Source organism: Sorghum bicolor, chromosome 5 (genome assembly GCF_000003195.3).
Source record: "Sorghum bicolor cultivar BTx623 chromosome 5, Sorghum_bicolor_NCBIv3, whole genome shotgun sequence".
NCBI lineage: Eukaryota > Viridiplantae > Streptophyta > Magnoliopsida > Poales > Poaceae > Sorghum > Sorghum bicolor.
Window position 1 is genome coordinate 67,470,119 of NC_012874.2, and position 281,853 is coordinate 67,751,971.

The 281,853-nt window shown below is 42.5% G+C and overlaps 38 protein-coding genes, 1 long non-coding RNA gene, 1 other non-coding gene and 2 pseudogenes across 57 annotated transcripts; 17 read left to right on the forward strand and 25 right to left on the reverse strand.

Moving 5' to 3' along the window:
- On the forward strand, positions 368-1,182 carry LOC110435831. Its single transcript, XR_002453684.1, has 3 exons — positions 368-524; positions 594-807; positions 883-1,182. It is a non-coding gene; the product is annotated as an uncharacterized LOC110435831 (long non-coding RNA).
- LOC8079111 (probable tocopherol O-methyltransferase, chloroplastic) lies at positions 1,362-9,369 on the forward strand. Its single transcript, XM_002449830.2, has 6 exons — positions 1,362-1,696; positions 7,792-7,961; positions 8,126-8,230; positions 8,413-8,616; positions 8,850-8,952; positions 9,074-9,369. The coding sequence occupies exons 1-6, from the start codon at positions 1,477-1,479 to the stop codon at positions 9,181-9,183; spliced, it is 912 nt and encodes a 303-aa protein (XP_002449875.1). The 5' UTR covers positions 1,362-1,476; the 3' UTR covers positions 9,184-9,369.
- LOC8068307 (BTB/POZ and MATH domain-containing protein 2) lies at positions 10,889-12,115 on the reverse strand. Its single transcript, XM_021461868.1, has 2 exons — positions 11,768-12,115; positions 10,889-11,673 (listed from the first exon to the last, which is right to left on the reverse strand). Exons 1-2 carry the CDS (start codon positions 12,081-12,083, stop codon positions 11,009-11,011), a joined length of 981 nt encoding a protein of 326 aa, XP_021317543.1. The 5' UTR covers positions 12,084-12,115; the 3' UTR covers positions 10,889-11,008.
- Positions 13,061-15,027, forward strand: LOC8079112 (BTB/POZ and MATH domain-containing protein 1). Its single transcript, XM_021462159.1, has 2 exons — positions 13,061-14,131; positions 14,959-15,027. Exons 1-2 carry the CDS (start codon positions 13,061-13,063, stop codon positions 15,025-15,027), a joined length of 1,140 nt encoding a protein of 379 aa, XP_021317834.1.
- Positions 17,570-18,844, forward strand: LOC8068308 (protein bangles and beads). The gene has a single exon (XM_002449832.1). The coding sequence runs from the start codon at positions 17,570-17,572 to the stop codon at positions 18,842-18,844; it is 1,275 nt and encodes a 424-aa protein (XP_002449877.1).
- On the forward strand, positions 24,164-26,286 carry LOC8068309 (DEAD-box ATP-dependent RNA helicase 21). The gene has a single exon (XM_002449833.2). It carries the CDS (start codon positions 24,220-24,222, stop codon positions 26,284-26,286), a length of 2,067 nt encoding a protein of 688 aa, XP_002449878.1. The 5' UTR covers positions 24,164-24,219.
- On the forward strand, positions 29,101-30,395 carry LOC8068310 (BTB/POZ and MATH domain-containing protein 2). The gene has a single exon (XM_002449834.2). It carries the CDS (start codon positions 29,101-29,103, stop codon positions 30,205-30,207), a length of 1,107 nt encoding a protein of 368 aa, XP_002449879.1. The 3' UTR covers positions 30,208-30,395.
- Positions 42,044-42,672, reverse strand: LOC8079114 (putative serpin-Z6A). The gene has a single exon (XM_002451092.2). The coding sequence runs from the start codon at positions 42,569-42,571 to the stop codon at positions 42,044-42,046; it is 528 nt and encodes a 175-aa protein (XP_002451137.2). The 5' UTR covers positions 42,572-42,672.
- Positions 46,687-48,355, forward strand: LOC8079115 (BTB/POZ and MATH domain-containing protein 3). The gene is made up of 2 exons (XM_002449835.1): positions 46,687-47,243; positions 47,356-48,355. Exons 1-2 carry the CDS (start codon positions 46,687-46,689, stop codon positions 48,353-48,355), a joined length of 1,557 nt encoding a protein of 518 aa, XP_002449880.1.
- On the forward strand, positions 52,721-54,019 carry LOC8068312. The gene is made up of 2 exons (XM_021461182.1): positions 52,721-53,481; positions 53,609-54,019. Exons 1-2 carry the CDS (start codon positions 53,396-53,398, stop codon positions 53,832-53,834), a joined length of 312 nt encoding a protein of 103 aa, XP_021316857.1. The 5' UTR covers positions 52,721-53,395; the 3' UTR covers positions 53,835-54,019.
- On the reverse strand, positions 54,251-56,895 carry LOC8068313 (mitochondrial inner membrane protease subunit 1). Of its 2 annotated transcripts, none has more exons than XM_021461181.1 (4): positions 56,420-56,895; positions 55,407-55,517; positions 54,687-54,739; positions 54,251-54,587 (listed from the first exon to the last, which is right to left on the reverse strand). In XM_021461181.1, the coding sequence occupies exons 1-3, from the start codon at positions 56,780-56,782 to the stop codon at positions 54,692-54,694; spliced, it is 522 nt and encodes a 173-aa protein (XP_021316856.1). In that variant the 5' UTR covers positions 56,783-56,895; the 3' UTR covers positions 54,251-54,587; positions 54,687-54,691. The 2 variants fall into 2 exon arrangements, with proteins under 2 accessions (XP_021316856.1, XP_002451138.1); XM_002451093.2 differs by having other exon boundaries at positions 54,251-54,584; positions 56,420-56,894.
- On the reverse strand, positions 57,522-64,732 carry LOC110435536 (oligouridylate-binding protein 1B-like). The gene is made up of 12 exons (XM_021461180.1): positions 64,351-64,732; positions 63,266-63,327; positions 62,972-63,074; positions 61,755-61,831; positions 61,493-61,554; positions 61,295-61,382; positions 61,084-61,159; positions 60,962-60,992; positions 60,754-60,867; positions 59,850-59,935; positions 59,535-59,708; positions 57,522-58,092 (listed from the first exon to the last, which is right to left on the reverse strand). Exons 1-12 carry the CDS (start codon positions 64,492-64,494, stop codon positions 57,784-57,786), a joined length of 1,326 nt encoding a protein of 441 aa, XP_021316855.1. The 5' UTR covers positions 64,495-64,732; the 3' UTR covers positions 57,522-57,783.
- On the forward strand, positions 80,068-87,171 carry LOC8079116 (monosaccharide-sensing protein 3). The gene is made up of 6 exons (XM_021461187.1): positions 80,068-80,341; positions 83,422-83,541; positions 83,649-84,218; positions 85,017-85,690; positions 85,846-86,030; positions 86,467-87,171. Exons 1-6 carry the CDS (start codon positions 80,089-80,091, stop codon positions 86,897-86,899), a joined length of 2,235 nt encoding a protein of 744 aa, XP_021316862.1. The 5' UTR covers positions 80,068-80,088; the 3' UTR covers positions 86,900-87,171.
- On the forward strand, positions 87,723-90,435 carry LOC8068314 (pollen receptor-like kinase 3). Its single transcript, XM_002449838.2, has 2 exons — positions 87,723-89,249; positions 89,347-90,435. The coding sequence occupies exons 1-2, from the start codon at positions 87,809-87,811 to the stop codon at positions 89,976-89,978; spliced, it is 2,073 nt and encodes a 690-aa protein (XP_002449883.1). The 5' UTR covers positions 87,723-87,808; the 3' UTR covers positions 89,979-90,435.
- Positions 91,070-91,151, forward strand: TRNAS-GCU. Its single transcript has one exon. It is a non-coding gene; the product is annotated as a tRNA-Ser (tRNA).
- On the forward strand, positions 93,994-98,333 carry LOC8068315 (disease resistance protein RPP13). Of its 6 annotated transcripts, none has more exons than XR_002453258.1 (3): positions 93,994-95,176; positions 95,278-97,876; positions 97,952-98,333. XR_002453258.1 is itself a non-coding variant. In XM_021461185.1 (3 exons), the coding sequence occupies exons 2-3, from the start codon at positions 94,356-94,358 to the stop codon at positions 97,157-97,159; spliced, it is 2,703 nt and encodes a 900-aa protein (XP_021316860.1). In that variant the 5' UTR covers positions 93,994-94,218; positions 94,320-94,355; the 3' UTR covers positions 97,160-98,333. The 6 variants fall into 6 exon arrangements, 3 of the variants coding, with proteins under 3 accessions (XP_021316860.1, XP_021316861.1, XP_021316859.1); XR_002453256.1 differs by having other exon boundaries at positions 95,278-97,253; positions 97,621-98,331; XR_002453257.1 differs by having other exon boundaries at positions 95,278-97,214; positions 97,621-98,331.
- LOC8068316 (UDP-glycosyltransferase 73C7) lies at positions 102,502-104,264 on the forward strand. Its single transcript, XM_002449840.2, has one exon. The coding sequence runs from the start codon at positions 102,609-102,611 to the stop codon at positions 104,139-104,141; it is 1,533 nt and encodes a 510-aa protein (XP_002449885.1). The 5' UTR covers positions 102,502-102,608; the 3' UTR covers positions 104,142-104,264.
- Positions 115,292-120,553, forward strand: LOC8068317 (putative disease resistance RPP13-like protein 3). 5 transcript variants are annotated; one of them, XM_021461706.1, is made up of 6 exons: positions 115,293-115,580; positions 115,682-116,558; positions 116,973-117,830; positions 117,924-118,978; positions 119,089-119,220; positions 120,229-120,553. In XM_021461706.1, the coding sequence occupies exons 2-5, from the start codon at positions 115,738-115,740 to the stop codon at positions 119,097-119,099; spliced, it is 2,745 nt and encodes a 914-aa protein (XP_021317381.1). In that variant the 5' UTR covers positions 115,293-115,580; positions 115,682-115,737; the 3' UTR covers positions 119,100-119,220; positions 120,229-120,553. The 5 variants fall into 5 exon arrangements, with proteins under 5 accessions (XP_021317379.1, XP_021317380.1, XP_021317381.1 ...); XM_021461704.1 differs by having other exon boundaries at positions 115,292-115,580; positions 115,729-116,558; positions 116,973-118,978; XM_021461705.1 differs by having other exon boundaries at positions 115,292-115,580; positions 115,734-116,558; positions 116,973-118,978.
- LOC110435316 lies at positions 125,219-126,869 on the reverse strand. Of its 2 annotated transcripts, none has more exons than XM_021460768.1 (3): positions 125,891-126,869; positions 125,718-125,800; positions 125,219-125,592 (listed from the first exon to the last, which is right to left on the reverse strand). In XM_021460768.1, exons 1-2 carry the CDS (start codon positions 126,717-126,719, stop codon positions 125,793-125,795), a joined length of 837 nt encoding a protein of 278 aa, XP_021316443.1. In that variant the 5' UTR covers positions 126,720-126,869; the 3' UTR covers positions 125,219-125,592; positions 125,718-125,792. The 2 variants fall into 2 exon arrangements, with proteins under 2 accessions (XP_021316443.1, XP_021316442.1); XM_021460767.1 differs by having other exon boundaries at positions 125,718-125,806.
- On the reverse strand, positions 127,419-130,078 carry LOC8068318 (putative disease resistance protein At1g50180). 2 transcript variants are annotated; one of them, XM_021460766.1, is made up of 4 exons: positions 129,879-130,078; positions 129,441-129,717; positions 128,438-129,306; positions 127,419-127,861 (listed from the first exon to the last, which is right to left on the reverse strand). In XM_021460766.1, exons 3-4 carry the CDS (start codon positions 129,250-129,252, stop codon positions 127,585-127,587), a joined length of 1,092 nt encoding a protein of 363 aa, XP_021316441.1. In that variant the 5' UTR covers positions 129,253-129,306; positions 129,441-129,717; positions 129,879-130,078; the 3' UTR covers positions 127,419-127,584. The 2 variants fall into 2 exon arrangements, with proteins under 2 accessions (XP_021316441.1, XP_021316440.1); XM_021460765.1 differs by having other exon boundaries at positions 129,434-129,717.
- On the reverse strand, positions 139,293-147,128 carry LOC8068319 (cytochrome P450 716B1). The gene is made up of 5 exons (XM_021460764.1): positions 146,351-147,128; positions 145,322-145,473; positions 140,268-140,557; positions 139,968-140,155; positions 139,293-139,870 (listed from the first exon to the last, which is right to left on the reverse strand). The coding sequence occupies exons 1-5, from the start codon at positions 146,846-146,848 to the stop codon at positions 139,556-139,558; spliced, it is 1,443 nt and encodes a 480-aa protein (XP_021316439.1). The 5' UTR covers positions 146,849-147,128; the 3' UTR covers positions 139,293-139,555.
- Positions 163,227-164,188, reverse strand: LOC8079120 (dirigent protein 1). Its single transcript, XM_002451098.2, has one exon. The coding sequence runs from the start codon at positions 164,048-164,050 to the stop codon at positions 163,472-163,474; it is 579 nt and encodes a 192-aa protein (XP_002451143.1). The 5' UTR covers positions 164,051-164,188; the 3' UTR covers positions 163,227-163,471.
- Positions 168,563-169,530, reverse strand: LOC110435320 (kafirin PSKR2). The gene has a single exon (XM_021460772.1). The coding sequence runs from the start codon at positions 169,465-169,467 to the stop codon at positions 168,661-168,663; it is 807 nt and encodes a 268-aa protein (XP_021316447.1). The 5' UTR covers positions 169,468-169,530; the 3' UTR covers positions 168,563-168,660.
- On the reverse strand, positions 171,807-172,775 carry LOC8079122 (kafirin PSKR2-like). Its single transcript, XM_002451100.2, has one exon. The coding sequence runs from the start codon at positions 172,703-172,705 to the stop codon at positions 171,899-171,901; it is 807 nt and encodes a 268-aa protein (XP_002451145.2). The 5' UTR covers positions 172,706-172,775; the 3' UTR covers positions 171,807-171,898.
- Positions 175,097-176,013, reverse strand: LOC8079121 (kafirin PSKR2-like). Its single transcript, XM_002451099.2, has one exon. It carries the CDS (start codon positions 175,937-175,939, stop codon positions 175,133-175,135), a length of 807 nt encoding a protein of 268 aa, XP_002451144.2. The 5' UTR covers positions 175,940-176,013; the 3' UTR covers positions 175,097-175,132.
- LOC110429512 (kafirin PSKR2-like) lies at positions 178,275-179,247 on the reverse strand. Its single transcript, XM_021460770.1, has one exon. The coding sequence runs from the start codon at positions 179,171-179,173 to the stop codon at positions 178,367-178,369; it is 807 nt and encodes a 268-aa protein (XP_021316445.1). The 5' UTR covers positions 179,174-179,247; the 3' UTR covers positions 178,275-178,366.
- On the reverse strand, positions 181,510-182,485 carry LOC8079123 (kafirin PSKR2-like). Its single transcript, XM_002451101.2, has one exon. The coding sequence runs from the start codon at positions 182,409-182,411 to the stop codon at positions 181,602-181,604; it is 810 nt and encodes a 269-aa protein (XP_002451146.1). The 5' UTR covers positions 182,412-182,485; the 3' UTR covers positions 181,510-181,601.
- LOC110435321 (kafirin PSKR2-like) lies at positions 184,748-185,720 on the reverse strand. Its single transcript, XM_021460773.1, has one exon. The coding sequence runs from the start codon at positions 185,644-185,646 to the stop codon at positions 184,840-184,842; it is 807 nt and encodes a 268-aa protein (XP_021316448.1). The 5' UTR covers positions 185,647-185,720; the 3' UTR covers positions 184,748-184,839.
- Positions 187,981-188,955, reverse strand: LOC110435318 (kafirin PSKR2-like). The gene has a single exon (XM_021460771.1). It carries the CDS (start codon positions 188,879-188,881, stop codon positions 188,075-188,077), a length of 807 nt encoding a protein of 268 aa, XP_021316446.1. The 5' UTR covers positions 188,882-188,955; the 3' UTR covers positions 187,981-188,074.
- LOC110435317 (kafirin PSKR2-like) lies at positions 191,216-192,219 on the reverse strand. The gene has a single exon (XM_021460769.1). The coding sequence runs from the start codon at positions 192,117-192,119 to the stop codon at positions 191,310-191,312; it is 810 nt and encodes a 269-aa protein (XP_021316444.1). The 5' UTR covers positions 192,120-192,219; the 3' UTR covers positions 191,216-191,309.
- On the reverse strand, positions 194,454-195,428 carry LOC8079124 (kafirin PSKR2-like). The gene has a single exon (XM_002451102.2). It carries the CDS (start codon positions 195,352-195,354, stop codon positions 194,548-194,550), a length of 807 nt encoding a protein of 268 aa, XP_002451147.2. The 5' UTR covers positions 195,355-195,428; the 3' UTR covers positions 194,454-194,547.
- On the reverse strand, positions 197,691-198,655 carry LOC8079125 (kafirin PSKR2-like). Its single transcript, XM_002451103.2, has one exon. It carries the CDS (start codon positions 198,587-198,589, stop codon positions 197,783-197,785), a length of 807 nt encoding a protein of 268 aa, XP_002451148.2. The 5' UTR covers positions 198,590-198,655; the 3' UTR covers positions 197,691-197,782.
- Positions 207,918-208,717, forward strand: LOC110435322 (annotated as a pseudogene).
- On the reverse strand, positions 208,561-213,200 carry LOC8079127 (putative disease resistance RPP13-like protein 3). 5 transcript variants are annotated; one of them, XM_021460762.1, is made up of 4 exons: positions 213,007-213,195; positions 211,804-212,685; positions 209,700-210,548; positions 208,561-208,748 (listed from the first exon to the last, which is right to left on the reverse strand). In XM_021460762.1, exons 2-4 carry the CDS (start codon positions 211,902-211,904, stop codon positions 208,700-208,702), a joined length of 999 nt encoding a protein of 332 aa, XP_021316437.1. In that variant the 5' UTR covers positions 211,905-212,685; positions 213,007-213,195; the 3' UTR covers positions 208,561-208,699. The 5 variants fall into 5 exon arrangements, 4 of the variants coding, with proteins under 4 accessions (XP_021316437.1, XP_021316438.1, XP_021316436.1 ...); XM_021460763.1 differs by lacking the exon at positions 209,700-210,548 and having other exon boundaries at positions 213,007-213,196; XM_021460761.1 differs by lacking the exon at positions 208,561-208,748 and having other exon boundaries at positions 208,912-210,548; positions 211,804-212,641; positions 213,007-213,200.
- Positions 218,503-221,744, reverse strand: LOC8079129 (G-type lectin S-receptor-like serine/threonine-protein kinase At4g27290). Its single transcript, XM_021461643.1, has 7 exons — positions 220,328-221,744; positions 220,115-220,225; positions 219,843-220,024; positions 219,548-219,758; positions 219,197-219,434; positions 218,954-219,101; positions 218,503-218,870 (listed from the first exon to the last, which is right to left on the reverse strand). Exons 1-7 carry the CDS (start codon positions 221,652-221,654, stop codon positions 218,568-218,570), a joined length of 2,520 nt encoding a protein of 839 aa, XP_021317318.1. The 5' UTR covers positions 221,655-221,744; the 3' UTR covers positions 218,503-218,567.
- LOC8079130 (3-ketoacyl-CoA synthase 20) lies at positions 239,384-241,350 on the forward strand. The gene is made up of 2 exons (XM_002449843.2): positions 239,384-240,206; positions 240,309-241,350. Exons 1-2 carry the CDS (start codon positions 239,451-239,453, stop codon positions 241,149-241,151), a joined length of 1,599 nt encoding a protein of 532 aa, XP_002449888.1. The 5' UTR covers positions 239,384-239,450; the 3' UTR covers positions 241,152-241,350.
- Positions 242,976-243,773, reverse strand: LOC8068320 (annotated as a pseudogene).
- On the reverse strand, positions 247,366-251,212 carry LOC8079131 (transmembrane protein 45A). The gene is made up of 2 exons (XM_002451109.2): positions 250,191-251,212; positions 247,366-248,285 (listed from the first exon to the last, which is right to left on the reverse strand). The coding sequence occupies exons 1-2, from the start codon at positions 250,547-250,549 to the stop codon at positions 247,748-247,750; spliced, it is 897 nt and encodes a 298-aa protein (XP_002451154.1). The 5' UTR covers positions 250,550-251,212; the 3' UTR covers positions 247,366-247,747.
- On the forward strand, positions 256,621-261,844 carry LOC110436012. The gene is made up of 3 exons (XM_021462160.1): positions 256,621-256,690; positions 260,933-261,072; positions 261,218-261,844. Exons 1-3 carry the CDS (start codon positions 256,621-256,623, stop codon positions 261,842-261,844), a joined length of 837 nt encoding a protein of 278 aa, XP_021317835.1.
- LOC8079132 (glycine-rich domain-containing protein 1) lies at positions 265,062-271,371 on the reverse strand. 2 transcript variants are annotated; one of them, XM_002451110.2, is made up of 9 exons: positions 271,237-271,371; positions 270,493-270,682; positions 269,786-269,903; positions 269,339-269,590; positions 268,609-269,064; positions 267,841-268,367; positions 266,996-267,179; positions 266,742-266,897; positions 265,062-266,647 (listed from the first exon to the last, which is right to left on the reverse strand). In XM_002451110.2, the coding sequence occupies exons 2-9, from the start codon at positions 270,654-270,656 to the stop codon at positions 265,391-265,393; spliced, it is 3,114 nt and encodes a 1,037-aa protein (XP_002451155.1). In that variant the 5' UTR covers positions 270,657-270,682; positions 271,237-271,371; the 3' UTR covers positions 265,062-265,390. The 2 variants fall into 2 exon arrangements, with proteins under 2 accessions (XP_002451155.1, XP_021316988.1); XM_021461313.1 differs by having other exon boundaries at positions 270,760-271,296.
- On the reverse strand, positions 273,607-274,564 carry LOC8079133 (stress enhanced protein 1, chloroplastic). The gene is made up of 3 exons (XM_002451111.2): positions 274,316-274,564; positions 274,018-274,223; positions 273,607-273,886 (listed from the first exon to the last, which is right to left on the reverse strand). The coding sequence occupies exons 1-3, from the start codon at positions 274,410-274,412 to the stop codon at positions 273,770-273,772; spliced, it is 420 nt and encodes a 139-aa protein (XP_002451156.1). The 5' UTR covers positions 274,413-274,564; the 3' UTR covers positions 273,607-273,769.
- On the reverse strand, positions 276,596-277,699 carry LOC8079134 (L10-interacting MYB domain-containing protein). Its single transcript, XM_002451112.2, has 2 exons — positions 277,391-277,699; positions 276,596-277,308 (listed from the first exon to the last, which is right to left on the reverse strand). The coding sequence occupies exons 1-2, from the start codon at positions 277,697-277,699 to the stop codon at positions 276,727-276,729; spliced, it is 891 nt and encodes a 296-aa protein (XP_002451157.1). The 3' UTR covers positions 276,596-276,726.

Consider the following 281,853-nt stretch of genomic DNA (forward strand, 5'->3'; position numbering starts at 1 on the left):
CCCTGGGCAAAGAGAAGCCACGTCCTGGTTGCCGAAACCTAGCAAACTTTTGGTTTGGTAGGGAGAAACTCGTGTAATTGATTCATCTACTTTGGGCGCTCCACGTACCTAAAGCGCCGCCGCTCGATCTACCACTTTCATGTCGTCATCGCCATTCGTCAATCACCGCCATGTTTGTCAGTGGCAATGGCGGTAGAGCTTGGACAATTCCATGTCGATCGTCCTCCTCCTCCACTGCTGCCACGGCCGGCAGCAGCACGTCCATGGTCTCTGCAGAGAAAGTGACAGGGTGGCACGTGTTTATGGTGCAATGGTAGTACTCCCATTACAAGGTCACCACCGGCATTGGCGCCATGTGAAGGTACTTTGATTTTTTTAAGATTTTCAGTATTTTTTTATTAATTGGCGCCATGTGAAGCTAGAGCCTCGGAATAAAAAAATCGATCTGCTCCTACGTGGACCTGGGCGTCACCATTATTTTCGGGCGAAGCTGCAATTGAATTGGACCACGTGCGGTTTGTGAGGTCCATATATACTCCATAATAAGGTTTGTTTGAGCCTGCACGGCCTGATTGATTTTTCGAAAACGGCAGCCCGTCGGTGTCGTTTGTCTCCACTGTGTAGTGATGTTTCCAAGAGTAGACGACTGTCGTGCTCGCTCATCAGCCACACCTCGCTCTCGCTGGATTTGTATTTTTTGTTTTTTCCATCAATGCGACACTGTGACCTGTGGCCGGATGTGGAAATGTCACCTGCATCTATTGAATACTCCTCCCGTACTCAAAAATAAAGTCATTTTGAATAACGGTACGGTCATAAAAGTATAACTTTAACTTTTTATTTTTTTAAAAAAATATTTATTCAGCCAAAGGTTCTTTTCAGGAGAACCTACTGGCTCTGCCAATGGGCAAGGCTGCAGCGGTGTGATGTTCAACGAGACCAGCTGATCCTTGCAGGGCAGCATCTAGAGACTCAGCCTTGCATTTTTTTGCTTTCAATGGATGGTTGTCAAATAGGTCTATTGGTCTTCTTTAGTCAAAAAAACTTTATTTTGTCCTTTTTTGTGGGTCGCTGTAAGATGTTTCTTTTACAGCTCGTGTGTTGGCCTATGGGCCGAACCTTGTAATAATTGAAGCCGGGTATGAACTATCCTTTATCTAAAAAAAAATTATCGAAAAGTGACATACAGATATTTTTATAATAATAATTTTTCAAGACAGGTATATTTATATAATTTTTATATTTATAAACTCAACGACTTAAAAGTTATTAATCAATGTTCGAATCAAGTCTTGTCTAAAATGATTTTATTTTTTTTAGTACAAAGAGAGTACAGTATATATGTACACACCATGCGTCCAATCCCCTCCCCAGTCCACACGTACACTTGCGTACGTACGCTCCGCTGCTAGTCCCTTAATTAGCTTCACTGGAGGCCTGCGTCCAGCCAGCCAGCCGCTCCCGACGACGACACCGATGATGGCCTCCGCGGCGGTGCCGGCGGCCACAGGAGGCCTGAAGGAGGACATCGCGGGGCTATACGACGAGTCGTCGGGGGTGTGGGAACGCATCTGCGGCGAGCACCTGCACCACGGCTTCTACGAACCGGCCGGCGACGCCACGGCGGTGCGGCCCGACGTCCGCCGCGCCCAGATCCGCACCATCGACGAGGCGCTCGCATTCGCCGCCGTCCCAGGTGCGTCCACAGTGCACACCGGCAAAAGCACTACCCGGTTGGTTGAAACGACGACCTAGTAATGAACGGCCCAGCTACCATCATTCTTTCTTGTCTTTTTTTTTCTGAAATACTTATTCTATTTTAAATTATAATGTATTTTGATTTTTTTTAGTTTGTCTATTTCGCTATATATCTAGATGCATAATAAAATAAATATATTAAAAAATAAGATGATTTATAATTTGGAACGAAGAAAGTAGCAAATAAAAGATGAGAACGATTTGCTTTTGCTAGCTTGCTTTCTTTGTAAGTGTACTCCCTCCGTACATATAAAATAAGTCGTTTTGAATAAGGTTTTGGTCAAACATTGAGAATATAAATCACAAATAACTTTTAAGTTGTTGAGTTTGAAAATATAAAAACTATATGAATAGATTTATCTTTAAAAATACTTTCATAAAAATATATGTATACCACTTTTTGATAAATATTTTTATAAAAATAAGAAGTTAAAGTTAGACTTTGGAGACCGTGTGATTGTCCAAACGACTTGTTTTATAGGTATGGAGGGAGTACTAGTTTTGCATGCATGCTTTCTTGTGTTTTTAGGCACCGTTTGGTTTGCCCTATTAAAGTTTACCACCCATTACATCGAATGTTTGGACACATATATGCATAGAGTACTAATAAATATAAACTATATATTTACAAAACTAAAAACACAACTGAAGAGTAATTTGAGAGATGAATCTTTTAAACCTAATTAGTTCATGATTGGATAATAATTTTTGAATAAGACAAAACTATAGATGTACATTTGGCCCGTTAAATTTGACCCGGTCCGTGGCACGGCCCGGTCCGGTGCTTGCGGGCTACGGGCGGCTCGGCCCGTTGCCGGACCGGGCCATGGGCCGCACCCTCGGCCCGCAGCACGGTGGTGGCCCGGCCCGGTCGGCCCGTGGCCCAACATGGCCCGCTCATTTTTTCCTATATGTTGTGATTTTGTGCTTTTTCTCTTTGATATAACTTGTGAATTGAGATATGTTTTACTTGAAACAATGAAATTGTATGCTGCTTCTTTCATATGCTGTGATTTGTGAAAAAATTGACCTTTGTTAAAAAAAACTGGTAAATTAAGACATGAGATGCTTGTCGGGCTGTGGGCCGGCCCGACCGGGCTGAACGGGCGGCACGGCCCGGGAAAATGGCCCACGGGCCACACCCTTGGCCCGCAGCACGGTGGTGGCCCGGCCCGGTCCGTTGTACATCTATAGACAAAACTGCTACAGTACATATTAAACTGTAACACCCCAAACCAAACACGCTCTTCTATCACCATGAGCGGCGGCCAGCGCGCCTCTACGTGGGCACCACTTTGTGGTGACTTCTTCGTGCCCCTGCGGACATTGCTTATTTCATTTTTTTTTACTAAAAAAGGAGAAAAGCGTACTCTTAAAGTCTCATACACATATTTTAAGGGATTATTTTGGCAGGTTTCTCCTAAGAGGCTCGACTCGAAGAGCTTGGTGCGATTCTCGGAGGAGCCAGATCTAGAAGTTCTACTAAACAGGCCCTAAATAAGATTATGTGATTGTCATTGGAGAAATTAGCATCATTGAAAATGTTGGTTTAGAGTTAGTAACTTGCTCATACTATATATTGACGGTGCCCTGCCCTTAGTTTCCTGTTTGCAGCCTGGATCTTTAAAAATATAAGTACCACATCCTACCGCAACAAGGTTTTATAATAGAAATCCAGCATAGTAATGTCTAGGTAATGGAGCAATTTGAGGAGCCTCTTTATATCCTTGGTAATTCATAGTTGATAGGAATAGAGATTTGGTAGAGAAAAACTCTTCAATAGCTTCTTTAATTATACTTTTAGTTATAGTCATCTTTATTCTAATTTCTCCTAAGCCAATGACCAAAGATGAAGAGCGGCGTTGGCACAAGAAGTGACTTTTATTCAAACCGTTTTTCAAGTGATAATATGATGAATAACTTTAAGAGAGACTATTCAAAGTACTCTTTTTTATAGAAAAAATAATCATAATTAGGGGTATTTGGTTCACTTAGCAGCTCCTAAATTTAGTCTCATTTAGTCAATTTTTATTCAAATAAAAATGGGACTAAATGGCCTTTAGTTCTCTCTAGTCACTTTTTTTGGAGTGACAAACCATTGAGGAGCAACTAAAGTTTAGGAGGGCAAACTAAATAGGGCTTTGGTAGGGATGAATCGAGTAGAAATCGAGATAACAAAAACTACAAATACTAACTTACAAGTAAGAGCATCTCCAGGAGTTTGGTATAATTTACTTGCGAAACTAATCAATTTAGCAAATTAACAAAAAAAATAACAACCTTAATTTTTGTTCTTCTCTAATAGTCTCCTATAATAACTTTCTAAAAGTTATGGTAGGGCCTATATATATTTAATTATTTTTTGGTTTATTATGTTGTTCATAAAAAAAATTTAAAAGAAAATTACATCTTCTATCGGCACCGCACTGATGCAAGCATTAGTTGTGTATGGCCAACATGGAGTGCCTAGCTATCAGCCGTCCAACTAATGCAAGAGATGAGCATATGTGAAGATAGCATGACATGCACATATGAAAGAAGCATGTCATGCTTTCGATCCAAAGATCATAAACACCTGGAGCGATAACGTTGACCTATAGGGTGGCGGTAATAATGGAGGCTGGTACAACATACAAGTGGCGTCCGGACCAGAGGGCTGCGTGAGAAGTACCGTGAAAACAAGTCCAAGGAAGAGAGATAGAGAGTTCTCTCAACTTTGGAAATTTATGAGTTTAGAAAAATATTTGATAATTTTCTATTTTTTACCAAATTATAGAGGAGTGTTTTTTTCCTTTTGCTAAAATATTAAAATAGAAAGTTATTTTACCAAATTTCTAAAGATGCTCTAAGTTACAACTGACAGCACCCATCCACACACGCAAAATGTATGGTGACCTCGGAATATGGGGATCCGAGCATGGCATTCCCTTGTACTCCTTATGCAGGTGGGCAACGAGGTACACCGGGAAACGGAGGGTGACGCCACCGGCATGTAGGTCAGGTGTCACGTCGTCCCTGCCCAGCTGCGCTCATAGCACATCGGATTCGGCAAGTCGGCACATTGAGTGCTGAGACGATAAATATCACATGTTTTGTCGGCGTCCCCTAGCTATCCTAGCACATACAAAACCACCACATCCTTCCCCATCCACCAGACTTGCCACGGCATCATCATGGAGAAAACAAATTGTTGTTTGTGCTGCATGGCCGCATGGGTTTACATTGTCACATATAGGTTTCCAAAAAAATCTGCTATTTCCGAATTATCAGTGGATTCCAGTAGAATTAGTATATATATCAACAAAAACTATCATCGATCTGAATTTGGCCGGCCAATTGGACTGCCGATAAAATCCAGTGTACGTACTCGGCCGTCGTAGCCACCCCTGAATGCATTGCATGTCCTGCACGGGCTTCGGGGAGTAGTCACAGGGGCGGCGAAATCCGCATGTGTGCCCTACGAGTAAGCCTACACGAAGCTCGTTAGTCCGTTTAGCTCATAGCTATAGCTCGGCTGAGCTCGGCTTGGCTTGTTATTATAACGAGCCGAGCCGAGCCAAGATTTTAGCTCGTTAACTATAACGAGCCAACTCGAGCCAGCTCATGAGCCGCTCGCCACCTAAAGGAGCTACAATTTTAAAGAAAAACTTATCATAACTTATATTAGTTTTATATTACTTTATGTCTTATACTTTACAAATGATTGATATATTAGCTCATATAAATATTTTGTTTGACTTAAGACTATTGGATATATTATTTTTGTATTATTACTATTTTTAAGTTGTAGATATTTTGTGTACTTTTCAATAAGTACATAAATCTTATTGGAGGCGGGCATGGGCAACCGCCTCCAATCAATGGTCACCGTTAAATTAGTGCGAAAAAACAAAAAAAATGGAAAAGCCCATAGCACAGACCTAATGGGCCTAGACCTAGGCCTTGCGCCGCCTCCATTGCGTGCCGCCGCCACCGGGGGAGGGCACCCTACCCTATGACTGCCACGATCGAAGTTTCTCGATCCACCTTGTGCGCATCCCCTAACATCGGATCTGGTTGCTGCACCTTCGCCGGAGCAGGGCCACCACACCTCTACCTCACACCACAACACACCTCCATAGATCTCGCTGCATGTGCCCTCTCCTATCACATCTCAGGGGTGGTAGAGGGGGAGTAAGCCACCGCCGCCGCAAGGAGGAGCGTGCACCAGATCCGTGTCTTGGGAGGGAGAGGGAGCCCACCGTGATGAAGAAGAAGAGGAGCATGCGCTGGATCCGAGGTCCCCAGGCGTGCCATCGCTGGATCCCATACTGTGTCATGGTAGATCCGCCACTTGGGAGGGAGCTAGGGAGCCCGCCGTGGTGGAGAGGAGGAGCACACGCTGGATCCGGCCTCCTCGGCCACGGCACCGCCGGATCCCGGAGGGGTCGAAGAGGAGCTCTAGCTACCGCCGTTGCAAAGAAGATGGTGCATGACCACCGTGACCATGCCCTATGCTGCCAGGAGAGTGGAGGGAAGGCCGAAGGGAGAGAGTGTGGAGGGAGGGCCAGAGGGAGAAAGAATTGAATGGATGCAGGGAGAGAGCGATGACATCTAAGAGAGAGCGATGGCGCATCTGAGGCAAAGAGAGAGCCGCATTTTTGAAGGGAGAGAGAGAGAGTGGAGGGGAACCCAAACCTTAACTCGCCCTATATATATATATATACGAAGGGTGTGATATTGGGCCGAGGTATGGGTTGTTTGTGCCAATATTTTTGGAGATAGGTCATATAGCATGACCGCCTTCAAAATTGCATTTATGGAGGTGGACACCTTAAGACGGCCGCCTCCAAAATAGAATATTTTTGGAGACGGTTGCCTTAAAATACTCGTCTCCGGAAATCGATTTTAGAAGACGGGAAAAAGTGAGTGACTACATAAATAAAAAATGCGCACCTCTATTAGTCCATCAGGATTTTAGGAGACGGTTAAATTATGTGACCATCTTCATTAGTTAAAGAGCACCGTCTTGCAAAATTATTTGTGTAGTAGCATTTATACCTGACTCGTTAAGATAAAGAGTCAAGCCAAGCTAGCTCGCCAAAACGAGCCGAGCCAGCTCGCCTCGTTATCCAGCCGAGAGTGCCCCGGGGGTTGACTTAGCGGATACGACCATCTCTGCGTCGGTACTCTAATATCTCTTTCTATCTCGATAAAACAATCATATTGGATTTTTGCAAAACAAAAACAATCGTATTGAAGATAACTATGTGTTTATGATCCAGTCGCAGTTCTTCCGTTTTTAGTTAGTCGTCACTATTTCCATCGTCTCCCCTCTAACAATGGAGAGTACTTCCTCTACATTCCAAACTATAAGACATTCATAGAATGAAGAGTCAAAGCATTTCAAATTTGATCAAAATTATAGAGAGAATTATAAAGATTTTTGTCATCAAATAGATATACTATGAAAATATAATTAATGAAGAATCTAAAGATACGTAGTTAGTATAATAAATATTATTATCTTATCTATAACTCTTATAAAGCTAAACCTCACTCATGAATTCTCTCTTCATACAAGGTGTCCACATCATTCCCCACTAAGTGATCCACTAAATATTTTATCTCTCCATGCATTATGTCCACATCATTCTCCACTAAGTCCATGTCATTCCATATTAATTATAAAAAATAACCATGTCATCTATATCATGTGAAATACTTTAAATCTTTAATATATTCATATACAAGTCATGTACATACATTATTTGTTTCATCACCAATTAATTCCTCTATAATATAACCAAATATTAGTTTTTGTTTTATTAGCTTAGCAATTTTTTACTAGATCTAATACAATAAAATACATGCAAGTCAAATTCATATGTGTACATACATAATAGACTAAATACCGCATAATAGTGCTATGTATATAATGATTTATTTTTAAGAAAATCTCGTAGCAACGCGCGGGGAATTCACCTAGTTATATAAATTTGGTTGACATCGTTCGCCAACTTTGACTAGATTTCATGCTTATTTTCTGTGCAGATGATCTAGAGAAGAGGCCCAAAACAATAGTCGACGTAGGATGTGGCATTGGAGGCAGCTCAAGGTACTTGGCCAGAAAATACGGAGCACAATGTACGGGCATCACGTTGAGCCCTGTTCAAGCTGAGAGAGGAAATGCTCTTACTGCCGCCCAGGGCTTGTCAGACCAGGTGCCCAAAACTTCCGCTGCCTTAATTAATCGTGATTAATGTACTATTATTTATCAATCATTCATAGTAACTGCGGCTAAGGAGAGACTTTGTCAATATCAGTCGTCTCTTCCACACACCTGCTTTTCAGTTTTCATCGGAGATCAGTAACGATGCTGATGCAGGTTTCCCTCCAAGTTGCTGATGCTCTAGAACAACCCTTTCCTGATGGAATGTTTGATCTTGTATGGTCCATGGAGAGTGGTGAGCACATGCCGGATAAAAGAAAGGTAACCTGTTTTTTCTTGTGTTTTGCTTGAACTACTCTTAACCTTCCAGAAAATGCACCAAAATTTCCTTACTCGTTGCAGTGAAACTGCATAATGTTTGAACTCTTACCTTGATTGTGTATTAGTTTTAGTGCGCTAACTGCATAATGTGTGAACTCTTACCTTAATTACTTGTGTATCAGTTTGTTAGTGAGCTAGCGCGTGTCGCAGCTCCTGGAGGGACAATAATCATCGTGACATGCTGCCATAGGAACCTCAATCCGTCTGAAACTTCCCTGAAACCCGATGAACAGAGACTCCTAAAGAGGATATCTGATGCATACTGTCTTGCCGACTGGTTCCTACCTTCAGACTATGTCAGCATTGCTAAGTCACTGTCTCTCGAGGTAAAACAAAAAAAAGAAAAGCTGTTTCTGATGTCTGATCTGAATAATTCTGAATGAATACGAAAGACCTTGCTATGCTTACCTTGCATTTGCAAATACGTCTTGATCAATATCTTGATGATAAGATTGAATGCTTCATCTACCTACTAGGGGACCACGCCAATTTGGAAATTTGTTTGCATGATGTTATTTCATAGAAAACAAATCTATTTTGTTGTTGCATGTTGTGTCAGGATATCAGGACAGCTGACTGGTCGGAGAACGTGGTCCCGTTTTGGCCCGCTGTGATAAAACTGTCATTGTCATGGAAGGGCCTGACCTCTGCGTTAACATGTGGTATGTATCTGACACTTACTCGTCTTATCTTCAATAGCTCTTTTTGCAGAACATGGACTGCACCAAACAAATGTTAGACGGGACAGGATTGTTATCATTCATCATTGTTGCCTCTGTTAAGGATGGAAGACGATCAATGGGGCGATGGGGATACTACTGCTGATCCAAGGCTACAGGAAGGGGCTCATCAAATTCACAGTCATCACCTGCCGCAAGCCTGGACCACCATAGGAGGGTGGTTACTGTCGCTGCGCCTCTGCTCAATTCAGTAACCATTCCTGGCTTGCTGAAACCACGCCCTGTAGTAGCTGTCTACTTATCGGTGTAATAAGAGAAGAGACAGGTCAAGGAAAAGGCTTCTGTCAAAAAATTTCTATCACTGGTCCAGAATCCAGATATTATTTCAATTTGCATGTACTTGCCAAAGTGCCATCACCCAATGGGGCTCCTGCCAACAAACTAAGACGATAACAGATGTGTCACCGTTTTTTAGTGGCTGGAAAAAAGAACTCCATATAATGACCCTTCACAGGTAAACTAAAAGTGCTCACTCAGGGGTGATCCCATCGGGGCAAACGCATCAAGCACCAGTATATATAGGCCAGCTAGAACACTCTCAATTGTCATCGAGATGAAGGAAGAACAAAATTATGGGTAGTAGACTGATATGAGAACTGCTCCGATACTCCTAATTTCAAAAATTATACACAGATATGATCTCAAAGCAACACATCTAATTAATTAAAAAAATCTTAATTAATTTCCAACTGGGTCACGTATGGGCTAGCCCGCCCGTCTGAACCCAGCACAAACCTTGGACCACAATCATGTCTCCGGTACGTACCCGATGCCCCAGTCCCTTTTGTTCAGTCCTCAATCCATTTCCTCGCAGCCGCCGGCGCTCTCTAAGGGCACTCACAATGCAAGACTATATCACAGAGTCCAAGATACTTAATTACATATTATTTATGGTATTTTGCTGATGTGGCAGCATATTTATTGAAGAAAGAAGTAGAAAAAATAAGACTCCAAGTCTTATTTAGACTCTAAGTCCACATTGTTCGAGGTAATAAATAACTTTAGACTCTATGATAAAGTCTGCATTGTGAGTGCCCTAAACAATCGCATTAATCAAAGAATACTGTAGAACCTCATAATTATTCTCTCCGCACATCTGCAACGTTCGAGAAATTAAGATCCGAACAAAGAGGATGAAGGGAGGTAGATTGGATTGGATTTTGCTTTGCTTTGACGCAGTCCTTGTGCAGCGAGGACGTCTATGGAGCACCGCCGCTGATTGCCTGCGCACGAAAACGGAAGGTGCCGAAATAGAGCGGAGAGTATCGATGAGAGATGAGTATAGACTGCAATTGAGCTGGACATGAGCTAGGACGGGCCGAGCCCAGATAAGACAGTGGAAAATAATTGCAAAAATATTTAATTAATTAGATTAGATGAGTTGTTTTAAGATGTGTACAATTTTAAAAAGAGGAGTACTGGAGCAGTTCTCGACTGATATTTGGTTATTGGGCAACCCTCAATACCCTATATGGTATACAAGTGGGAATAATAACGTTTCTAACGATTGTTTTTTATACATAGCAAAGACCTAGACCATGCTAGATCCCACTGATTATACTTGCTCTTAGATAATATACTGGATCGATCTGGAACTAGAATGCTTTAATGTGACCAGAGATATATAATACGGCTTCCAACGTTGTCGTCTACATAGCCAATCTCTGCTACTTCAACCAAGGCATCTAAACTATTTAAGCCCCACAATCATTTTTTAATTTGAAAGAACTAGTTAACAGGCCGACTTTTTTAATTAATAATTAAGCATAACTGCAAAATCATGCAAAATGTGCAAGCAGAGCACACTGTAGACTTAACTTAAGGTTAACACTCGGTGCGTCTTGTGGTGATCCATGGATTACCTAGAAACCGCTTTGTACTTAACTTTGTACCTCCTCTTAATAATGAAACACATGGCGTTGGACATGATCAAAAAAAAAAAGAGATTTTACGAGCAGTTCTACTCGCAGCCTGACAATCATGCAGCTTCAAGCTCTTGGACAAGAGAGGGACAAGTGCTAGCCAAATACTGAAAGTCTTCCCCTGAGACAAGCTCCTTGTAATTGGCCGAGGACTTCATGACCTTGAAGCACGCCTCCTTGAGCTGATGGCAACCGTGCCGCTCCGCGAGAACCAGCGTGGTCACCACTGCACTCCTGTCGACAAAGGTGCGTAAAAGGTACTCGCAGATCGATTTTAGCCTCTGGATGCCGTACCGGTCAGCTGCCACGAGCAGATGCTGAGCCATCGCCGTCATGTCGCCGCCGTCGATGTCCGGCAACGAGTCGGTGTAGATGAAGTGGAGCAGGGCCTTGAACACGCTGGGCTCGATGCCATGGATGCTCACACGACCCGCCACCTGCTCCTTGTGTGGTCCGCCGAAGAACTCGGCCATGAACACCGGCGACCGCGCGGCGAGCACGTTCTTGTGCGCGCGGAACGACTCGCCGCCGACGTCCAGCGTCACGTCCGCCCCGTCCCCGCCGGCGAGGAGGTCGCCGAGTTGCCGGCGCAGGTCCAGCGGCGGCGCCGCAGCTGCTGACAGGACTGTCACGTCGCACCTTATGCAGAACTCGTCGTCTTTCACGTAGCACGACTCGAACTCCTTCCTCTCCATGAACCGTGCGTCGCAGCATGACTGGCCTATTCTCGAGAAGGTCCAGACACCACAAGAGACGGTGAGAGATGGCACTGGACCTCCGGCGGCGACGTCGAGCAGGCTGAACGTAGTTCGTACCTTGACGGCATCTCTTCCGGTGCCGGCACGACGATCTTCGAGACGGAGGGCGAAAGAGATGCAGTCGGCGGTGTCCTCGGTGAGACCGTCGATCGGGGAAGTAGGCGATGCACCAGGTGTGGCCTCCGACGACGAACGGGCATGATTTCATGCGCCTGGCGACGCCGAGACCATTGATTTTGGAGTAGCGCTCCACCTTGAGCACGTGCCACCCGGTCGCTATCTCGGTGAGCATGGTCGTCGACGCTCTGCCATCATCGTCGTCGTCGTCGTCGTTGCGGAGCATGGTACGACGACGGCGAGACCACGACGACATTGCCACTAACGTGTACGTGTAGTATACATATATATACTACTGCAATGTGATGCACAAATTAAAAGCCACGGAGGAGCGCCCGGGAACGTTTTTATATACGGATTATATTGGACGAGTGTGCGGGTCGTGTTCATATTCCTTCTGCCGAATAGGACACATCACGTATTATCTGGGCTTGCATACACGGCCGTGTTTTGCCGCGACAATTTACCGTACCCTTTCTATATATTTTACTAGGGGTGTAAATATGTTAAACAGTAATATCCATGCATATGTAATCTTTAATTTCACCTCAGTTGATCTCTCTGTAAAATCTCCACTTATCCTCTTGTTTGCTCATCACCAGTAGCAAAATCTGCTGATATTATACTGACCTTGTTTGCTCACCCGTAGTTACAATTCCAATCTAATTCTCCCCTAGCCTCAACAGCCAATTACCCAAAGCAGTACTCCAAGTCAGCATCGATTGTGTGAGCATATATGTATATATCGAGATCATGTGAGCAAATATCTGGATGTTGTATATGCTTTGCACATTTAATTTGTTATAAATGTATGTTCCAAATGTTTCATCTATTTCGGATATATATATGTTATAACTTATAAGTATTTAATGTCGTTCGAGAGGTTACAGGGCACGGTGAGTTGTGGGTGCACGGATGGGGGCAGGGCGCACGTGCAGGTCCATGCGACCGAGGGGGGTGGCTGTCTGCTCGAAAACCCGGTTGCTTCTTACAAGCCCTACAACTGTCTGATCCTAATTCCTAGTGCCCTTGGAATGGACGTCCGGACGCCAGCAAGTGCGAAAAGATGAACACAATTATATTTGACTAAGGTACGACCACAATGGAATCCTACTCGATGTCCAAACTCCAAACAGGTAGAGGAATACGAATACGACTCGCAGACTCTGTGCAATCCGATCCATATACGTACGTAAATTGCCTGCCCGTCCGGCTGTCTAGATTCCTACTGTGATGCGTGTTATCGCTGCAGTACACTACCACATGGCCGGCCAGCTGCAACCGGCCGTCGGGCACGCCGGAACGTCGACCTCCTGGCATCAGCTGGTGTCCACCACCGACAGTGACACCTACGGCAGCTCGTCGACGCTGTCGGCCGAGACGACGACTGGTTCCTACGTGTTCACGGTCGCAGACTACTCCAGAGACAAGGAACTCCACGCCGCCGGTAGTGCCCTCCCGTCAAACACGTTCACCGCCGGAGGGTACTCCTGGCGCATCACGTACTCCCATGACACTGACGATTGGATACGCTTCTCGCTCTGTCTTGAACCACCCGTCGCCGGCGGCGGCGCTGGCACCGGCGGCGGCCGGGATCTCGGCGATGCCGCCATCATGGTCCGAACCAGGTACATCTTGCTTGACAAGGCCGGGCTGCCGCTGCCGTCTTCGATAAGAAAAGACAGTGAACGTGCCTTGTCAACCATGCGATCCATGCGCGCCACGCAGTTCATGAGGAGGAAGAGATTCGAGTCCTACTATCTGAAGGACAATAGATTCAGCGTGAGGTGCGATGTCACGCTGGTCAGAAGGACGATGTGCGGCAGGGAGACGGGAGCCATGCCGCCGCCGGACATGCGCAGGCACCTCGGCGAGCTCCTCGCCGGCGGGGTTGGGGCGGACGTGGTGCTCGAGGTGGGCGCCGAGGCGTTTCGCGCGCACAGGAGCATCCTCGCCGCGCGGTCGCCGGTGTTCAAGGCGGAGCTGTTAGGCGGACCGACTGATGACAAGGATGCGCCGCCGCCAACGACTTCGACGACGAGCCGTCGTCTGAGGATCCATGACATTGAGCCGAGCGTGTTCAGGGCAGTGCTGCACTTCATCTATACCGACTCGTTGCCGCCTGAGATCGGCGCCGGCGACGAGATGGTGATGGCTCAGCAGCTGCTCGTGGCGGCACAGAGGTATAAACTGGAGGGGCTAAAATGGATATGCGAGGATGTTATCAGCACTTTATGTCATCGGAGAGCTGCAAATGAAAGCAGTTGTCCTTGTCTTCTTTACCAGCTGCATGCATATGCAAAGGTTGGCCTTTTAATTTGTGAGCTATTGAGAACATGGACTTATGATGCATGGCCGATAGTGAAAAGACTTCTCCTTCTTTTTTTTTCTTCATTCACATTATTCCATGGTATTTGTCTTGCGTTACTAAGAGCCCGTCAAGGTTAATCGACTATATGGGTAATACATGTATCTGATGGTATGTTTACTAGACGATACTCAGCTACTCCAGGCACTGCCGGCTCGCGGAGTCGCAGGCTCGCAGCCCTTGTTCACCAAAAACTCAGCTACTCCGGGTGTCCTCACCATGGTTGAAGAAGACTACAACGAGCTTGGTTCTCGTCTACTGGGCACCAACGTACCGCCGGAGTAAACTAATTGCCCGGCTCGGAGGTCCGGCGCGGTCTCTCAGGGGCACTAGCTAGTGTCGGCAGTTGTGGTGGGAGTGCGGCGCTGCCGTTGAGGTCAGGGCCAGCGCGACTGTGAGGCGAGAAGATAAGGTTTGGTTGGGTGTTAAAGTTTAATAGAAATAGATACTAGCAAAAATACTCGTGTGTTGCAGCAACGGAAAAAAGAAAAATTAATTCTAACAACCATAATAACATCATAAATTGTCAAATAAGTTTTTATTATCTATACCTAAAGAAGTCTGTCCTCCAAAATCTTTGTCCACTCCGTCTCCGGATTGCTTCAGTGGAAGAGAAAAAAAGAATAAAAACTTTTTTAAGGTTCCCAATGTAAAATTTCCTAACACATAACAATACAAATTATAGTATATTGAGAATAAAGAAAGTACAGGAGCCTAAGTGCAAAACTCCAAATTCCTGTCCGCTCTGGGCGTGGCTCTGCAGCGCCCCGCGGAGTATCGGCAGCGCCCGGCCGTCGCGGTGGCCGCGGAAGGGGACTGGGAGGAGCGCTAGAGAGGCTGGGGTCAGCGCCGCTCCAACTTGACCTTCTCCACAGCGTCGTCGGCCGTCGGCACGAGCCACTCCGAGGACTCCAGCACGGTCATGCGGCCGGCGGCGAGCAAGGAGGGAAGCTCCAATATTGCAAATTATGAAAAAGAAAATATTATGGGGAAAATCAAATATGCAACATTAAGCAGACATTGTGGAACTCAGCACATTCACTAAGCTCAAAAATTTACGGAAACTGGAGTCAGGAGCAAAATGGTGAGAAAGGCAAGGCTTTACCCCTTCTCATCACATAGTTAGGATAACTTTGCAAATGCCAGCCTGTATCCAAGAAAGACTCAATCATGTTTGTTTTCTTTACTCTGGTTTGCTTCAATTTGCATAGTCTACCTCCAAAAGGTTAGACCTTTTGAAATAATTCTCCAAAGTGACAGCAAAAAATTACCGGCGAGGAAAGCCCAGAAGAATCAGACAAAAGTAGCTTTTTTCATTGTTGAATAATGAGAACGCAACTTCTCACTGAAACTGTATCCAATATTACAAAATGAAGCTGAAGTATCGAACCAAAAAAAACAAATAACCCCAAGAACAGCTCCCCCACCAAAAGCATCTACCTGCAAAGAATCTTGAATTTGAACCCAAAAAGAAAGACTAATGATTTCGAATTCCACTGACGTCGGAGCAAGCACCCACCTAGATGCTCTTGATGACCGTTTACTGGGTTGGGCCGGGGCTTAGGGTTTAGGGTTTAGGGTTTAGGGTTTAGATGCTCTTGATGACCGTTTACCAGTCGTTGCCCTGCCGTCTTCTTTGCCGAGCACTAGACGGAGGCTCTAGGCGAAGACATCATTTTGCCGAGAGCTACCATAGGACCCTCGGCGAAGGAGCTCTTCGCCGAGAGCTGGATGAGGACAATAATAACAAACTATTAAATGATTTTATATTAGCAACTTAAACTATTTCCAAATGCATTTATGTTTTTTCATCGTGTTCAAAATAATTCTCGCATATGTCAATTCTTTTGTCGCAGATCGAGTATGGCCATGACATCGAGCCTCTTTCCTTCTGCACACGTAGACTGTATATTTGAAGTTGAGGCACTCATTTGGAAACCTTGGGCGCCATCCAAATGCAAATTCTTTAGCTGGCTTGCGATTCAGAATCGAGTTTGGACCGCAGATAGATTGGAAGCTCGGAGATGGCCAAACCAAGGAACTTGCACTCTATGTCGACTCCATGCGGAGTCAGGCCTGCACCTGTTCAGGGACTGCAGGTTCACGAAGCGCCTGTGGAAGGAAATCTCCACATGGACGCAAAACTCCTACCTGCACCCAAGTGCATGGCCGCCAAGCAACACGACTGAGGAATGGTGAACGGCGATATCAAATGCGCCAAGTACAAGTAGGAAAGGTCTACGTTCACTCATTATTCTAGTATGCTGGGAGATCTAGAAGGAGAGGAATGCGAGAGTGTTTGAGCACAGAGAGTCCGCCAATTTTGTGGTACTTCAGAGAATCAAAGATGAGGCGAGGTTGTGGATCTTGGCAGGAGCAAAGCACCTCTCTTCTTGCATCCAACGACATCACCATCGTTGTGTACCCTAGTTTTTTTGAGCTTTCTTTTTCTTGCTTTGCTTTGCTTACTTGTCGTCTCTTTCTTCTAGCTGTGTACAGAGCCCAGTTGGCTGGGGTTGTATAGTGCCTGTCTGGGCGATCCCTTCTTTTTAATACAGCAGGCAGCTCTCCTGCCGGTTCGTTTCAAAAAAAAAAATTAAGCTTTTAAAACCGACTTTGAAGGAGAATCATATACAGTTTATATATATATATGCTCTTAGACTTTTTAGGATTTTTATTTCGCGCGCAATGGCACCTTATGTACACTCTCTAGTTGAAAGGAACCTAATAAATTTTGAATTATAAATTCTAGATTCGATTTTGATTTTATATAGATTGTATGTTTCAGTGAATTTGTGCATTGTTCGTGAAAACACAAAAAGCTAATAATATATTTTTTATTGGGAAGTCGAATATTCTATGTAAATTTTGAGATTGATTTTTACTATTCTTTTGTTGTTTATTATACTTGTTTACAGTTTTTTCATCGTAAACCCGGGCTACAAACGAGCAAAAGGTCCGGTGATCTTGATTTGTATGCACCTTATAAATATACGGATGAGTTTAGTGGGCCAGTGGCTTTTCCAGAACATGTCTCTGTCTCGATGTGAACTCATCTCGGACCCGACATTATACACACCAGTAACCTGGTGGCATGCGCACACCATAATTTTTCTTTTTTACCGACTCGAACTTGAACTCGTTTGGGAGTCACAATTAACATGGACTCCTGAGAGGCACGCATACGATGTTTGGTTTCTGAAAGCTGTATTTTTAAGAAGTACTAGATCGACTAGAAGTATATCCACAATCCCACAAGGATCCAGATTGCAGACGCGCCCTCAATATATACTCATATAAACACGGGCACAAATTCACAACGCATCTCCAAAGTCCAAACACAGACACCACCAGATAAGATCGAGCCAAGAACAATGGCGTCTCGGCGGTTTTCCGGCGGCTACGACCCCTACGGCTTTTTCGGCGGCTACGATCCCTACGACGGCTACAAGACGTACTACACCGCCGCCCCCTACCAGACGTACTACACCACCAGCCCCTACGAGGCGTACTACCAGCAGCAGCCCGCGCCCACCCGCAGCTCGGCGCCCACGAAACCTGCGCCCAGGCCGGCGAGGGAGACGAAGACGATCCCAGTCCACGGGCCTGACTCGGAACCGGAGCGGGAGACGAAGGCGGCGGTGCCGGCGGGGTCACGCGCAGATCCGGTGGCGCAGGTGATGTCGGCGGAGGAGGCCGCGGTGAGGATGCAGGCGGCGGCGCGGGGGTTTCTGACAAGGAAGTCGGTGCGGGCGGTGCACGAGGTGCAGCAAGAGGCGGAACAAGTCCAGATGTGTGAGGTGGAAGCCCTAGTCAGGGACCCTAGGGCCCGCGCCGCCGTCGCGGAGCAGCTGATGAGAATGCTGTTGCGGCTCGACGCTGTGCGCGGCGCACGGGAGTACAGGCGTAAGATCACCAAGTGGGTGCTCGCGCTGCAGGATGCCATTGACACGCTCGAGACTAAGCCACCGGCGCCGTCGACGTCTGCGGGGGAGGGGGAGGAGGAGGAGGAGGCAGATGCCAACGCGCCGGAGGCGACGGCGACGGTGACGGCCACCAAGATGGCGGAGGAGAGCGCGGTACCGCCGGAGCTGCTGGACGCTGCGGAGCATGGCACTGAGATGGAGAACATCATCGAGGCGGAGGTCGATGAAGCAATAGCCGGTGGCGAGCCTGATGAAGTGGAAGTAGGAGAAGAACAGGAAAAGGAAGCGGTGCCGGGTGACGCCATTGTTGATCTTGACGAGCTGGCGGATTCGGATGCAGAGGGTGAGTGGGAGATGGTGACAGAGGAAAACGAACACGCCGCACCCGTTGCAGCCACGTCCGACGACCAGGAGCCACCACCGTGCAACGAATTACCGGCGGACCCGTTGGAGACCTCGAGTACTACAAGCGCTGGTGGTGCCGCCTCCGATGGTGTGGACGTGAGGAAGGTGATGGAGATGGTGGTGGCGCTGTGTGAGCAGAGCGCAAAGCAGGGCGCGGTGATCGGCGCGCTGGCTGAGCGTGTTGACATGCTGGAGCGTACCTTGCGACGGATGGAGGAAGCCGAGAGCTGCCGGCGGCGATCCAAGAAGCTGAGCGCAGAGGGCGAATGGAAGGAACAACAGCAAGTTTTACAGCGATTGATGACGCACAGCCGTTAATAGAGATTAAATAGTTTCATAATTTTGCATTGCTTCTAAACTCGGCCTTTACTATTCCAGACACTAGTATAGTAGATAGATTGTTTAAATTTATTTTTTTAATATTATAGTAATGGAGTTCTTCATAGTTCTAGACCTAGTTCATTCCTGAGTGTTGAGACTAATACAGTACTGCTATTTGAGCGATTATGGTGAGAGGTCGCACTACATTATCCTTTTCCACAAGTTCTCGTATAGGATAAAGTCCGACGGAGTATGAGATAACTCAATGACATGCATGATTTTAAATCAGACTTGATTTCTAAAAAAATATCAATATTTATATTTGTAAATATAGATAGATATGTATTTCAAACATAACATTTTAATTTGTAACTAATTTATAAATTATTATTTATAATTTCATAAATATTTGTTTTTTTGGAATATAATTAGTAATATATTGTATTGAACATCATTAACGTGCGTGGCGCTTCGTATCAAATATAGACACATGGATCAAGGTAGGATGAGGTGACTTAAGCTCTAAACAGAGACACGTGCACATGATCTATGATCTATATTAGCTACGGATGTGAGGCACACATGGACGATCAAGTAGGACATGCACATGTGACCTTAAGTGTAGGATGATACTGTATACAAATATTAGATGTGGATTCGGTAGGATGGATGCATCAGATAAGAGTGGAAGATGATCTAAATTACACATGGTCGTATGAGCATGCCTTTATCCTTGATACCACCGGGTAAACGATGACATTTCAGTCTTTTTAGGCGTAGAGAATAATTGGTTGGCGTTATATATCAATAGTAGGTATGCATGCGAATGTTGCTTTTTGTAGAATTTGTTCACCTAGAATCTCTGGAACTCGTGCGTTGCTATGGGTTAAAAAAAAAATCCATGATGCGTTTTTTTATCTAGGCCTTGTTTAGTTCTTAAAAAATTTCGGATTTCGTTACTGTAGCACTTTCGTTTTTATTTGACAAATATTGTCCAATCATAAACTAACTAGGATGAAAAGATTCGTCTCGCGATTTACAAACAAACTGTATAATTAGTTTTTATTTTCGTTTATATTTAATGCTTCATACATGTGCCGTAAGATTCGATGTGACAGGAAATCTTAAAATTTTTTTGGATTTCGGGGTGAACTAAACAAGGCCCTAGAGTAGTGCCGTGCACGTGCGTGGCACCAGAAACTGATGTATCCTGGAATCGGACTCCGCGTCATTGCTGCTGGACATGATTAATTTTATGTCTAGTCATGTCGATTGCAGTGATATACATGTAAACTGCTCATAATTCTAGTTTTACGATTTGATTTGTGGTTTCATTGATGGATCCCATTTCTAAGAGGAGTAGGTTTTTATTAGTGAAAATATTTTATATGTACTAAAAAATAAAAACTTCTGCAGAAAAAATATACCAAAAAAAGACGCAAGAAAAAAACAAAAAGCTAAAGAGTAAAAAGCCAACAAAAACAGACGCAGCACACGGCGGTTCCGTGGCTTAATTTCCCGTCGACGGATGGAGGAAGCCGAGAGAGCTGCCGGCGGTGATCCAAGAAGCTGAGCAGATATAGGGCAAATAAAGGAACAACAGCAAGTTTATAGAGATTAAAATAGTTTCATAATTTTGCATTGCTTCTAATCTCGGCCTTATTTACTATTCCAGACACTAGATTAGTAGATTGTTTAAATTTATTTTTTTATTATTATAGTAATGGAGTTCTTCATAGTTCTAGACCTAGTTTCATTCTTGAGTGTTGAAACTAATTAATACAGTACTGCTATTTGAGCGATTATGGCCAGAGGTCGCAGTACATCCTTTTCTGCAAGTTCTCGTAGGATTTCAAACATAACATTTTGTAACTAGATAACTCAATGAGATAACACACATGATTTTAAATCAGACTCGATTTCTTAAAAAAATATCAATATTTACATTTTTAAATATAATCAGATATGTATTTCAAACATAACATTTTGTAACTAATTTAATAATTATTAATTATAATTTCATAAATAAATAACTTTAGCAAAATAAATAACTTTAGACTCTGTGATAGAGTCTACATTGTGAGTGCCCTTAGAGTCTAAATAAGACTTGGAGTCTTATTTTTTCTACCTCTTTCTTCAATAAATATGCTGCCACATCAGCAAAATACCATAAATAATATATAACTAATTGTCTTGGACTCTATGATAAAGTCTTGCATTGTGACTACCTGAGGAGACTTAAGCTCTAAACAGAGACACGCGCACATGATCTGTATTAGATACGGATGTGAGACACATGGACGACTCGATCAAGTAGGACATGCACATGTGAGCTTCGAGTGTAGGATGATATAAATATTAGACGTGGATTCGGTATATATATATATATATATATATATATTAGGTATGCATGCGAATGTTGCTTTTTGTAGAATTTGTTCACCTAGAATCCCTGGAATGCGTTGATATGGGTTAAAAAAAATCCATGATGTTTTTTTTTTTATCTAGAGTAGTAGCCGTGCGTGGCACCAGAAACTGATGTATCCTGGAATCGGACTCCGCGTCATTGCTGCTGGACATGATTAATTTTATTGTCATGTCGATTGCAGTGATATACATATACAATTTATACATGCATTTATATATTTATATTAGATTCGATAACAAACTGCTCATGATTCTAGTTTTACGATTTGATTTGTAGTTATACTTGCGACGCTGCCTCGGAGGGACCTCCATGCGCCACCCAACTCCGGCCTCGCCAGCTTCCCCACGCCTCCGCTCCTCCAATGTCGGCATCGACACCAGCCTCTTGCCCAGCACCGGCTCTATAATTTTAAGAGCTCTTGGACAAAATAAAAAGACAAGGACTCGTTCAACTAACTTTTATATCAAAATTATTATATATAGTACGGATAATAAAAATTTCTTTGCAATATATGTATAATTCCATAACAATACTTTGTTCTTCTTGTTTTTTTTCTTTTTTGAGTGTCTGACAAATGCTTTTTAGGCAACATCTAATATATTTAGATAACTATATTAAAATATAAATTTATAATGCTAAGCCCTAGCACTATACGAGCATAGCGAATACACAAAACAAATAAGAAAAAAAATTAAAAATACCAATCCATCATGGCTTTGGTGTGATGCTTACTGTGATGGCGTGTATATCGTGTATATCTGATGTTTCCCTACCCTTATGTAGAATAGCACCGGAACGAAGAGTAATCTACTGCTTTGTTTGGTTTGTCTTGGATCTTCAAATGCTTATTATACCAAATAGAAATTATATGTACTAATTACCTATATTGTCCTGGGCCCCCAAGCTCCATGAGCCCCCGGCAGTCGCACTGCCTGCCCCTCCCTTAGAGCCGGCCCTGCTCTTGCCCCGTGGCGGTTTTCTCATCCGGCCTTACCCCTCCAATTGTAGTCGAAACTGTCAACTACTCCTATGCTACATGCATTACAGCTTATCTTGTCAGGAGTTCCCATGTACTATCTATGTTTACATCTTTGGCAACCATCCTAGCTAGTTACTGTCAGGCAAGAGACAAGTCCTATCTTTTGGAGCTAGACATCTTCAGATGCATCAGTAGCCTAGCTTTGGTAGTTGAGGAGCCACTGGAATGCATCAGTAGCCCAGCTTTGGTAGTTGAGGAGCCACTGGAGGATGTTCCAGTCCTGCCCAAAATCAGCGCTGTACCTGAGACAATCAAACAAGTCATGGCGATCTTGATCAGGATTCCTTCTTGATTGAAACCACAGCGAACACATAAGCTAACAAAAACAACAATGAACAGCTTCTGAAAGTTCTGAACATGCACGACAAGGTAATAGAAATAGAGAGTAGAGAAGCCTACTCACCATTTCATGATCCTGGTGGGTGCACTATCCTGCTCTCTAAGTCGATCTCCCTCGGCTCCGTGGAGACAGAACCACAGCTATATATGTCGCTGCCATCGCCGACCAACGTGCGGTCTTGACGGCGAGCATCCAGAGAGGAGGCGCATCTACTCTTGGCTGATCTAGGTTACCTGCTGCTGTTCAATGCGGCCGCGAGCCCTCTGCCGCGGCCGTCGCCACCGACACCGTGACATATCTCGCTCCAAATTTGACCACCCGATTTGTTGACCCAAATGTCTACGGAGCCAAGAGGGAGCCGACTAAATGCGCACGCACGAGCTGCTGAAGGAGATTCGATTCCCGCGGCCGTCTAATGCGGGTCACATCCACACGTTGTGCATCCGGGCAGAAGGCTCATCTTGGATGCAATGAGCCCAAAGTCTACCCAATTTTCTTCCTTCCAGTGCCGTCCGGAAGGGCCTTCCACCACCTGCCATTGCAGAGATCCGACGCCACCTCAGGCCAGTCTCAATGCATGTTTCATGAGAGTGTCATGCACATTAAATAGAATGCCACATAAACAAAATTATTGACTTGACAAGGTCATTAAATGAAGGAGTTTCATCAGATGAGAGAGGAGTTTCATCTCCATGAACTCTTATGGCTCGGTTACCTAGTTTATAGTCTTGATAATTGTGTAATAAAACTATACATTGAGACTGGCCTCATGCCCCTCGCTACCGCTGTCGTGTTACTAATTAAAAAGCAAGTAATTATGGCGGTTCGTTTCTCCATAATCATTTTTTGGCGGGCAAGCTTTTTCTTTAAACGTGTGTCTTTGAAACATAAAATGAGACCTCTGAAAGTATTTTCTAATTTCCGTATATAAGTAGTCCATATTTTTGTATATATATACAAAACTTGTTTTTATGCCTTAAGGCTTAAAACAAAAAATGAGCTTGTTTAGGGGTGTTTGGGACTGCTCTGCTCCATGTTTTTTAGTCAAACGGTTTCAGCTACACGCATGGACTAATTAGGCTTAAAAGAATTCGTCTCACAAAATATATATATACAAATTATACAATTAGTTATTTATATTTATATTTACTGTTTCATGCATGTGTCTAAACTTTTGGTGCGATGGGGTGAAAAACTTTTAGGCCTTGTTTGGATGTAGTCGGATTCCACCCCAATCCACTCCAACACATGTGGATTAAGGTGAATCCGACAACATCCAAACAAGCCTTTAGGTGGAAACCAATCAAGGCCTTAATAATTTTTATATTTTAGTAAACGGGTCTGGTCGAGTCATATCCGGACTAGAGAAAGTATACAAATATAATGCATTGACGCCTATCTAATTTCCATATATTGTATATACGCCACATACACGGATACACCATCAATGTTCGATCGAATTCCTATTTCCTATATCCTATATAATATAATGCATCCAATGCCCTAAAATCAGCGGAGTCCTCCCTCCGATCCGATCCACCGCAGCGCAGCGGTACGGTGCTGCCATGACACGCTCCGTCGACGCTGTAGATCTGGCAAAACCAGTTTTCATCAGCAAGGCGGAGCGGGAGCGCCACGCCATCGAGCGCCGCCAGGCCGCCGCCGTCTCCGGCCAGCGTGACCTCCTCCAGTCCCACCCCTTTCCTCGCGAACAGGCGGCGGACCGCGATGGCCGCCGCGACCGAGATCGGGACAGGTACATCAGCCGCCACCGTGATCGCGAAGGACACCTCCGGTCGTCCCGCCAGGACCAGGACGGGGACCGAAAGCGAGGCCGCGACCGTGGCACTGGTCGAGGCCATGACGGCGGCGAGAGAGACGATCGACTGGAGACGATGGCGATGGCGGCGAGAGAGTGGGAGAAGGAGCTGGATGCCATTGCCATCAAGGAGCAGCATCTGGGGTCCAAAAAACCCAGAAAGCGTTCCATCCCCAAGCCCTCGGAGAAGTTCCGCTTCTCGTTCGACTGGGACAACACCGACGACACCAGCCGCAACGACGCCGTCCAAAAGCAGCCACACGAGGCGGCGCCGCCGCCGCCGCTGCTCCTATTCGGCCGTGGATTCCTTGCAGGAATTGACAGGCGTGACCAGAAGAAGAAGGCCGCCGCCGCACTAAAGCTGAACCGGCCACGGCGCAACGGTGCTGTCGACGAGGACTATCGTGACGCTGCAGATGGTGATCTCTATGAGGCATCCGATATGCACGTGGACAGGCACTGGAGCGACAAGGCGCTCGAGGAGATGACGGAGCGGGACTGGCGCATCTTCCGTGAGGATTTCAGCATCTCCTACCAAGGTTCTGGCGTGCCCAAGCCGATGCGCCATTGGAGCAAGAGCAAGCTTGGTGCCAAGCTGCTTCGTGCTGTCGACGAGGCCGGGTACAGGAAGCCATCACCGATCCAGATGGCCGCCATTCCACTCGGCCTCCAGCAGCGTGACGCCATTGCCGTTGCCGAGACAGGTTCCGGCAAGACCGCGGCGTTTGCGCTGCCCTTGCTGTCCTATGTTGCCGGCCTTCCACCCATAACCGATGAGAACAGGCACGATGGTCCCTACGCACTTGTCATGGTGCCTACTCGTGAGCTGTCTGAGCAGATTGCCGAGGAGACCGCGAGGCTTGCGAGGTATCTAGGCGTTAGGGTCGTGCCAGTTTTCGGAGGTGGATCGGAGAAGACGATCGCGGAGCAGAGTGAACGGATTCAGAAGGGCTGTGAAGTTGTGGTTGCGACCCCCGGCCGGCTTCTTGATCTCTTGGAGAGGAGGTACGTTGTGCTCAACCAGTGTAACTATGTCGTGCTCGATGAGGCTGATCGGATGATTGACATGGGCTTTGAGCCACAGGTTGCCAGTGTCCTCGCGGTGATGCCGTCGAGTAACTTGAAACCACAGAATGAGGATGAGGAGCTTGACGAGAAGAAGGTCTACAGAACTACTTTTATGTTCAGTGCCACCATGCCACCTGCTGTGGAGCGTCTTGCTAGGACCTATCTCCGGAACCCGGTTGTCGTGACGATTGGTACACCTGGAAAAGCAACTGAACTGATCACCCAGAATGTGATGATGCTGAAGGAGTCCGAGAAGATGCCACAGCTCCACAGGTTACTGAGGGATCTCAGAGATAAGACTGTGATTGTGTTCTGCAATACTAAAAAGACAACAGATTGGTGTTTCAATGAACTGAAAAATGCTGGCTTTGGCGTCACAGCCCTACATGGAAACTTGACGCAGGCGGAGAGGAAGGCAAGCCTTGATGGATTCAGAAACCGCCAGTTCAATGTTCTCGTGGCTTCTGAAGTTGCGGCGCGTGGTATTAATATTCCGGATGTTGCGCATGTTATTAACTATGACATGCCTAGTTCGATCAACAAATACATACATTGCATTGGAAGGACAGGACGTGCAGGAAAGAAGGGAGTGGCCACATCATTTTTAACACTGGAGAATACGGATATTTTCTTTGATCTGAAACAGATGCTGATACAGAGCAACAGTCATGTGCCACCTGAGCTTGCAAAACACAAGGCATCACAATTTAAGCCAGGCTCCATTCCTGAAAGACATGTTCGATGAAATATAGAACAATCCTTCAGATGCATTGAAAATTGAGTTGACAGTCTTCTGCACCGTTATGACAGGAACTATAATTTAACACAGCTATATGCTATTTCTTCTAATTCTTCTGAGGTACAAAATCTATGATTATTAGACTTGTTCTCAAAGTGTATATATGTTGATGGTTATATATAGGTCTGAAACGGGTATCACATCATAACCATAGCGCAATAAAACATACTTTATAAATGTTTGGTTATATGTTGGTAGCATATGGTCACACAGTGAACTTTAGTTTTGCTATTTTCACATAATCCTACACTCGTTCTTCGTTGAAGATTTATGGCAGCTGGTAGGTTCTTATAGCATTTTGATCTCAAGGGGCGATAATTTAATTTCTTATTACTATGTTTTTCCTTTCTATATAGGTGAAATATATTCAAATTTTTTATTTTCTGTAAAACACAAATATACTTCTTGAAATCATAGCTATACTGTTTTGAAGTCTCGAATTTTACTTTGTCTCATCTTCCACAAAAAGTAATGTTAAATCAGTTGATGCCAAGGCCTCTCTCTCTTCTCTCGGCAGCTCTCTCGCTCTCTCACAGCTCCCTCCTTCCGAGGACGACGCTGGTGGCTGTTTGCATCTTCATCACCTCCAGCGACGGCCCACGTCCTCCCCAATGTTTCTTTTTGCGGCGTCGGTGACGCTCCGTGGCTCAGGGGCACCTAGATTTGATGAGTAGGGTTTCGGATCCAGCGTCCGTTGCTTGGATTCAGCAAGGAGCACCCATATCTGACGAGCAGGGTCTCCGATCCGGATGTCGTGGCTCGGATCCGACAAAGAGCACCTAGATCCAGCGAGCAGTAGTGCCGTGTTGAAATCATGGTACTTAGGTCTTGTTTAGTTCCGAAAAAATTTTGGATTTCGGCACTATAGCATTTTCGTTTTTATTTGACAAATATTATCCAATCATAGACTAACTAGGCTCAAAAGATTCATCTCGTGATTTACAGGCAAACTGTGCAATTAGTTTTTATTTTCGTCTACATCTAATGCTTCATGCATGTGCTCTAAGATTTGATGTCACGGGGAATCTTAAAAAGATTTTGGTTTTCGGGGTGAACTAAACAAGGCCTTAGACAAAAAATAAAAAAAAAAACTGGCAAACATGAATGTACGTTGCAACGTGACACAGTGTCATCATGCCAATAATAATTTATTAACATAGGCAGTCATTGTAAGATGTCTGTGTGTGTAAATCGAATTTGAATTAAAATAAATATTAGGGCAATCTAAGCATTCTCTAAATTAATATCGGTTTTTAGAGACAGACGTCTTAAGATACTAATCTCTAAACATATTTTCAACTAAAAGTAATTTATAAGTTTTGTATATGAACTTGGATGAAGATAAACTTCATATTTATAACTTTGTTGTTGAAAAGTTTTTTGATTTAAAACTATTTAAACTCCAAAAAGACATTTTTTTATTTCATAGATTTTAAGCTGGACATTTAAAATTTTCAAATAACCTCGGATATCGACGTGATCTATATCAAAGTTGAGGTTCTCAAGACAACCTACAAATTCGTAGTTGAAATAGTTTTCATTTAAAGTCATTTATAGATATTGAAATTAAAAGTTTCGAATTCCTAAACAATCTTGGATGTTCACAAAGTTAATGCCAAAGTTGTAGTGTCCAACATAATTTAATGTTTACTGTTGATAAATTTTTTATCTTGAATAGTTGTTTTAAGTTTCAATTTTGAGATTAATATATTTTTTAATTTTTCAAACAAACATCAATGGGGACACATCCTTTGTTAAATTTGTAGTGCTTGACAAATATAATACTTTGTAGTTGAAACTTTTTTGTTCGAATTAATTCAGTAGCCAAAATATTTAGCATAAGATTATCGAAATGTTGATATAAAAAGATAGTATCCTATATAGTTATATGCTGATATTTGTCCCTTAGCCGTATTTGGTGGAGAAGAAGCAGTATTGTTAAGATTTTTTTGATAATGATATTTCTATTCTAGTTTGTATTTAGCCGATTAATGTTTTCATAGTGTTAGCACAGGCAGTATACTAGCGGTAACGAGGAAGAGGAGGCTCCATAAAATTTATTTTCTGGATTTGAAGTTGCTAAGTCTATGAACTAATGAGAATTGTCATTTGTACTGCATCTGCGATAAAACCAATTTATTATGTAGGTATAAAGACAAGATTTGCTTGATCCTACTTTTACTGGATTTGAACTATTTTGATTTGTGTTGCTATTTGGAATAAAAAATCAGCCTGCTCATCATAAAATTTAAGTTTAAGTCATTTAGTTTTATTAAAATATGTTCAAAACAGTCAATTAGCTTTGGACTTAATGGGTCATGTAGAGCAAGGGCAATATATTAAGTTTAAATTATTAAAGAATACCATTTGAGAAAAGAAATTATTCAATGTGAATGTGACAATATATATCTATGTATCTTATATTATATTACAAAACAAATAAATGTTAAATGGAATGTAGAAGCCTTAATCATATTCCCTACTATATATAAGAATAAAAAAGACATGCTTCCGTGTTTGTAGGACTTTCCTGGCGTAACACGCCCGGAATATGACATGATGTAAAACTCTAATCTAATCTCATAGAGAGATCCACCATCCACGGGCGGATCCAAATCGATCTCCAAACTCATCCCCCACTACACGCCGCCGGATTGTCGCCGCGGGGTAGATCTATCGCCCGCGTAACACATCGCACTGCAGCCGTATGTTGCACCGGCCGCCGCCAACGACAACGCGGGAGTAGATCGAGTATACGTGATGTCGACGTCTGCCTCGTCGTCTGCCACCGGCGACGACGACGACGACAGCGGCAGCACGTCGACCATCACCGCCGAGACGACTACCGGGCGGCACGAGCTCAAGGGCGAGAGCTACACCCGAACCAAGGGCGGCGTCGGCAAGTTCATCGACTCCGTCACGTTCCGCGTCGGAGGGCACAGCTGGTACATCAGGTACTACCCTGACGGTAACCGCGACGAGAGCGCCGACTGGATATCTGTCTACCTCTACCTCGACGGTGCTGGCAGCGAAGATGACGGCGGCGGCGTCAAGGCGAGGTACAAGTTCAGTCTGTTCCGCGACGCCGCTGCCGCCGGTGACGGTGAGGCGCCGCCGGTGCTAATCCACACCAGAACCGCCAGCAACTACTCGTTCTGGAGCGCAGACCAGCACCGCCGGGGCTACTGCCGGTTCATCAAAGCGACGGACATGGAGGAGGCCACGAAAGGCGGCGGCTTTTGCATCAGATGCGACGTCGCCGTCATGAAGGAGACCTGCGTCGAGACCACCATGGCCGACTCTGTCACGGTGCCGGCATCGGAGCTGAACCAGCACCTCGGCGCCCTTCTGGACAGCAAGGTGGGTGGGGACGTGACGTTCGACGTCGGCGGCGAGCAGTTCACGGCGCACCGGTACGTGCTCGCTGCCCGGTCCTCGGTCCTCATGGCTGAGCTCTTCGGCCCGATGAAGGAGAACACCATGTCCAGCATACAGATCGATGACGTGGAGCCGAGAGTGTTCAGAGCTCTGCTCCACTTCATCTACACCGACTCGCTGCCGGAGATCGATGGCGAGGACGAGCCAGGGATGGCGCAACATCTGCTGGTGGCGGCGGACAAGTACGGCATGCAGAGGCTGAAGCTGATGTGCGAGGCAATGCTGCTCAAACACATTGACACAAGCGTCCTGGCTACCACGCTAACGTTGGCTGAGCAGCATGATTGCCAGGGGCTCAAGGATGGCTGCTTCAAATTCCTGAGATCTCCTGGCAATACCAAGGCTGTTGTGGAGAGTGATGGCTTTCAGCATCTAAGGAGCAGCTGTCCTTCTCTTATTGAGGAGATGCTTGTGAAGGTTGCTCCATGATGTCTTCAACTTGAAGGAGGCATAAGGTCCTTGTTACACATGTATCTAGTACTGTCAGCTCTTTCTCTCAAACGAAGTACTATCTGGTCTTAATCTGCAAATTTTCACTTGTTTTAAAGCATCATGTTGCCGGTCGCTGCATTTTTTTTTGCTGGGAAATACTTGCTTCGTGGCTGCTTGGCTCGTCACATTATGCTTACACACAGCTGCGAGTGTGACATATCAGCACACCCCTAAAAGAAACCACAAAAGGCTCAACCACAGGTACAAATCCTGACCATCAGGATTCAATTTAGAGCATTCAAGGTATAATACAAAATAGACGATACACTAGAGAAAGGTCATATTGTTAGTAGGGCGGTGCCCCGACAACAGGCCCTCCATGGACGAAGCTAGCGGTGGGGCTAGGGGGGCTCTAGCCCCCCTACAGCTACTGAGCTTCTAGTGTTTTTGCTTCTAATTTTAGACGCAAATTTATAAGATAGGGTGGGCTGAGACCTTTATTTTTAGATATAATTTGTGAATTAATATAAGACTACTTCAAGTTAATATATTTTTTCTATTGCGAGGGGTTATAGTAAAGTTAAATCGATGTAGCAATTTTGTTCAGCCCCTTACAATTTTTTCTGGCTTCGTCCCTGAGGCCCTCAAATCAAGGCTCCACTTTTGATTTGAGGTGTCACCCTCATTTTTAAGGGTCTGCTTTTTTACATCTTCCTTAAATTAGTGCCCTCAAATCATTTTCAAAGACACTGGCACATGGGACCCGCTAGTAATTCTCTGTTCTTCCCATCCTTAGTCTCATCGAGATCTAGACAAGTGAAGGTAGAGTCGCCTGCCCACTCCTACCGCGGAGGAGCCTGCTCCCTCGTCGAGTGAGGAGTTCCAGCGGCGAGGAGTTTCGCTTGCTCCCGCTAGGGGAGGGTCCACACCCATTGGGTAAGAGTCCTCGTCGGGGAAGGAGTTCCTCCGTAGGGAGTAGTGCATTGTCACTCCCGCAAGCACTTGCCATGAGGTTGTCGGGGGGAGCTCACTGGTCAGGATAGGAGCTAACCAGGTAAAGACCAAGGTCGCAAGGCGAGCAATCCACCCCTGTGGGCTCGCCGAGGAGCAAGGAGACCAAGGATGAGCCACTAAATAGAGTCTTGTCGGGATGGATAAAGAGGCGCAAATGCGGCATCATAAGCAGACGGGCAGGCGTGGTTCTGTGAGCACGCGGGAGGTGAACTACCACAACTGTTGTTTGAGAGCTTTCCCCCACACCCCTAGGAATGATGGGCGGGAGGGGGATGCTAGGACGCTCTCAAATTTGAGGAGTCTAGTAGGGGTCTGCTAGAGTGTAGTTTTTGCCTCTGAGGCCTTGAAAGTAGGACCAGTGCTCAAGTAGGGTCTCTGTTGGAGATGCTTTTAGAAGGCCAGCAACTCGGAATTTCTCTAGAGTAGTCTAGACTCCAGAAGTGATTCCACTCACAACTGAAATGGGCACTTTCAAATCAAGGCTTGTTGGGGTAGGGTCCGCAATTTACAACCCCCACCCCGCCATTCTTTTTCTGTTCTCCTCGCCTTTATCATCACGGCTATGAAATATTCATCGTGTCATGTTTTGGGCTCCCTTTTTCCATGTAATGCTTTGATGTTAACTGCAGGGCGAATACTGATGGTCTCCTAGCAGAAGTGAGTGTGACGGCACATTGTAAGAACGCCGCAACGGATCGACCCATGGCGAAAGTGAATAGAGTGATCTCTAGGCGAAGACAGCTAGCATGGTGCCCAGGAGCGGTCATGTTGAGGTGGTACCTGGACCCAGAGCCCAGGAGGGGTTAGGCTCAGGTGGTCCCTATAGCCGGTGTAGTTAGATGTTTTCTGGGGCAGTATGACTGAGTGACCAAATAAACCTCAGATATAAAAAATACGCTTCTGATTTAGTGTAGGCGCGAGGGCTATTTGGTTCTATGTAACTTCTATGGAAGCCTATAAATAGTGCCCTTATGGGGGGCTTGACGAGGATGATGAATAATAATCTTGCTACCACAACCCACTTTTTCTATTATACTTTTGTCATTAATTAGTTGGTTCCTACTTGGTGGTTTTTTATATTTCGGCAACCTGCAGTGTTCGAAGACCTAGGTCCATAACAACAAGACTCAAGTAGTAAACAAGTGATGAACTAATTGCGCAACTGATTCTACGAAATACATAGTGAATCAAAGAAATCTAAATCATGGAAAACATGTTACAGAAGTATTTCAAAACTAGAAGGATTCTCCGCGCATTGCCCCAGTGTGAAGGAGGAATCTATATATATGGTGTTGATAATGCATGAACATGATAATATATATATATATATATATATATATATATATATATATATATATATATATATATATATATATATATATATATATATATATATATTAGCATAATCGTGGAGCCCCATAGTGGATGATGTGTCTCCTGACGTGGATTTCATAATTTTTGTGCTAGTGAACTTTGATTGCCAATGATAATGGACTGTTGAGGTGGACACCTTGCATGCCAAAAGAAATTATTAGACCATCCTCAATGGAGGTTTGATGACCCAATTTCTAACACATCCATATTTTTGAAAATAGTGCAGTGAGTTTCATGGGGATGAAACTCTCTCTACTCCCATGATGAAACTCTTATCATCTCTCTACTCCCATCAAACTAAATAAAGTGCTCACAGCCATTTGAGAGTTCCACAACAAGACCCATTTATAGAGAGAAATGCTCCTCTCTACCAGCTCCAAATTACTACTCTCTCATACAAGTTCTAGAGCCGATATTCACACAGCTTTGAGGAGCTTAGAAGGTCAGAATTCCTATGGAGTAACCTGCTGGACTCCAGAATCCAAAAGTGATTCCACTCACAATCCAAAAGGCAACTTTCAAAATTAGACTCGAAGTACTAAACCATAGATGAACTAATTCCATCACTGTTTTAGAAATCTAAGCCATGCAAAACATGTTACAGAAGTATCTCACAATCGGATAAACGAAGAATTACATCACAATTATGTGAATCCACACTTTGCAGAAGCATGTCTGACGAATTTACAGATATGGTTACCCTTTTATACGCTTCAATACCACTCAAGAATTACCTAGGAGACTCGAAAAGGAGAGGATCACAAAAGGCTGTCTGATATGGATAGATTAGGATCATTAGCCGACTAATGCCTGGTTCGGTTGCATGGGAATGATTTCTTTTTTTTTTTTGAGGAGAACTGGAGGGGCCTTGGCCCCTACAGGTAAAAACTTTATTGAAAAATAAATAGAGTCACCAGGAACAACAAAACTAAAGAAGAACTAAGGAACAGCAAAAGAAAGGAGAAAAACCAAAAAAAGTAGAAGCAACAGAAGAGCTGGACGAAAAGGGAGGCGGCTGATTAAACAAGCAGTTGGATCCATTGAAGAAACTGAGAACTGTTGGAAGCCTTTACTCTGTGCTCAAGCAACAAGAGTTCCCTTTTAAATATTTCTTTCGTCCCCTCAATAGTTGGCTGTATTCCTCTGAAAATCAGGTTATTCCTTGTTGACCAGATCGCCCAGCACAAGAGGATGGTTGTGACCATGAAGAATTGGTTGTTAAAGCCGTGCTTGAAGTGGTCTGTAATCTCCGGGAAGTCCGAGTTAGGTGGGATATCCATATCCAGCAATTGCCAGCACTGCCTAGCATAAGCACAGTGAAGGAATAGATGACTAGTTGTTTCTTCAGAATTCTGTAGGCATAGTACACAGTTGTAGGATTGTAACTGCATATTTTTCCGTTTTAGGATGTTACATGTACTGAGCCTATCCTTGATCAGTAGCCAGAAGAAGACCTTGTGTTTTGGCTGGCAGAAGCTTTTCCATATCCATTTGTGGACTTCGTGGATTTGCTGATGTCCCATCAATTCAGAGTAGGCTTTTGTTGCACTGAAGTTATTTCCCCACTTGTATTTCCATTGATCCTGTTCCTGGGTCCGTTCGAGATTATCAATCCTGGTAGTGAGCTGCTGTAACTGATGGAATGCTGTTTCAGAGATGGGTAGCTGTAGAAGCCGTGTGAAGTCCTCCTGGCCCAAGACTTCCGCTGCTGAGAGAAATTTATGTTGGACAAAGGAGAAAAGCTCTGGCATTTCTAGCCTTAGCTTTTGCATCCCCCACTTGTCCTGCCAGAACACAATTGACTCTCCACCTTTCATTTGGATTAGAGACATTTCTTTGTAAGGGTCTAGTAACTTGAGGATGTCCCGCCACCAGAAAGATCCTTTTCTGATTTGCCCTGGAAGTTTGCCCTTTGCGTAGTGCTTGTCCCATATCATCTGTACCCAAGGGGTGTCTTTTTTATTGAAGAATTTGTCCAAGTTTTTCATTAGAAGAGCCTCATTCTGCTTTTCAATGTCAATCACACCTAGCCCCCCTTCATTTTTCGGTTTGCAAACCAATTTCCAGGCTGCTTTAGGTGGTTTCCTGGCATTGATGCCATTTCCTCTCCACAGACAGTGTTTTCTGAACTTGTCTATCTTGTGAATTACAGACTTTGGGATAGCTAGGGTGCACATGTAGAAGGTGGGCAGGGCCGTAAAGACTGCATTTGTTAGTTCTAACCTGCCAGCTTCTGAGAGGAAAGTAGCCACTGATCCCAGTCTTGCTTCACACTTGTTGATAAGTGGTTGATAATCCTGAATGGTTGGTTTAGTGATTCCAAGAGGCAAACCTAGATAGGTAAAGGGAAAGGAGCCCTTGGAGCACCCAAAAGTTCTTGCCAGAGTATCCAGCCTTTCCTCATCCATGTTTATTGGCAGCATCATTGATTTTTGTAAATTGACTTTTAACCCCGTTGCTTCAGAAAAGGTGTTGATGATTGACTTTAGGATTAGCAACTGTCTTGTGTCACCCTCTGCTATTATTAAAGTGTCATCGGCATATTGAATGATAGGGAAATCTTGGTTTGTCTGCATGGGAATGGGAAGTTTCAGCAGGTCCATGCATTTGGCTTTATTGATCAGAGATTGTAGGAAGTCCGCCGCAAGAACAAAGAGCAAGGGAGATAGCGGATCCCCCTGCCGGACCCCTCTCAGGCAATGAATTGTTTTGCCCGGTGTTCCATTTAACAGGACATTAGATGTTCCAGATGTGAAGATTGACTTCATCCAATTCAGCCATTTTTGCCCGAAGCCTTTTGCTTTCATGATTGTCAACATTGCTTTATGATTCATCTTGTCAAACGCTTTCTCGAAATCCAATTTAATGATGACTATTGCCTTTCTTGAGTGATGACACAAGTGAAGGTATTCAAAAGACCAAGCCAGGCAGTCTTGAATTGTTCTCTGCCTTATAAACCCATATTGATTTTTGTGCACTAGATCAGTGATTTTCATTTGCAATCTGTTGGCCAACAGCTTGGTTATCAGCTTCATTGATGTGTTAAGGAGGGAGATTGGTCTGTAGTCATTGACCGAAACCGGGTTATGTGATTTGGGGATTAGGGTGATGAAAGAAGTGTTGATGCTCCTCAGACAGACATTGTGGTTGTGGAAGGCATGGCAAAGGTTAAAAATGTCCACCTTTACAGTTTGCCAAGAGGCCTTCATGAATTCATTACTGAAACCATCTGGACCAGGTGATTTGTCATTTGGTAGAAGTTTGACTACTGATTCAATTTCTGTTTCAGTAAAGGGCTCCTCCAAAGTCTCAAGGTCATTGCTTGCCTGAAGTATTGTGTCTGGGTTGATGCCAAACCTTGTTTCTTCTTTTGTCCCTAATCTTTCCTTGAATTCTTCCCAGATATGCTGTTCTTTGTCCTTGTGTGCAGTTAAGATAGAACCATCCTGCTTCTGTAGTTGATTCACCAGATTACCCCTCATTTTTATTGTTGCATTTGCATGAAAGAATTTGGTTGTTGCGTCTCCGAGTTTTATCCATTTTATTGCCCCTCTTTGTCTCCAGTAGATCTTCTGTTGTTCTAGGAGTTCGGTCAGTTTCTTTTTTAGGATAGCTCTAAAGTTCCATTCGAGCATACTAAGGTCTCTATATTCTTCTAGCAATTCAAGGAACTGGATTACCAGTTTTACTTTTGAGATGACTGTTTTCAGGTGGGCCATTGAAGCTTGCTTTTCTTTCAGGGCTTTCCTCAATTTTTTGAACTTCGCCGTAATGCTTTTTGCCTGATCAAGGTGATGCGTTGGCACATTCCAAACATCAGATATAATTTGTTGGAAGCCTGGCAATCTAAGCCAACAATTTTCAAATCTGAAGACTTTGGTCTTTGGAATCTTGGTTGAAACTTTTACCAGGCAGGGAGCATGATCAGAGGGTGTCATATCGTAGCCTTTAACCGAGGTATCTAGGAATTTGATGTTCCAGGAGTTAGAGGTAAAGGTCCAATCAATCTTTTGGAGCAGAGGGTTTGATTGCATGTTTGACCAGGTGTATTTTCTTCCTTGTAAAATAATTTCATTGAGACCAAGGGAGCTGATGGCACTGTTAAACAGAAACATTTCAGAACTATCACCCCCTTCCTTATTCCTATCTTCGTGCTTTCTCATGAGATTGAAATCGCCAACCACCAACCAGTCCACTTCGTGGGGAGTTTGAATGTTTTTGAACCAGTTCACAAACTGTCTCTTTCCTTCATCAGTACATGGAGCATAAACATTTGTTAGAAGCCAGGAATCATTGTTGTGCATTGAGCTCATTTGGATCGAGATCGCGTATTCGTTGGAAAAAATAAGTTCTCCACTGAAAAGTTTGCTTTTCCAAGCTGTGAGTATCCCACCCGAGGCTCCTACTAATGGCAAGTATTCAAATCTATCAAAATCTGGAGGGCAGATATTCCTTAGGAAGGCTATATCAAAACTGTCTTTTTTTGTTTCTTGGAGGCAGATGATATCAACAGCAAGGTCTACTATCTTATTTCTGATTGGATTCCACTTTTCCTTTGAGTTTAAGCCCCTCACGTTCCAGTGCAGGATGTTCCAACTTCTATTAATCGTTGTATTCATTGATTAAACTGCATGGTTGGACTTTCTTTTCTGCCCTCTATCCTGGGCTAACGGTAAACATTTTAAGAACAGCAGCCCTGAAACCCGACCATACTTCACTAGGCTAACAACAGACTTAAGTTCTGAACGGTAGCTCATAGGCACAAAAGTCGGCAACAAGTAGCCCATACTTAATACAACACATTGCCCCCTGGACATTACTGTCTGAGCTAAGAATTTCAGGCAGATTATCTCTGCAAGCAAAAGAGCCCTACAAAAGCCACTATCAAGTGTTGGTTGAAGACAACCCCTCCAGACTTGCTTTCTCTGAGCTTCTTCATTCCTTGGCTTCATTTGTCTGGTGTGCTGATTGAACCTCCTTTCCTGCAATATCAGCAGCCTCCTCCTCTACCTCTTCCGTAGACTTTCTCACCTCAACTTCTGCGAGAGTGATGCGTGCCCTGGCCACTGGATAGGCCTTCTTTCTTTTCCCCTGCAACGAATCATCACATATCTCAGAGTCATCAAGGTTGCAGAATTGTATTGTTATTTTCCTGATATTCTCTTTTTTAAGGGTTGGTGGTTTGACTCTGCAGGCAAAGCAAATTTTCCCTTTGCAACCCTCAGGCCTAAAACCTTTGTTAGAGTTCTTGATTCTAGGACTCCTTCTTACCTCTGTCTCCACAACTGCTGCAGTCCTTTTGTTGTATCTTTTCTTTGGGGGGGCTTCCTTTGCGTATTCCTGACTTGTCTGCTGTTCTTTCCCCAGGGAATCTGTGAGGCAGGATAAGTTAAATTCTGGGCGTGAAGTAGGGACAGAGAAATCAACTATTCCAGAATCAGTGCTGTCTAGGTGACCAATCAAGCCCGAAGCTAAGATGTTCCTAATCCAATCAAAATTATTGGGGTCCAACAGTTGGGCAGTAAAGAAATTAACCCAGGTAGCAGGGATAGACACTTGTAGGTTTGCAGGGTTACCTGAGGAAAAGAACCTAGTGCTTAGCCTGGTTGCTTCTGCATTTGTGGCCTGAGACCATGCCATCTGATTGTCTTTTATTCTGGTTAAGGTCAACCCAATCTGAATTGATTGTTCCTGATGGAAATTATCAGCCACCATTGCTTCCAAGACTTGATTCTCATCAGGTATAAGGGCCTGATTGATCTGATTAAAGTTGTTCAGGAGGTCTATCTCATTATTTGTAATTTGCAAATGGTTATTGCTATCATGAGATTTCTGACTCCCTTCCTGCCCTGACATTCTTTGGTGATTTTCAATTTCCATTGGGCCCACAGCTTGCTCCAGAGCTTGAAAAGTTTCCTGGGCTTTTGACTGATTCAGATGATCTGCCCATCCGTCCTGCTGAACATCCTGGGCTGGAGGCCCATTAATTTGAATCTGGTTCTGTCTAGTGTCCCCCCTGCTAGTCTGGTTCTGTCTAGAGTTCCCCCTGCTGCTGTTCTGTTGTGATCCCAAGTTATTTTCTTCCTCTTCCTGGCTTTGGTTCTCAAGCAGGTCCTCTGAGTTCATTAACTGCTCAGGGGAGAATTCTTCCACTAGGAAGTTAAGGGGTGGGCCCTGCTGATTCTGCTGTGGAATTTCAGCAGGAGCTTGCACAGCCTCTGGAGGTGCCTCCACTACTTCTTGGGCCATTGCTCCAATTCCCACCCCTAGTTCATGTACCTCGACCTGAACCACTGGATTGTTCTGATAAACCTCACCCTGTTCCTGTAAGAGGTATTGAATTTGCTCTCCGTGTCCAAAAGGATCATTCTCCACAGGGTTTATGATGACTGGGTCAAGGTCCTGATCCATGGGCGGTTGGTTAAGGTCAAGACCCTCAGCCATGTCAGCGTTGCCACCAATCCCATGTTGCTCAAAGATTCCAATATTCTGCTGTGCCAACTGAATATCCTCCAGTATTTCTTCTGCTTCTTCCAAGTCCCGGTTGACATCTTGATCTTCTTCAGGCCATGCATCCCACCCAGCCTGTCCTTGTCCCTGAAGCTGATTGCCAGGGTTATGGACAGGTTGCCCAAGCCCAATGAAATCAAAGGGTAGAGCCTGCTCAATAACATTGTTATCAGGGACAGGGTCCTGGGGTGGTGGTTCTTCGTAAGGCTGTTTCTGTCTAAGGACTTCACACTGAATAGTGAAACTTTCTCCTCCGATTGTGTCAGGGTCTTCTAACACCACATACTGCGGCACTTGCTCCACATCTTTGACCTTGGCTCTTATCAGCAGAGAAGATTCTGAACCTTCTTCTAGCTGAACCAGGAGGACTTTTGCAAAGTCTCCTACAGCTTGATAGATGTGTCTTTCTGACAGGTAGTCTCTAGGGAAGTCTAGCAATAGTAACCAGCACTCATGGTTGAAGTCTGCCGCACGCCAATTCCTTCCTCGGTCATGCTTGGTAAAGGTAACTAAGACATTGTCAAAGACGTGAGGGCTATCCTGAACAAGCGCGTCTCTGGCATGAGCATACTTCAGTCTAACCATTGCCTGACCCAGACTAGTTGGTTGGATATCTAGGTACGGCATTCGCACTTCTTCTCTTAAAAAATCTCTTAAGACCCCTCTAACAGCAGCAAAGTGCATGGGATTACCAGGGATGGGGTCGATGGTGACGATCGCCAGGTTCTCGTTCCTGGCCAGAGGACGCACCGGAGCCACCGCTCTGGTCATGAATCGTCGGTTCGGCACATCCTGGACCTCCAAGTGGTCAGGCAGGAACGGCGCCGGATCAGCACGTTGGAAGGCCATCGGGCCTTCCTCTTGAGCCGGGTTGTTGAGGTCTGGGATTAAGCAAAGGTGAAGGGGAGGAGGGTGATGGAGGGGGGGAGGAGGGTTTTCTTGGGAAATAGTGGCAAGAGCTCTGGTGTCCTCGGAGAGGGTGGAAGGCGAAGCGGTCGAGGGGAAAAGCAGCCAGGATTTTGGGTCTGGCGCACTGTTCAACCTATCTCTTCCATCTGCCTCAGCCCAAAGAGTGTTAATGGGCCTTGTCTGGCCATCCAAGGGAGAGCTATTGCCGCAGGCTGCCACAGGCCGTTGAATCCGGGAATCCCGGCCAGAGGAATTTAAATGAGGCCTCCTTGCATCGGGTGGTTGGGCAGATGAATCGAGGGGCGACCAACGAGGTTGCTGGACCTCGCTCCTCAAGATTTTGTTGTCCCCTGTAAGATTTGGAAGCAACGCAGGAGGCAGCAATATGGCCAGGAAGAAAGCACGCGTGACAACGGATTGGGTGACGACAGTTGACCCGCCAGTGGTTAGAGGCCAGGCAACGAGAGCAGAGCCTTGTCTGTCTGCTGACACTGGGTTTCGTCAGAACCGGCAGTCTGGGGAAGCCACGAATGCCATGATGGAAAATCCGACCAGATTGAAGGGGGACCGCATTGGCGCCGGTGAGCTTTGGACCCGATCCCAGTGGGACCGCATTGGCGCCGGAGAGCTTGCTGCCACTGCCCGGAACGGCATTGGTACCAGCAGGGAAGCGACCCAAGGGGGCAGAGCTCAGGCCGGCAGCCATTGTACCAGAGGCGGCACTAACCGGAACGGTTTCGGCACCGGCGGGGAGCCGAGCCAAGGAAGAGAAGTTCAAGCCAGTCTTCTCGGCACTAGAGGCCGCGCTGAAGGCACGATTATGTCCTAGCGGGATCGCGTTGGCGCCGGACAACAAGGGGGCAAGCGAATCATGCGTATGACTGCTCGAGCTCGGCTGCCCAGAAAGGACCTGAGCAAAGGAGCGTCTGAACGATTTGGGATGCGACCAAGAGAGTTCTTCCTCCTTAAGGAAATTTCGATATTCGTTTCTCCCGTTGGGACCGCCATTGCCCCAAAGAAAGAAAAAGACCTTGAACGCATCGCAAGAAAAAAATTTCAAAGAAGCAATGAACAACCCCACTTGTTTTGAGGAAACGGCGAACTTAAAAGAACGTTCACCGAGCTGAGAAACAAAGAAATGAGTGGCAGAGCCCCCGAGAGCTGCTTGGAGAAGCGAACTAGCAGTGGGGGTAGACAGTTTGAACTTGCACCGGCCGAAAGCCGCCACAAGGAAGAAGGAATGGCGATCAAGGACAGAGTGGGTGACGGGGGCAGCGAAGCGTTGCCAGATACGCTGCTGGGTGGCAATCCCTGGGGCGAACGAGAGACCAGCAAGATCCATGAGAGAAAAGGGGATAGGAGATGGAGATTGAGACTTACCTATGGGGTGCAGCAGGACACACCGTCAGCAGGCCCCGGGCAAGATCACCTCCTCGGCTTCTTCGACATCCCCTTGACATCCTTGACGTCAGCTAGCGCGGCAGGGCAGCTATGCTCGCATGTCGGCGGCCGGCGGCCTTTGGCAAGGCGACGGCGTCGTCGGCGACGGGTCCGGCCGCCGGCTCCGGGGCCGGCGCCGGCGCGGTCGCGTCCGCTGTTCTCAGCTCTCGCTCCTCACCCGCTCCCGGCCGTTTTAGCCGAACGGTTCCTTCAAATGATTACTAGACAAACAGTCTATTAGTTTGTACTAGCACGGAACGGTTCCTGGTGCAGAACTACCGTTTCGCTCTAACCGAAGCTGGGCCTTAAGATCCGTAGATGGTTCCACAAGTAGAATGAATATGAAGAGTAGGAATTATTGTTTACAATATAGCTGAATCGCTCATACCATTATTGTAATATGATTCAAATACAAATCCAATGACCAATTTGATAAGAGGTACCAAAAAATGACTATATAGAAGGCAAAACAACTGAATTCTCTGGTATTTTATTTTATTATAATCTAATTAATTTGAAGAGAAGTCCATGATAAACAGATCCATAAGGCTTTACTATATATCTGCGCTCAGGAGAGCAGTCAGCACTATGATCGCGTAGGGTCAAGGACTTGTCCAGCAAATAGGATAGCACCAGATACTTCCTCCACCACGAAGAAGGCAAATGGATGGTCGGCGACGAAGTCCACCGGCGGCGGATCCTGCCACCCCAGTCCACATGAAGTAAACATATCGGAAGCAGTAACAGCCGCCGCCTCCGTGCCTTCCTCATTCACTTCGATCACAGCCTTGTGCAGGAGGTTCCCAAGAAACAGTGGCTCATGAGACTCGTCGTCTTCCTCCAGCAAGTCGGGCAGCTCAGCTGCCCCCGAGAACACGGCCTGGACGCCGAGATCATGGAGGTCCTCGCTCAAGGATCTGGTGTAGGACATCTTGAACCTGGGAACCCAGAACTCCCCTACCTCGACCTTGTTCAGCGGCAGGTTGTCCTGCAAGAAGCTCGGGCTGGACGCCATGGCGTCCATGAGACCCTGCAGGCCGTCGCGCGCGTAGGACACGCGCGGGCCGCCCTCTTGATGGCTGGCCGCCGGCGCCGGGATGGCCTGCTCCACCATGGCCCTGACGTTCGCGTCGAGGCCGTCACGGGACCCTGTGCCTAGCAGGTCGAGGAGCTCGCGCAGGGTTTTGCCCTGCGCACCGGCGGCGACGAGGGAGAGCGCCGAGTAGATGGACAGCGGCGAGAAGACGAGGTTGCGTGCGGCGTCGCCATGTGAGGCGGTGAACTGCTTCGTGAGGCGCTGAGACAGAGACGTGAGGCCGGAGCTTGCGTGCCACCGTGCCGCCGCCACAGCCGTTTCCATTGTGATGATGGAACAAGAAGATAGTATGCGCGCCTACCGCATCTTCTGTATGTATACGTAAAAGCCTGGAACTATTTATATAGTACAAATGTATCGTATTATTGGCTTATAAACAGATAAATATGGTATCTGTTATTAATGAAGATAGAATGTCTTGTACTTCTGGCTTAAGGAACAGAATCACGATAAGGGCACTCCCAATGCAAGACTCTATCACAGAGTCCAAAACAATTAATTATATATTATTTATGGTATTTTGCTGATGTGGCAGCATATTTATTGAAGAAAGAGGTAGAAAAAATAAGACTCCAAGTCTTATTTAGACTCCAAGTCCACATTGTTCGAGGTAATAAATAACTTTAGACTCCATGATAAAGTCTGCATTGTGAGTGCCGTAACAGCCGTACTCCACGGGAGCACAACCCCCCGTTAGGAAGGGTTCCAAGCTTTGGAGTTTGGCAACTCCCCAAATATTATGTCAAAGAAAAAAGGTTGATCTTCAATAGTTTGTCATAATTAACTTGGCAAAATCAAAATTAGACCCACAATCTAGTATTTTCTCGTGGGAACTTTCTTTGCGCGCGTGTTCCTTGGCGCGCCCACAATCAAGTTTAATGAACATTAGCTGTTGTGCAACATATATTAATTTTTGTATGATGCTAGACGGCAAGCAAGCACATGAGAAGTCACATCGAGCCAGGGAGAAGCTGGCGGCATCGAAAAAATCATGGATCCGCGTGGACGAGTCCCGCGCATATATATCAGCGTAGAGAGCTGATTTTTGCCAACTTTGCTAACATGTTGGAGTTCCTTTTTTTCCTTTTGCCAAAAGAATAAGAGCATCTCTAAAAGCCTTTTTAACTTTTGGGGTTATCCGAAATCAGATATTTCAAAGTTGGACCACTACCTTTTATTATAATATATACCTCCTCTAGCTTTTGATCAAAATTATAGAAAAAACACTAATATTTATGACACTAAATTAGTATCATTGTGTACTAAATAAGTATATCCTAAAATAATATTTTTGCAGTATGCTTCTTTGTTGTTATTTTTCCTTCTTATAAAATTGGTCAAACTTAGATAATTTGGGTTTCAATTGTTTATTTTAGGATGGATGAAGTATTTATAAATGTAATAAATACATATCTTTAAAAGACGAATCTTGCACCAGAGACGCTCGCACCGTATTTGGCCACGTCGCCCGTTGGCCGTTGGATCCAATAGGCAAGCAAGGTAGTCCGTCGGATGCGGTAGCGATCCGGGTCTCTGTCCGCTTCCCACATCCGATATGTGTCGCGAAGTTTCTTGGCCCTTGGCCATCGTGCTCCCTGGGAGAGCGCGCGGCGACCGGCGAGGAGACGCGGACGCATCCAACGTGGGCACAAGCACCCCTGTCCAGGCAGTGGCGGAAGCTTCTCGGCACGAGGAGACGAGTAAGGCCGCTTCCGAGTCACAACAAGAGAAACAAAAGAGCACGAAGTGCCAGCTCCACCAGTATCCCATCGTCACTTTCGCCGGGGATCACGCCCACACAGAGCTTTGCTCTCCTTCAACTTCAACAAGGTAAACTCGAGCTCCTTCAGGCCCTGTTCGTTTCCCCTGAGGGTCCGTTCGTTCGGTTAGCAGGGAACGAGACTCTGGAAAAAAATCCAGCTGGAACAGCAGGCTTAATTTGTATAGGAAAGTAAATCTGGAATGAATCCTGGTCTTGGAAGGAGCTAACCGAACGAGCCCTGAGTCAACCCAGAAACAATTCCCGACCGAAATCGTTAGTTTATTTATATATATGATTTCATCGGCCAGAATGAATCCTGGTGTCATACTGCCCTAAACCATCGAGCCCTCAACAGATCCCATTTGACTTGATGTGGATCTGTAGCGGTTTGGTCGTTTCTTCTATGAATGCATTTGCTGTTAACTTGTGAAAATCACAGGAAAATAACAATAGAGCCAATATAAAATCGTTATTTTTAGATTCATAACATAATCCTCTACCTTTTTTAAATAAGTTTGCACATGTTATTCGGCCTTGTTTAGTTTCGAATTTTTTTTTGGATTTCGATAGTGTAACATTTTTGTTTTTATTTGACAAATATTATCCAATCATAGACTAACTATACTCAAAAGATTCATCTCGTGATTTATAGGTAAACTATGCAATTAATTTTTATTTTCGTCTATATTTAATACTCTATGCATGTACCGCAAGATTCGATGTGACAGAGAATCTTGAAAAGCTTTTGGTTTTTGGAGTGAACTAAACAAGGCCTAACCAAAAAAAATTTACTGTAATGCGCAGAACTTAAATAAATGTGAAATAAATTCCCGAGAGATCTACAAATTTCAACACCAGTTTTATTGGATCGATCTTTTGTGATATGCCCTTAGCTCGAGAAATCCATATTTTAATTTCGTGATACTTAGCTTTATTTTCTAACTTCATTACATCTATTCTAAACTTCTTCCCATATCAACAAGGAACACAGGTTGTTTTACTCGTCGTCCACCAGGATCCTTTAGACGGGCTCAGCGCGGTCGATGACATTGAAAAACAAACAGCTTCCCGAAGGATACTTGCTTTTGCTTCCTTGCTAAATGCATATTAATTACTAGCTATAGTACCCTATTTGAAATAGGATAATTGGATAACTCACAATTTCTAATGCCCATGCAAACATGTGTAATACAGATTTACTAAGTTGGTTAGTCTTACGAAATATAGAAGATCATATAGCTACATTTCATTTCTGAGATAATAACAACGACACAATAATACCCAAAACACTACTTGCTTCATTAAACAAACTAAACAACGGGCTAAGCTGCACAGGGTCTTGCACAGCTCAAATGAGAGCAGATCATCATTGTTTCAAACATGTACTTATGAACTGGTATAATCCAAGGAGGGCGCGGCAAAGCCGCGCCTGTGTTTCTAGTTATCACGGATCTAATTTTCAAGGCATATTTTAAATACTAATTGAATTATTATGTTCAAGATTAGTCAATGATAATTAATTTAGTGTTAGGACATTCACCAAGTTATCAAAAGAGTGGCATAGAGGGAAACAAAATTTTATGTCAGCTTCTCTAGCCTGAGGGCATGTAAGTCATTTTTTAACGCCGTTAGCCACCGTTAACGTTAAATATGGACTGAATGACTTGTAAGGCAAAAAAGAAAAGTGTTATGGCATACTGGTCCGCTCCAACTTTTTAGTGACACAGAGAAAGTTACCATCTTTCTTAATGGCACACAGAAAAAGTCTCAAGAAGAGGCTTTTCTAAGAAAATCTAAAAAATCAATAATATTAATTGTCATAGTATCCTGAACGGAACAACCCTTAGGTGTTTGGGACTGCTTCACGAACTCTGCTCCATAAACTCCGTCGTGGAGCAGCTCAAAAAAAACTGGAGTTCGTAGAGTAACTCTTTAGGTGCTCTCACAACTCCACCCTTTTTTCTCGAACTGAGTGCGTGGAGCTGAAACCGTTTGGCTAAAAAACGTGGAGCGAAGCTGAAAAACGTAGAGAAGAGCAGTCCCAAACACCCCCTTATCCTCTCGTCTTCCCAAGCGTCTCTTCTTCCCAAAGCATTGCACTCTACACCGAATTAAAATCAAGTGTCTCCTCGGCTCCTGTTGCACGCGGCTCACTTCAGTCAAACGCGTCTCCTCGGCTCCTGTGGCAGGCACAACCACGCCGGCCATCATATATACCACTCGATCTCTGCCAGACGAGAGAGTAGCAGTACTGGCAGTCACCAGCAAACCATAGCGCGCTTCATTGCATCCATTCCATCCTCGCGCCATTGCTGCTGTTCGCTACAGAGTGATATCCTTGCTCCTCGTTCCATCCATTCTATCCGTGCCTATGGCCACCTCACCGGCTGCATCGTCTGGCACTGCCACGGGCACCATCGGCGAGACGATCGTTGGGTCGCACCTGTGGAAGATCGACCGCTTCTCGGCAACCAAGGATCTCGGCGTCGGCAAGAGCATCAAATCTAGCACATTCAACGTCGGAGGGCATACCTGGTACATCGAGTGCTATCCTTGCGGTGACAACGAGTACAGCGCCGGTCTGGTAACCCTCTTTCTGTGCCTCTCTGCTCATAAGGAACAAGTCGAGGCAAAATGCAGGTTCACTTTGATGGATGATGACCGAGACTATTATCAAGACGGCTACAACCACACCTACAACGCAGAGGATTCAAGGGGCTTAGGTATTGATCTCATAAAAAGGGCAGATCTGAAGAAGCACCTCAAGGACGACTGCTTCCGGATCAGATGTGATGTGTACATTGTCAGGGAGTTTCCTGCTGTGCCACCGCCGGACCTGCATCGACCTCTCAGTGACCTTGTTGCTAGTGGAATGCCTGGCGGCGATCGGACGTTCCAAGTCGGCGGGGAGGTCTTCACTGTGCACAGGTGCAAAATCTATACATATACTCGCTCGCTGCCCGATCGATCCTTGGTTTTTATTAGCAAGTTTTTGTTCATGGTTTTGACTGATCACCAAACTATAATAACCTACATGTAGAGGACTACCAGACCCATCTGCCCACATAGCAGCCTCCCCAACACCCGCCGGCACCAGCAGTAGCACCGCGGGGAGCATCTCTTCCGTGTCGCACGTCCTGACGATCGACGGCTACTCCAAATCCAAGAAGATGTTCCGCACCGACGACTATGTCGAATCCGAATGGTTCAGGGTCGTCGGAGGGCACAGCTGGTACATCAAATTGTACCCAAGCCGCGAAAAAGAGGATGACGACAGCGGCTGCCTAGCCGTCTTCCTCAATAACAACTGGTGGCTATTAGATGAAGATCATATTGAAGATAAAGTACTGAAGGTGCGAGTCGAGTTGACCCTGCTCACCTTTGCTCGAGAGATCATATCGTCGGCCCAATTTTGCTACGCCTTCACATCAAGATATGATAAATGCCGCTGTTATTTCCCTTTTAATACGGAGATGGAGCCTCTTATTGGGGACAGTTTCCATGTCAAGTGTGATGTCACCGTCGTCAAGGAAATCACTCCAATACTGCGGCCGCCAGACCTGAACCTGTACTTCGGCCACCTCCTAGCAAGCCAGGTGGCAACCGATGTGACCTTTGAGGTTGGCAGCGATCTGTTCTCGGCGCACAAGTTGGTGCTCGCCACCCGGTCCAGGGCCTTCATGGCCGAGTTCTTTGGACCAGCAGGGAAGGGCAGCAGTACTACTGTCACTCGTGTGCAGATCGACGATATGGAGCCGAGAGTGTTCAAGGCTTTGCTCCATTTCATCTACACCGACACCCTCCCTGAGCTACATGAAGATGACGACAAGATTGTGATGGCTCAGGATCTGCTTGTCGCGGCGGATCGGTATGACATGGGGAGGCTCAAGTTGATCTGCGCTGACATGCTTTGCAACTACGTGAACGACGCACGTGCAGCTTTCGCCATGCTGGAGCTGGCTGACAAACATTGCTGCCGCAGGCTCAAGGTGAAGTGCATGAAGCTCCTCAAGGGCCACTTCGCCAAGGTCGCTCCTTGAAAAGGCCTGAATACACTTCGTCAACATCGCTCCTTGAAGGCCTGAATACCTTGATGGCGCCTTCAGTCTGAATGAGGCAAAGGCATTTCTATCTCTGTTCTCTTCTATGTGCTACGACTGCATAATTTTATTTTGGCATTTTATTATCAATGCTATATGGTAAACATTTAGCAACATGCACCTCCGATCCTATACTACTTTGAGACACATTTTGTAATCAGTTTCATTTATATAATATCTATCAGCCAATGTTATGTTCCACGAGGTTGCTGCTTGGTCTATTTTATCTTTTATTAGTGCTGGTATATACCTGTTGTGATGTTAACATTACCACGATATGTAGCTGTTCCTTTGCAAAGCAAAAGTTCATACTTCTATTTTTATAATTTGGTATTCTTAGTCAAGCATGCTTAAAACTCAATCAGGCATTACAGGTTCTATTCGTGACAAAAATAGACCCATCACAGGTTGTATTTCCCCTTTTCCCCTTCCTCCCCACCCTCTCTTCTAGTAGTTCCCTAGTGGAATAAGGATCCCAATCCTCCTCACCTTTGTCATCTTAGTGGTGATGGGCAGGCTCCTTGGGCTTAGTGAGTGACATTTTATCCTCAGCTACTTTTCTATTGACTGATTTCAACAATATATAGTTCGCTGAGATGTTCTTTCTTTCCAATTAAGCTCAGCGAACTATATAGTGGCATTATCACTCACAATAAACCAATCAAACAGTTCCTCTAATCAAAACCAATAGATTATACATGAAACTTGATGTTGTGGCGCCCGCGGCCTGCGACTCTACCCTCCCCGGTCTCTCTCTCTCCCCAAATCTCGTTTATTTCGGAAGAGAAGAAAATAAATCATGGGATCGAAATCAAACCTGGCTCGAGTGCTACACGGTGCGGAGGCGGGAATGGGGCGCTCCTAGGATCCCGCCATTCGAACGGAACCCCGCACTGACCGAGGCTGCCATAGAGCGCGCGCTCCTAACTTTTTTTGCAGTGGGTAGATCAAGTGAGAGCACTGTTACTAGAAAAGTACTTCCTGTCCACAAAAGAAGCAATTTTTAGAGTTGTCCTAAGTCAAATTTATGGTATCAAATTAGTATCATTAGATTCATTATAGAATATATTTTCATAAGAGGCTCATTTTATGTCATAGATATATTATTTGTTTTTATAAAGTTAGTCAAATTTTAAAAAATTTAACTGACATATATTCTAGGAATTGATTTTTTTATGGACGGAGAGAGTAATAATTTAATGGAAGCCACCCCATGCTCCTAAAAAGAAAAGCACGTTGAGAATATGCTTACGTAAGCATTTGTATTAAGTTTTTAAAAAAATCATAACTATTAAACTAAATGTCCAAATTAAATTCCAATTTTACTCCATCGTGTTTCTCGCAATAAATCCTTTAAAACAAGATCTCACATGAATATATTTAGATAAATTTTATAACGGATATTTATCTTGTGAAGATAAAACAATTTTTATGGAGTAGAAGCAATGTTTTAAGTTCAGAAAAATAATGTTCTAGCTTCATAAAAAAATATACTCTAGTTATAGATTCATTCAATCAGTATTACCATATCCATGAAAATAAAAAATAGTAACAGAAACTATAAATATATAGAAATTATATATATATATATATATATATATATATATATATATATATATATATATATCATAACATAAATAGATATAATAAAATTTAGAGAAAAGCAAAAGGGAAGCAAAACAAAACATCACAATATGAACATCATATGTATATAACATGAACATCACAAACGCATAATAAAATATGAAATGTATACTAGGTGAACATCACAAAATACAACAAAGAACATCATAGTATGCTACATAAAACATCATGAAATACATCATAGAACATCAAATGTGTGCTACATGAATATTACAAACATATATAGAACAACGCATGTATACAATGTGAACATCACTAATACGTCATAGAACATCATATGTATACTATATGAATACTACAAAATACATCATAAGACATCATATATATACTATGTGAACATCATATTTATCTCATATTATATAGATAATAAAATAAAAAAAAATATTAAAGTGATCAATTAGAGAAAATAACTAGGTCAACAATCACATGATATGATATGTATCTTATGTAACACATGAAATGAAAAAAACTTTAAAATAAAAAATAGTTCATATAGTAATTAAAAAATAAATAGTGGAAAATATAAAAGGAAAAATAAATAGAAATAGAAAAAACAAAAAAAATAAGAAAAATAAAAAAGAAAAAACACACGAGAAAGAAAAGAATTAAAAATATAAGAAAGGAAAGAAAAAAGATAAACATACCAACTTATGGATGAACACATGAAAAAATAGAAACAAAACTTAGAAAAAATAAATAAAAATAAAATAAAATAAAGATAAAAAGACAATGTAAGAAAACAAAAAAAGAAATATAGGAAAAATGTATCGGTGTTTTAGTCCATATTTTTACAAAATGGATCTAAACACCACTTCCAAAGTTTGCAAAAAGATGGTCTTGTAAAGTTTTGGTATTTGGGGCCTAAGAGTGCCAAAACTTGCCAAAAACGTGTTGCGCCTGACACCTATATGGCGCTACAGAATGCAAAAAAAATTTGGTGCATCTAAACATCTCATCCAAAATTTAGAATGCCAATAACACCCAAAAGATTTGGTGCCAAAACTTTACACCCAAAAGATTTGGTGCCAAAACTTCACACCTAATGGAGGAACTAAACAGGCCCAAGCCATCAACGGAGGCCTTTAGAGGCGGTGGGGCTGCCTGTCTCAAGAAACGTGTACGGCCCATCCCTAAAAACCCTTAGTGCAGTAGGTTAGTTTAAGTGAGAGTTTCGTAACAGTTTTACCTGCTTTTACCATATAAGCATTTTTTATGAAATAGCAATTTTTCAAGAAGAGATAGAAGATGTGGGTTTTATATAGATGAAAGTCTCTTGGATGGGTTTCCTTCTCAAGATGAGTCATGGAATTAACTGTCTATGAAACAATAGATTTAAACTACACGCATCGAGGGTGAGTGTTTTTGTCCATATTTTATTTCATTCTATATGATGTGATAGTCTTAAAAACAATAATATGAAACTTCCAGTTGATTGCTTCGAAGCTATTACTGAAAGTATTGTTTGCTGATTTGTTATGAGAGCTGGTAGATTCGGCAAATAAGCTTAAGCGAATAGGATAAAATAGCATTGACACATACACATGCCAAGACGCATGCAAGTCACGTACACATTAGCGTTGTCCATTAACCTAACACGTATGCACACGTGCAAGTCACGTCGTACCACACGCTAAAGGCTATGCACGCCCCTACTGCAAGACATAATCATAACAAATCATCGAACATTATTTTCATCCATAACTTTTTAGCTAAGCGAACAGGTGTGAGTTACCTAAGCATTTGTGGGTCAGATGAAAAAATATCAGTTATTTTGGGTAGAAAAAGTCTCGCTTATAACTATCCCACTAGGTAAGTCGGGCTAATAAATATTTTTATAAAAATGAGAAGTTAAAGTCAAACTCTGAAGACCATACCGTTGTCCAAAATATATAACTTGAATTAGCAGTATAGAGGGAACACAAAATTATAAACATTTTTATATGTAAGTAAAGTGATGTCATTCTACATATAATCAGTCTGTTCGCTTGAGTTAATCAGTCGAATCTGTCAGTTATTCAATAGTATTTTTTTTCTCATAACAAGTTATTCAATAGTATTTTTTTTCTCATAACAAATTAGCGAACAGTACGTACTTTCTGTCATGTCTTATCAACCAAACGATATGCTGGTCACAACTGATTATGGTTATATATATAAATGCTGGTAACATGTCATGTACGTATGTGTAGGCATGAAAACGGATCGGATATCATATTTGTTTTCATATTTCTGGTCGGATTCGGATTCGAATACGGATAATGTCATTCATGTCGGATAAGATATGATTGGATGTCGACATTATAAATATACAATTTAAGTATTCGGATACGGATACGGTATCGGATGTTGAATATTCGGAATCGGATACGGACAGATCTGAACCCCTCTAAACGAATTCGGTCTCGAATACGGTCGGAAAATATCCGTACCGTTTTCATCCCTACGTATGTGTAGGCACTCACGAATGGAAGGATATCTTCCATGGAAAAGGAAGGAGCCACACTCGGCTCGGTCGCACGCAGGAAATGGAAGGCCACGCGCTGGCTTCTATCTAGGTATGACTATGATGGATTTGGCAATATTTTTTCCTTTTCTAATTCAAGAAAATCCAACTCTACACCGAATTAAAATCAAGTGTCTCCTCGGCTCCTGTGGCACACGGCTCACGCCAGTCAAACGCGTCTCCTCGGCTCCTGTGGTAGGCAATCACCACTCCTAGCATCGACCTCGCGATCGATAAAAAAACCCGGCTGCTTCTCCATATATACCACTCGATCTCTGCCAGACGAGACTACTACCAGTCACCAGCAAACCATAGCGCGTCTCCTTGCATCCATTCCATCCTCGCGCGCCATTGCTGCTGTTGGCTAGAGCACACAAAGCCCGTGCCTATGGCCGCCACCTCATCACAGGCTGCATCGTCTGGCAGTACTGCCACGGCCGCCATCGGCGAGACGATCGTTGGGTCGCACCTGTTGAAGATCGACGGCTTCTCGGCAACCAAGGATCTTGGCGTCGGCAAGAGCATCAAGTCCAGCACATTCAACGTCGGAGGGCATACCTGGTACATCGAGTGCTATCCTTGCGGTGCCGATGAGGAGAGAGCCGGTTGGGTAACCCTCTTCCTGTGCCTCTCTGCTCATAATAAGGAACAAGTCGAGGCAAAATGCTTGTTCACTTTTACGGATGATGTTGAAGTTGAAGACCGAGACTATTATCGAAGCGCCTACGAGCACACCTACAACGCAGAGAATTCAAGGGGCTGCGGTATTGTTGTCATCGAAAGGGCGGAACTGGAGTCGCTCCTGAAAGACGACTGTTTCCAGATAAGATGCGATGTTTCCATTGTCAGGGAGTTTCCTGCTATGCCACCGCCGGACCTGCATCGACCTCTTTGCTACCAGAATGCCTGAGGATCTGAGGTACATACTATACATATACTAGCTTTAGCTTGCTGCCCGATCGATCCTCGGTTTTTATTACGAAGTTTTTGTTCATGGTTTTGACTGATCACCAATATAACCTACTTTACTGCATCCATCCATGTAGAGGACTACCAGGCCCATCTGCCGGCGCCAGCGGTAGCACCGCGCGGAGCGTCTCTTCCGTGTCGCACGTCCTGACCATCGACGGCTACTCCAAAACCAAGAAGATGTTCTGCCCCGGCGACTCCATTGAATCCGAATACTTCGGGGTCGTCGGAGGGCACCCCTGGTACATCCAATTGTACCCAAGCCGCGTAAAAGAGGATGACGATATTTTATTATCTGACTGAGGCAAAGGCGTTTCTATCTCTGTTCTCTTCTAATGTGCTACTACTGCATAATTTTTATTTTGGCATTTTATTATCGATGCTATATGGTATACATTTAGCAGCATGCACCTCCTCTCCTACTTTGAGACACATTTTGTAATCAGTAGCGTTTTATATAATATATATCAGCCAATGTTATGTTCCAAGAGGTTGCTGTTTGCTCTATTTTGTCTTTTATTAGTGCTAGTATAACTGTTGTGACCTTAACATTACCACGATTTGAATATGTTCTAAATTCAGTTGCACATTATAAAGGTCGATTTCCAACTTCCAAATTCACTGAGAATACAATCTTGTAAGCCGCCGCAATTATTGAGATGTATTATTTAGTTTTTTAATAACTAAAGGTTCAGAGTGCACAGACCAAGCGATATGTCTGAACGCACAAGTTTGTAATTCAGTTTGATATGCTCAGAAGTCAAAACAAATGTGCCTCAATTTACATGAATCAATCAGGTTTTCAGGATCCACTGGCAGTAAAGTTACAACCCGCATTAGCACAAGAAACTGTATCAGAACATGTGCTGATTGGGGTTTCAGGTCTGATAACCAAAACTGTTACTACACATACAATAAAACTCAAAACATTGGACGTCAAGATAAACTCTGCTTCTCTGTAGCAATGTGCTCTAGTAGATCGAAAGCTTTCAAGCTCAAGGGCCCTGCAGTTCGTTATTAAATCTCTGGGCACAAGCAATAATATGGGTCCATCTGCTGTGGTCAGAAATGGACAACAAAGAAATTAGCACAAATGACGATCAGATAGAACCAGTTACCTTTAGAAAACAAGATGCAACAAAGAAGCTAAATTACCCCTGTTAAGACTGGTTTGAATCAATTGGACCAAAGCCCTCCAGTGGCCAAACCTAAGATCGAACAATCACTGTCAATACTCCCATATGCGGCAACAATGTTCTAAGGTGATTGTTGACATGACTTTAAAATCAACAGATAGCAAGTTGAAGTGCGTAAATCTCCATTCCAGTATCAAAATCAAGCAAATTAAATTTTAAAATCAATGTTGATATCCAGAGTGCAAACATAGTTATCCCTAAGACAGCAGCAGCTAGGCATATCAATATCAGCCAAATGAATAATTCTTCGGTTTTCTTCAAGTTCAAATTATACCGTTTTCATCCTGGCATCGGGGGCCATGATGCCTGGTTTTGTCCTGATTTCTAGAGACCAAGCTGAACCTAGAGGGATAACATTTACCCTCTATTATATGCCCACAAAACGTATTGCCCCACATTATTATTACTGTTATAAGACAAAATTGATAGATATCCAGGATTTTGAAATGGAAAAATGGGCTCATAAGATACTGAAACACTTTATAAAACTTAACATCAATATAACCATGCACTCAGCAGCACAGAGTAACGGTGTGACTTTGCCCTTTTCTGCAAATTTAACAATTGCTAGTTGCTTGTGTCCAAACTTATGGAGCCATAAAGCAAATATTGGCTCCAGAGATTGCATCAACCCCCTAAATTAAATTAACAAAGATGCAAAACAAATAGCTGAGCTTACCCGACAAAAGATCTTCCCTGTAATGAGACCATAAGGCACGGCTCCAAATTGCCTTGAATCCCTAGAAGCATAAGGATTATCACCCTGCACCCAAACATGACCTTGTGGTACCTATAATACAGTCGCCCAAGTTAAGGGCATGAGTGACCTTACAATTTTGAAACAAAATAATGACAAGGGATATATAAATAAAAGAACACAAAAGTCAAGAAAGCATAGAACTCATCAGGCCCCAACATTACACGTGGAACCCAACAAATCAGTAACAAATGTGAACATAACCAAATCCCTGAATTAAAGACACGAACATCATGTTGACAGTCTATGAAAAGCAAACCTAAATAAGCCAAATTTGGTGCTATTGATATCTATAAGTTCAAACACAACTCGATACTTTACAAAACTTAACATCAATACCTACTGATGGTAGCACAATGCAAGGTTTTACCAGCACATAGTTCTAATTCATCGAGAATCTAATTGTATTAGTAGTAACTAATTATAGGATAAATAACACCATATCTCATACTGAATCAACACCACCAGTGGTTCAAACATCCTCCCTAACTTTGGTGCCTAGAGTATCAAGTAGGTACCAATTACCAAAAACACACGTCTCCTATGCATCTCAATTCCAAGCAAGTAAAATGTAGTAGCAAGTACTAAACCTGTCTTCAAAAAATAACTGTTGAAACTTCTTTAAATCAACAATGCTCAGTTTCACCCAAAAAAAAAAAATGCTCACAAGCAAACCAAGCAACCTCGACGCAGAGAAGCACAACAAATAACAAATAATCACTAATCAAAAGCTACTGTCGACAATACTATGCCAAGCACTTGAATTTAAAGCCCCCCTCCTCTAGCGTCAGTGCATTATGCCCCCAACGACCAAATTGGGATCTTTACAGCGCCAAGAGCATCAACCAATTGAGCACAAATCCAATCACGGCGGCAGCATAACAAGTACCAGTACGGACCGAAAACCCCAGCCCAGCCACCAACTCACCACTCACCACGACGGTTTTGGAGGCGTCGCTGCTGCCGGGGTCGACGAGGTAGGTGACGGAGTCCCCTTCCATCCCGACGACGCGCTTGGCGACGGACTTGCGCGGGTCCTCGGGGGAGATCATCAGCACGACGTCCCCGGGCGCGACCCGGCCGAGCGTCGCGCTGACCCTGTCCACCGCCACCACATCGCCCGCCAGGTTCATGGCCGGCAGCATGCTGGGGCCCCGCACGAAGGCGAGCGAGCAGAGGTGCTGGTCCACGACGTGGACGGCGCAGTAGGCCTGCGCCACCAGGAACACGCGCGAGAGGGCGTCCCCCGCGATGCTCCGCCACGGGATGCCCGCGAGACGCCGAACGAAGCCCGACATGGCGGCGGCGTCGGCGGCGGCGGCGGTGAGGCGGCGGCAGAGGAGAGCTTGGAAAGAAGCGTTGGTCAGTTGGGCTTGGGCCTCTTGTTTCTTTCGGCCTACAAATCACATGCCATGGTTTTCTATGTTTTCTCTAGTTTCGTATAAGCTAAATCTAATTTTTGAAAGCTTTTAGATACTTTCTTCATTACCTAAAAATATTTATTTGGTTTTCTCATGCCATGGTTTATCTAAAGGTTTTTTCTCAAAGTTCTCACAAACATGTGGTTTAAAAACTCTATCATCTGCTTTATAGATTTTTTTATTCCAAAAAATGCCACAGTTTATGTCTAGGTTTTTTTTATCAGAGATCTCACAAGCGTGTGGTTTAAGAACTGTCATCTGCTTTGTAGATTTTTTATTCCAAAAAGTAAAAATAATGAAACCATCTTGAAATCATTTCTAACCAAGGCAGAGATAATTTTAAAAAAAAACAATGAGAGTTGAACGAGACAGTTATTCGATTTTGGAGTTAAGGGGCACCTAGACAACTTAGAGATACTTTTGTGATTTAAAAACATTATTACTTGTTTTCTAGATTTTTTTTAATCACAAAATTAAAATTAGTGGAACTTTCTAGAAAATGAGAGCCTTATAGTTTGAACAGAGTGAGTAGTTACGAGAACATGACGCTTGCCATCAAGTCTAGTAACGTATATATACAGTAATCGGCAATAAAAATCCATACGGCACAATAAAAGATGGTCAAACACAGAAGATTATACTAAGAACCTTGGGGTGTTCATGTATCCAGAAATACATACGTTATAGGGTGTATATAGATATATATAGCTAGCATAGAGAGGACATGTTACTTAGATGGGTCTTAAAAGATTATAAAAAAGGTCCTGGTAGTACATCATCTACTATATGTATAAGGGTGTAGCAAGGGGCATCATCCATTCATCCTCGCCTTCCTCTTTAAGAGATAGGTAGCTGGTGCCTCATGGAGTAGTAGTACTCTAGTAGTACATGAGCTGCTGCTGCTGCTGCTGTTGTTGCTGGGCGGAGGTTGTGGCGGCGGCAGTACTGATGCCCTGGAAGCCGCCATCATAGATGGACTGGCTGGCTCGGCCACCCATCCCCAGTGCGACCTGATTCAAGGCGTGCTGACCCATTAGGGATGGGTTCGTGGCCATCTTGTTCAGGGCCATGCGCTGGTATGCCAGGAAGTCTGTCGGCGACACTCCAGTGGAGAACAGTGCCGGTGCTGGAGGAGGCAGAGGCGAGGATGCTGTCCCTGGTGGAGTCGGTTTGCTTCCCCAGGAACACTGCAACAAATTAAGGCAAAGAGTATTCAGTAATTTGCTGTGATCAATGTATTTCATCATACAACTAAACAGCTAGATAATATCATGCATACCATACCAAGATTTTCTGTACATACCTTAATAAATAAATCCATACAAACAAAAGTTTTACTATCTGGCTATATTTTCAGGGGATAATGTAGATAAACCAATTTATATTACCTACAAACCATTCACATAATACAGTTTAGGCCTGCTAATGGGTTGGGTTTGTTTGGGTTAAATGGGCTGGGTTCTCATTTGATTTCGTTTAGAAGGGTTCGAATGGGTTCATCAGCAGGCTGGGTTGGGCGAGGAGTATAAGAGATGTGGGGCAGGGTGGGTCAGGTTAGGAACCCATGGAACCGGTGGGTTCAACATGGACATGGCGAACCTCAATCCTGCAATCGGCAGCTAAACGCACCCGAGCCACCACGGCCTCGCCCTTCTCGGCGCACTCTTTTACGCTGCCACCACACAGTTTGCTCCGGCGGACAATCACCTCGCATGCAGTGCATGCAGCGCCCTTCATCCTCGTCAATAAGCCCTCGTCCGGCGACTGGGCAGCGACAAGGTAGGTCACGAGGAAGCCAAGCACCCCAAGTCCCCAACAGCCCACAGCGAAGCCTAAAGGAAACGCTTGATTGGGGTTGGCATGACGTAGATGTGGATGAGGAGCAGTGACATGTTGACAGCACCATACCTGCGGTGCTGGCAGCGTACAGGAGGTCGATGCCCTGCCTGACGGCATCGTTGCCCTCCAGCAGGAATACAGCAGAGGCCACGACCACTAAGGACGCCACCAGAGTCACCAGCCTAGACCAGTACAGTAGGACCTCACAGAAGTCGGACTCCTCGACTGCCCTGAGCTTGTAGACACCATTGTAGATAGTGGTCTGGTTGGCTTGATGTACAGGTGCAGGATCTGAAGGTGGCACTCGCGGTGGGCAGGATCTGCAGCCTGTTCTTGCTGGACCGGTGGAAGCAGAAGCACCGGAGTTGGGCTCACGGCGGCGCCCTGTCCTCCCCTACCGCTGCTGATTCATGCGGAACTACAACTGCACATCTACCCGCCCCAGATCCTCCTCTGTCCCTCTCCGTGGCACCACACTGCTCCCCGTTGCCGCTCTCACTAGCAAATTTCTGTCATGTAGGTGGGGGGTTTGGGTTGGACCTACATAGGTTGGGTGAATTCTTTCAGTGGGAGTTTGGCATGGCTTGGAATGGGCTGGGAAGGTTGAGCCTGTTGCTGTGGGGTGGGGTGGGGGTGGGTTGGAAAAGGGTGGGTTTTGACCAATAAGCAGGCCTAGTAATACTACTAGTTATCCACCAACAATATTATTCTATTGTAAAATTTGACCTAGGAACTTTCAGGATTTTACTAAATCCTGTTATCAAGGAAATGTGAACAGAACTAAATATACCTTTATCTGCCTCCCGCCAATAAGTTGGCCATTAGCCATCTGAATTGCCTGCGCAGCCTCCTCATGGGTGCTGTACCTTACAAAACCAAAGCCTTTATCACGAGTTACACGGACTTCCTCAATTGAGCCAGCCCCAAGTGAATGGAAAAACAGGTGCACATCATTGTTGGTAGCCTGGAAATCAAGAAAACATGGAAGAACATTGATAAGACAATAAAAGAAGTTAACAAAAAAATAGTAATAGCAAATAGAAAGCCAAACGCAAGATGCATAGTTAACATATAGACAGCAGCTCATCTATTGGAAGAGTATTACCTCGTGAGGAAGATTGCCAACATAGACAGTAGTAAACTGAGGGTTACTTTCAGGACCATCTTCATTTGGATTCTCTTTTCCAGATTCTGCACAACATTACAAAAGAATATTAAAAGGTGTCGCAGGTCAGTTTCAAGCCACCGAATTCCCATCTTACCTATGAATTAAAATCGTACTCCCTCCATCCCAAAAAACTTGACATCCTAGGATTTTTCAGACATATTAGTATCGAGGGAAAATGATCGTGCTACCCTATTTATTAGGAAGTGTTTTCCCTTGAAACAGGGCTGTCACATGGGCAACCTTCCACAGCGCTCACAAAATTAAGTAACCTATTGCAGGCATGCAGATTAGTTAGCATGCTTGGGTCTAATTAGCGCCCTAAATTACAGTGGATAGACTCATTATGTCTAGTGGGCTAGAATGAAGTTTTTAGGGATAAATTTTGAATACTAGGATGTCAACTTTTTGGGGACGGAGGGAGTAAAAACTAAGGTTTTAGGTACTCTATCCTTTCCAACCACTTTATCTATGTCCTAAGTCAGACTTCTGTAACTGCGACCATGTTTGTTGGAAAATGCACAAGCATCTACAAGTACTACAACATCAAATCGGTTTCATTAAATTCTGCATGAAACTTCTTGATAGTACATTTATTTGAACTTGTAGTCTTGATATAACATCAAGTTAGAGAACTTTGACTTAGGACAAAACTAAACTGAACTATAATTTGGAATGGAGGGAGTATGCCAAAAAAAATACTTTATTAAGCATGGCATACCATCCACGGAAAGTACAAATGTCAAGCACCACCTAGGCTGTTTGCTACTAGGCACATCTAGAGGCTAGCGCTTTTTGAAACACCCAGAAAAAGAGAAGCTCAAGTCAAAGCACATGTATTTACCTGATGTGCCATTTGTCAGGTCAACCTTGGAGTCCACAATCTGTTTCTCTTCACCAGCATTGGCACCTTTCGTTGCCCAATTGCAACGAATTTGACGGTTGCCAAGCCACTTCCCTGCCAGTAGAAAAGTAACCAGGTGTAATCACCTTGTGAAGATTAGGACTCCAAAATGAACCATAAGTTAGAAACATGGAACTAGAGAACATACCATTCAAGTCATTTATCGCACTTTGAGCATCCTGTTAAGGAAATAATGACACAGTGAGATGAAACAACAGCTCCAAAAGTCTATGGCAACGATGCACAAGGGTTTAAAAATGGTGACACTACCTGCTGGTTCCTGAAAGAAACAAAACCAAACCCTCTGGATCGTCCTGTTTTCTGGTCCCACATAACCCTAGCATCTCTGCAAAAGTTACCAAGCTAAAATTGTAAATAGAGCAGACATGCCATGACTGGACAATTAAAAAACTATACTCTGCTAAAATGTCACAATGACAAGTAAATGATGGAGGGGAGATGAGAGCCAGGCAATGCTTACGAGCAGGTAGAGTATCCAGAGAAAAATGCAAACAAAGTAGCATCAGTGACTTCTGGGCAAAGATCCCCAACAAAAATATTAAAATGACCTGCATACAAAGCTTAGAATTCAGAAACCATACATTGACATACCTGCATGATTTGAAATAAGTAAAGTACAAATATACAATATATTATTAATTCATCTTGAGTTCCAAACCTGATGTATCCTCCCTCTGAGTACTTGTATATGCCCAATTAACTTTTATTGGCTGACCATACCTGGATTTTTGGTGATAATTAGAAAATTAGTGCCAAAAAACAGGGCAGTGATCATAGAAATTAGCACATACTCCTTCCATTCCAATTGCAAGTTATTTTGGCTTTTCTAGGTACATAGTTTTGCTATACACCTATGAATCTAGAAAAGCCAAAACGACTTACAATTACAAATGGAGGGAATACAAAACCAAAAAGCTTACAGTGGTCTGCCATTGAGAGATAAAATTGCTAGTGCAGCATATCTGCGGTCATAGTAGTCAATGAAACCAAAGGATGACTGCAACATCAGAATGGAAAGTGTTAAGGCCACATTGCTAATAAACAATGTAATTTATAGAGGATAAGCAAACCTAGTATCCCAAATTAAGGTATCCTAATCCTTGGCAGCACTAGAACAACCATACTTAAAATCATAATTATTTTCATTCATTCAAAGTTTAGCCAATAAAATAAATGTCTCACATTCAAAATGTCCCTTGCATCTAATAGCTTCTAAGTTCTAACTATGGCATTCTCCCAACTCCCTGATATATATGCTAGTCGAAAGGTGTCACTCTAAATTCTAAAAGGCGGTAGACAACAACTACAGAATGGATGGATCAGTTTTAACCACAAACGTTTAATTCTCATATGTGTTTGAACTGATAGTACAGCATAATAATTTAGAGATGGGTATGGAAGCACATGTCAATAAATTAGTCTACAGCACACCACAAGTCAAACCACAGTAACATACATGGCTCAGCTCCCCGATGCTATCTCAATTCACCATATTGCACTCATCACACTTTTAAAAACTAACATGAATAGCAATGAAACTCTTATGCCCACCTAGATAAATAGGTTAGGCTGAACTGCATGTGTGCTTTCATTCCAGTAAAAGAAGATTAGCACACCGCTGATTGTAGTCAGCCAGCTGAAATTGAACTTTTGTTCCTAAAAAAGACTTAGCATAATATCTACAATTAAAAAGGGAGAATCAAAACCCAACCCAATCCCCTCCCCTTCTCCCCGATAACTAAATTTCTCTTAATATTTTCAAGTGACTAAAAAAATTTTTATGTATCACAGTGCTTTTAATACAGCTAATATACAATTAAGCACAAGATAACTCAAACTTAGCAGAAAGTATTGAAAGAATTAATGCAGGCATTTAATTCATCAAAACAAGAGCCTAAGACCATGAAAATGAAAATATGCAAAGCATGTTACACATGTGTATTCCCATGGTAACTAGACTTGAGACATGCAGGTAAAGCAAAGCCAAAAATCAGATGCAGAGAGCAATCTGAAACGGCAGCCACAATTTTTCAGGCGATTGGGTGTTGGGGATAGTTGGGGGTATGGATTTAACTGTTACAAATTATCTTTAGCCATTTTTTATTTTTTAATTAAAAGAAGAAAAAAAAAGATCCACCTTTTCTTTCCTGATGAGTTTGCACCCTTCTACTGGACCAATACTTTGGAAGACTTCCTGCAGTACTGTGTCCGTCACTTGAAGACTGATATTGCCAACATACCTATTGAGAACGTGATCGATGAGCACAAAAAGGATAAAAAATGTAGAAAAGGTAGTCAACATTATTTTGCAGATTTACAGCATGCAGAGGGCAATCTGATCTTCTATAACATTAAACACAGAACATTCTGCATAATGGCCTTGTTTCATTTCGAACATGACTAAGGGAAAAGAACAACTACCAACACTTACACGCTGCGGCATGTACTCGAATCAAACCCAGGAGGCAGGTTTCCACTAACTATTGGCTCCATCTGCAAAGACATACAAGTAAGCAAACAGAGTTAACATCTCTGATTTCATTTCATAACTTAGTTCACAGCTCTACTAAAACCACACATTAGTCGGAGGATTTTGAAGTTGGGAACATATCTAGTGCAAACCACAACATCCATGAAAACCTGTGCAAACCATGGTAAAAAAGTTGTCTAAATTCATCAAAAAAATCACACATGTAGATGATTTGATAATACACAACATTGTAAAATATCTTGTCTAAACTCAACTTTGTTTGTGAGATATAAAAATAACAAATTTCAAGCCAGAAAGGTGTCCACAGAAGTTGCTAGAAATTTGTTATTTTTATATCTCACAAATAAATTTGAGTTTGGATAAAATATTTTACAAGGTTGTGTATCATCATATCATCTACATGTGTGTTTTTTTTATGAATTTAGATGACTTTTTTGCCATGGTTTGCACAAGTTTTCACGGAGGTTGTGGTTTGCACTAGATATGTTCCCTTTGAAGTTTGCAAAGGTTCAAAGTTGCTCCTTCACTAAAAATGAACCAAAAAAAATTCGGACATCACAATAGTCGCCCCATGCACAATGGTATAAGATAAGATGATCTTAAAATTAACGATTACCAAAAACAAACTCAACTGGACGAAAACATTTAATCACCCAAACCCTAGCAGAAACTTAAAGAAATCTAAATTGTTTGACACGCAACGACCCGCATCCCAGAATCGCGACAAATGGCCGCATCCGCAAAGAGGATCCCAGAATCGCGACAGATGGCGATGCGATTGACATAACCGACCGCAGAACACTACCAAATCCCAAAATCCGAGCGGAACACCGCATCCCCGATACCCCAAAATAGCCCTTGCGCCCGGAAATCCACAAATCCGATCCGAACCTCCCAAATCCCACCGGCTCCCTTACGCGCGGAAATCCCCAAATCAGAACCCCCCGATTCCCACGCTAGCCACGCCCGTCACGTGGATCGAACCTGAGAGACGAGAAAGAGAAATCACAGAGAGTTGCCCTCACCTGTGGCGCGGCGAGGAGGCCGGGGTGCGGGTGGTGGTGCCCCGGGAACAAGGGCGGCTGCTGCGCCTGCTGCTGCTGCAGGAGCAGGGCCTGCTGCATCAGCTGCTGCTGCGCCGCGGCCTGCTTCATCCGCTGCGGGTGCATGCCGGCGGGCTGGCGGGCGGGCGAGGCGCGGCGATCGGCCGCCGGTCGGTCCCCGGCGATTATTAGGGTTCGTCGGGGCGCAAAACCCCAACGGGAGGACGAAGGAAAAAAACCCAAAAAGAAAAAAAAAAGAAAGAAAATAGAAAAGAAAAAAAAGGAAAGAAAGAAATAAATAAAAATAACCCTCCCCCTCGAAGCCGAGGGAGAAGAGAAGAGAAGAAGAAGCAGAGCGCAGCGCAGGGGGTGGAGCCGGGGCCGCGGCGGGATATTTCCATGGGCGTGAGGAGTTTTCGTTTCAGTCCCTGAGATTGTCGATATCTCTAACCGTACCCTCTGACCCCAGAGTGTCAGTGGGTGAGAGGTTTCTGGAGTGGATGCTGGTTGCGGTTGTGGAGGAGCTCGAGGGGTGGAGTGAAAAGTGTGCGTTACTGTGGGCGGAGCACGGGGAGCGTGAGGCCGCGCGGTGTTTGGTGCGCGGCGGAGTGAGGTGGCACTGAGCCACTGATTGGTGGGTGGCCCCACTGTACAGGGAGAGAGATCGCGGGGGCCGCGGCGGCGCGGCGCTCGTGGACGGGGAGCACGCAGCGGGGTGGAGGAGTGGATAGGGATGGATGGAGCAGGAGGGAGGTCAGTGAGGCAGGCGGGGGATCCGGTGTGTGACGGGATCCGTGTGGCCCCCCGGGTGGTGCAGTCAGGATGTGGATTGTGTGTCGTGCTGGGTGCTGCGAGACTGCGACGGTGCAGGAGCAGCACGTGGCAGAATGAAATACATGTGCTGATTTTTGGGATTTAATAATAAGTTCTTGTTTAGTTCGCCTCGAAAACCAAAAAGTTTTCAAGATTTCTCGCAACATCGAATCTTTCGGCACATACATGAAGCACAGTTTATTTATAAATCACGAGACAAATCTTTTGATTCTAGTTAGTTCACAATTGGACAATATTTGGCACAAACAAACGAAAGTGCTACAGTAGCGAAATCCAAAATCTTTTTGCATCTAAACAAGGCCTAAAGCTCTGATTAAGGTCTTGTTTAGTTTATCAAAAAACCAAAAACTTTTCAAGATTATCCGTTACATCGAATTTTGCGGCACCTATATGAAGCATTAAATAGAGATGAAAATAAAACTAATTACACAATTTACCTATAAATCACGACACAAATCTTTTAAGCATAATTACTTCTTGATTAGACAATGTTTGTCAAATAAAAACAAAAGTACTATCTCTACAACTAAATAAAACATATAAATATAAATAAAACTATTTCGTCCACACGCTATGCGAAGTCGCTCCCGCTGCCAGGCCCGCAAGGCGGTTTCACGCACGGCGTAAAAAAACCCAAAAAAGAAAATCACCATCAATCATGTGTTCTCCCCTTCCCAGCAACTGACCCTGCCCCGTGAAAGGAAAAAACGGTGAACGCTCCTCAACGTCGCCGCTCGCCCCCACACCAGGTGCTCCCCGCTCGGGCGGCAGGCTCTCAATCGTCTCTCACCCGATCCTTGAGTCACCTGTGGCCACCATCGCCGCCTCCGACGGCGCCACGAGCAACGCCGAGATGGGCATGCGAAGCCCTTGCCGCCACAGTCCTTGCTATCGGCGGAGATCCAATACTGCGGCATGCGGAGGCGGCCATAGAGGCGCTACGCCAACCACATAGGCATAGGCGACGGCTACGCAGAGGAGGAGGAGGACGATGATGAGGATGCCTCCCTCTCGGTGCCCTCAATGGCGCTATGCGACCAGCTCGTTGAGATGGCGCGCCCCGATGCAGACACGGCACACGCGCACCCGTACACATCCCTCCTCATGACGCCACGACGGCATCTGCCAACTGCACTGATCTCATTGGCAGCACCGACCGGATGGGTGAAACGACGAACATCTACTCTGCGACTACAGTGTGCCCTCGGTGCCGCTCACCAGGTAAAGTTCAAGACAAACACACGATTTTGGGTCAATTTGCATTATGACTGTTATGCTAAGTCTTTCTTCTTATTCAGTGGCCACACACATAATTTTATTTACTACAAAACGCTCAGCATATGGTGGTGAAATATTGCCCTTCGTTTAACAAAGCTAATAAGACAAATCAAATTCCCTTTCTCGCTCAAAATGATTGGTTTGCTCCATATTGATTTATAGGTGCCGGTTTCAAGGCCATCGAATTTATACAAGCCCGTGTTTTTTAAGATGACTAGGTTGTCATGGATCTTCCTCTCCTTTGGTAGGTATTTTTAGCCAGGGCAACAAAATGATCACACCCGCAATAACTTTCAGTTAGAGAAATATGTAGAATCAAGAAGGATGGAGGTTAGAGTTGTGTCGCAGAGAGCTTGGAGTTGCCATAAATGTTCACGGACCAGTTATTTTAGAGCCATTGAATGCTGACATTCAACAGGTGAAGAAATATGTAGAATCAAGAAGGATGGAGGTCAAGGCTATGGAGGCTCGCAAGGTGGTGATCGAAGAGAAGTTGAGAGTTCTTCAAGAGGAGTTGCAAATGAAAAAAAAAAGTGTAGCAAGAATGTAAGATTATGTTCATGGACATTAGAAGGCCTATGTTCAGTCAATGCATGCTCAAATTTTAATGTTGAAGATAGGCGTTGGGAGTGGGAGCTGGAGGGGGAATTTCAAGTGTTTGATGATCTATATATGCATTTTCAGAAGTAGAATGTCATGTTTTGCCATCAATTTTGGAAGTAGAATCACAGTAATTTGCACTACGAACAAATGGCAGCACTCTGAACCAAATTTGAAATATATTGTTTGCTTGAGAATATTCTGTTTTTAAATAAAAGGTAGATTAGTAGTAGCACTAATAGTGATATTGGTCTTGTGCTATGGTTGTGGTGAACAATCTTTTGCCTATTATTGTCAAAAGGTTACCTAAACCTTGCGCTTAACTAACTGTGTGATAATATTCGGTTCAGATTATCTTGTATCTGTATGCTTTCATATTTTACATTTAGCATGTGCATTTACCATGTAAGCTTTGTTGTGTAATATGTCCACATACCACGGCTTCACATGAATTTACCATGTACACTTTTTTAATATATCTTCCAATGAATTTGAATCTGACCATTAGACTTTTTAATAATGATAATTGAATTATGTATATCAGGGGAATAGTAGAAGACAAGTTGTTGAAAGAAAAAATGGAAAGAAAGTAGATAAAAGGTTATAGGTTTGTAGGAACCTGTTAAATTCTTTACAAACTTGGGACATCTGTTATGAAAAATTTCTAAGATGCAAAATGCAAAGTTTATATGTACAAGCATGGTAACCCTTACATTAGTTTTAGATTACTTGTAAATTAGGCTGGTTCGTTAATGAATTTATGGGAATGATTGGTGCAGGACCTCAACATTACTCTGAAACAAGAGATGTAGATCCCAATTTCTATCTTTCAAACGACGCTGATTTCACTCAAATTTGATAGATGAGTCAAAAGCAATGGTCAAAACAATCTTTATGGTAGACTTTTTAACCATGGTGGACGTAAAATATTTCAAAATACATAGATTACATGTATGTTGAAACTCGTAGCAAAGCATAGGCATAAACCTAGTAGTGTCAAAATCAAAAAACTTTTTGGATCTAAACAAAACCTAAATTATTGGGATCCAACTCGGTACGGATGCTGGTTATTATTTTGAAAGTAACATCACTCCTGCCATCCATAAGATTTGTTCATTGATTATAAAATTTGTTCATTTGGGCTTATCTATCGAATCTGTTAGTCATTTAGCAATATTTTTTTCTCATATAATAAATCAATGAACAATATTTTCAAACATAACTTCTTAGTCAAACGAACAGACTGATACACGATCAAATATGGGTTTCCTTACAAAGGCTTTGTTTAGTTCACTCTAAAAACCAAAAACTTTTCAAGATTCCTCGTCACATCAAATCTTGTGGCACGTACATGAAGCACTAAATATAGACGAAAACAAAAACTAATTACACAGTTTACCTTTAAATCGCGGGATAAATCTTTTGAGCCTAGTTAATTCATGATTAGACAATAATTATCAAATAAAAATAAAATATGCTATAGTACCTAAGAAAAATAGGAACTAAACAACACCAAAGTAGGAGTACTCACTTGGCAGATCTAGAAACAAATACAAGAGGGGAGCTAAATAGTAGAAGGCTTGAAATCCTATGATATATCAGTATCGAGTAGGGCTGGGCACCTATACTTTTAACTGTTTTGGATTAGAGAGTGAAGAGATGTTGTTAACTGTTTCAGACCACGCCCCCAGCTGCAACTGCTCACTTTCTTCAAATTATAAGATGATTTAGCTTTTCTAGATATATTGTTCTTATTATATGTCTAGACATTAGTGTATATTTAAGGGCATAGCAAATTCATTTGATATGTTTAGAAAAGCCAAAAAAATCTTATAATTTGAAATGGGTGGAGTATTTTGCAAAAATATTTGTTACATTTGGATGGGTACAGCTAGAGACATATTTGTCAGGCGAGGGTAAAAAGGTTACAACATGTTTGGAAACGAGAGTAAAGTACGGTGTTAAATGTTGAACGTAAGGGCCTATTTGGCAGAGCTTCTCCCTGGCTTTGGCTCTGGCTTCTTTAGAAGAGCTCTGTCAAACATTTTTTCTAGAGAAACCGTTTGTAATTAAAAAGTAGAGAAGTCGAAGTCATTTTGACCAAACACTACAAGAAATGTGCCAACTTTTGACATTTGATATATGTCACAATACCTATAAAATATGTCATAGGTCATCATTTATGACACCAAGTTGACGAAAAATCAAATGTCAAAAGATGAGCGTCTTTAACAACAACTTATGACATTTAAGTGTTAATGTCATATCATTATGACACTGATTTTGAATGTCATAACGTTTATGACCTTTGCTTTTATGTCACAAGTTCTTTGATCTTGCCAGGTGGTGAATATTATATAGCCCAATATTTATTTGGACATCATTTAAGACCCACAGTTGCACAAACAATCCAAAATAACATGTGTGCCCAACAATATATTCCATTCACGACCAAATACACAAGTTCACAAGTCACACATCAACATCTTTGTTACATTCATTGCAAACACCAAAGTAATTGTTCAAGAAATGACCTTAGTTACAAAGGTATCTTAGATAAAATAAACAGATGGATATTTCACATCCCTGTCTCATAAGTGACCTTTGTCACCAAACTAATAGTCCTAACAGACAGTGCTAGCAGCTAATTATTCTTGGTGCCAGGAGAAAATAACTGAAGTTGTTGAATCTCTCCATGTCCTGCAAATGCACAACACATTAGAAACCGCCATCACTTGTTGAAATAAATAAAAATATCAATAAAGAATGTTACATGTATACTGTCGGAAGAAATCAAGCAACAACAATCTTTTCCACTTTAACATATATTTGAGCATTTATTGGAAATACACTAATTCACACTGAACATTCTCACACCAAGAATAAAGTTCAAATTGCTCTAGTCAATACTGAAAACTTAGTACATATTGACACAATCACAACTACAAATGCAAATACTGAATTGCTAAAAATTGTAAAGCAGAGGATAGGTGAGCTGAGCTGTTGCCAACAGCCTGCCAACTGCATCAATGTGACTGAACATGCATCAGGAAACTACATGATGTAATGGTGTGCTCAGTTTAGATGCATTTGTAACTAAATTATCTAAACTCTAAATTAGCATGCTAAGTGACATGATGCAGTAAAGTATTTTCTAGGCTGCTCACTTGATATTCTTGTTGACAGAGAGCGAGTACCAACAGCAGCTTCAGATTAATAGTAGCTGATCATGTGCAGAGAAGCAAATGATAAGTTCCTAGACAGTTATTATTAGCCTCACATTGCTCTACTGTCTAGCATTTTAGTTGTTGCACATAACATTGACAAACACTCTGCTGTTATCACAGAGCCACTACTGAACATATTTTTCGATACTAAAAACAACTTTGCTATTTATGCATGAAACAATATTTTAGAGTGAAGTTTCCTATATGCTCTAAAATAAAAGTCAGGGGTTGTCATAAGTTAACAACCTAGAGCTGTTGTGAGGAAAGCTCTTAATTTTTCTCAGACCATCTCATGTAAATCCTTGCATTAATCTTTATATACTCCTAATCTTATTTCTTTTTGAAATACTATTAACACTCTCGCTAGGAAGTAGTTGAACAAATATTACAATCTGCATAATCTTAGTATAATCTGTTTCAAGCCACATTAATGACCATGACAATAATATGATTGATGACCATAATAATTTGCATTGTTATACAAAGTAAAAGGCAGGAATTAGAAAGAAGCACAAACCTATAAGTTTTTCAACTAAGGTCTTCATTAGCATTCTTCTCAGCAATACTACTTCATCCAAGCAAAACTGCCTTTAGAAACAAAGTGCACAACAACATATTTTTAAAACCAAATATGCTAAGGTAGGAAATGATGTAGGGCGAGCACTGACATGCAGTAGTGCAGAATATTTAGATGTCTAAATCGCATATGAGATTTCAGAAAAAAAAAACTAACAGGAAGGAAAGAAAGCAAACAATTACACTGCACTTAGTGTGTAAAAATCTGAACAGACAGAATAAAATGCACTAGTACAAATGATTAGTTCCATAAGAAATGCACACCGAAGGAAATAACTGGTTAGTGGTTACCTAAGGCCTAATAAGAAATAAAAATTAAACATTACATAACTGGTTAGCCAAATTAATAGAGGCCAGTAGCAGGATTATTAGGATTGTGTATGTTATGCTCTACGCCAGACAAATGAGGGATTATGAGGGCAGTACGAAGCACTCCCACACCTGCTTACAAGGAGCATGCTCTTCTGGATAGATCTAGCAATGTGCAGCCAATAGGAATCGAGGTAGCCAGCCAATAAGAACAAATAAAAATATTGGGCCGATCATTCAAATCATCTGCTCTCTTGATGGAATCTACCTGCAAGAAGAAGATACACGGACTGATTTCTGTTGGGAAAAGAAGGGCAAGCAAACAAGAACGAGCACCACTCCTCAACGCCCATGTCATGCAGATCCAGAAGCTTCATCCTAGAGAGAGACGGAGTGATTTGGTAAGAAGAGTGGCTTACTGCTGTGAGTACCAGCGACGGCGCCACGGTCCTGGTGCATCGAGAAGCGAGAGACGCGATTTTCACGGCGGCGGCGGCGGCCGTCCAAGGAGTAGGGAATGGGGGACGCTCGTGGCTGGGATTAAGCCATCGACGGCGGAAGGTGCCGACACTCGGCGGTGAGGAACGAACGACGACCGGCGATTTTGCGAGGATGGAGGTAGGTGGAGACGAACGGATTTGGGCCTTGTTTACTTCCAATCCAAAACGCAAAATTTTTCAAAATTCCCCGTCACATTAAATCTTTAGACACATGTATGGAGTATTAAATATAGGTGAAAATAAAAAACTAATTATACAGTTTGGTCGAAATTTACTAGACAAATCTTTTGAGCCTAGTTAATCTATGTTTAGATAATATTTGTCACATACAAACAAAAAAGTTACTGTAGCAATTTTGCAAAAAAATTGCCAAGTAAACAAGGCCTTGGGGGAAAACGAGAGAAGTCACGGCTCTCAGGAGGAGGAGAGGATAAGGTTGCCGAAAATTTTTTACCTCGCGCGCTTCGCACCTGAGGAGTCCGCGCTTTTATTTTTGGCCTTCTCTCTGATACCTGGGCCAGACAGGGAATTAGAGCGTGCGCTAGAGCCTTGTTTAGTTGGCAAAATTTTTTGTTTTTGGGTACTGTAGCATTTCCTTTTTATTTGACAAATATTGTCCAATCACGGAGTAACTAGGCTCAAAAGATTCATCTCACAAATTACAGGTAAACTATGTAATTAGTTTTTATTTTCGTTTATATTTAATGCTCCATGCATGCGACCAAAAATTCGATGTGACGGAGAATCTTGAAAATTTTTGCAAACTAAACAAGGTGTTTGTTTTGGGCGCGCCTTTCGTCTGTGACGGTGTCAGAAGCTTTTCGTGTCGGGGCTTGTTTAGTTCTAAAAAATTATAGGAAATCGACGTTGTAGCACTTTCGTTTGTATTGGACAAATATTGTCTAATCATGGACTAACTAGACTCAAAAGATTCGTCTCATCAATTCCTGTGCAATTAGTTTTTATTTTTGTCTATATTTAATACTTCATGTATGTGTTTAAAGATTTGATATGACAGGAATCTGAAAAATTTTGTAAAATTTATTGGAAAATAAACAAGGCCCGGTATGCTGGCAATGTAGGGAAAGGTGGGTGTTCGACGCCGACGGGGAAGAAGTTGGATGTGGGTAGTGATGTGCCATAAGATTTGATGTGACGAAAAATCTCGAAAAATTTTACAAAATTTTTGGGAATTAAACAACCCCTAACATGGCAAACATTGTCACGACATGGAGTTTAACTACATTGAAGACATTTTTTGTGATATGAAATCATATATGTCACTAAGTTGAGATGGCTTTCAAAAGAACGTCATAAACTAAACGATTTAGTGACATTTTGATCACATGTCATGCTACAATCGTCATAAGATGACACATTTCTTGTAGTGAAATTATAGCTTCTCTAAAACAGCTATGGCTTCTCTAAAGAAGCCCCTCATGAGGAGCCCTGTCAAATAGGCCTCAAAAAGGTTAGAACAATAAAGAACAGTTATGCTTTCTAACAAGGAAGAATTTTGTGTATGGCTCTAGAAAAAACTTGTCTTAGGTATATGACTCTCTTTTTTCAAATTTGGCTCTGTGACCTCAAAACAAAATTTATTTGGCTCTATGACCTGTCAAGTTTGGACAGCTAATGGTGTCAAGTCAGGGGTAAAAAGGCCGTTTTACCCTTGACGAAAAAAAGTTTTATATGTTCAGTACATGATCATATATATATCCAGTATATAATCACATATATATTCTCACATAGTCACATGTATATTTTCAGTACATAGCCACATATATACTCACATAAAAAATAGAGTTTTTTTATTTTTCACCAAGGGTAAAACGATCTTTTTACCCCTGACTTAACACCGTCAGCTGCCTAAAACTGACAAAAGACATAGAGCCAAATAAGTGTTGTTTTGAGGCCATAGAGCCAAATTCAAAAAAAAGGCCATATACCTAAAGAAACTTTTTTCCACGGCCATACACCTAATTCTCTCTTCTAACAAACTATTACAATTGGCGCGATATGGAGTACCAAATATGACCAGACTTGTGTCCTTCGGCGAGTCGTGAGCGCCGATAATGTTCAGCCCAATATGCAATCCCACATGTGCCATGCCTTTTACTTGTATGCCATTTTCAAACGGATGCAAGTAGCAAGGAAAAGTCACATACATACCTTAAGCAGGGAAGTGGAAACGAAAAAAAAAGAATCAGGAAAGGCTAATGAATACGTCTTTCATTGATAAAAACGGGATCGGGAATTTTTTTAGCTGATGAACAAGACCGAGTCAATTTATGATTATAGGTTAGATGAAAATCTAAGGTGGACTGAAATTTTGCCTCTTTATTATTAAGTATATACACTACTACACAAAATATTATCCGAGGCGGACAAAATAGATTTACCAAGGTGGGCATCGCAACCGCCTCGGACATAAGGTCACAGTAAATAGAGCATTTTCCGAGGCGGTTTGATGCCCGCCTCCGTAAATCAAATAAAAAACAAAAAAAAGAAAAAGCCCGTGGACTGGCCCGCTGAGCCCATCCATGGTCCCGCCGAGCCCATCCATGAGCTACCACCACTGCTGCCGCTGCTCCGGAGCCACTGGAGCCATGGAGGGAGTGGAGGAGGCCGGATCCACACCCGCTGGGCTCCAACCCACTAGAACCGTGGCCGTAGCCCACCTCTTCGCTGGATCTGCATCGTAGGGATAGGAGGGAGGAGGTCGAAGCATGGCCGGTGTTGCCATGATGAGGGGGTGGAGGAGCATCGTTGCGGAGAGGCCGGATCTGGCCACCACGCCACCAGATCCCGCCACCACACCACCGGATCCGCGCTCACGCGCCTCTAGATCCATGCTCTGGGCACAGGAGGGAGGGAAGGGAGAGGCGTCGACATCGAGGGAGGGGAGGGAGAGGCGCCGGCGCCGCGTGAGCTCGGGCGCTCTGGGCCCAAGAGGGAGGGGAGGGAGAGGCACCGGCGCTGAGGGAGGGAAGGGAGAGGCCGCGTGAGCTCGGGGGCTCTGGTGACGGAGAGGGAGAACGAGGGGGGAGGGGAGGCGCTGTTGCTTGGGCACAGGAGGGAGGGGAGGCGCGTGAGAAAGAGAGGGTGAGTTCTAAGTGAAACCTTAGGTTAGAAATTTATACTTGAGCGCCTATCGGGCCTCAGTATGGGCCTGTTTGGGCTTTGGCCTTTTTTCTGAGGTAGGCAAGTTAGGAGGTGTGCCTCCGAAAATAGAAGTATTTTGGGGGGCGGGCTTTTTATAAGGCCTGCGAGACAGTTATTTTGTAACCGCCTTCATAAATTGATTTTGCGAGGCGGTTCATTGTGGCCGTCGCGGTTAATAAAAAGTGACCGCCTCGGTTAATCACACGCATTAACAGAGGCGGTTTATATTTTTGCCCGCCTTCGAGGCCCATTTTAAAACGTCTCGTAAAAGATTTTTTGTAGTAGTGATAGATAAAATGTCTTTAAATTTAAGCAAATATATATAATAAAATCATAATATTTATTATGTATAATTATTATCATTAGTTTAGATAAATTGAATCTATTTTTATAATAAATTTATCAGAGATACAAATATTTATATATTCTTTTATAAGTTTAGTTGAATTTAAGTATGTTTGACCAACATGAATTTTGTAGTAACATTTTTTTTAAAGACGGAGGGAGGAACTCTTTATGCAAATGGCAGTGCCAAAAAAGCTCATGTGATTCAAGCTGGCAAGGTATTGCTTTTCCGGTATCCTCCTTTCCTTTACCATGCTCATCATATCCAGTTATGTCTTTTTTTTTAGCTCGGCATCACCGTCGTCGCGGCGCCTAATCTCGACGGGGCTTTACCAATTGCACGAGACAAACAACACAAGCGACAGAAAATGGCATTGCGCCACGAGCTGCCGGTGCCGGAGACTCGCCGCTGCGTTTGCCGGCAAAGAAGAGTTCCGCCGCGCGCCCTTCTCCTCGTCGTCACATCACGCGTACGCGCCCGGCCCTGGAGTCAAAAAGCTGTACGCACAAGAGTCCACAGCTTCCGAGCTGAGCAAAACACAAACAACGGTCCAAATATTCCAGTTAAAAAAACACACACACAGAGTCCAAATATTCCAGTTAGGGCTTGTTTTAGTTTCCAAAAATTTTCAAGATTCTCCATCACATCGAATCTTTGTATACATGCATAGAGTATTAAATATAGACGAAAATAAAAACTAATTACACAGTTTGTCTGTAATTTGCGGGATGAATCTTTTGAGTCTAGTTACTCTGTAATTGGATAATGATTGTCACATACAAATGAAAGTATTACAATAGCAAAAACAAAAAAAATTTGCGAACTAAACAAGTATAGGCTGTGTATGTTTTCGCAACAACGCACGAATACAATATTCTAGTTAAGAAAACAAGTCATACTACAGTCAAGGAAAGAAAAAAACCGTTGAAAACTCATGTATTTCGCTGGCTGATATTGTAGGTAGGACGGCATAGTAGTATATTATTTAGGGACCGGTAAAAAATGAAATTATGCTTCCACTCCAGCAAACTACCTATTCCACCCAACACATTTATTGAGTACCTAAATCTCCCTCTCCACTACCTATTCCTGTTGGGTCAAGGACACTACCTAAATCTTCTCTCCCACCCACGTGCCTCTCTCTCCTATTCATGCTCTGATTATGGGACCCAGAAGTCATCCTTTACTAAGACAAAAATGGGTAGCTAGTTTTAGGTAGTAGTAGTACTGCTGGAGTTGAGAATTAAATCTAGGTAGTATTAAGTGGGTGGTTACCCAAATAAACATTTAGGTAGTCTGATTTAGGTAAACATCGCTGAAAATGCTCAAACAACCACATTGCTGAAAATGCTCAAACAACCAAGTCTAAGAGTACCAGGACTCATGCCTATGGCACGTGACATGAATACCAAAACTTGTCACGCCACACGGATGTTACAGATGGTTAGGTAATTGTTTGGTTGACTCTCGTAACTATGGTGTGCTATATTTTCTTAGCAATATATCCTATAAGTCATAAACTCATTTTTTTATCAACCTTTACCATAAAGTGTGGCTTTGATTTTACTCACGCATTTTTTTTAATTAATGTTGCAACACTTTTACTCTGCTATAGATGCCATCGAGCCTGCGCTCGCATCCATCCATCACCTGTTTCACATGTTGTTGAGCAAACTCCCGTTGTTATCACCTAATTCGATCGACTGTCACCGATCAGCCTGGGCAACAAATACCGAGAACCGAACCGAAAATACCGATAACTGAACTGAAAGTACCGAAACCAATTTTTTTTGGTGCCTTGTTCGGTTCCTAATTTTCCGAATTTACGGAAATGTGCTGAGTTTGAGTGTAGTTATATTATTAATAGTACTATTTTAGTCTATTATATTTTATACATGTGGTACTATACTCATATAATTGTGTATGTATTTGACACTATTATTCTTTAAGAATTATTTTCAAATTATATCAAAATTAGCTTTTGAACTTGCTATTATATGTTTATGTGATCAGTTCGGTATTTTTTGGTAAATACCGGAACCGAACTGAAAGTACCGAAACCGAATTTCCTCGGTACCAATTTTTGAAAGAAACCGATCCGTACCTATTTTTCGAGAAACCGATTTTCCATAAAATTCAGACATATAAAAGGATCTTTATGCCCATGATAGGCAGTTTTCTCATGTATACTCGCACTTGCCTCGGCTGCAGTAGGTACTACGTGAACAGATCGCCGAGGACGCAGTCCAGCAAATCTGACCACCTGCCCTATTTTCTCCTCTCTCTCTATCTCTGCAGCTGCCGTCATCGCGTCTCCTCCGCATCTAAGCGGCCAACGGCGACTCACCCCACCCCCATCCCCGTCCCCGTCCCGACTCTCCTTCCTCTGCACCCTGCATCGGCTGGTTCCCTCTCATCAACTCACACGCTCACAGGTGATGATTTCTCTATGTTCTTTTCTCCTGTCTCGCGTCATATGTGGATTGGGAATTGAAGAACCGCTTGATCTCTCGTGGCTGCTGCGGCGTTGGGGCTACCAGTAGAGAGGAATACTTGCTTCGTTTTGTGGGGCTAGTGCGGGTTCGAGGGGTGCGCTGGCGTTGGCTAGTCCTTGCCTGCTTGCCTGCTAGTGATAGTTTGTGTCAGCGGCTACTGTCTTTCACGGTCCATACTTTATTTTGCTGGATGTGGTTAGATGATACACTTATACTAGATGGGAATATAGGATTGGTAAGAGCCTGATATGATATGGTACTATAGACAAGGAAAGGGAAGAAGCCCCAATATGGATTACCTTCACATTGGTAATGAAACTAGTTGGCCTTTTCTTGTTTTTGGATGAACCTTATGCTTTCAATTGAGAATTATAGCAACACGTATCCATGTACAATTAGCACACATTGCATACTATGTCTACCTATACTTAGTGGCGGAGCCAAAAGTTATATCAAGCTTGGGCGTAATGTCATAGTAATACTAACAAGAAAAACATGATAAAAGATTATAAGAGGGGTTAAGTGCTAAGAGAGCACTGACTTGCTGACTAAGTTTAAGCATGCTCAAGCATTCCTAATCCCTTAAGAGTTCTGTGATGTAGTAGACATTACAATTTTAATCTTAAATTGAATAAATAAAGAAGAGAGTGGAGAGCAGTTGAGAAAGAGCAAATGAATACATAAGTTTTTGTCTATCTCCCCTTTTTCCTTTTTATAGAAAATGTGTGAGGGAAATTTTTCATAATTTCCCCTAATAGGGTTTGTATTTTAAAAAATATTTTTAGAGAAATCATTATGTTACAATGTTATGTGATTGAGCCCTGTTAACATTAGTATGATCCCTAACATATATTATTATATATATATATTAATTATATAGGTGCTAATTTGTCAAAAGATGTTAGAAAAAAAATAAAAGTTGCTCAAAAAAATGAAAAAGAAAAGAGAAAAAAATTGTATGGGCTTTTATTTTGTGGCCCATCAAACCCATGCACCGCTAAGGATGGCAATGGGGCGGGTTCGGATCGGATGAAGTCTATGTGCACCCGAACCCGAAACCCGAAATCGAAACCTGAAACCAAACCGAACACCGATTCAGGTGATAACTCCTCCTAAACCAAACCCATGGATACCCAAAAACCCGAATGGATACCCAAAACCCGCTTTCTATGCCAACATAATAATAGCAATAAGTACTTTCTATAAATATATACATAATATATGTACACATATTTACATGTATAAACAAGAGACAATAAAACATAAATATTTTCATGAGTTAGCTTAAAATAAATTTTATAATCTAAGTAAACAAGTTATTATTATCATATTATAAAATATAAAAATTAATTTTAGTGATATATTTTGAATATCTATTGGGTATCCACGGGTGGGAATAGATTTCGGGGCCGTCGGTAAAAAATCAACCCAAACCCACGAGAACCGAACCGCGGATATCCGACCCAAACCGGCCCGCTCCCATCCTTACGCCGCCGGCTCCTTGCAGCGCAGCGCCCACTCTCATCCCTAGTTATTTGAACCGAACCAGACCGGCGGTTGGACCGCTAAAAGACCGAACCAGAGCTTAAACCGGTCCGGTTCACTTAAAAGACCGTTTAAGTAATTGAACCGGTAAAAACCGGTCAAACCGGCCGGTTTTTTTGGAACTGGTGAACCGGCCGGTTCTAGTGGAACCGCCCCGGTCTGTGCAGTGGCACGTGATCATCTGTATTTGTCAAGTCCTGCTGTGCCGCGTGGTGCTAGTTGGTAGAGCGCATGCATCGAGCATTGATGGGCCCCACATTGATGAGCATTGTTGGAGTGAGTTGCATGCACGAGCAAGAAGCACTGCAATGGATTGACCCAGCAAGCGGTTGTTGAATTTTTTTTGAGTGTTGACTTTTGGTAGCGCCATGTCAGTATTACCTTTTAAATTTTAAAAATTTATAACGTTTTTAAATGAGCTCTAAATTAGATGAATAATATATCTATTTTGATTACCACAACGAGCTCTTTACAATGATGCACTCCATTTTAGCATTTATGATTGTTTTGCAATGATGAATATTTCTATTACTATTGTAGTTATGTGTTTTAAATTATTACAATGAGAATGTTCACGTCTGATGTTTTGAATTTAAGAACATGTCATTCTGTATCTGCATATGTATGAATCTTATGGGTATACAATTAAATTTTATTGTCAACCATCTATTAATTTTTAATTACATTATATATATATATATATACCGGTTAAATGTATTTGTGACCGGTTCGATTTAGCCGGTCCAATCCAATTGAACCGGCGGTTCAATCGGTTTTAAACGGTTGGACCAGTGAAGCAGTGAAGACTTCACGGTTCGATCTCCAGTCCGGTCTTAATAATAACTATGCTCTCATCTCCCTCGCAGTCGCAGCGCCGCTCAGGCTCGGTCCTCAGCGCAGATCTTCTGCTCCTTTCCCCACTCGCGGCTCGGTCCCAAGGATCGGATCTTCCGCGCGTCGGCGGCTCCCCCTCGGCGGCGTCCAGCGACGGAGGGGCAGTCCCAGGTTCGCGGCGGCGTCGGCGGCTCCCCCCACCTTCTCTCGCCAGTCGCCTCGCGCCCTCGCCTGCGTCCTCCGCGCACCGGCCGACGACCCTGCGTACGCACCTCCCTCTCCCCTCCCGCCTCTGCTGTTCCCGTGGGAGCCCGGCCAGCTGCCCAGGGTGGCCGGGCCTTGGCTCCGCCGGTGTCTGTACTGTGCGCTTGCGGATTTCTCTTTGCTGCGCCCATGTGCTTCCGCGGACATTGATGGAGAAAATGGTGAAACCACTCATGATTTCTCTGGTCATATGATTGAGGTTAAGGACGAAGAACTGTACATGATGTGAGATTGGCCAAGCAGCTGATATTAGTTGTATGGTTCGGATTGGGTTTCTCAAGTGTTTCTGCACTGTACTAGTTCTATGACCATTTTTTTGGTGGGATATTTGGTTTTACAGTTTTGGTAAATTCTGTTTGAATGTGGGGTTGTATTATTGAGTTGGTTTCCGTAAAGATCTGGCAACTATTGTCTTAGAGAGATGGGAGATAGTTCAGAGCATTCTTTGTGGACAATGCTGATGGCTGATATTTGAAACATTGAATTTGGTTGGTTGACCATTGCTCGTGATAATTACTAATGGTGCTTAATTGTGGCGTGCCTTTAATTGAACCCCTATTATTGGAAGGCCATATCTTTCCATTAATCTGCGGGGTTTTGTTTTCATTTTGTTTTGACTTTTGAGAGGGTGCATACCTCCACAAATAGACAACTTATTCCCATTCCAGACAATTTTAACCAGTCTTCTATTTCACATGCAAAAGAAATTCTACTCCACCTAATGTTCCTGCCATATTACTTCACCTCAATCCTCTGCAGGGTCGGTTGGATCAGTCACATTTTACTGATTGTTGAGACCATTTTAGCTGTTGTGACTTTGCGCTTTGTGAGCTAAACATTGCAAAAAGGATAAAGAAACAGAAAAACAAAGTGCTGCAATGGATCAGTCATGCTCCTATATCCTTGTGATGGCCTCATTTCTTGGGTTGAAATTGGCTAACAGCTGTATAAATAATCTGTTTAGGTAACACTAGCTGGAGAAAACACAAGCATGTGACCCTTCATTCAAGAGAGCTAATGCAAACATGGAAGGTTTGCGATTGCACTTGACTACTTGACAGTAGTGTCCTGGAATTGATGGGGGCTTTTAGAGTTGGAGATCACCATGATGATGTAGGGTGTAGTCATGTTTGTGTGTGTATTTGGGTTATGTGAACTTGCATATGAATCTTCTATGTTTTGGTTTGGGTTCACCAGGGCAGAGCCCTGACTATAGATTGAGAAGGGGCAAAGGGGGCCATCCTGCTGCGGGAAGTGGTACAGTGCTGCATGATACTGTCAAGCATCGATGAGCATGATACACTGCAAATTGAATGTCCAAGCTGAGGATCTGATGGGTGGTGCCACTGGAGCTCAAGGAGATGTACAGTGGTGTAATGGTGGCAAGTTAGAGGAGGTGGCAGTGCTGGGTTGTGCCCACAGGATAATGGCAGCTGAGGTGGGATAAGGATTTTACAATTGACAAATGTGAGGAGGATTCTTTGATGGAGACCTAGTCATTCAGAGTTTGAGTACTCTGTAATACAATGAAAAACTTCACTCAGATGCTCCCTGGACGCATTCGTGTCATATACCTCTTTTGTTGTTTATTCATTTGCATCTGGTTCCATCTTGAATGTGGTCTACTGCTAACTGAATTATAACACCATTGGATAACTGAACTGCCAAGGCAGAATATTTTTCCACATAATTTGAACAGTGCCAATATTCTGCTTGTGGTGCATTTAATCATTTATGCTGCCTTTCAGAGTGCTTTTTTCCAGTCAGTAGCGTAGCCTGGATTTGTAGCTGGGGTGGTCCATTGCCTTGTTTAAAATAAAATTTAGCCGCTATAAATATAACATGGTGGTACACAGATATATAAGCTACAAAACACAATACAATTAAGCTAGAGGACATACGAACATCACAAAATAGACGAGTCTAGATTGATTAATGTACCATTGAAAGATTACATACCTATAATAGGTAAAGAACAGTCACAAGAGTCAGTGAACTATACACAACTAGATACAATTAGCATTAGAATGGATCAGACAGAAGTTGGGCACAGATTGACAGATACTCACCATTTTCTTTAGGTTTCAACCGTGCACCAGGAAGTTTGCAAAATGTATTTCTGGTTTGCAGGAGCAGTATGTGAGGGTGGTTCTGCTCTTGTACCTGTATAGGATAGCGCCAAGTGAAGATTTTAGGTTTTCATTTTTCAAATTAAAGGTTCATTCATAGGCAATAGCAAGCAGGTTGATTGACTGTGAGGCATACCTGAGGACTGAGTTCTCAGGTGTGCTTCACTGCCCGTCACTGCTGCCGACGTGTGCAGCTGTTGCCTGTCGGATGTGGATGAATATGAAGGGTCACAGATGGTCGCACAGAGGAGCTAATAGGTTGAGTGGAGCAACAAATAGGAAGGGATGCAGGCAACTGGCATCTGGGACCAGCCATGCCTGTGAAGGTGGAAGCGGAAGCATCGTGGTGGATTTTTTTTTCTCGAACGACACAGGAGAGCTGCGTGTCATTTCATTAAGAAAGAATAAGAGTACAACAAGTCCGTACAAGGACCAACCCAAGAACTAAACCCACACACCCACATCATATGAGCTTTTAGGAACGGTGGATTAGGAAACAGAATTAGAATTCCTAAATCCTATGAGCTTTTAGGACAGTGTGCAGGGTAGTCCATGGCCCACAGGAACCACCCTGTAGCTCCGTCCCTGCTTCGAGTATCAATCAAATATGCTTTCACTATAGATGGAATCAAATGTTGTAACCATTTGTGAGACGTAAACTGAACACAATGGAGAAGTATCTAAAGTTTCTTTAAAAAACATAGCAAATGAAGCAATTATGGCACATAAGTTTATGACATAGCTAATGCATTAACCGGCTAATTTTAAAACAAATGAGAGGTTCATATGTTGTAACATAACTGGTGTATTGACTGATGGGTTTGTAGACTAGCTTGTGTTTAACTGTTTGTCTAACTCTGAGATGAGAAGTTCAATTGGTTGCCATAAAAAAATTAACTTGATTGAATTCTATTTTTAAGCAAGTTTTCTCACAGGTTTCATATTTTGTAGGTTTTATAATTGTTTGCAAAAGGGCTATAGTACTTGATGAGATGAAGTCAACAGTGTTTTCGGCAGTTGTTGTTTCTATTGGGTATGCAATGCTTGGATGGGATTTTGCAGCATTATTAGGTAATTTTTTTCTTTGCTTTATTGATTGTCATTATACATTAATCACCTCCATTAGAGATCTCAACTATCTGACAATCATACTAACCTTGATTTTTATTATCTGACAGAAGCTAATCATCATATGAAAAAAGAATTTGAATTGTTGAATGGACCTTCTATTGAAGGTATAACTTTAGCTGCCTCAACATTTGGGGCTATTGTGATAACAATATTCTCTGGAGCACTATTAGATTGGCTTGGAAGACGTGCCATACTGGTTTACTCGTCTCTGGTATTATTTTCGGGAGGTGTGCTGATGCTGTGGTCTCCTAACATCTACATTGTACTTCTAGCTAGGTTAATCGTTGGATCAGGAAGTGGGTTGGTTTTCACCTGTGTCCCTATTTATATATCTGAAACATCTCCTCCAAATATGAGGGGATTACTTGGAACTATGCCACAGTTTATGTTCTTCATAGGAACTATCTTTTCATATTGCCTGATATTCTGGTTAACACTAATGTCTTCACCTAACTGGAGAATCATGATTGGTGCAATCTTTGCTCCTTCCATTGTCTACTTTGCTTTGTTGGTTTACTACTTGCCAGAGTCACCTAGGTGGCTTGCAAGTGATGGAAAGATTAGTGAGGCCAGAGTTTCTCTGCAACGGCTTAGAGGGAAGAAACATGATGTTTCAGGTGAGATTGTTACCACTTGACAGTGCTTCCAGATTTATTCACAAGCTACTATTTCATCTGAATATGGTTTGGTCTTAACTATTAGGGAGCTGAGTAATAGATGTAGTTATTGTGGGGACTTGAGAAATGTAAAGTTGTAGCCAATGTCTAACAGCATGGTCATACAAACTAAATTTGCAGTTTTGGAAATATTACTGTTATCGGTTGAATTGTGGGATCATGAACCTGATTTTTGTGGCATTTAATGGGTGATGGTGCTATTCCATCCACCTCTTTCTTTGTCTGGTGTTCATGCAGTCAGAACTATGAGAAATGAAGAGACATGATCTTTTGATTTCAGCTTGTCATTGAAGGTGCTAACTGAACCTCTTACATTACATAAAAGGCCTCATAACATAGAAGATACTAATAGAACTATGTAAGTAACATAGTAACCTAGTAACACATGACTTCATATCAAAGAACTGAATGGGAACTAATTCAGTCCTCTTATTCATGTCCTAGAGAACCTTTATGCTGTAAAATTGTATACATAAGGAACGTTTGACATTACATACTGAACATAGAGATTGAACAATTGGATGGGGGTTTTGTTTTACAGTTAAAGGCTGTGAGACAATGTTGATAAAGTACCGACAAAAACATGTCAATATAATTAGGGGTTGATGGTGGTTTAATTATACATGATGCATTAACAGAGTGTCTTGTTTTGGTGAATTGAGCCAATCACTTCTTCATATCTATTTTTATCGAAAATAAAGAAGCATAAATGCATCTTGACATCACATAGACCTGCAGGAGAGATAGCTGTTATTGTTGATGGTGTGGACATCATATCGGACTCCGCTGTTGGCACTGCTCGAGCTCAAAGTTTCTCTGGAACCAGTGCTAGCCGCACTTGGCCCCGTAGTACTTTTTATTGGCAGCTTTCGGATCCACTAGTTGATCTTCTCGGAAGCATTCATGAGAATATGTCAGAAGGAGGAAGTAGACGGAATAGTTTCTTCCCAGTCTTCAACAGTTTTTCTTTTCCAGAACATGAACATATGAATGAGCACAGGGATGGTAACAGTGATCAACAGACTAGGGAGGCTTATTCTGCTGGAGAAGTTAACAATGGAGATGGTTTGCGGGCTTCTCTGCTTTCTCAGGCAGCAAGTGTTGAAGTAAATGATGCAAATACCTCTTTTACTTCTGAAGGGAGCTCTTCATATTTAAGAAGGCATGGAACATCAGTACTTGCGCAAGAGTTTATGGCATCTATACATGATCATGACATTGAAGAAGAAGAAGAAATCCATGGTTTTGTATTGCCTCACCAGTCTGCACCTCGTGATATGGAAAGCAGAGGGCGACATCAAGTAGTCCGGCTATCTGAAACAGCTGATATGAAGTTTAAATGGCGGGTGCTTCTTCAACCAGGAATCAGGCATGCCTTGTGTTATGGCATGTTAATTCAAGCCCTTCAGCAGGTACAATTCTGTGTTATTGTAGATTTTATATTCAATTCAGCATGGAATTAAGTTTACAATCCTCCTGCACTGGCTACGTTATATATATAATGCTAGTTAGTCTGCTGACTTTTTTTTGGGGGCTTGTTTCTTGTTTGCTCTTCTCAAAAATACAGTCTACAGGAATCAGTGGTCTTCTCCGCTGTGCTCCTGAAATACTTGAACAGGTTGGAGTTAGCTTGTTTTCAGACATTGGACTTTCTCCGCATTCAACATCAATTCTCATAAGTACCCTCCAAGCTTTGCTGATACTCCCTTGTATAACTGCCGCAATGCTGCTGATGGATGTCTGTGGAAGAAGGTAAACTTTGAGACACCATCAACATTACAGTTTCACAATAATGTTGATTTACAATTAGTAGAAATGCATCCTCATGACCAAGAGAAAGAGGTCTGTTCATAGATACACCATCTGGTCTCATTATATAGCCTTTTGCTGCCTCACCAGCAGCATTAGATGTTGTACCATTTCTGAACTCCAATACTCTGACATTGTATAGTTGTGATTCCACACTCTGCTTCTTAGGTTTATTTGCATTGGGTATCCTAAAAAAATCCCTTGCCAACATTATCTACCAACATTTCGCTTTGCCGGCTTATCCAGCAACAAGTTTGTCATGTAGTGATCATGATTTGGAAGTAAATATTCATTTTAGTTAATTCTTTTACATGTTTGTTCCTGTTCCTGTCTTCCTGATAGAAACTACTTTTTAATACAACTCAACCTTTTTTTGTAGGGTTCTTGTGCTGGCCACTACTCCTATCCTTATATTATCATTGAGCGTTATGTCTATGTCCATCCTGTTCAATATGGGACCGTTTGACCGTGCCATCGTCTTCCACTTCGCATTAACAGTTTGCTTCTGCTCCTATGTCATTGGTTTGGGACCAATACCCAACATTCTCTGCTCAGAGATATTTCCAACTAAGGCCCGTGCGACCTGTGCAAGTTTCTGTTCGCTTTCCTTCTGGTTTGGGGGCCTGCTTTCAGCGTACTGCTTGCCTGTGATGATGAGCACCATTGGGCTTGGCGGAGCATGCGGGATCTATGCACTTGTGTGCTGCGCTCCACTTTTTCTGTTCTACTATCGGATACCAGAGACGAAGATGCTCAACTTGGAGCTCATCGCAGAGCTATTCAAGCTTTCAAGGCAGGAGTATGTACAGTAGACTGTCCAGGACTCAAGGTAGCCCAGGCTGAGTGTTGATGGATGATGTGTGTACATATGACAAATGTAGCTTTGATTGTTGATTTTTTTTTTGCTAGTTAGGAGGATTGGTGATAGTTTATGAAGTGGTTTACCCTTTTATTGTACATAGATTTGTAGCAGTGTTTGTAGTGTTTTGTTTTATTGCCTTCAGATGTACAACAAGAAATCCTTGAGAACAAGATTCATTTCTAAGAGCGAAATAATATTGCTGCGGACTTACTCATTATGTTACCATTGGTTCCTCTAAGAATATATACATTTTTATTCTTAAAAAGCTTATTGCTGTGGTTATGAAAAATAAAAACATATATAATTCCTGATAGATAAAGGTAAACATCCCTCAAAACATTACCTCTGCCCAATTTTCCTCAGGTGAACTGTTAAGTCTGCATTTTGATTTGTAGCATGTTATATTCATGCAATGCAGCAATGAACATGAAGCTGTTTCAGTCTTACTAATTTAATCCTTTCTTATTTTGCTCCCTTGACTATATTTAGTCCTGTCTACAAAAACCAGGAATCATTTTTACCTGCCAGGGAGAAAATCAAAGTTTTAGCCATATAGGCCATCATCCTCTGCTGTAATCCAACCTTTTGTCCCATTACATTCCACACCTGCTCTGATTTCTGAAAGAAGCTGGAACACCTCTCTGCTCTTTGTATTGTATCCCGTCGTCTTCTCCGTTGGTCGCTTGCCGCCTCAGCTGCGGCACCCTATTTTTGGGTCCGATCGAGAAGGCAGCAGAAGAGGCGTTGACAAAAACCAGGGCGAAGCAGCGCCACGAGAAGGGAGAGATCATCCGTCGTCCGAGAGAAGCGAGCTGGAAGAAAGCTAGAGGACAGGCTCTGACCACCACCACACCCGGTCATGGTCACCCTCCTCGCCTTCCGGCTCCCACCTCTCTTCCTCCTCCTCGCCGCCGCCGCCGCCGCCGCTGCTGCTGACAATGGCAACATGACGGAGGCAGAGGCGGCGGCGATGGCTGCGCTCGTAAATCTCAAGAAGTCGTTCACGGACCCGACCGGCAGGCTGGAGGCGTGGTCGGCGACGTCGCCGTTCCCGCCGTGCGACGCCGCGAGCCCCTGGCCCGGCGTGCAGTGCTACAAGGGCAGCCTCGTCGGCGTCCGCCTCACGCACATGAACCTCTCCGGCACGTTCGACTTCGGCGCCATCGCCAAGCTCCCCCGCCTCCACTCCGTGAACCTCAAGCACAACGCGCTGTCCGGCCCGCTGCCGGCGAGCCTCGGCACCCTGCGCGGCCTCCGCGCGCTCTACCTCTCCTCCAACAACTTCTCCGGTCCCATCCCCGCCGACGTGTTCGCCAACATGCGGTGGCTCAAGAAGCTCTACCTCGACAACAACCGCATCACGGGCCCGCTCCCCGCGGACGCGATCGCCAAGGCGCCGCGGCTCATGGAGCTCCACCTCGACCGCAACCAGATCGACGGGCCGGTTCCGTTCAAGCTGCCGGAGTCGCTCAAGCGGTTCAACGTGTCCCACAACCGCCTCAGCGGCACCATCCCGCAGAGCGTCGCCGAGCGCTACGACGCGTCGTCGTTCGCCGGGAACCCCGGGCTGTGCGGGTCGCCCGGCAGCGACGCCGCGGTGTGCGTGGCGGCCGGGCCGGCGCTCCCGCCGGCGTTTCCGCCGCCCACGGCGGCGGATTACATGGCCATGGAGGAGGAGACCAGCGTGTTCGTCGTCATCGGCATCATCCTGCTCGTCATCCTGCTGGTCAGCGGCGCCATGGTGCTGATGCTGCGGCAGGACGAGAGGAACAGCGTCGCGACGGCGTGGGACTACTACGCGGGCAGCACCACCACCGGCGGCGCCGGCGCCGGCGCCAGCGGCTCCAGCAAGTCCGTGGCGGATGCGGCGTCGACGACGGCGGCCGCGCCGCGCGCCGGGGAGGCGGTGGCCGTGGACATGGCCAGCGGCGGGTCGTCCAGCAGCCACGGCGGCGGCGGCAGCAGCTCCGGGCGGCGGATGGGCGAGTTCGTCCTCCTGAACGAGGACATCCCCGCGTTCGGCCTGCCGGACCTGATGAAGGCCTCCGCCGAGGTTCTGGGCAACGGCACCCTCGGGTCCGCGTACAAGGCCGCCATGCGCAACGGCGTCACCGTGGCCGTCAAGCGCCTCCGCGACATGAACCGCTTCGGGCGCGACGAGTTCGAGCAGCACGTCCACATGCTCGGCCAGCTCCGCCACCCCAACGTCCTCCCCCCCGTCGGCTACCATTACCGCAAGGAGGAGAAGCTCATCGTCTCCGAGTACATGCCCCGCGGCAGCCTCCTCTACATCCTCCATGGTTGGTTAATTTAATTAATTATCCTCCATGATTATATGATCTGGCTAATTAATCACGTGATGACTAATCATCAAATGGCATCCATGGATGGATGCAGGCGACCAGAGTCCGAACAGGGTGATCCTGGACTGGCAGGGGAGGGTGAGGATCGCGGTGGGCGTGGTGCGGGGGCTGGCGTTCCTGCACGAGAGGCTGGGGATCCCGGCGGGGAGGCTGGTGAGCATGGACGGGGCGGACTTCGACGCGCCGCCGCCGCCGCCGCCGCACGGGAACCTCAAGTCGGGGAACATCCTGCTGGGGGCGGACATGGAGCCACTGCTGGTGGACTACGGCTTCTTCCCGCTGGTGAACGCGGCGCAGGCGCCGCAGGCCATGTTCGCGTTCCGGTCGCCAGAGGGCACCACGCGCGGGGTGGTGTCGGCGCGCTCCGACGTCTACTGCCTCGGCGTCGTGCTCCTGGAGCTCGTCACGGGCCGGTTCCCGTCGCAGTACCTCCTCAGCGCGCGCGGCGGCACCGACGTCGTGCACTGGGCGGCCACGGCCGTCGCCGAGGGCGGCGAGGCGGAGCTCGTCGACCCCGCCATCGCCGCCGCCGGAGGGGACGCCGCCGTCAGGCTGCTCCGGGTCGGCGTGCACTGCGCTAGCCCCGAGCCCGAGTGCCGGCCCAGCGTCGCCGAGGCCGCGTGGATGGTGGAGGAGATCGGCAGCGCCGCCGGCGGCGCGTCGTGAATCGTGATCACGGACGCACAAACGTCACTGGTGCATTGGAGTGTGGCACGTCCACGTACGCACGGGTGGAGTCGAGGACATGCATGCATGGGGAGGACCTCGGTCGTCAGATCCTGGCCGTTGATCAGAGATGTCGAATGGGTATGGTTGCGCCACGTGTACATTACGGTTGTGGTCCGAATTTGTGTGTAAAGGAAAAAAAGGACTAAAATGAAAGAGGGAGACGAGGAGCTGGGGGTGTACGCATGCCATATTTGAAAAAACCTAGGGGCCATTTCTTCTAGTGGAGGAGAGCGTTTACGACCATACTTTATATCAAGGGATCAAAGATCATGTGTCCTATTGTGTGTGCATGTCAAAAGCAGCGTTTTGTCTTAGGATGCTATGGGTTTGTTGTAATTAAGGATACATGTATTTTAGCTTTCAAATTGGTGTCTAATTTTGAGTAAAAATGTCACGAGCTACTCTGTCTTTAGTAAAATCACAACTAAATCTCACATTTCAGAAGTAGTCTACCGACGCTCGGTGGTGGACCTCATCAATTTTCACATCTAGAGCCATTCTGAAAGTACATACTCCTATGCTAGGCCCAAATATGCTCCTCTTGGCCCAAATCAAGCGGAGTCTTCTTAGTCATAATTTTTCTTAGGCTAGTTCTAATAAAAATTTCATCTCCATCTAATAAGGTGGCACATCAATGAAAATGATGATGATGTAACATCTGAATTATAAGTAGAGAGAGGAGTTAAGTTTTATCCAGATGAAATCTATAGCGTGCATGGTTAGTTGGTTACTAATGCATCGGACACGTAGTGAGGCTCCACTGAGAGCGTTTTATTTCATCCACACACATTACAAAACGAGTGAACCACTAGAAGCATTTCATTTCATGCCACCGTGCAACGGTAATTAAATGCACAAGCCTATGAAACTATGCACTGTAAGTCTTCTTGTTTTATTTCGTCACCTAAAATCCACTTTTGAAAACAATGCAATGGATGTCCAAATATTGTTGAAAAAAACCTTTTGTTTCTCCAGCCGCACTATAATTATAACTTATAAACTTTATGGAAAAATAGTGATCATCAAACGACGCTTTGGCCGAGTGGTTAAGGCGTGTGCCTGCTAAGTACATGGGGTTTCCCCGCGAGAGTTCGAATCTCTCAGGCGTCGTTGTTTTTATGTCTATATTTATCCTTTTTTTTGCCCAACGTATATTATTATGTATATAAATTCATTATTACCTTCAAATTATTTTTGTTATTATTAGATAGCGTGTCCATGCCTTGCTATAAGATAGCTAATATTTTGTACTAAAAACATAGGATCGCACTATAAGATAACAATACTATAAAATTAAATACCAATGTTAAAATAACAGTTAATCTAAAAAGCAAAGTTTATGAAATTAACAATCACAAAAAGTGTGGTGTTGTAGGCTCACAAACTCTATTGTATAGACCTTTCCATAATACAGCTAAGATAATATTTTGTATCAGTAGGAAGAAATTTTCGATATCTATTTCTTTTATACATCAATAAATTTTAAAATAAATTCCGCCACATCTCTGTACTATCCTGTACATAGGTTTGATTTGAGTATATGTGCTGTCACATAGTCAATACTATGTGTCTTGAAACATCTCACAACCTTAAAACAAATATACAAATATGTTATACTCACCGTATAAACCTTTTCAACAATTACATTACAACTTCACTAATTACAATACAATAACAACACATCTGACAAGAAATGTATATTGTATCTCTAATTTTTTTTGATAAAACTGACCACAAGTTTCTTGAAAGATGGCGGACACCCTGTGCCGTTGTAGCCCCAGCCGAGCCACCACTGGTGATATGTTGTGCAACAACCTCTAATGTTTGACAATATCCTGTTCCTCAAATGCAATGAATGTTAGTGCTTATTCACTTGTCCTCAGATATTTGCATGCAGAGAGGCAGTAGTAACACCTCCAACAATTCAATGATGAGTAAAAACCAACCCTTTTTCCAAAGCAGTGTCAAAATAATTAGAGGGCTAATAAGTAATTATAGAGATTATAAAACACTCACATTACTTTTTTAGGGGATACTGACATTATACTCAACAGAGTTGTGTCCTAAAAATCCCCTAAAATGATCCACAACACATGCAAGATCACCAAAATGTTAGCACCGAACGTTGAATAGTGTTTAGCCACATCTGATGAGCAGCGTTCGATGCTCTCAGGAATGACCAGACACGCATGTCCCTGCGTTCGGTGCTTAACCCTAGGTGAAACTCTCTGTGTGTTGCAAGTCACTACTGACCGGAAGCACGCCTAGCGTTCGGTGCTCACGCCTGTTGCATTTGGTGTGTAGTTCTCAGTGAGAAACACTCCCGCGACTTCACTACCTTTTCAAGCCACCTCCGACACAGTGGAAAATAGGCAATTCATTTTCACAAAGACGCTGAACCCCTTTCTATCTCTCAAACTCCATCTACTTTGCAAATGTGCCAACACCAACATGTGTACCATTATGTGCAAGTGTGTTAGCAATTACACAAGCATTTTCTCAAAGGAGTTAGCACTCACACTAGATCTTACTGCATATGCAAAGAGTTAGAGCATCTAGTGGCACTTTGACAACCGCATTTCAATACAAGTTTCATCACTCTTCATAGTATGGTTATCAATCCTAAATCACTCGCACCCTCTATGGTGTCTTAAGTGTAAACCAAAAAGCTCATAACCAATTATACCTTTGCCTTGAGCTTTTTATTTTTCTCTTTCTTCTTTTTCAGGCCTGAGCACTTGATCACCTTGGTTCCACCATCACCATGATGATCATCACCCATGTTGCTCACCACTTGGAGTGTGCTTTCCTATCTCATGAATACTTAGAGCAATAGGTTAGCGCATAGGGTTTCATCAATTTACCAAAACTAAACTAGAGTTCTCACGTATTACATCTATTCATCAATTGACCAAAAACTCCCATATATAGCTTGTGTTTCCTGTTATTTATTAAACAATGTCTAATAATATATTGACTAAATAATAGATAAAATAGAACACCAATAGCTTGTATATCGTCCACACCTTGTAGAACCAAACAAATCACCTAGTGCCTTATAGGATTTCATTAACCTATTGGTTGAATCATTATAATCTGACATAACCTCAAGTGTTTGGAATACGTAGAGATTATTTTGTATATTTATTATTACTTAATAAGTCAATGTCCTATTATCCCGGGATTTAAACGCTCGCCCACAGGCATGTGGCATGCCCACCTCTTATACCTCCCTCCCTCCCTCCCTCCCTCTCTTAGATATTCGATAACCTCCTCCCTGGCGGTGACCTGCTCCCTGTGGCCACACTTGTGCCCCGCCTTCTCCCACACGGCCCCCCTCTCTCCTCTATGGCAGCAGTGACAGTGCTGACGAGGTCGACCTTCTCCTCGTGGATATGCTCTTATGGTTCCGGCGAGCTCTCTCTCTCATCTTTCCAAACTCCAACATCCTTAGAAGAAAAGAGGTTTGGGGGAGGAAGGCCGTCCAAGTGGTGGGAGACCGACAGGCGATTTAGGGGACGTGGAGGCGGGAGGCACCCGGGGTAGGAGGCACTCGGCCTAGGTCGGGGCAAGGGCGCTAGGGCCACGGCAACTGCAGCGGGGCGGGGGAGGGGGGGTGTTAGGCGAAGGGAGAGAAGGTGGGGTCCTGGTTGCGGAGCTCCGACTTGCTGCAGCAGGGGCGAGGGCCATTGTAGAGGGAGAAAGCGCCAGCTAAGAGGAAGAAGAGGAAGGGGGCGAAATGAGGAAAGAGACGGCTGTGCTTGGCGCCAAACGCACGCACGGCTGCACGGTAGCCACGTCCATTACTATAATCAGAGGGTGATATAAACACACCGCTAATCAAATGGCGGTCCCACACCCTATCTCCGGAGATCTTTCAGTCAACACCTTTTCTTTTATCGGTTTCACTTTCAGCCCGTGTGATTGATGGTTCAGTTCAAGAAATCTTTGGCCCTCTATTCACATCCACGTTCCCATTGGGACTCTTTGATCAGAGTCTGCTCCTGATCCCAACATCCCAGCGGCCCAATCTCAAAAAGAAAAAAAAAGAAGTCAACGGCAGCACGGCGACTCAACAGTGGCTTCCATCGATTCAAGCTCAAGCTAGCGACGGTCCCTCAGATCCGGCGAAGAGCGGCCGCGCCGTACCCCACCGCCGGGGACACCGGTCAGTACAGTACGTTCTCCTCCCTCCAGGCTGGCTCTTTCGCTCGCCGCCGTTCTTTATCTCAAGATCAAGGTCGTCGCGTCGCCCACATTCTATTCTTTGTGTTCTAGAGCACACAAATAGTACTATACACAGCAATCTTTTACATGGAGGTCGTGACGGGGGTGCTGACGGGGCTTGTCTTCAAGCTTGGTAAACTGCTGGTGGGCGAGTACAATCTGCAGAAGGGAGTGAAGGGGGAGATCATGTTCCTCCAACCTGAGCTCCAGAGCATGCAGGGCGCCCTCAAGGAGATATCCAAAGCTCCGTCAGACGAGCTTGACCACCAGGACAGGATCTGGGCCAGCGAAGTGCGAGAGCTGTCCTACGACATAGAGGACAGCATCGACATGTTCGTGGTGCGCTGCGAGGGCGGTCAGCAGCTCCTCGCAGCACCGGATGGCATGAGAGGGTTCATCGATAGGAGCCTTGATCTGCTGACAAGGTTCCGTGTTCGCCGTCAGGTTGCCATGGACATCAGAGACATCAAGAGGCGTGTCATAGAGGCGCGCGAGAGGCGCGAGGCGTACAAGATCGACGGTGTTGGTGGAGCTCGGCCTGATGTTGTTGATCCTCGGTTGTTGGCTCATTACACAGCGGTGACAGAGCTCGTTGGCATCGATGACGCTAGAGATGAGCTAATCAAGGTTCTGACGGATGATGGGAGCCAAGAAGCTTCCAAACAGCATGGCAGGGTAGTTTCCATTGTTGGGTGTGGAGGCCTGGGAAAGACCACTCTGGCTAATGTTGTGTACCAGAAGATCAGAACGCAATTTGATTGCTGGGCTTTTGTTTCAGTGTCTCAAACTCCTGACATGAGGAGATTATTCGAGGGTATACTCTCTGAACTTGGCAAGGACATCAACGAAGAAACACGGGATGTGAGGCACTTCATTGATGCAATCGGAAAATTCCTTCAGACAAAGAGGTAGTACTCCTTTGAATGAATGTACTGTTTTCCAATGTTAATCTACGCCACATGTCTCACATCTGAATTTTACGTATGACATGCCATTGTTATGTGTGCAGGTACTGCATTGTTATTGATGACATATGGGATATCTCAGTTTGGAAAATGATTAGGTGTGCTTTGCCTGATAATATGGGTGGATATGTAATTATCACAACTACCCGTAATTTCAAGGTAGCTGAAGAAATTGGTGGCGCTTACAGCATGAAAGCCCTCTGTCATGAAAGCTCCAGAAAATTATTTTATACAAGAATATTTGGCAATGAAGAAAAATACAAATGTCCTGATGAGCACCTAACAGAAGTATCTCACAGAATATTGAATAAATGTGCCGGTGTGCCATTAGCTATCATTACGATAGCTAGTTTGTTGGCTAATAAAGCAAGAGACAAAATGGAGTGGCTCGAGGTGTACAACTCTATTGGTACCGGACTCGAGGATAGTACAGATGTTGAGAATATGAGAAAGATTTTGGCATATAGCTACTATGATCTGAAATACCATCTGCGGGTTTGCTTACTATATTTAAGTATGTTTCCAGAAGATTACCCAATTACAAAAAATCATTTGATATGGATGTGGATAGCTGAAGGTTTTGTACAATGTGAACAAGGGAAGAGCTTATTTGAACTTGGAGAGTGTTACTTCAATGAGCTCATAAACACAAGTATGATCCAGCCTGTGTACGACAGGCATGAGGCCATGATTGAACATTGCCGTGTACACGATATGGTTCTTGAAGTTATCCGTTCCTTGTCAAATGAAGACAATTTTGTTACCATATTGAACAATGAGCACAGCACATCATCTCAATCGAAAATGTTTCGAAGGTTGTCCCTTCAGAACAGTGTTGTACACCTGGCTAGTCCATTCCCTAGTACGAGCATGCTACAAGTGAGGTCAGTTATTACCTTTTCATCTGCTCTTGATCAAATGCCGGCCCTTGCAAGCTTCAGGGTTTTGCGTGTACTAAATTTAAAAGGTAGTTATCTCCCACAAGGTTGCGATCTTAAGCATCTTGGAAATCTATTTCACTTGAGGTATTTGGGACTTGGACGGACTTATACTAATGAGCTACCTGAAGAAATAGGAAACCTGCGTTATCTACAAACATTGGACGTAGTGGGAAGCTACATTGGTAGCCTGCCATCAACTGTTGTTCAGCTAAGACATTTGATGTGTCTTTGTGTCGACCAAAATACAAGAGTGCCAAACGGGATTGGGAGACTAACAGCCCTCGAAGAGCTCTCAACGTTATACACCTGCGACGAATCCACGGATATCCCAGAAGAGCTGTGCCATCTAACAGAACTGCGGGTGCTAGAACTTTTCTTCTGGAACAACACCTTGGAGAAATCTTTGGTGGCGTGCCTATGCAAGTTGAGAAAAATCCAGAGTCTAGTTATCTGGGCCTCTGGTGGTGAATACAATTTCGATGCATGGGTTGCTCCTCGACATGTCCAGAGATTGCAGCTACAATCCTGCTGGTTCTCAAGGCTGCCAGATTGGATGAATCCTTCACCTCTGGGCCTCTCCTTTCTGTGGATCAACGTGAGGGAGCTGCGCCAGGAGGACCTAGAAACTCTTGGGAGGTTACCAGCACTCCGTCATCTGTATCTGAAGCTGGACCATGAGAAACTCAAAATCCCTCGGAGATTCATCGTTGGTGCTTGTTCGTTCCCATGCCTGGTGGAATGCAGGCTGTTGGGATTTATGGGGGCCGTGTTCTTCCATCAAGGAGCTATGATAAAGCTCAGGAACCTTTCCCTGACGTTGTATGCAAGGGATGTGAGAGAAATTATGGCGAGCAGCGATGGTAGTTGTTGTTTCGACTTGGGCCTAGGGAACCTGCTGTCACTTCAGGAGTTCAGGGTGTCATTATTTACTTCCGATCTGGAGGCGCCAACGAGATGGAAGTGGAGAAGGCCAAGGCTGCAGTGAGCCATGTGCTTGAGATTCATCCCAATCATCTCGAATATCACATATGGGGTTGAAGGTTAGCTTAACTAGGAGGATTCTCCGCGCGTTGCTGCGGGTACGAAGGGAGAATATAAATATAGCCTTATTGTAGTCTATTAAGTCATCTATATAGTTTTAGTAGTCAGTTTCAAAAGAGAAAGAGAGAAGATCACGTGAGAGAATAATTGCTAGCAGTATGCATGCATGGTCATGTGTAGGTAGTTGCATCTACTACTGAAACTATTTATGAGTGGACACTTAATTGCATACAACAGCAGAAGAAGTGGATGATGATGTGGTGCAAGGAGGTGCAAGAGAATTAGCTTAGTGGAGTTTATCTTTATAGGATATATAGATAGATAACCCTGGTCGTTGTTGTTTTTTCTCCATTCTGTTGCTTTTTCCTTTCATGCAACCATAACCTTCCTCTGTTTCTTTCTCAGATTCATATTGACGAGCTGGGAAAAAGATTCAATATGAACGGCATCCAAACCAGAGGAAGCAAAAGAAATTCATACGTTTTCCCACTCCTAATACGCTGCAAGTAGTGGAATATGTGATTTCTGCGCTGCGGCATGCCACTGAAATGCATCCCAATCATCCCATCCTTGACCCTTCAAAATCCGATGAAGCCAATACACAGCTGAAACCAATCCAAACCGGCCAGCCCTTGCAACTAACGGCAGCAAAAGAACCTCAGTTTGTCTCCTTTCTCTGTATTCTAATCTTTTTCCCCTGTTTTCCTCAAGAAAAGAACCTCAGTTTCTGTCGCAGGTTCAGAATAGTGATGGCCAATGGAAACAAGTAAACAACAGGCCGACTCCACCCCTGAGATTCTGCATAAACGGATGATCCTAACTGTACATCAACCCCGCACCCCAGCAATGATGTTATTATTTACTCATTGCCCATGCAAATGTCACAGATCAGGATATACGAGGAGACAAAAAATGTGCAGTTGTGATTGTAATTCTGGGATTCTTTTTCTTTCAGACTGTAGAACTAAAAAAGGATTGGTGATCAAGGTTTTTTTAACTTGTGAATGGTGACATCTCACCTGTACCACCTAGTTTTGGAAAGCCCTCTTCTTTAAGAGATGGTTATTGTTGTGAATGACTGCGAATAAACGACGAAGAACACAAGATCAAATCACAACGGAGACACAAGATTTAACGTGGAAAACCCCTTCAATAAAGAGAAAAACCACGGGCGCCAGCTAGCAAACACTCCTCACTATTATCAAAAGTCGAGGTTACAACGTCGTGCGGCGGCCGAGCCTGTTCGCTTATCTTATAAGCCGTACCTTTTCTACCAGTGAACAGTGTTTTTCTCTTACAATAAATTAGCGAACAATATTTCAGCTATAACTTTTCAGACTAGCGAACAGGCTCAGTGGAACTCTAATTTGGGTACGTACCGTGGGGGGCCAGCCCCCGCACCCCCCATGTGACAATGAGGGCACACACCAATGGGCCACCTCAGACTCCGCTTCGCTCCAGCCCAGCCTTTGCCTTCAACGGACCTCCTCTTCGTTGCATGAGAAGTCACCCTTTATAATGTGCAACTGAATTTGAAACATATTCAACAGCTATGACTTATAAATTATCGTATAACTTCAGGTATTGGTGATTAGCAGATACAACTGTTTTTATTCAAAATTGAGGAGGTACCTACGATATTTTTATTAGCATTTGAACATCTAACCAGAATATGTTAAGTTTTGTGGCAACATTGCATCACATTGAGGCTTGCAGATATTTTAGGTTTCCATATATAATAACAATGATATGGAGACAAAGGAATCCGCTGTGAACCTCCTGTAGAGGTTGAGGTAAACTGTAAAGCTTGTTTGGTTGCAAGCCTGGACTAAGGCCTTGTTTAGTTACAAAAAATTTTGGGAAATCGACACTGTAGCACTTTCGTTTGTATTTGACAAATATTGTCCAATTATGGACTAACTAGGCTTAAAAGATTCGTCTCGTCAATTCCGACCAAACTGTGCCATTAGTTTTTATTTTCGTCTATATTTAATACTTCATACATACGTCTAAAGATTTGATGTGATGGGAAATCTGAAAAATTTTGCAATTTTTTTTTGAACTAAACAAGGCCTAACAGCTACAGCCTATTTTCCTGTGTGTTGTTCGGAATCGTGGCAGCACCAGGCAACTGTTGCCCCAGTCAGAGCCAGGAGGACAAACGTGAGTTCCTGGGCCAAAAGAGCAGTTGCTGCCTGGGTTACTGAAAGTCACCGTGGGTGTGTTTGCAGCATTGCATGAAGGCAGCCAGACCCTAGATCAGCCATAACCAGACTAACTCGGTACAAGCCCCCGGTGGTAAGCCAGACCCAATAGAGATTGTGTTTGTTTGTTAGCCCAAATAGGAGATAGGAGGATAGGAGGGTCACTTGCTCCCTCCATCTGGCTAGACGAGCGCTCAATCTAGCCCGACTCTGAAAAAAAAATATGCCCCCATCGTTTTTCTAGCCCTAGCCCAAGTGCTTTAAGCTCCTTACGGGGTGGACTCTGAGGCTGGGCCAGCAACATCAAACATGGACTGCTGCAGCTAGGGAGCTCGGGCAATCCTCTGCCCCCACTAGCAAACACACCCTGTATCTATTCTAATCTAAATCATATGGCTGCCTAAACTCTAGTTTTTATATAAAAAATACAATAAACAAGTCTTTTAAAAAACTTATTTCCTTTTCCAGTTCTCTGCCTAGTCTTTAGTTAAATGTACTACTAGCTTACTATTCAAATATTTATATTTCCAAGTATAAATATTTACTTTTAAGAATATTATAACTTGGGAAAAAATCCAAATCATTTATTCTGTTAATCAAACTAAAAGAGTGCACATTCACTGTACATACAACCTTTGGATATGACCATTAAAGTTAAAAATAAAATGAGCTCATTCTTCTCTATTGAGTTCAGCACAAATGATCTTTTACAGATCGCAGAGCAGAATTCTGTTCACTGAACCAATGCGCTTCAGCCTTACAAATAGTGAGAAATGAAGACACGAAAATTAAAGAGACGGCAATTTGAACGTCTGATGGACGCCGGGTCCTCAACAAGCATGAACAGTGTGAAAGGGCCTCTAACCTAGTGGTTAGAGCACCTGAGTAGTACCAGCAGACCTGAGTTCAACTCCTCGTGGGAGCGAATTTAAACAGGTCTATATTATAAAAAAAAAGAGACCTAAAATAGATACAGGTCATGCACAGTTAAATAGGCAACCCCTCAAATCTCTCCTTCTCCAACAACTACGGCAAATAGAACACCCAAAACTACTGCTCGCATAGATACGCCGCGCCGCTGTGGCCCCTCGCCGTGGATGCCGCATGGCCTAGCCGCGGACCAGATCAGCCTTCGTCTTTGCCTGCCGCCGGCCACCGAGCTGTGAGATCCAGCCAACCGAGAGCAGAGGAGACGACAAAGAGAAAAAAAAAATCCCCAAAATCCTAGGCCAATTTATTCGCGGGGAACCGATGATGGAGTCCATGGCGACGGCGCCCGCCACCTGCGAGATCGCGCGCCTGCCGGACAACCTCCTGGCAGCATAGCTAGCCCGGACGGGGCTGCAGAACACCTGCCGTGCCGCCTTGGCCTCGCCGGCCTTCTGCGCCGTGGGCGACATGACCTGCCCGCGCTCGCTGACGGGGAGCTCCCCGCTGACCAACAACCCACCAAGAAGCAGCGGCAACCTCGACGGAGGAAGAGGCACAGTCGTCCCACTCCTGCTGCGTGGTGGTGGTGGGCCCTGCTACGTGGAGACGCAAAGACATCGAGGCAGACGCATATTTGCGTTCCGCAACGACGACGATCGTAGGTTTGGGTACTCCATTATAGGGTGTTTTTTTTCTACTGAAACACTGTTCAGGAGGCATTTTGGGTATGAGTCTTTTTATGCCTATCTTGTTGGAGATAGTCTTAGTTCCTAAAATATTTTGTAAAATTTTTCATATTCCTCATCACATCGAATCTTGCGGCACATGTACGGAGCACTAAATATAGATAAAAGAAATAACTAATTACATAGTTACCTGTAATTTGCGAGATGAATCTTTTAAGGCTAGTTAGTCCATAATTGGATAATATTTATCAAATACAAACGAAAGTGCTTTATTTCTATTTTATAAAATATTTTAAAAGTAAACAAGGCCTTGATCAATCTAACAAGTCGAAGTTACTTTTCTTTTCTGAAATTATGTACTGTCGCTTGCTGATCTCAATGATGCGGTGCCAGTGCAAAACACGGGTACTTTTGACGAACTATTGCGACAACGAACCATGCCCTGTTTCGGTGTGCAACGAGGTTACGTGATAAGATAGTGGTGAGTGGTGACTGCATGCTCTGTTTCGGTTTGCTCTGTTCTGTGGATCACGTACAGTACAACGTGACCAGGCTCCTCTGAAAAATCACGTCAAACTTGGATTGCTGATTACGCGTACTCGGAGCTGTCCTCATAATCTTCGATGTCACGGATTACGCAGGCTCATCGGTACAGGTTACTTCATGGTTATGTACTACTCCAGTTTGTAGTACAACCTGCAGCAGTGGAAAAGTACTACGTACAGATTTGTGTTAGATTGGATCGACCATTACTTCGGCCTTGTTCAGTTTCAAAAACTTTTTATTTTTCGAAACTATATCACTTTTATTTTTATTTGACAAACATTATTTAATTATGGAGTAATTAGGCTTAAAAGGTTCATCTCGCGATTTATAGGTAAACTATACAATTAGTTTTTATTTTCGTCTGTATTTAGTACTCTATGCATGTACCACAAGATTTGATTTTTTTTTTTATTTTTAGGGTGAACTAAACAAGGCCTTACTCAAAACGAACAAGGCGATCCACGGCAGGAGTAGTCAACAAAAGAAGCTTTGGACTTGTCCATGTGAATAGAGGTGCAAAGGCTAAGCTTTAGGTGCACCTCCAAACCTCTTTAGTATTTTTTAATTTTTTTTTAGAGAAGTAGTATAAACATTTGAACTAAAGAGATTTAGAGGTGCACCTAATCATCACTCATTTGCACCTCTACATGTGTGAAGCTAATCTGTCTGTGTCATATGTACCCTCGCTTTGTGCATGGTGCACAAGTATTGCACGAGCCGCCAAAAGTCCACCACAGCAATAGCCGCCGTGGAAAGTGGAATGGAATAGGTCACCACCAACTCCTACATGCACCTGTACATCATGTCGACACCACCAGGTAGGCGTAGGCCCGTACTTAGCAGCCAAGCAACTATATACACATGGCCACGTACTCACATTCACATGGTGTATATATATATATATATATATATAGGTGGCAACGATCGTCCTGCTGTGTGGCTCTCTTGATCAGTCTGCACAGCGAAACAAGAAAGGCAGACCATTTGCAATTGCAACGAGGAGAGAGTGAGATCGATCGGAAGGAAAATGGAGAGAGCCACACAACAGCAGGACGATCCACGCCCACACTTCGTGCTCGTTCCGTGGCAAGGAGGCATCAGCCACATCATCCCCATGACCGACATCGGCCGCCTCCTCGCCTCCCACGGCGCCGCGGTCACCATCATCACCACGCCCGCCAACGCCCCACTCGTCCAGAGCCGCGTCGACGACGACGACGACCTCGTGACGACGCCGCCGGAGGGCGCCATCACGGTCACCGCGATCCCGTTCCCAGCGGCGGAGGCCGGCCTCCCCCCCGACGACGGCTGCGAGAGGCTGGACCTCCTCCGGTCCCCCGCCGACGTGCCCCGCTTCTTCGCCGCCAACAGACACTTCGGCGAGGCCGTCGCAAGCTACTGCCGCGCCGGCGAGGCTATGCCGCGCCGGCCCAGCTGCGTCGTCGCCGGGATGTGCCACACGTGGGCGCTCGGCATGGCGCGCGAGCTCGCCGTGCCGTGCTACATCTTCCACGGCTTCGGCGCGTTCGCCCTGCTCTGCATCGAGTACCTCTACAAGCACAGGCCACACGAGGCGGCGGACGACGACGACGGCCTCGTCGTCAACATCCCAGCCCTGCCGGCGCCGTTCGACGACTGCTGCAGGCTCTCGCGCGCGCAGCTACCGCCGCATTTCGCGCCGTCGACGGCTGTGGGTGGTGGAGCAATGCAAGAGATACGGGAGTTCGACGTGGCCGTGGACGGCGTGGTCGTCAACACCTTCGACGAGCTCGAGCACGGCTCCTGCGAGCTTCTCGCGGCCGCGACCGGCAAAGCCGTCGTCGCCGTTGGCCCCGTCTCGCTGTGCCGCCGCCGGTCACCTGATCTCGATCCACAGGCCATGGCGGACGACGATGCCAGGCGGGTTATGGAGTGGCTGGACGCCAAGGAGACGACGAGGTCCGTGGTGTACGTCAGCTTTGGCAGCGCCGGGTGCATGCCGCCGGCGCAGGTCAGGCAGCTGGGCATGGCACTAGCGTCGTGCCCTTGGCATGTCGTCTGGGTCGTCAAGGGCGCCGACGCCATGCCCGGCGACGTCAAGAAATGGCTATCTGAGAGCTTCGACAGCGACAAGTGCTTGGTGGTGCGAGGCTGGGCTCCCCAGGTCGCCATTCTAGCTCACCGTACTGTCGGCGGCTTCCTCACGCACTGTGGGTGGGGCTCGACGCTGGAGGCCATTGCCGCCGGCGTGCCCATGGCGACATGGCCGCTTTTCGCCGAGCAGTTTCTCAATGAGAGGCTCATCGTCGATGTGCTTGGTGTTGGGGTGTCTGTAGGCGTGACAAGGCCAACAGAAAATGTCCTTAGTGCTGGTAAGCTCAACGGCGGCGGAGCGGATGTTGAGGCGGAGGTGGGTATGGAACAAGTGATGAAGGCATTGGAGAGGCTGATGGATGAAGGTGATGAAGGGGAGCAGAGGAGGAAGAAGGCTCAGGAGCTCAAGGCCAAGGCAAATGGAGCGTTAGAGAAGGGTGGGTCGTCCTACATGAATTTGGAGAAGCTAATCCAATGTGCTTCATGATAGAATAATTAATAATTATGTTTTGCTGAATAAAATAGCCAGTGTCCAACCTTGGGTACAAATCACCAAATTTGTTTGATGTCTTTGAGATTGTATGAAGAAGGTTAGATCGTTTGGTACGTACGTTTGTGTTTGAGACTTAACTGTGAAGGTACTGAATTGTTTTGTCACAATAACAAAATTTTCTATTGGAATAATTACCGATGCCATATATAAAACAATTGGATGTAATGGCGAAGTTACTCCAAGAACTAGATAACACCCCGTTGCTGCGGAAATTTATAGTGCTCTTGATGGAACATAAATACATAATGCATTATGTTATATGTAAAATGGTAGAAGGATGTATGGAAGGTACAAAATTATATGTAGTAAATAATGACAAAAGCAAGATTATAAAGACACCCATAGCTGGAAAACATGACTAAACAGGTGGTTTAGACATTAAAAATGATTATATGTATTAATTACTAATAATTTGATTTATTATGGACGCGAAACACACAAATGGAAGTAAACGCTGCTAAAACAACTTATTGAAACTTGTAATGATGGATTCCAAGAAGTATGAGAAATGGAAATTGTAAATTAAATAATAGAAAAAACAAAGCAGCCATTCAGAACAACATGATGAATTAGGGAGGAGTAGAAACCTATTTGTTAGGACATCACACTCTCGTCTGTACCTAAAACACAAAATGAGATTTCGTATCCCCAACCCCAATGGCAATGTAGAGGGCCTCGAGAACTCTGCTATAGCCATCGAGAAGCTAACATTAAAGTGCCAGTGTAATATGAAACCAATCCTGCTTAAAGTCTGAACCCCAGCCATCGTTTCAGAGATCATGAAGAGACCATCTCCATGACGACAGACTTACAAACATAGCTAGCCTAGACTTGGTCGGTGACCTGTTGCATCCTCGTCCAATGCTATCTGAAGAATCTCTCAACCTCGGTGCACATACTGAGCCAATAATCATCATAGCCAGTAAACTCGATAAAGAGGTTGTAGTGGCTTGTTCAGCAACGACCAAACCTGGAAAACTCTATGTAGAGGTCAAAGCAGAAGCAGCAGGCTAAGGAGTTGGACGGCGTCACAATTTGACTCCAACTGGATTGTGCTAGTGACCCCAGCATCAAATGGACTCCAGACAGACCCTCAAAAAAAAAAAAAAATGGACTCCAGACCGCCGCTGCACACACCCACAACCTGCATCCCCTACTTCGTGCGTCGTGGGGAGCGCCGCAACCACCATGGCTCTTGTCGCCCCAGCTAAGCACAACCAGGGCTGGCTCTATAGTTTTAAGGGCCGTTGGACAAGTAAAGAGATAAGGGCTCGTTCAGCTAATTTTTATATCAAAATTACTGTATATACTATCGATAATAAAAATTACTACCTCCGTCCCAAAAAAATATCGTTTTAGATTTTCGTGCCACAAGTTTGACTCGATTTGTAGAAAATATGAGCAATATTTATATTTCTAAATAAATTTGTTAAAAAACTAGACTTAAATGTCTTTCTAATGATACTAATTATGTACTATAAATATTAATATTTTTTATATATTTAGTTAAAGTTATTTCTCGGAAAGCGCAAACGACACTTATTTTGGGAAGGGGGGAGTACTTTGCAATATATATATATAATTCATAAAATATAAGTACTTTGTTCTTTTTGTTTTTCTTTTCTTTTTTGAGTATCCGACAAACGCTTCTTAGGCAACATCTAGTATATTCAGATAACTACATTGAATTATAAATTTATAATGCTAGGACCTAGCACTATACGAGCATAGCGAGTACATAAAACAATTAAGAAAATATATAAAAAAACTAATCCATCATGGTTGTTGGTGTATTGCTTACTGTGATGACATGTGTACTATCCGATGTTTCCCTACCGTTATGTAGAATAGGACCAGAAGGAAGAGTAATCTACGGCTTTGACTAATTTATCTTAGATCTTCAAATACTTATTATGCCAAATAAAAAATTATATATACTAATTACCTATATTGTCAAGGGCCTCTAAGGTTCATGGGCCCCCGGCGGTCGCACCGGCTGCCCCTCCCTTAGAGCCGGCCCTGAGCACAGCTACACTACAACCTTGGAACTCTGGCGCTTGGAAGCGCTCACCCGTTCTTTGATCTGTCGCGGTTGCACGCGGCCGCTCAGAGCCATGTGAAAGGTCCTAATATGGCTAGAGGGGGGGTGAATAGCCTATTTAAAAATTCTACAAATTCACTAGAGCAAGAGGTTAGTAAATAACAAGCGAAGCTTTTTGCTCTAGCTCTAAAGAGGGTTTTGCAAGCCACCTATCCAACAATTCTAGTTGATATGATCACTAGGCACACAAGAGCTATGTCTCTACTTACACTAGAGAGCTACCTAGAGTTTCTATACAAGTATGTAAGCTACTCTAGTTTGCAAGAAAGTAAGAGAGAAGGTTTGATCTTTATACCACCGCGTAGAGGGGATGAACCAATCAATGATATGAAGTCCAATCATCGGGAGAAATCCAAAGTACAATCACAATGGAGACACACGATTTTCTCCCGAGGTTCACGTGCTTGCCGGCACGCTACGTCCCCGTTGTGTCGACCAACACTGGGTGGTTCGGTGGCTAAGAGGTGTAGCACGAACCTCATCCTCACTAGGACACCACAAGAACCTACCCACAAGTGAGGTAGCTCAATGACACAAGCACTTTACTAGAGTTACCTTTCGGCTCTCCGCCGGGGAAGGTACAAGACCCCTCACAATCACCGGGAGATGGCCACGAACAATCACCAACTCGTGCCAAAGCTCCTCCGCTACTCCAAGCCGTCTAGGTGGCGGCAACCACCAAGAGTAACAAGAACCGCAGCCAAATCGATCCCCAAGTGCCACTAGATGCAATCACTTAAGCAAATGCACTTGGAATCACTCCCAATCTCACAAAGATGTATAATCTATGAAGGAGATGAGTGGGAGAAGTTTGCTTAGGCTCACAAGGATGTCTAGTATGTTAGAATGCCAAGAGAGTTAGCCCTAGGCCGGCCAAACACATATTTATAGCCCCTCAAACAAATAGAGCCGTTGGCTCTTTCACTAGGCGAAATACGGAGTCACCGGACGCTCTTAAAGGGGCACCGGACGCTCAACACCTGCGTCCGGTGCTCCAAAGTTAGCCACGTGTCAGGGTCCAACGGTAACCTGCAGAGCACCGGACGCTAAGCAAGTTACCACCAGACGCGTCCGGTGCACACCGGACCCGTGCGCAGAGAGCTCCGCAAACTCGCAGGGTCACCGGACGCGAGCCACCGGACGCACCCTGAGCGTCCGGTGCTCACCGGACTCATGCGCAGAGAGGGTCGCCAAACCGCCCGCACACCGGACGCTGAGCACCGGACTCACTCCGGTGCGTCCGGTGCACTCTGCTACACCCGACAGCACACCAGACGCTAAAGGCCAGCGTCCGGTGCCTCTGTGCAGAGCGTCCGGTGAGTGTTTCTCCGATGACTTCTCCAAAAATTCCCACCGGCGCAATAGAAAATATACACTTATTTTTCTCAAACCCATCCTCTCGCTACCCTTCAAACTTCAACTCCCTTCTTGAAGTGTGCCAACACCACAAAGTGTGTACCAACAAGTGCACATGTGTTAGCATTTTCACAATCATTTTCTTTGAAGGAGTTAAGTTAGCTCACTAGGTTCTAAATGCATGCTCATGAACAATGACACCTAGTGGCACTCGATAACCGCTCAGCCAAAGAATTCCCCTCTTTATAGTATGGCTATCTATCCTAAATGTGATCACACCCTCTATGGTGTCTTGATCACCAAAACCAAAACCCTAAGCAATACCTTTGCCTTGATCTCCATAGGGTTTTATTTTTCTCTTTCTTCTTTTCCAAGTTGAGCACTTGATCATCTTGTGGTCATCACCATCATCACCATGATCATCTCTTGCTCCATTACTTAGCATGTACCAACCTCAATAAGTCTACACCCACTTAGTATGGAGGTTAGTACTAGGGTTTCATCAATTATCCAAAACCAAACTAGGGCTTTCACCATGGAAGACCTGCCTGCCTTCGCCGATCGAGAAACCTGGGGGATGGGAGATGAATGGTTTCTGTAACACCCAAAAACTGATTTTGAATTAATAGGATTTAATTGGAGTTATTTAAGCATTTTTGTGAGCATTTAATTTAGTAAATAAATAATTTTTGTTAAAAATTAAAATTTATCATAAGGTTAGAAAACCTGTTTTGCATTCATGCTGGAGCATATTTTATTATGTGCTGATTGTTTCTGTTGGAGTTTCTTTTTTAGAATTTAAAATCTGTTTGGAGAAAGCTTTTGAAAAACAAATTAAAAAGAAAAGAAAAGAAGAAAGCCACCCTCGTGGGATCAGACCAGAGGCCTAGCTTCCCCCCTCCCCCTCGCGCGGCCCAGCGAAGGCCCAGCTGCGGGCCTCTCCTCCCCTATCTTCTCTCACTGGCGACCGGGCCCCGCCCTTTCTCCCACCGACAGCATGGACCCACATGTCAGCGCCCCTCTTCCTTCTTCCTCGAGTCGTAACCGAGCCCGACGCCAACAAACCCAACCGAGCCACCAAATCCCAAAAACACCGGGATTCTTTGCCAAATCGTGCTCTACCAAGCCCTATAAAGCTCCCAGCAACGTCTCCACGTCTTGTTTTTCCGTTTATGCGACCAATCCGAACCCTAAGCGTCATGCTCGACGATTTTTGGATCTCACCGAGGTACCTCACCGCCACAGCCGTGGAACTTCCTATCCATTGCCCGGTTGACGAAGACAGGACTGTGCCGAGCTTCGTGACGCCGTTGCGGAGCTGCTGGACCATGTTTTCCTCCTTCTCGTGTTTCCTATGACTCGCTGACTTGTGCCGAACCTCTGTAGGAGCCCCGTTTTCGCCCACTACGGCTACAAGCTCTCTCCACTCCTTCCTCGTCCAAGCAAAACTCATTGGTGAGTTCGCGTGATGCCCCTATTCGTTTCTGTGTACTCAGTTTTGTCTTTGGTGGACAGCAGTGGAGGTTCCCGAGCTCCGGTGAGGCTCTCCCATGGCGCCGCCGCGCCGGACTCCTGGGAGATGGCCGGGCCCCCGCTGTTTCCCCTAGAATCGTTCTCGGCCGTCGGATGGAAGATCAACGGTCCTCAATAGAACTTACCCCTTTGTTGTCAATTTTGCTAAAGAGTCCCTGGTTTCTTTATGATTCGAACCCGCGGTCCTTGGCGTATTCACTGGTATACGCTTTTTGGTTTCGAAAGCGTATTCTGCGTCGGTTCTTTCAAAATACGTTTTCCAGTAATTACAAAAATGCCATTGATTTTATAACACTTATAAAATGCTCATTTTAACTCCGATTTGATCCATTCAAATTGCGTTAGATTCGTCTTCTCGAGATCCATATGTTAGTGGTACTGTTTCACCAGTTTGAAACTTTTTAATTTCGTGGTACTATTTAATTAATTATTCTTTTATAGGAAATCTTAGAAAATTTATAACTTCTAGTTTTAATTCTGATTTTTATGATCTTTACGTTTGTGTGATAGTAGCGCTGCGTAGAATGTTTTTATAAACTTTTATATTTGTTTTATCACTGTTGGTGTATTGTTCTAGTTATAGCTTGTTTGCTTTGTGTATGATTGTCTCCATTGAAATACGTGTTGTTGATTGTTGATTGAGAATAGACGGTGAGCCGTACGTTGATGAGCAAGACTAAGTCTTTGACGACCAGAGCTTTGATCAAGGCAAGTATAACTTAGAACTATCCTTGTTACCTATAAACATTTAATACAATATATATCATATGCATGTGTCCACCTTGACGACCTTAGCAAAATCATAGATGATTGTTACCTTGGATTCCTTGTTACCTATTTGATATGCATTTGGGGTAGTTATTTTTAGTTCTTGATTTTAATCCATGATCTTGTAAGATGATTAATAGCTATGCAATGAACGTTAAAAGATGACTGATAACCGTATGAGATCTTGTCTGTAAGTGATCATCGGGATAACAGTGCAATTATAAGGGCTATAATGGCTCTGGCTTTAGCTCAGTATGAAGACCTTTTCTAGCTTGTTAGAGGTTACCCGAAAGGGCGCTAGAGGGGCTTGCCGTTTTGAGTATATTGTGGCCTATGTCTTTATGTGTATAGGTTGCGCGTCATTGTGCCATTGGAAGGGGGGCTCTATATATGCGCGCCCAGAAAACCTTGCGGCCTTAACATGTTAGACGAACTTTTTAAAGGCTTCATAGTGATTCCTGCCGACCTTCTTTAAGAGGTTGATCACCTCGGGTGAAAGGATAAATCATGACTCATGGGTAAAGACGTACAACCTTTTGCAGAGTGTTAAAAACTGTTATACTAGCCGTGCTCACGGTCAAGAGCGGCCTTGGAGATTCTTATATTAAAGATGATGACACTTATTAAGTTATTATGTTCATTTGTTTATCGTTTATGTTTAGTATTAACTATGCTTACATTTGATCATGTGGTTATGGGATTTATTTATGATACCTTGACATTTGCTATTTAAATATGAACATGGTATACACCTAAAAGCTAAATGCAATTAAACCAGTGTCAGCTAATTGAGCCTCATGAACCCCTGGTTATACTTGTTGAGTACGATATGTGCTCACTCTTGCAATTTCCCAACACCTCAGGTTATGCAAATGATGATGATTGGATTGAGGATTATCGATATGAGTACTAGGTTTGGAGTCAACCGGTCAACAGTTGTCCCTGTGTGGTGCTTCCGTCGAGAGAGTTTGTTTATTACCGTTATCTTTATTGTATAAGACTATGTGATTATTATTGTTCCGCTATGTAATAAACAATGTGATGATACTCTTGAGATTTGTCTACTTATGTGTGCGACTGTTTCTGGGGCACATATGAGTCTTTTATGCATCCTATCTTGTTCTTGAAATATGGGTGTAATAGTTTTGATCAGTCTCAATGGTGAATTTCACTTTACTGTTTTGAAGACTGCCACATCAGCTATGAAGATTTAGATTGAGAAATGAAACTGACTCTCTCAAGTTCAAGACAAGCTGTTGTAGTTGGTAAAAAAAAGAGACAAGCTTCTGCAGTTAATATATACATGATATTGAGATCCAATGTGCCATTTTGACTATGTAGCCATATGAATTTGATAGCCAATAAGTAGGAATTACGTGAAAACACGCAGCGACGACACATACTCCCTCCATTCCAAATTGTAAGTCATTCTAAGAATCTTGGAGAGTCAAACTTTTCTAGGTTTGACCAAATTTATATTATAAAATAATTATTATTATGGTACTAACTAAATATCATTAGATTTTTTCTTAATTATATTTTCATTGTATACTCACTTTACGATACAAATCTTAGTATTTTTATCTATAACTTTGATCAAACGTGAAAATGCTTTGACTCTCCAAGATTCTTGGAATGACTTACAATTTGGGATGGAGGGAGTACTACACAAGCGAACTAACTTCCTAGGATTTGCATTTCACAGAACTGACGTTTTCATCTAGCAGCTTGTCTATTTGTGGCCAACACCATGTAGCATCAACCGACGAGCCACAATACACAATATGGAGAATTTGCCTGAAATAACATCATGACTTTCCCAGATGCATGATTCTTCCTTTTTTCAGATCTTAAAACTTCAATATTTGAGACCGTAGTACCAGTTTACTGCTGCTTGTAGGTAGCCATCAGTTTTTGTCTTATGCTCCTCATGCTCTTCCTGTGAGCCTTGTTGGAATAAAAAAATACCATATCTATCACAAGGCTAGTAGTAGATAATTGAACTGGACAGCAAATAAGTAGGAACTATATGAAAACATAAAAGAGGCGTTTGTGAGGGTGGCTCAGCTGGGCTGCAAGGCGCACTTGGCCCAGCACGCAGACCGGCCACCCGCAGCCAAAACAACCCTCTGAGTCTAGCTCTAGAGATACGCTGGGGATGGGCGTTGTTTTGGAGCCAGGTCCTCGCGGCGCACAACAGGGGCAAGTGGGGGGCAAGATAGTTGTATTTGGTGGTTTGGCCTGGCCCTAACATGGTTCACAAACACAATCTCCTCTGAACCAGACCGTTTGCATATTGGAAGACAACACATAGGCTGTTGCAGCATTTGGGGCTGGTCTAGCGTGGCCCGGGCCTAGCGAGCAAGCCAGGTTGACCACGGCCACCCTCACAAACACCCCCGAAGTGAACTTGGAGTGAAAATGGAGACAGTTTAACAGCAGCCGAGTATTGGCATATCACATTTACACCTATACGCTCTTGGGTCAGACCATATCAAATATACTTTCAGTCAAAATAGCTTGACTGCAGCCGAGTTCAATCTTTCAGTTCAGTGACATATACCATATCAATATACTTTCAGTTTCAGTACACTGGTAAAGTCATATGAATGCAAATGCAGATAACATTTAGGCAAATGCAGATAGATTTTCATTCCAGAACAAAAAAATTCAGATAGCATCTCTTTCAGTTCACTTAAACATTCAGGAATAAGGGCACCTAAATCATCACAATTGAATGCTTTGCCTTTATTTTAATTAATATTCAGTAGGGGCTTCAAGCCCCTCCTGTTCTTAAAAAAAAATCATGACAATGGTGATTTTTCTCCAACTCTGCATCCTAACTTGACATCGGCACTCCTCTAACATTTTACTGGCTTTATAGGTCGGAGAAATCTGACGCAAAATACATCTGATGCTCCCAACCAGCTAGCGCTCACCACATATTCACTGAGTTCTTGTGCGGGAGTGGACTGCACCACCACTGCCACCGAATCTGGACCAAAATCCTTCAATTGGGAAGGAGGTAGTGCAGCACCCGGTGACGCAGCCGGCGGTGGCCATGGAACTCGACGCCCACAAGCAGCAGCCGGCATGGAAGGAGGCGTGAGTGTAGGATTGGGGAGGGAAGGATTTGGCGCGAAGCAGGGAGGCGGGGCCAGGAAGGAGAATCGCACGCTTCACAGGAGATCCGGCCGAGCGCGTAGGAACGAAGCTCTCCGTGCTCAGTGGGCGTTTCATCCAATTTCATTGCCAAACGATTGAGAGTTTTTTTTATCTGGACTTATATATATAACTCGTGCTTATATGAGTTATTACAATAAGATCTTATTTAGTTTATTACAGAAACTAAAATTTTTCAAGATTCCCCGTCACATCGAATCTTACGGCATATGCATGTAGCATTAAATATAGACAAAAATCTTGCGACACATGCATAGAGCATTAAATATAGACAAAAATAAAAACTAATTGCACAGTTTATCTGTAAAATCACGAGATAAATCTTTTGAGCCTGGTTAGTCCATAATTAGATAATATTTGTCAAATAAAAATAAAAATACTACAGTGTCGAAAACCAAAAAATTTTTGGAACTAAACAAGGCCTAACTTGCGTCTAAATTAATATGGAGTAGGAGTCCTAATATAAATAGATTCCTCACATCCTAAGTATTCTAATTAGAACTCTTAATAGTCAAATAGAAAATGATAAGAATTACGTTCTTTATTTTGCTCTGCTTTCTTTATTTAGTTAGATATTGGAGACAAAAGAAAAATCAAAGTCCTAGTCTATTTTCCTTCTTCTTCTTCTCTAATAATAAAAAGACAAAATTTTTGGTCATTTTGGATTTTGGTCGAGCCCAACTATTCGCTTGTTTTAGTCTAAATTGGTTAAAACTCGTGTTAAACTTACAAGTTAGATTCCGCCCATAACTTTCCTTTTTTCTCTCAACCCAATTGGACAAGGAGTCCTAGTGCCATAAACAGAAAATAAGATAAAAATAATGGAAACCAGATCCGAGACGAGCATCATTTAATTAATCTTTAGACTCGTGGACATATAGAAAAAATCATGAACTAAAATTTGCACAATTATATATTAAGAAAATGCCCGTGCATTGCTACAGGAGAAGGATCGTATGGTTGGAACTGCATGATCTTCTTCCTACTTACCGATGCCGCCTTCAATCTGCTCTCGCTTGCGTGCACTGCTTCATGCACCCCTCAGTTGCCTCCTTCTCCATTGGGCTTCTAGCACCCACAGTCGCCACCTCATACAGGATCACTGCCTTACCAACCTTCTATGACGTCCTACCCTAACCATAAGGTTCGTGTCTACCACTCAAGCATAACGCTCTCACCGCTCACTCTATGCAAACTTTTATAATTGTTTGCTGAGGATTAAAAAAAGAAAAGAATGATTTTATTTATGTTCTTGATTTTCTAGTATCTAGGTAGATCTTGGTTCGTCAGGTGTTGGGTTCAAGCCCTTAGGCTTGCGTAATTTTTTCCTAATTTGCTATTTATGAGCGGACATAGAAGTGGACAGACTAAAATTTTTATGATTAAATATTAGATAATTTATTATTTATAGGCAGACAAACAAAATAGACAGACTGAAATTTTTATGATTAAATATTAGGTAAAGATTTACACGTTCTCTATTATAATAGATTTTTTATTAGCTGGATCCGTCGCTGCCGTGACTAATTTGTTTTTTTGATGAAACGGTGGGGGAGCTCCCCACCCTTTTTTTTTGTATTTCAAATTAAATAAAGGAATAGTTACAAAGGCAGGAGCCGAAGATTACAAGGCAGCACGCCCAAAATAAAAAAAGGCAAAACTGTTACATGTAAGACTCTTTCCAACTACTAAGAGCAGAGCTAACACTGGGTCGCTGCCGTGATTAATTTGTTGCATCGTTGGAATTTGGGAATGGATCGGACTCCGTATTCTACTCGAACTCAACTGACCTGGCTGAGCTGTGTTCATATACTATGGGCGGATAGAAAAAGTGGATAGACTAAAATTTTCATGATTAAATATTAGGTGAAGAATCATAGTCCTATATGAATGGACTGGTGAATAGAATTTCGTGGTGAACATAATTTTATAGAGAACTGAAATGTTCACAATTTATTATTAGATGTAGACATTTAATGTGACGGGTGATAAACTTTACCGCTCGCAACCAAACACGCCCTTAAAGAGACCGTGGATAGTCAAGAAACATGAACAGTAGAGGAGCTCGCTCACTCTCTAATGGGCACCTTGGCCCTTGATAGAAAGTGAGGAAAAAAAAAAGACATCATCAATTAAGCCCGTGGACCATCACAATGAGGCCGTCTCTGTCTTCTGTCCTCCACAGTCCACACCACACTAGAGCGTCCGGACGCCGGCCGGGAGATAATGCGGACATGATCTTTGCCTTTTGCTGTAGCATCACGATAATCCTCCCCTTCAACCTGTTCCAACGGCTGTAGCAGCCCGGAATCAGGGAAGGCTCCTCGGCTGGATCCGTTAGTTGCCTTGACCACGGGCGGATCCGGCCGGCGCGGCGCTGCGACAAAGGGCGGTCGTGATTCGCGACACCAGCGGTGGCCGGTAACTCCTCGGTGAGTTCAATCTCGCGCTAGCTCTTCGTGCCCATCCGAATAGTTCCTATATTCTAGCTAGAGTTCTAGCACTTTGTGCCTTACTTTTGGTTTTGGGTCAGTATGCATCCGCAGCACAGCTGCCTCACTCCTTAGCGCGTTCGTCCAGGACAGATCCATGGCGGTAGTGACTGGGGCTCTGCCAAGCGTCCTCGCCAAGCTCGGCGATCTTCTCATCGGAGAGTATAAGCTGCAAAAGGGCGTCAAGGGGGAGATCATTTTCCTCAAAGCTGAGCTCGAGAGCATGAAGGGCGCACTCGAGAAGCTCTCCAGTAAACCGGCAGACGAGCTTGACATTCAGGACAAGATCTGGGCCAAGGATTTGAGGGAGCTCTCCTATGATATAGAGGATAGTATCGACACGTTTATGGTGCGTGGCAAAGCCAGTCAGTCGGCCAAGCTGCATGGCATCAGGAAGTTTATTGACCGAAGTGTCGGTTTGTTCAGAAAGGCAAAGATTCGCCATGGGATCGCTACTGAGATTAGAGACATCAAGAGCCGTGTTGTAGAGGTGCACGAGAGGCGTCGCAGATATGATGTCAGCCTCGGTGTTGATAAGCCTAGCACAGCTGCTGTGGACCCACGTTTATTTTCTCAGTACACAGAGATTGAAGAGCTTGTTGGCATTGTCGAGACAAGAGATGAGCTAATCAATATCGTGATGGAAGAGAATGAAGTGCCCATTCAGAAAGGCAAGATAGTTACCATTGTTGGATTTGGTGGGTTGGGAAAAACTACTCTTGCTCATGCAGTTTTTGACAAGATTAGACCAGGATTCGATTGTTGTGCTTCTGTATCAGTCTCTCAAACTCCTGATTTGAAGAAATTGTTGAAGGGCATCCTGTATCAGCTTGACAAGAAGTATGAGGACATCAATGAAAAACCATTGGATGAGGGTCAGCTCGTCAATGAACTAAGAAAATTCCTTCGACGCAAAAGGTATGGAAGCATTCCTGCCATCAATTTGTACATGGAAAGAATTTTTTTGTCCTCCAGTATTTTAGGGCCTCCAATACGTTTCGTAACACTAATTGTACATACAGTTAATGAGAAATGTGCTTGCTGTTGTGGTTAAACAAAAAAACAACCAGTAGAGCCTTTTTAATCACTATTCTGGCAAGTAAAAGCAATGCCAACAATAACTCTCAGCTTCCAGAGTGCCTTGGTAAAGATTTTGAGTGGACATATTTAATTTGCCCACAGACTTGATAATCGAGTAGACCATAGCTAACTTTGTCTAATTATTACTAGTATTCTATAAAGCGTGCACAACGTCTTATATGAGCAATATCAGAACTTTCTGTCCTAATTTCATTAGTTTTTCTTGCTAATAATAACCTACCATATCTATAGGTATTTCATTGTTATTGATGACATATGGGATATCTCAGTCTGGAGAATGATCAAATGTGCTTTGCCTCATAGCGATGCTGGATACATAATTATTACAACCACACGTAATTCGGATGTTGCTGAAAAAGTTGGTAGTCCTTATAACATGAAACCACTTTCTCAGAATAACTCCCGAAAATTGTTGTACAAAAGAATATTTGGTAATGAAGGGAAAGACAACAATGAAGATATAGAAAAATGTCCCGATGCAGAGTTAACTGAAGTATCAGAGAGGATACTAAAGAAATGTGCCGGTGTACCCTTGGCTATTATTACAATGGCTAGTCTACTCGCTTGTAAACCAAGAAATAAGATGGATTGGTATGAGGTGTGCAACTGTATTGGTACCGGTCTTGAGAACAGTATAGATGTGGAGAATATGAGAAAGATCTTATCATTTAGCTATTATAATATGCCGTCCCATCTGAGGACTTGTTTATTATATTTTAGCGTATTTCCAGAAGATTATAAAATAGAAAAACATCGTTTGATATGGATGTGGATAGCTGAAGGCTTTATCCAATGTGAGAAACATGGGGAGTCCTTATTTGATCTAGGGGAGAGTTACTTCAATGAGCTCATAAGTAGAAGTATGATCCAACCCATACATGGTTATAATAATGATACGATATATGAATGTCGTGTACATGATATGGTGCTTGATCTTATATGCTCCTTGTCAAGTGAAGGAAACTTTGTTACTATATTAAATGGTACAGATCACATACCTCCATCAAATACGATTCGGAGGTTATCCCTTCAAAATGGCAAGGAGCATCTTTCTGAAACTCTGGAAACCAAGAGGTTGCAACAAGTAAGGTCAGTTGTTGTCTTTCCATCTGGCATTAGTTTGATGCCAGTTATTAGGAGTTTCCACTTTCCATCTGCCATTAGTCTAATACCGGTCTTTAGGAGCTTCCAAGTTTTACGCGTACTGGACTTACAAGATTGTGATCTTTCGCAAGGTTATGGTCTCAAGTACCTTGGGAACCAATTTCACTTGAGGTACCTAGGACTATGTGGCACAAGCATTGCGCAACTGCCTGAAGAAATAGGAAGCTTGCAGTTTTTACAAATATTGGATGTACGGAGAAATAAACTCTCATGCTTGCCATCAACTGTTGTTCAGCTGAAACATTTGATGTGCCTGTACACCGACTTGTCAATCAGAGTGCCAAATGGGATTGGGAGCTTAACAAGACTTGAAGAGATGTCGGAACTATTAATTGATGACTCCAACATGGACATCCTAGAAGAATTGGGATGGTTATCGGAGCTAAGAGTGCTGCGTATTGCCTTGGGCGGATGGAACAACAATCTGGTGGAGTGCCTAGGCAAGCTGCAAAAGCTCCGCGAGCTTAGTGTCTGGGCTCGCGGTGGTCAAACCAACATTGGTGGATTGGATGCCTGGGTTGCCCCTAGACATCTCTTTAGTCTGTCGACACGGTGGGGCTGCTGGTTCTCAACCCTGCCAGCATGGATTAATCCGTCGCTTGTGCCGGACCTCTCCAAGATATTCATCGGCATAAGGGTACTACAGCAGGCCGATCTGGATATACTTGGGAGGTTGCCTGCTCTTTGCTATCTAGAGATGCAGGTGGAGCATGAGGATCTTGGAATCCCTAGTGGATTCCTCGTTGGTGCGGATTCATTCCCCTGCCTTTTATCCTGCGAGTTCCGGGGATTTGTCAGGCCTGTATTGTTTCAGCAGGGAGCTATGCCGAGGCTGAGAACGCTTTGGTCCTGGTTTTCTGTACGAGGGGCGAGAGAAATCGCCAACAGCTATGGTGGTCTCGACTTGGGCTTGATGAACCTGCCATCGCTCCAGAAGGTTAGCGTTGGATTGGATTGCAATGGCGCTAATGATGAGGAAGTGAAGGAATTGAGAGCTGTGCTGAGCCATGGTACTAAAATCCATCCTAATCGTCCACGCCTTTGGATAAATAGGAAAGCGGTTAAAGATACAGGTGTGGTTCCTCCCATATTTACAAAATCCATTTTATTGATTGATCCTATCATCCTTTCCCTATCCACTTTTTAACCTTAATCCTTTTTTCTGCTTCTATCTCTGTTTCAGATAATGAGTGAATGACTGGTGTTACGGCGTGCCTTGCTGCGGAGGAAGTATGGAGGGGAGACAGGGAGGTTAGGGCGCCCTGATCTGCGGCGTGCCGGAGCCGTGGCTGGGAGGCAGCAGATCGGGACAGAGGTAGGAGGAGACGCCAGGCGCTCTAGGGAGATATAATCTCAATCCTGGGCTAAGCCCTTTTCATTAAACCGAGTTGAACTCTTATAGTCTTTTACATAATAGGAAATCTGAGTTTCCAACAAACTCTATCTAATAACCCTCTGTAAATAGAATTAATAATTAAGACTTCTAAAAGTCTAATAACTGAGAGTCCTAGAAACAAGGGACTCAACTCCCTGGGCGTGATCAGCCACCTGATCAGCCACCCAGCGCCCTATCCCTTCTACTATAGACGTTGCCAGTCATAACAACTGGACTGGGCAAAAGATTTCTAATTATGCAGCTCCAGTCCATCCCAATCGGCCAATCATTGAGGTAGCGACATTAAAATCACAAAGTGCGCTGGGCTACAATTGTTTCCATGTCTCCCTAAATAAAATATCCCTGCTTCAAGTTCACCTCCCTGCAGCCTGCAATAGCTAATGAAGTTGCAACACTTAAACAGACTTCTTTTTTTCTAAAAAAATGGTGTCATTTAATCTCAGTGACATTTAGAGAGATGGAGGCCCACAGTTTTTAACTAAAATGATACTAGCACTAAATTGACAGAATCAGCTGTTTGAATGTCAGGTAAATGATTATGATCAGTTGCAGTCTCATGTGATGGAGAGTCCCAGTTAAGGTGTAATGTTTTGCCAATTATACTTGAATGATAAGCTCAGTTAAGGTGTATGTTTTATGCACGCATGCTGCTAACTTGGAGGCCTTCATAGCCTGCTAATTAATTCTTATCAAACACTTGTTAGTGATGTGAATTATACTTTTTGTTGCCCTAAAAAAAAAGTTTTCGTCTCACATTCAGATTCACCTCCCCGCAATATCCAACTTGTGAGTTAAGTTAAAACCACTAAACTGAATATGAACACGGTTATGAGGTGTATTTTGTGCATGCTTGCTACTAACTTGGAAGGCATCATAACAAGCTCAATTTCGCTTCTCATTTAGATCGTTTCTTCCCATGTGTTGCAGGGACAGTGGGAGTCCAGGAGACCTTGCCTTTGGCGAATGGTAGTACAATTGGAAGTGTGTTGCAACAAGTCACTTGAACGTCTGTTAAAAAAAAACAAAAAGAATGTTACACATACAGATTATATCTGTACATTTCTCAGTACTGATGTCTGCTTACAAAGAAGTACAAGTTAGCAGCAACTGTGCACAAAAACACCTCATAACAGTGCTCAGATTGTACCTGTACATTTTTTGGTTGCCTGATCCTCTTGCGACTCATTGTTCCTCTGTTGTATTGCCTGGTCTAGGTTTTTCTTTTTTAATAAAACCACCAGCTCTCCTGCTTGATTCTTTTCAAAAAATATATTTTGCTTACTCTGCTGTCGAAGGCGTGTTGCAAAACTTGCAAGCCAGTAAATACAGGGCACGAAAGATATATAGCTCTGCAATTGCAACTCTAGTCTTGGGAATCTTTTTTTTTTGTTTAGATTTCAGATTCTATCAACAAAATGTTGTGATAATTTCCATAGTTTCTACTACATTGCATGTATTGCACAGTTTGTTCACAGTAGTCTACCCTTGACGAAAAAGGTGAAATTTGCGTTGATTTTCCAGCTTGTGGAATTGGTCATGTTGTGAGCTAGTGAGACGGCAGTCTGTTGTAGCTACGAAGCATATTGTTGCAGCTAGGGATGAAAATGGTACGGATATTTTCCGACCGTATTCGAGACCGAATTCATTTAGAGGGGTTGAGATCTGTCCGTATCCGAGTCCGAATGTTTAATATCCGATACCGTATCCGTATCCGAATATTTAAATCGTATATTTATGATGTCGACATCCAATCGTATCTTATCCGACATTGTTGATATTATCCGTATTCGAATCCGAATCCGACCAAAAATATGAAAACAAATATGATATCAGTGATATCCGTTCGTATCCGATCCGTTTTCATCCCTAGTTGCAGCTACGAAGCATGCTCTGTTTCTATGTGCTCTGTTCTGTGCCCATGACACATTAAAATCTGGACCACAGAGTGGGGTGCCATATATTGTGGATGAGATAAAAATCATATGGCAGTACAACAATCCCAGCTTTCTTTCTGGTGCCAGTGCCATCAGTCACTGATGCCAGTTAATTGATTATTTAACTCATCACTCACTGAGGCCAGTTAATTAATTTTTAAGCAAGCATAGTAACTGGGAAGTTGGGCCTTGTTTAGTTCCAAAACTTTTTGCAAAATGGACACTGTAACATTTTCATTTGTATTTGATAAATATTGTCCAATTATGGACTAACTAGGCTCAAAAGATTTGTCTCGCAAATTACAGGTGAACCGTGTAATTAGTTTTTATTTTTGTTTATATTTAATACTTCATGCATGCGTCTAAAGATTCGACGTGACAGAAAATCTGAAAAATTTTGCAAATTTTTTTAGGAACTAACAAGGCCTGGTCTACTCCACCACCAAATCCATCCGTAGAAAAAGGTGGGAGAGGGTACCTTTTATATTCTACTTAATCCCCTCCAACAATTGTCTGAGACAAGAAGTTCCTAATTAACAACATCTCCCTTTACCCCTTTTTGCAGATTGTACTCCCCGATGAGGAGATCACCGAGCTTGGTTATGACGCGGGAGTTGTTAGAATAGAGGTCATTCCCTGCAGCAGCATGGGCGAAATGCATGGTCCACGTCGCGTCCGTAGTAGAGTCGTCGTGTGTAGGAAGCCTGGCGCCGAGACCGGGGCTCGGGCGAGGCGTCGATTGCGCTCGAGATCGGGGCTCGGGCGAGGCGTGGATTGCGCTCGAGACTGGGGCTCGGGTGAGGCGTTGATTGCACTCGAGACCGGGGCTCGGGCGAGGCATGGATTGCGCTCGAGACCAGGGCTCGGACGAGCCATGGATTTTGTCCGGGACCAAGGCTTGGACGAGTCACTTATTGCTTCGAGCGAGTTGTGGGTAGTGTTCCGTTCGACTAGGCCTCTCTGTTGGGCCGAGAGGAAGTGGGTCTTCCTTTGCCGCTTTTCCCCCTCTTGATTTGAGTATCCTGGTTCATGGTACCCGGCATATAGCTTTATTATGCACAATCATATAGGTCATATTATGAAGAATAAACTTAGTGAGTTGATATATCCGACAGTTTGTTTACATATTTATAATTTTTAATACTATTTTAGGATGAATCAAAATCTGCAGTAGTGATGCAGTTCTTTGTTTTTCAAAAAATTGTTAGCAAAAAGAACTCTTGAACAGCTACAACATGGAGCCTTCACATGTGTATGTATGTATAAACTGAAACCTGCATGGCTGCTTCAAGGTCTCTTCACATCCACATCCAAGCAGGGAGTTAAAATTGTAAAATTTATCACAACCAGTTCAATGGTGAGTGGATTACCTTTGAGAATTCCTTGATGTAAACTTGTTTACAATGCCAAATCAAAATGAATTTTAGATAAACGTCAACAGAACCAGATAACTGGATACATAGAAAGATTCGTTGGAGTCAAACTTCCACTTTAATTGGATACACATTAATAGGATTTGTCTTACTCTTAGCAGTGCTCGACCTGCCCTTTAGGGCAAAATTATTTATAGATGGATCTTTCCGAGTTATAGCAGTAAGACCTGCTTCCGCAGCTAACCAGATAATTTTCAATTGCTCATTACTTTTAAGCTTATATGTGCAATTTTTTACAAACTACAACTGCTAAGGAGATAGCCAGTCGGTCCCCAGCACAGAAGTTTTGAGTTTATTTGTTACACGAATGAAACATATATTTTTGTCTTTCAGTTTTCAGTTTTTTTATAGGATTTAGAAGTCACTTTGTACAATGTTTGGGTCAAACATTAAAAATATAAATCATCAATAACTTTTAAATTATTGACTTTGCAAATGTGAAAATTATATGAATAGATTTGTCTTGAATATATATATATATATATAATTTTTTCTAATTTTTTTTATAAAAATAAGAGGTCAAAGTTGTATTTTAGAGACCGTGTCACTGTCCTAAATGACTTCTAAATTCTATATGGAGAGAGTAATAACTTCAGATTTGATGATTTTTCTTGTTTTTTTAAATCATGTTCTAGCAATTTGTTACATTCTTACAACTATTATTTTATCTATCTTTTCATGTGACCATGTTTTATTTATTTAAATTTTGAATTTCAAAAAAATGACAACTTCAAACGTTATTTTGGAACACTAAATGGTTTCAGCTGAAAAATTCATGAACGTAGAAGTTATAGAACTTATCAAGATCTACAACTTTTATTTTGGTCATTTCTTCATCCGATAAAGTGATGGCAACATTGTTCACAAAATTTACATGTCTCTCCTATAGTTTCATAGACTATGAGAGGGATGTGTGATATTTGTGAACAATGTTACTACCACTATGTCAGATGAATACATAACTAAAATAAAAGTTGTAAATCTTAAAAAGTTATGCAACTTTATAGTTGATAATTTTTTTTATTTGAAATCATCTTATCTTGGAAAACAAAGTTTAAATTCGTAAAAAAATGAATTTTGACTTTTTTAAATGACCTTGGATGGAGAAACTTCTAAAATAAAAGTCATAGATCTCGGAAAGTTATGAAAATTTTTAGTTGATAACTTTTTTATTTAAAATAATTTTGTCAAAGAAAACAATATTTGAATTTCCAAAAAATTTTAAAATTTGAATTTTTAAAACGATCACAGATGGACAAACAACAAAAGAAAAGTTGTAGATTTTAAAAAGTCATGATGCATTGTTATTTGAAATCACATTGTCATGAAAAATCACGTTTGAATTTCTTAAATTTGAAATTCAAATTTTGTAAATTATGTCAGATGGAGAAACTACCACAATAAAAGTTGAAGATCTCCAAAAGTTATAAAACTTTGTAGTTAACAACTTTTTCATTTGAATTGGTTTAAGGCTCCAAATACTTATTTTAAAATCAGATGAATATAAAATGGCTAGTTCGAAAATCTCATTTGGACACAAACATGTTACTGGCAGAGTGGTTAGAGGCTGAAGACGTGCAGCAGGAGGTTGGGGGTTTAGGTGCTTTATGGCTATCTATGGTGGGTCCTCTTCTAGTAATAATTATTGTACTATCGGTTTAAAATCCAGCAGTGATGGGTTTTTTGAATCAACAATGATGTGAAGATATGGAGTAGTGCAAGTGTGCTGCTAGCCTGCTACCACACGTATTTAAGGACAAACTTAGAAAATTTTGATTCATGATGACTCGTATTTAAGGACAAAGAGAGTAGTTCCAGTTTCCTAATATTTTTTTTTTCTAAAAATGCAGGACATAGTCTCATTGTGCTCCTACTTTTAAAATTTTAATTAAAAAAATTTAGTGTAGAGGTTGCAATTAATTGCAGGTTGCAGCGAGGTGAATCTGAAGCTGAGGAACAGGAGAAATTAAGGTTTGCAAAAGAGCGAAAGGAAAGAGGCAAGGCAACAATAAAGAACAACATTTGTAGGCAGCACACTTTTATGTGGCCCACGCCCACCTCAAAGCATTGGATGATCCAAGGGTGGCCGATCGAAACGATGGCCTCCTTCCTTGCCACATCAGCAACAAATACAAACAGACTCTGCAATAAATACATTATTATAGTATACAAATTCTCCCTTCTCAATTACTCCGCGGTGCTCGGCGCATAATTTTTTTTTTTTTGAAAAGAATCGAACAACAGAGCTGCTGATTTCATTAAAAATGAACAACCTAGTTGAGTCGTTGAAACTGAACTCACAAGTTGGATGTTGCAGGGAACATCATTGCCCTTGGCTGCAATCTCATATCCAAAATGTCCCAGCAGCACAAAACAGAGCATATAAAACAGAGCATGCCGTCACTAGTGCCCAGTAAAGTAACCTAATTGCCATTGGCTGTAACCATTTTGGAAAAAAAGAAAGAAAGAATGTCCAGACTAATCACCATGCATACTGGCATCTATGTCTGATGACCATAGCCACAGGCTGGAAATTAACATGAAACGGGATAGACTCCTGAAGATCCAAGTGACCATACATAATGTGGAATCGGTTCAATGTACTGAAAGCTATGCAAATGAATTTGCTTTTTGACAGCTTCGAGTATCCATACAAATTATGATAGATAAATAAATAAATAAATAAAAAGAAGTATCCATACCAATTGCACTCAACAGGAACGTAAACAGACCCTGCGAACTTTTAGGCATCCTGTGACCTGTGGAAAGTAACCACAAATTGGTGCCAACAAGTTCCGGTTCCAACAAACAATGTTAGCGAGCTCTGGTCCCAACTCTTCCTCACCGGAATAACCTTGTGTTCAATCTATTGTTTCCTGGTCTCCAGGCCACCGACTGTAGATTTGTGAATTGTGAGCCCAACTCTGCCAGTGAAACAGAGGATTCTTTGTTTAGGGAAACAGGCGGGAGAAATGGCGAAGTGAAAGGACAGAAAGGCAAGAGAGAAGAGTTGTAGCCAGCGATTTTTTCATCTGTTCGTGTCGCATACCTCAATGTGCTTGGTGAATTATGATGGGCTGCGGTTGCATGTAGAGGAACAGATATCTTTTCTCTGGGACATCATTCATTCATCTGAAACAGAGGGCAGAAAAAGAACCAATTAATCTCACAAGAAAAGGAAACGGACACGAAGCAATACGGACGAATTTGAGCAAGCAGCACCTTGGTCTTCAGAGCATCCGTCTATTAAAAGCCTGGGACGATTGGGATGAATTTTACTGGCATGCCACAGCTTAGCCTTCAATTTCTTCACCTCCTCCTCACTAGCGCCTTCAGAGTCCAACAAAAAAAAGATATACTGGAGGGATGGCAAGATACCCAGGCCAAAATCGAGACCAACAACACCGTCGCTGCTGCCGATTTCAATGGCCTCCCGCACAAAGAACCCAGAGCAAAGGGTTCTGAGCCTTGGCATAGCTCCCTGCTGAAACACTATGGGTCCCACAAATCCACGGAAGTCGCAGTATCTTAGGCATGGGAACGAACCAGCACCAATGACAAATCCCCCAAAGATTCCGAGTTCATCATGGCCCACAACCAGATTTAGTTGACGGAGAGCATGTAAGTTCCCAAGTATGTCGAGATCACGCTGCTGTACCTCCCTTACGGCGATGGATAGGATGGAGAGGCACGGCACATGTGATGGATTCATCCACTCTGGCAGCGTTGAGAACCAGCAGACCGACTGTATACGCAATCTACGGAGACATCGAGGGGCGACCCAGGCATCCAATCCACCGATGTTCTTTTGATGCTGCGGGACCCAGAAATAAAGGTCTTGGATGTTTTGCAGCTTTGGTAGGCACTCAACCAGCTTGTCGTTCCATTCATCCAAAGTAATCTCCAGTACCCTCAGTTCTGTTAGCTGACCCAACTCTTCTAGAATGTGGATATTGGAGTCATCAACGCGTATATGTGACAGCACTTCCAGGCTTGTTAGGCTCCCTATACTATTTGACACCCTCGTTGAACCTTCAATCTTCAGGCACATCAAATGTTTGAGCTGAACTACATTTGATGGCAAGCAAGCAATTTGATTTTCCTGTATATCCAGTATTTGTAGAAATTTCAAGTTTCCTATTTCTTCATGGAGCTCCACAATGCCTGTGCTTCATAGTCCTAGACTCCTAGGTACCTCAAGTGAAATAGATTCCCAAGACACTTATTAAGGTTGTAACCTTGTGAAAGATCACAACATTGTAAATCCATCACTCGTAAAACTTGGAAGCTCCTGAGGACTGGTATTATTAGACTACTGTCTCGTAGCGGGACAACAATTGACCTTACTTGTTGCAGGCTCCTAGTTGCCAGAGTCATAGAATCATCTTCCTTGCCATTTTGAATGGATAACCTCCGAATCTTACTTGATGCAGACATTTGGTCCATACCATTTAGTATAGTTACAAAGTTTGCTTCACTTGACAAGGAGCAGATAAGATCAAGCACCATATCATGTACACGACATTCATATACATTGCTAGAGACGCCATATATGGGTTGGATCATACTTCTGTTTATAAGCTCATTGAAGTAATTCTCTCCAAGTTCATACTGACTCTTTCCTTGTTTCTCACAATGGATAAAGCCTTCGGCTATCCACATCCATATCAACCTATCTTTTTCAACTTCGTAATCTTCTGGAAACATACTCAAGTATAATAAGCAAGTCCTCAGATGGGATGGCATATTATAGTAGCTAAACGACAAAATCTTTCTCATATTCTCAACATCAAGATTATTCTGGAGACCAGTACCAATAGAATGGTATACCTCATACCAATCCATCTTATTTCGAGGTTTACAAGCTAGCAGACTAGCCATTGTAATAATAGCCAAGGGTACACCGGCACATTTCTTTAGTATTCTATCAGATACTTCGGCCAACTCCTCGATAGGGCATTTTCCCATGTCTTCAACATTGTTGTTGTTTTCATTACCAAATACTCTTCTGTACAATAATTTCCTCGAGTTATCCTCAGGGCTTTCAACTTGTAAGCACCACCAACTCTATCAGCAACATCAACATTACGTGTAGTTGTAATGACTGCAAATCCAATATCATTTTCAGGCAAAGCACATTTGATCACTTCCCAGACTGAGACATCCCATATGTCATCAATAACAACAAGATACCTATAAATACATAGGAAACTATCAGTAAAAAGCAACCTTGGAAGGAAAAACATTTACAATCAATTTGATTAAGCAACATACACCTTAAGCTGAAATCGTTAGGTCCAACAGGATTAACATGTAAAAATAGTCATTTTGGACAAGGTTTGAGTAAACATTGGGAATATAAATCATGAATAACTTTTAAGTAATTGAGTTTAGAAATATGAAAATCATATGAATAGATTTGTCTTAAAAAATACTTTTATAAACTTATACATATACCATTTTTTAATAAATATTTTATAAAAACAAGGAGTCAAAGTTAGGCCTAAACAACTTTCTTTATGGGTGTGGAGGGAGTATGTAAACAAAATTGTTCCCTAATAATATATGTTTGCCAAATAAAAAATAATTCCACTGGGGAATAGAAGATTGTTCCCATTGCTATTTAATTTCCACTCAATAACAACGTGAAAAATATTCTGGTTGCTTTTTTTTATTTTACCATGTCACGAATGAACATTCCTTACTGACCATGTGCATCGTAAGATAGAACTTCATATGTACAAATTGCTGTCAGGAATGCTTCCATACCTTTTTGGTATAAGGAATTCTCTAAGTACATTGATGAGCCGCCTCTCATCCAATGTTTCTGCATTGATGTTCTTGTCAAGATCATAGAGCAATTCCTTGAATAATTTCTTCAAGTCAGGTGTTTGGGACACCGAAATAAAAGCACAACAATGAAACAGTGATCTAATCTTCTCATACACTACTTTGGCAAGAGTTGTTTTTCCAAGGCCTCCAAATCCAACAATGGAAACTACCTTGCCCTGCTGAAAGGGCACTCCATTTCCATCCATCAGTACCTTGATTAGCTCATCTCTCGTCTCATCAATTCCGACAAGCTCTTTTGCCTCTTTGAACTGAGCAAATAAACGAGGGTCCACTACAGTAGTTGTGGTAGGCTTATCAACACCATTGTTAACATTATACCTAAGACGCCTCTCATGTACCTCTACAACACGGCTCTTGATGTCCCTTATCTCAGTACCAATCTCGTGGCGAATCTTAGCCTTTTTGAACAAGCCAACACTTCTATCAACAAACTTTTTGATACCATGCAGCTTGGCTGACTCATCACTCTTGCCACACACCATGAACGTGTCAATGTTGTCCTCTATATCATAGGATAGCTCCCTCAAATCCCTTGCCCAGATCTTGTCCTGAATGTCAAGCCGGTCTAGCGGCGTGTTGGAGACCTTCTCGAGGGCACCCTTCATGCTCTCAAGTTCAGATTGGAGAAACTTGATCTCCCCCTTCACCCCCTTCTGCAGATTGTACTCACCAGCAAGCAGCTCGCCGAGCTTGGTGATGACACTTGGCAGCGCCCCTGTCACAACCTCCATCCTTTTTTCAAGCTAGCGTGAGTGAGGAGACCGCTGTGCAAGTCTGCCGCTCACCTGCAGTAAAGTAAGCAGCGGCATGGGGAGTCACATGGATTGTGAACAAGAGAATGCAACAGCTTGTGAAGTTGATCTTGTGAAAAAACAAAAAGCAGATCGATGGAGACCAATTTTACTAACTCACCGCTCACCAGATGGTTGCGAAGGGAGCCGATGGTGAACGCTGGATCAAGCTGTGCTTGTGGCCAGATCGATGGGATCTGGCTTGATTTTGAGTTTTGAATCTGCCCCGGTGTAGCCACCCAGCAGCTCACTTCTCAGTGCCCTAGATTCGAAGTTGGAACCTGAAGAGGATGGAGCCCGACTCGATGGAGGAGCAGCAGCAGGGATTGCTAGTGGTTATTGAACAGCCAGCAACTAGGCGTCTGGACTTCACAATGGCCACACAAACACGCTCAGTCTGCGAGTCTGCAGGTCAAGGTAAGAGTGTTGGATGCCATCAATCAACTAGCTAAGAGTGATGAACAGACACATAGAACTTACGCATGTGATTTACCACTTAACACGAGCGTTTTTATACTGTGATGAACAGTAAAGACGTAGATAGAAAGAGAATTAGTAAGACGCACCGATCGCTGCAGGATACGTATGGAGATGCTGCCGATTTTCCAATTCAGCCGCTGCTCGTGGCTGAATCACCCAGTCCCTCACTCGCTCGTCGCTGGATCACACACTCACTGCAAGTCTGCAGTGCAAAGTGCGCTGAGAGGTGAGAGCTTTCTGGATGGGATCTGGCATGAAGAGGAGGAAGAGCCTGGTGAGACTAAGGGTGGGAGTCATTAATTAATTATTAGAAGGGTGAATTAACATCAAGCACAGTACTCCCTCTGTCCCTAAAAGCTTTAACTTTTAGAGTTGTCTTAAGTCAAATTTTTAAACTTTGTCCGAATTTCTAGAAAAAAAAACACTAAGATTTATACTGTCAAATTAATACCATTAAATTTATCATAAAATATATTTTTATAAAATACTTATTTTATGTCAAAGATATTGATATTATTTTTTATAAAGTTGATTACACTAAAAAGTTTGACTCAGCTTTTAAGGACAAGGGAGTGTACTGGTATTTTTTTTAGATAATGGAAAATTCCAGCTTCAGCCTTCTTCTTAAAAGAAGAAGCATCAGTCCAAATTTATTACAGTAGCACACCCATAATTAAAACTTATTATAGGTTCAGAATTAATGTTTAAGACGGTAAATGAAAGACCATCCATGCGATGCGAAGAACTCCATGGCTCTCGATTCTAGTAGCTTGCAAGCGTCACGAATCCGTTCCTTGTCGTCATCCGAGCGCTGCAACAGAGCCTAAAATCGTAACCAGTGTGTCCCCCTGAAAAGAACCTGCAAAAAAGTTTTTGGGTGACCTTTGTCAAAAACCATATCGTTCCTTGTGATCCATATTGCCCAGCAAAACGCCGCAGCCCCAGTTAATAATAGATGATTATGATTGGATCCTCCTAGCTTTGACCAACTATTGAAAAGATGGTTCACGTTCCTTGGAGGAAAAATACCAAACAAAACAAATGCAGCACGCCAAAGAAATCTGGCATAATGGCAATCAAAAAACAAGTGTTGGATAGTTTCAGGTGTGCTACAAAGACAACAAGCCTTACTCCCATTCCAATTCCTTTTAGCAAGGTTGTCTTTTGTGAGTACCACCCCCTTTTTTAAGAACCAAAGAAAAATCTTAATCTTCAAGGGCACTTTCATATGCCAAATTTCCTGGGTAACCTTAATCCCATTATTAACTAGGTATTTGTACATGGATTTAACAGAAAATAAGGCATTATTATTTAAGTTCCAGACGAAAGTATCCCGACCCTCATTTAAATTAATAAAAGCAACTCTCGCAACTAGACTTTGCCATTCCAACAACTTGTTCCCAACTAGTGCCCTTCTAAAAGACACATTGAGAGGGGTGGAATTAAGTACATCAGCCACTGTTGCTTGTTTCTTGCGCACTATATTAAATAAATTTGGATATTGGATTTTTAAGGGTTGGGAGCCCAACCATTTATCTTCCCAAAATCTAATTTGAGTTCCATTGTCTAGTTTAAACTTCCCAAGACTTAAGAAAATGTCTTTGACTCCCAACAAACTAAGGAAGGACCAAGTTGCTATGAAGGCACACCTTGATGGAGTTGGTGTAAGTGGCCGGCAGCAAGGTGTCGTTTTGTGCTCAGTACCCATTAGGCCACTAGTCACAAACACTTGGTCCGTGTTGGTTTTGAGATCGAAATCACGCTTTGTTGAATTTAAAATAGAGCTAGGTAGCATCCACTAGCTAGTAGTTTACAGCCGAGAGCTCTATGATTCATGTTTTGGTCGGTCGTTCACTTTGGCTCGATCCATACTTTTGCATAATCTATGTTTGTCTCATAACTCGTTCAGTTTCAGACTAACTCCGTTACAAAGCAAGCCACCATATAAAAAACCATTCTTTGCCGTGCTGTTTGGGACTTTGTGTTGCAGGTGCAGATTCTTTTTTCTGCTGCACAAGGAGCATAATAATGATGACAAATCAAAGAGGGTTGGTGCCTTGGTGGTGGTTCACCATCTCCATATACGCATCCATGCATTGAACAATTTGTGCAATCACATCTTGGTCGTCACTCCCAAATTGTAAATCTCAATATGCACGTTTTTATAGCTCCACTTGGTCGAATAGCTAAGTTCACAGCAGCTCCAAATATATGATTTTTTTCTCATTATTTTCTTACAAAAGGTTTAATGTTACGCTTCTCCAGAAATATACGAGTTCTTGATAAGCTAACTGTGCAATTGTGAGTGTTAGGAAAGGAATGGCAGCACTAGTCATGGTGGTACTTGACTCATTCTCAGCTTCAGGTACTGCATGCATGGTAAACGACATGTACAGTCTATCAAACAGTAAGTATCTCATCTAGACTTGGCTCACTAAGGCATACATGTAAACAAACAACTAAAAGTAGTCTGGGGACTGACAGTGGGCTGGGTGTTCTTTAGGCCTTATTTCACTAGTAGAAAAGAGTACAACGCCGACGGTCCCTTTTTATACTACAGGCGGTTGTAGTGATCACGCGCCTGTGGTGTAAAAAGGGTGGTGTCAGAACTACGAACTGTCTGTGAAGATGCATTTTCACAGGCAGTTTTCCTAACAAAACCGCCTGTAGAAATCATGTATTTCTACAGGCGGTTCTCCTAAGAAACCGCCTGTAAAAATCATATTTCTACGGTTTCTTAAGAAAGCCGCCTGTAGAAATAATTTGAAATTAAATTTTTTGAGTTTTTCAAATGACCTTGTTTGAAAAAACTGTCAACATGAAAGTTGTAGGTCTCGAAAAGTTATGAAACTTTGTAGTTGATAATTTTTTCATTTGACATCATCTTGTCGTCGAAAACTACGTTTGAATTTCTTAAATTTGAAATTCAAATTTTATAAATGACCTCGGATGGAAAAACTTCCAATATAAAAGTTGTAGATCTTAAAAAGTTATGAAACTTTGTAGCTGACAACTTTTCCATTAGAATCCGTTTAGGGCCTCAAATAATTAATATATGCTCGGTTTGAGATAATATGTGGGGAACTAAACTCTAATATAGACACAAGTTAGTGATAGGTGGAGTGGTAGAGGAGGCTACACACAAGGGCAAGGTCTTAGGTTCAAATCTCACCGGCCGCGAAGCACGCGATTTTACGCGAAAAGAAGCGAATAGCCAATGGGCCTTTCCTATAATTAAAATCATTTTTTTCTATTTTTAAAAGTCGATTTTGTATTTTCTGTAAAAACATTTCTACATGCGGTCCACATAACTGAACTGCCTGTAGAAATTCATTTCTACAGGCGTTTCTTAGTTACCGCCTGTATATTTGGCACATTTCTACTGGCCTCCAGCACAGGCGGTGCTGAAAAACGCCAGTAGAAATAGGTTTCCAGCCGTCTGTACAGTATGTCTCTGTACTAGTGTTTAGTTCACCATAAAATCCAAATTTTTTTGAAAGTTTCTAGTCATATCGAATCTTGCGGCACCTACATGGAGCGTTAAATATAGATTAGAAAAATAGTTAATTATACAGTTTGTCTGTAATTTGCGAGATGAATCTTTTAAGCCTAGTTAGTCTATGGTTGGAAAATAATTGCCAAATACAAACGAAAGTGCTAAAGTACGCAAAAAAATTTCAACCAGAGAACTAAACAAGTTTATAGTGAACATTAGTGGCATAATTTAAAGTGAAAACAAAACTTATGACAACGTATTGGCCTGGTCTTACTGTAGTACTGAGTGTGAACATAAGTTTAAAGCGAACATTAGTTGTATAATTGCATTAGCCGTTTGATCAAGTGGGAGAATGTTGGAATATGAACGGCTCGGCTACCCAAACTTAATTATATTAATTAAAAGTTAATCTTTGATTCACCCACTGGTCATTAATTGTAACTAAATAAGCATTGTCGTGATCGGTGACAACCCTTAGAATTCTAAGGATTCACCTGGCCCACGATGCATTATAAATAAGAGAGGTGCCGCTAGTGTCAAAATCACTCCAAACCACATAACTTTTCACATAACCGATCACTTAGGCACTGGAGGGTTTAGGAAGCTCTGTATCCCGTCCAATACACCGCCGGTGGTCCAAAAGGCCGCTGCTACCTGGCATGATGAGTTCATCACCTGCAGAGGGTTCCCAAACCCTCAGCCCGTGATCTACATTCATCTACACCATCGTCAACGACTGCATCACCACCGCCGGAGGCACTAATGGCGACCACCAATACTGGTCTCGCACTATTTACTAAAGGCTTTGTTTAGTTCCGAAAAAATTTCGGATTTCGCTACTGTAGCATTTTCGTTTTTATTTGACAAATATTGTCCAATCATGAACTAACTAGGATCAAAAGATTCGTCTTGCGATTTACAGACAAACTGTGTAATTAGTTTTTGTTTTCGTATATATTTAATGCTTCATGCATGTGTCGCAAGATTCGATGTGACGGGAAATCTTGAAAACTTTTTGGATTTCGGGGTGAACTAAACAAGGCCTAAGTATTTCCACATTAGATGAGTTGTGGTCTTGAGTTAGACTATGTATAAGATCCTATAATCATGTGCTATACGTTTTATGATAAAGTTAATTTCAATAAGCTCCACAAATTACTCATTCTTTTATAGTTAGATGATGGTTGATTTGATTTGATGATTGACGATTGATGATGACATGGACTAATTACTGGGTCACCAGCCCCGCCCACAACCTGAGCGCCAAAGTACAACCAACGACGGTGGCGAAGAATAAGGATGAAAACAGAAATGAAAATTCCCGACCGAATCGCATCGTTTTCTACATTTGATCCGATCGTTTTCACTTTTCTCGGAATAATTCGAAAACGGTACGAAATTCGGTAGACAAATTCGAAAACGGTGCGGAATTCGAAATAGGCTTATTTCGACCGTTTTCTACTTTTCTTCATTATATTCGAAATTATCCGTATTCAAAATGCGAAAATAACCGAATTTGGCCCATAATCTGTAGTGTGTAGTCCCCCCTCCCCCACTACCACTGCCAGACTTTTCCTTTCCGGCCCGGCCCAGTAACACAAGTACACAACCCTAAATCCCTAATCCACTCGACCACCCGCACCCTCCGGCCTCCACCCGACCACGACGCAAAGAGTGGCGGCACCCCTATTCCCTTCCGTCGCGACTCGCGAGTGGGACGCCGCCGCCAGTCCGCCACAGCGCCGCCCGGGCTCCACGCCTCCAGCGCCGCCATGGCTCCACGCCGCCAGCCTCCAGTGCCGCCAACCACCAGCGACAACAGGGCTCCAGCACTGCCAGCCACCAGCGCCGCCAGGGCTCCAGCGCCGCTAGCCTCCACACCGCCATCCCGCCCGTCAAGCATTCGATGGCGCCTACTGGTGCTTCTGCTCCTAGAACGAAGGGCGCCAGCAAGGGGGCAAGCACAAGACGAAGAGCGTGCGTCGTCTTCTAGAGCCACCTCCCATACCGGCAGCGGCAACAACGTCTTCAATAGCAGGTTCATCTTCCATTCTTCCTTGATTATTTGGCTACTTTAGAAATTTTTTGGTGTCCTGTTAGTTTTGGCTGTTGGTAGAGGAAGAATGGATCACTGGAATCCTGTTTTTGTTGTCCTGATAGTTTTGGCCGTTGGTAGAATTGTAGAAAGAATTTATGGATGTTGTAGGATTGTAGGAAGAATTTGTGGATGTTGGATAGTCCCATTTATCTAATTTAGCAATGTTTCACTTGGTTGTTTGTAGGATCAGGGAGTAAAATGCCATCTCAAAGTGTTGCACTTACTAGTTTGGTGACTATGTACTTGTGTGTCGGTTAACTATTATGTGCACTTGAACTAAATCATGCATTTGTTAGTTTGGTCATGCACTTGTTTAAAACTATGCACCGTGAGTTGGTATTTCGTATTCAATTTTCGTACGTCGACCGTTTTCGACATAATTCCGATCGAATTGGTTTGTTTTCGAATACCGTAATTTCGCTTTCGTTTTCGTTTCCGACTATACCGTTTCCGTTTTCGTGTTCGTATTTAAATATAAATATAGAAAACAATAGAGGAGTTTTTCGACCGTTTCCGACCGTTTTCATCCTTAGCGAAGAACCATATGTAAATACGAGCATGCAGCCCGCACTGGTGGCCTAGCATGAGGCCCAAAATTTTGGCCTGATGGCTAGCGGGCCCAGACCAGCACAGACGAGCCCAGCCCAGAGGACTAGGCTGCTCTATTGGTCCTGCGGGTGGCATGGCCCATCCTAGTAAAATACGCCAAGCCCAGTGGAGTCTTAGCTAGCACCATCTCATCCTATTTTCACGATAACCCTAAGTATTTTCATCCCACTTCTCGCATCCGACATCCCTATCCCTGCGCCGCATTCAACTCATGCGAAGGCGTCTCATAGTAGCGACCTCGCCTCTACACCCGCACCATCCATGGCGCCAAACTCCTCGCCCTCCACATCAACGGATGCCTGCTCCTCCTCCATGCTCCACGCCCTAGTACCATTGGTGGCCCCCTCCTCGCCCTCACACAACTGACCAGTCACTGCATTATCCTCCAAGCCTCCTGCACGGCTGCACCGTAGGCAGTAGCCTCAAGCGCGGCGGGTGCGACCGTGTCCTCCTCACCCTCACTTGGCGGCCTTGAGCTCCCTCCTCCTTCGTGACCCAGTGGTGGCTTGCCTGGCCTACTAAAAAGGCCATACTTTCTCGGCCGGCCTGGTATGGAAAGTGGCTCGATAGGCCGACATAGGCCGGGCACAAAGGACTAGGGCAGCACAGCCCGGCGGCAAGATGGGCCGTACCGTGCCATTGCAAGCATGGGCCCGTGTGGCTTGTTTGCTCATATATATAATAAATATTTTTATAATGGTTGGAGAGGTGATGAGAAGCGATTGTTGTGTCTACGGCCGGTGGACCTAAAACATGAAAAATAATGAGAGACGATGGGAGCAAGACGATGGGAGGTGATAGGTGTGTCTATGGTCGGTGGGCCATAGACGTCACATTGCCTCCTATCGCCTCCGAAATTATAGGGAATAGGAAGCCTAAATAGCAAATCAAAGAGGCTCGGTGACAAATAAAGAAAAAGCTCCCTGTTGATGCCTTCAAACAAAGCATAGAGCTAATAAATAAAAAATACATGAAGCGACAAAGAGAGACGACTAATAGCAAGTCAAAGAGGCTCGGTGACAAATACAAAAGAGCTCCTTGTTGCTGCCTTCGAACATGATTTTTTTATGACATATCTAGTGAGAATTAAGTGGCTTCTTTGTTCGAGCCTCCAATTAATAATAATAAGATTGGACTTGCTAGGAAAACCGGCTTAGCTGGTTTCTAAATCTATAGGTGTAGAAACTTCACAATTGCGTAAATTTCTTTCTCTGATTCCTAAATTGGATGATCTGTACATGTTTTTTCGATCATCGATCTCGACAAGAGAAACACAATGTCAAGTCCTTTCTTCAATTTAGAGAAGTTTATAAAACTGGCTTACCTAGTAGTTTAGGACGCTTAGCTGGTCAGAAGCGGCTGCAGTGTCCTCGACCTTCGCCATGCCGCCAAGCTAGGCCGAGAGTGGCTGCTGCGTTGTCTGCCAGGCAGCTCTGGCTCTGTGCAACGACGGGATGAGTGTAGCCGGCCAAGGAGACAAGGAGTTTTTTTAATAGGAGAGAAACGTGAGCAGTTGGTCCAGCGAATGGGCCGCAAGTGGGTAGAAAGGGAGTGGGTGGACAGTTGGGCCAAACCAAGAATGGGCTGGACCAAAATGAAGGTAAGGACAAATTTTGCTTTTTTATTATTATATAAGTATAGATAAATATTAATATTTTTTAATATATATTTGGTTAAAGTTAAAATTGTTTGATTTTTAAAAAAAGTGATAATGGTATTTTTAATGGGATGGTAGAAGTAAACCATGAGATACCCTTTTAAATCTGGGTGACATGGTATGGCAAGTATGTGGATCTAAAACAACACTTTGATATTGACATTGATGACACATGATGACAAGCTATGAGACTTGAAAAGGCATTTGAGAGTTTAGTGGAGCCATTCTAGGATCACATATGTATTTTACTATATAAAATTTGAAGTACTCCATCTGTCCCAAAATACTTGACCTTATAGTATTCAAATTTTATTCCAAATTAATTATCATTCTCATTTCTCAAAAGGCACCTTTCTTTTCTCAGAATACATTCTTTTCTTTTTTTACAATACATTTTTATCTCCACTTCTAAGGATACTAAGATCTTTTACCCCAAATTGGTATCAAGGATAGAACCTAAAACATCTACTATTCCCAGGCAGAGGAAGTATCTTACTATTACTAATTGAAGGCTCCAACGGAACCATCACATTAACTCAATATACACATTAAGAAATAGATAAACCCTAGAAATTCCAATAATAATTAGAGACATGTAGCGTCTAATCTGATATACTCTAATCATTGTCACAAATAATAATCCTTGTATCTAATATAATTTATAGCCTACTATTGTTGTTAGTGACGCTCTCTGAATCTGTCATCGAGAATATGTCATAGATTAAGAGATTTGTTGTAGTGTTTTGAGGCAAAAGAGGATGCACTAATTGATGTGTTGATATGCATAAATGATGTGATCATTACCCAATGGGCAATGTTCACTACATGGACTACTCCAGGCCTCCAGGGCACGTGGTAACCAGTAGTAATGGGTGTGCTCCACCTATTTTGTAGCAATGAGACTTTGGTTTTTAATGACTTTATCTCTACCTATTACCTATTAAGTATGTATATATGGTTTTCTAATTATTATGAGAAATGGGATGGATTGTGAGATAGTAATATTATACAATAACCTCTATTTAATTGTACTAATAATGCATATACTAAAATGGATAAAATGAGGATCCATGGTGGTTGAAACCACTAATTGGCAATGACCTGCAGTCATAAGGGCACTCACAATGCATACTCTATCATAGAGTCTAAAGTTATTTATTACCTCGAATAATATGGACTTAGAGTCTAAATAAGACTTGGAGTCTTATTTTTTCTACCTATTTTTCTTCAATAAATATGCTGCCATATCAGCAAAATACCATATATAATATGTAACTAATTATCTTGGAGTCTGTGATTGAGTCTTGCGTTGTGAGTGCCCTAAGTACAAAGTAGACTCGGCAGTGGTCCATATACTATTACTGTCGGGTCAATCCTTGGACCGGCAGTGATTTTTACTCTGTGTACCAAGAACCAGCGGTGATATTGGAATTTCTTTGCCGGGTCCAAAACCGAAACCGGTAGTGATCACCCCATCACTTCTGATTGACCACTGCTAATAGTGATGTAGGGTTTCAACCTTGCAATGATTGCATGTTCTATATTAGTGTGTTATTAGCTCCGGAGGCATCTGATGATCAAAAACCACAAAGCTGAAAGATAATCAGTCAGTTAATTTGTTACAGAAAAGGAACAAGATATACAATGGAAGGTAATAATAAGTTGGCTTACTGCAGTAAAGCTGGGAATAAGTTTTGATCTGCCTAAAGTTGTGCCAGTGACATTACACAATCACAACATAGAAGCCTAAACCAGTTACAAGTGACACCTATATCTACCCCTTCAGTGTATATACATATGCAGATGAAAACTGCGCACCCACAACATATATCCTTGCATTTCTTATTAGGCCTAGTTTTGGTGGACAATGCAGCAAGGGGCGTACAAAGCATTCTTTCAAGCATCATAAGTCATTGTAGGGTTCTCTTAACTCCAGTTCAACTGGACATCCAAAAACAGGCGTAGGTTTTGGATCCTTCTTGTAGGCTTCATCTTTGAAGCACAACTTCCACCTGAACTGTGTCACTAGATAGTGCATGGCTACCATTGTTTCTACCCTAGAAAACTCAGTTCGAGGGCACATTCTTGGCCCTCCCCCAAACGGCAAGAAGCTGTATGGTGGAATTGATGAACGCTTCTCAAAGCGAGATGGATCGAACTTGGTGGGTTCGGTGAAGAACCTGGAATCCATATGCGTAATGCTTTGGGCTGCGAAGACCTGTCATGTTGTGAAACAAAAGCGTCTTGATTGATATTTCTGACAAAGGAAAAATAAGATCCAGTTTCTGAAAACATGTGCACACAAAGATGCCTACTTTCCAGCCTTTGGGGATGTGATAGCCCTGGTATTCGATGTCCTTGGTCGCAGTTCGGAAGCTCCCAAACACTGGAGGCACTGTCCTCAGTGTCTCCAATGCGACCCTCCAAGTGTACTTCATGCTTGAAACATGTTCCCATGTTAGAGCACCATCTGTTCCTTTCTTATTTGCGATCTCATCTTGTTCTGCAATCACGAGTATATGATATTATTGATATCACAAGGATCACTTTAATCAAAATAAAAGGCGATACCATGTAGATGCAAAAGTGTAGGCACTGTTGACACTAACACACACCTTCAGTGATTTTAGCAAGGACGTCTGGCTCGTTTGCGAGGTGGCGCATCATGAAGGTGATTAGAGCTGAGGTAGTACCATGTGCGCCGATGATAATGCCCATCACATTGTCAACAATGTCCTCTAGGGTGATGGAATGCGCACCCTTGGAGCGCAGAATGAGCATGTAGGTGACAAAATCAGTGGTAGAAATAGTGCATCGTTCCTCCAACAAAGACTCCTCCCTCTTCTTGGCAAACTTTCTGACGGCTTCCCTAATCTTAGCACTGGACCTCATGCCCTTGCCGAACCTGTCCACCCCGCGGGTCCGATGACCCGATGATACTGGAGGCTTCCTACCTCGACAGCGTTCCGACGGCCCCTGATGATGCACATGTCGCGCCGCAATCTCCTGCCTACATCCCAGTTTCCGCCCTCTGGTGGGGGAACAAGCAGACCAACTGTACCCCAACTGTCCAGGATGAGATCGTCTTTGGACCAGGGGTGCAGCAACAGGAGCCTGGAGGCTCACAAGCTGGTTCGATGGATGAGGTTGGAGTGATTTCAGGCCTCGTCACCAAGATGGACATCGACACTGCGACTGAACGTGGGCCGACAGCTGCTGCTATGACGAGTAGCCCAGCAGGAGTACCACCACCGCCACCTGAGAACCAACAGCCACCCAACCTCTACACTGGCTTGTTCTGCGAGCTCCCGGCACCAGTCCTACAGGCGCCGGCACCTGGTGAGCCCGCGCCTCGGGCGCGCAAGATGAAGAAGCCCACGGTGTCCACGCGCTCCAGTTCACGCCTGGCAGCTAGGCCATCGGCTGTGCCTGTGGCCCAACGGGCACAACGGAAGCTGATGCAAGAGTTGAGCTTCATCGACAACAATCAGCAGCAGGCACCAGATGCAGCGGTGACGGAGTACCTTGACCTGTATGCAGACGACCTCCCGGAGCAGGCTGTGAAGGCCATTCAGACAGCTGCTCGCCTGGGGAACAAGAGGCTTGTCAAGATCCTCGAGGCTGTTGTGCAGGAAGCTGATGCCCTGGAGATGGAGACCTAGAGTCCTTGCATTTTATTTGTCTGTGTGTGCTAGTGTTTGCTATGTTAGTTAGAACAGTGCCAGCGCCGGCCGGTCTTCAACCGGTGAAGTTAGGTCTCTTTTACTTCTGTGAGGTATGTTCTGAGCTTGACAGTGATGGTCTGTGTGGCAGTTTTAGTGATGGTGGAACTGTGGGTGTGATGTTGTCCAGCCATAGCATGAAGGCTGTTGTACCAGGTTGTTGTGCTGTTTCAATAGATGATCACGGTTTGCTGGCCACCTGTGTTTTCCTCCTGTCGCTCTCTATGTTCAATAATGTCTGAAAATGATGCAAGAATCCTAAATTGGAACGTCAGAGGTCTGAACAGTGCAGCAAGAAGAGAAGCAGTGAAATTGATCTGTCAACAGGCAAGGCCATATGTCATTTGTCTGCAGGAAACCAAGCTTGATGCTATTGATGGCCTGCTTGCCATGGAATTCTTGGGGAACAACTATTACAGTAGTTTTGAATTTCTTCCTGCTGACAACACTAGAGGAGGTGTCCTAATTGCCTGGGATCAGGATTACATTCGGGGAAATCTTGTGAGACAGGATAGGTTTTGCCTGTCAATTGATATCACCCTGAGACTAACCAACCACTCTTTTGTGTTGACTACTGTATATGGCCCAGCAAACAACACAGAGAAGAACTCCTTCCTCGCAGAGCTCATCAGATGTCAACCGAGGGGCAGGCCATGGCTCTGCCTAGGCGATTTCAACCTTATCTGTGAAGCCCAAGACAAGAACAACAACAACATCAATAGAGCACATATGAGGAAATTCAGGCAGGCACTCGATGCTAGTGAGCTATTGGAAATTAAGTTGCAAAATAGAAAATATACGTGGAGTAATGGTAGAAAAAATCCAACACTTGTACACTTAGACAGAGCCTTCTGCAATCTGGATTGGGATGAAATTTTCCCCTCGGCCACACTGATAGCCCTGAGCAGCTCGCTTTCTGATCACTGCCCTCTGTTCCTCTGTAACCAGCAACAGCCGCACCGGCGAGCCACCTTCAAGTTTGAATCCTTTTGGGTACGTGTGCCGGGCTTCCTCCAAATTGTGCAAACAGCATGGGCACTACCGGTCCGAGGTTCAAACCCACTAACGTTGCTCCACAATCGACTGCGGAATGCAGCCGAGGCTCTCAAAAAGTGGAGCAAATCGCTATTCAGTGAAGCACGCCTACAGCTGGAATTAGCAAATGAAGTAATCCTACGGTTGGACATCGCTCAAGAATCAAGACCATTGTCTGATGCAGAAGTTGATCTCCATAGACAGTTGAAACTGCAGTTACTTGGCTGGGCAGCAATTGAACGATCGAGAAGAAGACAAAGCTCACGGATCATTAACATCAAAGAGGGAGATGCCTGCACAAAATTTTTTCATCAGCGAGCCAAAGGTCGCCGAAAACGAAACTTGATCACTTATCTTAAGAATGAAGGTGGTGAGATGGTCTGGAAGCATTGTGACAAGGAAACGATCCTCCACCAACATTTCCATGGAGTCTTAGGGAGAATTGGGGAGACGGCACACTCTGGACTGGGAAAGTCTAAATCTGAGCAGACTGGATGTTCCAGGACTTGATCAACCTTTCACATTGGAGGAGCTCAAGCACACGGTTGATGAGCTCCCAGCAGAAAAGGCTCCTGGACCCGATGGGTTCAATGGACTCTTCTACAAGAAGTGCTGGGAAATCATAAAAACAGACATACTGGCGGCCATGAACAGCTTTCATAGCCTAAGAGCTGGCCCAATGCGAAGTCTGAATGGAGCAAACATAACACTAATTCCCAAATCCGATAATGCAGAAGACCCCAAAGACTTTAGGCCGATCAGCCTGATCCACTCTTTTGGAAAATTTGTGACCAAGACACTTGCCATCCGCCTCTCTCCTCACATTGATCGGATGATCTCCAATTCCCAAAGCGCGTTCATAAAGCACCGCTGCATCCAAGACAACTTCATGTATGTTAGAAATCTGGCGCGAGCATACCATCGGAAGAAAATACCGGCATTGCTGTTTAAATTGGACATCTCCAAGGCTTTCGACACAATTTCATGGGAATATTTGCTTGAGCTGCTGGAACAGAGGGGTTTTAGTGCTAGATGGAGAGAGTGGCTGACCCTCATTTTCAAGACCTCGCACTCAACAGTCCTCCTCAACGGTACCGAGGGAAGGCAGATCAACCATGTCAGAGGGCTGCGACAAGGTGATCCACTCTCCCCGTTTCTTTTCATACTCGCCATAGACACGCTGCACAGGATCCTTGAAGTAGCAACAGCAAATGGTTTTCTGTCGCCGCTAAGAGGGAGGAATGCTAGACTCCGACTATCTCTCTACGCCGATGATGCTGTTATCTTCATCAACCCAATCAGGGAGGAGGTCACAGCGCTGTTTGAAATCCTCGAGCAGTTTGGAGCGACAACCGGCCTAAAGCTAAATATTGGAAAATGCACAGTAGCCCCTATCAGATGTGCTGAGATCAACCTAGATCATGTTCTTGAGGGTTATAGAGGAAATAAAACAAACTTCCCAATCACATACCTGGGTCTACCATTGTCCTTAGGTAGGCTGAAGGTTGTGCACCTGCAAAAGATTGTTGATAAATCAAGATCTCGGTTAGCTGCGTGGCAAGGAAGACTAATGAACCCGGCGGGCAGGCGAGAATTGGTACGCTCTGTGCTTAGCTCCATGCCTGTATACCTAATGACTACTCTCAAGGCGCCAAAGCAGCTGATTGCGGACATTGATCAAATGAGGCGTCGCTTCCTTTGGGCGGGAGATAATGAGATTTCAGGAGGCAAATGCAAAGTGGCTTGGACAGCTGTGGCCAAGCCGGAGGAGTTTGGTGGATTGGGCATTATTGATTTAGATAAATTCAGCAGGGCACTGCGCCTTAGATGGCTTTGGTTCCAGTGGACTAAACCAGAAAGACCATGGAATGGGTCTGAACTACCAGTGAATGCTGATGATGTGGCGCTCTTCAATGCAGCTACAACTGTCACCGTTCGAGATGGAAGGAAGGCCTCCTTCTGGCACTCTAGTTGGATCGAAGGGAGAGCACCGGCCAGTCTGTGGCCGCGGCTGTACGCCCACAGCAGGAAAAAGAATAGGACAGTCAGAGAAGCATTGTTGAACAGAAGATGGGTGAGTGATATTGCACACAATCTGAATCAGGATCTGCTTAAGGAATATTTTGAGTTCTGGTTGGCTATCGACCGTGTCAGGCCAGCTCTAGATGAGGCAGGTGGAGACATAATTATCTGGGGCCTTGAAAGTTCAGGTCAATACTCCAGCAAATCGGCATACATGATTCAGTTTGCTGGCCAAGTCCAATCCCCTTTCCCAGCCTTAATCTGGAAAGCCTGGGCACCGCCAAAGTGCAAATTCTTCTTATGGCTGCTGTAAAAAACAGGCTATGGACCTCAGCACGTCTGCAACAGCGTCATTGGAAGAATAACTACTTCTGCGCACTATGTGAAAGAAACCTGGAGACAGCACACCACTTATTCTTTGAATGCCCCTACTCTCGACTAGTTTGGCAAGCCGTATCCTCCTGGAGTTCATGCCCTAGCTTGCAGCCGGCTTCATGGGAAGACAGGAGCCGCCTCGAGGACTGTTTCAGCCAAACCTTGACAACAGGGGAGAAGAAGGCGCATACATTGGCAATCCTAACTCTATGGAGCATTTGGAACCGACGAAATGCAGTTGTTTTCAGAGAAGATCGAAAGACGACCATTTCACTAGTGGTGGAGATTAAGGACATGGCTCGCCAATGGTCGTTGGCAGGATGCAAAGCTCTTAGGCCTCTTATGGTTGCACATGTAATTAGTGAGTAATTAGCTAAGAACAAAAGCCCCACGCGGTCTAGGCTGCGTGGGGGAGCGCTGCTCGCGCTTGTAACCCGATGTTTCCTGCTTCTCCTCTTATTATTAATCAAAGCCGGTAAAACCGGATCTTTCAAAAAAAAAAAAAAAAAAAAAACCTGGTGAAGGGTATGTTCACTGGAAATGACAAGATTGCATCACCTAGCAACTGGAAGTCGGTACCGAGGGCATCTACTATGGTGGCTGCTTCTTCGCCGAAGACAACTGAACATATGACCCCAAGTGTAAGATTCCTTGCCATCGGCAGGACCTACATGGTAATTAAGAAAAAACACATACTTTACATATTAACCTTATAGTTGTTTTTGTAATAACCCTCGTAATAGTGTCGAATTTAGTTGTTGTAAGTGGGTTATATTTGGTACCAGTACAGTCTACAAGGTTAATCTTAGACTAACGATGTCTACGAAACGATAGAACTTGAATAAAGATAATTATGTACTATGAAAGCTAATTACTTTCCATGATGAATATATAGTAGAATCAACCTAAAGTTGCATATCTATTTAGAATTTAATTACTGTCGGTCAAAGCTCACAATGTTGGACACAGAACAAAATTAGAAACACATATATTAATTGGCGGGACCACGAGGTAGTGTGTGTGTCTATACATACATACATACACACACACACACATATATATATATATATATATATATATATATATATATTACTCTGTAGCTGGCTACAAAATAACTTATTTTGTAGCCACTTTGAGTTACGATAATTACTATATTAATTTACAAGATTATAGTAACTCCTTACGAACATTACGGTAAATATCTCGATGTGTTATAGTAACCCAACAATTGTAAATATGTACACATATTATCGTAAATTAGTATATAAAATTATCGTAAATGGAGGTGGTTACAGAATAACATATTTTGTAGCTAGGTACAGAGTATACTCTATCTCTCTCTCTCTATATATATATATAGAGGGAAATATATATATATATATATATATATATATATATATATATATATATATATATATATATATATATATATATATATATATATATATATATATATATATATATATATAAGGAAATATATAAACAGAATTCACTATACAATGCAAATGAAAAAAATATCTTAGTGTCAATCATTTTGTCCTTACGTTGACAGTGCTGCGACCAACCCAGTTGAGCTTCAGTTGCCTTCTGACCTCGATATCCATCTTCCCCACGTACCTTCTGACCATCTCAGGCCTCAAGTAACCCTGCAGAGCACTACGCACCTGCTTCAGCTTGTCGCCGGTGAGCGTCAGAATAGACCGCCGGAGGAGGGAGCGAAGCGCACGCGTCTGCGTGAGGATGAGGTCCTCGTTGGTGAATATGAAATGGTTGGCCGCCGTCCCAGCAAGCAGCACCGTCGGCGAGCCCAGCACCGACATCTTCGACACCGGACCGTATCTCTTTATCCGCGCCCTGAACCACCGGTCGTCTGTGTTGGTGCGTAGGGCGTGGAGGAGGGAGAAGGTCTGGCCGATGACCGGGATACCGAGGTTGCCGGGAGGGAGGCTGTAGGTTGGGTGAGACCGGTGGTTTTTGGTGGCAAGGTGGAGGACAAAGGCTATCACTGCTGCAGCAGCAGCAAGGAGCACGATGAAAGCCATTGAAAGTATGCTGGGAGAGGCCGGCCGCCGGCGGGGCACGATGAAACTTGGGGGTTATTTAGCGGCGTTGGACACTTAAACGCGTGTGCGTGTGGAGATATATACATATAGTGCTGTGTAAAGTGGAGATTAATCCATATACATCTTATTTTTCTTCGTTTAGTTTTGACATCATGTCATCCCAAAAGAGTAGGAAAAGCATGTACTGTTGAAATAGACCATGCCAGATATGCACTGGTCGATGTGTTTTGCACCTGTGTTTAACTTAAACACCTGAAAAACACATGTGATTGTGACTTGGAGGGAGACTGCAATTTTCAGTTTTTCGTGGATGACTTGACTTGGAGGGAGACTGCAGTTCTTCGTATATAAAATCTGTTTCAGGGTGCAACTAACAAAATTGCCATGCCTACGTGTGTGGTGGTCTGTTGTTCACCAGCTACATTTATTGTCCAAAATGGATATGCAGTGACACGTTGTGACCGCAAGAATCTGTGGCAGGAAACGTACACACAGAAGTGAACAGCAGGAGGGCTGCTGTCATCGTTTGGGAAAGCTGGTGAAGACGTGCCATCATCTTGCGTTCCCAGAAATACTACTACGCCTTGTTTAGTTCTAAAAAATTTTGCAAAATTTTTCAGATTTCCCATGATATCAAATCTTTAAACACATGTATGAAGTATTAAATATAGATAAAAATAAAAACTAATTACACAATTTAGTCGAAATTAATGAGACGAATATTTTGAGTCTAGTTAGTCCATAATTGAACAATATTTGTTAAATACAAACGAAAATGCTACCATTATCGATTTCTCAAAAAATTTTGAAACTAAACAAAACTCGTACGGAAGCTATAGCTAGGGCCTAGGGTATCAACGACGAGTAGTCACAATCTCGTGCAGACAACTAGACATGCTGTTGCTCTCCACGTTTTTCATGTGTTTAGAACTACTTTCCTGTTTCCTGAATCGACGAGGACTATCACAAAAATGAATGACTTCTGAAAGACGGAATCAGCACGAGTTAATTAGTTCCATGTCGGTGTAACTACTTGTAATGCCAACAAGCCGAGAGCAGGTCAGGGAGCTTCATCACAAGCATTATTTACCTTCAAAGCGTACAAATCTTGAAGCACAACTAAAAGATTGAAATTGAATCGGGGATAACATATGTTTTCCTGGATCACTGAGTGATGTACATAACAATTATCCATACATAATTCAGTGATGCATAACAATTTTCTTTTTTTTTTTGGTGCCACGTAGTTTTTAGACTGTGTTCATCTTTTAAAAGTTTACTTTTTTCTGGTAAAACTCGTATGCAGATGAGCTTCACTCTGTGATTCAAAAGCAGCTGTTTGGAGAGTAAAACTGATTAATTACTGTTAACCTTAATAGTAGTGGTCGACTATTATACATACGGTGAGTCGGTGACTCAAATCCTACTTGTAACTAGAGATGTGTGCTGTTAGCAGAACTTCTATTTCTATTAGGACTTGAGCGTAGGACTTCTAGTAGGAGTAGGACTCCTATTTGTATGTATGAGAATCTTGTACGTGATAATATAAAGGATAGTGGCCATAGGCATAAGCTAACACATGGGTTCTCATCGAAGGCTTCTAATTAAGGAGCAACTATGAGTGCTCGTGAGGATGAAACTAGATAGTTCTATTGCACAAGATTCTTATATAGGGCAAGAATTAGTTGGTCCTAGAGAGTCAAGTACATTGTAACAAAGAGATGATCACTTGTACTCTTTTGTTGTTGTGCTTATAGAATTTGTTATGAGCTTCTCGCCAAATCCTAATGTCTTGTCGTGATTGGTTCAACATTGTCATCCAGTGTATTTTACGAGATTCATCTATATCATTTTGATACAGTGCAAGCATGTGTCATACTACTCATACTCGTAATATCATTTCAAAGATTGGAGCACTGTTACGCATAATTTGGGGTATCAGATTCAAGATGATGTACTAGCTTAACCCCCAAGTCAGGTGAACTATGCATGTACCACTCGAGAGGCTCAATGTAAATCATTTATCTAATTCTATTTCTCTACATGGTATCATGACACTAGGTTAACCCTAGCCACTGCTCGATTTCGCACTATGCACTGTTCTTCGAGAACTCATTTCCTAGTAAAAGTTGATACTATTATTGAATCTCAGGATGCAATAATCTTCTTTGAGAACTTATTTACTATGAAAGTTGTCTGTTGTATAGGCATATGCTTCTCAAAATGCATACAACTAGAAAGTTGTCTGTAATGAGACAAACTCGATTCTTTCTGTTGGGGTGTGGGACTTAACTGAATGACACTATGGTTGTGAGCATGTGGGATGTAAGTGAGTGTTCAAGATGAACCTTACAACTGATGGCACCATGTCCAAGGGTTATACCCCAAATTGAAGCGCGGGGACTTATTTGATACATATTCGCTACCACTAGAATCACGACCTAGTACATACATCAAACATTGGGTTAAACAAGAGTTATATGCCCAAATGATTTTAGGCACATTTGGGCACTGATTTTGTTGGAATATATGTGAATTGCCCATCTCTCTCTCCATCATATTAAGCTTTTGGGTTGAACTGATTGGTGCATGTAACAGAATATGGTATCAAAGCGAGAGGTCTTGAGTTTGAATCCTAGTTAGTGCAATTAAATAAAATAATTTCTTCTCTCTTCATCCGAGGCCTGAGGGAGCCTCCACATGAGGAGAAGTGTTGGAATATAAGTGAAATTTCCATCTCTCCCATCAGCTTAAGCTTTTGGATTAAACTGGTTGATGCATGCGACTTAATAGAACTCAATAGATTTAAAGGAGGTCTGTTGTTGTGGCTTTCTAGAGACATCGGAAACTTAACCTAGGTGTTCGATAGAGCTTACCTATGGTTAAAATGGCTATGGATGAACTCGAAGATTTATGGAGGAGAGGGCAATCAAGAGGCGATTGAGGGTGAGGTGGCTTGGGGCTATGGCACAGGGTTCTCTATCATTAGCAATTTCATCAAGGATGCCTCGTAGAGATAGATCGAAATGAAGTCTTTTTCATGAACGTGTTGGAGAAGATGATGGTTGGGAGGCTCCATCCTTAACTCCAGCAAGGTCGAGGACGATGTGGAGTAGCTTGCCGGTGTGTTTTTTTGCTGAATAGACAAGAGGGTTGCGTATCTTTGTATTAAGAAGAAAAAAGGTTCAGTACAAATCCATCCGACGCCAAAAACACCAGTGATTAGTTTGAAGGACTCGGGTGGCAGCTAGCTACCCCCAATGCTAAACACCATAGGTTCTTGGTGCCTGCGTTCGTCGACTGCTTTGCCTCTATCACTGCTGCATGATCGGGCATTAGCACCGGTCGAGAAGGGCCTGTTGCCCGGTTCCCGAGCCGGTGCTGCCCTTCCGGGACTAAAGGCCCACCCTTTAGTCCCGGTTCGGGGAACCGGGGCTAAAGACCAACCGGTGTTAAAGGGACCTGCCAGGGCTGCCACGTTGCATGACCCTTTAACACCGGTTGGTATTACCAACCGGTGTTAAAGGGTTTCTTTTTTTTTGGTTCACTTCTTCGGTTCTGTTTATTGTTTTTATATAATAATAATAGGTTTTTCAATACATGTTTTTACTGATACAATAATATATTTATATTACACGCATATTAAGCATATATAAATGAAAATTATAGGCAAAGCTTAATTATTAAGCTTTGCCAATAATAAAATGAATAGGCCACATCAAAAATTAAATAGATATGTAAAAAGCTTTATATATATATAGTTTTATATGTATAAAATTCGTAACACATATATACATAGAGTTTTTTCTCCCAATGTCTACAAACGATACAAATGATCATCATTGTTTGGAATAAGAGTTTCGTTGCCATTGAAGTGAAACTCACCGTTTGGATTGATCACTTGCTCGCGGAGAAATCCTGCTATAGTCTCTTGGATAGCTTTGATTCGGTCTTTTTGTATGACCTTTTCCCTCAACCATTCCGTCTTTAATTTGAAATAAATAAAAAAGGTATTAGTTATCTAAGTTATTCAATATAATTCAGGAGATAATGAAAAGAGACATGTAACGTACTCTGAGCGTCTCTGTGGGTGTTTGATTGACTTGTGCCATCATGAATTTGCACACGTAATATGCACATAGATTGTTTCCCCCTTCTTGTCTTAAACACCACTGTACGATATATATATATATAAAATATTTACGACCACGACAATAAGAAGGCTAAAAGTTAGCGAAAGTTTGCTAGCTAGTAGAACTTACTTGTGGATGTATTTTGTTAAGCGGCGTTTTACATCCACTGAGATGTTCACGGTCAATGAATCTTTTCCAAACCCTACACACAGCCATTGTGGATCGTGAACTAATAATTACAGAGTCATATTATGATATTCTTCTAGCTGAGATCGACATTACGTACCTTTGAATAATGTTTACCATTTGTTGATAATTTTCTTGTGGTTTTCTCATTGAGTCAAAGATTATCAACCGGTTCTTAGGAATTTCAATGACCATGAGTATCTAGTGAAAGCTGTTTACACACATATATATAGTCAGGCCTATATATAACTATATAAAAACTTGTCTCGAGTAATAATTATTAAAATAAAATATGCATGCACTTAATAACTATATAACTCACTCGAAGTTGAAGGGGAAGAATATTTTTTGTTTTTCTTTTTGGTTCATAAAGAACCTCATAAGATTGGTGCAGACTTCTGTCTCACGAGCTGCTGTCCACACTGCCTGTGGAGCTTTGAAAACAATATAAGGGTCAACGAACCCAATATTATTGTCATTTCTGATTCTGAGCTCTCTCATTTGGTGCCTGCATATATACATACAAATCCTAAGTGTGTAAGGATTATATACATGTAATTAAAGAAGTTAGAAGTATAATAAAAAGAAAAAAATACTTACAGACAAAAGCAGCTGACAAGAGATTTGTCGAGAGCGTCGAGGTGACATAATTGGTGCAATTCTTCGAACTGCACGTATATGAGGTCATCTCCACGGAAGTAGTGATGTTGTCTAATACGAACAAAAATCCAATTCTCTCCCCTTTTAGACGCCTCAATGCACCATTTGTTTATTGCAAATATTTGTGTGCCGAGCTCGTGTAAACGCTGAGGGTCGAATAGACTCCTGCCCGGTTCATATCTTACCCTCCATTGATCAACTACCTCGGCTTTTTCAAATGTTTGACATCCAAGAATGGCGGCAATTTCTTCCATATTTAAACCGCTCTGTCCAAAGTAACACTCAAGCGAGTCTAGCTCAGACAACGCTAAGGATTTCTTTGGCATCAAGTCTTCATTTGAGCCGTATTGATTTGGCACAATCAAAGGGGGCACCGGTTTTGATACTTCTCCGAGCTGTGGGACCCCCTTTCCTACTCTCTTCTTAGGCTGTGAAGACTTGACCAGAGACCGCTCATAGTCCGAAAGTGCTGGCTTTTTCTAAGCTTCGCGTTGCTTCTTTTGCTGGTCCGCCACCTTCTGCCTCAGTTCCGATGGCTTTACATAAAAGTACGGTTTTTCGCGGTTTAGCCGTTTTTTTCTATCCTCCTTCAATTTATCAAAAAATTGTTTCACCTCAGCTTTGGATGCAGCAATTACCTCCTCTTCACTCTTTTTGTAAGATAATTTTTCTGGTGTCTTAGCTCTCTTTGCTGAGGCAGCCTTCTTTGGAGGTGGGACCGATGACTTCGGTCGTTCTTGGGCGGACCGCTTCTGACTACCTCGCTTTGGAGGCGAGGGGACTGACCATGCACTCTTTGGAGAGGGCGGTGCAGGCGGTGGAGGTGGTGGGGCCGATCTTTTCGGTGTTGGAGAACGCGGTGGAGGAGTTGGAGACCTCGGTGGAGGAGGTGGAGACCGTGGTGGAGGCGGTGGCGGGGTCGGTGTGGCCGCCGCAGGTGTTGGAGGAGATCCAGCATTGTCACCGCCCGCAGCTCTATGACGCGCTGGGGAGAGAACTGGACTTAGGTTGGAGGATTCCCTGCAAAGAAAACAATTACAAGTTTTGTGAGCAAACTTTTTTTTAATTTCAATACATAATAAATAATATAAGAAGTAAAATCACACACAAACCTATGTTGAGGAATAATTATGAAGCGCTTGCGCCAACAAATAAATGTCTTCTCAGCTTCACCTAAGGTCTTCTCTCCGTCTCCCCCTTCTATGTCTAGAGGCACATTGCCACAACCTTTCTCAACCCTATCAACCGAGACGCTAGCATATCCACCAGGTACTGGTCGATTATGGATTCTTGGAGTTCTCCTTCGGTCGATAGGGTTGACAACAGCGATAGCCACCTTTGTTTGTTGCATTCCCATCTGGTACATGCAGCTCACAGGTAGTAAAAGCCTCTGTGACATCATCCATGGGGAAGTGTAGCTTCGTGTCATCCTGAATGGTTGGTACTTCCATAGATGCGCAGCTGCTTTTCAACTGGCCTGGGGGGCTAACGTTGACCTCAGGCTGTGATGTACCTTGCCCTTTCGTCATTTGACTAAGTGCTGCTTGCACTTGCCTTTGAATCTCCGCCTGCATCCATTCTTCACGAGCTTTCTCGCACTCTTCTGGCTGCAGAACAAAAGCTTCCAGGCAGCGGATCCGCTCTGCCTCCTCATCCTTCTTTCTCTGGCGGCTTCTGTAGGTATCTTGATCGGCTTGGAATGATTGCAGCCATGGAACTGCCCCCATAGCCTCTCGTACGCCCACCGTGCTCAGGATTTTCAAGCGCATAGGTGAGTTCATCCTTCTCCCTGTTAGGCCTGAACTCACCAGACTGAACCGCCTCTCGTGCACGGACTAGTCTCTCTGCTGCTCTAGAGATTTCTTGGCCCCAAACTAGCGCCCCGATGTCTGGGTCCACGCTTCCCCCATGACCGTAGAACCAATGCTTGGAGCGCTCGCTCCAATTCTTTGCTATTGTCTCGGGTGTGACCCCCCTAGCAAGCATATCCTGTTCCATTCGGTCCCACTTGGGAACAACACTCTTATAACCACCTGATCCCATATGATGGTGGTATGTCTTTTTACTTGCATTCTCTTTATTTCTAATGGCTCGTTCCTTGCCCTCTTCTGATGTTTTGTACTGCACAAAGTCATCCCAGAAGGTCCTCAGCTTTACATATTGCTTGAGGTTGAAATTTGGGGTCTCGTTTTTCTTGACATATTTATTGTACAAAGTTTTCTTCCAATTCTGGAAGAGTACTGCCATCTTCTTCATAGTCCAGTCATAGATTCGCACCTTCAACTCTTCATCGTTGGTGTCGAAGGTGAAAACGTCTGTGACGGCTTTCCAAACTAACTCCTTGTCACGATCAGAGACAAAACTGATCTCAGGAGCACCTCGCTTCTCTCTCCATTCACGAGCACTGATCGGTATTTGATCTCTCACAAGATATCCACAGTGACTAACATATTTATTTGCATGTTCACCAAGTGGACTGCCTGTAGCTATCTCAAACTCAGAGATTACATAGCGGCCGTCCAACGGCTTCTTTGGCCCTCATGGAGGTACGCTTCTCCCCGTAGAGGTCGATCCAGAAGGCTACACGTAGATATAGAAACAAAAATACTAAATTAATAACCAAGTAAGTCTAAAACCTAATGTAAGAGATGCATTAATTATATATGTTTACATTTACATACCTCACCAGTATTTTCTTCTTGTTGCACGACCAGTTGTTGCTCAGGCGCATTGCCCTCTTGTTGCTCAGGGGCATTGCCCTCTTGTTGCTCAGTAGGATTGCATTGCATGATCTCGTGGTAATCAATAAAGTACTGACTACCGTCGTCGATCATATTTTGAATGGCATCTTCCATATAGTCAGGATCATCATGAGCACGGTCAGCCATTTCTATGTCTGCAACCATACATATATATATTCTATATAAGATAAGAAATACACTAGAATAATATACTAAAAAAATAATACTAACAATAACACTAGAATTCATAATATACTAAAACACTAGAATTCATAATATACTAAACAAATAATACTAGAATAATAGTACAAACAATAACATATACAAAACACTACTAGAATATATATTAGAGACTTATATACTACTACTAGTACTACTACAAATGAAAGTGTTGGAGTGCTCTAAAAATAATACTAAAATCTTTTAAGCCAAGTAATACACTAGAATAATATACTAAAAACAATACTAGAATAATATAATACAAACAATAATATATACAAAACCCTACTAGAATAAATTTGGTGGCTAAACACTACTAGAATATATATTAGAGACTTATATACTACTACTAGTACTACTACAAATGAAAGTGTTGGAGTGCTCTAAAAATAGTACTAGAATCTTTTAAGCCAAGTAATACATTAGAATAAAAAACAATACTAGAATAATATAGTACAAACAATAATATATACAAAACCCTACTAGAATAAATTTGGTGGCTAAACACTACTAGAATATATATTAGAGGCTTATATACTACTACTAGTACTACTACAAATAAAAGTGTTGGAGTGCTCTAAAAATAATACTAGAATCTTTTAAGCCAAGTAGTACACTAGAATAATATACTAAAAAACAATACTAGAATAATAGTACAAACAATAATATATACAAAACACTAGAAAATAAAATATGATATAAGAATAATATACAACAAATATATACTAAAAAATACTACTACAAATAATATATTAAAAAAATAATACTACAAAATAATACAAGAATAAAATTAATATATTACAAATATATATTAGCATAGTATAATTTATAACAGGTCAACACTAATACATACATACAAAAAACTATAATTCATAATATACTAGAATAATATATTAAAAAAATAATACTACAAATCAAAACACCATATATATATATGTATACATATATATACAATATATACATACACATATATATATAATATACATATTATATATATATAATATACATATATATACATATATATATATACATTTATATATATACATATATATATATATATATGTGTATATGTATAGATATTTCTGGTCTAGTGTATATAAATATAATAACATTCATTTATTTTTTTAGTATACTTAATTAATCAATATATGTGGAGAGATGCATGGCGTTCTCGATCTATACAGATCATACAGGGAGGAGATCGATGACGACGGTGGCCGGCGCTGGTGGTGTTCCCTCCGGCGTCGGCGCTGGTGGAGGCCGCGGCGGCGCTGGAAGAAGGACGCGGCGGCGCTGGGAGTTGAAACGGCGCGACGGCGGTGAAGACGACGAACGTCGCGGCGCTGGAGACGAAGAAGATGAACTGCTCCAGATCGAGGGCACCCATAACTTATATAGGGGTAGACCCTTTAGCACCGGTCCGTGGCTGGAACCGGTGCTAAAGAGTCTTTAACACCGGCTGGTAACACAAGCCGGTGTTAAAGGGTGACCCTTTAGCACCGGCTCGTGTTACCAGCCGCACCGGTGCGAGCCACGGACCGGTGCTAAAGGGTCCTGAGCGCGCTAAGGCGGGCTCCTGAAATTTTCAGGACCCTTTAGCACCGGTTCCCACTATGGGCCGGTGCTAAAGGCCCTGTTTTTTAGTTTAGGGTTTTTCAATTGTTTATATATACACTTTATATTATAAATTGTATAGTAAATTAAATATTTTGCATAATATTTTTTAAATAGTGACATATATTATAATTTTTTTAATGTACAAATGAAAAATTTTAACCTTAAATATCTTACTGTATTTTTATAATTTGCAATGATTTTGTAAGAAATGTTTAGTATTTTGTTAATGCAAAAATATATTATTCTAATAAATTTACAAAAACTATATCCAATCAACTGGAAATCTATTTTCACATCATATTAACGTTAAACTTTTTATTTTTGTTATTTATTACTCGGAATGCTAGTAGGGTATTGTTTTCATCAAATAAAAAATCTATTTATCATATAAAAATATATATCTTGATGAACACACCCTTTGACCGAACCCTAGATTGTCCCAAATGGAAAAGTCATGAATACAAAGTTTGTTACACTCATCAAGTTCTACATTTTGTCTAATGGTCAACTTTTCATTTGGAAAAGTTTGAACCACTGAATTTTGAATTTTCATAGAATTCATAGCCACGCAGCGGTTTCGGAGCCCTAGATGGTCTCGAATGGAAAAGTCATGAATACCAATATTGTTCCACTCATCAAAATCTACATTTTATATATAGACTATTTTTGCAATTGACAAAGTTTTGGGAAGGTGTAGTTGAAAATCCACAATTAACACATATAGTTTCATATAGTTTGTATGAGATTCAAGAATTGGTGGGTATTGTTAACTTAAACTTTCTCAAATGGAAAAGTTGTGTATATAAAAAGTTTAGATCTTGTTGATATCTAACAACTTGGTGTTCAAAATTTTTTCATTTTAAGTAATTTAGTTTGTCATTTGACCAAGTTTGACCAAAATCCGTCTTGGATTTTATAGAAATGTGATTAGGATTGGCTCAAAATTATCCAAATGGAAAAATAGATAATATATAAAATGTAGATCTTGATGATCTCTAACAACTTTGTATTCAAATTTTTTTCATTTGAAGTCATCAAATGGGCCATTTGATCAAGTTTGACCAAAGTCAAAGCATTGGTTTTTACAAAAACACCCTTTGACCGAACCCTATATTGTCCCAAATGGAAAAGTCATGAATACAAAGTTTGTTACACTCATCAAGTTCTACATTTTGCCTAATGGTCAACTTTTCATTTGGAAAAGTTTGGACCATTGAATTTTGAAATTTCAGAGAATTCATAGCCACGCAGCGGTTTTGGAACCCTAGATGGTCTCGAATGGAAAAGTCATGAATACAAAGTTTGATACACTCATCAAAATTGACAATTCTCAAATATAGTTTCATACAATTCTCAGAATTCGTACATTTCTCAGAATTCGTACATTTTACAACACATAATATTAAACATGACTTTATGTTAAGCCGACACAACAGTGAACTTCTTCTTGACGTATGACCCTTGGTTATGATCCTGCCGTAACCATGGAGTATCCTCATTGTTTAACAGAATGCTTGGGTCTTTTTTGACTATGAAGGGCGGAATTCGATCATCACTTTCGTAATCGCCTGACATGTCTGACTTGTCCTCAATTCCGACAATGTTTCTTTTCCCACAAAGGACAATGTGGCGCTTTGGCTCATTGATGATTGAGTGGTCATCATTTTTTCCTCTCTTTGGTTTCGTAGACATATCTTTGACATAGAACACCTGACTCACGTCTGCAGCAAGGACGAATGGTTCGTCTTTGAACCCACTATTGTTAAGGTCCACGGTTGTCATCCCATACTCCTTGTCGACTGTTACCCCACCTCCGGTCATCTTCACCCATTGGCACCGAAACAAAGGAACTTTAAAATTAGCTGCATAGACTAGTTCCCATATGTCTTCTATGCGTCCATAATATGTTTGTCTGTTCCCATTTGGATCCGTGGCATCCACGCGTACACCACTATTTTGGTTGGTGCTCCTTTTATCTTGGCCAACTGTGTAAAATGTGTTACCATTTATCTCGTACCCTTTGTACGTGAGGACATGCCATGATGGTTGCCTGGCCAACAAATAAAGCTACTCATTAATGTTTTCATCACCTTGACATTTTTTGTGCAACCAATCGCCAAAAGTTTCCATGTGCTGACGCATTATCCAAGCTTCATTCTTCCCGGGCCACTAGGACCGTAGGAAATCTTTGTGTACCTCAACATATGGTTCGACCAATGAGGAGTTCTGGAGAACTGTGTAGTGTGCTTTATTGAAGTAATCGTCTCCCGTACCAATATATGTTTTCTTCCCAAGTGTTCCCTTTCCGCTGAGTCTGCTCTCGTGTCGAGATTCAGGAATGCCAATTGGGTCAAGGTCTGGAATAAAGTCAACACAGAACTCTATGACCTCCTCTGTTCCGTAGCCCTTGGCAATGCTTCCTTCTGGCCGGGAAGGACTATGAACATATTTCTTCAGGACACCCATGAATCTCTCGAAGGGGAACATGTTGTGTAGGAACACAGGACCGAGAATACGAATCTCTTTGATCAGATGAACTAGGAGGTGTGTCATGATATCGAAGAAGGATGGAGGGAACACCAACTCAAAGCTGACGAGACATTTAACGACATCATTTTGTAGAGTAGCTAGTTGCTCTAGATTGATTGCCTTCTGAGAAATTGCATTGAGGAATGCACATAGCTTTACGGTGGCTAGACGTACGTGTGGAGGTAAAATTCCTCTTAAAACCACCGGCAGCAATTGCGTCATTAGAGCGTGACAGTCATGGGACTTCAAGTTCACGAATTTCTTCTCTGACACATTAATTATTCCCTTGATATTGGAGGAGAATGCAGATGGGACCTTGATGCTGCTAAGACATTCAAACATGCTTTCCATCTCTTCTTTGCTCAGAGTGTAGCTAGCAGGGCTTAAGTAATGACGTCCATCATCGGTCTTTTCTAGATGCAGGTTGTCTCGTTCTTTCATGCGCTGTAAGTCTTGTCGTGCTTCAAGTGAATCCTTAGACTTCCCGTAGACAGCCATGAATCCGAGCAAGTTCACACAAAGATTCTTTGTCAGATGCATCATGTCGATCGCGTTGCGGACCTCTAGGACATTCCAGTAAGGTAGCTCCCAAAATATGGATTTCTTCTTCCACATGGGTACATGTCCCTTAGCATCCTTGGGAATAGGTTCGCTGCCTCGTCCCTTTCCAAATACCACTTTTATATCCTTGACCATTTCGAGTACATCATCCCCGGTTCGATTGAGAGGTTTGGTCCGGTGGTCTGCCTTGCCTTTAAAATGCTTGCCTTTCTTTCGTACTGGGTTGTTCATAGGAAGAAACCGATGGTGGCCAAGGTACACGACCTTTCGACATTTTTTCAAAAATACACAGTCAAGGTCTTCATAACAATGTGTGCATGCATTATATCCCTTGTTTGACTGGCCTGAAAGATTACTCAGAGCTGGCCAATCATTGATTGTTACAAACAGCAATGCTTGCAGGTCAAAGTGCTCTTGTTTGTACTCATCCCACATGTGAACTCCTAGTTTGCTCCATAAAAGTTGAAGTTCCTCAACTAATGGCCTTAGGTAGACATCTATGTCATTGCCAGGTTGCTTCGGACCTTGGATAAGCACCGGCATCATAATAAACTTCCGCTTCATGCATAGCCATGGAGGAAGGTTGTAGAGACATAGAGTAACTGGCCAAGTGCTGTGACTACTGCTCTGCTCACCGAAAGGATTCATACCATGTGTACTTAAGGCGAACCGCAAGTTTCTAGCATCATCTGCAAAATCTGGGAATTCTCTGTCTATCGCTCTCCACTGGGATCCATCGGCAGGGTGTCTCAGCATATTGTCTATCTTACGGTCTTCTTTGTGCCACCGCAACAACTTTGCATTGTCCTTATTTCTGAACAGACGTTTTAATCGTGGTATTATAGGAGCATACCACATAACCTTGGTAGGAATTTTCTTCCTATGACGTTCTTCACCCTCAACATCGCCAGGATCATCTCGTCTAATCTTATACCGTGATGCCTTACATACTGGACATGCATCCAAATTCTCGTATTCCTCCCCACGGTAGAGGATGCAGTCATTAGGACATGCGTGTATCTTCTGGATTTCTAATCCCAAAGGGCAGACAACCTGTTTTGCTTCATACGTAGTGGTGGGCAATTCGTTGCCTTTCGAAAGCATCTTTTTTATGATCTTCAATAACTGCCCAAATGCCTTGTCAGACGATGTACCATTCTTTGCCTTCCATTGCAGCAATTCTAGTGTGGTACCCAGCTTTTTTTGCCCCTCTTCAGCGGTGGGATATAGCGATTTCCTGTGGTCCTCTAGCATGCGCTCGAACTTGGCTTTCTCTTTATCACTTTCACATTCTCTTTGTGCATCACGGATGACATCACCAAAAGCATCATCGCCCCGATCATCTTCTACCGCTACCTCTTCTTCATTATCTCCCCCATTGCAACATCATTGAAGCCACCGTACTGAGCAATAATATTGGCATGGTCCAATTCTTCTTCTTCTTCTTCACCTTCATCCATTATAATTCCACTTTCTCCATGTGTGGTCCAACAAATATAGTTTGGTACGAAACCAGACTTTAATAAGTGCGAATCAAGAGTTCTTGAGTTAGAATATTCCGTCAAATTCTTGCACACGCCACATGGACAGCACATGAAACCGTCCCTCTTATTTGTCTCGGCCACACTTAAGAAATAGTGCACGCCATTAATGAACTCTTCGGAACGCCGATCGGCATTATACATCCAATTATGTGTTACCATCTGCATTAAATATAACATATATATATTATGAAAACCATGCACACATATAGTTTCTCATCCTATTGCACAACATGTCTAAGATACATAGTTGTTTTATTCAGGAAAGCTTGGCTACAACAAATACAATCGCAACTAGCACTAAAAAAACCAAAACTAAAATGCACTTAAGCAACATAATTAGTTCGCGTCCGATCTCAACTATAATGGATAGATCATTCGCTTGATCAACATCATTGAACTCCTTTCGTCGGCTCACTGCCTCACCACCTTTAGCCTCAACCACCTGTGCAAAAGATTTCTTAATGTGTTCAATGTATTCTTCCTCCCAGTACCAATCTGTACATCCGCCGGTACCGTCCCACTGAAATTAAAAGAGAGAACCAAAAGTTTAATTAAAATCATTTAAAAAAATATGCACATATATAAGCAAATGTCTGAAATAACTCACATTACGATCCAGACACTTATAGAATATACGACCCTTGTTTACTCCCTCTTTCGACACTTTGTACTCCATCACAATCTTCTGCCCACACTTACCACAAGTAATGAGAGGGAGTTCCAGCCGGTATCGCTTTTGAACCCGTTGAGAGACCGAAGACCCGGTCACGGTTGCCATCTACTATCCATACTCAATTTTTAAACAATTATAAATTCCACATTTACTAGTAAATATGTATGATTAAAGAAGAACCTAATAATATCTTTTATTTGTCTAGTTACTTCAACAAATCTTCTAAATTATACAATGGACATTATGTAGTAATAAAAATAAATCAAGTGATATTAACAAACCAATTAATTTGAACTATCCTACTTTCTAAGATCATAAAAAGATACTATAATTCATTTTTGCAAACTATATTAATACTAGATTAACCATGAAATATGATATATATATATATATATATATATATATATATATATATATATATATATATATATATATATATATATATATGGATACTAATTCATGTGAATGATTTAAAATAACAATGTGGATTTGAGCTAAAAAATAATGGGAACATCACAAGCCAAAAACAATATGAAAAAGACAAGAAAGACAAAAGTTAGTCACCTCCAAACACGAAGAAACGATGACGGAGTCGAAGAAGATCAACGATGGGCGTCAGAGATGAAGAACAAGGAAGAAGAAGCTCCAAGAACAACAATGGTGAATGGTGCTCTCGGTTTCAAATAGGCAGAGAGGAGGAGGGATCCGGCCTATAAACCGAACCTTTAGCACCGGTTCAGGACAAAAACTGGTGCTAAAGGATGACCCTTTAGCACCGGTTTGTAACACAAACCGGTGCTAAAGGCTTTGCCTCGGCCCGTAGCGCTGGCCGGTGCTAAAGGGGTCTTTAACCCCGGGCCGCAAAAAGGCCGGGGTTTTTGGCCATTTTAGGCATCGACCAATGCCTCATCCTGTAGTAGTGTATCTTGATCTTTGTTAGGAGCTCTCGAATCGTGGTGGCGACGTCCCTGAAGCAGCGCGCATTCCACTCCTTCCAGATGGTCGAGGAAGTCAGCTCGAAGAGAGAATCAAAGCCCTTCCTCGAGTTCCCTTGCCTGGTGCTCCTCGGACAAGTCCACTAGGCAATGACTGAATTTCCCATGGTAGGCAAAGGCCGCCCAAGCGCCTGACACAAGTGGTGCCATACCTCTCCTGTGAATGGGCAGGTACAGAGGATGTGGTCGATCGTCTCTAGAGATTGGTCGCAGAGGTAGCACTCTTCTCTAGCCTCGAGCACGTAGCATGCGCGTCGAACATTTGTTCAGTGTCGTTATCGGAAGGACAACCAGAGGAAGATCTTGCCGGTGTGTATATCACGAGAAAGAAAGTTATAGCTCAACAAAAAACAGTGAACCTCAATTGTAGTTCCAGTCAACCAGGATTTAATCCCTTGTTTTGCACCTATATATTTAGGTGAGAACCTCATCTCTTGGTGACCCTAAAATTCAAAGAAAAAAAAAGTGAAGTTGAGTCAGACAAGAAATGTACAGTTTACTTCATCCTCACAAATGAATCTTTCATTCCGCTTTTATTTATAATCAAAATTTACGGTAAAACAAAATAGAAAACTAACGTTAAACGTCCGTGAAACCAGATTTACAGTACACCTTGAAAGAACCATACAAAGCCAAGTTGTGACGACACTGTGAATCCGCAAGTTCCTTATTACTCGATCAAATTTTCAGCCCTAGCCTCATACATCACCAAGCATCGAATTTTCAGCTCGTAGCCATGCACACCTAGTACAGGTACACATCGACCTCTACAACGCCTCCCTTGGCCAAGTCGTAGTCGTAGCTCCGGCTGAGCGCATACCCCCGCGCGGCGCGGAACCGGCCGGTGCCGCCGACGATGACCGACTCGCGCACCGCCAGGTCGGTGTCGACCCTGCCGCTGACCACCAGCGAGATGCCGGCGTGCTCGCCGGCCTCCATCACCAGGTGCATGCTCAGGGCGTTAACGGAGCCGCGCTCCGCCACGCGCACCGTGAACCCCTGCGCCGTGCCTACGCGCGCGCTGCCGCGCTCGGGCCCTTCTGTGAGCGCGTTGTTCATCACGGCGATGTCGCCGAACCGGCGCGGGTCGTCGTCGTCGCTGCTGCCGGTGGTGGTGGCGTTGGAGTTGGACAGCGGCGGCCTTCCCTGCATGATGAGCGCGGCCGTCGGGTTCTCGCCGGTGTACTGGTCGTGCATGTAGAAGTGGAGGTGCGTTCCGGCGGTGACGCTGCCGCCGCTGCTGCGTGTGTCATGGCGGAAGTAGGTCGCTGCAGCAACGAGGATGGCAGAAGCGAGAAGGACTGTAGGGATCGTGCTAGCCATGGCGTGCTTTACTATAAAAAGAAATTGAACTAAAATTTAGCTGACAAGGTTCAGTTGTGGATATGATTATATAAGGCAGTAGACTAAGACAACGACAGAATAATAGCGTCAAAACGAATTCGTCAGGAGGTTTGAGCTCATAGTAGTTGGCCCAAATTCTTCGTGGAAATGTCACACACCCACGTTTGTCGCGTGCATCCATATTTGTATGTGTGGATGGTAGTGAGCCGGAGATAAGGCTCCTGTGGACTGAATGAACTCTCGTTACTGTTCTACGAGATTTTGGAAGTTTGCCAATACATATGTTTACAGTGAGCGTAGCTATATCAGAGGTCCATCAAACAGCCTGGCATCCGTGTGCGTACGTTCGAATATAGTTTTGGCTCACCGACAGCAGCATACACAATTGATTGAGACACTCTAGCTAGATCACCTCTATTATCAAGAAGCAAAGTTAAGACGAACTGATCACAGATCAGTTGGTTGGGTTCACTACCAGAATCGTGTTCTATGCTGAGTGCCAAAATGTTTGCTAAGTTCATTATATTGGGCACTCGGAAAAGAAGGGATTTGTCGAGTGCCACACTCGACAAACCCAGACACTCGGCACACGTGGTCTTTGCCGAGTGCCTAACCCTCGGTAAAGCAAGACACTTGGCATACAGGAACTTTGCCGAGAACTTGGCACTCGGCAAACCCAGGTACAAGACATCAACTGATGCCGAGCACCTCCATTACTCTTTGACGAGTGCCAAGCGTTAGCACTCGGTAAAGGGAGAGAGTTTGCCGAGTGCCAGAGTCCAACACTCGGCAAACTTTTTTTTTATTTGTGGCCTTTAAACTTTTTCTGCTCTCATCTTCTACTAAGATTTACTCCATCTTAAGGTACGGCACATTTCTCAGTCTACTTGCTATATTTAGTTAATTTATCTCATTTAATTGAATTTTTGAGGATAACTCAAATTTGAATCGCAGGTGGTTCTAATAATAGAAAAAATGAATGGAAAAATGATATTCATGCAATTTCAAATAGAATAACATTAAAATCCAGGAATTACATCAAATTTCAAAAATGTTGCCCATGAAGCATAAGCACAAACTTGTGGCGAAATTGTTTTAAAATTTTATAAAAAGCAAATGAAGTCTGAAAATCACGAGATTTGTCAAGATGTCTTGATATCATATGTGGAGACTATGATAAAAATTTAAGAAAGTTTCATGAATGTTATCACATATGAATGCAAACAAATTAGAACATCTTCGAGGAAGTTTCAAAGAGTTGAGGAAGATCCATAGTCAAATTGAGTGTCAAGTTAGAGTATCACTTTAAAACTTTTTGTATAGGCAATAGACAACAGAGATTATTTCTTGTTGTGAAATTTTGATAATTTTTTGGATCCATTTTGCTAATTTTAAATTATTAAACGTAATTATAGAATTTTAATTGCGATAAATAGGATTTGAACTAAAGCCATGGTCTTTGTTGACTGTCCATGTCAACGACACTAGGCAAAGATGACCACTTTGCTGAGTGCCTTGACCCTGGTACTCGGTAAAGCCACCATCACTGTATCACTCGTCGTCACGGCAACTTTTCTTTGCCGTGCGTTAAAGTGGCACTTGACAACGCCTTTGCCGAGTGCCTGACGAATGACACTCGGAAAAGCGCCCTTTGCCAGCACATTTTTTACCGAGCCCTCTTTGCCGAGTGGTACAGGCACTCGGCAAAGAGCGTGATTCTAGTAGTGGTTCCTCGACTTAGCATGAGCTCTCACATTTTCTAGGATTTAACGGTACAATGCTTTCAATGGTAGGCAATGTTCCCATTGATAGCGAGACGCCTATGGTGAGTTCATGAATCTTAAGATCTATGGACTTAGTTCTTCGGTGGTGCTTATAAGGGGGGGGGGGTTTGTATGTGTATTCATAGGGGTGAGTGTACCTCCTTGTTGTGGCCATCTACATTGTAGTGTGTCATTCTCAAAAAAAGAACCAAAGTTAAGGCTCTTCTTATATGGATGTAAGGAAAATGAAACCTTGGCCCATTTAGTTTGGATTTTGGTGTCTCATGATCATCAAGACCAAATTGAACTATAGCGGTCCAATGGTTGGCATATTTGCCCACCAAGGTGCCCAACGGCTCCATTTGGTTGGGGGCTCATAAGTACCCCATGGTTGGCCAATTGGAAGGGCGAGAGCCCAAGAAATTACCATATGAGTTGAAGCACAATTTTAGTTGCTCTGTCACCATAGTGCTTAGTGAAATACTTGGTGATTAGCATAGGCACTTTGCGAAGTGCTTATTAGGTTAATTAGACCACCACTTTGCACTTGCTCTAGGTGTTAGACTAGTGTTTAGTGAGCTACGCACACCTCTTACCACTTGGTGCTTGCATGCACAATTCTTGTCAGACCACACCAATTGTGCTTGTGGTGTGGCCACCAACATGTACCAAAGAGAACAAGGTGTGTGGCATTTTAGACGGAAGCTTAGTAGTGAAGACGATGTGGAGCGATCTAGGAGAGACTTGCTGGAAGGCACACCAGCAACCCACTTGTGCGTGGGGAAGGTCCACGGATATCCATAGAGTTACTCAACTAGGATCTCCAACAAGGACTAGGGGGAAGCTTGAGCGCTTGTCAATGCTTCTCAATACATCGATAAAAATACCGTAGTCATTGACCGGAGTTTGCATCTCTACCTCATATTTAGCTTATGCATTTATATTGTTGTGCTTTACCTTTCCTAGCTTAGTTGAAAGGATTGGAACCTAGGTTGCATAACTCTTTTTCGATAGGCTAGTTGATAGGATTGGAACCAAGGTTGCATAACTCTTTTATGGTAGAGATAGCAACACACGAGCAAAACCGTAGTTGCACATTTAGATAGTTTATCCTATTGTATAGGTTTTGCTAAGGTTGGAATTACAGGCCATAGTTAGAAGTAGATTTTTAAGTTACCTAATTCATCGTACCCCCTCTTAGGCATCATGGTTCTTTCAGTGGAGAACCACCAAAGCATCATGTTTATTAAAACTTACTCTCATTTGTTGCATGACAAAATTGGGAGCATAAGCAGTTTTTTGTAAAACTCATTGTGAACAATTAGGATTTTTATCTCTATCTCTCATGTTCAACACAAATAGAAGGAAGTAGAACACATAGACAAATGGAAGTGGGAACTATTCTTTCCTCTCTGAACATGTGCAGAACAACTTCCATGTATATGTAGTCTTACTAAGGTCTAAGAATTTGGTAAGCGCCTAAATAGATAATGGATTATGATTAAGATTTGTCATGGTCATTTCCTTTTAGGTTAGAGTATGTATGTTTTATAATACTCCCCCTTTAATACCACAATATGCACAAGTCTCATTAAAAACTCACCCAAAAACCTAGTGGGGAAAAAAGGCTTCCAAGAAAAGAGAACATTATATCCATAATTGGGCAAATAGTTGTTGCAAGATGCTATTTGAAAACGCCTGCTGTAGTCTATAGGCCTACAGAGCTGGATGTTCGAATCCCATAGGAGTAAGTGCTGGGAGGAACTGTGGAATAAAAACATTAGGAGCAAGTGAGCACTCGGCAAATATCTCGGTAGCCATTGTTGTTTGAACGTTGCTAGTTCATTTTATTTGGTATGTTTCTAATGCTCTCAATGTTGTGGCGATGGGATAACTACTGATTCAAGGCCTATTTACAAAAATAAGGGCTCATGTATATCTATTTAGATATTGACATTTGTCAAACAACAGATAAGCTATATATGATATGGCACCTAGTCAATTTTGACATTTAATTATCAATTAGGCTGGTAAGCTTAATCATTCGGACTAGGCAAAAATTTTGGGCTAAGGATATTCAATATGGCTAAAATATTTAAAAAGAACAACTTCAATTCACTCCTAATCCAAACGAGGGAAAAACCTTTTCATGGACTTTGTTACTATTCCTTTTTTATTTATGAAGGAATTAATTGTATGACTGTGAAATAATGACTGCAGTTGTTGTGCTCACTGAAAGAGCAAGGAGCGCAAGGAGGGCAAATATCATGGGCTCCAAATATTTCCTTACATGTTGTATTATAGGGTCATGCACAATTTGGGTTCTAGCAAAAAACATATGCACCAAATATTTACTAAAAACAATAACTAAGAGGTAAGACTTCGCGCGAACAACTTTGCACACACATATAGGTTTACTCATGAACTTATATTATGTTTTGCTTGGTATACGTTCACCTGATTTGAGTGTTCACGGTCAAAGCATATGTGCCAATCACTTTCTCAAAAGAACATATCACAGATTTAAGTACTCAATTACAAGCACGTACAGTCACATCTATCTTATAAACACACAAGCACACATCCAAACAAGAACATTCAAGCGGTTCGAGCTGGCACATCTTTGGCTTGGTGAAGTATGCGGTATTGTCTACATATTAACCAAGCATGTATCTTTATATTTGATTTGATGTTTTCAAATGTATATACAAAGAACACTCTTAAGAAATTGACTCAAATTAATTCTCAAACAATATATTGATTATTTATTGGAAGTTGCACACGCCGATATGAGACCTTTGTTATGAAGTACAACTCATATGTAATCTAGAAGATGGCACTTCCAACGATGGGTTGCTGCCATGAAAAGGCAGGGTTCATCAAAGATATCTGGTTGAATGGCAACAATTGTTGCTGCTGCAGGAAGGCGGCAGCCAATGGGTTAGCAGCTACCACTGGATTAACACGAAGCAGCTGTTGTTGTTGCAGGTATGCGGCGGTGTTCGTCACAGCGAGTTGGTTGAATGGAAGCAGCTGTTGTTGTTGCAAGTAGGCGGCCGGGTTCACCAAGGCTAGTTGACTGAGTGCTGGTAGGATTTGTTGCAGCTGCTGTTGTTGCAAGTATGCAGCAGCATTGGCCGCAACCAGTGGGTTGTATGCAAGTTGTTGTTGTTGCAAGTAGGCGGCAGGGTTTGCCATGGCTACCTGACTGATCACTGGCAGGACCTGTTGTAGTTGTTGTTGCTGGTATGCAGCATTGTTCACCAGAGCCAGTGGGTTGGATGCAAGTAGTTGTTGTTGCAAGTAGGCCACAGGGTTTGCCAGGGCTAGTTGACTGAGTGCTGGTAGGAACTGTTGCTGCTGCTGCTGCGCTGCGATGGTCTGTACGGTTAGATGAGCCGAGGATTGTTGTTGCAATTGGGCAAATGGTTGTTGTAAGATGCTATTCGCAAGCGCCTGCTGTAGTCTGTAAGCCTGCAGAGCCGGGTGTTCGAATCCCACAGGAGTAAGTGGTGGGAGGAACTGTGAAATAATAGCATTAGGAGCAAGTGAGCACTGCGGAATAATGACTGCAGTTGTAGTGCTCACTGAAAGAGCAAGGAGTGCAAGGAGGACAAATATCTTGGTAGCCATTGTTGTGAGGACGTTGATGTTTGTTTCCCTTGGTATGTTTCTGATTGCTCTCAGTGTTATGGGCGATGGATTAACTACTGATCCGGGGCCTATTTATACTAGTGAGGGCTCATGTATATCTGTTTAGATTTTGCCTTTTTTCAAACAACAGATAAGCTATAGATGACATGGCACCTAGTCAATTTTGACATTTAGTTATTATTTTTGTTGGATTATATGGTCTATGTATGAAAGACAATTTCCACTAAGTACAAGGAAAACTTGTTGTTTTCTATTGGAGTTTTTTTGATACAATAGAAATAACATGCATGATCACTTCACCTTTACACATGTTACAACCTTAGCCACATCATAAATGTCCACTTTATATACATGGCGAGTATGTAAAGTTATGACTTGCTCATGTGGATCAAAGCCTTTATCAACGGACGTTCTTGTAGTATTGTACTCATGGTTGAAGATAGCACGGTAGTTAGGTGAGAAGTTAATCAATGAATAAACAAATGCTAAAGATTGAGACTAAATAAAAATACCATTATGTACACATAGAATTTATAAATTTAGAATGCTTATAGCCAAACATGACAGTTGCCACACACTCCCTGTGTTCCTTGTTACAATTTATTTTTGAATTATCTATACCCAACATTGTATAACTATCAAAAAGTTTTAAATAAACTTTGATGAGAATAAGCACTATCATGACATTATCATTAATAATTCAATGAAAAAACTTGATGTTCAAAATTTTAGATAGATTTAGTAGGAAGTAAGTGAAAGTTAGGGGAGTTAGCGAAAACCTAGAGCATGTAATAAACTAGAGTGGAGGAAGTATTTGTTGAACTATAGCTATTGATTCGAATTAATTTACATCAAGCTTGTCAAAGTTAACTTGTTTCCATATAGAATAGACAATGACAAATTTTATGCAACTTTTCTTCGTTCCACTACCTATAATACGAGTCTAAGCTTCAATATACATACGAAGAGGACCGTGGCCATCCTCCTAGCTATCTTACATATAAGTTAGAGCTCAAAGGCATAGATTCTTTCAAGCAGACAGACAATATGATCAATAATCTAAACGGTTCTCAGCAATGCTGCAAAAACCTCAAGAAACCCTTGGCTAAGATGGGGTCAGGATTGATTTTATAATACTCCCCCTTTAGTACCACAATATGCACAAGTCTCATTAAAAAATCACCCAAAAACCTAGTGGGGAAAAAAGGCTTCAAAGAAAAGAGAACATTATATCCATAATTGGGCAAATAGTTGTTGCAAGATGCTATTTGAAAACGCCTGCTGTAGTCTATAGGCCTACAGAGCTGGATGTTCGAATCCCATAGGAGTAAGTGCTCGGAGGAACCGTGGAATAAAAACATTAGGAGCAAGTGAGCACTCGGCAAATATCTTGGTAGCCATTGTTGTTTGAACGTTGCTAGTTCATTTTATTTGGTATGTTTCTAATGCTCTCAATGTTGTGGCGATGGGATAACTACTGATTCAAGGCCTATTTACAAAAATAAGGGCTCATGTATATCTATTTAGATATTGACATTTGTCAAACAACAGATAAGCCATATATGATATGGCACCTAGTCAATTTTGACATTTAGTTATCAATTAGGCTGGTAAGCTTAATCATTCGGACTAGGCAAAAATTTTGGGCTAAGGATATTCAATATGGCTAAAATATTTAAAAAGAATAACTTCAATTCACTCCTAATCCAAACGAGGGAAAAACCTTTTCATGGACTTTGTTACTATTCCTTTTTTATTTATGCAGGAATTAATTGTATGACTGTGAAATAATGACTGCAGTTATTGTGTTCACTGAAAGAGCAAGGAGCGCAAGGAGGGCAAATATCATGGGCTCCAAATATTTCCTTACATGTTGTATTATAGGGTCATGCATAATTTGGGTTCTAGCAAAAAACATATGCACCAAATTTTTACTAAAAACAATAACTAAGAGGTAAGACTTCGCGCGAACAACTTTGCACACACATATAGGTTTACTCATGAACTTATATTATGTTTTGCTTGGTACACGTGCACCTGATTTGAGTGTTCACGGTCAAAGCATATGTGCCAATCACTTTCTCAAAAGAACATATCACAGATTTAAGTACTCAACTACAAGCACGTACAGTCACAACTATCTTATAAACACACAAGCACACATCCAAACAAGAACATTCAAGTGGTTCGAGCTGGCACATCTTTGGCTTGGTGAAGTATGCGGTATTGTCTTCAGATTAACCAAGCATGTATCTTTAATTTTGATTTGATGTTTTCAAATGTATATACAAAGAACACTCTTAAGAAATTGACTCAAATTAATTCTCAAACAATATATTGATTATTTATTGGAAGTTGCACACGCCGATATATATGAGACCTTTGTTATGAAGTACAACTCATATGTAATCTAGACGATGGCACTTCCAACGATGGGTTGCTGCCATGAAAAGGCAGGGTTCATCAAAGATATCTGGTTGAATGGCAACAATTGTTGCTGCTGCAGGAAGGCGGCAGCCAATGGGTTAGCAGCTACCACTGGATTAACACGAAGCAGCTGTTGTTGTTGCAGGTATGCGGCGGTATTCGTCACAGCGAGTTGGTTGAATGGAAGCAGCTGTTGTTGTTGCAAGTAGGCGGCCGGGTTCACCAAGGCTAGTTGACTGAGTGCTGGTAGGATTTGTTGCAGCTGCTGTTGTTGCAAGTATGCCGCAGCATTGGCCGCAACCAGTGGGTTGTATTCAAGTTGTTGTTGTTGCAGGTAGGCTGCAGGGTTTGCCATGGCTACCTGACTGATCACTGGCAGGACCTGTTGTAGTTGTTGTTGCTGGTATGCAGCATTGTTCACCAGAGCCAGTGGGTTGGATGCAAGTAGTTGTTGTTGCAAGTAGGCCACAGGGTTTGCCAGGGCTAGTTGACTGAGTGCTGGTAGGAACTGTTGCTGCTGCTGCTGCGCTGCGATGGTCTGTACGGTTAGATGAGCCGAGGATTGTTGTTGCAATTGGGCAAATGGTTGTTGTAAGATGCTATTCGCAAGCGCCTGCTGTAGTCTGTAAGCCTGCAGAGCTGGGTGTTCGAATCCCACAGGAGTAAGTGGTGGGAGGAACTGTGAAATAATAGCATTAGGAGCAAGTGAGCACTGCGGAATAATGACTGCAGTTGTTGTGCTCACTGAAAGAGCAAGGAGCGCAAGGAGGACAAATATCTTGGTAGCCATTGTTGTGAGGACGTTGATGTTTGTTTCCCTTGGTATGTTTCTGATTGCTCTCAGTGTTATGGGCGATGGATTAACTACTAATCTGGGGCCTATATATTTATACAAGTGAGGGCTCCTGTTTAGATTTTGCCTTTTTTCAAACAACAGATAAGCTATAGATGACATGGCACCTAGTCAATTTTGACATTTAGTTATTATTTTTGTTGGATTATATGGTCTATGTATGAAAGACAATTTCCACTAAGTACAAGGAAAACTTGTTGTTTTCTATTGGAGTTTTTTTGATACAATAGAAATAACATGCATGATCACTTCACCTTTACACATGTTACAACCTTAGCCACATCATAAATGTCCACTTTATATACATGGCGAGTATGTAAAGTTATGACTTGCTCATGTGGATCAAAGCCTTTATCAACGGATGTTCTTGTAGTATTGTACTCATGGTTGAAGATAGCACGGTAGTTAGGTGAGAAGTTACTCAATGAATAAACAAATGCTAAAGATTGAGACTAAATAAAAATACCATTATGTACACATAGAATTTATAAATTTAGAATGCTTATAGCCAAACATGACAGTTGCCACACACTCCCTGTGTTCCTTGTTACAATTTATTTTTGAATTATCTATACCCAACATTGTATAACTATCAAAAAGTTTTAAATAAACTTTGACGAGAATAAGCGCTATCATGACATTATCATTAATAATTCAATGAAAAAACTTGATGTTCAAAATTTTAGATAGATTTAGTAGGAAGTAAGTGAAAGTTAGGGGAGTTAGCGAAAACCTAGAGCATGTAATAAACTAGAGTGGAGGGAGTATTTGTTGAACTATAGCTATTGATTCGAATTAATTTACATCAAGCTTGACAAAGTTAACTTGTTTCCATATAGAATAGACAATGACAACTTTTATGCAACTTTTCTTCCTTCCACTACCTACAATACGAGTCTAAGCTTCAATATACATACGAAGAGGACCGTGGCCATCCTCCTAGCTATCTTACATATAAGTTAGAGCTCAAAGGCATAGATTCTTTCAAGCAGAAAGACAATATGATCAATAATCTAAACGGTTCTCAGCAATGCTGCAAAAACCTCAAGAAACGCTTGGCTAAGATGGGGTCAGGATTGATTTTATAATACTCCCCCTTTAGTACCACAATATGCACAAGTCTCATTAAAAACTCACCCAAAAACCTAGTGGGGAAAAAAGGCTTCAAAGAAAAGAGAACATTATATCCATAATTGGGCAAATAGTTGTTGCAAGATGCTATTTGAAAACGCCTGCTGTAGTCTATAGGCCTACAGAGCTGGATGTTCGAATCCCATAGGAGTAAGTGCTGGGAGGAACTGTGGAATAAAAACATTAGGAGCAAGTGAGCACTCGGCAAATATCTCGGTAGCCATTGTTGTTTGAACGTTGCTAGTTCATTTTATTTGGTATGTTTCTAATGCTCTCAATGTTGTGGCGATGGGATAACTACTGATTCAAGGCCTATTTACAAAAATAAGGGCTCATGTATATCTATTTAGATATTGACATTTGTCAAACAACAGATAAGCTATATATGATATGGCACCTAGTCAATTTTGACATTTAATTATCAATTAGGCTGGTAAGCTTAATCATTCGGACTAGGCAAAAATTTTGGGCTAAGGATATTCAATATGGCTAAAATATTTAAAAAGAACAACTTCAATTCACTCCTAATCCAAACGAGGGAAAAACCTTTTCATGGACTTTGTTACTATTCCTTTTTTATTTATGAAGGAATTAATTGTATGACTGTGAAATAATGACTGCAGTTGTTGTGCTCACTGAAAGAGCAAGGAGCGCAAGGAGGGCAAATATCATGGGCTCCAAATATTTCCTTACATGTTGTATTATAGGGTCATGCACAATTTGGGTTCTAGCAAAAAACATATGCACCAAATATTTACTAAAAACAATAACTAAGAGGTAAGACTTCGCGCGAACAACTTTGCACACACATATAGGTTTACTCATGAACTTATATTATGTTTTGCTTGGTATATGTGCACCTGATTTGAGTGTTCACGGTCAAAGCATATGTGCCAATCACTTTCTCAAAAGAACATATCACAGATTTAAGTACTCAACTACAAGCACGTACAGTCACATCTATCTTATAAACACACAAGCACACATCCAAACAAGAACATTCAAGCGGTTCGAGCTGGCACATCTTTGGCTTGGTGAAGTATGCGGTATTGTCTACATATTAACCAAGCATGTATCTTTAATTTTGATTTGATGTTTTCAAATGAATATACAAAGAACACTCTTAAGAAATTGACTCAAATTAATTCTCAAACAATATATTGATTATTTATTGGAAGTTGCACACGCCGATATATATGAGACCTTTGTTATGAAGTACAACTCATATGTAATCTAGAAGATGGCACTTCCAACGATGGGTTGCTGCCATGAAAAGGCAGGGTTCATCAAAGATATCTGGTTGAATGGCAACAATTGTTGCTGCTGCAGGAAGGCGGCAGCCAATGGGTTAGCAGCTACCACTGGATTAACACGAAGCAGCTGTTGCTGTTGCAGGTATGCGGCGGTGTTCGTCACAGCGAGTTGGTTGAATGGAAGCAGCTGTTGTTGTTGCAAGTAGGCGGCCGGGTTCACCAAGGCTAGTTGACTGAGTGCTGGTAGGATTTGTTGCAGCTGCTGTTGTTGCAAGTATGCAGCAGCATTGGCCGCAACCAGTGGGTTGTATGCAAGTTGTTGTTGTTGCAGGTAGGCGGCAGGGTTTGCCATGGCTACCTGACTGATCACTGGCAGGACCTGTTGTAGTTGTTGCTGCTGGTATGCAGCATTGTTCACCAGAGCCAGTGGGTTGGATGCAAGTAGTTGTTGTTGCAAGTAGGCCACAGGGTTTGCCAGGGCTAGTTGACTGAGTGCTGGTAGGAACTGTTGTTGCTGCTGCTGCGCTGCGATGGTCTGTACGGTTAGATGAGCCGAGGATTGTTGTTGCAATTGGGCAAATGGTTGTTGTAAGATGCTATTCGCAAGCGCCTGCTGTAGTCTGTAAGCCTGCAGAGCCGGGTGTTCGAATCCCACAAGAGTAAGTGGTGGGAGGAACTGTGAAATAATAGCATTAGGAGCAAGTGAGCACTGCGGAATAATGACTGCAGTTGTTGTGCTCACTGAAAGAGCAAGGAGCGCAAGGAGGACAAATATCTTGGTAGCCATTGTTGTGAGGACGTTGATGTTTGTTTCCCTTGGTATGTTTCTGATTGCTCTCAGTGTTATGGGCGATGGATTAACTACTGATCTAGGGCCTATATATTTATACAAGTGAGGGCTCCTGTTTAGATTTTGCCTTTTTTCAAACAACAGATAAGCTATAGATGACATGGCACCTAGTCAATTTTGACATTTAGTTATTATTTTTGTTGGATTATATGGTCTATGTATGAAAGACAATTTCCACTAAGTACAAGGAACACTTGTTGTTTTCTATTGGAGGTTTTTTGATACAATAGAAATAACATGCATGATCACTTCACCTTTACACATGTTACAACCTTAGCCACATCATAAATGTCCACTTTATATACATGGCGAGTATGTAAAGTTATGACTTGCTCATGTGGATCAAAGCCTTTATCAACGGACGTTCTTGTAGTATTGTACTCATGGTTGAAGATAGCACGATAGTTAGGTGAGAAGTTACTCAATGAATAAACAAATGCTAAAGATTGAGACTAAATAAAAATACCATTATGTACACATAGAATTTATAAATTTAGAATGCTTATAGCCAAACATGACAGTTGCCACACACTCCTTGTGTTCCTTGTTACAATTTATTTTTGAATTATCTATACCCAACATTGTATAACTATCAAAAAGTTTTAAATAAACTTTGACGAGAATAAGCGCTATCATGACATTATCATTAATAATTCAATGAAAAAACTTGATGTTCAAAATTTTAGATAGATTTAGTAGGAAGTAAGTGAAAGTTAGGGGAGTTAGCGAAAACCTAGAGCATGTAATAAACTAGAGTGGAGGGAGTATTTGTTGAACTATAGCTATTGATTCGAATTAATTTACATCAAGCTTGTCAAAGTTAACTTGTTTCCGTATAGAATAGACAATGACAAATTTTATGCAACTTTTCTTCCTTCCACTACCTACAATACGAGTCTAAGCTTCAATATACATACGAAGAGGACCGTGGCCATCCTCCTAGCTATCTTACATATAAGTTAGAGCTCAAAGGCATAGATTCTTTCAAGCAGAAAGACAATATGATCAATAATCTAAACGGTTCTCAGCAATGCTGCAAAAACCTCAAGAAACGCTTGGCTAAGATGGGGTCAGGATTGATTTTATAATACTCCCCCTTTAGTACCACAATATGCACAAGTCTCATTAAAAACTCACCCAAAAACCTAGTGGGGAAAAAAGGCTTCAAAGAAAAGAGAACATTATATCCATAATTGGGCAAATAGTTGTTGCAAGATGCTATTTGAAAACGCCTGCTGTAGTCTATAGGCCTACAGAGCTGGATGTTCGAATCCCACAGGAGTAAGTGCTGGGAGGAACTGTGGAATAAAAACATTAGGAGCAAGTGAGGACTCGGCAAATATCTCGGTAGCCATTGTTGTTTGAACGTTGCTAGTTCATTTTATTTGGTATGTTTCTAATGCTCTCAATGTTGTGGCGATGGGATAACTACTGATTCAAGGCCTATTTACAAAAATAAGGGCTCATGTATATCTATATAGATATTGACATTTGTCAAACAACAGATAAGCTATATATGATATGACACCTAGTCAATTTTGACATTTAGTTATCAATTAGGCTGGTAAGCTTAATCATTCGGACTAGGCAAAAATTTTGGGCTAAGGATATTCAATATGGCTAAAATATTTAAAAAGAACAACTTCAATTCACTCCTAATCCAAACGAGGGAAAAACCTTTTCATGGACTTTGTTACTATTCCTTTTTTATTTATGAAGGAATTAATTGTATGACTGTGAAATAATGACTGCAGTTGTTGTGCTCACTGAAAGAGCAAGGAGCGCAAGGAGGGCAAATATCATGGGCTCCAAATATTTCCTTACATGTTGTATTATAGGGTCATGCACAATTTGGGTTCTAGCAAAAAACATATGCACCAAATATTTACTAAAAACAATAACTAAGAGGTAAGACTTCGCGCGAACAACTTTGCACACACATATAGGTTTACTCATGAACTTATATTATGTTTTGCTTGGTATATGTGCACCTGATTTGAGTGTTCACGGTCAAAGCATATGTGCCAATCACTTTCTCAAAAGAACATATCACAGATTTAAGTACTCAACTACAAGCACGTACAGTCACATCTATCTTATAAACACACAAGCACACATCCAAACAAGAACATTCAAGCGGTTCGAGCTGGCACATCTTTGGCTTGGTGAAGTATGCGGTATTGTCTACATATTAACCAAGCATGTATCTTTAATTTTGATTTGATGTTTTCAAATGAATATACAAAGAACACTCTTAAGAAATTGACTCAAATTAATTCTCAAACAATATATTGATTATTTATTGGAAGTTGCACACGCCGATATATATGAGACCTTTGTTATGAAGTACAACTCATATGTAATCTAGAAGATGGCACTTCCAACGATGGGTTGCTGCCATGAAAAGGCAGGGTTCATCAAAGATATCTGGTTGAATGGCAACAATTGTTGCTGCTGCAGGAAGGCGGCAGCCAATGGGTTAGCAGCTACCACTGGATTAACACGAAGCAGCTGTTGTTGTTGCAGGTATGCGGCGGTGTTCGTCACAGCGAGTTGGTTGAATGGAAGCAGCTGTTGTTGTTGCAAGTAGGCGGCCGGGTTCACCAAGGCTAGTTGACTGAGTGCTGGTAGGATTTGTTGCAGCTGCTGTTGTTGCAAGTATGCAGCAGCATTGGCCGCAACCAGTGGGTTGTATGCAAGTTGTTGTTGTTGCAGGTAGGCGGCAGGGTTTGCCATGGCTACCTGACTGATCACTGGCAGGACCTGTTGTAGTTGTTGCTGCTGGTATGCAGCATTGTTCACCAGAGCCAGTGGGTTGGATGCAAGTAGTTGTTGTTGCAAGTAGGCCACAGGGTTTGCCAGGGCTAGTTGACTGAGTGCTGGTAGGAACTGTTGCTGCTGCTGCTGCGCTGCGATGGTCTGTACGGTTAGATGAGCCGAGGATTGTTGTTGCAATTGGGCAAATGGTTGTTGTAAGATGCTATTCGCAAGCGCCTGCTGTAGTCTGTAAGCCTGCAGAGCCGGGTGTTCGAATCCCACAAGAGTAAGTGGTGGGAGGAACTGTGAAATAATAGCATTAGGAGCAAGTGAGCACTGCGGAATAATGACTGCAGTTGTTGTGCTCACTGAAAGAGCAAGGAGCGCAAGGAGGACAAATATCTTGGTAGCCATTGTTGTGAGGACGTTGATGTTTGTTTCCCTTGGTATGTTTCTGATTGCTCTCAGTGTTATGGGCGATGGATTAACTACTGATCTAGGGCCTATATATTTATACAAGTGAGGGCTCCTGTTTAGATTTTGCCTTTTTTCAAACAACAGATAAGCTATAGATGACATGGCACCTAGTCAATTTTGACATTTAGTTATTATTTTTGTTGGATTATATGGTCTATGTATGAAAGACAATTTCCACTAAGTACAAGGAACACTTGTTGTTTTCTATTGGAGTTTTTTTTGATACAATAGAAATAACATGCATGATCACTTCACCTTTACACATGTTACAACCTTAGCCACATCATAAATGTCCACTTTATATACATGGCGAGTATGTAAAGTTATGACTTGCTCATGTGGATCAAAGCCTTTATCAATGGACGTTCTTGTAGTATTGTACTCATGGTTGAAGATAGCACGGTAGTTAGGTGAGAAGTTACTCAATGAATAAACAAATGCTAAAGATTGAGACTAAATAAAAATACCCTTATGTACACATAGAATTTATAAATTTAGAATGCTTATAGCCAAACATGACAGTTGCCACACACTCCCTGTGTTCCTTGTTACAATTTATTTTTGAATTATCTATACCCAACATTGTATAACTATCAAAAAGTTTTAAATAAACTTTGACGAGAATAAGCGCTATCATGACATTATCATTAATAATTCAATGAAAAAACTTGATGTTCAAAATTTTAGATAGATTTAGTAAGAAGTAAGTGAAAGTTAGGGGAGTTAGCGAAAACCTAGAGCATGTAATAAACTAGAGTGGAGGGAGTATTTGTTGAACTATAGCTATTGATTCGAATTAATTTACATCAAGCTTGTCAAAGTTAACTTGTTTCCATATAGAATAGACAATGACAAATTTTATGCAACTTTTCTTCCTTCCACTACCTACAATACGAGTCTAAGCTTCAATATACATACGAAGAGGACCGTGGCCATCCTCCTAGCTATCTTACATATAAGTTAGAGCTCAAAGGCATAGATTCTTTCAAGCAGAAAGACAATATGATCAATAATCTCAACGGTTCTCACCAATGCTGCAAAAACCTCAAGAAACGCTTGGCTAAGATGGGGTCAGGATTGATTTTATAATACTCCCCCTTTAGTACCACAATATGCACAAGTCTCATTAAAAACTCACCCAAAAACCTAGTGGGGAAAAAAGGCTTCAAAGAAAAGAGAACATTATATCCATAATTGGGCAAATAGTTGTTGCAAGATGCTATTTGAAAACGCCTGCTGTAGTCTATAGGCCTACAGAGCTGGATGTTCGAATCCCATAGGAGTAAGTGCTGGGAGGAACTGTGGAATAAAAACATTAGGAGCAAGTGAGCACTCGGCAAATATCTCGGTAGCCATTGTTGTTTGAACGTTGCTAGTTCATTTTATTTGGTATGTTTCTAATGCTCTCAATGTTGTGGCGATGGGATAACTACTGATTCAAGGCCTATTTACAAAAATAAGGGCTCATGTATATCTATTTAGATATTGACATTTGTCAAACAACAGATAAGCTATATATGATATGGCACTTAGTCAATTTTGACATTTAGTTATCAATTAGGCTGGTAAGCTTAATCATTCGGACTAGGCAAAAATTTTGGGCTAAGGATATTCAATATGGCTAAAATATTTAAAAAGAACAACTTCAATTCACTCCTAATCCAAACGAGGGAAAAACCTTTTCATGGACTTTGTTACTATTCCTTTTTTATTTATGAAGAAATTAATTGTATGACTGTGAAATAATGACTGCAGTTGTTGTGCTCACTGAAAGAGCAAGGAGCGCAAGGAGGGCAAATATCATGGGCTCCAAATATTTCCTTACATGTTGTATTATAGGGTCATGCACAATTTGGGTTCTAGCAAAAAACATATGCACCAAATTTTTACTAAAAACAATAACTAAGAGGTAAGACTTCGCGCGAACAACTTTGCACACACATATAGGTTTACTCATGAACTTATATTATGTTTTGCTTGGTATATGTGCACCTGATTTGAGTGTTCACGGTCAAAGCATATGTGCCAATCACTTTCTCAAAAGAACATATCACAGATTTAAGTACTCAACTACAAGCACGTACAGTCACATCTATCTTATAAACACACAAGCACACATCCAAACAAGAACATTCAAGCGGTTCGAGCTTGCACATCTTTGGCTTGGTGAAGTATGCGGTATTGTCTACATATTAACCAAGCATGTATCTTTAATTTTGATTTGATGTTTTCAAATGAATATACAAAGAACACTCTTAAGAAATTGACTCAAATTAATTCTCAAACAATATATTGATTATTTATTGGAAGTTGCACACGCCGATATATATGAGACCTTTGTTATGAAGTACAACTCATATGTAATCTAGAAGATGGCACTTCCAACGATGGGTTGCTGCCATGAAAAGGCAGGGTTCATCAAAGATATCTGGTTGAATGGCAACAATTGTTGCTGCTGCAGGAAGGCGGCAGCCAATGGGTTAGCAGCTACCACTGGATTAACACGAAGCAGCTGTTGTTGTTGCAGGTATGCGGCGGTGTTCGTCACAGCGAGTTGGTTGAATGGAAGCAGCTGTTGTTGTTGCAAGTAGGCGGCCGGGTTCACCAAGGCTAGTTGACTGAGTGCTGGTAGGATTTGTTGCAGCTGCTGTTGTTGCAAGTATGCAGCAGCATTGGCCGCAACCAGTGGGTTGTATGCAAGTTGTTGTTGTTGCAGGTAGGCGGCAGGGTTTGCCATGGCTACCTGACTGATCACTGGCAGGACCTGTTGTAGTTGTTGTTGCTGGTATGCAGCATTGTTCACCAGAGCCAGTGGGTTGGATGCAAGTAGTTGTTGTTGCACGTAGGCCACAGGGTTTGCCAGGGCTAGTTGACTGAGTGCTGGTAGTAACTGTTGCTGCTGCTGCTGCTGCGCTGCGATGGTCTGTCCGGTTAGATGAGCCAAGGATTGTTGTTGCAATTGGGCAAATGGTTGTTGTAAGATGCTATTCGCAAGCGCCTGCTGTAGTCTGTAAGCCTGCAGAGCCGGGTGTTCGAATCCCACAAGAGTAAGTGGTGGGAGGAACTGTGAAATAATAGCATTAGGAGCAAGTGAGCACTGCGGAATAATGACTGCAGTTGTTGTGCTCACTGAAAGAGCAAGGAGCGCAAGGAGGACAAATATCTTGGTAGCCATTGTTGTGAGGACGTTGATGTTTGTTTCCCTTGGTATGTTTCTGATTGCTCTCAGTGTTATGGGCGATGGATTAACTACTGATCTAGGGCCTATATATTTATACAAGTGAGGGCTCCTGTTTAGATTTTGCCTTTTTTCAAACAACAGATAAGCTATAGATGACATGGCACCTAGTCAATTTTGACATTTAGTTATTATTTTTGTTGGATTATATGGTCTATGTATGAAAGACAATTTCCACTAAGTACAAGGAACACTTGTTGTTTTCTATTGGAGTTTTTTTTGATACAATAGAAATAACATGCATGATCACTTCACCTTTACACATGTTACAACCTTAGCCACATCATAAATGTCCACTCTATATACATGGCGAGTATGTAAAGTTATGACTTGCTCATGTGGATCAAAGCCTTTATCAACGGACGTTCTTGTAGTATTGTACTCATGGTTGAAGATAGCACGGTAGTTAGGCGACAAGTTACTCAATGAATAAACAAATGCTAAAGATTGAGACTAAATAAAAATACCATTATGTACACATAGAATTTATAAATTTAGAATGCTTATAGCCAAACATGACAGTTGCCACACACTCCCTGTGTTCCTTGTTACAATTTATTTTTGAATTATCTATACCCAACATTGTATAACTATCAAAAAGTTTTAAATAAACTTTGATGAGAATAAGCGCTATCATGACATTATCATTAATAATTCAATGAAAAAACTTGATGTTCAAAATTTTAGATAGATTTAGTAGGAAGTAAGTGAAAGTTAGGGGAGTCAGCGAAAACCTAGAGCATGTAATAAACTAGAGTGGAGGGAGTATTTGTTGAACTATAGCTATTGATTCGAATTAATTTACATCAAGCTTGTCAAAGTTAACTTGTTTCCATATAGAATAGACAATGACAAATTTTATGCAACTTTTCTTCCTTCCACTACCTACAATACGAGTCTAAGCTTCAATATACATACGAAGAGGACCGTGGCCATCCTCCTAGCTATCTTACATATAAGTTAGAGCTCAAAGGCATAGATTCTTTCAAGCAGAAAGACAATATGATCAATAATCTAAACGGTTCTCAGCAATGCTGTAAAAACCTCAAGAAACGCTTGGCTAAGATGGGGTCAGGATTGATTTTATAATACTCCCCCTTTAGTACCACAATATGCACAAGTCTCATTAAAAACTCACCCAAAAACCTAGTGGGGAAAAAAGGCTTCAAAGAAAAGAGAACATTATATCCATAATTGGGCAAATAGTTGTTGCAAGATGCTATTTGAAAACGCCTGCTGTAGTCTATAGGCCTACAGAGCTGGATGTTCGAATCCCACAGGAGTAACTGCTGGGAGGAACTGTGGAATAAAAACATTAGGAGCAAGTGAGCACTCGGCAAATATCTCGGTAGCCAGTGTTGTTTGAACGTTGCTAGTTCATTTTATTTGGTATGTTTCTAATGCTCTCAATGTTGTGGCGATGGGATAACTACTGATTCAAGGCCTATTTACAAAAATAAGGGCTCATGTATATCTATTTAGATATTGACATTTGTCAAACAACAGATAAGCTATATATGATATGGCACCTAGTCAATTTTGACATTTAGTTATCAATTAGGCTGGTAAGCTTAATCATTCGGACTAGGCAAAAATTTTGGGCTAAGGATATTCAATATGGCTAAAATATTTAAAAAGAACAACTTCAATTCACTCCTAATCCAAACGAGGGAAAAACCTTTTCATGGACTTTGTTACTATTCCTTTTTTATTTATGAAGGAATTAATTGTATGACTGTGAAATAATGACTGCAGTTGTTGTGCTCACTGAAAGAGCAAGGAGCGCAAGGAGGGCAAATATCATGGGCTCCAAATATTTCCTTACATGTTGTATTATAGGGTCATGCACAATTTGGGTTCTAGCAAAAAACATATGCACCAAATATTTACTAAAAACAATAACTAAGAGGTAAGACTTCGCGCGAACAACTTTGCACACACATATAGGTTTACTCATGAACTTATATTATGTTTTGCTTGGTATATGTGCACCTGATTTGAGTGTTCACGGTCAAAGCATATGTGCCAATCACTTTCTCAAAAGAACATATCACAGATTTAAGTACTCAACTACAAGCACGTACAGTCACATCTATCTTATAAACACACAAGCACACATCCAAACAAGAACATTCAAGCGGTTCGAGCTGGCACATCTTTGGCTTGGTGAAGTATGCGGTATTGTCTACATATTAACCAAGCATGTATCTTTAATTTTGATTTGATGTTTTCAAATGAATATACAAAGAACACTCTTAAGAAATTGACTCAAATTAATTCTCAAACAATATATTGATTATTTATTGGAAGTTGCACACGCCGATATATATGAGACCTTTGTTATGAAGTACAACTCATATGTAATCTAGAAGATGGCACTTCCAACGATGGGTTGCTGCCATGAAAAGGCAGGGTTCATCAAAGATATCTGGTTGAATGGCAACAATTGTTGCTGCTGCAGGAAGGCGGCAGCCAATGGGTTAGCAGCTACCACTGGATTAACACGAAGCAGCTGTTGTTGTTGCAGGTATGCGGCGGTGTTCGTCATAGCGAGTTGGTTGAATGGAAGCAGCTGTTGTTGTTGCAAGTAGGCGGCCGGGTTGACCAAGGCTAGTTGACTGAGTGCTGGTAGGATTTGTTGCAGCTGCTGTTGTTGCAAGTATGCAGCAGCATTGGCCGCAACCAGTGGGTTGTATGCAAGTTGTTGTTGTTGCAGGTAGGCGGCAGGGTTTGCCATGGCTACCTGACTGATCACTGGCAGGACCTGTTGTAGTTGTTGCTGCTGGTATGCAGCATTGTTCACCAGAGCCAGTGGGTTGGATGCAAGTAGTTGTTGTTGCAAGTAGGCCACAGGGTTTGCCAGGGCTAGTTGACTGAGTGCTGGTAGGAACTGTTGCTGCTGCTGCTGCGCTGCGATGGTCTGTACGGTTAGATGAGCCGAGGATTGTTGTTGCAATTGGGCAAATGGTTGTTGTAAGATGCTATTCGCAAGCGCCTGCTGTAGTCTGTAAGCCTGCAGAGCCGGGTGTTCGAATCCCACAAGAGTAAGTGGTGGGAGGAACTGTGAAATAATAGCATTAGGAGCAAGTGAGCACTGCGGAATAATGACTGCAGTTGTTGTGCTCACTGAAAGAGCAAGGAGCGCAAGGAGGACAAATATCTTGGTAGCCATTGTTGTGAGGACGTTGATGTTTGTTTCCCTTGGTATGTTTCTGATTGCTCTCAGTGTTATGGGCGATGGATTAACTACTGATCTAGGGCCTATATATTTATACAAGTGAGGGCTCCTGTTTAGATTTTGCCTTTTTTCAAACAACAGATAAGCTATAGATGACATGGCACCTAGTCAATTTTGACATTTAGTTATTATTTTTGTTGGATTATATGGTCCATGTATGAAAGACAATTTCCACTAAGTACAAGGAACACTTGTTGTTTTCTATTGGAGTTTTTTTTGATACAATAGAAATAACATGCATGATCACTTCACCTTTACACATGTTACAACCTTAGCCACATCATAAATGTCCACTTTATATACATGGCGAGTATGTAAAGTTATGACTTGCTCATGTGGATCAAAGCCTTTATCAACGGACGTTCTTGTAGTATTGTACTCATGGTTGAAGATAGCACGGTAGTTAGGTGAGAAGTTACTCAATGAATAAACAAATGCTAAAGATTGAGACTAAATAAAAATACCCTTATGTACACATAGAATTTATAAATTTAGAATGCTTATAGCCAAACATGACAGTTGCCACACACTCCCTGTGTTCCTTGTTACAATTTATTTTTGAATTATCTATACCCAACATTGTATAACTATCAAAAAGTTTTAAATAAACTTTGACGAGAATAAGCGCTATCATGACATTATCATTAATAATTCAATGAAAAAACTTGATGTTCAAAATTTTAGATAGATTTAGTAGGAAGTAAGTGAAAGTTAGGGGAGTTAGCGAAAACCTAGAGCATGTAATAAACTAGAGTGGAGGGAGTATTTGTTGAACTATAGCTATTGATTCGAATTAATTTACATCAAGCTTGTCAAAGTTAACTTGTTTCCATATAGAATAGACAATGACAAATTTTATGCAACTTTTCTTCCTTCCACTACCTACAATACGAGTCTAAGCTTCAATATACATACGAAGAGGACCGTGGCCATCCTCCTAGCTATCTTACATATAAGTTAGAGCTCAAAGGCATAGATTCTTTCAAGCAGAAAGACAATATGATCAATAATCTAAACGGTTCTCAGCAATGCTGCAAAAACCTCAAGAAACGCTTGGCTAAGATGGGGTCAGGATTGATTTTATAATACTCCCCCTTTAGTACCACAATATGCACAAGTCTCATTAAAAACTCACCCAAAAACCTAGTGGGGAAAAAAGGCTTCAAAGAAAAGAGAACATTATATCCATAATTGGGCAAATAGTTGTTGCAAGATGCTATTTGAAAACGCCTGCTGTAGTCTATAGGCCTACAGAGCTGGATGTTCGAATCCCATAGGAGTAAGTGCTGGGAGGAACTGTGGAATAAAAACATTAGGAGCAAGTGAGCACTCGGCAAATATCTCGGTAGCCATTGTTGTTTGAACGTTGCTAGTTCATTTTATTTGGTATGTTTCTAATGCTCTCAATGTTGTGGCGATGGGATAACTACTGATTCAAGGCCTATTTACAAAAATAAGGGCTCATGTATATCTATTTAGATATTGACATTTGTCAAACAACAGATAAGCTATATATGATATGGCACTTAGTCAATTTTGACATTTAGTTATCAATTAGGCTGGTAAGCTTAATCATTCGGACTAGGCAAAAATTTTGGGCTAAGGATATTCAATATGGCTAAAATATTTAAAAAGAACAACTTCAATTCACTCCTAATCCAAACGAGGGAAAAACCTTTTCATGGACTTTGTTACTATTCCTTTTTTATTTATGAAGGAATTAATTGTATGACTGTGAAATAATGACTGCAGTTGTTGTGCTCACTGAAAGAGCAAGGAGCGCAAGGAGGGCAAATATCATGGGCTCCAAATATTTCCTTACATGTTGTATTATAGGGTCATGCACAATTTGGGTTCTAGCAAAAAACATATGCACCAAATATTTACTAAAAACAATAACTAAGAGGTAAGACTTCGCGCGAACAACTTTGCACACACATATAGGTTTACTCATGAACTTATATTATGTTTTGCTTGGTATATGTGCACCTGATTTGAGTGTTCACGGTCAAAGCATATGTGCCAATCACTTTCTCAAAAGAACATATCACAGATTTAAGTACTCAACTACAAGCACGTACAGTCACATCTATCTTATAAACACACAAGCACACATCCAAACAAGAACATTCAAGCGGTTCGAGCTGGCACATCTTTGGCTTGGTGAAGTATGCGGTATTGTCTACATATTAACCAAGCATGCATCTTTAATTTTGATTTGATGTTTTCAAATGAATATACAAAGAACACTCTTAAGAAATTGACTCAAATTAATTCTCAAACAATATATTGATTATTTATTGGAAGTTGCACACGCCGATATATATGAGACCTTTGTTATGAAGTACAACTCATATGTAATCTAGAAGATGGCACTTCCAACGATGGGTTGCTGCCATGAAAAGGCAGGGTTCATCAAAGATATCTGGTTGAATGGCAACAATTGTTGCTGCTGCAGGAAGGCGGCAGCCAATGGGTTAGCAGCTACCACTGGATTAACACGAAGCAGCTGTTGTTGTTGCAGGTATGCGGCGGTGTTCGTCACAGCGAGTTGGTTGAATGGAAGCAGCTGTTGTTGTTGCAAGTAGGCGGCCGGGTTCACCAAGGCTAGTTGACTGAGTGCTGGTAGGATTTGTTGCAGCTGTTGTTGTTGCAAGTATGCAGCAGCATTGGCCGCAACCAGTGGGTTGTATGCAAGTTGTTGTTGTTGCAGGTAGGCGGCAGGGTTTGCCATGGCTACCTGACTGATCACTGGCAGGACCTGTTGTAGTTGTTGTTGCTGGTATGCAGCATTGTTCACCAGAGCCAGTGGGTTGGATGCAAGTAGTTGTTGTTGCAAGTAGGCCACAGGGTTTGCCAGGGCTAGTTGACTGAGTGCTGGTAGGAACTGTTGCTGCTGCTGCTGCGCTGCGATGGTCTGTACGGTTAGATGAGCCGAGGATTGTTGTTGCAATTGGGGAAATGGTTGTTGTAAGATGCTATTCGCAAGCGCCTGCTGTAGTCTGTAAGCCTGCAGAGCCGGGTGTTCGAATCCCACAAGAGTAAGTGGTGGGAGGAACTGTGAAATAATAGCATTAGGAGCAAGTGAGCACTGCGGAATAATGACTGCAGTTGTTGTGCTCACTGAAAGAGCAAGGAGCGCAAGGAGGACAAATATCTTGGTAGCCATTGTTGTGAGGACGTTGATGTTTGTTTCCCTTGGTATGTTTCTGATTGCTCTCAGTGTTATGGGCGATGGATTAACTACTGATCTAGGGCCTATATATTTATACAAGTGAGGGCTCCTGTTTAGATTTTGCCTTTTTTCAAACAACAGATAAGCTATAGATGACATGGCACCTAGTCAATTTTGACATTTAGTTATTATTTTTGTTGGATTATATGGTCCATGTATGAAAGACAATTTCCACTAAGTACAAGGAACACTTGTTGTTTTCTATTGGAGTTTTTTTTGATACAATAGAAATAACATGCATGATCACTTCACCTTTACACATGTTACAACCTTAGCCACATCATAAATGTCCACTTTATATACATGGCGAGTATGTAAAGTTATGACTTGCTCATGTGGATCAAAGCCTTTATCAACGGACGTTCTTGTAGTATTGTACTCATGGTTGAAGATAGCACGGTAGTTAGGTGAGAAGTTACTCAATGAATAAACAAATGCTAAAGATTGAGACTAAATAAAAATACCCTTATGTACACATAGAATTTATAAATTTAGAATGCTTATAGCCAAACATGACAGTTGCCACACACTCCCTGTGTTCCTTGTTACAATTTATTTTTGAATTATCTATACCCAACATTGTATAACTATCAAAAAGTTTTAAATAAACTTTGACGAGAATAAGCGCTATCATGACATTATCATTAATAATTCAATGAAAAAACTTGATGTTCAAAATTTTAGATAGATTTAGTAGGAAGTAAGTGAAAGTTAGGGGAGTTAGCGAAAACCTAGAGCATGTAATAAACTAGAGTGGAGGGAGTATTTGTTGAACTATAGCTATTGATTCGAATTAATTTACATCAAGCTTGTCAAAGTTAACTTGTTTCCATATAGAATAGACAATGACAAATTTTATGCAACTTTTCTTCCTTCCACTACCTACAATACGAGTCTAAGCTTCAATATACATACGAAGAGGACCGTGGCCATCCTCCTAGCTATCTTACATATAAGTTAGAGCTCAAAGGCATAGATTCTTTCAAGCAGAAAGACAATATGATCAATAATCTAAACGGTTCTCAGCAATGCTGCAAAAACCTCAAGAAACGCTTGGCTAAGATGGGGTCAGGATTGATTTTATAATACTCCCCCTTTAGTACCACAATATGCACAAGTCTCATTAAAAACTCACCCAAAAACCTAGTGGGGAAAAAAGGCTTCAAAGAAAAGAGAACATTATATCCATAATTGGGCAAATAGTTGTTGCAAGATGCTATTTGAAAACGCCTGCTGTAGTCTATAGGCCTACAGAGCTGGATGTTCGAATCCCATAGGAGTAAGTGCTGGGAGGAACTGTGGAATAAAAACATTAGGAGCAAGTGAGCACTCGGCAAATATCTCGGTAGCCATTGTTGTTTGAACGTTGCTAGTTCATTTTATTTGGTATGTTTCTAATGCTCTCAATGTTGTGGCGATGGGATAACTACTGATTCAAGGCCTATTTACAAAAATAAGGGCTCATGTATATCTATTTAGATATTGACATTTGTCAAACAACAGATAAGCTATATATGATATGGCACTTAGTCAATTTTGACATTTAGTTATCAATTAGGCTGGTAAGCTTAATCATTCGGACTAGGCAAAAATTTTGGGCTAAGGATATTCAATATGGCTAAAATATTTAAAAAGAACAACTTCAATTCACTCCTAATCCAAACGAGGGAAAAACCTTTTCATGGACTTTGTTACTATTCCTTTTTTATTTATGAAGGAATTAATTGTATGACTGTGAAATAATGACTGCAGTTGTTGTGCTCACTGAAAGAGCAAGGAGCGCAAGGAGGGCAAATATCATGGGCTCCAAATATTTCCTTACATGTTGTATTATAGGGTCATGCACAATTTGGGTTCTAGCAAAAAACATATGCACCAAATATTTACTAAAAACAATAACTAAGAGGTAAGACTTCGCGCGAACAACTTTGCACACACATATAGGTTTACTCATGAACTTATATTATGTTTTGCTTGGTATATGTGCACCTGATTTGAGTGTTCACGGTCAAAGCATATGTGCCAATCACTTTCTCAAAAGAACATATCACAGATTTAAGTACTCAACTACAAGCACGTACAGTCACATCTATCTTATAAACACACAAGCACACATCCAAACAAGAACATTCAAGCGGTTCGAGCTGGCACATCTTTGGCTTGGTGAAGTATGCGGTATTGTCTACATATTAACCAAGCATGCATCTTTAATTTTGATTTGATGTTTTCAAATGAATATACAAAGAACACTCTTAAGAAATTGACTCAAATTAATTCTCAAACAATATATTGATTATTTATTGGAAGTTGCACACGCCGATATATATGAGACCTTTGTTATGAAGTACAACTCATATGTAATCTAGAAGATGGCACTTCCAACGATGGGTTGCTGCCATGAAAAGGCAGGGTTCATCAAAGATATCTGGTTGAATGGCAACAATTGTTGCTGCTGCAGGAAGGCGGCAGCCAATGGGTTAGCAGCTACCACTGGATTAACACGAAGCAGCTGTTGTTGTTGCAGGTATGCGGCGGTGTTCGTCACAGCGAGTTGGTTGAATGGAAGCAGCTGTTGTTGTTGCAAGTAGGCGGCCGGGTTCACCAAGGCTAGTTGACTGAGTGCTGGTAGGATTTGTTGCAGCTGTTGTTGTTGCAAGTATGCAGCAGCATTGGCCGCAACCAGTGGGTTGTATGCAAGTTGTTGTTGTTGCAGGTAGGCGGCAGGGTTTGCCATGGCTACCTGACTGATCACTGGCAGGACCTGTTGTAGTTGTTGTTGCTGGTATGCAGCATTGTTCACCAGAGCCAGTGGGTTGGATGCAAGTAGTTGTTGTTGCAAGTAGGCCACAGGGTTTGCCAGGGCTAGTTGACTGAGTGCTGGTAGTAACTGTTGCTGCTGCTGCTGCTGCGCTGCGATGGTCTGTCCGGTTAGATGAGCCAAGGATTGTTGTTGCAATTGGGCAAATGGTTGTTGTAAGATGCTATTCGCAAGCGCCTGCTGTAGTCTGTAAGCCTGCAGAGCCGGGTGTTCGAATCCCACAAGAGTAAGTGGTGGGAGGAACTGTGAAATAATAGCATTAGGAGCAAGTGAGCACTGCGGAATAATGACTGCAGTTGTTGTGCTCACTGAAAGAGCAAGGAGCGCAAGGAGGACAAATATCTTGGTAGCCATTGTTGTGAGGACGTTGATGTTTGTTTCCCTTGGTATGTTTCTGATTGCTCTCAGTGTTATGGGCGATGGATTAACTACTGATCTAGGGCCTATATATTTATACAAGTGAGGGCTCCTGTTTAGATTTTGCCTTTTTTCAAACAACAGATAAGCTATAGATGACATGGCACCTAGTCAATTTTGACATTTAGTTATTATTTTTGTTGGATTATATGGTCCATGTATGAAAGACAATTTCCACTAAGTACAAGGAACACTTGTTGTTTTCTATTGGAGTTTTTTTTGATACAATAGAAATAACATGCATGATCACTTCACCTTTACACATGTTACAACCTTAGCCACATCATAAATGTCCACTTTATATACATGGCGAGTATGTAAAGTTATGACTTGCTCATGTGGATCAAAGCCTTTATCAACGGACGTTCTTGTAGTATTGTACTCATGGTTGAAGATAGCACGGTAGTTAGGTGAGAAGTTACTCAATGAATAAACAAATGCTAAAGATTGAGACTAAATAAAAATACCCTTATGTACACATAGAATTTATAAATTTAGAATGCTTATAGCCAAACATGACAGTTGCCACACACTCCCTGTGTTCCTTGTTACAATTTATTTTTGAATTATCTATACCCAACATTGTATAACTATCAAAAAGTTTTAAATAAACTTTGACGAGAATAAGCGCTATCATGACATTATCATTAATAATTCAATGAAAAAACTTGATGTTCAAAATTTTAGATAGATTTAGTAGGAAGTAAGTGAAAGTTAGGGGAGTTAGCGAAAACCTAGAGCATGTAATAAACTAGAGTGGAGGGAGTATTTGTTGAACTATAGCTATTGATTCGAATTAATTTACATCAAGCTTGTCAAAGTTAACTTGTTTCCATATAGAATAGACAATGACAAATTTTATGCAACTTTTCTTCCTTCCACTACCTACAATACGAGTCTAAGCTTCAATATACATACGAAGAGGACCGTGGCCATCCTCCTAGCTATCTTACATATAAGTTAGAGCTCAAAGGCATAGATTCTTTCAAGCAGAAAGACAATATGATCAATAATCTAAACGGTTCTCAGCAATGCTGCAAAAACCTCAAGAAACGCTTGGCTAAGATGGGGTCAGGATTGATTTTATAATACTCCCCCTTTAGTACCACAATATGCACAAGTCTCATTAAAAACTCACCCAAAAACCTAGTGGGGAAAAAAGGCTTCAAAGAAAAGAGAACATTATATCCATAATTGGGCAAATAGTTGTTGCAAGATGCTATTTGAAAACGCCTGCTGTAGTCTATAGGCCTACAGAGCTGGATGTTCGAATCCCATAGGAGTAAGTGCTGGGAGGAACTGTGGAATAAAAACATTAGGAGCAAGTGAGCACTCGGCAAATATCTCGGTAGCCATTGTTGTTTGAACGTTGCTAGTTCATTTTATTTGGTATGTTTCTAATGCTCTCAATGTTGTGGCGATGGGATAACTACTGATTCAAGGCCTATTTACAAAAATAAGGGCTCATGTATATCTATTTAGATATTGACATTTGTCAAACAACAGATAAGCTATATATGATATGGCACTTAGTCAATTTTGACATTTAGTTATCAATTAGGCTGGTAAGCTTAATCATTCGGACTAGGCAAAAATTTTGGGCTAAGGATATTCAATATGGCTAAAATATTTAAAAAGAACAACTTCAATTCACTCCTAATCCAAACGAGGGAAAAACCTTTTCATGGACTTTGTTACTATTCCTTTTTTATTTATGAAGAAATTAATTGTATGACTGTGAAATAATGACTGCAGTTGTTGTGCTCACTGAAAGAGCAAGGAGCGCAAGGAGGGCAAATATCATGGGCTCCAAATATTTCCTTACATGTTGTATTATAGGGTCATGCACAATTTGGGTTCTAGCAAAAAACATATGCACCAAATATTTACTAAAAACAATAACTAAGAGGTAAGACTTCGCGCGAACAACTTTGCACACACATATAGGTTTACTCATGAACTTATATTATGTTTTGCTTGGTATATGTGCACCTGATTTGAGTGTTCACGGTCAAAGCATATGTGCCAATCACTTTCTCAAAAGAACATATCACAGATTTAAGTACTCAACTACAAGCACGTACAGTCACATCTATCTTATAAACACACAAGCACACATCCAAACAAGAACATTCAAGCGGTTCGAGCTGGCACATCTTTGGCTTGGTGAAGTATGCGGTATTGTCTACATATTAACCAAGCATGTATCTTTAATTTTGATTTGATGTTTTCAAATGAATATACAAAGAACACTCTTAAGAAATTGACTCAAATTAATTCTCAAACAATATATTGATTATTTATTGGAAGTTGCACACGCCGATATATATGAGACCTTTGTTATGAAGTACAACTCATATGTAATCTAGAAGATGGCACTTCCAACGATGGGTTGCTGCCATGAAAAGGCAGGGTTCATCAAAGATATCTGGTTGAATGGCAACAATTGTTGCTGCTGCAGGAAGGCGGCAGCCAATGGGTTAGCAGCTACCACTGGATTAACACGAAGCAGCTGTTGTTGTTGCAGGTATGCGGCGGTGTTCGTCACAGCGAGTTGGTTGAATGGAAGCAGCTGTTGTTGTTGCAAGTAGGCGGCCGGGTTCACCAAGGCTAGTTGACTGAGTGCTGGTAGGATTTGTTGCAGCTGTTGTTGTTGCAAGTATGCAGCAGCATTGGCCGCAACCAGTGGGTTGTATGCAAGTTGTTGTTGTTGCAGGTAGGCGGCAGGGTTTGCCATGGCTACCTGACTGATCACTGGCAGGACCTGTTGTAGTTGTTGTTGCTGGTATGCAGCATTGTTCACCAGAGCCAGTGGGTTGGATGCAAGTAGTTGTTGTTGCAAGTAGGCCACAGGGTTTGCCAGGGCTAGTTGACTGAGTGCTGGTAGGAACTGTTGCTGCTGCTGCTGCGCTGCGATGGTCTGTACGGTTAGATGAGCCGAGGATTGTTGTTGCAATTGGGGAAATGGTTGTTGTAAGATGCTATTCGCAAGCGCCTGCTGTAGTCTGTAAGCCTGCAGAGCCGGGTGTTCGAATCCCACAAGAGTAAGTGGTGGGAGGAACTGTGAAATAATAGCATTAGGAGCAAGTGAGCACTGCGGAATAATGACTGCAGTTGTTGTGCTCACTGAAAGAGCAAGGAGCGCAAGGAGGACAAATATCTTGGTAGCCATTGTTGTGAGGACGTTGATGTTTGTTTCCCTTGGTATGTTTCTGATTGCTCTCAGTGTTATGGGCGATGGATTAACTACTGATCTAGGGCCTATATATTTATACAAGTGAGGGCTCCTGTTTAGATTTTGCCTTTTTTCAAACAACAGATAAGCTATAGATGACATGGCACCTAGTCAATTTTGACATTTAGTTATTATTTTTGTTGGATTATATGGTCTATGTATGAAAGACAATTTCCACTAAGTACAAGGAACACTTGTTGTTTTCTATTGGAGTTTTTTTTGATACAATAGAAATAACATGCATGATCACTTCACCTTTACACATGTTACAACCTTAGCCACATCATAAATGTCCACTTTATATACATGGCGAGTATGTAAAGTTATGACTTGCTCATGTGGATCAAAGCCTTTATCAACGGACGTTCTTGTAGTATTGTACTCATGGTTGAAGATAGCACGGTAGTTAGGCGAGAAGTTACTCAATGAATAAACAAATGCTAAAGATTGAGACTAAATAAAAATACCATTATGTACACATAGAATTTATAAATTTAGAATGCTTATAGCCAAACATGACAGTTGCCACACACTCCCTGTGTTCCTTGTTACAATTTATTTTTGAATTATCTATACCCAACATTGTATAACTATCAAAAAGTTTTAAATAAACTTTGATGAGAATAAGCGCTATCATGACATTATCATTAATAATTCAATGAAAAAACTTGATGTTCAAAATTTTAGATAGATTTAGTAGGAAGTAAGTGAAAGTTAGGGGAGTCAGCGAAAACCTAGAGCATGTAATAAACTAGAGTGGAGGGAGTATTTGTTGAACTATAGCTATTGATTCGAATTAATTTACATCAAGCTTGTCAAAGTTAACTTGTTTCCATATAGAATAGACAATGACAAATTTTATGCAACTTTTCTTCCTTCCACTACCTACAATACGAGTCTAAGCTTCAATATACATACGAAGAGGACCGTGGCCATCCTCCTAGCTATCTTACATATAAGTTAGAGCTCAAAGGCATAGATTCTTTCAAGCAGAAAGACAATATGATCAATAATCTAAACGGTTCTCAGCAATGCTGTAAAAACCTCAAGAAACGCTTGGCTAAGATGGGGTCAGGATTGATTTTATAATACTCCCCCTTTAGTACCACAATATGCACAAGTCTCATTAAAAACTCACCCAAAAACCTAGTGGGGAAAAAAGGCTTCAAAGAAAAGAGAACATTATATCCATAATTGGGCAAATAGTTGTTGCAAGATGCTATTTGAAAACGCCTGCTGTAGTCTATAGGCCTACAGAGCTGGATGTTCGAATCCCATAGGAGTAAGTGCTGGGAGGAACTGTGGAATAAAAACATTAGGAGCAAGTGAGCACTCGGCAAATATCTCGGTAGCCATTGTTGTTTGAACGTTGCTAGTTCATTTTATTTGGTATGTTTCTAATGCTATCAATGTTGTGGCGATGGGATAACTACTGATTCAAGGCCTATTTACAAAAATAAGGGCTCATGTATATCTATTTAGATATTGACATTTGTCAAACAACAGATAAGCTATATATGATATGGCACCTAGTCAATTTTGACATTTAGTTATCAATTAGGCTGGTAAGCTTAATCATTCGGACTAGGCAAAAATTTTGGGCTAAGGATATTCAATATGGCTAAAATATTTAAAAAGAACAACTTCAATTCACTCCTAATCCAAACGAGGGAAAAACCTTTTCATGGACTTTGTTACTATTCCTTTTTTATTTATGAAGGAATTAATTGTATGACTGTGAAATAATGACTGCAGTTGTTGTGCTCACTGAAAGAGCAAGGAGCGCAAGGAGGGCAAATATCATGGGCTCCAAATATTTCCTTACATGTTGTATTATAGGGTCATGCACAATTTGGGTTCTAGCAAAAAACATATGCACCAAATATTTACTAAAAACAATAACTAAGAGGTAAGACTTCGCGCGAACAACTTTGCACACACATATAGGTTTACTCATGAACTTATATTATGTTTTGCTTGGTATATGTGCACCTGATTTGAGTGTTCACGGTCAAAGCATATGTGCCAATCACTTTCTCAAAAGAACATATCACAGATTTAAGTACTCAACTACAAGCACGTACAGTCACATCTATCTTATAAACACACAAGCACACATCCAAACAAGAACATTCAAGCGGTTCGAGCTGGCACATCTTTGGCTTGGTGAAGTATGCGGTATTGTCTACATATTAACCAAGCATGTATCTTTAATTTTGATTTGATGTTTTCAAATGAATATACAAAGAACACTCTTAAGAAATTGACTCAAATTAATTCTCAAACAATATATTGATTATTTATTGGAAGTTGCACACGCCGATATATATGAGACCTTTGTTATGAAGTACAACTCATATGTAATCTAGAAGATGGCACTTCCAACGATGGGTTGCTGCCATGAAAAGGCAGGGTTCATCAAAGATATCTGGTTGAATGGCAACAATTGTTGCTGCTGCAGGAAGGCGGCAGCCAATGGGTTAGCAGCTACCACTGGATTAACACGAAGCAGCTGTTGTTGTTGCAGGTATGCGGCGGTGTTCGTCACAGCGAGTTGGTTGAATGGAAGCAGCTGTTGTTGTTGCAAGTAGGCGGCCGGGTTCACCAAGGCTAGTTGACTGAGTGCTGGTAGGATTTGTTGCAGCTGCTGTTGTTGCAAGTATGCAGCAGCATTGGCCGCAACCAGTGGGTTGTATGCAAGTTGTTGTTGTTGCAGGTAGGCGGCAGGGTTTGCCATGGCTACCTGACTGATCACTGGCAGGACCTGTTGTAGTTGTTGTTGCTGGTATGCAGCATTGTTCACCAGAGCCAGTGGGTTGGATGCAAGTAGTTGTTGTTGCAAGTAGGCCACAGGGTTTGCCAGGGCTAGTTGACTGAGTGCTGGTAGGAACTGTTGCTGCTGCTGCTGCGCTGCGATGGTCTGTACGGTTAGATGAGCCGAGGATTGTTGTTGCAATTGGGGAAATGGTTGTTGTAAGATGCTATTCGCAAGCGCCTGCTGTAGTCTGTAAGCCTGCAGAGCCGGGTGTTCGAATCCCACAAGAGTAAGTGGTGGGAGGAACTGTGAAATAATAGCATTAGGAGCAAGTGAGCACTGCGGAATAATGACTGCAGTTATTGTGCTCACTGAAAGAGCAAGGAGCGCAAGGAGGACAAATATCTTGGTAGCCATTGTTGTGAGGACGTTGATGTTTGTTTCCCTTGGTATGTTTCTGATTGCTCTCTGTGTTATGGGCGATGGATTAACTACTGATCTGGGGCCTATATATTTATACAAGTGAGGGCTCCTGTTTAGATTTTGCCTTTTTTCAAACAACAGATAAGCTATAGATGACATGGCACCTAGTCAATTTTGACATTTAGTTATTATTTTTGTTGGATTATATGGTCTATGTATGAAAGACAATTTCCACTAAGTACAAGGAACACTTGTTGTTTTCTATTGGAGTTTTTTTGATACAATAGAAATAACATGCATGATCACTTCACCTTTACACATGTTACAACCTTAGCCACATCATAAATGTCCACTTTATATACTTGGCGAGTATGTAAAGTTATGACTTGCTCATGTGGATCAAAGCCTTTATCAACGGACGTTCTTGTAGTATTGTACTCATGGTTGAAGATAGCACGGTAGTTAGGTGAGAAGTTACTCAATGAATAAACAAATGCTAAAGATTGAGACTAAATAAAAAAACCATTATGTACACATAGAATTTATGAAATTAGAATGCTTATAGCCAAACATGACAGTTGCCACACACTCCCTGTGTTCCTTGTTACAATTTATTTTTTAATTATCTATACCCAACATTGTATAACTATCAAAAAGTTTTAAATAAACTTTGATGAGAATAAGCGCTATCATGACATTATCATAAACAATTCAATGAAAAAACTTGATGTTCAAAATTTTAGATAGATTTAGTAGGAAGTAAGTGAAAGTTAGGGGAGTTAGTGAAAACCTAGAGCATGTAATAAACTAGAGTGGAGGGAGTATTTGTTGAACTATAGCTATTGATTCGAATTAATTTACATCTAGCTTGTCAAAGTTAACTTGTTTCCATATAGAATAGACAATGACAAATTTTATGCAACTTTTCTTCCTTCCACTACCTACAATACGAGTCTAAGCTTCAATATACAGACGAAGAGGACCGTGGCCATCCTCCTAGCTATCTTACATATAAGTTAGAGCTCAAAGGCATAGATTCTTTCGAGCAGAAAGACAATATGATCAATAATCTAAACTGTTCTCAGCAATGCTGCAAAAACCTCAAAAAACGCTTGGCTAAGATGGGGTCAGGATTGATTTTTTCTATCATAAAACTACAACACCGTAACTTGAAGTTCCATGACAACACACTCCTTCAAATACCTTTTTGCTAGAACAATGTGCCTTGGGCACACATTCAATTCATCATAGTCTACGTAAAGATATTTTGGCTTTCCCTACACATGAGTTGAATCTCGTCCCAAAGAACATCGAGAACATTTGGCTTGTATGCTTAATCGCGAGGACTAGGCAAAAATTCAGAGCTAAGGATATTCAGTATGGCTAAAAGATTTAAAAAGAATAACTTCGATTGAATTGTAGCTATTGATTCAAATTAATTTACATCTAGCTTTTATAAATGTCAAAGTTAACTTGTTTCCATACAGAATAGACAATGACAAATTTTATGCAACTTTTCTTCGTTCCACTAGTTACAATATGTGTCTAAGCTTCAATATACTGATAGAGCAAGGAGCGCAAGGAGGGCAAATATCTTGGTAGCCATTGTTGTGAGAACGTTGTCAACTTTATAGATATGAAGAGTATGTAAAGTTATGACTTGCTGATATGGTACAAAGCCACATCAGGGCACTCACAATGCAGACTCTATCATAGAGTCTAAAGTTATTTATTACCTCGAACAATGTGGACTTGGAGTCTAAATAAGACTTGGAGTCTTATTTTTTTCTATCTCTTTCAATAAATATGCTGCCACATCAGTAAAATACCACCTCGGTAAAGGCTCCAAAACCCTCGGCAAAGGCTTGCCGAGGGCTGCCCTCAATAAAGACCCCTCTGAAAATTTTTAGACGGCAAAGGGGTCTTTGCCGAGGGCCGTCCTAGCAGCTGTCACGGCGCCGGCGCCGTTGGCAGTTTCTTTGCTAAGGGCCGGCCCTCGGCAAAGAAATGTTTTTAAAATTCTTTGCCGAGAGCTTCCTTGGGCAAATATTTTTTTATTTTTTTAAAAAAACCTTTGCCGAGGGCCAGGATCCTGGCCCTCTGCAAAGAAATATTCAGGATTTTTTCCAAACAAATCTTTGCCGAAGGCTATTTCCAAGGCCCTCGGCAAAGACACTACTACAGAAAAAAAATACAATAATTAAAAGAAGCAGTTAGCACTCTATATATATATATACATATATATATAGATATAGATATATATAGGGTTTACTTTTACTCTTTGTATATTTGGATGATGACTAAGACTTAATCTAACCACATCACAGCACATAAGTCATAGTCATCATCCAAATATACAAAGAGTAAAAGTAAACTATCTAGGCCTACCACATTTGTTACAGGAAATAAACTTTCAAGATTGTTCATTCATAGTTTGTATAGTTTAAACACGTCCTTTACAAATAAAATTTAGGTTTCCACTACTCTAGCTACATCCATCCTACTAGTATGATGAACCAACAAAAGTAGCTGAAAAATAACTTAGACCAAAAGATGACTGGTGCACTCTTCCACAATCGACTTTTGTGCTTGCTGACTGATACCCTATAGAATTGACAAAAAAAATATTTAGAATGGGAACATGGGACTGATTTAGATCACTTAATGAAAACTAGCTAAGTGCAGGTCATTAGGTAAGCAATATAAATCTGACCTTTTACAAGAACAAATGCAAACGAGGCATTTCCTTGAAGGTGGTTTATACACTAGTTTCCGAAACATAGTGCTACTTTTTATCCTTATTCCTTATGTGTTAAAATCATCTTGAAGGTGAATTATGATAGAAAACTAGCATTTCCTAACACATGCATTTCTTAAAAAAAAAGAAGTGCCATAAACTTGAGAAATAAAACATGGACAGAAGTGAGAAGTGCCATAACCTTGGATAAGTGAGTCATTAGTTCTCTTAATTACATCAGCAAAATAATTGATACACATTGACATCAAAATACACAGATCATGTATTAATCCTTAGAAATTTTCTTTACATGGTTAAGCCAAATTAGCCTCTCAGGTTACCACACGCACACACTCACACCATTGACATCAAAATATTCAAGCTGCAAGAAAAATATGAGCTAATTGTTGCCAAAACAAGAACTGTTTTCTTTCTTTTTTCTCAGCACAAGTATTCACTTAATACTTAAACGTGGGATGAAGATTTAACACAAGAACTAGTACTAGAACTCTCAATGTATCTTTGAGCTACAGATTAGGTTTAAAAAAAAGAACAGTCAAGTTACTTCAGTGACTTCTGAAAAAACAATGGAATACAATGAACTATATATCTCTAGTACGCACTAGCAGTAGCACACAGCACGCAAGATTTAGACTTGCAGTTACAGATAAGACACAGGCCGTTTATATCATCTCTAGAAATAAAAGCGTTGAAATATACATAAGTGCATATAGTCACTGAACTCTCAAATATGATATACAACTGGAGCAATATCACTTTTATTTTACAGAAAACAACACCAGTTTGTCCAGGCTGCAGAATCCTTCAGCAGGAACAAGCAAATTACTGATAAAATTCAGAACGTTACATGCATCAGCATGCTCCAGGTACTACAGCAAATCTATAACAGAATGATATGTATAGTTATGGAATCTCTTCTAGGAAGCAGTGATTGCCAGGACTCGAATTGCAAACCACTGACCTTCTATGTCTACTAAATTTGGATCTTGGAAGCAAGTAATGGAAAGGGAGTAAGGAGACGTGGCATCTCTTACTTTATGAGGATGTCATAGTACTCAGGGATCCAGAGAATTGAACATGCCGTCGCGGTGCACTACGCAACTGCATTCAAACGACATCAACAGTCAAGAAACCCAGATTGAATCCACGGAAAGAAACGAGACGAGCCATATAATAAGAAGAAAAAAAAACATTGCATCGCTCGTCGTGGGTCTGGAGCAGCGACCCCTCGAGTGCCGTTTTTCCAAGGCCTCCACTGGCTTCAACCTACCCAAACACCGCAGAGAAATGAGCAGGCGAATCAAAAGCAGGGAGAGGTGGAGAGGGAAACAGGTGCGTACTGCATAAGGAAGGTCTCGATCTTTCGAGACTTCTGTTAGATGCGGGTGATGATTGCCAGGTTCTCATCCTCATCCACGTCGGGTACGCCGCCGAAAAAGCCATCCCGCCGGCGCTGGCGGCATGGAGGGCAGGGTTGCCTGTGAACGACTGGATCCGATGAATCATCAGTGAACAAGGCCCGATTCACACTTGTGCGCCCCCAGATCTGATTTGGGCTGCAGGGTGCTGGCCTAGTCCTCGTCCTCCACTGCAGAGAGAGAAGAGGATGCGTGCGTGTGTGTTGCCCCTTGCCTGTTGCAGGCGTGGCGAGCGGCGGCGGGGGATAGCCGCGCGCGGGAGGCGGCGGGGGAGCGGCGGCTGGGCATGCGAGGGTGGACAAAGAAAAGGCTGCGCGTAGCTTTTTTGGGCCGGCCTGATTGGGATTTAGGGTTAGGGCTTTGCCGTGGGTCGAGTTATGAGGCACTCGGCAAAGAGTCCCTTTACCGAGTGCCAGGCTAGACCCTCGGCAAATTAAATTTTTCTTTTTGCATTTTTTAGTCAGTTTGTTTTAGTGGAAAAATATATTATTTGAAACTCAATTTTAAAGTTGGTGCCAATATTGATTTTTTCTATATTTTCTTAATTTATTTGTTTCGTTGATTTTTTCGAATATTTTAGATTTGAACTAAATGTGTATGGAATAATACAATGTAGTGTTTTGAAAAATGTTATTCATGTTATTTGGTGTATGTTGAGGCCCTATCAACGAACTCGCATTAAATTTTACGCGTCTTCTTCGCATAATACGAGAAGTGACTTGTAGAAAAAGTGTTTTAAATTTATCTAAAGTCCATACGAAGTCCGAAAATCATAAAACTTATCGTGATGTTATGTTGTCCCATGTGTAGGCTATGGTAAAAAATTGAGAAGGTTTCGAGCGAGTTATGACATCGGATGCTTAAAACCCACACATGGAGATGTCTGCGTTTTAGGCATTTGACAGCGCAACTTGCTTGAAACCTTCCCAATTTTTTACCACAGCCTACACATGGGATAACATGACACCTCGACGAGTTTCGTGATTTTCAGACTTCGTATGGATTTTATATAATTTTAAAACACTTATTCCGCAAGTCGCTCGTCATGTTACACGAAGAAGATGCGCGAAATTTGGTGCGAGTTCTTAGATAGGGACTCAAAATACACAAAATACCATGAGTAACATTTTTGAAACACTACACTGCTTTATTTTATGCACTTGCAGTTGAAATTTGAAATATCCGGAAAAAATAAAGAAAAGAATTAAACTAAGAAAATATATTTAATAAAGTCAAAATTGCACCAAATTTTAAATTTGGGTTCAAAATAACGTATTTTAGAAACACAAAAAAATGGGCTCAAAAAACTAAAAAATAAAAAAATCTTTGCCGAGTCGGCAAAGGGGGTCTTTGTCGAGGGCCAGACATGGAGCCGTCGGCAAAGGAGGCCCTCGGCAAAGACTAGTTATAAAAAGAACTTTTGGGACGAACATTGATTTTTTTTTAAAAAAAAACTTTGCCAAAGGCCTAACGGATAGCCCTCGGCAAAGCCTAACGGGCTCTTGGCCGCCGTGACCCAACGGGCCAACTTTGACTAGGACGCCTTTGCCGAGGGTCACGGCCCTCGGCAAAGACAATCTTTGCCGAGGGCCTACCTTTGCCGAAGGCTAGGCCTTTGGCAAAGGTCTCTTTGCCGAAGGCTAGTCTTTGCCGAGGGCTCCTGGGCCTGGCCCTCGGCAAAGGACGCTTTTTGTCCTAAATATGAATTATGGATTGATAGTTATTGGGTCCTCTTTGGTAGGACTTTTGCTGAGGCTTCTCTATCGACTTATTTAAATCCTACCAAACTCACAAAAGAATTGCTTCTAAAGGCAAGAACAATGAAACCCAAGTCATGTTGGAGCCAAAAGCCGAATCCACCAAAATATAGTTTTTCTTAGCTTCCCCATTTTCAGAGAAGCCTAATAAGTGTGTCTACAATTTTATTAAAAATTTTTCTTACCTTGCGTGAATCTAGATATGCATAGGAGAGAAGTAATATCGAGATTACGGCAAATATTCACTCGGTATTTTGATCTTAAAATCGATAAAGGCTTCCATCATTATTTGGATGGATGTAGCCAGGTAGTCTGTTGCAGCTTTGCACGTCTGATGGTCTGACAAGAGAACAGCTCACGTGACTATTTCACTGATCAATCACTCTGTGTAAAACATTACTCATATCATAATTTGGTTCTGTAATCATTTTTCTTATATAGCTTTAGTTTCTGTGAGGACTCTGACTTTTGGTAAGAAAGGAGAAGCACAATTTGATTTCTGTAATCGCTCTATGACTGATTGAAACAAACATTATTGGGTCATCTACAGAACAATTGTCAAGAACACCATTGCACTAACAAGTATTCCTCTCGTTCTATATATCCCTCATCTAAAATCAGTAACCGTGACAGCATACTCCCTCCGTCTAAAATAAATACTTCTAAAATTTCTACTGAAATTCAATGCATTCTATATAATGACTATGTTTTTGATTTGGCAAGGTTTGTTAAAAAGGAAGCCTAGATTTGAGAAGAAACGCTATAATTGGAATAATCTATGGGTATATGTGTTATTTGAGTGTTCCCTTAAGTTGTCTTCAAATTCATAGAAAGCATTGTATTATAGGACAGAGGGAGTCAGTTAAGAAACTCGTGAAACCGTATAAATCTATATCCTAAAGAGGCAAAATTTCTGCCACAATTTTTGTTCTATTATTTTTGTCTAGTCCTCACTAACAAACTATGTGAATGTCCAAACTGTTTGTATTTTGTATGTCTATAACCCTCCTACTTTATATGCCTAGCTTAGACACCTAAATAACTACGAATCCTAATCCAAATAGGTTCCTTCCATCTAAGTAAGCTGAATAGAAATCCTAATTTAAATAAAAATAAAAATAAAAATAAAAAGTAGTATGAATCTTATTTTGATATTAAATCACAAAGAGTTTGCATCCTTATTTATTCATTCATTTATTCTTTTTTTCTAGACCCTAGTTATAAATGTAGATGTTGACAAACACGAGCGCACACTCCGAAGAACTAAGTTGGACCAGCAAATCTTGAGATTGACGAAGTCACCACAGGTGCCTCGTTGTGGAGAGGCACGTCGCCTACCACTAAAATCATAACGCCGCTAAATCCTAAAATAAATCTAGAAAAATGTGAGCACCTGTGTCAAGTCGAGGACTTAAACCCGGGTGGACAGGTTCCACCACAGTAAACCGAATCCTGATGAAACCGTGGCAGTTGAGCTTACATGGGTTGGGTTGGTTCCCGCTCTTAAGCCAGGAAAAGTTATGCAGAAAACGAGCGGGCTGCAGATAGAACCAAAAGTCCCCCCAAACTCACTGCACAACCCCCCGTGCTTCCCTCCCGTGACTACCGACGTCCCTGTTTATAGGTTCCAATAAAGCTTATTTATTACTGAGGCCTGGTTTACATCCAAATCTTTTTTGCAAAAAAGACATCATAGCAATTTCGTTTGCATTTACCGAGTGCCAGCCATGTGCCGAGTGTGGCTTTCAGCAAAGATGCTCTTTGCCGAGTGTCCAACTTTTGGCACTCGACAAAGCATATGATACTCAGCAAAGTCCTGGTTTCCTATAGTGTAAGGTAAATTGTGCAATTAGTTATTTTTTTAATTTATATTTAATATTTTATGCATGTACCGCAAGATTTGATGTGATGGAGAATTTAAAAAATATTGCAAAATTTTTCAGGAACGACTAAACAAGGCTGAATCGAGCTTCCTGGTGCGATTTGAGTCCTTCCGCACCAAATCGAGCCTCTATTGTTTGAATAAGGTCCGTCACTACAAGCATTGCGCTTTTTTTTCCCATGAGATCGACTTTGTTCCATGCCGATCGATTTTGTTCCTGGTCCGTCACTACAATCATAGATCATGCACTCCTCCAGGCGGTTAGAGAAAACTCTGAACACTGAATGGCCAGGCTATTTCTGAATTTCCCATACAGCTATACCAATTCCAAGAACCAGAGTCGTCCAGAGCAGCACCATTAGCAACTAGATCGCCCACTCCTCTTGCTCCGGTTGGCCATACCTGGCCGCAGCAACGGCATAGCAGTATAGCAGTAGCACCCGAGCCCATAACAGAACACAAGAAACACAAGCCCAAAAAACTGGAAGTTAGATAAGAAAATAAAGTTAGAGGCAGATAGAAGGCCAAATAATGCATACTTGCATATATATTGTACGAAAATCAGTACCGCACCTGCATGTTAACCCGTGCATCAATCGAGTTGATCAGATTCGCAGGGTGGGACGATTGGGATGGTTTTGTGCTGCAAGACGCAGCGCCTCCTTCGCTTGCTTCACTGCCTCCTTGGTGGCTCCTTCAGATACGAACTCAAAGTTGATACGTTGGAGAGATGGCAGCTTCCCTAGTCCCAAACGGCTGCTGCTGCTGCCACCAGTGCCAGTTTCTCCCCCCATCCTCACATAGCAAAGGCTGAAAGAGAGCTCTCTGAGCCTGGGCATAGCTCCTCGTCCAAATACCACAGGCCATGCGAACCTGCAGAACTCGCCGCGTACCAGGCATGGGAACGAACCAGCACCAAAAGCCAACTGATCATGGTTCTTGTGGTTCTCGTGGTGCACCTCCAGATCCAGATAGCGAAGGGCTGGAAACCTCCCAAGGAATTTGAGGTCATCTAGCTCTAGCACAGTCATGGCAATGGATACGGTGGTGAGACTCGCAACAAGCGACGGATTCATCATCCAAGTCGGCAGCTTTGACAACCAGCAGCTCCGCCGTGTCTTCAGTGCACTGAGGTGTCGAGGGGCGACGTCGGCCCAGCAGTCATCCAATCCACCAATGCTGCGTTCATCGCTACCACCGGGGCCTTGGATAGATAGAGTGTGTTTGGTTGGGCTGCCAGGTTGAGTTTTGGCTAGGTTGGGCTAGATTTCGCTTGTTTGGTTTGCAGGCCAGCCCATCTAGCCAGGCTCCAAGAGGCCATCCGTACATCTGGAGCCAGGCCCAGAAAGAAACACGGGGTTGGTGTTTCTTCTGGGGCCTGGCTCCGTCCGGCTCCGCGTGCGGCCAGAGTGGTAGGCCTGCTTGGCCTCGGCCGACCGCCGAATAAAAGGAGAAGTCTCACCGCTTGGCTAGGGTTTCGGGCTAGTGTTCACTCGTTTCCCCGCCCCGCCCAACGCCCAAACTCTCCTCACACCCGCCGCGAGACATGCTCCGCCGCGCCGCCGCTGTGACGGCTACGCTCAATGGCCGCGCGCGGCGGTTGCCTCCATCTCAGGCGCCAAACCCACCATCCGCAAGCCCCACTCCGACCCACACATGTCGTGGTGTCGGCGCCGCCGCTCCTGCCGTGTCTGTGTGGCGCGCGGGGCTACAGCTACAGACGCATGGCATGGCGCATCCCGATGGCGAGGCCCGACGAGTACCCCAGCTCCGACGGCGAGGCGGAGGATCCCGACGCGCGCGAGGCCGGGGAGATCACGGAGCCCGTCGGCGGCGCGGGCGTGGAGGGCGACGACGACTCAGAGAGCAGCGAGGTGGAGGGGTTCATGCTGGACTTGAGCTCCTTCCCCGGCTCCGGCGACGGCGACGAGGAGGGCACAGAAGAGGGAGGGAAGTAGCGAGGCGGGATTTCGCTGTGGGGAGCTGGCGAATCGAGCTTCGTCTCGGGGGGGAAGGGACGTTCGCTAGGTGCTCGTGGAAATGCCCGTATAGCGTTTTTAACATTGGCTTTCGAACGAAGAACGGTTTTCAACATTGGCTTTCAACACTGGAAGGTTTCCATCTGATATCTGTATATGATGGAAGATGTATTCCAGTTGAATTCACTGCATTTGATTGCTAGAATTTTGCGGTCCACAGACTAGTCGATGAGCTCTGTTAACAGTCGATGAGTATCGAGACTGCATTTGATTGCTTCAATGAGCTCTAACAGTCAATGAGTATCTAACTTTATGCCCCCATTGTGCTCTTCAAGCTTTCAACACCGGAAGGTTTCCATCTGCATATGACCGAAGATTATTCAGTTCGCTGAAAAGAGAACTTTGAGAACAGGCTTACTTTCACGAGTCTTCATGACGAAGATTTATATCCTTCCAGTTGAATGCATTGTGTTTGTTTATCGGAAATCTGCATTCCGCAGATTAGTCTGATCCAAGCTTAAATATTGTGATGTCGGCTTTTTATTACAGCGAAGCAAGGGAAGGGGTAAGGCTACCAGTTCACTCTTTGGGTGAAGCCACCAAACAGGATCGCCAGCAACCAAACACCCATAAGTCGGCTACACTAGGCTAGCCAAGTAGAATTACATCAAACCAAACACTTCAACATACAAACCAGGCCAGCGAGAGCCTAGCAACCAAACAACCCCGTCTTGGCTACCTGGGGGCAGGTTCGGGCTGGCCTGGCTACATTGGGCTATCCAGGCTACCTGGGGCTACAAACCAAACACACCCATAAATTCTGTATCTTTGTTAGCTTGCATAAGCACTCCACTAACTTGTCTTCCCATCTACCCAAGACGATATGTAGCACCCTCAGTTCAGAGAGCTGGCCCAACTCTTCTATAATGTCCACGCTCGACTTGTCGATTCTTAATTCTGACAGCTCTTCAAGGCATGTTAGGTTCCTAAGTCCATTTGGCATTCTTGTCCACTTGTCAACCGATAGGCACATCAAATTTCTTAGCTGAACAACAGAAGATGGCAAGCAAGAAATTTGATTCTCCATCACGTTCAGTGTTTGCAAATTTTTCAAGTTTCCTATTTTTTCTGGGAGCTGAGCAATACCTGTGCGACTTAGACCTAAGTATCTCAAGTAAAATAAGTTACCAATGTACGCAAGGCTGTAATCTTGTGAAAGAGTACAGTTGTGTAAATCTAGTACACGTAAAACTCTGAAACTCCAAATGGCTGGAACTAGATGAATGCCAGATGGAAAGACAACAGCTGACCTCACTTGTTGCAGCTGGTTCAGAGTAGCAGCATGATCTTCCTTGCCATTTTGAAAGGATAACCTCCGGGTCATATTTGAAGGAGATGTGCCATCTACATCAGTTAGTATAGTAACAAAGTTCTCTTCACTTGATAAGGAACAAATTAGATCAAGTATCATATCATGTACACGGCATTGTTTTATCAAGCCAGTGTCTGTGTCATGTATGGGCTGAATCATACTTCTATTTATGAGCTCATTGAAATAACTCTCGCCGCAAGCAAAAAGGGTCCCCCAGTGTCTTCCAGACTGAATAAAACCTTCAGCTATCCACATCCATATCAAACGGTTCTTGCTAATTTTATAATCTTCTGGAAACACACTTAAATATAACAAGCAAGTCCTTAGATGGTATGGCAGATCAAAATAGCTGAATGCTAAAATCTTTCTCATGTTCTCCAAAGCTGAGTTGTTTTCAAGACCAGTACCAACAGATTTGCACACCTTACACCATTCCATTTTGTTTCTTGCTTTACAAGCCAACAGACTAGCCATGGTAATGATAGCCAAGGGTACACCCGCACATTTCTTCAATATTTTTTCAGATACCTCCACCAGCTCATCAGGACATTTTTCATTGTCTTCATTGTTGTCTTTGCTGTCAGTTCCAAATATTCTTCGATAAAGTAATTTTCGGGAGTTGTTCATAGAAAGTGGCTCTAAGTTGTATGCACCACCAGCTTGTTTAGCGATATTGAGAATACGGGTAGTTGTGATGATTTTATTTCCATAACAATTATCCGGCAGAGCACATTTTATCATTTTCCAAGCGGTGATGTCCCATATGTCATCAATAACAATTAAGTATCTGTGCACAGAATACAAGAAATCCATGTTACTATCGGATTAAGCTAGTTAAGGTTATAGTTTGCTTACCACGTACTAAGGGCATTCACAATGCAGACTCTATCATAGAGTCTAAAGTTATTTATTACCTCGAACAATGTAGATTTAGAGTCTAAATAAGACTTGGATTCTTATTTTTTTCTACCTTTTTCTTTAATAAATATGCTACCACATCAGCAAAATACCATAAATAATATGTAATTAATTGTCTTGGACTCTGTGATAGAGTCTTGCATTGTGAGTGCCCTAAGTCCACATTGTTTAAGTTAATAAATAACTTTAGACTCTATGATAGAGTCTACATTGTAAGTACCCTAAGAGGTAAAAGGTAATAGCGTTATAATTTGATGAAGCGTCTCCATTTCCTCTCGCTTCCTTTGTTTAGTGTAGGTGACAAAACGGCTCTATGACTTAGAGTGCATTTGATAGGAATCTAGGTTCACAATGAAGCATTTTGGATCTAGATTCTCAAGAAACATTTCAGATAATGATTCAAAATTACTTCATCATGAGATTATTTTGGCTAATAGGCTGGATTCTGATTCAAAAAAATGTTTTTATAACAGCTATATAAATGAAAATACTCTCCCAAAAAATGTTTTTATAACAGCTATCTAACCATTTATAGACACGGCTCCCAAAAAGTGTCTGACTCTAATTCATGAGTGGGCATGTCTCCTAAAACCCTGCCAAGGAAGATTTAATTTTATATTCACTCTACGGAATCTTATATTGAAACTGAGCTTTTAGACAATCTTAAATGAAAATTTGTTAAACATAAAGTTGTAGATCATGTTAAGTATTATTAGAACTCTATATAGAGCATGTATCCTCCCAGGTAGTTTGAACAATTAAAAAGTATCAATTTAAAAAATTGAGAAATTCTCATGAATATTAAGCTCTAAAAGATCTAAGATGAAAAGGTTGTTGGCTACAAAGTTATAGATCTTGTCAAGATGTACCATTTCGATATAAAGTTCACCTTCGTCTAATTTGATATGACAAAGATTACCAATTTATTTGGACGGATTTTTTTTTCCATGGGTGATTCATGTGTTGGGACCTCTCCATTTCTGTGATAAGATAAAGTTGTAAAGTTCACCTTTCTCAACCGCATGTAAAAAAATGGAGATGTGTCTAAAACAATTACGGTGCATGACAATTTCCAAGAAAAAGAAACCATATTATGATGGGTATGTTCAGAGATGCTTTCGTACCTTTTCTTCTCGAGAAATTCTCTGACCTCACTCATAACTTGACTTCTTGCATTCCTTTTCTTTGCAAGTTGATAGAACATGTCCTTGAGTAATATATCCATGTCAGGAGTCTGAGATACCGAAACATAGGCCGAGCAATCAAATCGTGATCTAAGCTTTTCATACACTGCATTGGCAAGAGTTGTCTTCCCTAGACCACCAATTCCAACAATAGAAACTATCGTACGTGTCTTGTTGCTGCCTACACACTTTTTCTTTTAGGGGAAATTGTTGCCTACGCACTTCATTGTCTTCTCCGAGAATCTTGATTACCTCTTCTCTTGCCTCGTCAATGCCAATAAGCTCTATTGCCTCGTAGTAAGCCAACCATCGAGGATCGACTGTTACAGGCTTAGCAGCATCATTACTGACCTTGTACCGATCACGTTGCTTGGCTACCTCTTCAACACGGCTCTTGATGTCTCTGATTTTTGTAGCAATCTTACGACGAATCTTGGGCTGCATCAACCATTCGAGGCACTTATCAACGGCCTCCTTGAAACCATGCTGTTTGACTAGCTTCTTCCCTTTGCATCGAACCATGAATATGTCAAGGCTGTCCTCTATGTCGTAGGAGAGCTCCCTGACGTTTCTAGCCCAAATCTTGTCCTGATTGTCCAGCTTGTGTACTGGTGTATTTGAGATCTTCTCTAGAGCACCCTGCATGCTCTCAAGCTCTGACACTAGGAACTTGATCCCGCTCTTCACCTCCTTTTGCAGGTTGTACTCGCCATGGATCAGATCAGCAAGCTTGGCGAGGAGGTTTGGTAGTGGCCCCGCTACAACCTCTGCCATGGATCTGCGAGGGCTGAAGCGACAAATTTTGTTGTGTATACGTGTGAGCTGTGTATAGTAGGGGGAAACATTAGTCAGGACAAACATATCATATCTTTAGTTGAAACATATTTTGGGGTTTTCAGCAAGTTTGAAATGATACACATAAGTAGTGCATTTATATATGTGCTTGTCACAAAAAAGTTGAGTTTACAAACTAAATCTAGAAAGGAAAAAGTCATGTACACCTGTAGATACAGTATGCCAGTGCATGTCGTTTAAAATTTTAATTTCTGAAAGTTCTTAAATATGTATTTATAGGTGTTTCATGTGTCTGATTGTTTTCTCGTGTTAGATTAGAATGGAATCCAGTGAAAGAGAAAAACTCACCGGTCGCTTGTAGCTGAGAGTCGAGCCGCCCCCAACTTCTTCCGCCAATCGATCCTCCCCTTGCACCTTACTTGACTCCTATCTAGTGCTTGTTCTGCCCGCTTTGAACATGTACAATGCGCGCAAGTTATACTGCATGCTTTAAATATATAATATAGAAGAAAAATGCAAGCAGCAACGTCCAAATAAATAAACTTTTCATGTCTACTTGACCTAGAAAATATTGGCAATATTTATATTTTTAAATAATTTTACTATAAAAAAATATATTCAGTGATTCATCTAATGGTAATGATTATATGTAGTATAAATATTAATAACTTTCTTATAGATAATTGGTCAAAATTGATAATGTTTTACTTCTCAAGTAAGAATAACATTTTCTATGAAATGGAGGGAGTGATTTTTTTTTCATTGTTCTCTAATACTCACTATTGGTGTGATTGGTTGCCATGACCATAGAAACTAGTCCACACGTTCTGAACGATGGAACAGTGCATGGACTTATTCCAAAGAAATAGATAGGAAGATTCCTCTTCTACAGTTCTAGTAGAGGGCAACTAGATGGAACAATGCATACAGGACTAATTCTAAAGAAATAGCCAGGAGAGTCCCCATCTAGTCGTCTGCATTGAGTAGTTTATATTTATATGTGGTTGTCCTTTGATGGCCCTTCTGGCCCATGGGTAATTGTGTGTCTCTTTCCTAGTCCTCCAACAGGTTAAGGTTGTGTTTGGTTAAACTTCTGAAAAAATATTTTTCTGCTAAAATTCAGAAAGTTAACCAAACAAGTTGCTTGTTGTTTAGAAGCAACTGCTTTCTTGTAGAACAGTTTCAGAAACACCTTGGACCCTGCTTTTGGCTTTCTGTGTTCCGAAATAGGCAGGAACAGAGAGCTGTTTTAAGGGAGAGAAAAAAGGGTAGGTTTTATATTTGTTTCAACCAAACAGCTTACAACTTTTGTACAACATATAACTCACAGTAACTTTATTATAGCTTACAACATCTTTTCACACAGCTTACAATTTAACAAAATAGATCCTAAGTTTGTTTTCATTTGCCTCGTTGTTATGCTACTAGTGGTTTTTAGTTGTGTCACTGTGGTGTTTTTTTTAAAAAAAAATCACAAACAACTCGTGGTGGTTGTTCTGAAAGTATGTTCTACCATGTGTTTTTTGTCGGGTTCCCCAAATGAACCATGGGCCACTTTTATTATTCTAGTAAAATCTAAGGAAAGCTCTTTTCATTCGATGGCAAAAAAAAGCGTAAAACTCATAAATGATACCTACACTTCACTGTGGCATCTCCTCGGTCCACAACTCTTGAGTTAAAATATGTGGATTGGAAGATTGTAGATTGGTGTCCACAACCCTTGAGTTAAGACATGTTTCACCCTGGTAAATAATTCAGAAAAGTGGGGAATAAGCATCAGGAGAATCTGAAGAGAAAAAGCACAAGTTGGTAATTTTTACATTTGTGGCACCTCACAGTGATGAGGCCTTCCCTACTCTCAAGGACATGATAGTTGAGATTAGAGAAGGACAACTTCAGATTGCTTGGAACGCATTCATGTTTCGCTTTCGGAAAAAATAAATGGATGCAAATAAAAGACAGAATTTATCCCTGGAAATGGGGATAAACAGCAAAAAATTCAGGTCCATTCAAAAGCTTTTGCCGGCCGAAATTTGCGTGCCTCTTCCAACGGCTAAGCGTGCCGTACTCAATTTCAGGAATGTCTGCTTGGACGCATGTCGCGTGTGAATTGTGCTGGCAAGTCGAGATTCATAAAGCTTAAAATCCAAAGGAGTTTACAATATGTCTAATAACTTTTTCAGATAGATAGAGAGAGCATTTTATAATTATTTGAATCAAACAGTTTACAACTGTTTAGCATCACATAGCTTATAGTAGCTTTTTCACAACTCACAGTTTATAATAACTTTTTCACAATTCATAGCTAAATCAAACACACCCTAAGTGTGTTCATAATTTTACTAAATTTTTGTTATCATGTGAAACTAGATATGAATACGTGAAAAGTAATTTTAAGATTACGATTGTATCAACTCTAATTTTATCCCAAAATTAATAAAGACTTTCTTTATAAAAAAAACTGCACATCCCGCTGGACGTAGCCAGGTAGCCAGTTGCAGCTTTGCAGGTCTGATGGTCCGAATAATTCCCATTGCGAATGCCGACAAGAGAACTGCTCACATGACTCCTTCACTCTGTAAAGCATTACTGATATCATCATTTGGGCCTTGTTTAGTTCCAAAAATTTTTGCAAAACAGGTACTGTAGCACTTTCGTTTGTTTGTGACAAATATTGTCTAATCATAGACTAACTAGGCTCAAAAGATTCATCTCATCAATTCCGACCAAACTATGTAATTAGTTTTTATTTTCGTCTATATTTAATACTCCATGCATGCGTCTAAAGATTCGATGTGACGGGGAATCTGAAAAATTTTGCAAAATTTTTTGGGAAGTAAACAAGGCCTTGGTTTCTGTTATCAGTTTTCTCAGATTTGGTTTCTGAAAGAACTCTGCTTTTCTATTGAGGTAAGAAAAGTGCAATTTTGTTTATGTAATCGCTCTACGAATGAAACGAACATTATTGGGTCATCTACAACACAATTGTCAAGAACACCACTGCACTAACAAGTATTCCTCTCATTTTATATATCCCTCATCGAAAATCAATAACAGTTAATTACCGAAGTTAAGCAACTCGTGAAACCATGTATAAATTTGATGAGAAAAGGCTTTGGTAATTTTGCTTGAATTAATCCCAAAATGTACACTCTCTACCCTGATACCGGAAGTCTGAAAACTCTGAAATCTGAATGGCCAGGCTGTTTCTGATCATGCATGTACAGTGATCAGTGAATTTCCTATACGGCAATACCAAATCCAAGAACCAGAGTCCAGAGCAACACCATTAGCAACTAGATTGCACACTCCTCCTGGCGGTCACCACCGCCGTCATCACTAAGGCACTCCATGGCCGTAACATGCCTGTCGTACATCATGGCTGGCTCCGGGTGCCCATACCTCGCCGCAGCGACAGCATAGCACCCAACTACCCAAGCACGTAACAGAACACAAGAAACACAAGCCCAAAGAACTGGAAGTTAGCGAGCTGCTCGGCGCGCTCCTGCGTGGCGCGTGCAAGGCACTCGATGTGGCCATCGGCATCAGGTGCGCACACAACAGGGACAAGGGCGGATCTAGAATTTTCATCCATTGATGTCACTAAGCTATAATCTTATCAAACCTTCATAATCTTCTACTGTAATATGTTAGATATTATAGTGGTACTTATACGAAGTCATTGATGTCATCAGGCATCAATGCTTATACTGTAGATCCACCCCTGGGCGGGGAGCATGGGCCCGTAGAGCTTGAACACCGTCTGGTAGAACTAGAGCCCCTGCAGCGTCATGAGCACGCCCAAGGCAAGGTCCACGGGGAAGCTCTCCGGCAGGAGCGCCCCAAGGACGGTGGCGACAAAGCAGAGGCCGACCAGCACAATGAGGAGGTAGTGGTAGTAGACCTCTAGCCCATGTGTGTCGCAGAGTGATGTGTGTCATACTCCACACAAGAAACATAGCCCCCTCTTGTTAACAATGGTTGTTGTCTTGCAGGGACAAAGGTTCCAGGATGGCAAGAGAAACAAAATGGCAATATGATTGCACACCATAAACAAAAGCCGGGAGGGTTCAGGCATGATTGCAAGGGAAAAAGGATTAAGCATAGAGAGAGGGACTGCACTCATTCGGGTAAGATCAATCTTGCCCCCTGCCCCTAACAGCCCTCAAATGCAAAACAGAGTCAGACTACACTTGGTACTGTACTTAGCAACAGTAACACACCGGCCCCCACCTCGCGCTTGTAGTAATAAAGGTGAAATAAAAGTATTTCTATCCAGCTCAACTATGTAATGTCAGATGCCAAAAGCTTTTCATTCATTCACTCATTCCGAGGAGGATATATTTAAAAAACAGACTTAGTGGGCCATACGACGTCAATAAATCAAGTCCATTCAAAATAAAACTAACTCCACTAGGTTATAATCCATTGTCCAAGAGATAATGAAGAAGATTCCCATCGAAAGGAGCAAGAGCGGGGTGAGACCCAACATGTAGGTCGGCTGCCCCCCCCCCCCCCCCCCGACCGACCTGTCGGCTTCAGGATTGTTCAATTGCCTCTAAGGATGAATCTCTACCATCTATCAAGGTCGGTTCGAATGTAGAGTTGAGACGAAGCATTGCCATGGATCCATGGGTCCATATGGTGCCAGGTGCGCCTATAAAAGGACCCCTAGACCCCCTCCAGATAAGGATCATAGTTGAAGAGAAGAATAGTCCTTCATAGTAGGCTCTATTCTTTGTACATAGAAAATAGTGAGATAGAGAGTGAGGGAAGAGTTTGGAGGAGTACTGGGCTTGTCAGTGCTCTCTCTCTCTCTTCAACTTGGTGGTGGATTCAGGTTATGTCTAAGCCCGCATCTGAGACATCTCTGGTAATTGATTTTTGATTCAATGTAAGTATTGTGCTCTTTTGTTCATTAGGATCATGAATCTTTGAGTGCTTTAATCTATGTTAAGCTCTTGGGTTAAAGTAGTAACTGTGTAAGAGTGGTCCTTAGACTTTCGGCTACTCGTGGATGCACCCTACATTATGAATCGTGTGGTAGTCTCTTGATCATCTATAGTCCACCTCCTGTTTATAGGCCTACCTGGATGGCTGGACCTGTGTTGCGATGGAAGAAGTATATTTCTTTATACTCTTCCTTAGTAATGTGCCTAGGTGAACACTAGAATACAACTCTATCTTAAATTAGAAATTAATAACCTTAGAAGTTCTCTCTACACTCCTATCTTTAACCTTGTTGCTATCCCTAGTTAAGTTAGTCCATTGTTAATCTCACATGTTTCTATGTGGATATAATACTTATTCAAAAAGCTACTTCGATTCCGTGCACTTGCAATTTATTCCATGTGCCACCACAGGTGTCAACATTCATCATCGTATATTAGGTGGACCAACATAGTCGTCGAACACTCATCTCACAATCTCCCCATATGGACACCCGTATCATATGGTGTCGAAAGCATCAGACCTTGCCTAATTTTGCTCCACCATTAACGTGAGAAATTTAACAACCTGGTACGGCCATGCAATAGAGTTCAACAACCTATTACTGGCTAAACTTGTGGCGTGATCTTACACACATATAAGTAGCAAATAGAAGAGGTGGGCACCCAACATATAGTTTAGGCACATATTGGTTCACAAAATATTGTATTGTTACATAGATTGACATGCAACAGAGTTCAAATGCAAAGGTTATGTTGGTAATTAAATTTCATCGCCGGCACTTTTGCTTTTTCGTCGATGGGATAATAAGTACACTTCAATTTTCATGCAATAAGGAGCCAGATGTCCTAATAACCATGCAATGACTATTCTAAAAATATAACCAGCTACTTGTATGAGTTGTACTCCAACTCTTGTCCCAATATATTGATAAACAAATGTAACTGAACCATTTACCATTACCGTCCCTCCAACACTGTGACAGTCATGTTATTCATGGAGCTATTTGTATTTTCTCCTGTTCCTTGAGCTTCTAAATACCATTGCGAGAAGTACATGGGCTGTTTTGGGACTGAAAGTAACGTGGTTTCGTTCTCCAACATGAACACAACTGTTGACATAAGTGGCCTACTATTCGGATTGTCTTGCACACACAAGAGTCCTATGTGGATGCACCTCAAAGCTTCATTTGCCGAACAACTTTCAAGAACAAAAGAGTCCACCAAATCCATTGCCTTGCCATCATTCCATAAGCTCCATGCCTGGACCAATTCAAGAAAATTCATAGGATATCAACAGGTTTTATTGTTTGAATTATAAATTTGAAGAATTCCAGCATACTTACATAAGCTAATAGGCTAGGGAAGCTCGTGGAGTGAGTCGAAGTGATTTTCAAACCGCTTATGATCTCCAAGAGTATAACACCAAGGCTATATGTATCAGACATGACAGAAAAAGCTCCATCCATTGCATATTCAGGAGACATGTAACCACTGATGAAAACTAGTTAGCACTTAGCAGTATGTGTGTAAAAAATTTTTGGATTGGTATAGGAAAAAAGATAACTGGACTGGATATGATTACTTACTATGTCCCAACAACTCGGTTAGTATTTGCTTCTTGTTGGTTCCCTCCAAAGATTCTTGCCATACCAAAATCTGATATCTTAGGGTTCATATCTGCATCCAACAATATGTTGCTTGTTTTCAGATCTCGGTGCACAATTGTCAATCTTGAATCCTGGTGCAGATAAAGAACTCCCCTTGATATTCCTTTGATTATCCTGAACCTTGTTGGCCAATCAAGAACGTTTTTCCTTGCAGCATCTATAAACATACAATGGTATTATAAGTAAAGTAAGCAAGCAAATTAGAGTAGTAGTACCTATGACTGTTTGTCTTTTTTTTTCCTGTATAAAATACAGCTAGTTTATACATACCAAAAATGAAGGAATCCAAGCTTTTGTTTGGTAGATATTCGTAAATTAGCAACTTCTCATCTCCATGAATGCAGCAACCAAGGAGCCTAACAAGGTTCCTGTGCTGCAATTTCGCAATTAGAACTACCTCATTTCTGAATTCATCTGTGCCTTGTCCAGAGCCCTGACTGAGCCTTTTGATCGCGACCTCTCTGTTTTCGCCTAGAATACCCTGCATTATTTCACCATCGATCATTAAATTGAACAAGCAACCTTATAACTTCTGCTGGATGCCATGGTTGAAAATATTTATTACCTTATAAACTTTCCCGAAGCCTCCTTGCCCGAGCATATTGTCTTCAGCAAAATTATTTGTTGCAGAAACAATATCATCAAAGCTAAAAAACGGAAGGTCGAGATTTTCATCACCAAGTGTATTTGTCTCATCCAAGTGTCCTAGCATCATCTTCTTATGGATATCCATGTTTCGTCGTTTGCCTAACAGAAATGTTAATGTTTTTGTTCAGTTTCAGTATGAATCACCATTGACTTCCGAGTAGTGAAGTGAGTGGGTTCTACAACTTCTACCTCTAAGCTTGCGCCTGCACCATACCCAGACAAAGAACATCCCCATGAGGGCAAGCAGACATGTCGTAACTGGCAGCAAGATTATTAGTACCACATTCCTCTTCTTCTCAACTGCAGAAATATGCATGTTGCACCATGAGAATATATATAGATGATGATGAAACTTACTCATGATTTCAATTCACACTAGCTAGGAGATGCATCTGTGCTTACCTAATTCAGACTTTGCTAACCTCAGGTACATATCCTGCCCTTTGTCAATGTATCGAACATCCACGATCGCATCCGTCCACATGACGCAGCCATGGTCACCGCCTCGGATGTCGGCGGCGGCGTAGGCCACGCAAGCGCAGTTGGCGAGGCACCTCTCCCTGCACTGCTCCAGCGTCACGCCCATGTCCACCGTTGTGTTGTCCGTGTCCGGCAGCTTCACCGCCCGCACCATCTTGAACCCGTCTGTCGTCGTCCCGTTGCCGCACTCCAGCGGCACGTCCCTCCGGCACCCGCCATGGGTCTCCCTCATGGACCACTGAGACGGGTTCACGGGGCTGAACCCCACGGCGCAGCTGCAGAACATCGTGGACGCCGTGTTCATGTTGCACAGCCCGAACGCGCCGCACATGGCGTAGTTGTCGCAGACGTCCCTCGGCGCCTCCGCGAACGAGGTCCACACCAGGCTCACCGGATCCCACCCCAGCCGGTGCATCACGCCGTTCTCATTCAGCAGTAGCCTGGAGATCGGCGCGCCGGCCGTGGTGTTGAAGGAGTACGCGATCTCGTCGGCGCCGACGACGAGCTGGTTGGAGTACAGGTCCAAGTACGACGCCATCTCCGGGATGCCGCTGAACCACTGCCCGTTCCAGGGCCCCGTCCGGTACATCTTGACGTTGCCATGCCAAGTTATGGTGTCCGGGAGGCCCCTGGTGTCCAGGGAACGCCAGTAGTCTCCGGGCGCCGGGTCGTTGGACGCACGCCACGACGTCGTGGTCCACTCAGCGCCAGTCCGGAGGTTCTTGCCGAATTTCATGCCGGCGAGGTAGGTGTTCCCCGGGTGATCGAACCACTGCCATAGCACGTCGCCGGTGCTCTGATCGCGAACGACTAGGTTGCCAGAATCGAGGAGCTGTGCCTGCGGCAGCACGACAGGTGGAGGAGGAGCGGAACTCGTCGTCGTGGTGGAACTGGAAGAAGACCACGCGGTGTGGCCAGAGCCGTCGAGAAGGCGAAGGGTGCCGGTGCTGTCGTCGACGACCAGCACGCCTGAGGTGTTGTTGAGGGGTGTTTCTTGGTTGGCCACCCAACAGATGGCCTCTGGTGACATGGTGAACCAGACGCCAAGATATCTCTTGGCTGGCACGCCGGCCGGGGAGAAGAAGCCCAAGGTGAAGGAGCTGCCGGATGAGACCAACGTCTCGCCATCGGTGATGTTGCTGCTGCTGCTGAGTGTGTCAGATGGAGTGCCGGCGGCCGAGGCTTTGAGCAAAAGCAAGAACACGGTGAAGATCACGGTGAGAAGGTACGACGACAGAAGTCTTGTCATCCCGCCTCCCCGTCGCCAGTACTAGTGATGATGTTTGTTGCAGTACGTAGCTCAAGAAATTTCATAGTACGGGCGATATGTATCGATATAGTATTATGATCACGTTGGTGCTCGCTTAGTTTATTAGTTGCATATTTAATTTAGCACCAATGATACATTCATACCAAAACTGTCACATTCATTAACTTGGTCAATTACGGCATGTTTATAATTTATTAACTAGCCTATTATTTTTTTGAGGTAACTATTAACTAGCTTATTTGTCTACATTCTTACGAGTCTAGTGGTTGAAAGCGATGGTCTTATTAAAAGTCTACGGATGACTGACCGACCGAGTACTGCCGAGAGCCCAGATGTTGAAATGGTGACTTCCAGTCTTCCACCCAACCCCCATATGTTGAAATGGTGACTTCCAGTCTTCCACCCAACCCCCATATGTCTCCAAAGAAAATTCTATGCGACGACGGTACGGAGTCATGCATGCCGTGCGACATCTCCCGATCGAATGGCAAAACATGTCCGCATGCCGAGATGAGAGTGTCTTTGAGTGGAAAAGAGTGGCTTTGTACACTGCAGAATGAGGCATTGGTCGATGTTCAAAATGGCCAAAAACCTCAGCCTTTTTGCCGCCCGGGTTAAAGACCCCTTAACACCGGTTCGTAACACGAACCGGTGCTAAAGGGTCCTGCCCAACGGCTACTGACATGTGCTGTCGGGGCGGAGACCCTTTAGCACCGGTTCGTATTACAAACCGGTGCTAAAGGGGTCCCTTTAGCACCGGCCAGAGCCACGGGCCGAGGCAAACCCTTTAGCACCGGTTTTTGTTACAAACCGGTGCTAAAGGGTAACCCTTTAGCACCGGTTTTTGCCCTGAACCGGTGCTAAAGTTCCGGTTTATAGGCCGGCTCCCTCCTCCCCTCTGCCCATTTGAAACCGAGAGCACCATTGTTGTTGTTGGAGCTTTTTCTTGCTTGTTCTTCATTTGTTCTTCATCTCCAACGCCTATCGTAGATCTTCTTCGACTCCGTCATCGTCTCTTCGTGCTTGGAGGTGACTAACTTTTGTCTTTCTTGTCTTTTCATGTTGTTTTTGGCTTGTGATGTTCGCATTATTTTTAGCTCAAATCCACGTTGTTATTTTGAATCATTCACATGAATTAGTATCCATATATATATATATATCATATTTCATGGTTGACCTAGTATTAATGTAGTTTGCAAGAATGAATTATAGTATATTTTTATGATCTTAGAAAGTAGGATAGTTCAAATTAATTGGTTTGTTAATATCACTTGATTTATTTTTATTACTACATATAATGTCCATTGTATCATACATGTTTACTAGTAAATGTGGAATTTATAATTGTTTAAAAATTGAGTATGGATAGTAGATGGCAACCGTGACCGGTTCTTCGGTCTCTCAACGGGTTCAAAAGCGATACCGTCCAGAACTCCCTCTCATTACTTGTGGCAAGTATGGGCAGAAGATTTTGATGGAGTACAAAGTGTCGAAAGAGGGAGTAAACAAGGGTCGTATATTCTACAAGTGTCCAGATCGTAATGTGAGTTATTTCCAGACATTTGCTTATATATGTGCATATTTTTTTAAATGATATTAATTAAACTTTTGATTCTCTCTTTTAATTTCAGTGGGACGGTACCGGCGGATGTACAGGTTGGTACTGGGAGGAAGAATACATTGAACACATTAAGAAATCTTTTGCACAGGTGGTTGAGGCTGAAGGTGGTGAGGCAGTGAGCCGACGAAAGTAGTTCAACGATGTTGATCAAGCGAATGATCTATCTATTATAGTTGGGATCGGACGCGAACTAATTATGTTGCTTAAGTGCATTTTAGTTTTGATTTTTTTAGTGCTAGTTGCGATTGTATTTGTTGTAGCCAAGCTTTCCTAAATTAATCAACTATGTATCTTAGACATGTTGTGCAATAAGATGAGAAACTATATGTGTGTATTTTTTTCATAATATATATGTTATATTTAATGTAGATGGTAACACGTAATTGGATGTATAATGCCGATCGGCGCTCCGAAGAGTTCATTAATGGCGTGCACTATTTCTTAAGTGTGGCCGAGTCAAATAAGAGGGACGGTTTCATGTGCTGTCCATGTGTCGTGTGCAAGAATTTGACGGAATATTCTAACTCAAGAACTCTTCATTCATACTTATTAAAGTCAGGTTTCGTACCAAACTACATTTGTTGGACCAAACATGGAGAAAGCGGGATTATAATGGATGAAGGTGAAGAAGAAGAAGAAGAAGAATTGGACCATGCCAATATTATTGCTCAGTACGGTGGCTTCAATGATGTTGCAATGGGGGGAGATAATGAAGAAGAGGTGGCGGCAGAAGATGATCGGGGCGATGATGCTTTTGGTGATGCCATCCGTGATGCACAAAGAGAATGTGAAAGTGATAAAGAGAAAGCCAAGTTCGAGCGCATGCTAGAGGACCACAGGAAATCGCTATATCCCACCGCTGAAGAGGGGCAAAAAAAGTTGGGTACCACACTAGAATTGCTGCAATGGAAGGCAAAGAATGGTACATCTGACAAGGCATTTGGGCAGTTATTGAAGATCATAAAAAAGATGCTTCCGAAAGACAACGAATTGCCCACCACTACGTATGAAGCAAAACAGGTTGTCTGTCCTTTGGGATTAGAAATCCAGAAGATACACGCATGTCCTAATGACTGCATCCTCTACCGTGGGGAGGAATACGAGAATTTGGATGCATGTCCAGTATGTAAGGCATCACGGTATAAGATTAGACGAGATGATCCTGGCGATGTTGAGGGTTTAGAACGTCATAGAAAGAAAATTCCAGCCAAGGTTATGTGGTATGCTCCTATAATACCACGATTAAAACGTCTGTTCAGAAATAAGGACAATGTAAAGTTGTTGCGGTGGCATAAAGAAGACCGTAAGATAGACAATATGCTGAGACACCCTGCCGATGGATCCCAGTGGAGAGCGATAGACAGAGAATTCCCAGATTTTGCAGATGATGCTAGAAACTTGCGGTTCGCCTTAAGTACAGATGGTATGAATCCTTTCGGTGAGTAGAGCAGTAGTCACAGTACTTGGCCAGTTACTCTATGTATCTACAACCTTCCTCCATGGCTATGCATGAAGCGGAAGTTTATTATGATGCCGGTGCTTATCCAAGGACCGAAGCAACCTGGTAATGACATAGATGTCTACCTAAGGCCATTAGTTGAGGAACTTCAACTTTTATGGAGCAAACCAGGAGTTCGCGTGTGTAATGAGTACAAACAAGAGCACTTTGACCTGCGAGCATTGCTGTGTGTAACAATCAATGATTGGCCAGCTCTGAGTAATCTTTCAGGCCAATCAAACAAGGGATATAATGCATGCACACATTGTTATGAAGACCTTGACTGTGTATTTTTGAAAAAATGTCAAAAGGTCGTGTACCTTGGCCACCGTCGGTTTCTTCCTGTGAACCACCCAGTACGAAAGAAAGGCAAGCATTTTAAAGGCAAGGCAGACCACCGGACCAAACCTCTCAATCGAACCGGGGATGATGTACTCGAAATGGTCAAGGATATAAAAGTGGTATTTGGAAAGGGACGAGGCAGCGAACCTATTCCCAAGGATGCTAAGGGACACGTACCCATGTGGAAGAAGAAATCCATATTTTGGGAGCTACCTTACTGGAATGTCCTAGAGGTCCGCAACGCGATCGACGTGATGCACCTGACAAAGAATCTTTGTGTGAACTTGCTCGGATTCATGGGTGTCTATGGGAAGTCTAAGGATTCACTTGAAGCACGACAAGACTTGCAGCGCATGAAAGAATGAGACAACCTGCATCCAAAAAAGACAGATGATGGATGTCATTACTTAAGCCCTGCTAGCTACACTCTGAGCAAAGAAGAGAAGGAAAGCATGTTTGAATGTCTTAGCAGCATCAAGGTCCCATCTGGATTCTCCTCCAATATCAAGGGAATAATTAATGTGCCAGAGAAGAAATTCCTGAACTTGAAGTCCCATGACTGTCACGTTCTAATGACGCAATTGCTGCCGGTCGTTTTAAGAGGAATTCTACCTCCACACGTACGTCTAGCCACCGTAAAGCTATGTGCATTCCTCAATGCAATTTCTCAGAAGGCAATCAATCCAGAGCAACTAGCTACTCTGCAGAATGATGTCGTTCAATGTCTCGTCAGCTTTGAGTTGGTGTTCCCTCCATCCTTCTTCGATATCATGACACACCTTCTAGTTCATCTGGTCAAAGAGATTCGTATTCTCAGTCCTGTGTTCCTACACAACATGTTCCCCTTCGAGAGATTCATGGGTGTCCTAAAGAAATATGTCCATAGTCGTTCCCGGCCAGAAGGAAGCATTGCCAAGGGCTACGGAACAGAGGAGGTCATAGAGTTCTGTGTTGAATTTATTCCAGACCTTGACCCAATTGGCATTCCTGAATCTCGACACGAGGGCAGACTCAGCGGAAAGGGAACACTTGGGAAGAAAACATATATTGATACGGGAAACGATTACTTCAATAAAGCACACTACACAGTTCTCCAAAACTCCTCATTGGTGGAACCATATGTTGAGGTACACAAAGATTTCCTACGGTCCTAGTGGCCCGGGAATAATGAAGCTTGGATAATGCGTCAGCACATGGAAACTTTTGGCGATTGGTTGCGCAAAAAATGTCAAGGTGATGAAAATATTGATGAGCAACTTTATTTGTTGGCCAGGCAACCATCATGGCATGTCCTCACATACAAAGGGTACGAGATAAATGGTAACACATTTTACACAGTTGGCCAAGATAAAAGGAGCACCAACCAAAATAGTGGTGTACGCGTGGATGCCACGGATCCAAATGGGAACAGACAAACATATTATGGACGCATAGAAGACATATGGGAACTAGTCTATGCAGCTAATTTTAAAGTTCCTTTGTTCCGGTGCCAATGGGTGAAGATGACCGGAGGTGGGGTAACAGTCGACAAGGAGTATGGGATGACAACCGTGGACCTTAACAATAGTGGGTTCAAAAACGAACCATTCGTCCTTGCTGCAGACGTGAGTCAGGTGTTCTATGTCAAAGATATGTCTACGAAACCAAAGAGAGGAAAAAATGATGACCACTCAATCATCAATGAGCCAAAGCGCCACATTGTCCTTTCTGGGAAAAGAAACATTGTCGGAATTGAGGACAAGTCAGACATGTCAGGCGATTACGAAAGGGATGATCGAATTCCGCCCTTCATAGTAAACAAAGACCCAAGCATTCTGTTAAACAATGAGGATACTCCATGGTTACGGCAGGATCATAACCAAGGGTCATACGTCAAGAAGAAGTTCACTGTTGTGTCGGCTTGACTTTGTATGAAACTATATTTGAGAATTGTGAATTTTGATGTGTGTAACAAACTTTGTATTCATGACTTTGTATTCAAGACCATCTAGGGTTCCGAAACCGCTGCGTGGCTATGAGTTCTATGAAAATTCAAAATTCAGTGGTTCAAACTTTTCCAAATGAAAAGTTGACCATTAGACAAAATGCAGAACTTGATGAGTGTAGCAAACTTTGTATTCATGACTTTTCCATTTGGGACAATCTAGGGTTCGGTCAAAGGGTGTGTTTGTAAAAACCAATGCTTTGACTTTGGTCAAACTTGGTCAAATGGCCCATTTGATGACTTCAAATGAAAAAAGTTTGAATACATAGTTGTTAGAGATCATCAAGATCTATATTTTATATATTGTCCATTTTTCCATTTGGATAATTTTGAGCCAATCCTAATTACATTTCTATAAAATCCAAGACGGGTTTTGGTCAAACTTGGTCAAATGACAAACTAAATTACTTCAAATGAAAATATTTTGAATACCAAGTTGTTAGATATCTTCAAGATCTAAACTTTTTATATACACAACTTTTCCATTTGAGAAAGTCTACGTTAACAATACCCACAAATTCTTGAATCTCACACAAACTATATGAAACTATATGTGTCAACTGTGGATTCTCAACTACACCTTTCCAAAACTTTCTCAAATGCAAAAAAGGTCTATATATGAAATGTAGATTATGATGAGTGGAACAATATTGGTATTCATGACTTTTCCATTCGAGACCATCTAGGGTTCCGAAACCGCTGCGTGGCTATGAGTTCTATGAAAATTCAAAATTCAGTGGTTCAAACTTTTCCAAATGAAAAGTTGACCATTAGACAAAATGTAGAACTTGATAAGTGTAGCAAACTTTGTATTCATGACTTTTCCATTTGGGACAATCTAGGGTTCGGTCAATGGGTGTTTTTGTAAAAACCAATGCTTTGACTTTGGTCAAACTTGATCGAATGGCCCATTTGATGACTTCAAATGAAACAATTTTGAATATAAAGTTGTTAGAGATCATTAAGATCTACATTTTATATATTGTTCATTTTTCCATTTGGATATGTTTGAGCCAATCCTAAGCACATTTCTTTAAAATCCAAGACGAGTTTTGGTCAAACTTGGTCAAATGACAAACTAAATTACTTAAAATGAAAAACTTTTGAATACCAAGTTGTTAGATATCATCAAGATCTAAACTTTTTATATACACAACTTTTCCATTTGAGAAAGTTTAAGTTAACAATACCCACCAAATCTTGAATCTCACACAAACTATATGAAACTATATGTGTCAATTGTGGATTTTCAACTACACCTTCCCAAAACTTTCTCAAATGAAAAAATGGTATATATATGAAATGTAGAGTTTGATGAGTGGAACAATATTGGTATTTATGACTTTTCCATTCGAGACCATCTAGGGTTCCGAAACCGCTGCGTGGCTATGAATTCTCTGAAAATTCAAAATTCAGTGGTTCAAACTTTTCCAAATGAAAAGTTGACCATTAGACAAAATGTACAACTTGATGAGTGTAACAAACTTTGTATTCATGACTTTTCCATTTGGGACCATTTAGGGTTTGGTCAAAGGGTGTGTTCATCAAGATATATATTTTTATATGATAAATAGAATTTTTATTTGATTTAAACTATACCCTACTACCGTTCCGAGTAATAAATAACAAAAATAAAAAGTTTAACGTCAATATGATGTGAAAATAGATTTCTAATTGATTGGATAAATTTTTTGTAAATTTATTGGAATAATATATTTTTGCATTAACAAAATACTAAACATTTCTTGCAAAATCATTACAAATTATAAATATACAGCAAGATATTTAAGGTTAAAAATTTTCATGTGTACATTAAAAAAATTACAATATATGTCACTGTTTAAAAAATATTATGCAAAATATTTAATTTACTATACAATTTATAATATAAACTGTATATATAAACACTTTAAAATGACCTAAAGTAAAAAACAGGGCCTTTAGCACCGGCCCATAGTGGGAACCGGTGCTAAAGGGTCCTGAAAATTTTCAGGACCCCGCCCGAGCCCGCCTAGGACCCTTTAGCACCGGTCCGTGGCTGTAACCGGTGCTAAAGGGTCCCTTTAACACCGGCTGGTGTTACGCGCCGGTGTTAAAGGGGGGCCCTTTAACACCGGCGCGTAACACCAGTCGGTGTTAAAGGCCCTTTAGCACCGGTTCCAGCCACGGACCGGTGCTAAAGGGTCCGCCCCTATTTAAGTCATGGGCATCCTGGATCTGAGCAGTTCTTCGTCTTCGTCGAGTTCATCGTCTCCAGCGCCGCCGCCCGTTCATCTGCCCGCGTGCGACCTCGTCAATCTCCAGCGCCGCCGTCTCCAGCGCCGCCGCGGCCAGCTCCGGCCACCAGCGCCGCCGCCGCGGGCACCATCTCCAGCGCCGCCGCCGCCGCGCCGTCTGCAGCGCCGGCCGCCACCATCTCCGGCCACCGATCATCGAACTCCGCCGCGTCGTCTCAGATCTACATCCTCTACGTATACACTAAATTGATCTCCAACAGTTTATATATATAATCTGCAGAATGATGAATGAATGTATATTAGTTTTTAGTGTATATATATATATATATATATATATATATATAATCTGCAGAATGAATGAATGTATATTAGTTTTTAGTATAATATATATATATAATCTGCAGAATGAAATGTATATTAGTTTTTAGTATATTATATATATATATATATTAGTTTTTAATTAGTATATTAGTATAAGTGTAGTGTTGACCTGTTATTATAAATTATATTATGCTAGTATATATTTGTAATATATTAATATTATTCTTGTATTATTATGTAGTATTATTTTTTTAGTATATTATTTGTAGTATTATTTTTTAGTATATATTTATAGTATATTATTCTTGTATTATTCTTGTATCATATTTTATTTTCTAGTGTTTTGTATATATTATTGTTTGTACTATTATTCTAGTATTATTCTTTTAGTATATTATTCTAGTGTATTACTAGGCTTAAGATTCTAGTATTATTTTTTAGAGCACTCCAACACTTTCATTATTCTTGTAGTATTCTTGTAATATATATTCTTATAGTATTTTTAGTATATATTTGTAGTATATTATTCTTGTATTATTCTTGTATCATATTTTATTTTCTAGTGTGTTGTATATATTATTGTTTGTACTATTATTCTAGTATTGTTTTTTAGTATATTATTCTAGTGTATTACTTGGCTTAAAAGATTCTAGTATTATTTTTAGAGCACTCCAATTTGTAGTAGTATATAAGTCTCTAATATATATTCTAGTAGTGTTTAGCCACCAAATTTATTCTAGGTTTTGTATATATTATTGTTTGTACTATTATTCTAGTATTGTTTTTTAGTATATTATTCTAGTGTATTTCTTATCTTATATAGAATATATATATATGTATGGTTGCAGACATAGAAATGGCTGACCGTCCTCATGATGATCCTTATTATATGGAAGATGCCATTCAAAATATGATCGACGACGGTGGTCAGTACTTTGTTGATTACCACGAGATCATGCAAGGCAATCGTACTGAGCAACAAGAGAGCAATGCCCCTGAGCAACAAGAGGGCAATGCCCCTGAGCAACAACTTGTCGTGCAATAAGAAGAAAATACTGGCGAGGTATGTAAATGTAAACATATATAATTAATGCATCTCTGACATTAGGTTTTAGACTTATTAATTGGTTATTAATTTAGTATTTTTGTTCCTATATCTACGTGTAGCCTTCTGGATCGACCTCTACAGGGAGAAGCGTACCTCCACGAGGGCCAAAGAAGCCGTTGGAGGGCCGCTATGTAATCTCTGAGTTTGAGATAGCTACAGGCAGACCACTTGGTGAGCATGCAAATAAATATGTTAGTCACTGTGGATATCTTGTGAGAGATCAAATACCGATCAGTGCTCGTGAATGGAGAGAGAAGCGAGGTGCTCCTGAGATCAATTTTGTCTCTAATCGTGACAAGGAGTTAGTTTGGAAAGCCGTCACAGACGTTTTCACCTTCGACACCAACGATGAAGAGTTGAAGGTGCGAATTTATGACTGGACTACGAAGAAGATGGCAGTACTCTTCCAGAATTGGAAGAAGTCTTTGTACAATAAATATGTCAAGAAAAACAAGACTCCAAATTTCAACCTCAAGCAATATGTAAAGCTGAGGGCCTTCTGGGATGACTTTGTGCAGTACAAAACATCAGAAGAGGGCGAGGAACGAGCCAATAGAAACAAAGAGAATGCCAGTAAAAAGACATACCACCATCATATGGGATCAGGTGGTTATAAGAGTACTGTTCCCAAGTGGGACCGAATGGAACAGGAGATGCTTGCTAGGAGGGTCACACCCGAGACAATAGCAAAGAATTGGAGCGAGCGCTCCAAGCATTGGTTCTACGGTCATGGGGGAAGCGTGGACCCAGACACCGGAGCGCTAGTTTGGGGCCAAGAAATCTCTAGAGCAGCAGAGAGACTAGTCCGTGCACGAGAGGCGGTTCAGTCTGGTGAGTTCAGGCCTAATAGGGAGAAGGATGAACTCACCTATTCGCTTGAAAATCTTGAGCACGGTGGGTGTACGAGAGGCTATGGGGCAGTTCCGTGGCTGCAATCATTCCAAGCCGATCAAGATACCTACAGAAGCCGCCAGAGAAAGAAGGATGAGGAGGCAGAGCGGATCCGCCACCTGGAAGCTTTTGTTCTGCAGTCACAAGAGCGCGAGAAAGCTCGTGAAGAATGGATGCAGGCAGAGATTCAAAGGCAAGTGCAAGCAGCACTTAGTCAAATGACGAAAGGGCAAGGTACATCACAACCTGAGGTCAATGTTAGCCCCCCAGGCCAGTTGAAAAGCAGCTGCGCATCCACGGAAGTACCAACCATTCAGGATGACACGAAGCTACACTTCCCCGTGGATGATGTCACAGAGGCTTTTACTACCTGTGAGCTGCATGTACCAGATGGGAATGCCACCAAAAAGGTGGCTATCGCTGTTGTCAACCCTATCGACCGAACGAGAACTCCAAGAATCCATAATCGACCAGTACCTGGTGGATATGCTAGCGTCTCGGTTGATAGGGTTGAGAAAGGTTGTGGCAATGTGCCACTAGACATAGAAGGGGGAGACGGAGAGAAGACCTTAGGTGAAGCTGAGAAGACATTTATTTGTTGGCGCAAGCGCTTCATAATTATTCCTCAGCATAGGTTTGTGTGTGATTTTACTTCTTATATTATTTATTATGTATTGAAATTAAAAAAAAGTTTGCTCACAAAACTTGTAATTGTTTTCTTTGCAGGGACTCCTCCAACCTAAGTCCAGTTCTCTCCCCAGCGCATCATAGTGCTGCGGGCGGTGACAATGCTGGATCTCCTCCAACACCTGCGGTGGCCACACCGACCCCGCCACCGCCTCCACCACGGTCTCCACCTCCACCGAGGTCTCCAACTCCTCCACCGCGTTCTCCAACGCCAAAAAGATCGGCCCCACCACCTCCACCGCCTGCACCGCCCTCTCCAAAGAGTGCACGGTCGGTCCCCTCGCCTCCAAAGCGAGGTAGTAAGAAGCGGTCCGCCCAAGAAGGACCGAAGTCATCGGTCCCACCTCCAAAGAAGGCTGCCTCAGCAAAGAGAGCTAAGACGTCAGAAAAATTACCTTACGAAAAGAGTGAAGAGAAGGTAATTGCTACATCTAAAGCTGAGGTCCAACAATTTTTTGATAAAATAAAGGAGGATAGGAAAAAACGGCTTAACCCAGAAAAGCCGTACTTTTATGTGAAGCCATCGGAACTGAGGCAGAAGGTGGCGGACCATCAAAAGAAGCAACGCGAAGCTCAGAAAAAGCCAGCACTTTCGGACTATGAGCGGTCTCTGGTCAAGTCTTCACAGATACTAAGAAGAGAGTAGGATAGGGGGTCCCACAGCTCGGAGAAGTATCAAAACCGGTGCCCCCTTTGATTGTGCCAAATCAATACGGCTCAAATGAAGACTTGATGCCAAAGAAATCCTTAGCGTTGTCTGAGCTAGACTCGCTTGAGCGTTACTTTGGACAGAGCGGTTTAAATATGGAAGAAATTGCCGCCATTCTTGGATGCCAAACATTTGAAAAAGCCGAGGTAGTTGATCAATGGAGGGCAAGATATGAACCGGGCAGGAGTCTATTCGACCCTAAGCGTTTACACGAACTCGGCACACAAATGTTTGCAATAAACAAATGGTGCATTGAGGCGTCTAAAAGGGGAGATAATTGGATTTCTGTTCGTATTAGACAACATCACTACTTCCGTGGAGATGACCTCATATACGTGCAGTTCGAAGAATTGCACCAATTATGCCACCTCGACGCTTTTGACAAGTCTCTTGTCAGCTGCTTTTTTCTGTAAGTATTTTTTTCTTTTTATTATACTTCTAACTTCTTTAATTACATGTATATAATCCTTACGCACTTAGGATTTGTATGTATATATGCAGGCACCAAATGAGAGAGCTCAGAATGAGAAATGACAATAGTATTGGGTTCGTTGACCCTTATATTGTTTTCAAGGCTCCGCAGGCAGTGTGGACAGCAGATCATGAGACAGAAGTCTGCACCAATCTTATGATTGTGAACCAAAAATAAAAACAAAAAATACTCTTCCCCTTCAACTTCGAGTGAGTTATATAGTTATTATGTGCATGCATATTTTATTTTACATTATAGGACTGACTATATATATATGTGTGTAAACAGCTTTCACTGGATACTCATGGTCATTGAAATTCCCAAGAACCGGTGATAATCTTTGACTCAATGAGAAAACCACAAGAAAATTATCAACAAATGGTAAACATTATTCAAAGGTACGTAATGTCGATCTCAGCTACAAAAATATCATAATATGACTCTGTAATTATTAGTTCACGATCCACAATGGCTGTGTATAGGGTTTGGGAAAGATTCATTGACTGTGAACATCTCAGTGGATGTAAAGCGCCGCTTAACATAATACATCCACAAGTAAGTTCTACTAGCTAACAAACTTTCGCTAACTTTTAGCCTTCTTATTGTCGTGGTCGTGAATATTTTTATATATATATCGTACAGTGGTGTTTAAGACAAGAAGGGGGGAACAATCTATGTGCATATACGTGTGCAAATTCATGATGGCACAAGTCAATCAAACACCCACAGAGACGCTCAGAGTACGTTACATGTCTCTTTTCATTATCTCCTGAATTATATTGAATAACTTAGATAACTAATACCTTTTTTATTTATTTCAAATTAAAGACGGAATGGCTGAGGGAAAAGGTCCTACAACAAGACCGAATCAAAGCTATCCAAGAGACGATAGCAGGATTTCTCCGCGACCAAGTGATCAATCCAAATGGCGAGTTTCACTTCAACGGCAACGAAACTCTTATTCCAAACAACGATGATCATTTGTATCGTTTGTAGACATTGGGAGAAAAAACTCTATGTATATATGTGTTACGAATTTTGTACATATAAAACTATATATATATAAAGCTTTTTACATATCTATTTAATTTTTGATGTGCTCTATTCATTTTATTATAGGCAAAGCTTAATTATTAAGCTAAGCCTATAATTTTCATTTATATATGCTTAATATGCGTGTAATATAAATATATTATTGTATCAGCAAAACATGTATTGAAAAACCTATTATTATATATTATATATAAACAATAAACAGAACCGAAGAAGTGAACCAAAAAAAAACCCTTTAACATCGGTTGGTAATACCAACCGGTGTTAAAGAGTCCTGCAACGTGGCAGCCCTGGCAGGACCCTTTAACACCGGTTGGTATTACCAACCGGTGTTAAAGGGGGGCCTTTAGCCCCGGTTGCCAGAACCGGGACTAAAGGGTGGGCCTTTAGTCCCGGAAGGGCAGCACCGGCTCGGAAACCGGAGCAACAGGCCCTTCCCGACCGGTGCTAATGCCCGATCATACAGCAGTGGTATGTGTGAGCTGATCGTGGGATTGACAGAGTGAACTCAAGAATTAATATGAGGATGAAGATGGCTTCGCCGACGACGTACGTACTCAGCAGACAAGCACCGGTGATTGCAATGGTCTCCGACGGCGAAGTCGCCGTCGTCCCTCTCTCCTCACACCCTGCAGGCCCCACAGGGCCACAGGTAGACTTTGTGTTTCTCCAGTCAGCAAAGGTGGCTTCTTCTTTTCTTGGATGATCCGAGGCCCAAAATGTGCATGGGAGAAGTCGACACACTCGACGCCTAGCTGACTGCCGTCTGCAGCGGGCGGGCGCCGGGTTGGACTTGGGTTTGCATGCCTGCTCGGCACTTTATCCCGTGATTTTCAGGGTTTCAGGAGATGGAATTACAAGTTATTACGTTCGCAATTCCGTTCTGCAGGTATACAAATCTTTCTTAGCATATCACCTTTGTTTTATACTTCTGTCTGAATGGACATCTGTCGTATCAAAAGTACCGTCATTCAAATTGAATAATAATAATAATTTTCCTGTCAAAATTTGAAGCTTGTTCTTATTCCTCAACAAGTTGACAAGTAAACTGCAAAAAAAAATGAAACCTTGGAAATGCTGCTACAAAAATAAAAAAATAAAAAGATACATCATATTTATTTACATTGTAACCTGGACAAGACGAGTGCGAGCTACCGAAACAACAACCAAGCTACTCAAGCTCAAATGCATCAACAAACGCACGTAATAGTCGTACAAACATTTCATGAAATTGCATATTATGTAGTATATATGTGGTATAAGTACTTTGCACTTTTTAGGTGGCCCGATGATGATTAGCAGTTCTATCCAAGAAAAATTAATATACTTTAGTCAATTTTTACAAAATTAAATCCGTTCTTATTATTGGTGGGAATATAATAATAGTATTTTACAATCTAGCTAGTATCATCAAATTCCAGTCAAGTCATAGCTAGTAACAATCAAATTCTAGTCATGTCATAGCTAGTTACCATCAAATTTCAGCCAAGTCATAGCTAGCTACCATCAAATTTCAGTCAAGACATAGCTAGTTACCATCAAATTTGAGCCATTCCAGTCAATTCATAGCTAGCAACCATCAAATTTCATCCAAGCTAGTCATAGCTAGTTACTATCGAATTTCAGTCAAGCCATAGCTAGTAACCATCAAAATTTAGTCAAGTCATGGCTAGTTAGCATCAAATTTCAGTGAAGTCATAGTTAATTATCATCAAAATTCAGAAAGGCATGGCTAGTTATAATCAAATTTCAGTTAAGTCATAGCTAGTTATCATCAAATTTTAGTTAAGACATAGCTAGTTATCATCAAATTTCAGTCATGTAATATCAAGTTACCATCAAATTTATAGCTAGTTATTATCAAATTTTAGTCAAGTCATATCAAGTTAACATCAAATTTCAATCAAGTTGATGAGGACATCACTCTTTTGGATGCGCCCGCTCATCCTCCAAGCTCGAATACGGCAACTAAACTTAGAGGTGAGCTCTTTTTAAGCGATCTTTTTCATACTTTTGAGAATAGATTACATCCTAATGATGTTATCTTGCTTAGGAACATTGGAGAGAGTCATGAAGAACTTGGAGGAAGGTGTGGAGGCATAAAATACCAGCAAGGACGTCCAACACAAGCTGGAGGGCGCACTCCAACTCGACTTTGAGTCTACCTCGGCCTTCAGGACCAGTCTGCAATAAAACATACGCCCAGGATATATTAAGACTCCATTTTCAAGGATGCACATATGGATAGAAAGATGATTTCATAACCTAACCAATGGTTTTGGTTTGAGACCCAAATTTGTCGGGAGTCAATTGGAATTTTCGTAACAAGGAAGTGTCCAAAATTTGTCATGTGTTGCGCCATCGCGTTTGGTCTGTTGGGCAGTATATAGGTTTTGGGCTCATTAGGGTGAGCAACGACGCTTAGACCTTATAATCAGTCGTCGCTGTCATCATTAGGTTTTGGATTTTGAATATATCAATTTGTCTTTGACAGTCACCGATTTTCGTTTTATAGACCCACATATTGAAAACTTAATCATACATCTAAAGTTTGTCCCATTCTTTGAGTTGTGTACTTTTGAATTCTTATTTGTGTTCTTCATTTGAAAGGCAGAGATTAGCCTTCTTAGCAAGGTCAACTAGATTGGTGATACGGTTGATAATTAGAGGAGTCATGGTGCTAAGATTGCAGAGTTTGGGTCTTTCGATCTAAAGCTGGATCGGTGTGGTATGCTCCACGAAAATGATAGTTATCATCACCTGTTGGAAGATTGGGAACCCCACTTTCTATCAAATGGTATCAGAGCTAAGGTATATTGTCAAGTTCGCATATATCTCCTATTTTTTTAGTGTTTTAACTTCGTCTCATAGTGTAGTGCCACACTTATTTTCTTGTCCTAGAACCTTTCGAGTCCCCTTGCATATTTTAGTATCAAAGTCCTCATCACAAGTCATAGCTAGTTATCATCAAATTTTAGTCAAATCCTAGCTAGTTGTCATCAAAATTTAGTCAAGTCATAGCTAGTTAACATCAAATTTTAGTCAAGTCATATCAAGTTACCTTCAAATTTTAGTTAAGTCACAGTCATTTGTCATCAAAATTTTGTTAAGTCATAGCAGTTATGATCAAATATCAGTCAAGTTATATTAAGTTACCATAAAATTTCAATCTAGTCATCGCTAGTTATCATCAAATTTCAGTTGAATCTGATGATTGAATCTCACCCAGCCATAATAGTTGAATATGATCTGCCCTAACCCTAGCAATTGAAATAGCTATACCTTCTTCTCACATTTGGGTTTTGTGGCCATCGCAGGCCTTTTAAGTAGCTCCTTCGCCGCCTCACCTTTGCCCCACCCGGTGGCAGAGGTTGCCAATGTTGCTCCTTTGCCCCACCTAGCAGCACGGATCACCTATGCCGCTCCTTTGCCCTACCCAGTAGCAAGGGTCGTCGAAGCAGATCCATTGCCTTGTTCGGTAGCAGAGGTCACCGACACCGTAGATCCATTGCCCCACCAAGTGGAATGGGTCCTCGACACCGCGTCGTTGCCCCACCAATGATGGCGGATGACTCCCCATACCATTGCCTCACCTAGCGACGGTAGACAACTCCCCCAAGCTCCACGCCCTTAAGGGCGAGGCACATCATGAAAGGCTTCACCTCCTCGTCGGAGTCGATGAATTAGTGAGGATGTCATTCTAGTTTTCCCATCTTGTGTGTATATAGTTCATCAGGGTGAAGCACTAAAGGGTCGTTTGGTATGGATTTTGTACTAGCTCTAGGAGCAGTTGGGAGCACTTCCTTAATAAATGGTAAAGAGGAAACAACTTTCCATGGAGCCATAGAAAATCCACTGACAGAAGGTGTTGGCGATGGATGAAGTCGAAAAAGTGATCTTCTTGCGACTCCCTCGTCCTTGCTTGTGGGCTAGACCCAAAATACCCTCCACGCGTGGGTGATGCATGCTAGCTCTGGGTCACCGAGGTGAATGGAGGTCGGACGGAGTAGCAAGGCTAGGGCTCTAGGTCATTGGAGGCTAGATGTTGGGCCATGCAGGCACTGGCTCGCCAAAGGACGACGGTGCCCAACGCTGCCTCACCGGAGGCAAGAGCGTGGAAGGGAGCTTTCGCCAGGGCACCATAGGGGCACACAGGCACCGGCTTTGCCTGAGGATGGAGTGTGGGGTGCCCAACGCTACCTTGCAGGAGCCAAAGCGTGTGCGCGGAAGTGGAGGTAGGGCTTGCATGGGCGCGGACTCATCGGGCGCTCAATGCAGGGAGCAGCAGCTACCAATGGCGTACGGAGGCAAAATGAATAGATAGATGAATAGACGGTCAAATAGATGGCTACGTAGGAGAGGAAAGATGAACAGCCAGTCGAAACAGATAGAGAAAAAAAATAGGAAAGGAAAAAAAAAGAAAAATAACAGTGTTACGAACGTTTCATTCTTTTAAAAAAAGAGAAGTTATTTTACCAAACAGTCTAGAAAACTAGACCACCTCGCATAGTAAACTCCTGTTTAGTCACCCAAAAACTAAAGATTTTTCAAGATTCTCCATCACATCGAATCTTGCGGCACATGTATGTACATTAAATATAGACAAAAACAAAAACTAATTGCACAGTACTGTAAATCGCGAGATGAATCTTTTGAATGAGGCAAAATCTGTTACGCACGCGAAGTAATAAGTGAAATTGTTTTGAGGCCATAGCTCGACGGGGCTTGTGCATGCCGGCCGCCCAGCCCTCTGAAGGAACCTTCTTAAATTCCGGTCTGCCTTGCCACACCACACCAACTTCCAAACTCAGTCGCTCCATCAGTCGATCCCCCACAAATTTGAGCAGCCAAAATGAGCATCAAGTCAGAAACCAATGAGCGTAGCAGCACAATCCAGAGCGCCGGCCACCGGATATGCAGCATCGTCAAGCTGTGCTACCAACACCTGATGCTGGCGGTCTCCTACGCACTCTACCTCTTCCTGGCGCCCATCATCCTTGCCACACTCGTGCTCCACCTCTCACGACACACTAGCGCTGACGATGACCTCATCGTGTCCGCACGCTCCACGCTCACCGCTAATCTGCCCTTCACCGTCGTCGTCGTCGCCGCCGCCGCCACTGCCGTCTACCTCATGCGGCGGCCGCGGGCCGTCTACCTGCTAGACTTGGCGTGCTACAAGCCCGGGGCGGAGCACGCGGTGACCCGGGAGACGTTCATGCGGCTTGTCGTCGGGTACGGGACCTTCTCCGACGACAGCCTTGCTTTCCAGCGCAAGATCCTGGAGCGGTCGGGACTGGGGCAAGGAACCTACTTGCCCAAGGCCCTGACCAGCTCGCCGCCCAACCCGTGCATGGCAGAGGCCCGCCGCGAGGCGGAGGCTGTCATGTTCGGCGCCGTCGACCAGTTGCTTGCCAAGACTGGCGTCCGCGCCGGCGACATCGGGATCGTCGTCGTCAACAGCGGCCTCTTCAGCCCCACACCGTCGCTCTCTGCCATGATCGTCCACCACTACAAGCTCCGCCGGGACGTTTCCAGCTATAACCTCGCCGGCATGGGCTGCAGCGCTAGCCTCATCTCCGTCGACCTCGCCAAGCAGCTGCTTCAGGTTTACCCAATGATGATTGATGATTCTTTCCCTCGATCTAGCTAAGGCCTGAAACTGAACGACGATGGGTGTTTGTTTCTTCCTGATTGCCTGCCTTTGCAGGTGCAGCGGAACACCTACGCTCTGGTCGTGAGCCTGGAGATCATGGCGGCCAGCGCGTACGTCGGCAACACCCGGTCGATGCTCGTGCCCAACTGCATCTTCAGGATGGGCGGCGCCGCCGTGCTCCTGACCAACCACGGCACGGAGCGGCGCCGGGCCAAGTACCAGCTACTGCACACGGTACGGACGCACCAGGGCGCCGACGACCGGGCGTACCGCTGTGTGTACCAAGAAGAGGACGAGTCCGGGCACGTAGGGGTGGCGCTGTCCAAGGACCTCATGAGCGTGGCTGCCGAGGCGCTCAAGACCAACATCACGACGCTGGGACCGCGGGTGCTGCCCATGTCGGAGAAGATGAAGATGATGCTCGTCGGCGGCAAGGCGGCGGTGGTGCAGGTGCTCGGCGTGCAGCAGCAGGGCCAGGGCGGCAGCAGGAGCAGGCCCTATATCCCGGACTTGACGACGGCGTTCGAGCACTTCTGCATCCACGCCGGCGGGAGGGCGGTGCTGGACACCGTGGAGAGGAGCCTGGACCTCAGCGCGTGGCACATGGAGCCGTCACGGATGACGCTCTACCGGTGGGGGAACACCTCCAGCAGCTCGCTGTGGTATGAGCTCGCCTACACGGAGGCCAAGGGACGGGTGCGGCGCGGCCACCGCGTGTGCCAGATCGCCTTTGGGTCAGGGTTCAAGTGCAACAGCGCTGTGTGGCGCGCGCTGCGCACCATTGATCCAGCCAAGGAGAGCGCCGCCGCCGGGAACCCGTGGGTGGAGGAGATCCACAGGTTCCCCGTCGAGGTGCCTCAGGTAGAGAGGGTCGACGTCGCCGCCATGGCGTCCTGACTACAGCGTGGGAGCGCGATCGACGACTCTGGTTGCGTTAGTGGGTCAACTTCAAGATTGGCTATATATATACGTACTCCGGTCTGAGTTATATATAAGATGCAATCAATAAATCTGTACGATTAGTTGGAGAGTGTTATACGTGTGTCTACGTGTCTATTAGAAAAAAAAACAATACTTTTAAAAAATTTGTCCTTTTCTCACGGCAAGTGTGTTGTACTGTGCTACCCTAAATATTTATCGTTTTCGCTTTTTATAAAAATTTTTTGATTAAATATTTATTAAAAATATTAATATTTATAATATAAAATTAGTATCATTAGATAGATATTTAAATCTAATTTTTGAATAAATTTATTTCAAGTTAAAATATACGTCTAAAAATTTTATGTGACGGGGAATCTGAAAAATTTTATAAATTTTTTTGGGACCTAAACAAGGCCCAGCACCCTAGACTACTCATGTGGTCACTTTGCCTCTCACGTCACCTTGCCCATGCGATGCGCAGCCTGACCCTTCTCTCTCTCCATGCATACACACTATGGTCTGACCTTGTTTAGATTCAAAAACTTTTTAGATTTTAACACTGTAGCAATTTTGTTTTTATTTAATAAAAATTATCTAATTATAAAAACTAGGTTTAAAAGATTATAATTAGTGCAATTTACAGACAATGATTACCACAAATGAACGAAAGTGCCACCAAGGAACGCAGAGAAAGTAGGAGGTGGGCCGTTTTGTCAGACAGGGAGCACCCCGCCATGATGCGCGGCGAGGTTGCCTCCCGCCATGATGCGTGGCGGGATACTCTTTGCCACGTACTCGTCCACGTGTTAGCCACGTCAGCAGGTGTCCCCTGAACCATGCCACGTCAGCAGTAGTACTCCGCCGCCATGCATTGCGAGATTCTGTGTATTTACCCCGCCATGCATGGTGGTGGGTCCAAACAGCCTAGTTTTGAAAATATTTTTATAAGCAGATCAAATTTAAAATATGTTTTAAATTTGGGCTAAAAATAAAAAAATCCCAAAAACTCATGTACGACGGTAATAACAATGGTATGCCGGTATGCCACCTTTTTTCTTTTCTTCCATTAAATCCCCAGGTACGACGGCTGTGGCGGTTAGCTACTAAATGGAGTAGTAGTACCTCTTCATCGTCGTGTTCATCGTGAGTTCTTCAAGTAATCCTAGTCTTGTTTTGGAACGATCCAAGGTTTTACCATTTTAAGTTTTTAACTACTGTATGTATGTACTACATCCGTCCTAAAGAGATCCTGTTCTGAGTTAACTGATTTAAGTTTGTAAAAAAGATTATTAATATTTGTGAGTTCAAATGATTATCTAAGGAGTATTTAAATACTTCTCGTTTATATATGTTAGTTAAAATTAAAAATTGCTTGAACTTTTTTTAAAAGAAAAAGAATTGTTAATCGTTTAGAGGAGGGAGTCCTGTATTTTGCTCAATCAGTGTTGGAAAAAAAGGAAAAAAAAAAGGATATATGTCCTTCACTTCCTAAAAAAATATATCACAGATGCAAGTACTCAACTTCAAGCATATGGAGTACCTTATAAACACACACCCAAACCAGAACATTCAAGAGGTCGGACTGGCACATCCTTGGATTGACGAAGTAATGTGGTATTGTCTACGTATTAACCAAGCATGTGTTTTTAATTATGCTTTGATAATTTTAATTGTATATATGAAGACCACAGTTAAGAAATAGACTTAGGTAAATCTCAATCAATATATTGATTATTTTTAGGAAGTTGCACACGCTGCTATTAGAGCAATTGAGATCAAGTACAACTCATATGTAATCTAGAAGATAGCTCCTCCAACGATGGGTTGCTGCCACGATAGGGCAGGGTTTATCAACGATATCTGGTTGAATGGCAACAATTGTTGCTGCTGCAGGAAGGTAGCAACCAAAGGGTTAGCAACTGCCAGTGGGTTAACTGAAAGCAACTGCTGTTGTTGTAGGTATGCGGCTATGTTCGCCACAGCCAGTTGGTTGAATGAAAGAAGTTGTTGTTGTTGCAAGTAGGCAGCAAGGTTCACCATGGCTAGTTGACTTAGCACTGGTAGGATATGTTGTTACTGCAGGTATGCAGCGGTGTTGGCCACATCAAGTGGGTTGGATACAAGCTGTTGTTGTTGTTGTAGGTAGGCAGCGGAGCTCACCATGGCTAGTTGGCTGAGGCCTGATAGGCCCTGTTGTAGTTGTTGTTGCTGGTATGCAACAGCGTTTGCGAGAGCCAGTGGGTTGGATACAAGCAGCTGTTGTTGCAAGTAGGTGACGGGGTTGGCCATGGTTAGTTGATTGAGTGATGGTAGAAATTGCTGTTGTCGCTGCGCTGCGATGGTCTGTACCGATAGATGGGCCGAGGATTGTTGTTGCAATTGGACAATTGGTTGTTGCAAGATGCTCGCTGCAAGCGCTTGTTGTAGCCTGTAGGCCTGCACAACTGGGTGTTCGTACCCTATAGGAGTAACTGATGCCAGGAACTGCGGAATAATAGCATTAGGAGCAAGTGAGTACCGCGGAATAATAACTGCAGTTGTAGCGCTCACTGAAAGAGCAAGGAGCACAAGGAGGGAAAATAACTTAGTAGCCATTGTTGCGAGGACGTTGCTAGTTCGTTTCACTTGGTGTGTTTCTAATTGCTCTAAATGTTATGGGCGATGGATTAAATACTTATTTGGGGCCTATTTATACAAGTGAGAGCTCATATATATCTGTTTAGATTATGCCTTTTATCAATAGCAGATAAACTATAGATGATATGCCACCTAGTAGATTTCAACATTTAGTTATCAATTTCATTATTGGATTATATGGTCTGTATAGTAAAGACAATTTTTGCTTTTGCCAAACAGCAGATAAGCTATAGGTGACATGGCACCTAGTCGATTTTGATATTTTCTTTTCAGTTTCATTGGATTATGTGGTCTGTGTAGGAAAGACAATTTTCACTACGTACAAGGAAAAAGTGTCATTTTCTATTGGGATTTTTTGATACATGAGCAATGACATGCATGATCACTTCACTATACACATGCTATAGCCTTAGTCATATTATAAATGTTGCACTTTATAAACATGATGAGTATGTAAAGTTATGACTTGCTCATGTATATCAAAGTCTTTATCAAAAAACTTTATTGTAGCATTGTACTCATGATTAATGCTTGCACGGTAGTTAGGTGAGAGTTATTCAGAGATGAATGTGCAAATCAACAAGATCGAGAATAATTGAAATCCCAGGATGGACTCATGTCAGTAATGAACTTCTTAATTTTTTAGATTTAACATTATAAAGCATGTCCTTTGTCACATGCTACATAGAAGGAAATTGCAATCCAATGGACAAACTAGGAGTAGAATGGCACTCTAGGTGGATTTTGTCTACAAAATTGTAGGATGATGATGGCCGGTTGGTACTTCAATCTTAGGGCTTTACTTTTGGATTTAGATAGCCCAAATCAAATTATTATGTTAGTGGGTGTGGTGTCCAGTGGCGCGGCTATATGGTGGTCTAGGTGCTCCATAGACCGCCATATGCACGGCCCATCCAAGTCCAAAGAGAGGAAAATTTAGATCTCAGCAGCCAAATTGATTCCGTCGAAAATCGATTTTACGGTATAGGCGCGCCTCCCCCTCTATGCCTTACGGTAATGATTCCTCTGGCATTACGATCTTTACCACAACGGTGCCGTTCATGGATTAATTTATTTCGTGGATTGGATTTCACTTGCCTGTCTAGGTTTCCTTGCATATGCTCAGTATCGATGTTTTGTATAAATATTTCGCCTTATTATGTGGAGCATCCGCGGGCTGTGGCCTTTGTGTTTCGTGAATACACGTGAGTGTGAGCTTCATATTTCCCTTGCGGTCGACCGGCACCTCTTCATATCCCTGTTGTGTTGTGCTTTGTAGCTATAGATTTCCAAACGGGCGGCTCGGCCCTAACCTGGCCCAGGCACTATTCGGCCCGGCCCTATCGTGTCGTGCCTTGTTGGGCCGTCGTGCCAGCCGTGCCGTGCCAAATAGGGCCGTCGTGCCCAACCCTCAGCCCAGGCACGGCCCTATGGAGACTTGGTCGTGCCGTGTCGTGCCGAAGGCCCGTCGGGCCTCCCAGGTCCGTCGTGCCGCCACCGCCTGCAGACGCTGATGGAGGCGTGCCACTGCCTTAGCCATGGACCTGCATCGCGCGCGCATGCAAGAGGATGCGCAGCCGCCTCAGCCGCGCCTCGTCGTCTCCACGCCGCCGAGCCACTCCTCGCGTTGTCATCGTCGCTGCAGCACCGCCGTCGTGGCTTCGCCTTGAGAAGAAGATGAGTGGGGGAGGAGAGTGGCCTTGGATTCGAGCCTCCGAGAGGCTTCTGTGGACTGCGTCGGCACTCGTGAAGTCGGCATCGGGAGTTCAGGACGGGAGGAGCAGGGAGGAAAAAGAACGACAGTTGGGTGAAAAGAATAAGAGAAAGTTGCTTTTATACCTAGCTTAGAGATGTTCTCAGTCAATCCAACAGCTAGAAATAGTAGAAATTAATCTAACGAATAAAAATAATCGGGCCACTATCGTGCCGGCCTATTAAACGTGTCGTGCCCGTGCCGTGCTGTCGGGCCAGACCTTCGGCCCAGGCACGGCACTACGTCGTGCCCGTGCCGGCACTGGCACTATAAACTTCGTGGCCGTGCCGTGTTAGTGTCGTGCTTTTTCGGACCGTTCCCATACCGGCCCATCGTGCTTGGCCCATTTGGAAATCTATATTTGTAGCAGCGTTGAAGGCAGGCACTGGACGACAAGAAGCACTGCAGCAGCACACGTGACTCACCGAGTTCTCTGCAATGTCTCAAAACCTTCATTTAGCTTGCTTGTTTAATTTAGGAGCCTAGATAATTTACTGTTCAATAAGATTTGGTTTGGCAGCCGTTAATTATATGTTTTAGACTTTCTCATATATCCTAATATTATATGTCAAGAAATAAAGGAGTGTATACTTAGTCTGCTTTATCCTAGGGTTGATAGTTATTAGACTCTCTTTGGTATGACTTTTTGTTGGACCCTCTCTACAGATTTAATTAAAAACTCTATGAAATGAGCACACATAAGGGTTTCTAAAGCCATGAACAATGAAACCAAAATCATTTTGGAGCAAAAAAAAACTAAACCACAAAAACATATTCTGCATTTTTTGAGAAACCTAAGGCTCCTCGGCGATCTGCGCCCTCAGCGGGCCAGCGCACGAGCGCTTCCTCCCAGAGCCTGTGCGCTCTCCTCTAGCGTGGGAATGGTCTTTTGTGTAGATTAGGCCCTATATGTGTCAAGAGAAGCTAAGATAAGCTACCTTAGCTTCATCCCAATTTATTCTTTCATGAGAAGAGAAAAAAAAACAGCTTCACCTATAAAACTGTTTTGAAAATAGATGATTGGTAAAAAAAACATCTCAGAACATCTTGCAACAGCTTATGAAGCTATTGTGAGATATGACAAATAGGCCCTAAGTGTGTCCATAATTTTATTAAATTTTTGTTACCTTGTGTGAATTTAGATACGCATATATAGGAGAGAAGCAATTTCAAGATTACATTGTATTGACTCGGTGTTAATATTCTGATGTTAAAATCAATGTAAAGACTTTCTTTATCAAAATAAAATGTGGCCCTGTTCTCAACGAATAAATATTTTTTTTCCTCACAGAATTTTTAACATAAGCATCGCGTAAGCTAAATTTCAGGAAAACCCGCTCTGCCCAGGTAGTCTGTTGGAGCTTTGCAAGTCTGTCAGTCCGGCTAATTCACAGTGCGAATGTCGACAAGAGAACAGGTCACATGACTCCTCCACTCTGGCCTTGTTTACTTCCACCCAAAACTTAAAATTTTTTAAGATTTTTCGTCACATCGAATTTTTAAACATATGCATAGAGTATTAAATATAAAAGAAAATAAATTTAATTTTATAGTTTGTCTATAATTTGCGAGACGAATCTTTGAGTCTAGCTAGTCCATGATTGAACAATATTTATCAAATACAAACGAAAATGCTACAGTGAGAAACTAAACACGGCCTCTGTGTAAAGCATTACTGAAATCATCATTTTGGTTTCTACAATCAGTATTCTTAGTTTAATTTTGTTTATTTTACTAATTTTGGTTTCTGTGATCACTTCGTGTAAAGCATTACTGACCTCTGCCTTTCGATTGAGGTAAGAAAAGGAGAAGCACAATTTGGTTTCTGTAATTAAAACATACATTATTGGGTCATCTACAGCACAATTGTCAAGAACACCACTGCGCTAACAAGTATTCCTCTCAGTTTACATCTCCCTCATCAAAAATCAGTAACAGTTACATCATAAGTTAAGCAACTCGTGAAACCTTGTATAAATGTATAAATAAGAAGAGAAAAAGCTTTGGTAATTTTGCCTGAATTGATCCCAAAATGTACACTCCCTACCCTGATTCTGAAAGTCTGAAAACTCTGAATGGCCAAGCTACCTCTGATCATGCATGTACTCTGAATTTTCCTATACAGCTATATCAAATCCAAGAACCAGAGTCCAGAGCAACCACCAATGTCCATCGGCCACTAGATCGCGCACTCCTCCTGGCGGTCACCGCCGCCGGCGTCGCCATGGCCCTCCATCGCCGCGACGTGCTTGTCGTGCATCGCGGCGAGCTCCGGGTGGCCATACCTCGCCGCAGCGACAGCGTAGCACCCAAGCACATAACAGAAGGCGAGGAAGACGAGTCCAAAGAACTGGAAGTTGGCGAGCTGCTCGGCGCGCTCCTGCGCGGCGCGCGCATGGCAGTCGATGTGGCCGTCGGCGTCACGCGCGCACCCGGCGGGGAGCATGGGACCGTAGAGCGTGAACGCCGTCTGGTAGAACCAGAGCCCCTGCAGCGCGATGAGGACGCCCGAGGCGAGGTCCACCGGGAAGCTCGCCGGCAGGAGCGCGCCCAGGACGGTGGCGGCGACGCAGAGCGCCACGAGGACGACGAGGAGGTAGTGGTAGTAGCCTTCGAGACCCATGTGCGTCGTGGAGTGGAAGTAGAAGAGCACCAGCTCCGCCGTGAACGCCGTCGCCGCTACCAGGCAGAGTGCGCCGTCGGTCAGCGGGAGGTACCTGTGTGTGTTCATAGACGTTGCAAGTGAAGCAAATGACAGTGAGCCATGGCCGTGAAATGTTATCAGATTCACTGATCTGGTAGCACTACTGAAGAAAGAATAAAAATTATACGGAGGGAAAACATGAATTCAGACTGGGTGATTCAGCTCTTGTACTATTACACCTGAATCGCTTAAAAATTGTTCCTTGAAACTCATGATTATTGCTGCCTAATGGGGGTACGAATGCATGATTGCTGTGTAGCCATCTTGGACAAAGATTCCAAGATGGCTATATGAAACAAAAGGGCAATATGATTACAGGATAAACAAAACATGAGCAGGGTAAAGTATGATTGCAGGGGTGAGATCAATCTGGGCCCCCTGTCCCCAACAGCACTCAAATGCAAAACAGAGTCAGACTGCACTTGCTACTGTACTTAGCAGCAGTAAGCCAGCAACACACCTGGCCCCACTTCGCACTTGTAAAGTTGGGATAAAAGGTGAAACAAAAACCTTTCTGTCCATCTCAACCCATGTAACGTCAGATGGCAAAAAGTTTCTCATCCATTCATTCATCTACCTAAGGACCAGTTAGATTCTGGTCTGATGTTGAGGGGACCTAAAAGTAGTGAAGAATGGACGAGTCCATTCACTGTTGCATAAGTTAGCAGCTGCTAGGAGTACTACTAACATTAAACCCAATCCTTTAAATTAAAAAAAAACATTAAACCTAAATATTTCCTCTTTTGTTTTGGACTGCAAAGTCAGTGTGGCCTGAAAACCAAAAAATTTTCAAAATTCCCCGTCACATCGAATCTTGTGGCACATGCATAAAACATTAAATATAGACGAAAATAAAAACTAATTACATAGTTTAGCTGTAAATCACGAAACAAATCTTTTGATCCTAGTTAGTCTATAATTGGATAATATTTATCACAAACAAACGAAAGTGCTACAGTACCGAAAAGTTTTCACTTTTCGCAACTAAACAAGGCCGTAGATGGATTTGCAGTGTGCTAGGCATCACCGCATCAGGCAAGTTGGACCAGCAGCTCAGCTCTTTGTGAGCTGGATGGACCACATGGCCGATGCCGCCTCATGGCTGGGCCAGCCAGGCATTCCCCGGCCGGCGAGGAGAGGACGACGAGTGGAGCCCGTCAAGAACATACACTAATCCAATCCAGATGCGGACGCCGCAATAGTCAAAAACCATCCGAAGATTCGTACTACGTGCCCGCCACCCAACTAATCCAACCATCCAACTGTCTGATGGTGCTGATAACAATGGCATGATTCCACCTTTTTCTTTTTCTTTTTTTCTTATTTGGGCCTTGTTTACTTCTACCTCAAAATTAAATATTTTTTAAGATTCTCCGTTACATCGAATCTTTACTCGTATACATGGAATATTAAATATAAACAAAAATAAAAACTAATCATATAGTTTGGTCGAAAATAACGAAACGATTCTTTTAAATCTAGTTAGTTTATAGTCAAACAAAAATAATACGCGAAATTTTTCAGATCACGAGAGAGAGAAAAAAATACATGTACGACGGCCGTGTGGCAGTTAGCTACTACTAATAAATGCTAGTGATGTACTACCTGTTCTTCATCGTGTTCATCGTGAACCAGCAAATCATATTCTCGCTTTAGAACCATCCAAAGTTTTACTATAATTTGTAAACTTTGCTGATCCCCATGTTTTGTTGGGAACAAAAAAAAAATAAAAAAGACGAGGTTTTTAGGCAAAAAAAAATCGGATCTTGATCACGCCGGCGGTGCCGCCGACGTTGACGTCGATGGGACACGTGATTGAAAGAAGCAAGAGGAGGTCGTTGCCCGGCGCCGGCGGCGGCGGTGACCGACGACAGACGACGACGACGACGGACGGGTAGAGGAGGACAGACAGACCGACCTGGGCCAGAGCTGGGAGGCGAGGGCGAGAGCGCCGAAGAGGAAGAACATGAGGAGCATCCCGCCGTGCTCGAGGTCGTTGAGGTGCGCCGGGTTGACTTCCCCGCCGTCGACGAAGATCCGGAGGTGCGTGGAGTAGAGCACCTCCACGCACATGTCCGCGAACGCGCCCCCCGCCACCACGTAGAGCTCCAGCAGCCGCAGCGGCGAGGAGGAGGTGGTGGTGCGCACGGGGTTCCATGCCCGGACGCGGAACGTCGACGGCGACGCGGCGTGTCGCGACGCCGAGCACCAGACCCGCCATAGACCCACCAGCAGGAATAGCGTCCCCGGCAGCACGTGGCCCTTGAACGACCCCATGGTTGTCCGGCGGCCGGACGGACGGATGGATCGGCTGGTCGTCGACTGAGTCGGTCGGTCGGCCGCACCGCACGGCGACGCGCGCGCGCGCACTCCGGCGGCGTTGACCTGCGCGCGTGCGACCCGACCCGACGAACGGGGCGGCCGGGCCCCGAGGAGAGAGAGAGAGAGAGAGAGAGAGAGAGAGAGAGAGAGAGAGGAGGTGGAGGGAGTTGTTGACTTTTCTTGTTCGTCCGCGCTCCGGGAACGGCGGCTTGGCTTGGTTTGCGATGGATCGGTGGGCGACGACGCGTGCGTCGGCGACTGTGGGTGGGCGGCGGAGAGAGAGAGAGAGAGAGAGAGAGACTAGATGGCGGCCACCGCCGAGGCCCGATCGGACTGAGGTGCAGGTGCTCCGGCGAGCGGGGGGTGTGGGAGGTGCAGAGCAGGGGAGTGATCAGCAGATGGATGGATGAGATGCGATGCTAGGCGTAGCGAATCATTGCTTTATCATTCATGGGAATGGGATGGGAACCGCAGAATCATGAGAGAAGCGTAAAAGCGGAGGGAGGGAAGGAGATTTGTAAACGGAAGGAGGAGGAGCTTGGGGCACGTACTACGTGCGACGGGGCCCGTTGATCTCAGCGACAAGTTTGGTCGGTACGGTTCCGTTCCGTTCCAGGCTCGGGCTCCGTCCCTGCCCTGTCCTGTCCTGCTCTGCTCTCTCCCGGATCCCTCTGTGTGTCTGCTGGTCTCGTTGCATCCACGACGACGTGGGCCTTTTTTAGTTCAAATTTTTTTTTTCAAAATATAAATAGTACTACTTTCGTTTGTATTTAACAAATATTATCCAATCATATACTAACTAGACTTAAAAGATTCGTCTTGTCAATTCCGATCATATGCAATTAGTTTTTATTTAATACTTCATGCATACGTCTAAAGATTTGATGTGACGGGGAATCTGAAAAAATTTTGCAATATTTTTTGGAACATCCTTGTTTAGTTCTAAAAAATTTTGCAAAATCGATACTGTAGCATTTTCGTTTGTATTTGACAAAAAAATGTCCAATCATGAACTAACTAGGCTCAAAAGATTCGTCTCATCAATTTCGACCAAACTGTGGAATTATTTTTTATTTTCATCTATATTTAATACTCCATGTATGCGTCTAAAGATTCATTGTGACGGGGAATTTGCAAAATTTTTCAAAATAAACAAGGCCTTAAACAACGCCGTGGTGGATTGGGATTAGCGGCTACAGTGAGAGCTTCCAAAGCGGTTCCGTGAGCGCACGTGGACAGGTAGTACAAGTACAGATGGGCAGAGGAGGGAGGGAGGCGTTGGAGTTGCTGCGTGACGTGGGTCCGTCCGTCCATGGATGCTGCTGCTGCTGCCCGCCTGCTCTGCTCTGCTCCCCTGCTCTGCTGATCTGCCCACCCCTGCATGGCATGCCGTCGGCGCTGCTGCCGATGGACCAACAGCGGCGGCAGCCGGCAGCGCCGCGTCGGCGAGCGAACGGGGCCCACTGCAGACCACAGTGGCGAAGCGAGAAGAGGTCATGGGTGCAAATTTTCACTGTGGGCTTGTTTAGTTCACTTAAAAAAATAAAAAGTTTTTAAGATTCCTCAATCTTTTACGAAGTATTAAATATAAACGAAAATGAAAACTAATTGCATAGTTTATCTGTAAATCACGAGATGAATATTTGTCATATACAAACGAAAATGCTACAGTAACGAAATCCAAAATCTTTTTCATTTAAACATGGGTGCATTTACACCCCGTGCTTATAACTTTAGTTTCACCCCTGATGCAGACGTACGGCCGTTAACAAAATCTATCTGTCCATATCTATCCATTATATTGTACTCCGTCCGTCTCAAAAAAACCAATCGTTATTGACTTTCAGATATTTTATTTCACTGTTTTATTATAACTTTTTATATAAATATCATTTATTTTGATATGACTTATTTGATCATTAGATGTACTTTAATAATAATTTATCTATTTTAGAGTTTGCAAAAAAAAATTAATAAGACGAGTGGTCAAACATGATTGGTCAAAGTCAAAAACATCAGTCTTTTTGAGACGAAGGGAGTAGGTCTTGTTTAGTTCTAAAAAAATTTAAAGATTTTTCTGATTTTCCATCACACTGAACCTTACGGCACATACATGGAGCACTAAATATAGATTACAAAATAACTAATTGTACAGTTTATCTGTAATTTGCGAGACAAATTTTCTGAGCTTAGTTATTCTATAATTGAACAATATTTATTAAATACAAACAAAAGTGTTACAATGTCCATTTTGCCAAAAAAAATTGGAACTAAATAAGGTCGTAGTTAATAATTAGTACTTACTTCATATTAATAATAATAGGTGTCATGTTAGCTGGACAATCTAGAACTTACAAAATTAATTAAACACAAAAAGAACAGTTACATTTTATGATGATCTACCATTGACTAAACCAAATACCATATCTTTAGTACATTACCAGTACAGTACTAAGTAAACTAAAATAAAAGAGCAGCCAAGGGCAATCAGCCTTTCCCGTGAAAAGTTGTTCCCAAGCTGAAACCAACATGGTCGTAGCATGGTCATTATTGGTGGGCGGAGTGTGGTAGCAGCTCGCTGACGATAGTGATGATTCTAGAAGCTTGTCGTACTATGGAGACTACAGCGTTAAACCTTTTGTTTTTGGTATCTTTTGGATAGGCTTTAGGTCTTGTTTAGTTTTAAAAAAAATTAGGATTTTAGTACTGTAGTATTTTTGTTTTTATTTGATAAATATTGTCTAATTATATACTAACTAGTCTTAAAATATTTATCTCGTGATTTACAGGCAAACTATGTAATTAGTTTTGTTTTAGTCTATATTTAATACTTCATGAATGTACCGCAAGATTTGATGTGACAGAGAATCTTGAAATTTTTTTGATTTTTGGAGTGAACTAAACAAGGCCTTATTATTTAAAATGAGTTCTTTAGTTTATTTTAGGATCCAGGAGTATCTATTTATAATGAGTTTATTTAAAATGTCACGACCCAACTATAAACAAACTCTTGGTGCTTGTAATCAGGGATGAAAACCAAAATAATAATTTTTGAAAAAAATTAAGTTTTTATTTATTTTCATGCGTATAACCAAAAAACAAAAAATAATAACAATACAAATAATTAGAAACAAAATTGAAAATAATTTTACCATGTTCCAGCCATTTTCGAAGATTATCATATTTAGCCGGTAATTTACTGTCGATAACTATCGATTCAAAGGGATTAAATTCTAAAGACTATAATGCACATACTTTAGACCCACTTAGCCCACGTCTAAGCATCTCATCTGCACACACAAGCACATAAGACATTTTTTTAAGAAGGAACTATACGGTAAGTATTTCATCCCTATATGAATAAGAAGGCAAGTAGGCAATCACATATTGCACCCATGACTCTAGTTAGTGACCACGAACACAAACGTATTGTAGAGTTTAGCTTGTTTGAGATCCAAGATGGTGTGAACCGTGGTTTAGTTTGTGGTCTTGTTAATTGTGGCTTTATTTATTATTGTCATATGAGATAGATTAAATTATATGGCTCTTCTCGTGTTCAATGGTCTAGCGTGTTTATTATTTTTGAGGATATCGTTCTCATAGATTCCGATCGTTATTGATATATTTTCCCGATTAGCTATATCATTTTTGAAATTACCGGAATATCAGTGTCATATTCATATTATATCTATTTCTTCGAAAATGTGAAAATCAAAGTGATTTGGGATCCAATCGATCATTTTAGACTGTTTTCATCCCGACTCATCCTCACTTGATTTGTTTTCATCCCGACTCATCCTCACTTGATTTTTTTCTCCACCGTCATTGATCATCTTCCTCCTCATAACTGCTGCCCACCGCCCCACTAGGGAGCGACGAGATTTTACTGTTTCCACAATGGCTTCCTTCTTCCCCTCTCTCTTCCTGCAACAGCTATGTTCTCGGACTTCGGTGAGAACAACCACAAACGTCTCATTTTAATTTGGTTCCGCCATCTCCACCACCGCCACGACCCAAGCTGGCCATCCGTGTCCCCACCACTTGGCGAGCCCGCCTCCCCCGAGTTTCTTATTTCTCTAAGGTCACGGAGTTTGAGAAGAAAAATCACGTGGCGTCTTTGAAATCTATCCCTAATATATAATTGTGAAAATTTCAGTCTATCCACTTTATTTATGTTCGCCAGCGTCCGCTCCAAAATTTGCCTGTTGCTTCAACGCACGTGGAAGAGGAAAAAAAGAATAGAAGCTTTTCTAGGATTTCCAATGCAAAATCTCCTCACTAGTATTAGATTACGTTGAGAATAACAAAAGTACAAGAACCCAGGTGCAAAGTGTTTACCCCTATTAGTTTATTTTTCTTTTATTCTTTAAATCGGCTAAAAATTGATAAATGTGTAGTAATTCATAGATAAATCTAAAAATTACAAAACAAATTTTGTTCAGCTTCACATATGTAGATCCATGCAGTAATTAAAAAATATCATAAATTTTAGTACTTTTTGCTGGAGATGCTTGCCTATTTTTTTAGTGTACAATTAAAATTGTAGTTATTTTGCTCTAATTATCATGAAAATTTTATGATAGCCTATTTAATATAATGCTTGATTTATGGTAAAAATTTTAGCACAATTCCTACATATCTCACGTATTTATGCTTGCTAGATTCCCGAACTCGATTTGACACCAAGCAAGCTACTTGTCCGTGGCATGCGTGAACGAAGTACTCTTTTCATTCCAAAATAATTATTGTTTTGAAAACAACTTTAATTAAATATATCTTCTAAAATATTAATGTTTATAGTATATAATTGTATTATCAGAAAAATCTTTGAGTCTAGTTTTTAAATAATATATCTAAATATATAAACATTATATATATTTTATATAGATTAAGTTAAAATTGTGACACATAAATCTAACACGATAATTTAATTTAGAACCGGTCCGGATTCCGGAAGGAGCAGGAGGGGGCGTCGGGGTCGGTGTCTCACGGGACGGGGCCGATGGCTGCTGCTGTTGGGGATCAGTACCCCACTTGCTTTGGACTTGTTTATTTCCGCAAAAAATTTAGGCCCTGTTTAGTTCCCTACCCAAAATTTTTTCATCCATCCCATCGAATCTTTGGACACATGCATGGAACATTAAATGTAGATAAAAAAAATAAACTAATTACACAGTTTAGTTAAGAATCGCGAGACGAATCTTTTAAGCCTAGTTACTCCATGATTAGCCTTAAGTGCTACAGTAACCTACATATGCTAATGACAGATTAATTATGCTTAATAAATTTGTCTTGCAGTTTCCTGACGAGCTATATAATTTGTTTTTTTATTAGTTTCTAAAAACCCCTCCCGACATCCTTCCGACACATCCGATGTGACACCCAAAAAATTTTCGTTCTCAATCTAAACAGGCCCTTACAAAATTTTTTAGATTCTCCGTCACATCGAATCTTTAAACGTATGCATGAAGTATTAAATATAGATGAAAATAAAAATTAATTGCACAGTTTGGTCAGAATTAACGAGACAAATCTTTTAAGCCTTGTTAGTCTATAATTAGACCATATTTGTTAAATACAAACAAAAGTATTACTATTTCTATTTTGTAAATTTTTTGGAACTAAACAATTTGTCGTCCCTCGGCAGTCAGCTGCCGAACGTCGCCATGTGGCAGCGTGGGCGCAGTGTTGTACGGGGATGCTCAGGCCCTCTAGTGGTGCCGGTTATATGTGTACTGAGGTGTTAGTAATGTTCAGTTAAGGTTTAAGTTGTAGTGTGATAAATCACTATAAAACCCACTATAAAGTACTGTAACAGAGTGTAAAAGATAATATTGAGAGAGAAGTATACATGGTCAACCAAGCCGCACGACACGACACAAACACGAGTGCGGCCAGACATAGCACGGCTAGGCATGACACTATACGGAACGAAGAAGACGCATGGGTGGAAGAGAGAGTGGCCTAGGACCCGTGGACGTTGGCCTAGCTAGCTAGAGGAGAGGAGAGGCCATTTGGGATTGGGAATGTCGGAGGAGGAAGCAATAGAGAAATTGCGGCTGGGAGGGAGGAAAATGAGAGAGAATGAGGATGGAGGTAGCTCTTATACCTAGGTTTTCTATCTAGTGCTAGAAGTTCATCCAACGGTTGAAACTGATCAGACCACCATCATCGTGCCGGCCTGTTATCCGTGCCGTGCCTAGGCCAATACTACGAGCCGACATGACGGCCCAAGCACGGCACTACGATCGGGCCATGCCAGGCATGGTCGGGCACGATGTGATTTGGGTCGGGCCGTGCCTCATAGTGTCTGTGCCAAATGGTCAAATATAGAGAAGCAAAGAAGAAAGAAATATTGTTCTATTAATTTGGCATGGATTGAAACCGACGCAACTACTTGCGTCGCTCCTCAATTTTCTGAAATTAGCAACACTAGCTACAATAATAATATAAAGTCACTCTTCTTCCATCTCTCTTCTATTCTAGCACTACTCAAGCATCACCCGGCAGCGCTATTCATCCCACATGATCCTAGAGTACGTAATCTAAACGCAAATGAATCAGCATGAGCTAGAGTATAGTGCAGAGCTGCCATAGCGGTTAATTCGTTCGTGCACGTACGTGCATACAAATTACAGTACTGTGACAGGGTCGGGGTCCCCCTATTTGTTTGGTCGCGTACGTCGCCTGCTCTGCATCGATCGGGAGCCCGATATGATGCGCGCACGCACAGCGGCCGCCGGCGCGGCGCGGCGCGGCAGGAGGTGTCGTGTCGTGTATGCAGTGCAGTGCAGTGCAGTGCAGGAGAGAGCGGTCAGGACGGGCACGTCTCGTCGCCTGCGCGGTCGCCGTGGGAGCATGGGCAGCGTGACACGCCGACGACACACACGCGCGCGGGGACGATGGCCAAAATTTACTACGGCCTTGTTTAGTTTTAAAAAAAATTCGGATTTCGATAATATAACATTTTCGCTTTTATTATTTGATAAATATTATCTAATCATATATTAACCAGACTTAAAAAATTTATCTCATAATTTACTGTGTTTTTATTTTCGTCTAATGCTTCATACATACTCCCTCCGTCCAAAAAAGAGTGTCGTTTGAGAATTTCAGACATCTTATTTGATCATTCGTATTATTCAAATTTTTTACATAAATATTATATATTTTGCTAAGACTTATTTTATTATTAGAGATACTTTGCTCATGATTAATTTATTTTGTAATTTACATAAAATTTTTGAATAAGACGAACGGTCAAACGCGATGTCTTAAAGTCAAAAACGTCATTCTTTTTGGAACGGAGGGAGTATGCTCTAAATTTTTAATGTGACGTAAAATTTTGAAAAGTTTTTAGTTTTCGAGTTGAACTAAACAAGGTCTAGGTTCCCGTTCCCGTGCACGCCTGCACGGTGCCAGAACCCCGGGCATGATCGAGACCTGACACTGCCTCACCTGACCCAACGTGTTTCTGGGGGTCGGTGGCAAGGGGCCTTTACGGCCGGCCAGGGCATTCCTAATGCGAAATTATTATATTGCTAAAAAATTAAAAAATGCAGAAATTATTATAATTTCTATAGATATTAATTGTAATGCTACTTAAGTATTTTACTAATATAGCAAGATAGTTATTGAAAAAAGAGAGACAAAAACAAAAAAAATAGGGTTTAAATTAGAAACCATATCTAATAACAAGATACAAGACATAAAGTGATATGATTGGTTAAGAATGAAGAGAAAATAAATATGATTAGATAAAAAAAAATTATTCTATAAAAACTATCTATTAAGATCATATTATATATATATATATATATATTGTATATAAAATTAATAGGTATAGAAAATATATATAGTTGACTTAGGCCTTGTTTAGTTCCGAAAACTGAAAAGTTTTTGAAACTATAGCACTTTCGTTTGTTTGTGGTAAATATTGTCCAATCATAAACTAACTAGAGTCAAAAGATTTGTCTCGTGATTTACAGTCAAACTGTGTGATTAGTTTTTGTTTTTGTCTATATTTAATGCTTCATGCATGTGCCGCAAGATTCGATGTGACAGGAAATCTTGAAAATTTTTTGGATTTCGGAGTGAATTAAACAAGGCCGTAGGAGTACCCTAACGGCGCGCCCCCACGCTGGCTGTGCCTGCCGTAGCAGGACATGACCAATCTGCCACCACCTGCCGCCCCCATGAAGGCCTTGTTCGGTTCCCCATTTTTTTCTTTTTGTTTTTGGTACTATAGAATTTTCATTTTTATTTGAAAAATATTATCAAATTCTGGATTAATTAAGCTCAAAAAATTTATCTTACGATTTATAGATAAACTGTATAATTAGTTTTTATTTGTATCTACATTTAACGCTTCATGTATGTGCCGCAAGATTCGATGTGATGGAGAATCTTGAAATTTTTTGGAAACTAAACAAGGCCTAAATGCATGTCTAGTTTCTTAAGAAGTTAAACTTATTTAAATTTAACTAGAAATATATTAAATAATACCAATATATTGTATCTGCAAATAAGTATATGATGAAAATATATTTCATACTCAATCTAATTATACATCTTACATATAATAAATATTACTATATTTTTGTATATATTTGGTCAAACTTGAAAAAGTTTGACTCGTAAAAAACAAGACGTGTGTTTGCTTGCGGACATTGAGAGTAAGGGGGTGTTTAAAACACCTCTACAAATTATGCTTTTATAAAATTCACTGTGGATCAGCTTTACTAAAACTAGAGTTTGTGAAATACCTCTATAGATACTTTCACCACTCTATTTTTTAAAAACTAAGTACGTAAAACTGAAGCCGTTTAAGAACAAAACTAAACATAAAGCACATCAATCCCAAACACGCCCTGAGTCACGAGCCTACCATCCTCGTAGGGCTCTACCCCACATCCTGACGAATCTGATCTGATCTGTCCATGGATATCAGGAACACACGAGTCGACGCAAACGATCGATGGGACTGATGATGGACTAATCCTGGGAGCAGAGCACCGGTGAACGGTGATGCATGACGACAGGGAGCCCGGGATGGGCAGCCACTTGCCAAGATGTCGTGTGCCCCTGTGGGTATGCATCGATGCATACTCCCCCACTGCTCATCCCGTTCGACGACAGTGCTCATCTCACACGCCCGAAACAGTCCTCCACGCGCGCTGCTGCCGCGCAATATCTAGATAAAAATATAATATACACTTTAACTGTTTATGGTAGAACCTGTCTATCCAAGTTCAAGATCCGATTTGTATAGATACTCGTATTTTTCTAGATTTATTGTAAGATTTATGACGCTATGTTTTTAGTGATAGATGGCGTAACCAGTTGACGGCGAGTCGTTTCTATGATGACTTCGTCAATCTTAAAAATTAATGGTCCAATTTGGTTCTTCAGATATGCTTATAAGACCATAATAATAGAGTGTACGTGCGTATGTTGATAAGGATGAGTATGATCGTATATGAGCGTTTGGGTCTCACACATAAAAAATCATATTTATATGAAAAACATAGGGGAAACATGGGGTTATTTTTGGCCCGTGTTGTTACATAGAACCCTTTTTTAGAAAAAAAGAAGGTGCATAGTTTTATATGAAGCCACCTCTTTGTCAACGCTTTTAAAAACAAATTTCTGCTTATTGAACTTTGTTACACGCCACTTTTCCTAGACAAAAATTATGGATATATACTTTGTCCATTTTTTTCTAAAGAAACGAAACAGTGGTCACTTTTGCCATGGAAATATTGTGCATGTTTTTTAGTGCAAGTATTCTAAACAAAGTTTTCTTTTGTGAAAGTTTTTCTTGGAGAACTAGAGTAAATGAAAGTTCTCTGAACCTACCTTTTTTGCGGGTCTTTCAATTAAACTTTATGCAAATTTTATTATTTATTCTAACTTATTAGTCTCTCCTATATCTAATACATAGTAAAAAATAAATTAAAAGAGTCAAAGTGATTTATAAGAGCACCTCCAATGGTTTGGCAATTTTGGTTTGGCATTTATTGTTGTTTGCCAACTCCCAATTGCAAATGCAAAGGAAAAAATATAGTCATCCCCAATGGTTTGGCATTTTGGACTTGGCAATTACCTAGTGGACCCGACAAAATCTTTCCCCGCGTCTTTCTGTCGCACGCCGCTGTTTGTTCGCGGGGTTTTGCCGTCGCGTGAAGGGAGCCGCCGCCGCTGGTAGACGTTCGTGTCCGTCGCCTTTTCATCATTCTCGTTGGAGGAGCATCGGCTTTGGTTCGCACAGCCATCGTGGACCTCATCGGAAGTTGCCGGTACGTGGACGTCATTTGCGAACTGGTGCCCTGTTCGCAGTCGCAGTTTGTGGCCATCGCTGCTGCCGCGTACGTGGACGTCATTTGCGAACTGGTGCGCTGTACGTGGACGTCGAGGACTTGATGCTCATGCTGCCGCCGGCGACTCCATCAAGCAGGCTTGCGCTGCGGATCTCGAAGGTTCGTCCTTTGAAAAGGTTTGTGGCCAGAAATTTTTTTTATTGTGTTCAATGTTTTACGGCGCGTACTTGTTCTCAGCTACGACGAAAGAGGGTCCATCGACTGTATGCATTGGGAGTGGAAGAATTGTCCAATGCAATTACAGGGCCAATACAAGGGGCATGTGAACCGGCCAACTATCATTTTAGAAGCTGTTGCATCTCATGACCTTTGGTGTTGGCATGCATTTTATGGGATGCCTGGTTCGCATAATGATATCAACGTTCTTCACCGTTCTCCATTGTTCGACAACTTGGCGGAAGGTAGAGCTCCAGAGGTGAACTATACCATTAATGGCCATGAGTACAACATGGGGTATTTACTCGCTGATGGTATTTACCCCACATGGGCCACTTTAGTGAAGACCATCTCATCTCCTATGGGGAACAAGCAGAAATATTTTGCGGCAGCTCAAGAATCAGCGAGGAAGGATGTGGAAAGGTTTTTTGGGGTCTTTCAGTCTAGGTTTGCCATTATTCGACAGCCAGGTCGCATTTGGGACAGAGAGACTCTAGCATTGATTGTGAGGGCTTGTGTTATTATGCACAATATGATTGTTGAAGATGAAAGAGTTGTCGACCCTGATGAGCGGTTCCCGGATGTTTGTGACAATGTGCAACCTTCTCATGGCACACCTCATCGCACACTAGCTGAATTTATTGAAGCCCATAAAAAAATCAGAGACAAGCCAACACATTGTCAATTGAAAGAAGATCTCATCGAGCACCTATGAAACCGTCATCCTGATTTATACACCATAGAACCGTCATCCTGATTTATTTTGTCATAGTGTTTTCATTCTAGTGTAATGAACAAATATTGAATTACCGTTATGGTTCATCAAATGGTCTTTTCTCTCATTCAACAATTTATTCGGCAATCATTGAGGTGCAGCAAATTTCCCATCTAGCAGTACGGCAGCTGCAAGTATTAATTTGCGACAGCAGCTGGAGAACATAGCTTTCAGCACGTAGCTTTCAGGGGATTTGGTGGCCAAGATCACAGAAGCATGAAATGATAGGTGATCCATTCACATAGAATAAAAAATGGTAGCTGCATATTTGTATCAAATTTGCACACAAATAAAATATGACATGTCCCCGTATCAATCAACCACACTGAAATTAAATATTAGAAGAAAAATAATGGTTCTCAAACTAATGTTTGGGTAAATAAAGTGCTAGGCTTAAACTCAAACTAATTTCCTGTATGCCGTGCAAGGATCTTGTTCTTCATTATCTGTAGCCACTGCAGCTGCTCCTCATCGAGGGAGGTCTTATCTGCTAACATGATGTCTTTCTCCTCCTTCATCAACTCCGCTTCAATCTTTTTTTCTTCATTTGACAAACGCTTCTTCTCAATCTCAAGTGCAGCCTTCTCTATTTCAAGTGAAGCCCTCTCTATTTCAAGTGAAGCCTCTCTTGCCTTGTCTCTTTCCAATTCACGTGCCTCCTTCTTCTCTAACATCTTTTCCAAAACTGCAAGAGAGGCGTCGTCACGCCTTGCTTGTTTTACCTGCTTCTGACCCTTTGGCCTCTTTCGTTCTTCGGAATCTGGGGCTGCAACCTCTGGGATTTCATCATTGTTGCTCGCTTCTACATTGCTTGGCGTTGATTCCTTGGTAGTTTTCTGTTTTTTGTTCTTCTGAGCTAGTTCAATTCTCAATGACTTCCACTTGTCTTCCTCCTTCAGCTTGAGATAACAATGCATAAGAGTGAACGGCTTATTTTCCTCATCTGCTCCAATGTATGTCTCCAAGGCTGCATTAATCTACAAAAGTAAAATATTGTCAAGTTTCATATTTTCACATATGTACCAAATATTGGAAAACAAATGAAATAACCACCAACGGAAACCTACCATGTCTTGAATAGTTGCTCCACTTGCATTCCTACGCTCAATTTTCTCGTAGCATGAACAGAACTTGTTCACATCCCTCTGGATAGTGAGCCACCTATGCATAATAGAACTCTCTGTCCTGACACATACAGCTGTCTTTTTATCCTTGTGTTTCTCAAAGAATGCACGAATTCTACCCCAAAAAGTTGAACGACCTTGATTAGCCCCGTTAATGGGGTCTTTGCTTACATTCAACCAAGCTGAGCATATGACTTTATCTTCCTCTATGTCAAATTTTTTTTGCCTATGTGATGTACCCTTTTTAGCACGACGGCCACCAACTGTAACATCAGGTGATTGCGATTCCACAACATCCTCTTGCAATTGCGCAGAAACAACATTACCAGAAAACAACGGAGTCCCTTGCGTAAACGAAAAGTTCAAGTCATCTAGCCCAGGATCAGCAGGTTCATCTGATGTGAGTATGCCCGTATAGAATCCAAGATTGTCCATTCAAACGAATCTATACATGCAAATAACATGACATGTATCAAAACAATCTGAAGTTACTTGAACCATGATATGTATCAAAACATCATTAACCTTAGATGACAAATCAGGCCCAATTCTCAAGACCTACAGAACTACTAGGCGTTGTCCATGGAGATGTAGAGAGATACAGAGAGGGACGTACCAGGCGATCTTCACGCGACTCGCGTCTTCCGTCGACACGCGCGATCTTCAGTATCGACACGCGCGCGATCTTCAGTCTGGCCGCTAGCGATCCACCGCTCTGGCCGCCGTCTGCCCGCTCGCGTCGCGTCTGGCCGCTCGCGTCGCGATCTTCGCGTCTGGCCGCTCGCGTCGCGTCTGCGCGACTCTTCTCGCCGCTCGCAGCAGAGATCCCACGACGCGACAACTCCACACGAAGGACGGCGTGAAGTACTGTTGGCGCGAGGACTCCAACCGACTTTGGAAACGGCGCGACGCGTACGGATTTGGCGCACGCAAACCGGGCGCGAGTGAATGCCAAACCAGAAGCCAACTCGCAAATATGCCAAGGGGAGCCTCTCAAATGCCAAGTTTACTAAAATGGCAAACCCGTTTGCAAAACTATTGGAGGAGTGATTTTTACTTTTTTTGCCAAATAACACAAATGCCAAACTAGAATGACAAACCGCTGGAGATGCTCTAATTTGGAACGGAGGGAAGAGTAGCTTCGGGCCAATGAAACGAGTCTCCACACTATTTTTAAAAGAGATGACCGACAAGGCGACAAGGGCTGATTCGCCCCTGGGCTCTGGTGCAGGGCCTCGTGTACAGTTCGTGGACCAATAAGAGATTTGAGTTTTTTAATAATATTATAGTAAAAACAAAAATATAAACAGTCATCATATCAAAGGTGTCAAATTATAATCAAGAGAAACAATTGAACATCTCTTCTTTGCTTGCTTATATGATAAATTTCTCTAGAGAATGGTGCACTTTGTACTAGATTTGAAACCCTAAAAGATGTTCATGATCTTTGTTACAGGTACGATAAACAAGGAGTTTTTTTCGAATTAATCCTTGTTGCTCTTTGTATTGGGTTTGAAACCCCAGAAGATGTCCATTATCTTTTTTTACACGTGGCATAAACAAGAGGGAGTTTCAAATCAATCCTTGTTGGTGATAGGATGTTCAGCCATTTGCTGGATAATATGACTTACAAGGAATGAAGTTGTTTTTAAGAAGTGTCGACCTAAAATATTTTTGTAGGTTATATTCAGAGAAAGGTACCGGCTATGCTAATAGACACAATTGCAGTGGGGTGAAGCTAATAAAGAACATTCTCAAAGTTTGTCAAGTGCTAGGGACGATGACACTGATTTTTTTTCTTTCTTTGGATGGCCTACTAATAATGTTAGAATTGACATTTGAGTGGGACATTTGTGTGGTTAAACATTTTTTTTGTAATAAGTGTATGATTCTCTTATTGACAAGATATGAAGTCGGATCTATTTCCATTATCTGAAATTAAAAAAAACTATATTTCATAGTATATTAATAACAATAATTTAATATTTAATAAATGTACATTCTTTTTATAAATTTGATGAAACATAGCATAGTTTGACTCGAAATAAACTTAAATCTCTTGTAGTGGAGGAGCAAAAACTTTACACACTGTAGGATGCACGCATCATTGGGAGCGTTCCCAATTCCCATAAGTCCTGACTTCCACCTAAGCAGTAGCAGCAAGGAAAACCACCAAGGTTTTTCTTTCTCGATCCATCGTTTATTCATTTACTTACTTGATTATTTACATATCTGATTATAGGGGGATTCTCAAGCCACAACGTCAATTCCCAAGGCACACCAATAGATACATGCCGGAGCAAGTACAAGGCTTGTAGAGGACAACAGCACCTTGGCTCAATTGGCCATCCAGCGCCCAGGATCATGCGTTGAACACGGTGCCGCAACCGCCACCACAGCCTCCACCGCCGCAGCCAGAGCCACAGCCGCCGGACACAGAGTGCTTGCCCTCGCCGCCGGCCTTGGTGCTCACATTGAATATGGTGCCACAGCCGCCACCGCCACCGCAACCACCACCGCAGCTAGAGCCACAGCCTCCGGACTTGGCATGCCTGCCGGTGGAGCCTTCGGCGACCATGCTGCCACTGCCGCAGCCTCCACCGCCACAGCCAGAGCCACAGCCACCACTGGATCTGGAATGACCTTGGTCGGCTGCGGTGCTGGAGCTGAACAGGGTGCCGCAGCCTCCTCCACAACCGCTACCGCAGCCAGAGCCGCAGCCACCAGACTTAGCGTGGTTGGCTGTCTTCGAGCCTTCGATAGCCATGCCGCCGCCACAGCCACCACCACAGCCGGAACCACAGCCACCACCGCAGCCTCCAGACTTGGACTGTCCCACGCTGGCCATGGTGCTGGCTTTGAGCATGGTCCCACAGCCTCCCCCGCCACCACAGCCACCACCGCAGCCAGAGCCGCAGCCACCAGACTTGGCGTGGTTGGCTGTCTTCGAGCCTTCGATAGCCATGCCGCTGCCACAGCCACCACCACAGCCGGAGCCACAGCCACCACCGCAGCCTCCAGACTTGGACTGTCCCTCGCTGGCCATGGTGCTGGCTTTGAGCATGGTCCCACAGCCTCCCCCGCCACCACAGCCACCACCACAGCCGGAACCGCAGCCTCCAGACCTGGACTGGCCCTCGCTGGCCATGGTGCTGGCCTTCAGCATGGTCCCACAGCCTCCCCCGCCACCGCAACCACCACCACACCCAGAACCACAGCCCCCAGACTTGGCATTGTCGGCCTTGGAGTCCTCAGCCACCATGGGTCCACAGCTGCTACCGCAGCCGCCTCCACAGCCAGAAGCAGATTCAGTGTGGCTGTTCTCACCACTCACAACGACTGTACGAGAAGCACCAGAGCTAGCATGTTCAGCCTTGAAGCCCGCCACGACTTTGTCACCACTGAATGCCGTGCTGCAAGTACCACATTGTGCAGGAGCCGTTGCCACGCTTCCTGCTCCGACGGCCTGTGTCTCTAGGACCATGCTAGTGTCAGATCCAAACACTGCACCCTTCTGGACCACAGCACCACCGATAAGTTTCATGCTGTCCTTGCCATCAGCATCCATAAAAAGGACCGATGTCGTGATCCATGGAAGTAGGAACCAATCCTCATTCACCTATCAGGACAAAGAGCATGATTATGTTAGTGCAAAAAATGTTAAGAAAAGAAAGGGAAAAAAATCAGGTTCGATAAGACAAATAGAAGTGTACCATGATAAGCTGAGATTCAGTGTCTAGCAAGGCAACAGCTTTGCCATATGGATGTTCAGCACAGAACTTTACAGCAGTAACAGCTGAAACATCCTCAGAATGAGCGCTGCAGCATTTGCGCTCGTATTCTAGTTTCCTTCCCTGATAGAGCTTGATCTGGTTTGTTCAAAAACGTAGAGAAAAAGTTGAGGTTGCTACATGAATACTAGGTAGTGGTCATTACAGTGAGCTGAGCTTGAGTTATGTGTGCTTACCAGTTGGTTGTCACCTTTGAGATCGAGTAGACTGCCATCAGTGCCATGAGTTATTGACAGCATGGAGTCTTTTAGGGTCCACTTATTTTCCTTGAATTCTGCAAGCTGAAATTGCTTTTTTGGTGACTTCAATACTCCGACCAATTCCCGAACAGCAGCCATGCCATTCTTTGCCTTTTGCTCTCTGAGGTAGAATGGAGTCAGTAGTCTCATTTTTGCAAACATGATTCAGATTAATAGTAATTGACAAACTGTACTTTTTACAGGAACAGAAACTTTCTCAACCTGCTTGACCTGGGATTTGAAATGTGGGGTGCAAATAAAGACATATTGTTCTATATACCAGTAACCAAAGTCCTTCTACTAGTCAAATGAACTGGCCTGTTCTGAATGAATAGTTATAGATTTCTACATAAGAGGAACATCAGCTCCAACTGCAACTACGAATTTACAATTTTGCATCTTTGCTGCGTCATTTTTGGTAGTTTTTCATTTATGTAATATCAAAACTAGACCTCTTTTGCTAGGATGGTCCAGCTACGGCTGTTTTAGGTCAACCTCCTTTGGTGCTCGATAGAAGCACGTTGTTTGTAAACTCTTCTACTTTTTAATACAATGATACACATATCTTTTGCGTATTCGAGAAAAAAAACAATTTTGCATATTTAACCTCTTTTGGAAGATGTAATACAGTAACAGTAGACAGCAAAGCGGTAGTAGTGTAGAGTGTAGACTACTGTGTATTACTGGTCAGCATCAAACACATTTTTTTGACTTACAGATCTACCAATCTGTTCAGTTGCAGAAAAGTATCCATTCATTTCATAACAAATGAAGAAAATTACCTTATCTGAAGACGGATAAGCTCGGTACCACAATCATATACGAAACGAGTCCAGCTACTCATGTTTTGATCCTTGATGGAATGTGGCAGAAGACACGACTTCAGAGAGAAAGGCTCCATCATGACCATGCTGAACACCTTCTGAAAGCTGCTTGGGACAGTAGCAGAAGCTGCAACACGAAGACTAACAGGAGGGGAAGTGGCATGCCCACCATGAGCTTTCAGTTCAAACCACTTCTCGAAGGAGAGCTTAGAATCAGGACCTATCAAATCTTGCAGTGGGAAAGAAACTTTCCCTATCGGTTCTGGTTTCTTTGATACCTGATCAACCATTACCACAAGAATGAGTTCTCCGGTAGGTTCACACTGTAAACAAACTCCAGCGTTCTTCCCTGTAACTGTTGAAATATCCAACTTGCCACCGTCACTGATAAATGTATCTGGTTGATTCTTGGTGAACCTTACATACACATTTTCTTTTCGAACAGCAGATGGCAAATTATTGATGTCCACAATTTGTAAATACAACTGCAAAGGGGGAGATGTTCAAGTCTTAATTTCGTAGAGACACTTTGGCAGAAGAATTGCTTGCTTTAGAATTTATGAAATTATCATATCAGTTATGTATCCAGAAACAACTGTTTATAATAGTCATAGTTCATTAGTAGTATGACATGCATCATTTTGAATTCACTATCAGATCAGATCATTCAAGCTAGATATGTACTTTTTTTGTAATAACTGTTACATAAAGAAGAGAGAATCATACCTCTACAGCTGTTATATCAAGGGCATTAAGATCCTTCTGAGCTTTGCAGATGTCCGATCCCGTACCAACCTCAGTACTGAATATCTGAGGAGTGGATGTCACAGGAGATGGCATGTTGCCACGGTACATACATCCAGCCTTCCAGTATCTTACACCAAAGGTATTCTCAAACTGTTCAGTAGTCTCGGTGAATCCAACATCGAGTTTCTTTCCTTCAGATCGATCAGCATCGGTGTCATCATGCTCCAGAACTTTTCCAAGAAGCTTCACCATGTCGTTGCGGTAGGTAACAGGATGCAGCTGGTGAGTGTGCCACAAGAGATCCACATCGTAGGTTGGTACACGGAAGCGTTGCAACCCTTTTTCTTGATTCATCTTGATCAGGTACAGAAACGCCTTGTATCGAGCTAGAGCTTCTTGGAGAAACCGTGAATCATGCATTGTAGGTGTTCCAACCTGCCAGAAAGAAGTAAAACTTTCTGATTTTCTATACATATTATTCTATCTATTGTAAGAACCACTAATGGAAAAAAAAGAATTCAATAGCTGTCACCTGCACTAACTAGGTCAATTAATCTAGGTGAACATCTGTAGTGTGTTGTCCAAAAAAATTGTTGCCTTTTCAGTGGAGTATAAATTAAAATAGTAAAATTTACTGCTTATAAGTCAACCGGTAATTTTGTACCACATAGGTATGTAGCATATACTGGAGCAAAGATTGGGCGAGTACCTGATAATAGAAAGAGGATTGTCTCTTAACAGCAGAGACCAGATCATAGGTAATGTCCTCTGCAACTCCAGGGTTCACATCCATCACAACGTCAGAGGTTTTTGTGAACTCCAATTTGAAGGGCTCCTCAGGATACAACTCTTTCCAAATCTTCTCTGACTGAAGTATTGATTTTGTTTGAGTGGATGACTCAACATTGTTATTGTTCAGAATTCTACCGTATACTTTCTTGCAGTCCCTTATGTACTGAACCTGAAAGATGTGCGCTTGAATAATTAGTACACTCAGTTCTGCAGATAGCATCAGAGACAAGAGCACAGGCATACAAGATGCTTGCATATAAATCATTTCCGAATAGAGTCATAATATTATCTGTAAAAGTCAGATAATTCATAGCACAGGAAGGGTACGTGAATTACACAGGATCATCATGGTAAGGATGTGTACCGGGTTAAGCCGATGGCAGTGCCATATCCACTCACAATCAAGAGGAACAACCAATGGGCCATCTACAACCGCAGCCTTAGTGTGCTTATCAAGAAGGGGAAGCCAGCATGCTTTGTACCTAGCATATAGCAACAAAACCAAACAAAAAAGGTCAATGGGTATTACATCTCAGGACATGAATCAGATCACAATTTTTCTGCACTGGTAACGAGTACAGGAGACTATCCCAGCACAAGAAGAAAAAATAATCATAGAACCATCAGTCAGTAATTCTACATGCACATCATTTTTCAGGTAAATATTTCCAGGTAAGACCAAAAAACAGAGCAAGCCTATTTATAGTTGGTCCCAGCTCTCTGCTGAATTCTGCTCCCATAGCTGAAGTTCAGGCACCTGTCCTCCTGCAGTCCTTACTATCCAACTAGAGATTTCTTATATTGATTTCCTTTCATCAATAAGATGGTTGCAACATACAGGAATAAAGAGGAACTAGCACTCAAGATTCATGTACCAGCATTTTCAATCTCATGAGTTTCCCAAAGATTCACCAAATGGACCATAATCCGGAGCCGGCAAAGATGAACATTCAACGACCAAATCATGAAAGAGCAAGCACTAAAAACGTCCCTTGCTTTGTACAAGAGCCAAGAAGCCGGAGGAAGAAAAACAAAGAACCTTTTTTTTCATCAGCAAACAATCATCCGTACCTGCGTATGGCCCGGTGGAGCAGCGGGCCCTCGTCGTAGAGCCACCGGCGGCGGTCCACCGCCGCGAGGAACTTCAGCTGCCGCAGCGCCGCCGCGACAAGGTCCGCCCCGACGGGGACCCCCTCCTGCGCCGCCGCCCACCGCGCCGCCTGCTCCCCGTCCATCTCCTCCTCCCGTCGCCGGTCGCCGCCTGCGGAATCGATCACCACAACCACAAGGTCAAACGGCAGCAGGGTGGGTTGCTATTGCTATTCAAGGCGGACGAACGGGTTCTTGATTTGTCGCTGACGCGGGCGCTTGGAAGAATCCGCGACACGGTTTCTTGCTCGGGACCGTTTGACTTTGGTATTTCAGAGCTGTAAAAAAGGTCGGAACAGTGCGTTTCTCACCCTATCTGTATCGGATTTGTTTTTTTTTTTTGTTTCTTCTTTTGAACAAAATGTCTCGGATTTGTCTTCTTGAAAGTATTGTAATCGTCATAAGAATCGCACTAACATCTGATTTATTTATTTTTTTCCCCACAAACGGAAGAGAGTTCGAAGACACATTGGTAAAGCAGAGGACTGGAGTGGACCATCTGTAACTGTAATGATCTCGCATCTCGGCCTCCCTTTTTTTTCTTAAAAAACGAAGGTACAATACTATGGAATAGCAGTGTGAATCAAAGAGATGCAGAGGATGCATGAACTATTCGTATGAGATTAGTACATGATAGCAGCTGAACAGCCTGAACAGAGGAAGAACCTGAGAGAGATTGCAGTGCACGAGAGAGCTCCTCAGTCCTCAGAGTGGCACTTGTGCCTGTGCGGCTACCTCTTGAGCTCTCTTCCCTATTTATAAAGGCAGTTGGTGAAGTGGACAAGCAATGAATGATTTATTGAGCTGGAGCCTCATCGCTCTCTTATCTTTACACAAATCCTTACTACTCTGTGTGTGCAAGTTGAGTGACAATTGACTGCTAAAGCTTTACTACGTACGTCAGTACCGATTTTTCAGCTGAAAACCCTGGTGTCTCTGTAAGTTGAGTGTGCAGTGCTCCTGCACACCATACATAGCTACCTCAACGGAAAACGGGCCGGCATCATCGTTTTCTTGTGTGTCCAAGATGAATGAGAGCTAGCGTCATCGTTTTCTTGTGTTTGCTTTGCATGGTGGTGTTGTCGACTACTAGTGCCAGAATCAGGCGAGCCGTTTCTTGGTGGCGTGCTCCGTGAAGCAAAGCAAACACGGGTTGGCCAGATCGCATGCATTCAGTGCTCTGCAGATGTGCTCCTAATCTCGACCGCCTTTTCCGCTAGCATTCCTCTTGTTTGGACGCAATTGAGATGAAATCAGCAGGTGACGAGTGCGCCCTGTCATGTTATCCTTTCCATCTAAAGATTATATGGATATTTTCAGGATGATGAATCACACTGCACGTCTGAAGATTTCAGTAAAGAAAAGACTTTCTTGAATCATGCACACTAATACTAATTTCGCAGCCTCCTCTTTGGGCGAAGATGCTACTACTCTCTCCATTCTAAATTAACTGTCATTTCTTTTTTCATATCATAAGTTTAACTTGATTTGTAAAAAGATACATGTAATATTTATATCTTTAAATAAATTTGTTAAAAAACTTTATTCAAAGGTCCTTTTAATAATATTAATTGTGTACTATAAATATTAATATTTTTTAATATATAGTTAGTTAAAGTTATTTCTCATAAAACCTAAATGACAGTTATTTTAAGAGAGCAAGTAAATGGCAATGAAGAACAATGCTACTGGGTACTGTCGTACTGGGACATCCATGGCCGGTTCGTTGCACCTAAGGCTGTCTTCAGTCTTCACTGGGCAGATGCAGTACGGTCGTACAAGCGATGGAGCCTGTAGTACAAGAGCTCGCAAACCCTGGCTCGTACAACCGATCAGATCAGAGTTTTCGTCTTTTGCATCACACATAGCGATACAGTACAAATATTCCTGGTTTTAATTTGACGATCGCATCACAGTAGCTACTGAGGGGAGATTATATATGAGAAGTATGCATGCTATGGCATCAAACACATCCAAACAGAGCATCTCGAAGAAATTCTTGTGAAAAGTTTGTAATGAACCAGATCCAGTTTTCGCTCAAAGATTGCCCTGTGTTCGGTCTTGCAGTGAGAGGCCATGTATTTCAATCAAGGAAGAAAGGGGGACATCGATGATGTTGATGTTGCGGTATAATGGCACTCCATTACCTTCGAGCTGGTAAGGGTTCAGATAAATGAAATCATAACCCTTGATTCTTTATATAAAAAAATAATTCTAAGATTAAGTTAATTTGCTAAAAAGAAAAAAAAAATATCTAACGTGACCCAAAGATTTGTTTTCTTACTTGTTCCTATCGCATGGAAGACGAGTCGGAACACCGGATCACATACATATTCTATCAAACTCCTCCTTCATCTTTAATTTGATTCTGGCAGCTGTACGTTCTTATAAAAAAAATGTTACACCAAATGCATTTTTGAAAAGAAGCATCGTCTTATCCCATCAATGCACGTTAGTATGTTCTAAGGTCATGAAACATCGACGAAAAAAAACACATATATGATATAGATCATCGAGCGACCCAAAACCAAGAAAATTGGGTCTAAAAAGATCTTGTAATTTTCTTTTTTTTTGAACAAGATATTGTAGTTTTCAGTGTGCCTTTGTTAAAGAAAATTTGATTTTACTTCAGCATGTATGCTAATAAATTACTCATGACAGAATACTACTTCATAAAACATGAATTTGGATGATTCTTTTTGGAATTGAAAAACATTGAGTCCAAACAGGTTAACCATAAACTGAAATATATAATTCTGGGAAGAATCTTAATTTAAAATTGCAAAATGAGTGATGCTGCTTGATTTTTTTTTGCATCGTTTCTAAAAGTTATTATAAGATTTTTTTGGATACCCTTAGTTGTTTCTTTTCAGATAGGAAAAAAATCAAAAGATCTATGAAATACTGCCTTTGTTCCTAAAAGCTTCGACTCCTTGAATCCGTGTCAGACAATTTTTTAAAAAATTTGACTAATTTTATATAAAAGAGCATCAATATCAATAACGAGTCCACTCCAAACACAAATGCACAATTCAATACAGTACGCGGCTGGGATTGATCAGGCCGAAAATTTTGATCTTTTCTTTCTCATTCATTTTGGTTTGATGAAGAAGATGGACACAGTTTGAGCAGTACACACGAGGAGTGCTTTTGCAGATGAGCGTCAGTTACTACATTGCGATGTGTCGATGCGTGTTCATCAGTCTCGCCCTCGCGAGCCTCCTCCGGACTGGAGCAGGAAGAAGACGACGAGGCCGACGACGAGCCCCGACACGACGAGCGCCAGCGTCGGCGCCGGAGTAGCCACGCCGAAGTTCTGCACCCACCCACCCACCAAATAAGGCACTTTTCATGTTAATTAATTAGCCTCTGCAATTAAGCTCTGCATGCAGTGCAATGACCGATCGACTACTTGCTGCTGTGGATATGATGTTATGTTACTCGTACCTGGAGGAAGCCTTTGCCGGTGCCGACCTCGACGGCGATCGCGGAGGCGAAGCCGACCATGGCCGCGCGGCCCAGCCACACGTCGGGTCCGCCGCCGCCGCCCTGCTTCGCGCTCTGCTGCTCGCACCTGATGGACAGCGACCTGCTGGATGCCCTGCCCCTGCACGAGACGCGGCTCTTGCTGGAGATGATGCGCAGTGCAGATGCTGCATTTCGACAGAATGATGATTCACGCTGTTGCATTGCATCTATAACCAGCAAGATGGATTGGAATGAAGATCGAGCTTGTGGCACCTACCGTGGCTGGACATGCGACGACTGAACGACGGCGCCGTCGCGGCGGCGGCGGCGGCCACCACCGGAGACGACGAGCGGAGGACGGCGAAGGGCGCCATGAGACCGGACCGCTTGCGGCACGCTTCTTCCTCCTCCTCCTCTGGTGTTCAATGAATCCTCAGCTCGTCGTCGTGCTCGCGTTTTTTCTTTTGTCTGCAACGGTGGGTGGTGGAAGCGCAGGAGCCAGGCGAAGTGAGTGGCCGTCGGCTGGCCGACGTGGCCGTCTGGAGCTGGAGCTGCAAGACACCCTTATCCATCCGAGAAAATTTCCACCCATTGCATTGCTTCACGTTGTGGGCTAGAGGAGCTCTCCATGTAGCTTTGTTGGGCCCACCTTGAAAAGGCCACGTTTGGAAAAACGAGACCGGGCCCCCAAGACTTATAATGAAGCCCAGCCCAGATGATCATGCCCGGCCGAAAAAGGACTGTAAAGACACCGATGCCGGCAGTAGGATCTGTGAACTTGAACATCTCTGTTACTATTTCTTCACAGGAGGGACTCTACAGGCCACTCTCTTCAAGATCAGGAGAACACTAAAGGTGCCTTTGGTTGAGCTGTGGCTTTTGAAAAAAACTGCTGTGGGCTGTGAGCTGTGGAAAAACAGCTGTCAGAAAGCAGCCGTGGGAAAAGCAGAAGGCCGTTTGGTTGGAGGTGCTGTCAAACTATAGATAGTCTGTGAAATACCGTGTTTGCCCCTAACTGTCTAGGACATGTTTATATGGAAATTGCTTGAAACGTAGTAATTTGTTCTTTAATTTACATGAAAATAAGTATTTAAGCAAAGGTAAAATAATTCAACATAATAGAAAAATATCCATCAAAGTTCGGATACAACAATGCCATCTCTCAACATAACTAGCCTCATCTCGCACTAACCAAAGCATCAACTATCCTATCACGTATGATATTCATGGATTCATCGCTCTCCCCTTCGTCGGTACCATCTTCATGTGTTTGTGTTCTACGTCTTGCACATCGAGGCATGTAATCCTCATCAGCATCACACCTGTCGAACTCCTTGTCACGCATTTTGCTATCACAGATGAAGTTATGCAAAGCAAGACAAGCAGTAATGATATGCGCCTGAGTAGTAGCATCAAAACTTGGCATGTCCTTCAAAATACGCCATTTTTGCTTCAAGACTCGAAAACACCTTTCAATGACATTACGAAGCGATGAATGTAATACTTTCCTTGAGGAGGCTCTGAACGATTCCGGAATTCTGGTATATGGTAGGTGCTTCCTTTGAAAGGTGCAAGATACCCATTTCGGTTTGCATAACCCGAATCCACAAGATAATATTTTCCTAAATAAAACCAGTTAGTAAGGTACATAATAATACAACCGTCTATCATAATACAAGAAACCATTATTACCTTTAGGAGCTACAGGAAATGATGGAAAATTTGCCAATGCATGATTGAGGATGCGTGAGTCATGGGCAGATCCTGGCCAACCGGTGACCGCAAATGTAAACCTCATATCAAAGTCACAAATAGCTAGCACATTTTGAGAAGTATACCCACGACGGTTTGTGTGGTTAACTGTTTCATTCAATGGCACTATCACTTTAACATGTGACCCATCTATTGCTCCAATTGCTCCTTTGAAGTATGGCCAAAAACGGTTCTCTCTCACCCTTTCATGTTCCGTAGAAAAAGTAGGATCTTTTGGCGTAATATTGTCCTTAGCTAACTTGCGCAAACACCTCAACACTTCATGAAATTTGGTGTGAATCGTCCAAAGTGACCGTGTGAATCGATTTTCAGCTTGCGAAAATGATTGCGGACCTCCGACGATCCATAAAAACATAGCTAATGACTCAATAGATGAAACATTCTTGGTTGAGGTCAATCCATAGTTAGAAACTAGCAAGTCATGAAGTTCATTGAAAACCTCAAGGCTCATCCGAAACATCTTGTAAAAATACCTGGGTGTTGACATACACCTCATGACCCATTGGATGCCAGTTTCTGGTGTTTCTCTGTATGCACCTTTCTACAAATATTTTTCAGCATACGAGTTCCCCATTCCTCCAACAATGGCTGCATGCTGTGACAGTTCAGCAAGCAACAATAATCCCTTCTGCCCTTTAGCTACAGCTCTCAAGTGGTCATCCATCTACAGAACACAGTAAGGATATGTAAAAAAATCTGGAGCAAACAATGCATGCAATACTACAGTTTGGTACAGAGATCACACAAAATAGATAAATAGATGAGTACAGAGATCACAGAAAATAGATAAATAGATAGAAAGTCATGACAGGTACAAACTGTTATTCGGTACAGACCACAGTTTGGTTCAACACATATCACAAAAATTATGGTTGAGCATAAGAAAAAAGTCTAACAAACATGATAAAGTCCAAATCAAACTGAGCCTTCCTTCTTGTTCTTCTCCTTCTCATGCTCCCTCTGAATCAAATCAAGCCTTCCATTATTTGTTTCCAGAGAGGTAAAGAATTCTCGAAATTCAGGATTGGCAAGTGCAGACCAAGCCGTATACATTAGAGCAGTTCCTTCCTCCACACCACATTCTTTCACCATCTTCACAGCCTCTGCAATGGAAGGAATTTGGTTGATGGTAGGAGCAGATGATACTTCAACACTTGTCGAGATCCTCTCTGCTGCGTTTTCTATCTTCAAACAAGTGTTCTTGTACATACGAAAGAATGGACTCTTCTCTTCCTTCTCTTCAGCAGCAGTGGAGGTCCCCTTGCGTTTTCTTTTGCCTTGGTTGACTGTCTTTTCCTTCTCTTTTGTAGGTTTTGGTACCTCAGCCACATCCTCATCACTTGTATCATCGGAGGATATATCTCCAGGACAGGTTGCAGTAGACCCATCAACATGTGCCTTGCCAAAAATGACATGCATATCTTCAAGAAACTTTGGTCCATGCTTTCGAAACTTCACATGACTGCATTTGATTCCTTTCTCAGGATTGTTGCATCTCTGAAATTAAAAGGAAAAATTAGAAAGGCACCGCAAAAACAAACAAATGACAAAATATTTACAATGGCAGTACAATGCTTACAGCAAGGTGTTCATCCCACCATTCCTTCGGGCAGTCAACAGTTTTGTTCTCTGCATCCCATCCAAGCCCAGTGGCAAAATTCTTGAACTCCATAAACATTGTATATTCCTTCTTCAAGATATCTAACTTGTTCTTCAATTGTTTTTTTGTTCGTTTATCACCGGATTTATCTCCAAACTTGGAAACAACGTTCTTCCAACCAGTAGCAGTGAAAATTCCCATCGGCCTATTGCCAGCATCTATTTCCTCTTTGCAGGCGTCAAACAAATTTCTCAAAAAACGATCACTCCAGTCTGCCTTGTCACCCATACTTGAACCAAACAAAAAAATTTCAATCTAAAATTAGGACAATATCGGATGCATATACAAATCAGTTTTCCAAATCTATTTGAAATTCACTGAAAGATCTATTCAAACACTAATGGAACCCACTAATGAACTATCAAGCTCCATCTCCTTTTACTGAAGCAAATCTTGAAGTTTTTTGGGCTTCAAACATCATAGCTAAACAGGACAGAGGAGATTGGACATCACAATCAAAAGGGCAGAGGAAATCGGACATACCTTGCGACCTAGAGACCTGGAGCCCTTGGGGAGGCGGTCGTCGTCGGGCAGAGATGCGGCCGCCGCGTCGGAGTAGCTTCGGCCGCCGCGTCGGAGTAGCTTCAGGCGGAGATGCAGCCGCCGAGTGGAGATGCAGCCTCGGTCGCGACTGGAGATGCAGCCGGCCTTCGTCGAGCAGCCGCGGCCGCGGGTGGGGAGGCGGCCGTCGTCGAGCCTCAGGCAACGGTGGCGGCGGAGGAACCCTAGCCAGTCGCGGCCATGCGCGCGCGTCGGGTGGGTCGCGACTGGAGATGCAGCCTGCGAGGCGGCCGGCCTTCGTCGAGCAGCCGCGGTCGCGGTTGGGGAGGCGGCGGCCGTCGAGCCAATGGTGGCGGCGGAGGAACCCTAGCCAGTCGCGGCCATGCGCGCGCGTCGCGTGGGTCGCGAGTGGAGATGGCGTCGGGCGGAACGGATGCGGAACAGGGGAATAGAAGGCACCGAAACGTTTTTTTCCTTTTCATAACCGGTGGCAGTGGGTAATTTTCTCCAACTTGGTCATTCAAAAGCCGATGAAAGCAAGGGGGAGGTGCTTTTGAAATTGTACTGCAGTAAAAGTTGCTTTTGGGTAAAAGCTGCTGTAGCTTTTGGACCCTTTGGTTGGCTTTTGACTTTTGCAGAAGCAAAAGCAGGTTGAAAAGTCCAACCAAAGGGAGCCTAAACTCTACAGCGGATACTCTTGCTAAACAAGCACTTGTTTTCATTTTTATTGAGCTCAATCACTCTTGTAGCAGACCGGCTTGTGGCCCTCTATGTTCAATTCTTCAGGCTCTACTTTCAGTAGACCTGTACAATGTAAACATCTTTGCAGCTTCTTGCTGCGTTTAATAAAAATCGGCTTGTTCCTTGTAAAAAAAAAAATCTTCACAGGCACAGCTCAGACCAAGACTGAAGATTGTATACTCGATTGCAGTTTCTTTAAACCTTTATCAAAACTTCGTTTTCTATCTGATACGATCTATGACTCGTAATAACGACGACGATTTCAAACCAAGTTCATTCCTAGTCAGACAACAATAAATGCAAGCATGCAGTCAGTAAATTCAAAAAATAATAATGTATTTTTACTTGTTCATTGCGACAAATTTTCTTTTATATATAATTTGTGACTGGAAAACAGAGAGAGCCTTCAATGTTCATATAACCGGATCAGGAGGTTCACTATGGGCGTGATTGGTTGCTCTAAGGTCGGTCATCCAGGATGGAGGCTCTGTCTAGCCTCTTTCTAGTCCCGACGAAAGCATTCACCTAGCTCTGTTTGGTTACAATGTCTGGGGGCATACAGGATGATAGTGATCTTATTTGGTTGTCTGTGCGGATGATTCCGAGATACAAACAGGTGCTCTCCTTCTTGTTTGGTTGGTCGCACGGCATAAGGTGCCAGCACCCAAGTATCGATTTGGTGAGACTACCACAATTCTCAAGAGAACAAACAAGAGAACAGGGGTACCGGACCAACGATCTCTTCGTGGAAGAACAACATTGTCGACGCATCGCCTCCACCTCCGACGTCTGCACCGCCCAAGAAGGTCAAGTACGAGCTCGCCCCCCAGAACATCTACTATGTCAAAGCCGACTGACGCGTTGAGGTCACTTGTGGTGCAACTTCTGAAGCCGCGCAGCGCAGCGCCGATGCTGTCGGACTACATCCTCCACGACTCTCACTCGACCTGCTCAACATCTCCGAGACCTTCGCGTTTGTGGCGTCACTGCTGCACCCGGAGTCGCGGGCCGCTGCCTTGGCCACGGCACGGTCGTCGTGCTCCTTAGCAGCCGCATCCGGCTCCACGGCGCAGTCTGCGTCTAGCACCTTGAAGCGGTGGCCCTCATGGATAGATCGCGCGTGAGGCGGTGCAGCGAGCGCATCAGCTCTCGGTAGGATCCCTTCTTCCTTCAAATCCCCCACCCTAACCTAACCAGCTTTAGTCCATGGCGGCTCGGTCTTCTCAGGTTGTAGTCCATGGGGAAGAGAATGGGTTAGTGGTGGGAGGGGGGGGTAGCTGCGATGGTGGCCAAGGACCTGGTGCGACGAATCAAAGCAGGGTGGGCAGCTGCCTGAGATTGAGCACGCAGCGGCACTGCTCTGCTCGATTTCTTTGGGGGAAGAATAGTGAAGGAGGGTAACCTTATCCTCAGTGCCTCAGGCTACGCGCTGCACCACATTGTCTCGGCTCACATGGGAAGCCCGATTTCTGTGTACTAAGAATTCGTATCACGGCGGCCTTCGATGCACAGTCCAATACATCATTTTGGTTCAGCACATGAAACCAATCACAGCGACACTACATGACATGATGCCGGATGGCCCTTTGGACGGCTCCATCAGGGCTACCAATCACACCCTTTCAGCCTGCCTATTTCCTTCTGCGCTAGTCAACGGTCAACCGATCAAAGTCCAACTCGTGCTTTAGGACAAACAGAGTGAGCCAATGAGTACCACCAACCTGCAACATTTTTTGCACAATCTCGTAAAAAAAACATATTTTACATAAAATTTGATGGCCACCATGAGACTTCTCTGTCGTGCCTTGTTGGCAGGACAAATTCATCACGAATTTATACAGAACTTCTTTTACCACGACTTTTACTGTATATATAGAGAGGCTGACAGGCATGGAGATTCATTGCAAGGATGTGCAGGACCAAGAAATCCGTAGCCTACTTCGCCCACAACCCGACGCAAGGGTCGCAGTAAACTTTAAAATAGATGAAGTTTATCCAAGTCGTGACAATGCCGTGCGGCTCTCTGATCCAAACATCCAAACAAATATTGAGAGCCCATCCCCCGTCTTCCTCGTCCAGATTGCGCCGCGTCCTCCTCCTCCTTTGTCCCCTGTTTGCTCAAGGAACCTCTGCAGGCCAGGTGCCCATGTGGCATGTGCATTGTGTGTGTGGCGTGGCCGGTGTCGATGTCGACGCAGATGGGACAACACAACAGGGCGACAGATGTTGATCTTCATGCCTGCTGATTATTATACACATGTCACAACAGTAATAATATATGATGATGATGATAGTATAATACACGCGCTTCTCCTTGTGCTGCTAGCTTGTGGGCAACTGTTGGCACTGTGCACGCTTGTCTACCACCTTCGCTGCACGTGACATCCATCCAGCAACACGGCTACACGAGTGGTCACCCCTGCCGTGCGTTTTCATTCTTTTATGATATCTGAATGCTACGTAAGTACTCCTTCCGTTCCCTAGATATATATCATTTTTGCTTTCTGATTTTTGACTAATTATATACTAAAACTATTAAGATTTAAAGTATATAATTAGTATTACTATAAAGATCTTTGAATCTATTTTTTTTAATAAATTTATTCAGAGATATAAATACTACACATGTTTTCTATAAAATCAAGTTAAACTTGCACCACATACACCAACAATGATAATTATTTAGGGATAAAGAGAGTAGAGTATAGGCGCTAAGGTTGTCCAATCCAACCCCCCAACACCATCTATGTTGTTTGATTAATGAGTAGTTTCACGGATTTGTTGTGTGTAATAGATTAGTTATTTTAAGGCCCTGTTTAAGAGAGCTCTGCTCCTTGATTCTCTGATGGAGCAATTCTATTGGATTTCTAGGAGGGAGTAGGGTGAGGAGCTTATGAGAATTGATTTTTTACTGATCTCCATCAGAATATACCAGGGAGTAAGGTGAAGTAGTTTTTTTTAGCTCTTTGAGGTCGTGTTTGGTTAGGCTTTTGGCTGTGGCTTTTGCCCCCCAAAAGACGAAAGCTCAACCAAAGGACCCAAAAGTCATAATTGTTTTTGTCTAAAATCAGCTTTCACCGCAGTATAAATTCAAAAGCACTCCACTGTTTGCTTTCACTAGCTTTTGAGCCTAAAAATTA

Coding starts and splice junctions, on each gene's coding strand:
- LOC110435321 (XM_021460773.1), bottom strand. CDS start 185,646: ATGGCTACCAAGATATTTGTCCTCCTTGCGCTCCTTGCTCTTTCAGTG.
- LOC8079122 (XM_002451100.2), bottom strand. CDS start 172,705: ATGGCTACCAAGATATTTGTCCTCCTTGCGCTCCTTGCTCTTTCAGTG.
- LOC110435317 (XM_021460769.1), bottom strand. CDS start 192,119: ATGGCTACCAAGATATTTGTCCTCCTTGCGCTCCTTGCTCTTTCAGTG.
- LOC110435316 (XM_021460767.1), bottom strand. CDS start 126,719: ATGTGCCTGAAGATTGAAGGTTCAACGAGGGTGTCAAATAGTATAGGG.
- LOC8079115 (XM_002449835.1), top strand. CDS start 46,687: ATGGCCACCTCACCGGCTGCATCGTCTGGCACTGCCACGGGCACCATC. Junction 47,244..47,355: donor GAGGTCTTCACTGTGCACAG/GTGCAAAATCTA, acceptor ACCTACATGTAG/AGGACTACCAGACCCATCTG.
- LOC8068310 (XM_002449834.2), top strand. CDS start 29,101: ATGTCGACGTCTGCCTCGTCGTCTGCCACCGGCGACGACGACGACGAC.
- LOC8079133 (XM_002451111.2), bottom strand. CDS start 274,412: ATGGCGCCCTTCGCCGTCCTCCGCTCGTCGTCTCCGGTGGTGGCCGCC. Junction 274,224..274,315: donor TCGTCGCATGTCCAGCCACG/GTAGGTGCCACA, acceptor GTCGAAATGCAG/CATCTGCACTGCGCATCATC. Junction 273,887..274,017: donor CCGGCAAAGGCTTCCTCCAG/GTACGAGTAACA, acceptor GGGTGGGTGCAG/AACTTCGGCGTGGCTACTCC.
- LOC8068307 (XM_021461868.1), bottom strand. CDS start 12,083: ATGTCGTCGTGGTCTCGCCGTCGTCGTACCATGCTCCGCAACGACGAC. Junction 11,674..11,767: donor CCGGAAGAGATGCCGTCAAG/GTACGAACTACG, acceptor TCTCGAGAATAG/GCCAGTCATGCTGCGACGCA.
- LOC110435318 (XM_021460771.1), bottom strand. CDS start 188,881: ATGGCTACCAAGATATTTGTCCTCCTTGCGCTCCTTGCTCTTTCAGTG.
- LOC8079121 (XM_002451099.2), bottom strand. CDS start 175,939: ATGGCTACCAAGATATTTGTCCTCCTTGCGCTCCTTGCTCTTTCAGTG.
- LOC110429512 (XM_021460770.1), bottom strand. CDS start 179,173: ATGGCTACCAAGATATTTGTCCTCCTTGCGCTCCTTGCTCTTTCAGTG.
- LOC8068315 (XM_021461184.1), top strand. CDS start 94,356: ATGGAGGTCGTGACGGGGGTGCTGACGGGGCTTGTCTTCAAGCTTGGT. Junction 95,177..95,277: donor AAATTCCTTCAGACAAAGAG/GTAGTACTCCTT, acceptor TTATGTGTGCAG/GTACTGCATTGTTATTGATG.
- LOC8079111 (XM_002449830.2), top strand. CDS start 1,477: ATGATGGCCTCCGCGGCGGTGCCGGCGGCCACAGGAGGCCTGAAGGAG. Junction 8,617..8,849: donor CTAAGTCACTGTCTCTCGAG/GTAAAACAAAAA, acceptor ATGTTGTGTCAG/GATATCAGGACAGCTGACTG. Junction 8,953..9,073: donor GACCTCTGCGTTAACATGTG/GTATGTATCTGA, acceptor GCCTCTGTTAAG/GATGGAAGACGATCAATGGG.
- LOC8068312 (XM_021461182.1), top strand. CDS start 53,396: ATGTTTCCATTGTCAGGGAGTTTCCTGCTATGCCACCGCCGGACCTGC. Junction 53,482..53,608: donor AGAATGCCTGAGGATCTGAG/GTACATACTATA, acceptor CCATCCATGTAG/AGGACTACCAGGCCCATCTG.
- LOC8079124 (XM_002451102.2), bottom strand. CDS start 195,354: ATGGCTACCAAGATATTTGTCCTCCTTGCGCTCCTTGCTCTTTCAGTG.
- LOC110436012 (XM_021462160.1), top strand. CDS start 256,621: ATGTCGGAGGAGGAAGCAATAGAGAAATTGCGGCTGGGAGGGAGGAAA. Junction 256,691..260,932: donor GAGAGAGAATGAGGATGGAG/GTAGCTCTTATA, acceptor CCCTGTTCGCAG/TCGCAGTTTGTGGCCATCGC. Junction 261,073..261,217: donor TTGCGCTGCGGATCTCGAAG/GTTCGTCCTTTG, acceptor ATGCAATTACAG/GGCCAATACAAGGGGCATGT.
- LOC8079112 (XM_021462159.1), top strand. CDS start 13,061: ATGCGTGTTATCGCTGCAGTACACTACCACATGGCCGGCCAGCTGCAA. Junction 14,132..14,958: donor AGCTGCATGCATATGCAAAG/GTTGGCCTTTTA, acceptor GTGGCTCTGCAG/CGCCCCGCGGAGTATCGGCA.
- LOC8068314 (XM_002449838.2), top strand. CDS start 87,809: ATGGTCACCCTCCTCGCCTTCCGGCTCCCACCTCTCTTCCTCCTCCTC. Junction 89,250..89,346: donor CCTCCTCTACATCCTCCATG/GTTGGTTAATTT, acceptor GGATGGATGCAG/GCGACCAGAGTCCGAACAGG.
- LOC8079123 (XM_002451101.2), bottom strand. CDS start 182,411: ATGGCTACCAAGATATTTGTCCTCCTTGCGCTCCTTGCTCTTTCAGTG.
- LOC8079129 (XM_021461643.1), bottom strand. CDS start 221,654: ATGACAAGACTTCTGTCGTCGTACCTTCTCACCGTGATCTTCACCGTG. Junction 220,226..220,327: donor GTTAGCAAAGTCTGAATTAG/GTAAGCACAGAT, acceptor ATATTTCTGCAG/TTGAGAAGAAGAGGAATGTG. Junction 218,871..218,953: donor TCCCTAGCCTATTAGCTTAT/GTAAGTATGCTG, acceptor GAATTGGTCCAG/GCATGGAGCTTATGGAATGA.
- LOC8068308 (XM_002449832.1), top strand. CDS start 17,570: ATGGCGTCTCGGCGGTTTTCCGGCGGCTACGACCCCTACGGCTTTTTC.
- LOC8079125 (XM_002451103.2), bottom strand. CDS start 198,589: ATGGCTACCAAGATATTTGTCCTCCTTGCGCTCCTTGCTCTTTCAGTG.
- LOC8068317 (XM_021461704.1), top strand. CDS start 115,738: ATGGCGGTAGTGACTGGGGCTCTGCCAAGCGTCCTCGCCAAGCTCGGC. Junction 116,559..116,972: donor AAATTCCTTCGACGCAAAAG/GTATGGAAGCAT, acceptor CCATATCTATAG/GTATTTCATTGTTATTGATG.
- LOC8079132 (XM_002451110.2), bottom strand. CDS start 270,656: ATGGACGGGGAGCAGGCGGCGCGGTGGGCGGCGGCGCAGGAGGGGGTC. Junction 268,368..268,608: donor TTGATATAACAGCTGTAGAG/GTATGATTCTCT, acceptor CCCCCTTTGCAG/TTGTATTTACAAATTGTGGA. Junction 266,898..266,995: donor TCAAAGGTGACAACCAACTG/GTAAGCACACAT, acceptor TGAACAAACCAG/ATCAAGCTCTATCAGGGAAG.
- LOC8079127 (XM_021460761.1), bottom strand. CDS start 211,904: ATGGATATATTACTCAAGGACATGTTCTATCAACTTGCAAAGAAAAGG. Junction 210,549..211,803: donor GAATTTCTCGAGAAGAAAAG/GTACGAAAGCAT, acceptor TTCTGTGCACAG/ATACTTAATTGTTATTGATG.
- LOC8079131 (XM_002451109.2), bottom strand. CDS start 250,549: ATGGGGTCGTTCAAGGGCCACGTGCTGCCGGGGACGCTATTCCTGCTG. Junction 248,286..250,190: donor GCCTCCCAGCTCTGGCCCAG/GTCGGTCTGTCT, acceptor GAACACACACAG/GTACCTCCCGCTGACCGACG.
- LOC8079114 (XM_002451092.2), bottom strand. CDS start 42,571: ATGGTGGAGCAGGCCATCCCGGCGCCGGCGGCCAGCCATCAAGAGGGC.
- LOC8079116 (XM_021461187.1), top strand. CDS start 80,089: ATGCTCTCATCTCCCTCGCAGTCGCAGCGCCGCTCAGGCTCGGTCCTC. Junction 83,542..83,648: donor GGATTTTGCAGCATTATTAG/GTAATTTTTTTC, acceptor ATTATCTGACAG/AAGCTAATCATCATATGAAA. Junction 84,219..85,016: donor GAAGAAACATGATGTTTCAG/GTGAGATTGTTA, acceptor ATAGACCTGCAG/GAGAGATAGCTGTTATTGTT.
- LOC8068319 (XM_021460764.1), bottom strand. CDS start 146,848: ATGGCTTTCATCGTGCTCCTTGCTGCTGCTGCAGCAGTGATAGCCTTT. Junction 145,474..146,350: donor TTGGTCGCAGCACTGTCAAC/GTAAGGACAAAA, acceptor ATTACCATGTAG/GTCCTGCCGATGGCAAGGAA. Junction 140,558..145,321: donor GTGAACATACCCTTCACCAG/GTTTTTTTTTTT, acceptor CGGGGTGGACAG/GTTCGGCAAGGGCATGAGGT.
- LOC8068316 (XM_002449840.2), top strand. CDS start 102,609: ATGGAGAGAGCCACACAACAGCAGGACGATCCACGCCCACACTTCGTG.
- LOC8068309 (XM_002449833.2), top strand. CDS start 24,220: ATGACACGCTCCGTCGACGCTGTAGATCTGGCAAAACCAGTTTTCATC.
- LOC110435536 (XM_021461180.1), bottom strand. CDS start 64,494: ATGCACCCGCAGCGGATGAAGCAGGCCGCGGCGCAGCAGCAGCTGATG. Junction 61,555..61,754: donor TCTCTCAATGGCAGACCACT/GTAAGCTTTTTG, acceptor CCAAAAATCCAG/GTATGGTCAGCCAATAAAAG. Junction 60,993..61,083: donor TTTCTTTCAGGAACCAGCAG/GTAGTGTCACCA, acceptor TTTCCTTAACAG/GATGCTCAAAGTGCGATAAA.
- LOC8079120 (XM_002451098.2), bottom strand. CDS start 164,050: ATGGCTAGCACGATCCCTACAGTCCTTCTCGCTTCTGCCATCCTCGTT.
- LOC8079130 (XM_002449843.2), top strand. CDS start 239,451: ATGAGCATCAAGTCAGAAACCAATGAGCGTAGCAGCACAATCCAGAGC. Junction 240,207..240,308: donor TCGCCAAGCAGCTGCTTCAG/GTTTACCCAATG, acceptor CTGCCTTTGCAG/GTGCAGCGGAACACCTACGC.
- LOC8079134 (XM_002451112.2), bottom strand. CDS start 277,699: ATGGGTGACAAGGCAGACTGGAGTGATCGTTTTTTGAGAAATTTGTTT. Junction 277,309..277,390: donor GGTGGGATGAACACCTTGCT/GTAAGCATTGTA, acceptor TTTTAATTTCAG/AGATGCAACAATCCTGAGAA.
- LOC110435320 (XM_021460772.1), bottom strand. CDS start 169,467: ATGGCTACCAAGATATTTGTCCTCCTTGCACTCCTTGCTCTTTCAGTG.
- LOC8068313 (XM_021461181.1), bottom strand. CDS start 56,782: ATGTCGGGCTTCGTTCGGCGTCTCGCGGGCATCCCGTGGCGGAGCATC. Junction 55,518..56,419: donor ACGCCTCCAAAACCGTCGTG/GTGAGTGGTGAG, acceptor ACTGTATTATAG/GTACCACAAGGTCATGTTTG. Junction 54,740..55,406: donor CAGGGAAGATCTTTTGTCGG/GTAAGCTCAGCT, acceptor GTTCGATCTTAG/GTTTGGCCACTGGAGGGCTT.
- LOC8068318 (XM_021460766.1), bottom strand. CDS start 129,252: ATGGAGGTTGTGACAGGGGCGCTGCCAAGTGTCATCACCAAGCTCGGC. Junction 127,862..128,437: donor GAATTCCTTATACCAAAAAG/GTATGGAAGCAT, acceptor ATGTATTTATAG/GTATCTTGTTGTTATTGATG.